The sequence below is a fragment of the Pelodiscus sinensis genome, chromosome 6, assembly GCF_052426305.1.
Source record: "Pelodiscus sinensis isolate ZL-2025 chromosome 6, ASM5242630v1, whole genome shotgun sequence".
NCBI classification, from domain to species: domain Eukaryota; kingdom Metazoa; phylum Chordata; order Testudines; family Trionychidae; genus Pelodiscus; species Pelodiscus sinensis.
In genome coordinates, this window is record NC_143057.1 from 50,052,014 (window position 1) to 50,340,371 (window position 288,358).

Sequence of the window (288,358 nt, forward strand, 5' to 3'; positions counted from 1 at the left end):
CTGGGAAGTATTTACTGTGTAACACGTAAGCTTAATAAAATCTAGTTTATAGTATTTCTTCCACACTTCCTGCATTGAAGTTATTAACTCATTAATTATTCATTAATTTTATATGGCCTGGAGTTTCATTAACATTTTTGGAGGCGTTTGATTGTTTGGAAATCTACCCAATAGAAGAAATCCTAGCACTACTGAGGGTCAATAGAAAAATTCTCTCTGACTTTAATGGGGTCAGGATTTTTTTTAAAATTAATCTGGCCCAGGGATGAATGTGGCTTTTTAGATTGTTGACACTCTAGAAATAGGAGCTACAGAAATGCCACCAGGTACGCTTACATAGCAGCTGGAAGATGTGACTCTCAAGCCAGGCAGATGTATAAACACTAGCTCTACTTGAGCTAGTGCCTCAAAATCAGTGTAATCATACTCAAAATCACAGGGGCAGCAATCCCTGCTCCAGGCAGATCATTTTGGTAGCTGAGTATATGGAAATCCAATTAATACATATAAAATTTAATTATCACTTCTCACCAATATTTAATTATTGGGATCTGTCCAGCAGTCCCATAAGACTGACAAGACTGCAAGATAAGGATAGATGTGTGTAAACGCACTGATTTATTTTGCACAACTGATTTTCAGAGCAATTTCCTGGATTAAACATCAAGATCATGACATCACTCTAGATGAACCTTATCTTTGTGGATTTCAGAGTCTGTCTTCCCCTTCTCTAGACTTTGTTTAAGAAGAGAACAATTCATAATTGTCCAAACTCTGTACTAGTGGCAGGAAAGAAGTTTATCTTTGTTGTACAAGTGCTCATGTGACAGTCCTATTCTCTGTCTTTGAGTTAGGCAATGGGGGCAGGGCAGGAGAGGGAGAGAAGCATGGCTAAGGTGGACTGCCTCAGCATCTGTTTCCAGAGCACAATGGACCCATTTTGTCTTTAGGGAAAGCAGAGGAAAAACTGGGAAGTATAGAAGAGGGAGGAGTCCAAGTTTCAAAAGACATCCAAAAGCAAGTGGTTTTGCTTGGCTCTGCTGTTTGTACTTGTAAGGAGTGGTGAACAGGTAATAAATAGATATCTAGAAGGGCAAAACCACTTTTGCACCCTAATGCTTTCATTAGATTCTCAGAGGTACCTATTACTAGAACAAAATTGGTCAAAACCCCATTTGGCAAAAAAAAAAAAGGGGGACATGGCCTAAGACACTAGAAATATTAAATGTGAACAATACTAACTTTCTCTGATATAGGAAACGATTGACATTCTGATAGTCTCACCATGAAATTGTCTACAGAGCACAAGTGTTATATTATTTCTGGAACAGAAGAAAGGTAAACCATCAACTGAAAGAAAACATTTATTGAATCAAAGTCAATACTTTCCTTTTAATATCTACAAGTCAACACTGAACTGACTTTATTCAAGGATGAACACAATGTACAAAAAAAGTATGTTTGTTATAAAAATATGTCAATTTTTTTCTGGCTACTGAGCTGAAGACATTTGACAAGTGCAAGGAAACCTGCTCATTAAAATGAATTCTCAATAAGTGATGACAAAAAGTGAAAATCATTTTGTAACCCTAGAATATTTAAAGGCCTATTGATAAGGATTCATTTGAAATGAGGACCCCACATCACCATGTTGTCATGTGTTTTTGCATCCCAGACAACTGAACATCTCAATCCTGTGCCATCATGAATCAGTACCTCTATCAATGAAGATGATCCAAGTTTACTGGAACTATTCAACCAGATAATTTACATCTACAATTGGATTACAAGTTTACTACTCATGAAGAGAGTCAATGGCCTTACTGTCCAGTAATATTTGTGAGAACATGACTTTTTTGTTTAGTACCAGGGAAAAAAGCAGATATGTATGCCAATTGGGGGTCAACATAAAATGGGACATAGGAGAGGGGCTAGGATGAGAGAATAGTAATTAAGTGTATCACATTTAGGTTTTTACATACACACACACACATATATATATATTTTAGCTTTCTCTGATAAGGCTCAGTTATGCCCCATTTCTAGTTAAAATGTTGATGTAGGATGAGGATGATTTTTCACTTAATTTTTTTAACTCAGCTGGGATTCAAACCATTGACTTCTGTTTCATATCACCAACAAGAAGGGAAAAAAAGGAAAGGACCATTTACAGAAATATCTGAGTACAGTGCAATATTAAAATACAATTTTCACAACATGTGAAAGAGGAACATGCTTTGGAACCTGAGCAAAAGGCTTCTTACTGACATAGTAAGAAGTCACCCTGTATGTTGTTTCCCTGGCATCTGTTCTGCCAGATCAGTATGTTGCTCTTAGCAACTTACATGGCCCCTAAATATTTAGTACACAGAAACTGCCAACTACTTAGAGAGGTCTACTAAACTTCAGCTAATACCGCAGGCAGTTTGACATGCTGCTACTGGAAATGATCATATAGCCTAAAAATTAAGCAAAATTTAAAAAGGAAAAAGAAAACAAAAGCAGCCAAACATGATGATGCTTTTTTAAAACAGACAAAAAGCGCTACCACGACACTTAGATACGGTACTACACTGGTTTACAATCTCGAGGTCAGCTCTTTCAAAATAAATATACTAAACATTTACAACAAAATGCCTTATGAATGCAAGCTTGCTCTTTATTATTTCAAGACCAGTTGGATGAAAACTTAAGACATAACTCTGAAGCAGCTAAGTTAGAAGTCCTTCTCTAGAACCTGGCACGATCCAGGCCACAGCTAAACTTTTCATCAGCAACAGAGTCCGCAGTAACAAAAAATTTTTTTCTGGCACCAAAGAAGCCACCATACAAGCAACTTCACAAAGCATGCGGTCATCTACTCTGCTGATTTTTAAATGTATGAAATGATCATTGTGCTTGCAGGTCCCAGACCTTTCAAAAACACAGATAAAGAATGACAGATTTAAAACATTAATACAAACCCACTCACTTCTAAATTAGAAGGGGGAGAGGGTGAGGGGAGAGAATGAGAGACCCAGCAAAAGAAGAATGCTGTGCATGAGCACTTTAAGAAGGGTGGGAAAAAAATATGACCAAGCTAAAATTGGAGCATTAATTTGCTTAATATTGAAGAATGTAAAAAAAAGAAGAAAAAAAAACCCTAAACAAAACTCCCCAAATCCTAAATAGCTATATGTCCATGGTTTTGATAGAGGCCAGATGTGTGCATGCCACTGAAAGGCACGGTAGAATCAATCTGACAAATGACATCTTCAGAGTAGAACAGCAACTTTCACTGGAATAATCATCACAAGGGGTGAACACTGAGCCATCACTTCTCTCTTCTCATGAATACAGAAAGCAGTCACCAGGGCTAAGGGGGCGGGGAGGGGAATGATACAAGAAGGAAGATGCAGAAATTCACAAGAACCTGTAAAAGAAAGAAAAAAATGGAAGTTAAACAAATGGAAAACTTATGAAAATATGATTGTAACAGCTTTATAAACATGACATAACATTCATCTGTTTGATTAATGGCCATCACGTTCTGATTATTTAAGGGTGCAACACTACTCCAACATTATTTTTAAATGTGCTGTTCAATTATGGCACTCTTAGTTACAATGACATTTAGTATGCAACTTGCATCTTCTACTAAGACATCTACCATGTGAAAACACTAAACTCGTTGTAGGAACATCGCAACAGATAGGTGTAAAATAAGTTTAATTTAAACATGTTTGTAATTAGTTCTGAATTACTAATCATATTACTCATCACATAATACAAAGTACGTGGTTGCATAAATATTCTTCCTATATCTCCCCCCAGCCAGATACATGCTTAAAATAATGAATTATAAAGGTAGAGAAATTTGAAGAGAATTGTTTGTTACATTGTCGGATATTCTCCTTTAGCATTCTCTATCAGTGCTAACAAGGCTATACCAGATTGTGTAATGCAACATGTGGAAGGACTGTAATACTCACTGGAAACGTTTTCCCAAGGTTATCCTGCCTTTGTATCTACAAGTTGCATCTGAACATTTGCAGACATGCCACCTCCATAGCCTCCCTTGGACTGCATTTGGTTCTGAATTGAACTCACCTATAGAAACAGAAAAGAAAAGGCAACAGAAAAACATCAAGACAGATCAAACATGAACTGGTGCTTTCCAAAGTGTCTTCTCCCAATTACAGCAGCATTATGTGTATGAGAAACCATGTCTTAATAAATCCAACAAAAAACTAGAATTTTTGGGAGTGGACCTTTGACACATGCAAATAACAGAAGCAATATCCAGAATGAAAGTGTTTCTACTTCTACAGGTAGAGCTGTAGAAGTAGATTTGCTTGAATTTTCATATCTTGCACTTAGGCAAGCAGGAGAGACTTGGGAAAAAGTGATACTCATTGATACTGGCTGATTCCGTCTTTCATGAACCGGATTTGATTAGTCTGAAAAAAAACTAATCAAATCTCTTATTGTTCTACAACTGTAATCCAAGAGCTTCAGTATATCAAGATATAAATTTGGCTTCGGATTAGAATTAGAGAGAGATTCTTTCCTATCCATAAATGAAGTTAATTTTAAAAAGGACCTTTATTTTTTAATACAGAATATTTGCATTGTAGAATAGATTCCATATGCATAGTTTTATAAGCCTACCAGTTCTTTGCCTCAGGATTCTTAAATCACTGGAGACCCTTTGGAAGATTTTTCTGGTGATGTATCTGGAGCACAGGTTTATTTTTCTTTCAACTGATCCTATTCCTTCAATCAACAGAGGATTTATTTAAGCATGGCTTCAACATATCAACTTATATGGCAAGGATTTATTTGAAGGAACTTTTTCAGCTGAAAGAAATAAATACATGAAGGAGGGGAAAAAAAGGCTTTACAGACTATATCCATAAAAAGCTACCACAATTCTTGTGTGCTCATGAAGTTTGAATCTAAATAATCACATCTTTCTGAGAGCCTCCCTTAGGGCAGATCATTTCAATGTTTAAAGAAGGGTTGGAAAAGGCTCTTTATGCACATATGCACCCCCCTCTACCTGCGCGCGCACACATTTATTTGTCTCCGTCTTTTCAAATGGCCCTGTCCCTAGGTGTGATACTTGCAATTTAAAATATATCCTTCCACAACTCAAAAGAGTCAGTAAAAAACAACTCCTAAGCTAAAGATAGGGAAATAGCATTTTTTCCCCTGATTATACAAATCTACTATATATTTTAGAGAGTTTACCTGTCTGTCTGTTCAACATCTCCTCTTAAATGGTAAAAGCTAGGGCCACCAATTTTAATATACAGCTTCCTTTTATTATAAGACAAAGCAAGGACAGGGTTTGGTTCTGGCAGAAAAATGGGATGTGCCTGGAAGGGGATTGCTTCTCATAAAACCATACAGAAAAAAGACAGAATCACCAAGCCGGTGAAAGGGGCTGCCTGGGGCCATGCAACCCTTGCCCTGTCATCCGGGATTGTCCTAGCCCCAAGTGTCCCACCTCCCAGGCACCTTCAGGGAGGACAGGGGAGTCCTGAAGCTCCTATCTGCTCCGCTCCGATTCACACATGAACATTGCTGGCTATTCCCCTTCATCAGGGAGTGAAGGGAAGTGCATAGTTTGCTGCATCCTTCACTCTAGTTGGGCAGCATGGGGGCAGATGAACCTGGACCGTTCCCCTCCCTCCCCCCGTGCCTAGTGGAGCTACAGCCACCATGGAAAGGCACTTGTCACCTGGCCCCAAGCTCCTCCAGTGTGAATGGGCTGAGGTAGTCCTCTCTCCCCAGGGTAGCCTGCGTACTGAACCTCTCATCCCCAGCCCCAAACCAGAGCAAGGATTTAAAAGTAAATACATTTTCATTTTATTTTCCAAAAAACACAAATTAATTGAGTTAAGAACCCGAGCACCAACAGCTAAATTTTCAAGTGTTTTATAATAGACACACTCATAATTCACATTCTCTCTTATGTGTAGTTTCCAAAATCAATATGAAGAGATCCTATGGTAGAATTCTTCTGGCAACAACCATATTTAAAAATGTTTTAGACAGCACAGTTCTGATACCAGAGTAAACAGAACCAAAATTAACACCCAAAAAACCATAAGGGCTATTTTCCAAATCAATTCAAGGAAATAAATTGTCCAACAATGGTGTTCACTATCACATCTTTTTTTGAGACTAGGAGCAAAGGGAATGCAAGCAGTCGACCCAGTTCAGAAACTTTCAGTGTATGGGCAGGAGTAACTACAAAAGACTTAAAAGGAAGGCACAGTAGTATAATTTGTGATGAACCTTGCTTAAACTAACTTGGAAACAGATTAGTCCACCAGACACAGGTCTTCAGTGAAAGTCTTTACAGTAAATGCATAGCCCCGACAACATGCTCATCTGGTGGCCTTGTGAAACTTTGATATGTTGTTTTATTTTAGAACAGCATATGAATAACAAGTCACTCTGCTCAACCAACTAAGAATAAACTTTCAACAGTGGTCACTTCTAAAATCTTACCAGATGCCTGTGTTAATAAAATATTTTTTTTGGGGGGGGGGGGGGTGTCTCTCTGGCACTTAATGTTCCAATTCGCAAATGTCAGAAAGTTAGGGTATCAGATGCTAAAGTAATTATATCTAAATATCTAAGGCAAAAATCAGCATGTTTTCAGGCTTACAACCATAACTCTACAATGGAGCAACGAGCATACAAGTCTATGGAAGAGATATACAACTGTCAAGAATGCTGACTGAAAACTAGTCTATTAAAATGTTGCACCAGTAATATTTATTCTGAACTATCATCTTTCTGAATCTATCAAAAATGTTAGAATGAGTGCAGTGAAGTAAAATTAAGGCCATATTTCTTAAAGGCACTATGCCTCCCTATGATGCTGTAAGACAAGGTTCCTAAGGAGACTACTATGTAAATGAGACATAACACACAAGAAGATACAACAGGCAATGGGAGGGAAAGAGAAAATAAAAAAAAGAGAGGGCGAGAATTACAGCAAGTAAAGATGATGTGAGCTTGTGTGTTGAACATGTGTCTTGGTATTTCTATTTATGTTTGTTAGCATAAAGGAGCAGGACAGGTTGCACTATACTGGAAGGTAACAGTGGAAGGTGATTCAGCAAAACAACTTCTGAGGAGGAATTTGTAGATGTGAGAGAGTATTTGGCACCCTAGAATAAAGTGGTCATTAGCAGGGCTTGACAAACAATGTAATCTACTCGCCCATGATGAGTAGATTACACCCCGGAAGAGCTGGTGCAGAGCGATCTGCGCATGTGCAGAACCACGCAGCTGGCGAGCGGGGCTTGCCACCGCTTGGTGAGCCCTGGTCATTAGGCAAAAAAAAGTCAGGGAATCCCACATGGGAGTTCTAAGAAATACAAATGGATGGTGTAGGTGTTTGAAGAAAAGAAAAGATGGGAGCGCTGGAAGGGTCTCACAGAGGTAAAGGAGGACAGAGTCAAAAGAGGAAGGTGTTAATATGGAATGATACAGACGCAGGAATGGAGAGCTCCAACTGAACACTTAATTTTGCCTTTGAGGAAACAGCTAGATCCTATGTAGAGATGGAAGAGAGAAATTAGATCCACAGTTCATACTATTGGGGTGTGTCACAGGGCTGACTCACCACCAGGGCACTTTCAGCTGGTTGTTCTGGGAAATAGCTTGTTGACTCGCTGGATGCCTCTCTCCTGGTGTCTCCCCATGTTTCTCTTAGACCACGGTGTCCTCTTCAGGACACTGCCCTCCAGCAGTGCCCACTACAGTCTCTCTGAGCCTCCTTCTAGGGGATGGGATGGGGTTGCTGTTTATCCTGCTTGTACTCCAGGGTCCTCTCCTCCCCAAGGCACCCTGTTCACCTCTCAGGGAACACCTAGTTCCCCTGTACCCACCATGGCAAACGGCCAGTCTTCATATAGCCCCTGCCTCCGAGGCAAACTGCAGTCTGTAATGACCACTCATCATTGGCAAAGGGGTGTGGACCGGCTGCCCCTGCTTACCATGGCTGCCTCTCTACAGCCTTAGTAGCCTCGGGCCTTGCTTCAGGCCCTGCAGGCTGGGAGCTTGCTTGGCCAGAGGTTCCCCAGCTCTGCCTTCCTTCCCCAGCACTGCTGTACCTCCAGGAATCCTCCTGCTTCCCTGGCAGTCAGGTCCCTACTGTTCTCTCTCCAGAGCAGCACTCGGTTCTCCCTCTCCAGGAGTTCTCCTTTATATAGCTCCCATCTGGGCCTCCATTAGCAAGAACTGCCTCAGTTGGAGCTCCACTCTCAGCCCTCACTCAGGACTGGGGTTTTGCCCTTAAAGGGCCAGCACAGGGCAAATGCCCTCTCACAGGGTGTGAATGGTTTGAGTCTCTCATTTACACTAATATACTGCAAGATGTGAAGACTTCAGTAACTCAGCCAGAGTGGGGAAGAGGTTCTGGAATATGCAGGAGGCCACAATAGATTATTATGATATTCCTCTTTTGCCTTAAAATCTAAGGGTACATCTACACTGCACGCTTATTTCAAAATAAGCTTTTTCAGAATAACTATTCCGGAATAGCTTATTTTGAAATAGCAAGTCTACTCTTTAGGGAAGCCTCAAAATCAGTATGAGGCAGACTTCTCTAATGTAGGCGTGCTATCTTGATTTAGAGCCCCAGGAGGCACTGTGGAGGAATAACTTAGAATGGCCCTGGTGAGGGGCTATTTCGAAATAGCAGCAGTGGAGCATCTACACATGCCTTATTTTGAAATAGCTATTTTCGGAATAGGTGTTATTCCTCATAGAATGAGGCTTACCAATTTTGGAATAAGCCGTCCGTTATTTCAAAATTATTTCAAAATAATGGAATGGCTGTGTAGACGCTCACATCGTTATTTCGAAATAACGCTAGTCATCTCGAAATAACGGTGCAGTATAGAGGCACCCTAAGTCTAAAGTCTATAAGAAAGAGGAATAAGAACTGGAAATGGCAGAAAGAAAAAGGATCCTCATGCAATCACAGCCTTTTGGGAAGTGACTATGAGAAAAGAAAGCGTCTCAAAGGAGGAGCAACTAAAATACTCATTTAAAGGTTCTTAATCCTTCAGAAGAATTATCAATTGAAATTAAAGAGAGAATTTATGTTTCTAATGAGCAGGCAGATAAACTATTTTTAAATAAACTAAAAATACTGCATTAAAATGCACTAAAAGCTCATTATGTGTTTATCAAGATGACATGATATACATCCATTTATAATGGTATGCATATAGCCATAGTAAAATTAAGCCCCATCCAATACAAGCAGCCCTGGTATTTTGTTTGCAATGTCATACCGCTTCCTTTTGTCTCCCCCCACCTGCTATCAAATCATATCAAGTGCCTCTACTACAGCTGGGAAGGCAAACAAGCTGCTTCCTTTCCAGGAAACTACAAATGTCATCTTTTGCTTACCTAACAACTGAAAGTGATTGATTTCCATAGCTCTGCTCAAAGATTCCCACATGTCTTGAATTCCTACACCCCTGCCCTAGAGACCTCACTCCCCATTCACTAAAACTCACTGTTTCCAATCAAGTTCACAATTAAAACTCTTTCCTTTTAAGTGTACCCATTAGAGGCACATAAACATATCAAATTTCAAAGGACATAAAGCTATCTTTCTATCCATACACCTCTCTTGCCTAGCTTTAAAACTTTAACAAGGTAAATAAGATCTTAAAGGTCTGGTTAAGATTTCATAGAAAACACTGAAAAATGTTCTGTAGAAAATTCAGCTTTTAGATAATCATTTAAAACACATTTATTCACCTTCTTTTGTGTTTGCAAGGCTATGTGTATGACAACAAGCGCTTTGTCCCTTTGTACATAGATTATTTGTTGTTATGCTTTTCTGCCATAGGAAGCTGCACGTCTCTGTGTGTGACATCACTACAGATTGCAGAATAACTAATGTCACAAATAAGCTTGTAGCTTCAGGTGGGAAAAGGTGAATTCTTAATAAAACAAGACTGATCACATCTGCACAAAAGATCAGTAAACTAGAGAAACAAAAAATGTGAAATACTATGGAAATATTTTCATCCATTTTTCATATATGCATTATCTGTTGCTTTTAAAGATGGTCTTTTTCTAGCAGCTCTTTCTAGCCTATTTTGCAATATGCGCTATGCAAATACACAAATGGCTCATTTCCATTAGGGGGGAAAAAGAGACCTACCTTATAATTTATATGGCACCAAAATTTGCAAGATAATAATATCAGTAAATAGAACATTGACGTTTATTAGGTTTACATTTTGATTTAGAATATTTTGAGCTTGATACACCACTGTGTTATTCTCCAGGTTTACAATGCTGTAACTCCATTGAAATCCATAATAAAACAATGTGTAACACAGTGATGAATCAGTCTTCTAATGATAACAGCTCCAGCTTTTATTCTAGTATTTGTATAGATACAGTCTCAAATGATAAAAAGGTGTTTTTTTTCCATTCATATACACTTACTGAATTCATTCCACTGAATAAGTCTCCTGATCCTACATGAGCTGTGTGAACAAAGTTTGTTGGCTCTCCAATCATACTTCGGTCAATCCGCCGTCGCCTTTTCTGAAAAATGAATAGAGTAGTTTTGTGATTGCCCCTTACTTAAAAAGCAAAGAATACCTGCATTGGTTTATAGTTAAAAGCAAACTGCCCTCACAGAATGTTAAGTGTATTTTTAGCATAAGACCACTATAGCCTGAATTTTGGTTAAGCTAAACAACGTTATTCACAAAACCTTGTCATTAACTAAAGGGTATATGATCATATTTTGTTAACTTAATTATAATCTAATGCATATTAAAAAAAACTATAAAATTCTTTACAATGAAAAAATTCTATCCTTGACATCTGGAGTTACACATCAGTTGTCCCACAAAATTTACAGTTGTGCCACATCAGACACTCTTGGTTTAAATTCACCATCAAATGTCATCTTTCATGTCCCATACAGAACTCATACATGCCCAGAAGTCCTACTCTGTTTTCAATATGAAGTCTAACACAAAGAACACATTTTGCAAGAGTGTTCTCATAGGATTTACACAGCACAAGAATATGTTCCCAAAGGTCTCAGTGTATTCAAACTGCTTTATGCAACATTGTTAAAATACCATGCCTTCATACCATGCCTGTGGATGTCAGGTTACATGCTCAGCATACCCTCTATAATGCATCTTACCGTCCCTCACAGCATAAGCGTAACAATTTTGACCTCAGTTTACCCTTTCTTGCATAAACTGGTTGCCTCATTTTTGTTAATGTAATAATAAACGATGAGTCAGTTGCAGCCAAAATTTACCCTGATAAAGGCTGCTTTGGCAGTCTGCCACGAGACCAAAGTCAGCACCTAAATGCACAAGATGGAACAGACTGCAGCTGCCCTTCTCTCTAATACAGGAGCTGGTTAGATGCAGGCCACTCTCTTGCATTAAAAGATGAGATCTACCATGTGTTTCATGCTGAACATTTCACTCAACTGAAACTGAGTAAGTACAACACATTAGCCATTAAGAAGTTACATGAAAGGTCAAAACTTCCTTGTCTACCAAGGCTTATGCTGTGTCACAGTCTAAAGGATCAGCATCTCTCCCTTTCTGGTCTGTGATAGACACTAAGATCATTTGGAGTTCTGGGTACAGAATTCACATATCTTATCAATGGGAGTTGCTGCTGTCAAAATAAAATGTCAGCTAAGTCACTATGAAATAAAGCCACAGTTGTGAGAATACATCATAGGACATGCCCAGTAACAGCAAGATCTTTCTGGAATTAAATCAAACCCATGACAAACATACACTATCCACCCAAATGAGTAACTTAAGAAGTCTGGAAAGTCTTTTAACACAAATATTAAACAAACCAAAGGAGGAAAAAAGAAATACCCTAAAACCAATGTACAAATGGCATAATAAAAATGGTCTACTCCGCACCCAAACCATTATTAAGATCCCTCCAGCAAACAAATTTGACAAGTGATAAACAATCAGCTAAAATAAACATTGTAAAAAAAACCCTAAAATTTTCATTGTAGTTTCTCAGAGCTTCCAAAGGAAAGAGGATTTTTGCTGCCTAGATCCATTTTGTTTAATATAGCTATGGAAAGAAAAAAACAGTTGCTAACCTTGTAACTGTTGTTCTTTGAGATGTGTTCCATGCTAGCTGTGTGTGGGCCCCATGCACAATTTTTGGAAATTTTTCCATCAGTGGTGTCTAGGACTGAATTTAGTGTCCTCGGAGTTGTACACATATGCCCTGATGTAACGTGTGCCCTGATGTAACGTGTGCCAACAGCCCCACACCCTCTCAGTACCTTCTTGCTCGTAATTCTGACAAAGGGGTAGGAGTTGGATCATAGAATGGACGTGAACAACACATCTCGAAGAACAACAGTTACAAAAGATTCGTTTCCATTTTTAATTCTTTGAGTGGTTGCTCATGTGCCATTGTAGTGGTGCTCTAGTCCATTCCAGCAGGGAGAGGGTCATCAGAGGGAGCCTGTGTCCAAGTAGGGGAGGGAGCCAATGGCACCTTGGACAGAACAGTGCTGGACAGGATCAGAGAGACGCTCCAGTCTGATACCTCCCAGGCTGTTGGCCTTGATACAAGGGCCAAGAAGGTGCAAAGGTCACAGGGAAGTGGCCCAGAGAACAGGAGCAGACAAGGGGAGAAAAGGATGGCAGAAGATGGCTGCCACCAGAGAGAGGGTCACTGGGTTGGGAGCCAGAATAGTGGGTAGGCCTGGGTCCCCCCCTTCCCACTGGCATCACACCTTGCCACAAAGGAACATGGCCTACATAGGCTATGGTTTGCCCCTTGGGCAAGGGGCTAGACAACAGGAACAATTACTAACACTACGAGGGTATGTCTACACTACCACCCTAGTTCAAACCAGGGTGGTTAAGGTAGTCAATCGAAGTTGCAAATGAAGCCCGGGATTTAAATATCCTGGGCTTCATTTGCATCTTGCCGGGCGCCACCATTTTTAAATCCCCGGTAGTTTGGACTCCGTGCCCGCGGCTACCCGCGGCATGGAGTAGATAGTTCGAATTAGGCTTTCTAATTCGAACTACTGTTACACCTTGTTCCACGGGCACGGAGTCCGAACTACCAGGGATTTAAAAATGGCGGCGCCCGGCAAGATGCAAATGAAGCCCGGGATATTTAAATCCCGGGCTTCATTTGCAACTTCGATTGACTACATTAACCACCCTAGTTCGAACTAGGGTGGTAGTGTAGACATACCCCTATACAGAATAATTATACAAAATATGAACAGAGTAAGGTGGTTTGCTCAAGGCAGCATAGTCCACAACACAGCAAAGAACAGAACAATTGATCTTCTGTGTCCCAGTCCCATTTCCTTAACAACAAGGCCATACATAGCAAGCACAAATTGGCCTTCCCTAGAGTGGCTGTAAATCAGGATTTAAAATGCATCAGGAAACCCTGTTTTTAATATAAATGTAGACAGGAATTTGGTAACAAAGTTGAGTTACCACATTGTCCACACTAGATTTTATCGAAGGCCCCAACTCAGATAAGTAGTTAAGCATGTGCCTATGTTCCATTGTAGCAACGTTCCTACTGTACATTTCAGAAAGAGTCTTCTTAGTTCTCCTTCTGGACAAAGCAGCAGAAGAAATACATCAAGCTGGAAACAAGGCAATGAAATGTCTCCTATCCTTGGGAATAAGTACAGGCAGTCCCTGAGTTACGCGGATCCAAAGTTACGAACGGGGCCCTTCCTCTCCCTGGTCTCCAGCAGACCAGGGAGAGGAAGCAAAGTGGCGGAACACGCGGGCAGCGGACAGGGTTGTCCGCTGCCCACGTGCTCCGCGGCTTGGCTCTGCTTTGCCCCGTCCCCCCCCCCGTCCCCCTGGTCTGCAGACCAGGGGGACGGCGGGGGGGGGGAGGGGAGGGGCAAAGCAGAGCCAAGCTGCGGAGCACGCGGCCAGCTGACAGCCCAGACGCGTCTGGGCTGTCAGCTGACCGCGCGCTCCGCGGCTTGGCTCTGCTTTGCTCTGCTTTGCCTCCCCCCGATCCCCTGGTCTGCATACCGGGGGGGGGGGGGGCAAAGCAGAGCCAAGCCCCGGAGCGCGCGGTCAGCGGACAGCCCAGACGCGTCTGGGCTGTCCGCTGACCGCGCGTTCCGCCGCTTTGCTCCCCGTCCCCCTGGTCTGCAGATGCTCTGCGGCTTTGCTCTGGACACCTGTGGTACAGCAGCTGGGGTGCTGCCAGTTGGTCCCGTAGCGCCGCTCTGGGCGCTACTGGACCAACCGGGCAGCACCCCAGCTGCTCTGCCCCAGGCGTCCTGATTCAGCCACTGCTGGTCAGTTTCAGCAGCGGCTGAATCAGGACGCTTGGGGCAGAGCAGCTTGGGTGCTGCTGGGTTGGTCCAGTAGCGCTGAGGAGCGGCGGCGCTACTGGACCAACCCAGCAGCACCCCAGCTGCTCAGCCCCAGGCGTCCCCAAGTCAGCCGCTGCTGAAACTGACCAGTGGTTAGGTTAGAAGGTCTAAATATAGCATGTATCCATGTTATTTAATGAAATGTAACAGCAAGTTGTCACGGTCTCTCTCAAAATACTATCCTGAGCTAGTAGTAGTTTCTTGAACCATATTAATTTTATGAAAAATTGATGAAAACATTACTGATCAGTTTCAGCAGCGGCTGAATCTGGACACCAGTTCCGACTTACATACAGATTCAACTTAAGAACAAACCTACAGTCCCTATCTTGTACGTAACCCGGGGACTGCCTGTAATTGTAAATTAAAGTAACTGCAGACTATGAAGTTTTGAATAAAGTGTCCTATCAAGGCTGAAACACCTTTACAACTAAAAACCGTAACAATTCTCTTTCCTGGGACTTCATACTTTATGTTGGATTTAAAAACCATTGTATGTATCCCACGTACAGAGCCCTGCAAATCTGCTTTATGTCCTTGGGTATCCACAGCCACAGATACAGATGTGGATAAGCAGATCATTTTTGCAGATACAGATACAAATTTTTGTAGCTAAAACCCTGCAAATTTCTGGACATCTACTTTATATCTGTAGCTCATTTTTGTGGATTCAGATACCAATTTTGTATCCACACATGGCTCTGCCTATGTATATTATACATACATATTCCGCACCAATAGTCCATTTAGTATGCTTAATCCATGAAAGAAAAACAACGCAAATATTTTTCTTTCATATCAAAAGAACCTGATATGCTTAGCTTCAATAACAAATCTTTTTAAAAACTCAACACTCCCAACCACTAATATGGCTTATCTATACCCCCAATCTTTATTAGTTATCATAGGTAAAATGAGTAGTACCTGTTAAATGTCAATTAAATTATCATTCTAGAAATGCAATCTGCTCATGAAGGGGATTCATTGTAATAAACCACAAATAAAAATAATGTATGTCTACGCTGCAACTCAGAGGATCTTATAGCAATGCAGCTACATTAGTAAAGCCTTCAGGGAGGTGCTGTAAGTATTCATATTATAGTTGGGGAAAATGAGGCACAAATGGATTAAATGACTTGTTCAAGGGCACAGCCTATAGTATTGCCAGAAACAGCATTCAGATGTTAAATCCCAGTGCCACAATGCCACAACTAAATTCATTCTTTCTTCCATGGTAGATAAACACATCTTTCACAAAAATCCAAAAATTGTATTTGGTGCCTCAACATGAATCATTTTTAAAGAGTGATGATAACTTTCCATATTTATGTAGATAAAATTACTGAAACCTTTAAAAAACATTAAATGCTTCCTTTAATGTGAAAAGTATTCACTTGTTTAAACCTCTTCCTCTTTCCTGGCTTCCCTGAGGCCTCTTCACTACCTTTTTACAAAGAAGCAGCAACAGAGTGGTGAGATGAACAGGAGCAGTAAAAAGACCTGCAAATTGCCATCACATATTTTCCCCTTCTTTGTGGTCCAGCAAAAAGCTAGCACATTAATGCTCTTCTACCCTTGTAACTTTTATATCCACAAAAGGAAAAATAAATTCCTTTTTAAAAACAGGTTCCTGGAAAAAAAAAAAAGTCAGAACAAGTAATTCTGAGGCCCATTTCTGAGCATTTGCACTCATTTCACATATACAGTCACCTAGATGCCTTGTCACATGACAGTTACCAGGGCCATAGCTGAAGCCTTTCCCATTTTGAAGCTGTGAATAACACACTTCACACCCATATTCACTATTGTCTGTTCCTTTTAAAGTATGAAATGAAGATTCAGGATGATACCAAGGTTTGGATGTCCTAGCAAGATAATTTTAAAATCCTTCACATTTCTAACACTTTAGATCCAGAAGTTAGGTTAGAAGGTCTAAATATAGCATGTATCCATGTTATTTAATGAAATGTAACAGCAAGTTGTCAAGGTCTCTCTCAAAATACTATCCTGAGCTAGTAGTAGTTTCTTGAACCATATTAATTTTATGAAAAATTGATGAAAACATTATGAAAAAAATTAATAAATTCCTTCAAATAAATGGCATCAAATATCCAGAATCAGCTGGATCTGACTAATGATACTTTTCCAAAAATATCTTCAGCTTGGACATTCCCACAGCATGTAGGACTGAGTAACAGGGTCAGTATTACATAGCCAAGACTGTTTTTAAAAATTAATTTTGGCTAGATTAAATTCATATTTTTGTTATATAAAATAGATTTGTCACCTAAGAAGAAGACGACCCATGTATGGGAACCTCCCTCATAGCCTTGGAGATCAAGACTGATGCCTTACATTTAGCTTCTCCAAAAGAGCACCTTGAATCCTCCTTGAGTACACTTTTAGCACCTTAATCATCCAGAGGTCATACTGATTGTTTGGCAGACTTCCTGTTTCTGATGTACTTGAAAAATTTTTTGCTCTTAGCATATATGTTTGGCCAGTTGCTTTTCAAATTCTTTCTTGGCCTACCTAATTGTACTTTTACACTTGACTTACCAGAGTTTATTCTATTTTCTTGAATAAGATATAACTTCCAATTTTTAAAGGATGCTTTTTTGCCTTTACTTACTTCTTTGTTGATTAGCAATGGTGGCATCTTTGTGTCCTCTTACTGTTTTTTAGTTGGGGGGGGGGGGGTATACATATAATTTGAGCTACTATTATGCTGTTTTAAAAGTTTCCATGCAGTTTTGTACAGATTTCACTTTTTGTGATTGTTTCTTGTAATTTCTATTTAACTAGCTTCCTCATTTTTGTGTAGTTCCCCCTTCTGACCTTAAATGATATAATGGTGGGCTTCCTTGGTGTTTTCTCCCTACCAAGCAGGTTAATAATACTACAGTCACTACTTAAGAACATAAGAATGGCCACTGGGTGCTACTGGGGGTGGGGGCAGCATGAGAAGCCGGTCTTCCTTCCCTCCAGGCTTTCCAGAGGGCTGAGTGAGTGTGGAGCTGGCCAGGAGCCAGCTGAGGCTCTTGTGGCCAGATCCAGCTCACAGATCATCTTTTGCCCAGCCCTGGAGTAGAGGCTGGAGCTGCTGCTGCTTCTGCTCCTCTGAGAGTGTTAGTGCCTGCCACTCCCTTCCTCAGCTGAGCTCCGAACCCCCGCATGGGGCTCAGAAAAGAGCTGTATGGGCTCCCCGCTTACAGGGACTCTTTTTGGTGACCACTAGATCTTATGTAATGAGAACAAATAAATATCTTTTCCTTATTCACTTTTTCCACACCAGTCATGATTTTATAAACCTCTAGCATATTCCTTCTTAGTCTCCTCTTTTCTAAGATGAAAGTCCCAGTCTTTTTAATCTCTTTTCATATGGGACATTCCAAACCCTTAATAATTTTTGCTGCCCTCTTTTGAACTTTTTCCACTGCCAAAATGTCTTTTTTGAGATGAGGCAACCACATCTGTACACAGTATTCAAGATATGGGCAGCATACCATAGTTTTGTATAGAGGCAATAACATATTCTCTATCTTATTCTGTTTTAATGATTCCTAACATTTTATTAGCTTTTTTTGACTGCTGCTGCACACTTGAGTGGATATTTTCAGAGAACTATCCACAATAACTCAAAGATTTCTCTCTTGAGTAGCTATAGCTAAATTAGCCCCCATTATTTTATATGTATAGTTTGGATTATTTCTAATGTGTATTACTGTACATTTATAAACATTAAATTTCATTTGTAATTTTGTTTCCCAATCATTTAGTTTTGTGAGATCTTTTTGAAGCTTTTTGAAGAGATGACTACTAAAATTTTCATTATTATTTCTTTTTCATATAAAGGGCCTTGCTGGCTTTCTATTCAAGAACTCAGATTAAACTTTAAAAACAGCACTAAGTCTGAATTAAATTGAAAACTAACAAGTCTTTACACAAAGACAATGTACTAATAATCATTCCAAGGTCAAGATCTGGATTGTCGTAGGAGGAACCTAAGAAAGGAAAAACAACAAGGAAATGTTCCTGTCTTTCTTGGGCAATATCTACACTATACATGCTACAGTGTCACAGCTGCAACAATGCAGCCATGCAGGCACCCCCTACATCGCTGAAAGAGATTTTTCTGCCAAGCAGAGGCAATTGATAGACAGAACTGTCTGTTGGCCTATCAGTGTCGATACCCAGGATTACATCAGTTTAAATATGGCAACTCCGGGGTGTGAATTTTTCACACCTCTGAACAATATAGCTAGGTCAATCAAAATGTAAAGCATTGAACAGACCTTAGTCACCACACCCTCATTTCAACAAAGACGACACTACATGTCATTCACTAGAATTTTCATATGTTAGTACATGAGAAAAGTGAAGGCCTGTATGAAATGGAAATGAGAGGATACTTACCTTGTTCAGCAATTAAAGGAAGAAAGCATGACCCTTTTCAACTGCAGACACCAGAGAGATGCCCCAAGCTGACTGCTGGGTGGAGCAAGGAGGGTCAAGCCCCACTTGCGAGCAGCAAGGCGTGGGACAAGAAGGGGAAGCATAAAAGGCTGTTCTCACTGCTCAGGTAAAGAGAAATGGTCAGAGGTAAGGGACACTGCTGCCCGACAGCTGAAGACAAGCCCCAGAGAGAGCCACTTTTACCCCAAGGATCAAGCCACGAACCTGAGCTGCTGGAGGGAGAGTGCTAACACTGCAGAGCTGCTGCATATGCCCCTGGTGGTGTACCAGGAGGAGCTGGAAGACTATCCATGGGTCCAGGTATGCTGGAATGGGAGTGGTGGAAGACACCCAGGAGACGCAGGGGACAGTCTGGTCACTGATGGGCCTGAGTCCATGTAATCAAAATCCTGGAGTGGCAGTACTCCCCCTCTATAGGCCAGGAGGCCTGTGCTACACCTCATGACCCTTTACCTGGGCCAGTAGACTGCAATGGTATTTATGCCTGTCTTGCTATGGAATGGAGTCTGTGACTGGGAGAGCAGAGCCCTTGATTGCTAAATGCCCTGTTCTGTATAGAAGCCGGGGAATCGAGACCAGTACTGAACTGGCTCTCCCTGATTATCAGGGCAGAGCCCTTGATTGCTAACTATTCCGCCCTGCTTGAAAGCCAGGGACCCTTAACTATTAGTGGAACTGGTTCTGTCTGACTGCAAGACCAGAGCCCTGGGTGCAAATCACCCTGCCCTGGTTGGGGCTAGAACAACTTGCTATTGCCTTATTTGGCTAAGAAACCAGAGTATGGATTATCGGTGGCCCAACCCTGCCTGGAGCCCCTGGGAGACTAAATCTGGCAGAAGGGCTGAACCTTAGGAGACTGATTCACCTGCCTGCTCGAAGAGGAGAGGCAAATCCCAACCCCCATATAGACTGCTAATTCCCCTAGTGGAAGACAGCTTTCTGAATAGTTTAGCGAGGATGCATGGCCAATAGCCTTACAAAGAGATTTTTCTTTTCCTCAGATTGTGTCTCATGGGTGCTCCACATTATGTGTACATGCACCCCCTGTGCCTTCACTCGGAGATTTTTTGGTAGCAGTGCCCACGTGATGCGTGCATAGACCCTACAAATCCTCATGTTCTGCATGAAGGTTATATAACTGCCTACAGTTCTTTCTACACCGCAAAGTTCCTCAGAGAAAACTCAGAAACAAAGGGGAAGAAGGGTGGGTAGTGGAGCACCTGTAGAGATCCACATCTCGAAGAACTCCAGTTAATGCACAAAGTGAGCAACCTCTTCTTTGAGTTGCATTCCTAGGGCAAAATAAGATCTAAAAGAACAGAACAGTGTATGATGTTTTTGGAGAATGTGTGAATCAAATTCCAAGTTGTAGTCTTGCAAATCTCCACACTCAGAATGTGTTTTGAATACCACTACAGAGGAAGAATGAGACATTATGGAATGGGCTAACACTCAAGGAAAACATTTCAGAGGGATATCCATTTTAGTCTGTAACTGGAAAAATTTAAAAAGCAACTAACACTCCTGCAGCACTTTAGAGATTAACAAAAATGTAGATGGTATCATGAGCTTTCATGGGCACAACCCACTTTGAAGAAAGTTCTCCTCTTCAAGAGAATTATAACTCTTTCTTATCAATCTGCCCTTCCTTTGAAAGTCTAGGTGAAGAGGGTCCAGTCTAATCTCCTGGTTTTTCCTATTCCTATTTCTAAGGGATGAACAAAAATTGCACTTCTGAGGGAAGTATGTGACAACAGATGCACCGGGAATGTCTGTCACTGACTGGGTCCCGGAATATTTTCTCCCTCCTGAAACTATGGATCTGGAATCCTGCCAGGCCTCTAGACCATCTCCTCTCCATATCAAATGAGCTTCTCATTTGGATCAGAGCAACATTCAGCTCCTGGGGAAAAGTACACTTCTTTTGAAGCGAGTTTGAAGGTTGGAGGGAAGAATTTTTCCCTGAGCACAGAGATTCACTTTCCTTCTGTTTGGACACCAAGTGTTTGTTTTCATATCTATGAAAGGTTGGAGGGTAGCATGTAAATAGAGCCCCTGGGACAAAGAGAGCCTATACCTCTGGTACACAAATGTATTGATTCTCAGCCCCATTTTTCTATTGATCCAAAGCTTAGCAGAGCATTCCATGCTTCCATTGTTGAAATCAGGGGGCACACAAAACAGACTAACATGAATTCAAATTACTGATCTTAATTTGTAAAATAATATCGATTTACATTGCTAAGTGATAAAAACAACATGGGTAAGACAAGTTCCTGTTAGGGATATGAATGATTAACCGGTTTGGACTGGAGAAGCTCCCTGTCCCATCACAGGCAGGGAGCAGCTCCAGCATCGCTGGGTCTGGGGCCCACCACAGGCAGCGGCTGCTCTGACTGGCTGGTTGCAGCAGCCCCTGTCCAGTTAAACAGCCAATTAAACAGGATTTTACAACCCTAATTCCTGTTAGTTTTGCACAAATTAAATGATTCCCAATTTTCAGCTATAAAGGAGGATATTACAAAAGGAGGAAAAGGTATTCTGAATCTCTTGCTATGAAGTATCTCTTTCTTCACAAAGCACTAACTTATTAAAAGCCCTAATGTTGTTCAAAAGGGGAAAAAATGTTATATAATTTAGACAATAATCTATACACTCTACTTCACAGTTTTACAAAGCTTAACTTTATAACCATATAAACATACTGTATCTTGTGGCTCCTTTGGCCTATTATGTAAGATTGGCATAAAATGGCTTTCCTTTACTCATGGATTAAGTAAAAAATCATGTCTTCCAGAGTTAGTATCTCCAATAACAATTTAAACTTTCCTTATGAATAAGGAGTAAGCAGTTGAGTTTGTATTATAACAAAGATGCAAGTCAGAAGGAAATCAATAAAACAATCTTCTAAAATGTCAATTAAAGTTGTCAAGTCTTACAGCCTAATAAAACACAACCGTGTGTCATTTTACTTAGCAAGTGAAGACTTCACACTGACTACAGACTGTTGATGCCTCAAACAAGTTCCATTTTTAGCCAATCCAGCACATCACCACCTTCTGGAATCTTTTGAAGTGTGCACTTTCTGTGCTGTTTACACAATATTCCATTATGTTATGACGACGTTACTGATCATACGACAGAACTAGCAGTTTCAGGCCACGTTGTCTAAATAAACAGGAAAATTTGCCAGATGAGGTCAGATGACTCCAGTAGACAATAGATCTTTTGAAAAACCATGTCTAAGTCAAACAGTAAAAGGGATCTTGTTCTTTTCTACAGGCTTAAACAGGCTCTGTTTAAAATGTGAAATAAACAGTGCATCATACTTCTTGGTAAAGCTAGAAACTACTGTCTTTTTCTAGATGGAGGTAAGCATAATCTCCCAAATCATATCATTTTGAAACTTTATCATAATTTTTTTCATAAACTATTTCTTATTTTTTCCATAGAACCTAATTTTCCCCTCCTTTTAGTAAATAGCAGAAAAAGCATGTTTTAAAAAACCAAACACAAAAGCCCCCCCCCCAACAATTTTCTTATTACAAAAAAAAAAATAAAAATAAAATTTGGGGTTTCTACAACATTAAGCACATTAAGGAAATTCAGATAGTAATTCAGATAATCCTTGTGTAGTGACCCTATAGCAACAGTGATCAATCAACTATAGAAATGCATTGAAATGACTAAGTTTAAGGTTCTGATTTGTGCAATATCAATAGAAGTCTGAGACTAGAGTTTGCAAGGCCGCCAACACATGTCCTTTCATTACTGTAGGCAAGTTTTATGACAGTTCTCGGAAAGGCATGATTTTTAACACTAAAGCTGCTCACTTTAGTTGGCACGTTATTGAATCAAACAACTGACAATGTGAAGGTTTATGTCCTAAAACTAGATTTCAATGTGAATTTTACAGAGACAATAAAAAGTAGGCACAAGAAATAATACAGAGTGCTCACAGAGAAGAAAAGCACGGGGAAAAACTTTCAGAGGGATAGCTGTGTTAGTCTGTAATAGAAAAAACTTAAACAATATATAGTGTCCTGCAGTGCCTTAGAGACTAACAAAAAATGTAGATGATATCATGAGCTTTCGTGGGCACAACCAACTTATTCGGATTAAGTGAGATAGAAATTAACATTACAATACTACCTACTGATAAAAATAATTACCCTTTTAATTTTTATAAAAGTGTTATTTTAAAAAGATGATATTTAAATCATTCTGGCTTTTAATAGGGTATGGGTCAGATTTTTAAAATGTATTCAAGTGGCAAAAGAGGCAGATAAGAGTTAGGTGTTTTAGGTGCTTTTGAACATTCGTTTAAGTACCTATTGACTTCAGTAAGAGTTAGGTAGCCAGGCATCTTTGAAAAATCGCTAGGTGCCCAACTACATTTTAAAATCCAGCCTTAAGTCCCTTATAAGCATATACCAGGAATAGCAGCATTAAAAACCATCTATTTCCACTTGATCATCCTCTCCTGAAAATTAACACAGGAAATATTAGCAGAGAGGTCAAGTGACATGATGAAAAATGACAGCTCCATGACAGGATGTGTGTCAGGACTTACAACATGAAATCCTTCCTATTCAACCAAATAAATGTCACCTCCAACTGAAAAACAAACAAAAGCATTCAGTTGACCTTAGATAAATCTGTATAATGAAGTCCATTTGGTTAAGAAGCTGTCTTTCATATTAGAGAATCATTAAATAGGGACTCACTGAAATTAGTCAAAGTGGATTTGTAGTTTTATCCACTAAGTACCCATGTGTAGAGATACAGATGTCTGCATATGTTTATATACATACACATGTTGTAAAGAAACAATTTAAAAAAATGTAAACACACTCTCCTAAATCTGAATAATCAGTTTATACTAAGAGTAAGCGGGGGAATGGTCCCGCTATTGTGGGGAACTTTCCTGGCTTCTATGCTACCCCAGTGAAATGGACCAACGAAAGGATCTGAGTCCCTGGCTCCCACTTCCTTTACCCAACGGTCTCCCTGACCCTGAGGGCTCCCTTTCCACTCTCCTGAGTAGCAGGGTCCTCAAAATCCCAACAAAGCTGGGCCCAGGTTTCCTGGGGCTTAATCCCTGACCTTGTAGTTACTTGGGGTAGGGGCTAGGATGTCCCCACTCTGGGGTGCTCTCCTCACACTGCATGCTTTCTTGACCCAGTGATCATTACATACAGTTCAAAGCAAATACAGTTTATTAAACATCAACTGATTAAAGAGAAAAGAATAAGGAAAAATGAGAAAGGTTAAATGAGAACTCACAGCCTTGCTCTGTAGCATGGGGATATCAAAAACAGCAGTCTGCAGAGTGTAAGGACAGTTCACAGTCTCTTCCTTATAGGTCCCAGGGCGCTCTCTCAGGCCTTGCCTGTGCTGCAAGGGGGCTGCAGGTGGACACACTTGCTCTGGCAGTGACCACATGGCCTCAGGCTCTAGGTGGCAGGACCCCTCTCCCAGTCTGCCTGCAGGACCTCTTGGCTGGTGGGGTCTCCCTGCCCAGAGCCTCTCCCCAAATTTTGCTGGTCCCAGCTGCTCACTACCCCCAGCTGCAGACTGTGCTGCTTTGCCAGTCTCCATCTCCTTGTGTTGCTTCTCTGTCCCCTTTTGCTCTCTGATCACTGCAAGTCTGCTGCTCAACACAGGGTCTGCGCTCCTTGGGCTGTGTGCGCCTGGCTCCGTTGCTGCAGGACTGCCCCTTAGCACATGATCTGGGCTCCTTGGGCTCTGGCACTGCAGGTCTGTCTCTCTACACAGCTTGCTCTTATTAGCTCTCTCTGCTTTCTTTCAGAGAGACCCAGAAAATCCCAGCTCACACGGAGGACAGAACCTGGCCTCTTAATTTCCTCACTGGCCTGTCAAACCTGTCAATCAGGCTGGAGTGTTGGCTGCTTTCCATTGTCTCTGGGGTCTGTCCATCTCAGGGCCCTGATTTCTCATGGACTCTTCCCCGTTTGGTACTGGGAGCTGGCCAATCAAAAACTCCCACTGAGTTTTAGTAAGGGGCTAACAGTCCCCTTACGTTAGCTATAATAATAATAATACAGCAGCAGCTTCTCAAATGAGAAGTTAATGCTGCCTTCAAATATGTTCCCTGCAATGGGTGATGAAATTGAATTCTTGGGTAAATTTCAACACAACTAACCAGACAATCTAATTTGCCCTTGGGACAGCACTTTAAAACACTGCAGCATTAGGAAGGGCAAGAGCAGCAGCAAACATGGGGCAGAGTCTTGAATCTGTCACTTTATTTATTGCCTGAGCAGCATTTTAACACTGGATATGATGATTCACTCTCAGGTAGTCCTCAAATGTGGTCACAAAGGGGATGGAATCCTCAATGATGCCTGCAAAGCCTCTCAAAGCAACTCACACTAATTCCCTTGCTGAAAGAAAGAGGACGTTCTGGTGTTACAGGCATCTAATAAGTTAGACTAGTGGCAAGAATCACGGTGCAATTGCTATGTGATCTATCTATATAATAAGAATCCAGGATTGCATTTTGTAAAGGTCTGTTGAGTCAATATGAAGCAAGATAAGCTGCTACTATCCATGGCTGAAAACTTCTTTTGTTCAAAATACAGGCAGTCCCCGGGTTACGTACAAGATAGGGACTGTAGGTTTGTTCTTAAGTTGAATTGGTATGTAAGTCGGAACTGGCTTCCAGATTCAGTCGCCACTGAAACTGACCAGCGGCTGACTACAGGAAGCCCGAGGCAGAGCTGCACTGCTCTGGGCTGCCTGGAATCAGCCGCTGGTCAGTTTCAACAGCAGCTGAATCTGGACGCCTAGGACAGAGCAGCTGGGGCGCTGCCGGGTAGGTCCCCGCAGGGGCGGCGCTGCGGGGACCAACCGGGCAGCACCCCACCTGCTCTGCCCCAGGTGTCCCCAAGTCAGCCGCTGCTGAAACTGATCAGCGGCTGATTCCAGGAAGCCCGGGGCAGAGCAACTCTGCCTCAGGCTTCCTGTAGTCAGCTGCTGATCAGTTTAAGCAGCGGCTGACTTGGGGACAGCTGGGGAAGAGCTGCTGGGGTGCTGCCCGGTTGGTCCAGTAGCGCCGAGGAGCGGCGCTGCAGGACCAACCGAGCAGCCCCAGCTGCTCTACCCCAGGCGAGAAAAGCCTGGTCTGCTGGGGGGCGCACTAGATGCGCTCCCCAGCAGACCAGGGAAACCCGGATGGCGGGACCGCGGAGATGCGCCGTGGTCCTGCCCGCATCCTCCCCAGCTTTGCTCCGTGTCTCCCTGGTCTGCTGGGGGGGTCTCCAGGAAGACGAGGAGCAAAGCCGCGGAGGGGCTCGGGCAGTGGGGCAGCCCAGGCGCGCCTGGGCTGTCCCGCTGCCGGCTTCTCCCGAGGCTTTGCAAAGCTGCGGAGGGGCTGGAGCTGCGGGGCAGCCCAGGCATGCCTGGGCTGCCCCCCTGCCCCTGCCCCTGCCCCTGCCCCTCTGCGGCTTTGCATAGCCTCGGGGGAAGCCGGCAGCGGGACAGCCCAGGCGCGCCTGGGCTGCCCCACTGCCCGAGCCCCTCCACGGCTTTGCTCCACGGCTTCCTGGTCTGCAGACCAGGGAGACCTGGAGCAGCTTCTCTCGCCCTGGAGTACACGGGCGGTGGGACCGCGAGGTCCCGCAGTCTGTGTCCTCCGGGGCGAGAAAAGCCCCGTTCGTAACTGCGGATCCGATGTAAGTTGGATCCGCGTAAGTCGGGGACTGCCTGTATCACCAGGATGAATCATGTTTGGGATTCACGGTCTGATTTTTAAGTTCTTAGCCATTTTGACTTTAGGAATTAAACTGATGCAACAACAAGGTATGTATCAATCCCATCCCAATAGTCCGAGAATATTGTGATAACAGAGGTAACTCACTGCCTTTACACCTAATTTACATGCAACAATTTCATGAGAAATTAGACAGATGAATGATTACAGCCACACCCATGCAACAGCACTAGCTTTCAACTACTAGTTGGTAATAACTCAGAATCAGCAGCATTCACTATTAAGTGCCTTCCAGCACATACCTCCTCTTTGAAGCTCAGAAGCACCTTTCCAAAGTGATGAATGCTTCTGCTTTGTTAATCATCTTGATTTCTCACATACATACTGAAAATCCCCCAAACGAATCTGGTGCTCTGTTAATGTACTGTGCTGCATTCTTCTCAAGGCTTGGCTATATGAAGATATTACATCAGACTGAGTTTAGTTTGTTTCCATTAAAGGTCCTTGGATTCACACACTACTTTTTAAAAAGACAAGATGAATTTGGCATCTTTGGTCACAGTTTCGGCCAGAAAGAAAGCAGTGTATTAAGGTTAAAGCACAGAACTAATACCTGGGAGAGCTTTATTGTGTTTTCAGATCTAAAGGGACTTGCTGGGTAGGAGCACACTATCCACGTGCCTCAACTTCCTCATCTGCGAACCATGGCCAAAATTTACCAACCTCACAGGGCTGCTGTGAGCTCCTTTCGATTATATGTGTTCAGAACTGTGAGATCCTTTGACACAAGGCAAAAAGTATTATTGTACAATTCCTGACCAGAACAGTTGTGTAATATTGTTGTGGGATGTTAAATAGCAGCAGTGTTCCACCCCAAGGACAGCGGCTTTGCAACTGTCAGTGATACAGCACTACAGGACAGGAGAAGAGGTAAAGAACAAGGATGTATCCATTGTGGTAAAAGAAATGTACTTACCTCAAGTGGAATTTGGTGAGAATGGTCATGATTTATTTAAATGTTTATTCCAGATGTTCAAAAAAATGATACATCAGAAACAGCTTCAAACAGCAGAAGGTTGTGGTCAGCTCCACAGAACTGGTGCCTCATTCCCATACCCATAACCTAGCATTCAAACCGCTTGAACAAGGCTAAACTCTGCCCTGTAGCTGACTGGCACCTCTGCAGCAAACAGCTTACCTGTAGCTAGTCAAGAGTCCCGTCTATTGGTCCCTGCCTTTGCTCCTATTCATCTGACTGTCAGTCCTCTTTCAGCCCTCATTATTCTTTCCCACTCTCGCCCAAGCAAAAAATATTTACAGCTGCTATTACCCATCTGGCAACCAGTTAAAAATTTCCCAGATGTCATGCATTTCTCACATTGGAATGATGGCTAATTTATAACTTAGTGATCTTTAGGGATGAAATCACTATATAAATATATAAGGATATAAAGTGACATTTAGAAGTGCTGTCACTTTAAACATCTGGCAATCCCCCCAGCTTCTCGTGCCCTAAATCACAGCTATGCTCAATTCCCCTGAGAGGAAGGAAATCGATTGGGCTTTTCAGAAGCTTAAAAAGCTTATTTTTACTAAAACAATGTACTCTTGAGTTTATACTCCAGCTGGATTTTTTGAGTAAAAATAGAATAATTTATAGCTTCAGAAATAACCATAGGCTCCTGCTAACCATCTTGATACCACCTCGGACTGTTCTGATCAGCAAATTCCACACCACTGTTCTTAAAGTTGTAAATGTTAATTGCAACTAATTGCTAGTTGCACTAAAATCCTATTTGAGCATAAACAAATCTGAAGTAAGGGCTGGTTTTTTTTTTTGAGCTAATAAGAAGGCTTTAAAGCTCAAATAGAGAGCAGTTATATTTTCCCCATGAAGGAGAGCATTAGGGACTTTTGCAGCTGGGTGGGGGGAGAGAGAGAAAGCTTTTTTATTTTCTGTCTCTTTTGTACTAGGCACAGAGGTTTCAATCTTTTTTCATTTCCAGACTCCTAAGCATTTTCAAATGGAGATGCAGACCCCTTTGGAAATCACAGACACAGTCTGTGGTCCTTCAGCAAATTACAGATCACGGGTTGAAAACTACTGTACTAGCCCAGTGCGTCTCCAACGTCTTCATTTTGGGGCCATGTAAACAAATATATCATGCAAGATTCTCACTAGTAGCAATCTGGACCTAGAGTCAGCAAAACACTTGAGCACATATGTGACTTTAAGCATGTTCTCAAGTCCTGTTGACTTCAGTGAGACAGAGGCATGTGCTTAAATGATTTGCTTAGTTGGGACTGAGTGCAGTACAAGAATTCAGCATTGCATAGGCATCCAGCCAAAGTCCAACCTAATATCCAGTAGTCAGCTTCAGTCAAATCACTTTTTCAAACACCAATTTGAATCAAATAGGTAGAAGTGCTGCTGACTCCTCACAACACTTTTGGCAAGGTGAGGTTAGCTGCTTCTTTTCCCTCCTCATAGCCAGTTCTGATGGTGGCCTAGCTTTGGTCAAGTAGTAGACCGGAACCAGACCAGAACCACTCTGGATATATCCATTTGTAAACTGGGCATTAGCAGACTACTCATGGATTGAATGAAGCTCACAGATGTTAGCATTAGTAATCAAAACTGAAGATGTACAAGATAGGCACCTTCCTCTCCTTTCCCTTCTTCATTCATATTAGCCCCTCCATAACAATCCTATTTCCTTGTTCTCAGACACAGCGAATAAAATTAGCTACTGTGTTATTCAAGCTTTGCTTTCTTTACATTGCAAATTCAAATGACATTTCATGTTGTTCAAACCTTGTCTCCCATTTTACACAGTATAGAGCAAAATAAGGAGGCATCTAATATTTCTCCATGATAAACAGCAGACTAATTAAGCTCCTCGTGGCCTGCTGTGCTAAAGACCAGCATGAATATTCTGTAGGAAAAGGGAAAGAAATGCCAACGAGTATTGCAATGAGCAATTTTTACCATAGATAAAATATTCTACCTACCTGGATTGCTTATCAGATTTGTTAAGGAAATATGCCTAGAGGGATCCAATGCCCCCACTTTAACATTGGTTTATCATTCAATCATCATTTTAACAGGCAAGAAATTCAATTACTTTAATTCAACAGAAGTGAGGTGCAACCATTTCAAACAAATCTTGTTTTAAATGTGAAGAGCTAGATGACAGATACTCATCTAGATTAATTTCTCATTCAGAAAGTGCTCTCAAGAGGCTCACTTGATTTAGATTTGGCTGGGGAATTCCATCTTCCTTTTGGGAAGTTTTGCCAGTCTATAAAGCAACTCAGATCCATAAGCAATCATAGTACAATTTCAAACTCTATACGATGTACTATATTGGCAAATTACTTTGTTTCTAATGTAGTCAATTGAACTTTGTAGTATTTGTTTCCTGATAATACAAGGAACAAAAAGAGAGTTGCATTCAAAATACATTTTCAGGTAGACATTCAAAATTACAATGTCCAACCCCCTTTCTTTTAAAATTTTGGTTGTTCCAGTCCTCCCTCCTAATATACAAACTTCGATGTCACTAAACACCATTATCCTCTTATATGTTCCTAATCTTTTCATGTCTTTGGATTCTTCCTCCCCCCCCCCCCCGACATCACTTTTTCCTGTGTGCCACCCAAACTACTTTTGTTTCTGCTTTCTTTACATCATGGCATAGGGAGCTGTTTCACTATGACAAACTAGTCAAGTCAGACAATAGTCATCTGTCTCAATTTTTCCATCTTTAAAATGGGAATAATAATGTTGGTCTCTCTTTCGAGGTTGTTGTAGGACTTGTATTTTAAACCCTAGCCTTACTGTTTTCTATGACTAAACTCCCATAGGGTATGTCTACACTACCACCCTAGTTCGAACTAGTGGATATTTAAAAATGGCGGCGCCCGGCGAGATGCAACTGAAGCCCGGGAAATTCAAATCCCGGGCTTCATTTGCAACTTCGGTTGCCTACATTACCACCCTAGTTCGAACTAGGGTGGTAGTGTAGACATACCCATAGACTTCAGTGTGGCCAGGATTTCACCCAATTAAGCCATTTGAGGTTATCTGTAGGAAATGTACTAGGGCGTATAAGTGCAATGTAAATTTCACTAACATACTTCCCTAGGTCAGCCACACACATTGCACATGAGAAAGCAGTTTTCCAAGTTTGAGATTTGTTTGCAGATAATAAAAAGATTTAAACAATGCCACTGAGTTCTTTATATTGAATGTTCACACTATGGCCTACGGGACATTCTGCATGCTTGTTTGGGGGAGTAAGGTGTTTCTGTTGCTTAACAGTATTGACAGCTGCACACAGAGGAGAGCAGCTTCTGAGGGGTTGTTACATTCTCCCAATTCATGTGAAAAGGGACAAGAGGATGGACAGTCCCTGTCCCAACAACCCTGGGGATACACTGTGCCATTCTGGTAAAGAATGACATCCTCCCTTCCCACGTAGAGGGAAATCAGGAGGTAGATTGAAACTTTAAAGCACAATCTGGTTCTTAGTCTGCTCCCGGGGCAACAGAGCTATGGGCTGCCCCATATGTTGACTTGTGTCAAAGCTACAGTTTAGCCCTATATATAAACTGCATAGTTTCAAGTACTGTACTTCTGTATCAGTAAGACCAGGGTTTAACCGAAGAAGTCCTTCAACAAGCTTGAGAGATAGGAAAATGTTGTTATTCCCATTCTAAAAGATGGAAAAATTGAGGCAGGCTACTATTCTTTGACTTGACTAGCTTGTTACAGTGAAAGAGCTCCCAATGCCCTGAGGTCTTGAAATTACCTGGCATCACAAATACATTTCTGAATATAGGCTTGTTATTTTATGATACTCTAAGATGAAAAGAATGGGTTCAAACTTTGGAGAAACTTTCTGAACCGAGACCACTAGTAGCAGTCTCAAAGCATCACACAGGTGAAGAGAACACTGCGGAGAGCAGTTAATATTGCATTAAAGATTTCAGTAGATACCACAGCAGTAGGGGCAAGGGAAAGAATAATCATAAATAGGTTAAATCTGCTGAATACTCAAAGCACTATGCTATCAACTTCCACCATTTTTGGAGGCATTAAGATTTAAAAGGGACTGTAAAAACACATTCACAATTCCTATACCAAGAACTAAAGTAACTTAAAACTTTAAGTAAAACGACAAAGTATTAATCACTTCTCCTCTTTATTAACTCGAAACAGCTAAGATTTCTTCCAAATTGATTACAGGATTTTTCCTATTTTTGGGACTTTCCCGTAGGGATGTAAAAGGTTAACCAGTAAGCCTCACCCTTAACTATCTGTGGCAGGCCCGGACTGGCCCAGCCTCCCCCCGCGGGTTACATGCTGTGGCTCCCACGAAGCATGCTGGAAAACCCGCAGGGAAGCCTCCCCACAGGAGTGGAACTGGTAGAGTTGGTTGCCCTGCTCCAAAGGAGGCTTTACTGCAGGCTCTGCAGTATAAGCTTTGTAAGTAGCAGTTACACAGTTACCTTTTTAAACAACTTTTTACAGCCCTGCTTTCCTACCCTTACTCATGCTGGCTACTACTTTACTCTGTGACAAGCCCCGCTGAAATAAATGTAATATTCAGAAGTAACGTTCTACAGGTTAACTCTCTCTACTCGGGCACTCTTTGGGTCTGGCAACATCCGTGGTTTAGGCATGATTTTAATTAGCCAAATGCCCACTTCTCATGGGTCTGGCCAAGTTTCCTATGATCCTATAATATAGGGTTGCCAGGTGTCCGGTATACTACCGGACAGTCTGGTATTTGTGCTCTCTGTCTGGTAAAAAAAAAAAAAAAAAAAAAAAAAAAAAATCAGAAAATACCGGACACGTGCAATGTCTGGTATTTTCTGATTTTTCCGGCTGTGCACCGGTTGGAAGCCTGGCGTGGACGGGGGAGGAGGGGGGGAAGTGGCTGGGAGGCGGGACCACGATCAGCGCTAGGAGCCTGTAATTGCACAGAAGGGCGGGGCCACTTCCCCCGCCAGGCTTCTGCGCAATCACAGGCTCCTAGTGCTGATCGTGGCCCTGCCTCCCAGCCTGGGAGTCCCAGCTGGGAGGCGGGGCCTCGGTTGCCGTTCTGGGCACATCAGAAGCCCAGAAGCCTAGTGGGGGGAGGAGGAGTGGCTGGGAGACAGGGCACAATCGGCGCTGGGAGTTCTCTACAATCATTTTAGCTGCAGGATAAAAAGGAGTTCTTCTAAATTCTTCTGTAGGCTTAGCTTTAGAGAAATAGAAAACAATGAAAATAGCATGCACATTTGCACAATTATTTCTAAGCCTCTTTACATAGGGATGGTGTAGGATGAAGACTGTTTATAATAAAGTTAAGTATTAAACATAGCATGTGTGTTTGTGGCAGTGTGGGTTTTTTTTTTTTTTTTTTTTTGCTCGACAAATTTTTAGCCCGTGTGTTTGGTATTTTTTGGGAGACCATCTGGAAACCCTACTCAAAGTTTGTTTACAGACACCAGTCCTGACTGTTTCTGTGCTGTTATTTTGCTCTAATTTACCTCTAAACATCTTCTAAGAGCCCAGTGAGCAGTGGAAGTGTTGGTAATGCTGCTGGACAATATTGAATTCCCATGGTTTGGCAAATTCTTTAATTCGGCACTGGCTGGTCCTAAGGGTGCCAGATTATAGTGATTCAACCTATACTCAAGTCAAATAAGAATGATTAATCTGAACATTTATTTTTATAAAGCCAGTAAGAGCTGAATCAGATGACTTCTTTCTTTCTGTGCATAGGCTATATGTAATGTCATCCGTTAGGAATCTGGAGAGTACACTAGGGCTGTAAAAATATTGGTTAATAGGTTCTGCTCCCTGCTCCCATTCCCCCACATGCAGGACCCTAACCCTGGCCCCCCCCGTGCATGGGGCAGGAGACTGCTCCTAGATACCAGTTAACCTACTACCCATTCACATCCCCAGTGTACACAGCCCAGAAGAATGACCCTGGCATCAGGGAATTGCTATATAAAACAAACCTCATTTACATCACTTATGTAAGCAAAGCGTTACAGATACAGCTGAATAGGTCTGAAAAAAAAAAAAACACAACCCCCGCCCAACACTTAATTCTCTGAATCTGTACCAGCATGTGGTTCACAATTAGAGTCTTTCTGCATAAACTAAGCCCTGCTGTTCCTCTCTTAGGTGGTGGGAGGAGGTGACTCATGAACAGCTCGTATTTTAACATGATCATACAAAAAAATGTGTTGCCTGGGAGATGGAAGAGAAAATAATTTTAAATGACTGCATATCGGACTCCCTAATTTAGAAGTATCTTAAAAATTAGGGGGCTGACAAAATAGTTCATGAATAACTAGAATTTCATATCATCCAGAATATGAGAGTTGGAATCAAGAAGGGAATTGCAGGATCACAAATTGGATGGGAGAGAACAAAACAAAAAAAATGCCCAAGCTTGATCAAGACAAACTTGAAGGACGAAGGACAGGCCTTTAAATACTTTTCTTAGGCATAGAAGGCTGACCCCTATCTAGGCTCCTCCTGGACCACCATTTTATTCACAAGTAGGTACGAGAGAAACATCCAGTGACTTCCCCCCCCAAATATTACATAAATGTGCAGAATATTGCCCTTTATTTATCTTGGCAATGTTTAATTCCTTGACCCTGCAGCAGATATTCTAAGACACAAGATAGGTGATTTAAATAAAAAAAAAAATAAAGCTGCAATATGTAGAAGTAGTAAATTTAGGACCAATAGAAACCTGAATCAACTGTCCCCCTTCTAATAAAAGACACTTTTGTCAAACTGATCTGACAGGCCATTAATGAGCTATGATACAGAAACCTCTGACATATCTGACATTAATGGCTTCATAAATAATTCTACACTACAGCCTATAGTAGGGATGTAAGTAACTAGTTGACTATTGGATAGTTGACTAGTCCCTTGACTAGTCACTTGCCTCCCCCCCTTGCTGCCTCTATAAGAGCAGGAGCAGGAGCCGGTGCTGGTGGGAGCTGGCTTAAAAGCAAGTTCCGCACAGCACCATCTCCATGGGAGGCAGGGGGTAGCGGGGACTGGACGCAAGCCAGGAATCTTGCGCCCAGTCCCAGATCCTGCACCTCTTTTTTTAAAAATGTATTAAGAGCCAATAGGCTCTTAATAGATTTAAAAATCAGAAGCACAGTGGTGGTGGTGGGGGGGGGGGAGACGGACAACCCAGAGAAAGCCTGGACAGCTGATTCCCAGCTTGCACCAGTCCCTGCTGTGCGCCAGCCTTTTTACATTTAAGGTTTGTGCACTGTGTGTGTGGGGGGGAGGGGCGCACGGAGGGAAAGATCTGGCACAAGCCAGGAATCAGCTGTCCCAGCACACACTGGGTCCCGCCCCCAGCTGCGCTTTAGCCTTTTATATGTACTAAGAGGCTCTTAATATGTTTTAAAAAGAGCCACGCACAGTGGGGGTAGCTCCCAGGGCTGGGAGCTAACCCTGCTGCAGCTCCCCCACTTATCGACTCGTCGATGGAAAATCCATCAGCTAGTTGATTTAACTAAATTTAACAGCCCTAGCCTATATAAAAGCTAAATTTTTGAGTTAATGTGCCAGCTGAAGGTTCAATCTTGTGTATTCCAACACTGAAATTATTGGTCTAAAATGTAGTATCAAAGATTAAAGGGCACTGGATGTTCATTTTTTGACCATATTGGGTCAGAACCTGTACTTGCTTACACTAGTGCGAATGTACAATCTGACATACTGGTTTAAAAATACCCTGAACTACCAAAATTGTATTTTATTTGGTACGTATCTGGAGTTGCTAATTAATTCTATTGTATGGGTGTGTGTGTATATATATTCAGGTTTCCCTGGCTATGGGACTAGTTGCTTTTTGTACAAATCGTGAGAAGAAACCTACAAATGACTAAACATTTTCAGCCTTAGACTTAGAAATCTCTTCTTTTGGAAATACGAGAAGTCACTGGAAATGATCATCAGTAGTGGATCCCTTCCGCTGGCTATATTCATCATTTCTAGCACACACTGTGTACTGCTTTTTGTCCAATATACTAGCAATCAGACAAGACCGATTTAAATCAGTTATTTAAATCACTCACTTTAGTCATTATTAAAATTAGAAAGCAGGAAACCTTGATTTAACGCATTGATTTGAATATTGTTTTTCAATTGTTGGTAATCATTTAAACACGCTGATTTGCAAATATATGCAGCCTTTGCACTACATACGGTGTTTCTTTTTGCCACACTTTTTAAATGCAATTTTACAGGTTAATATTTATTCATATTCTTAATTTTTCCATTCTTAATTATTTCAGAAAACTGTGATTAATTTGTTATTTACAAGATGATTAACTTTTTACTTGTGATTTGTATAAAGTTCTTTCAATGGAAATTCAAATGCATGAAGCAGCATTTTAAAAAGTTTTTATTAGTTACATAAAGCAAGTCTAAGTGTATTGAATATATAAGAAAGAAGTTAATCAAAAAGTGTATCAAAACATGTTTTGCATTTAAAACTTGGTTTAATAAATCAGTAACATACTATTTTAGCTGATGAAATAGTCGATTGAGTTTAAGATATTAGATATTGATCACATCTTACACTTTATTAAACAGATTTTTCTCAACTTCCAGTTTGGTTTCTTAACCTGAATGAACTACTCATTGAACTTAACTAGCTGAATAAACCAAAATGAAGAAAATACGCTCTCTGCACCTGCAAAAGTGGTTACTGTTATCAAAAGCTGGTTTAGCATTTTTTCAGACTCTGGTTCCAGGTGCTTAGCCAGTGAGTTCCACCAGTTCAGTGTCTGACTTTAACATTCGGCAGCAAACATATACCGCTTAGTATATTTTTTATTTAAATTATAAAGTCTAAATTAATAAAATCTAACATACGTGGTCATTTTCAAAATTAAATTTAAATGTGTTTATTTAAAAAAAGTCACTTAACTAAAACCACCTTTTTAATTTAAAAAAAATACCGATTTTTTATCTATCCTGCAGTACAGTATTTCCATTTAATATTAATTATGGACAGAAAGAGGGTTTACAAACTGAACATTCTACTTCAGTTAGACTTCAACACATCTACTGATGGCAGTGCTTTCAAGGTGCTCTAATGGTAGCTTTTTTCTAAAATTCACAATAGTGTTAATATAGTGTTCTGGAATATACTACAAAATGAAGAAGAATTATAGACGGGTGATGTTAAAAAGATTAGATAAAGGCAGTTATATGCCTTATATTATTTGAAGATTTTGCCACAAAGTTAAAATTGTTCATATACGTATACTCTGCGTCTTTTGGCTTTCTTCTTAATTTCAGAGGGTTTTACCACCCACTATCTTTGGGCCCAAAACATGGGAGAAAAGGATGGAGAATAGTAGCATTTTTTGGTGCTAGGCAAAAACATAAAATCTATAGGAAAAAAAAATCCCAACCAAGTGACAGAAGCCTAAAAGGAAAATATTTCAGGCAAAATGAATTATGTAAAGTTTTTTATGTTCTTAGCCCCAGCAGAAAGCCTGGATGCAGACTTGGTTTTTCCCAGAAATGGGAGTCAAACCTTCTCGTGAACAGTAGTCAAGTCCTACCCCCGGGAGTTGGAGGAACGAGGAAAACTCATCACTGTAACGACAAGCCTAGATATGCTGGAGAACACACGCACACACTTTCCATACTTTGTATTTTTTTGTCTGAGGGAGCCAAAAAATCTTAAAAAGCTATGTTGTTGGTATGTAGCACCCAAAATGTCCTAGACATTTTTTAGACAAAGAAGGCAACCACAGGTTCCATGCTGAAAGGACTTCATATTTAAGAGGCAAGATACATTCTTTGCGTGGAATGGAATGCAAGCAGCTTAACTGAACAAGGGCCATGTTTCCATTTACTGGAGGATCAATGGGCTGGCAATCAGTTTTCTGGGGTGTGATTCAGCAGGTCTGCTATAGATCTACTACATCGAATACTGAGGGCACCCTCACCAGGCCCAGTACTCCTCGCTGTCATGAGGAGTAAAGGAAGTCGACGGGAGCATTTATCCCATCGACCTCCCGCTCAGGAGACAGCGCCACACTCGACTTATGATACATTGACTCCTGCTACGTAAATAATGTAGCTGGAGTTGTGACCCTTAAGCATACCTGGCCAAAGTAAAGTATGCATGTAGTTTACACACATCCTTTTTTTTTTTTTTAAACAGAAAAGTTTTTATTTTTGCAACATCAATTTTTGTCAGTGCTTCTCTGTGGAGGATTACTCTTTACATGCCTTTTGGAAGAAACATGTTTTAGAGATGGACTTAAAGGAACAGTGTATCAGGATAGGGAATATGTTCAAGATATGGTAGTTGGCACAGAAGGTGGCACATGAAAAGAGATGAGATTTGGACAAGGACAAGAAAGCTGTGGTTTAACCTCAGTAATGGAGACAATGCTTATATATTTCTACCTTGCAAACAAGAAATCACAAATCGTGGATATCTATTTTTTCAAAATCTACCATGTTCCATATTTGTTCGTTTGCATGATTCTTTTAAATGAATATTAGGTAGGCTGAACAGTAACTGCAGTGTGAATCTTTTGGAGAAGGTGCACCAGAAGCTAGATACATCACTGTAAGCAATTATGTTTTTGGAGGCTTTGATTTATTGCTCAGGATCCTTGTAGTAAATGCGGCTAGGATAATTAGATTATTAATGTGTAATGCAGATGCACATTTATACCAGACGATACATAAAAAAATCTTCTGCAATTCATTTACCCTCATGGACAGAGGGTACAGTCAGCAAGTAACTAAAAATGATTAATTTTAATATACTAAGATCATCTTCCATAATTATTTTTCTATTTTGTAAAGTCAAATAAAATATGAAATGCATTAGTCCAAATCTACCAAAATTATTATTTTACAGTAAGTCAGAGTGCCTTACCAGCAGTAGCTTTAATGTGTAAATATGCCAAAAGTAGGGCATATGGCAAGAAACCCTCCTCTCCCCCCATATATTAGATCACTGTAATTCAAAAGCCAAGGGAAATTGTTCATCAACCCTTTGTCAATTTCTAAGAACCAAATTTTAACCACCACCAAAAAGCATGTGCATTACTACATAATTCAAAATACAAAAACGCTACTGTGCTAACTCAGAATTATACATATGAGATTAGAATTTAGCACTACATTTGATATGATGATTGCGAGCAGCACAATTGATGTGTTCCAGCTGTCTCATAGTACGTGGGAACTGCACAGTGGCTTGATCATTAAGGGTATGTCTACACTTTTAAGCCCAAGTTCTGACTAGGGCTTAAGTACAAATCCCTCTTCTATTTACACACAAACCTCAGACTCAGGATTTGTCCTAGAGGTCTGGATCCCTGTGATTACTGAGGTTCCAAACTAGAGTCAAGCTGAGACCCTTCTGCTTTGCAGTGAAGATGCAATAGACCCCTCTTCCCTGCTGACAGAGGCTCTGGCTGTCCACCAAAAGTATGGCACAATCCCATGGGCCGATTTCTTTCCTTCTCTCTATCCTAAGAATTCTCAAATCCAGCCAATGAAAACAGAAGCATTCCTCCTTGGTGTACTGCAGCATCTCCTCAAATCAGTGTTAACTCCTTCATCGTCTGCTAACCAATGACACGTGAACACGCCCTCAGCAGCCTTGTGTTTGCAATGGAGAATTAACAGAATAAGCCTTTATAGCCCACTGCTTCACGGTCACTGGAGCATACTCAGATTTTGGTGATCCTGGGGTATGAGGCCAGCAGAACAGTGGACTCCAGTCCAAGTACCAGAAATGACCATGCAGACCAGCTCATTGCAAAGAAGCTGGCAATGCTGCAAATATACAAACTGGTGACCAGTGCAGGGATCTGAGTAAGTGTCTCAAGACTGAGTATAGGAAACCAGAACTGCACCTTGGACATCTCGCTGTCATTGTGCTCCTTTTAGGAGGAATTTGACTGGGTTCTGTTCACTGCGCCGAGCATGGAGCCAGTAGTGATGCATGATGACTTGGTCAGCTGGGGTGGTGTCTTGCTGGCATCCAGCCCCAGATGGGGAGTGATGGGAGCCAGCAGCAGGCACAGCTTGAAGCCAAGTGACTCAGGCCTGGTCTACACTGCGAGTTTAGATCGAACTTAGCCGCATTAGGTTGATTTTGTAAACAATAAGTCCACATCACTAATACCTTTCTGTTGACTTTAAGGACCATTAAAATCCAATTCAGCACTCTTTCTTTTCGCAAGGAGTAACACTAAGTCTGACCTTCCATGGTCAGCGGAACAGAAAGGCTTGTTCTGTTAATTCTCCATTGCAATCACAAGGCTGCTGAGGGTGTGTTCACATGTCATTGGTTAGAAGACGATGAAGGAGTTAACACTGATTTGCTGAGATGCTGCAGTACACCAAGGAGGAATGCTTCTGTTTTCATTGGCAGACACAGCACCGTGAAAGTCAAAGTTCTTGGTTTCTGGGAGATGTCAGATCGTGCCCCATGGTGACTGCTCTGGCCAGGACTTTCAACTCTACTGCTCTCTAGGTGAACAGGAAAAGCCCCGAGAAAATTTGAATTTCATATCCTTTGTGGCTAGCATGGTGAGCAGACCTCAGCTCAGACAGCACACCTGAGCAGTACATCGCATGAGTTTCCAAAGCTGCAGACAAGTAACAGCCTGGAGAGGGCAGGAGATCCTCGACCTCACTGCTATGTGGGGAGAGGAATCCACAACCACGAATCATCAAAAGGAATGCAGATATCTGTGCCAAGATTGCAAAGGGCATGGAGGAGAAAGGATATGCCAGGAACGTTCCCCAGTGGCACATGAAAATAAAGGAGCTGAGGCAGGTATACCAGAAGACAAAGGAGGCAAACAGTCTGGATCATCGCCACAAACATGCTGCTCCTATGAGCGGCTGCATGCGATCTAAGGGAAGGACCCAACCAGCTTCCCTAGCCAGTCTGTGGATTTCTCCCAAGACACTCCTCTGGCAGCCTCAGGCAGCAGCTTGGAGGACAGCACGGATGATGATGAGGAGAGTGTTCAGCAGGCAAGTGGGATAACTGATGTCACCAACAACTAAGACCCTTTTATAACTTTAGAGACCATCCCCTCCTCCCAGGACATCTCACAGCTGGGCATGGATTCTGGGGAGGGCACTTTTGGTGAGTTTACATTTTTTATCATGTCGCAAGTGGGTTATGACAATCGGGTGTGATCTGTGGTGGCCACTGTGCAGACACGGGGGGAGGGGGGGATCCCCGGAACAGATTGCTAGCATGTCTGAAGATGGAGTGGGAATCCTCCCTGCACATCTCCATGCAGCTCTCAAAGGGGAACTCTTTAATCCTCCTCAGAGGGTTTCTGGGGAGGCCTTATTCCACCCTTTATGGTAGGACGTCTTGCCCATGTCACACCAGCAGTAAGTGGTTTGGCATCATTGCAGCTCAATGCATTGCACCATAAGGTTCAGATTTCTGGCCACAATCAGTCCACATCTGTTCCCTATCACACAGTGATTTGGAGAAGACTGATATCTCATGTGGCAATCTGTATGAAGCAGGGGAAGTGATTAGCTGATGCCTTTGCAGTAAACCTCTGTTTTCTCATCAAGGAAGCATGGTTTGAGCCCCTGCCAGGACCCTCTCCCCTCCCACCCACATGATCCCACAGGAAGGGAAAGTTGCACTCTCCCAGAAAACAGGGTGTGTGTGCCCCAAACACACAGGTGCCATGTGAGCCCTTGCCCTGCTGCCAAACCCGAACCCCACAGGCTCGAGCCCTGTCCTGTCACCTACCAGGCCCACCACTAAATTGAGTGCAGGTGTTCCCCTAAGAACTCTGTGATATATCTGCTACATAGTGGCCTCTTAAAAGCATAACTGTGGCCTTGCACACAATACATCCCTATTGTCTGTGGACACACCTTCCTTTGTTGCTAACAGATTAGGTTTTATGCTCTACAATGCATCTCCTGTAAAGTCTGTCCCTCACTTTTAATTACAGAGAGAACAGCAAGCATGCTGCATACTCCCCCGGCTCCACCATAAATTCACAGGCAAAAACCGACTAGGTATGAGATATTAAAGGAGCAAATGCAATATACCCACTTGGACTGGGAGTGCTTAAGCAAATGAAGGAATATGCTGCTGCTGGAGTTGTAAGCAGAGCACAAGAGGAGGAGAGCATGCAGGAGTTAAAGTGAAGAACCAGGAGAGAATTTTGAAGACCATGACGCATGTATGTGTGGCGTAGTTACTTGGCAGTCTTCTAGGATCAGCCATACCCTCCAGCCCTTGCAGAACTACATTCCCTCCTCATTGTGTTCCATAGCCTCCTCTCCAGGGACCCTAGTAGGGAAAGAGGGAAGGAAAGGGAATCAAGGGAACCCTCACACTCAACCCCCAAGGATTTCCCCCAAAGGCAAAGCGTGTTCGTCTCACAATAGTGATCACTCCCACCCGCAACTCCTTTTTGATTCCTGCTATGTTCCCTAAATAAAAACGCATGTTTTCTGAACAACGGAGTCTTTATTGCTTGTGTTTGGAGGGGGAGGGGGAGGGAGAGAAGAGGTTGTTACAGGGAAGCACACTGAATGCAGGGGCTCCTTGCTGAGAGCAACATGCATGACGCTCATGCTTCAACCCTGCACTTTGCCATATAACTTTTCCCCTTATTCTCACAAATACTATGGAGCACACAGGCTGCAACTACAATTGGAATCTTGCATTCTCTGAGGTCTAACTTAGTCAGTACACTGCAGAGCCTTCTCTTTATATGCCCAAAAGCAGATTCTACCACTGTTCCGCACTTGCTCAGCTCTTGTGCCTGCAGCACCATGAAGAAGTACCCCTTGTGGTATATGTACTCTTTGGTAAGGTAGTCAGGTGCCAAGATAGGGATATTCATTTTGCCTACCACCCCAATACAGTTAGGAAACACCATTGCAGTAAGACCCTTCATTATGTCCTTCACATTTTCCTGAGTCACTATCCTCCATAGCAGAAAGGCATTTATTGCCTTAGTTAGTTGGATCACAATAGCCCCCACTGTAGATTTCCCCACGCCGAATTAATTCCCAGCTGATTGGTAGCTGTCTGAGATTGCAAACTTCCACAAGGCAATTGCCACTTGCTTCTTCACTGTTAAAGTAAGTCTCATTCTGGCATTCTTGTGCTTCAGGGCAGAGGGAAGCAATTCAGAAAGTGGCTTTAAGCATGTATCCAGGACCACCTGCTGCACAGTTTTAGTCCCAGCATGTCCTAGGAGCATCACCCAGAATGCAAATGGGTACAGGAACTGTGGGATACCTATCCACAGTGCATTGTTTTCAAAGTCAACGACAGCCACCCTACTGGGGACACGCTACTTCAAACGGAGTCAAATTTGTGTGCTCAGTGGGAACGTGCACCTTCAATTTTACAAAATCAGGCACTAAAAAAAACCCAACAACCTGGCCTTAATAAAATCAACCTTATCTCATAGTGCAGACATGGCCTCTGTTGCTTAAACCCATCTCACAGGAGACACTGCTGTAGGAGCAGCCCATCCTGGGGTCCAGTACATGCGGTAAAGTGGTGTTCACATTGAACAGTACCCTCACTCTTCAAGTACTTCCACTGTGTCAATGAGGGCTGCTTGCAGAATGAGGTGCTACTCAACCAGGAATAGGGGCAGCCTATTCAGGTTCTTAATGTGTATTGGGCTCTAGTGTTATACATACACGAAGAATCATTCCCAGTTTCTAAAGAAATTATTTTTAAGAAGTTAGAGTTATTTATTTGCCAGCCCAGTGTGGAAAAGGGATCAATTTAGATTTGTTAACATTTTTTAGAATGTCAGTAATTCATTTTGCAACTTGAAATTTTGGTCCCAGTTACACAGAATAGGAACACAAGTAGAACTAGAATCTAGGACTTCTACATCTGTTACTATCAACAACACTATCAGCTCACATTCAGTCACATTGCTACTGAGTTGTAAGCAAAATCATTTCAAGAACACCTCTAATTAATATGTGCAGGTCCTACAACACATGAAACAGCAGTTCAGGAACAAGTGAAATGCTTTACAGGGTGCTGCTTATATGTTGGAGGTGAGGAGAAGAACAAGCAGCACAAGTTAATAATCAAATACATATCACAGACAGGAGTGGGTGAATACTTGCAATCCCTCTTCTGTCTGGAACTATAACCTTCAGATTTAATGGGGATCATGACCCAAAAATTGGGAGCCACAGTACTAAGGTATTATGTTAGCTGTACTACATATTTCATTTTGTACTCCCATGCAATAATTCCAGCATAAAATTATAATCAGTTTAGAAAAGCAGCTATTTATATCTTGTAAACAAGTGAAACATATTTTTGGTTTCTACTATTATTTATACAAAATTAAAACATGGGATTGTGCTATATATCCAAAGGTGCTAAATATTAGTTCTCTTAATTTCAGAAAGCCATCACAACTCATACATCATTATTCTTATTAAAACATTTTGTCTTCAAACTATGCAAGTCATTAGGATACAGATACTCCAAGTCTTGAAAGACTGCAAAGTATTCACTCCACATAAGAGGAATTTTAACTCCCCATGTTGGTATCTGAGATATGAACTTCTCCCACAACTGTGTTATTAAAAATGACAGCAAACTACATTTCTACTAAGCACCAAGGAGGTATAAACAGTTAAGTGTCTATTACTGATACTTCAGTTACTACATTGGGATACTTTTTGCTTTCAATATTTTTGAAATAAAAATTCTTGACTGTCTAAGAAAAGCAGGTAGGCATTACATTTTTAAGTGGCTTTGATTTTCCATAAGTCAGTACAAAACTGAATTCTCTGTGTTACTATCAGCAGCACCGTGTTATGATTCATCTATTATTTCTAATTCAAACAGGAAGTGCTCAACTTACGAAGTTTGTTTGTAAGTGGTTGTTTGGACCTATGAACTCATTTCCCCATAGAAACAACGTTATAAATGGGTGTTAGGTTCCCAGGCTAGTCCAATAAGTCTATTTAACCCATAATGTAGCTGAAATATTGTATATTTGCAATGAAAAATAGTCAAAATTGTTTTTGATTTAATCTTGAATGCTAGTGCTTGAGGAAAGGCAGATTTAATTAGAGGAGGATAAGGCGGTAGGTGGAGATTTGGAAGGGGACTTCTGGGCATTCCCTGACCACCAGCTCCCACTCCCTCGTGGGCTTTGCACTGGCTAGGCCCATCCTCTGATCACCTCCCCTTCCACTGTTCACCAGGAGGTGGCAAACACTGTAGGCACAAGCTGAAGGACTCTGGAGGAGAAGGGAGCATCTGTGCAGTGGATGGCTGGAGAGAAACAGCATTTTTCTTTTCAAAGCGCTGTTTCTCTCCAGCCGCTGGTTGAACGACTGCTCCCTACTTCTCTGGAGTCCTCCGGCCAGAATTTACCCTACTCAACCTCAGTGCCTCTTGCCTGCTCCCCTGATGCCAGGGCCATCCTTACTCATAAGCAAAATACACAGCTGTGTAGGGCATCCAAAAAAAACTGGGCACAACTGGGTCTTAATGTCCACCACGTCTTCCAATCCCTATTGTTTGGCTCAGTTTCCTCTAGCCAGGATCTAATTAACTTGAAAGTTAAAAAAAGCCTGCTAGACCTATTGGTAGACATTGAATCTGTGAAGGAGCCATTCGAATGGTAATGAAGCCATTTAACAGGCATTAGCCAACTACAGTTATATACTGCATTAGCCTACTACAGTTATATACTGCATTTCTGTGACTATTTCTACAGTATAGCAAAAACAGAGATGCTAGGTGATTTTTTTCATTTTCACTGAGCTTAGTCAATAATATGAGCACAAAAAGAACATCGTTGACTACATACAGAAACAATGCACAGATTCATACTTACAGGCTGGGGCTGTTCTGCAATACAGCAGTTGAAACACAACCAGAACTCACTCATTGTTTACAGTCTGAGCCTGAACACAGAGGACGAGAGCAAGCAGCAAAATTCCAAATCTGTACTATAGAGCCTCCACGTAGAAAGTACCTTAACTCAACTACTGTGTAACGGCTTAGAAGTGGAAAGGTTTTTCTTCTGTTGCGAGCTTTTCCCAATGGCAGTTAAGTCTTGTGATAATCAAGTTGGTGACAAAAGAAGCAAGAATCTTCTCTCTGAACTTGTTAGTCCAAGCACCGAAGAAGTGCGTGTAAATGGTCTCTTGGTCCTTATCTTAAAGGCAATTACCTGAAAGAGAAAAGTGTGTTATGTTAGCAAGAAAGAAGATAGATCTTTTCAATTGACAGATTTCAGAATACAGGTCGTCCTCGCTATAAGTCCAAGATATGTTCCAAAAAATTTGGACTTATAGTGAACAACTTATAGCAGCAATTTTTATTCCTACAGCTGACTTCCAGTTGCACAAATTGTTAGGCTTTTTTTGTGAGTGACTTAAGAGCGGGGACGGGAGGACTTATAACATACCAGTTCCGACAAGCGTCAATGACTTTAGTGCGGAACAGATGTATACTTATATCGGGGATGCCCTCTATATACTTGATAGGCACTAACAAAAGATGCACGCTTAATCACTTTTAAAAAAAGAAACACACCATTAAAAACTGCATAAGGCAGAATCTTAAGTAATGAGGCAGAATCTTAAGTAATGCAAACATTCCATAACTTCTTGTAACCCCCTCCCCCCTACACACACACACACACACACACACACACACACACCACCACAGATAATATAACCAGAATCTACATTTGGGAATAGTGTCCTGGCAAACACTTTTTTCTTTTGGCTCATTCTTACTTTTAAACAAAATAAATACAAGTTCTGATTGGAGTCAAATGAGAAAAGGAAGTACTTTAGAAAGAGTACTACCTGGATATATCTCCTCTCTTCAACCCTCCTCCCCCCCTTAAAAAAAACAATATTCAATAAAACAATTATTTGTTTTCCAAGCTCACTCAGATTAGGTCCTGTTACTAGGTATGTGAAGGACTAGTCGACTATCTGATGAGGGTTGTTGCTACACTTCAAAATGTAGGCGCCCTATCCACTAATTGAACAGTCGATGCAAAATGCATGGACTATTCAATCAATTGTCAATTACGCAATATTTAACATCCCTACCTGTTACAGCCAGTTAAGGTTCTAAGTGCTAATTTTAATTATGTTGTAATTGGTTGCCCTGACAGCTGTTTTTGTAATGCAGATGGGGACACAAATTCTATCATCACAAATACACTTTCCCCTTCTCCTCCCCAGCTGCTCCATGTAAAGCCTCATTCATAATGGGGAGGGGAGGGGGAGGGAGGAGAGGGACCTGGGAAATGTGGACTGTCTCCTTAAAACACAAACTCCTACCGTGGAACAACTGACACATAAAAGTCCAGCCATTCTTTTGCTAAACTATAGAGTATATTTTTTGGGTCTGGTTTAACCTCTAACCCAGCATTTCTCAAACTCCAGAGCCCTTTACATGCGTAAAAATTTATGCGGAGCCCCAGCGGTCCACTGATTGTATGTGTTGTACCTATCGATGTTTCCAGTTTGTCAGCCTTGCGGAGCCCCTGGAGATGTCTCATGGAGCCGTGAGGCTCCACGGAGCACAGTTTGAGAAACACTGCTCTAACCTGAAGTCTCCATGCCCTCCCTCCAGCTCCCACATAATTACCTGGTGATATTATTGTGGTCATTCCATGTACAATCTTATTCTTATTTTGTAAATAAATGGAAAATTAAAAGATTACAATATTATAAAGTTATACACTTAAAAATTAAATGCTGACTATATAAAGGGTCTAATCTATTTATGGAAATCCAATGCACACACTGCTGTAGATCCCTATTTCAACTACTGCATTAGCTAGAGGTTTCAAGTAAGAGTATGACTAATTGGGCTAGACACATTAATAGTGCAAAGATTCTATCCTGGGGTGTGCCTAGACTACCAGGTTTTATCGACAAAACTGGACTTTTGTCGACAAAACTATACCTGCGTCTACACTACTGCTGAGTTCTGTCGACATAACATCGACAGAACTCGACAGTTTTATCGATGGTGGTAAAACTAATTCTACGAGGAATAAAGCCTTTTGTCGACGGAGTTCTGTCGACAGAAGGCATTATTGCATCTACACTGTCCTTTGTCTACACTCTCATGTCAACAAAGCGGCTTACTTTGTCGACAGAACTGGATATAGTCTAGACACTCTTTGTCAACAGAATCTTTGTCGACAGACAAAAGCCTGTAGTCTAGACGTACCCCGATGAATGGACAGTCTAAATTCAACTTATATGTCATGAAACTGTCTCCAACAAAGATAATTAGATATCTGTGTTCATGTACAGCAATGTCATTCTAAGGAACAGAAACTCTAGTAATAATATCAATGTCTATGTTGTTGATTTGAAGACGTTCCTAACACATCGGACAGCACCTGTATACGACTACAGGCTTGACTATACTTGAAATGCTACAGTAGCACATTTAAGCTACAGGTAGAGCTAGGTTAACAGAAGAATTTTTCTGTCTACCTAGAACAGTCTACACTAGGGGTTAGGTAGGCTTACCTACATTTCTCAGGGGTGTGGAATTTCACATCTCCGAGAAACAAAGCTGGGTCTAGGGATATTAAATATAGGTTAATTGAATAGTTGAGTAACCTCATGAATTCTTATTGGTTAATCGACTATTCTGTAGTCCTATGGGGCAGGGCCAGTGCACTCCACCCTCACTCCCGAGAAGCCCCCTGCCACTCCACACTGCTGGCTCTGTATCAGAGGCAGCAGCACAGGATGCCAGGCGGGAACAGGTTCACAAGGGGAGCCAATTTAAAAACCAGCCCCCCTTGTGGTCTGGCTGCCTGTCGCCCTGTGCTTCAGCCTCTGATAAAGAGGCAGCAGCGTGGGGGTGGCAGCAGCCCCTGTCTAGGGAAGTTTGAGCTCCTGGACTTGATGTGATCTGGAACTGAATTGGGCTTCCTGCTCCCCTGGCTCCTAATGTACTTTAAATGCAGAACTGCAATGCCCAGAATTAGTCAGGACAGAGCCAGCTCCTAATACACTTTAAATGCAGAGCTGCAGCAGGGGTAGGTCCTGGACCTGTAGCAAGACAGGACTGAGCCGGGCTGCTGGCCAGCCTGCTAAAAAATGTACTGGCAAGAGGGGAGGGAAATGCATGTAGTCTATAGCATTAATCCTTAAGCTTTAGCTTATTGGTTAATTGACTACACTATTACTTCCCTAGCTGGGTCAACTTAACTTTTTAGTGTAGACCACAGTCACCATAGCTACATTTAGCAACTCCAGAATTAAGATAAAATGGAAATAGGTATTCTAACATCCTTTCCCTCCACCCAACACTTCTGAAAACAAGCAATTTTGCTTTTTAAAAACAAAATAAAAAAAACTGTATACATTTTAGGGGTTTCAAAAGGAGGAATTAAGGCAGTACAAACAGAATATTTTCACTAGGGTAAAATGCTTCTTAAAGAAGCAAAATACCATTCTGCTTCAAGATGTTACATTATGCTAGAAAAACAACAAAGTCCAGATGTGTATTAGTGGTTTTGATTTCTCAAAGATTCTCAATCAAGACATTAGGTTAAAAATCTATAAACACAGGTGAATGTGGATCAATTACAAGCTAGTAAGAAACAGCAAGTTTTCATGACAACTAACTGCCCCCAAAACAAAAGAAGTAAAAAAAAAAAAAAATTAGTTCACTGTCCTTCACTGCAGAGTTGTCTTTATACATTCCCCTGAATTGTTATTGTTGCTGATCTGAAGAAATATTTGTTCTAGCATTATTTCATGCATTGATGCAAATGGAACCATTAACAAAATGACTCAGACTGTATAATAGAATGACAGATTAAAAGTTTTTAAATGCCAGAAGACAAGGCACCTCAATGTAACAGTTTCTTAAAAGTCAGTTCCAAGTACACTCCTGGCATAGTTAGACCTTTTACATTAAGATTTTCAAAAGTTCAGAATTCCGCTTCCATTGGAGTCAAAACTCCTATTGACTTCAACATGAACAAAATTAGGCCAATTCAGAGAAATTTTGAAAAATTCTGTCCTGAGTTTGTTCTCATAACTAATCCCAGGAGGACTCCAATTTCTAGAATTCTTCATATCCAATATTGCCAATAAAGAACTTAAATTTTGCAACCAAAATATGGTTAATTTATGCAAACTGTGCAACATCTCACTCTTGTTTAGTTCAATGATAGAGAGTACAGCAAATGTCTACAAGTGAAGCTTAATAAGCTGTTTAGAAATTGGGGGTCCAAGGTTGGCTCAGAAGTGAGCCAAGGCACTGGCTTCTATCTCTTGCAACACAGATGATATTGACTACAAAGATTCTGTTAGAACACAAATGGGAAAAGGTAGCTGATAATCAGTGACAATATTACAAGGTAATACTGTTACCTACTAGAATTAGAAATAAATATCCTGTGGAACTGTATTGTTGGGTTTCCCTTTTCCCTAGCAATGGTATAACATATTCTTCTGCAGCCCTGAAAGCTCATGAAGTACTAAGCCATAGAGTGTCACTACTCCCTCAGTCTAACAGAGCTTTTTTGGCATAAGTCCAGAACGGAATATATAAAAGTTCCTGTTGTCATAGTGGTTCAATTTTTAGGCCAGGTCGACACTTCAGGTAAAGGTCAACTTGAGATACACAATTCCAGCTACATAAAAAGAATGTACCTGGAGTCGACATACCTTCATCCAAGCTTCAGTGCCATCCTCACAGGGGAGGCTGATGAGAGGAACATTCCCATCAATTTCCCTTACTCCTCACCAGAAACAGGAATACCGGCACTGACCCAGGTACCCACCACATTCACTTTAGTGGGTCTTTATTAGACCTACTAAATTGAATGTTGAAAAATGGACTGCTACATTGTCAATCTTCCCACAAGTGCCTGGCCTCAGTCCCTGGCTAAATCTAAATAGAGCCCAAGGCAGGGAAATTCTTCCACAGCTCATAGTCTTATTTGCAGGCTAATGCCCAGAATGCGCTGCCAGTTCTCTGCAGTTTGAAGTGTTGTGGTCAGCTGAAGCCCTGGGAACAATCCATAAAATTTGGGCATGCTTGTGTTTGTCTGAAATTCTATTCTGGGTTGCAGAACTTATTGAAAGCTTTCCGCTTAGGATTTTGGTCATGCATACTATTTGAAACTTTAATTCTTGTCCACAAACATAACTGAACCCCAAAGTCAAAGTGTAGGTTACATTAGTGTGAGCCTTCAAAGAGAATCATTTTTAAGCACTTCTCAAAGATTTATTCTTAGAACAAATAAAGTCAAGCAGATGATAGCTTCTATACAGTACATGCTAAATTCAAGAATCATTTTTGTCTTTTTCCTCTCCATGTGAGGAGAGCTTTTCCTCCTTCCCCTTTTAGAAATAATCACTATGCCCTGAAACAACTAACATTGTGGTGTTTTAATCACCTCATTTTAAACATTAAGTTACCAGATTCCAGAAAATAAAACTCATGGCTATTTGTCAAAAAGGCAGGAATTTTATGTGTGTTGCCCTGTAAAACAAATGAGTTTTACTGGGGTTGTTTTGTTTTTTTGTGGGGTGAGACACAAAACTGCTATGTTCAATGGAAAATGTAATTAATCAGGTGGCAAAAGAGACATCAACATTTTAGCTTGCAACACTGATATAATCTCAGAGTTCTCTTAGTGTCCTTTGGAACCCCATTTAAGAACTGAAACAAGGAAGGTTGTTCTTTTTGTTAATTATTAGTTTAAAATAAGAAGGGTACTGCTAGCAATCAGATAATTTAATTATAGAATCATGATCGCATGTGAAAGTACGTAGTCTTGATCCTGCCAGATGCCAACACCCTAAATGTCACATGCCATTAATGGGTATTTAGACACTCAGTACTTCACAGGTAGCATTTGTTACTCTCACAGCAACAAGCCCTTAATGTGGTATTGTGTGAGCAGAAAACCACAATAAAGATAGTGCTGCATTTGTCTGTCTAGACCTCCCAGATTACTGGAGTCCCATAAGGTTATTCTCTTAAACAAAACTGGAGCATAAGATGACTGTTTTAAAAACCCTAAATTTTTGTTCTTACATAAATTTCCCAGGGCTTACCAAGTTAACAGTCACGTTCCTGAAGGAAGGCCATACATTTTATTACTACAGCCTAGTAAGTAATGTCTTTTGTATCCGTTTAGATAGAGAATACAACTGATGGTTAAAGAGAACATATAAAACAGTATATCACAGACTCTGAAACTGTCTCTCAATCATGATTAAAAGGATCATATTTAAAACTTGCCTTTCACGGAGAATTTAAACAAACAGCAATAAGGGATGAAGATACCTAAAATAGAGCTGTATTTCTATCAGTCTTCCACAAATTAAAGTACTAAGGAGATTTTCACTGTTTCAAAGTTAATTCTATAGCTGACCAAATGCAAAAGTGAAACTATTCATCAGAACTGTAACACTGCAATCTATAATTTAAAATGCAGAAATAAAGTGTCACAGGCAATCAGTGGGTAGAGCAAGGTCTGGCAATCAGGAGTATGAGTAGAGGTTTAACTTATTAAAACAGCATTATTACCTTTACTCAACTGTGATAAACCTTGAGAAAGAAATTTAAAAAGGAAAAAAAAAAAGTTGTTCTTTCAGCCTCTCCTGGAATCCTCCCACAAAGGGCACTAATCAGTGTTTATCTTAAATGAACTTAATAGGAATACTGTATATGCTGACAGTGGGCAGGGAGGATTTGAAGAAAGCAAGTTGTTCTGTAATTATAATGTAAGAACAGCCTCCTCACTTTAAAAACACTTTAACAGGCTCCTTTCATGGGTCAGTCTTCCATACCTCGCTGTATTTTCTTGCTGCAACTTTCAAACAGGAAGTTTGGTAACCAGGCTATTTGATGCTTGCTAGCAGCAGATACAAAGCACAGAAAACCGCAGGAAGAAAAATGACTTGCAGGTGCTATCATCACATCTGAATTTAACTAGCCTCTGCTGTTACCAAAACCGACATTGTTTTTTAAAAACAGTATTTAGATAGTATGTATCTACAAAGTTGAGAACAATATTATTTTATACCTAAGTGGTTTATGGAACATTAATTTATTAACATTTAAATTAATGTGCAGGTTGCACACAGTCAGTGGAAAGGAAGCTCCATTCTAAATATTTGTGCTCTTGTCATTCCCACACTATCCACCCCATCTGTGTAATTCTGGGTTTGGAAGACAAAGTTGTTTGATAATTGCAATGAGGACTGCCCAGCAAGGAAGCTGTGAAGTCTCATAATTGGGGGCGCCTGACCAATCTGCTTATATCGCAAACATTTGCTGCTTTTGATATGTAATTATCATGAAGTGAAAGGCCACTGTTAGGTCATTAAAAGTGCTCCCCTGCCCCAGTAATTAACATTTCCCACCAGCCATTAACTATCCATCAGCTCTAATCTGGTCAGTTGTGTGTAGGGATATAAAATTCCATGTAACTGCTAAGAATCTTACATGCATTGCAGGCTCTGCAGTATAAAGCTTAAATATGGGCTCTGCAGCTGGCTCCCTCTGAGTGGGGCTGGCAGCCTGTGCAGCACAGGGGCCATGCCAGGCCCGCCACAGATAGGGGCTGCTCCCGTGGAGCTGAAGCAGTCCCCTCCCCAGAGTTGGCGAGGAGCCACTCCAGACCCTACCGGTTAACTGGAACCAGTAAGCCTCATCTGCTAAGGGTGAGGCTTTCCATTTAACTGGTTAACCATTTGCACCCCTAGTTACGTGTATGATTATATTCATGTTTTCAACACAGCTCATGAACTACTGCAACCTAATTTCAAAAGCAAAATTAAACTTTCATCTCTATGGAGATGACCTGGTGCAAGAGTTTGAGCCAAACCTAGAAGTAAATTCTAGGAACATAGTTCCTCCATCTGGAAGTTTGAATGAATGAGAATACTACCAGACCAGTGCAGAACAACATTACTTCTATTAGTGTGTTCATGGTCTTCAAAAAGGTGCTCCCTGGCCATCTTTAAAATCTTTACAGAGCTTTATATTCAAAACCTAAGAGACTGAAGCTTCACAGAAATATCCAATATTGATGTTATGAAAGTCTAAGAATTCATCAAGGTTCATTAATGCTACTGTAGCCCAAGGACAAATGGATAGAATACTCTTAGCTCTGAAGAATTCTCAAACATTCTATTGTTCTATGCCAGGAGGGAGTCCCATACTCTCCCCACAGCAGCATGGAACGCACCCTAGCTCAAATACTTCATTAAAAAAAAATTCTTACCACATTTCACCCCAGAAGACTAGTCCTCCTCATGTTATTAAAAGTTAAAATGTATTTGTAATTTGCTATTCTAAAATGGGGGAGGGGAGAGGTAGAGGTAGGGATAAATCTCCCACAATCAGAGCTACTGGTAACAAATACAGAATCTCTACAAAGACTGCAGATCCTTGCAGAAACAGGTGGTTTTAGATTTCCCAATTTTAAACGTTACCATCCGACAGTAAATCTTAACTAAACAGTGCAAGTTGCTCATTCCCTCACACTGTAGCGCCCCAGATTGGCAAAGGCTGAAAGCAGAATTGACTGTTCCTTTAACACTTTCCAATGTGCTTCACTCACAATTACCAGCTACTGTTAGCCAGAAACACTTCATGTACAATGTCTACTAAATTTAAAAATCACCCCTTTCTACATACCAATGCCTCTCTTTGGAGAGAATTAAAACTCCATTATAGGCAATCCCATCATATGGCCAGATTGGATTATGAAGGATACTTAGATCACCAGTCAATTTATTGGAAATTATATCTTCCTCCCTTTTACATTATTAAAAGAAAGGTTCAGTCTAGAGACTAAGGAGTGGTAACACATCTATCTTAAACGTGCCATCTCCCATCTGCTTGGCCCTAATGCCTGAGTTACCCCTGAGCCACCCCTGAGCCACCTGGAATGCTTTCATTTATCCAAATATTTCCCAGATTTCTAAATATTATAGCAACAATATGCATACTTGCCCAGAAAATCTGAATTAAATACAGAGTTTCTAAAAAAGAAATGGAAAGAAGAACTAGACTAATTATTCTCAACTAAGAATGTAAATGGTTAAGCAGTTACCCAGTAAGAATCACACTGGCAGTCAGGCTGGGTTGGAGCAGCTTCCTTCCCCGCAGCATGATGCAGCAGGCCTGGCCAGACGGGAGCAGCCCCTGCCCAGGGTGAAGTGGCCCATGGCACAGTGGGCTTAATTGGGCTGAAGCAGCTCTTTACCCACTTTGTGGGGGACTGCTCCAACCCTGCCAGGCCCGCCACACTGCAGGTGGGGGGACTGCAGGATCCCAGTTAAACACAACATTTAACCAGTTAACTTTTTAAATGAGATTTTACATCCCTGCTGCTCACTGGTGGAAACAAATGTTAACCAGTTTATGATTAATCTAGTGGAAAATCACATAGAGGAGGCATTTGACCCCACTTTGAACTCAACCCAGGTGCTGCCAAGTCAGACAAATGTTAGAACTCTGATTCAACAGACGGTAACTTAACTCATAGGCTGTGGGAATACTCCTTTACCTGTATGTTTTGGCAAAGCTTAACTGCAGAGTCAACTTTTCCTACCAAATAAAATTATGTTACAAGCTAAACATGTAATTTTAAATGGAATGGATTTTAATTAGAAGCTGAATAGATGTGAAAAACTTTGGCTAAATAGACCATTAAGGATTGCAGAAAGACTGCTGCTACAAAAATGAAAATCCAAAAGCAACCAACAAGTAAAGACTGGCGCACACATTGTAAGCTTGTCCACATGGAAAGACCCACGCAAAATTCTCAGATCTGGGATGCTTTGCTGGAAAGATCTGAATGAGTCTATTATATGCCTCCCCCTTACCTTCCCATCTCTATACAAAGGATGGGAAAGACTAGTCAACTTTGCTGCAGCTGTGCAGCAACTACCCCCTTTAAAATGCCACCAGTATGTCTTTCAAAGGGGCAGCCATGTAGTCCAGGGTCAGCTGGGGACTCGGATCAACTGTGAGGCGGGCTGCCCCTTTAAAACGCCACCTCTGTGCATTTCAAAGGGGCAGCTGCCATGGAGTCCCCAGCTGACCCCGGGCTTCACGGCAGCTGCCCCTTTGAAATGCGAGGAGGCAGTGTTTTTAAGGGGTAGCCCGCCGCAGGTACGAAGTTCCTCATTCCTCCTTTGAAATGTACAAGAGCCCCAGTAGGAGCTCTTGCACATTTCAAAGGAGGAATATGGAAGTGCCTATCGACTAGTCAGCGGAAATTCCATTGACTAGTCAATTAACCGCATTATAATATCCGTACGCTATACTCACTTCCTTCCCTATCTCTAGCTTCCTCTTCTGAACATTACTTTTGTCTATTTTCTCTTAATTTTTCTTTAATTAGTTGGATGTTTATAAACAAATTTTGTTTGCAAATTATGAAATACAAAACACAGCTTTATATTTTAATCATTCATCTACTATATATTTTAGAGATTTTGTCTGTCTGTTTGATCAAGAACCCCTCCTCAAAGTGAGAGTTAGGACCACCAAATTAAGTATATAAAGCTTCTTGTTATCATAATTTAAAGCAAACATAAGGGTTTTGTTGTGCCAGGAAAATGAGATGTGTCAAGAATGGGATTGCTTCTCATAAAACCAAACAGAAAAACAGACAGAATCACTAAATGAAGTATAGTACTCAAAATTGATATAACTGAGTGAATGTTGAAAGACACTGAACCAAGATCGACGAGGAGTCCTGTGGCACCTTATAGACTAACTGAAGTGTAGGAGCATAAGCTTTCGTGGGCAAAGACCCACTTAGTCAGATGCATGTACATGTACACTGAACCAAGATGAGCCAGAAAAATTGGATGAACCTTGAATAGGCTTCTTAATAAGCCTTACAGAAAAGAGAGAAAATGTGGAGTAGTGCTCTATTTTGACTCCGTTAAATCAATATTTAGGGTTTGAAAACTAAAAGACAATGCTATTGGAAACCAAATTAACTATAACCCCCTGTTTTTTTTGTTATAACATTGCTAATGATATTTTTTTTAGGAATGAAAAAAAGATCCACTTGATGTATCTTTTTAAAATAATTTACTACAAAAGTAAACAGGTAAATTTTAACAATCTCAAGCAATTCAAAATAAAAATTAACTTCAAAATAACACTGCATTTTTGAAAAAATACATTCATTTAAGTGAAAAATGTACATTTTTTTTATATTCTAAAAAACTAAAACTCTCACAACTTCATTGAGTGAAGGACCTGAGCAATGCCAGACAAATCTGCTAATCATATATATAGTAGCCCATTGTCTGAGAGTCTGTAATGCTGACGTACACGGCCACGCCCTCTGCCTGTGCCTCGCCCCCCTTCCCCTCCCTCCATGGGGGTTCGGCCTAGCGCCGCGCCGCTCAGCTGGGCCCTGGCAGGAGCACCGCTCAGCTGGGCCCAGGGTGGCAAGCGGCTGCAGCTCAGCTGGGCCCAGCTGAGCGGTGCAGCGCACCAAGGAGGAAGGGGGGCGGGGCGCCACACAGGGAGGAGAAGGGGGGCAGAGCTGGCCGGAAGGGAGGCGGGAAGCAGAGCTGGGGGAGATCGGGGGCTGTGGGGCTGGAGGGGAGGATGGGGGGGGCCCGGACGAATGGAGGAGGGAAACGGCGCTGGCGGGGGGGAGGAGAAGGGTGCCTTGGGGGCTTGCCAGCAGGAAGAGAGGGCAGGAAGCAGATCTGGGGAGGGGAAATTGGGAGCCGTGGGGCTGGATGGGAGGAGGGGAGCGGGAAGCAGACATGGCGAGGGGGGGGGTGCAGCCACTGGCCGCAGCTGGACCCCAAACGGCCACTTGCTCCCCGGCTGCGGCCCAGTTGAGTGGCGCTGCCAATGCTCAGCTGAGCCCCGGTGGGACAGGAAGGAGGGCGGGGCGGTGATGTACACGGCCAGGGGGTGGGGCCGTGTACGTCACCGCTGCCCCTTCCTCCTCCCGCCGTGATGCTGAGTGGTGCGCCCCTCAGCTGGGCCCCTGCGGGAGTGGGGGGGGCAGAGACGTAGACAGCCCCGCCCCCTGGTCGTGTACATCACTGCCCCTCTTCCCCTCCTGCTGTGGCACTCAGCTGAATGCTGCGTCCCTCAGCCAGGCCACCAGGGGAGCCAGCAGCGCAAGGGGTTGTTTGGGCTCTCCTGGGGTGGGAGGAAAAGGAAGGGCGGTGACGTACACGGCCACGGCCCCGCCCCATGGCCATGTATGTCACCGCCCCGTCCCCCTCCCTTGTGGCAGCCCAGCTGAACAAGCACCACCGTGGGAGGGAAGGGAAAGGGGAAGAGGAAGGAGGGCGGGGAGATACGGAGGGGAGAGAGGCAGGAGGAGGAGAAGAAGAGAAAAGGAGTGAGAGGCAGAAGGGGGAGAAGAGAAAGAAAGAGACAGAGAGAGAGGCAGGAGGCGGAGGAGAGCTGAGGGGGGGGAGGCAGTAGGAGGAAAGAGAGAGAAAGAGAGACAGAGCAAGAGAGCTCAGGAGAGAAGACCTGAAAATCCTGTTTTATGACAGGCTAATTGGCTAGTATTACATATATTATTCAAAGTTTCAGGTACAGCTAAGGTGAAATGGCAAATGATTAATATATTATGAAATCTTTATGTATATTTTATTTTTTCTGTATACAGTAGACTTCCGATAATCCGGAACCTATCGGACATAGATGGTGCCAGATTATCAGATATGCCGGACTATCAGGAGGTACTATAAAATAGTTATATATATACTGTATACATTATATACTGTATATAAAGTGTTCTTAACCCTTTTTATTGTACATACTGTATACAGTATACTGTAATGTTTTAGTTTTTTTAAAGCCTTTGTTACCCTTTTTGCTCAGTTCAGCTGCTGCCGCTGTTACCTTGTGACTCATTTTTTGCAGAAGCTCACTCACTAGGCTCTTGCCATTTTGATGCCGGACTATCAGGAGTGCCGGACTATTGGAGTTAGAGAGAGAGAGAGAGAGAGAGAGAGACACAGAGAGACAGAGAGAGAGACAGAGAGAGAGAGAGAGAGAGAGAGAGAGAGAGAGAGAGTGTGTGTGTGTGTGTGTGTGTGTGTGTGTGTGTGTGTAAAAAATAAAAAAGTTACTAAAAACAAAATCTTGATCCCCAATGTTTTTCTTTCTGAAACTGACAGTACATCCACAGCCTTTCCTTGTGATGATCAGTTAATAAAGTGTAGTAAGTAATGCACCTATTTTTGGAGACAGGCTGAGGTTTGCCTCCTGCGTGTGTCCATTCCCACACAAGCTTAACTCTAGTTGAAGTCCCATTGATCATGAAAAGGAGATGTTTTCTAGTTTGCACAAGCTAAACAAAAGGCATGTTTATTTCCTCCCTCTTGGTTTCAAGCTATTTTTAAAGTGATACCAACAATATTTGTCAGAAAGACCATATTTACATTTAAAGAAAAATTGTTTTCATATACAGATATTTTGAATTGGACAAGCTCTTCAGATAGATGTCCAGCAATGCACTTCTTTAGCCACATACTAAATCTCAAATTTATAATTTACTTAAGAATGTCCCCAGGCTCCACAGTATACTTTGGGCAACGAAAGGGAAAGTCACTCATTATCATCACCTGAACTGTGTGTACCAGGTTCAGCACATTCCATACCTATCTCAAAACCAGAGATTTCCCAAAAGCCATAAATTTTTCTGAAAACAATGATGGAAGGCAGTAAGAATATTTACTGTAACTGTTTTGAATGTCAAGTTTTCCACACAGATGCACATGCAGAACCCCCACCAAAGTAAGCAAGTTTTATGCATGCATCCATGGGACTTTGGCTCTTAAAACATAATTCACTCTACATTAAAACAAGATCTGCAAATCATTTACTCACTCGGATCCTGAGAAACCTGAGTTACAAGTTACATTGCTGGATCACATGAAAACACATTGATCATAAACAACATTTGTAAGAGCCCTAAAACTTTCCTTTCACTTCCTTATAGCTTTCTTATAATAGCTTTTTGCTTGAATTTTTGAAGCTTAGTCTCAACCCAGGAATGAAAACTTTGGGAAAGAGAGTCAACAAGTTTAGATTACCTTAATTTTTGTCTGTCCTTAGGAATTACAATTTAGGAACCTTACGTACAACCATTTCTACGTTTTCCCCTTTATCCATATGAGTAAGGTAAACATGAGTGTAAGCATTTGCAGGATCACACCTTTGTCTTTTTGTTGGTGGTTTTTGTTTTGACAAATATGACTTATGTTCCATAGGTGAGTTTAGTTATTCATTAGTAACTAGATGAGAACATGTTTGTGGATGGAGTGTACTGATTACTGATAGCCAATTCTTAAGTTTTTTACGCAAATTTCATCAAAGGAATATTTAGACTTTCACAGACATTTCTGTGTATTTTTAAAACAGGCTGAACTTCAAATTTGCCAGTGACTTAGCCCTTCATGACTACAGTTATTCTGAACAAGTTTGAAACTTTTTGGTTCAAAAGCAAATGGTGCAGTGGATTTGCACATAAATTAGTGCTTTTTATTATTATTAATCATTTGTGCCCTATTTGCAAATCAAGACAAATTTCCCTCCACCTCCATTCTGACTTTGTTTTAACAATACTGACAATCTATTTCTATCCTTACATTCCTTTCAGAATAATGTCAAATTTTAATGGAACCCACACAACCCTAAAATCAGCTCACAGGGGAGGATACTAAAGATTACTAAATTTTTCATTTCCATTCAGTACCAAAAAAGGTCTGGTTACTGACAAAAGGTGTCTACACTGTAACACTGCAGGGTATTGAACCTGGTTATTGCTTTCAATATTAGGGATGTTAAAACGTTGTTATGTAAATGTGTATCCTCTGAAATTTTCAGTGGATACACATTTACCGTATTTTCCGGCGTATAAGGCGACTGGGCGTATAAGACGACCCCCTAATTTTCTAGTTAAACATAGGTTTTCGCCTATACTCGCCGTATAAGACTACCCCCCCTTAAGAGGCCAACCGGCAGCGCCCCAGCTGCTCTGCCCCAGGGTCCACAACAAAAGCCTGGTCTGCTGGGGGGAGGAGGGGCGCACTAGCTGCGCCCCCCCCCCCAGCAGACCAGGGACACGGGGAGCAAAGCCGCAGCGGCGGCGGGGTGCCGTGCCTCGGAGGCTTTGCTCTGGCAAAGCCTCAGAGGCGCGGGACCCCTCCGCCTCCCCGGCTTTGCTCCCGGTGCCCCTGGTCTGCTGGGGACCGTCTCCAGCAGACCAGGGACGCCGGGAGCAAAGCCTCTGAGGACGCCGGCAGCGGGACAGCCGCGGCGCATCTGGGCTGTCCCGCTGCCGGCTTCCCCCGAGGCTTAGCTCCGCGTCTTTCTGGTCTGCAGACCAGGGAGACGCGTAGCAGCTTTTCTCGCCCCGGAGTACACGGGTGTCGGGACCGTGAGGTCCCGCAGTCCATGTCCTCCGGGGCGAGAAAAGCCCCGTTCATACCTGCAAGTCTGGGACTGCCTGTATGTTTATACCCGGCGTATAAGACGACCCCCGATTTTTGGGGGATGTTTTTTAGTATAAAAGTTGTCTTATACACCGGAAAATACAGTACCTCCTGGATAGGAGCGGGAGATGGTGCTTGTGCAGAGCTAGCTTTAAAGCAAGCACCAGCTCCCAACTCTCCCCTCCCGACCTGGTGCCTCTGTATCAGAGGAGGGGTGGGATGGGGGAAGTCGGCTCCGCAGAAGCCAGTATGGACAGGGAGCCAGCTTGAAAGCCGGGTTCCAGCATGTACCTGCTCCTACTTGCCCCTCTCACCCACTGTGGTGTTGCCTTTCCCCACCAACACCCACTCTGCCTGCCACTATTGCACTGCTGCCTCTGTGGCTTAAAATCTGTCTTAAAATCTCCCCACGGGCACCAGCTCCCGCTCCCCCCGCCTTGCTACCTCTGATACAGAGGCAGCAAAGGGAGGGGTGCATGTAGTCATTGGAATTAATTGATAAACCCAGGTTTATTGGTTAATCATATAAATGACTACAAACTAACATCCCAGTTCAAGTGCCCAGTCACAGTAGGAAAGAGCATATATACTGTAGGGAAACAACAGGAGAGAAAAGAAGATTGCAAAAGAGCAGTGACAAGAGTGCTAGAAAGAAAGCGTATAGAGAAAATAAGAAATACGGAGAAGAATTGCTACAGAAATGAGGGCACATCAGAGGAAGCTATAGAATAGTTAAGGCAGGAAATCGTGTGATTCAGTTCAGAGAAAGAACAGCCAGTTCAGTTTGTGGGTAATAGCACTGTTTGCAAGTAAGAGCTGGAAGCAGTAACAGTGTGTGTGTATAACTCCTTTTTAAACATCTTGCCTACACAAAAGGATAGAGACTCTTTCCAGAAATGTATTTCAGCGAGGAAACTTTCCTGAATATTTTATTTGCTAATTTCCCCCTCTCCTCCACTGTTTCATTTGGACATCATTTTACATTCAGTTATTTCTGTTCAATGTAGCTAAAGGCCTTGTTAATCTGCCAATTCCAACCACCCCCACTCCACACCTAGCAGTATTGTAGTGGTTTCATTATCTTCCATACTTCAAGGACAGGACTGTAAAAACCTAATCCAGAAAAATGGTTTGCAAAATATTGTTCCCAGCTTCTTCAAAATCAAAAGTTATGCAAATAATTTTGGGCATTAATTCCCAAAAATTATTAATCAGAAGAGAGGCCTGGGGTAAAAGTAATATACATGCAAATCAAGTTTAACTGAGGGTAAAAGTGGAACTGATTAGTGACGCACACAGATTAATGTTTTACAGCAGAGAACATCAAACTCTAGATTTTTAGTAGTTTATTTTTACGTGTGGAGAGAGGGAGAGTTCCATGCAACAAAGTTCCTCAGAACTGCAGATAGACTACTTGTTCACAGTCTCATACACACCCTGTACACAGACAGTACAATTTATATGTTGTAGTCTTAATGCAAGAGTTTTACAAAACAGTAGAACAAGAAGCAGAGAAGTACAAACAGTTGTCCAAAGCTATATAGGCAAAAAGCGATGCAGTGAGGCAGAACATTTAAAAATGGAATAAAAAGCTTTCTTCAAGTAAAACTGTAAATTGCAAAGAACCCAGCTCTGTACATCCTGCAATACAGAACCAGAACTTCCTCAGCTACATTTGGTGTATGAAACTCGACCCCACTTTCTCTACCCACTCTCTCTTTGCAGTTCCTAAACCTCATTACATTATCAAAACACTACATCACACTGAGCAATCTAGAGACAATTAAATGAAAGACTATCCTTTCTTCTGCACAACAGAGCTCTTTTGGAATCTTAGCACCTAATTCCAATCAAGGCAAAAAGCGCTGCAATGGAAGTTGTTGTGGTCTTCCAAAAACATGGCTACTGATTATTATTTGTATTATGGAAGCACCTTCAGGCAACAATCAGGATCATGTAGGCCACTGTACGAACAGGTATCAAAATATGTGCAGACTGGTAAAGAATGAAACAGGCACGATGGAAAAATACTTATTAGACTAGACAGTGTCTGCTAAGGAAGCATGGTTTATTTTCCAGTACAGTAAATCAATATAATAATTCATTCATAACATTTGAACTTCAATTTAAAGTGAGTCAAATACACAACTGCATTTTTTAGAAAGAACTTGGCCTTAGAAAGAAAAAAACCCAGACCTTAAAAGTAAAATGTCAGAAGGTGCAGACCTCAGCAAAGGTAATTTTAGTTATGAAAAGTTAGTTTATACAATCTCAGATTCTAAATTAACCTAACACTGTATTCCTTATTCTTTCAACAGTGTCTGCCATCAGATCTGTTCACTTCCATAAACACAGGTTGTTTGTCTTCGGGGTGTGACAAAGCACATTTATTCAGTCACCTAGGCACTTTGGCTGGGCTGCATATTTTAATGTTTGAAAAGCCAATTAAAGCGCCTGTGTCCCAGTCTTGCTTGATATGTATCAGTGTGTGTTTTAAACAGGAAGGGTGCATCCGTTTACCCATCATGCTTCTGCTTTAGCTTTCAGTTCCCTGGTCAACAAACAACTTAATACTGAATATTTTCCAATGAGTGGGCTACAGATCATCAGATTTCTCATCCACTTGGCTTTCATTATCTTAACCAAGTCATCTGTTTATTTTCACTTCCTATTTCTTTCATTGATTTCTCCACTACTATTTACTTTTTATGGTGTTGAAAAACTCAGATGGAAAATTAGACTAAAGAAACTTATAAGATTTGAAACCCCTGACATTTACACAATGTAGATATGAGGGATAAATTTTTGAAGAGCATAAATGACTTAGGAGCCTGTGTCCTGTTTTCGAAAGTGTCTAAGTTAGTTGGTAGTCAACGGGACTCAGGTATTTTTGAAACACCCACCCACAGAAGTTAGAGACTGAAGATACATATTGGATCATGCAACCCATCACCTTGCCAATGAAGGACTGTTCCATAGATTACATTTTCTAGAGATAAATCCAATCGAGCTTTAAAAACAGTGTTTCTTAAACTTTTTAAGACCGAGGAATACCAACCATTTTTTTTTTACGAGAAAGGCCAAAGGAAAAAAAGGTCGGGGGGGAAATTTATTAAGGAAATAAAAGGTCGCCTGCCCCTTTAAGGATAGCCATTTTGAACTCGTTCTCTGCAGCACACCTCCGACTGCCTCGTGGCACACCAGTGTGCCGTGGAACACAGTTTAAGAAACACTGCTTTAAAAGTTGCAAACTAGCATTTGTGTCTTCAGCTGAAAGGGATCCTAGCTATCTACTTCATGGAAGAGATGCTTAGTAACATAACAAAAGAAAAATTGCAATAGGAGGGAACAGATTAGGATACAGCCTCTGTTATAGTAACTGTTTTTCACAGACCATCATACAGCATGAATGGCAGTAACTTGCAAATGGCTATAATGCATTAGCAACAGCAGAGTTCTCTACCTTAAGACATTCTTCAGAGTGCAACTTAACTTAGATGTTACAAATTGCTTATGGGCTTATGATTTTTGATACAGCTTTATGAGTAACTGGATGAAATATGCTCAATAAGTGAACATGATTCAATCTTTTTCTTTTGGAAGACATTCAGAAATGGACACTAATGTTTTCATGTATTCATCAAAGTATACTGACAAATCACGCAGGTATCTGAAGTAAGAAGATGACAAACTTCATCAAAAGAGGAAAGAATGCTTTAAAAAAAAAATCAAAATCCCCACTGAAATCTGTATGGTAATCTATCAGGAGTTACCAGTTGAAAGTGTAGATCGTACTTCTTGTAGTGTATCTTTTCATGCATAAAAAACCAAAACAAGAATAATATTATTCAATGTAAACCTTAAACAAAATTAATCAATTAAAAAAGTACCCACTGAAAATACTGACTTAACTGAGCTTTTTGTAAAAAGTACAGAAATACAAATATGTGCACTGAGAAAAAAAAAAAACATGCATAGCAAAGGAAAAAGAAGTGTAAAATATAACAGTAGTTCTCCTAGGATTTTATGATTTCCAACACTGAAATGCAACATCCACATACATTCTACAATTACTGGCCTACTTACTATAATGTGTCAGTTTCACATGTCCAAAATACATTAACAATATTATAACAAAATGCATATTATTAAGTACAAGAATCAATGTATAGGAAGTTCAAGCCACTGATCTGTATTAGGGATACTCCTATAAGAATCTCTCCTACAATGACTCACTTATCACCCCAAAAACTATTTAATCACATTACAAGATCCCACCTTTGAATCACTGGTATTTGCTAGACCTTCAAGTTTGGGCTTAGCAGTTGAAAGTGACAGAAAAGGAGAGATAATCACGAGACACCAATGTGACGGGGCTGAAAAAAAAAAGCCAAATGTGATGCAAAGATATCAGATGTGTTATTTCCAGAAGAGATAGAGAAATATTAATGCCATTGTACAGGGCTTTGGTAAGAACTCATCTGGAATCTAGTGTACACTTTTGTGCACCTATGTTCAAGAAACATTCATTTATACTGGAATAGGTATAGAGAAACACTACAAACGATCAGGGAAATGGAAGGGTTGATCCTATGTAAGGAGACTGGAAGACTTTGACTTGTTTATACTACAAGCTTTGAAAACTTGCTAAAAAGGAATGAAGTGTGACGTGCAAATATTTGCTAAGATAGAACAATGTTTTGTATGCTGGCTGGGACATCTTTTTTAATGGAAAGAATCCTGTTTCAAATCTTAGGATATGGAATCCAAATCATCTGCTAAATCATGATTGGTGCGGGAGGGGAGAAAGCTAAAATATCAGGCATTGATGTGCAGATTGGTAATCAATCATTCAGGCAGCAGCTACACCCATGCTCCCATTCTAATGCACATACTGGTTGCCAAAGCTCTGATCACCCCCCACCAATCCACAGACATTACCTCAAAAGTCCAGACATACATCCCACTAGTCATAAGAGCTAGGCAATTCAATTCGATATACCTGTAACTGACTATGCAAAAGCTGGAGGAACCTTATACAGTAGATGAAATACTCAAGTTTCCACTTCCTCATAAAACAAAGCTTGTTTACTGATAACCAAAATCACCTCTAACATACTCATTTATTTGGTTCTTGGAATTGTTTCAGTCAGTTGGTTCCCATGTGCTCTGCATCTGCTGTTAGGACTTTTTTCAGAAATCATCGCTTTTCTGTATACTTTGTATTGGAACAAAAGTTCTTCCTACCCTGCATCCACAAAAAGTCATGATGAAATTAGTCTTACTTATCAGAAGCAGTAGGTGAATGGATGAATGAATGACACAATAGCGTCTGAAGTTTACAGAGCTTACAAAATGAGATAAAATAGTTTTGTCCAGCATATGTCTGCTGTTCTGTGCTATCTTGCTGAAAATTAATCACAACAGCACTTAATTTTTTCCTTTCAGAAATATGCTGTTGAGAGGAAGCTGCAAGGGACTATAGCAAAAACTTTAGAAATTACATGAAAGGAAAGTAACTTCCAGTCTCCAGTTTTATTTTGCAAATACATAAAACAACAAGAGCAGCATAAACTTAGGCTGCTGCTACTCCAGTTTTCAAAATCTGGCATTGCAGTAGCACACAGTTACATCAGATGCTTTGAGAACTATATTGCTTAACTCATAAGAACTCTGCACCATACAAAATAGCCATTATACAGGAAAATGAGCAAAGCATGGCTGTACATCTGCTTTATATGGAGGCAATAACACAGGATTTAAATAGCATGACATTTTTACTACCTTTACTGTACCTTCCCAATCAGCAATTTGCTGGTTAACCTTCTAGTTAGTACATTTTCTGATACACTAAAAGTTTGACTGTAAACGAAGCCATCTGCTTCTTAACTTGTAGCAATGTGATGCATAATTGGCCAACTCAAGATGAATCCAGGTGTGCATAAGTAGATGTTGATGCCAACCTGTTCTTAAATACAGTCCACACAATATGTGGAGGCCAAACTCGTCCCCTTCCTAGGCCTTAATCTGACTAATACAAAAATTAACCATATGAAGTTCAGCCCAAACACTGCAGCTACTTCTAGGGCTCTGATCTAATAATCAATCATAATAGAGGAGAAAAAAAATAGTAAATGCTCAACCAGTCAATTTGGCCATGCAACAAGAGAGCTCAAACAAAGCTGAAGCCACAAATGGTATTGGGTGCCTAGCTACTATTTGATTCAAGGGTCACAGGTTTAGCAGGCTGATACCTGTTTGTGATAGATGGAAGCATAAAAATTATGTGGATATTTGCTGTGACCATAAGTACAAGTCTGGTAATTATGTGAAGCAATAAAATGGGTAATTGCACATTTGAATATGTGACTGTGATCATAGGTGCTCTTTTGTATACGGACATCTAGCTTGGAAATTTCTCCCCTTCTCTGCCTTTTGAAAGCACACAGATCTATTTAGCATATACTTCTTTACAACACATTGTAGTATAACTTCTAGTAAAGTTATGAGACCAGGAAAAGAAAAATTTAGGGCGAATATCAAGAAAAATGTCTCAAGTTTGGTAGAAATTTAAGACTTGTCTCCAAGATTTAGGAGGTGTAGAGAAGACCTGCTAAAATCAACTACCATTGCTTGGACGTTGACTCCAATTGAATAGCTTGGATGGACTTTTCCTACAGTGTTGGCCAGTCTTAAATTTCTCGAGGGAAATGGTGGAAATTCCAACACAAGTCGTTTCTAGTAAAGCACCTGAAAAATATGCTGTGATGAACAATCTCGTAAGGTATAGAAATTAACAAATGAATGAACAGACCTTTTCTCAATTATGGACACCAAAGTGCCAAGAAATACAGTATTAACAATATTTATTTGATTTGTAGTTTATTGGTATTGGTAAGACAAGTCAATTTTTTCAAAAAATGGATAGTGTGGAGATAAGATATAACAACAGTGAAAAGCATTTGCTTAACAATACCTTTTTATAAATAACAGTTCTTAGCAGATATATTTTTCTGAGCTCTGCCCAAAATTCATCTTTGTGACTGCCATCAACATTCTCTTGACTTGCAAATAAACAATGAATTTTAATATGGCTGTCACATTTGCCTTAGTTTCCACTTTCATTGCATTGTAGCAGTCGATTTATTAAGTGATTCATTCAGAATTTTTAAATGGACATTTTAAAGGCATTCTTTTCTTGCAATGAAAACAAAACGTGAATAGGTTTTCTCATTCAAGGACATGGTAAGGTTTTGTATTCATGGTCTTCAAAAGCAAAAATCTAATGGTCAAAAATCTAATTCTCTTCAGTGCTTTTGTCAAGTTAGCTCTACATTTGGTTGCAAAAGTGCAATGACCTTGGTTTTTAAATTCAGTTGCTGTTTTTAAAAAAAAGATGATTTCATGCAAGCTGAAAAAGCATGAAACCAATTACTGAACTTTCAGTATTAGTGTTCAGTTTAAAATACTAGATATAGTACTGTCATCTTCCGCATTTTATAACGTTCTTTAATGTATACAATACATTCACAATAAAAACCATTTCACAATCTTCTAAAGATGTTGATAAATATTCTCTTGACTCTTACCAGCACAGCATGTTTTTATTATTTAATTCTATGTTTATAAATATACCCTCTCACATATCACACCAAAGACAAAAACATTTACACATGTTAAATGTTTGTCAAATGCATACATATCAGATGAGTTCTAGCTAGCATCTGACTTGACAGGTGCCACAACATACCCAAGTTCACCCTGAAAAACAGGAAGCTCCCCAAAAAAATCTAGCAAAGAAATTTGAGGTTACCAAGACATTAGGAAGAGAATGGGTTTACCTAATTATTGTACTTAGGAAGCAAAGAAAACTAGCCAGTCCAATAGGATCAGATCAGTGCCATCCTAAGGCTCTGACACCATCTGCCTTGCAGTCCCCTCACATTAATTTCTTCACCCAGACAAAGCCAACCTGGAAGACTTTGCCAAAGAGTGGTTACAGGTGTTTCATTCTGCTCATTGAACAAGATCGCCAACAAATTTGTGTACCTTGAAAAATCACAATGATTGCCCAACCAAAATACCCGGTCTTTCTATTCAAAACAACCCCGGCTCAGTCCTGGTTTGCACCGGGTCCAGGACCTACCCCCGCTGCGGCTCTGCAATTTAAATGTAGTAGGAGCCGGGCTGCCTGCGTGCCTGGCTCCCTATTACATTTAAACTGCAAAGTGGGGGTAGCTCCTGGACTGGTATGAGCCGGGACAGAGCACCTTCCCTTATCGACTAATCGTGTAGTCGAAAGTTACCTACCTCTTAACATCCTTAATGGATAGTGGCCCCCCAGCACCGGTTCCTGTCCCCTCCACCCCCCACTTGCTGCCTCTAATACAGAGAGAGTAGTTGACTCGAGTATCCGACAAGTTTAAGCTTACTGGGTAGTTGGCTACTTGTCTACTCACGTATATCCCTAATATCCATGTTTTATTTTCAATTATTTCAAAAGGCATCCGATTCAGCCAAGACCGTGAATAGATTCAAAGTTTTAAAATGTCCCTACGGGGGTTATATTTGTACAGAAAAATAAAAAAGGACCACAAGACAAAGCTTGGCTGGAGAGCCAAGTATTTATAACTGCCTTACAAATATTCTTCAAAATTCTCACAAGATTTTGGTGACAAAAATAATCTTCAGGTATGTCATCTTGTCTTCCCTCCATACTGGCTTGTAAAGCTGTTTATGCCACCCTCTATTATTTAGAAGCCTATTTTATCATAGGTCACAATGGCAAATTTTGCAGATTATTTAATTTCATACAATCACAGGCCGTCAACCACCAAACAATATCTTACAAGATAAGATGTTAGAAAGGTTTCAGTATGTTTCTGAAGACACAGAATTTCCAGTGGCTTCTTAGCTACTTATTAGATTTATTTATTTAATTCAAAGACACAGAGAATTATTTGTTCTAAAAATCACAAACAATCCGATAAAATCAAGCAACAAATATTTTAGTACTTATACTGTAACTTATATTTTAGATCTGCTGTCAGGTAGCTTCATAGATTTTAAAAGCTGAAGGGACCTTTATGATCTCCTGTATAAGACAAGCCAGAGAATTTCACCTCGTAATCGCTGTTCTAAAACCAAGAACTTCTAGTTGAACTGGAGCATATCTTTCAGCAATATGTCCAATCTTAAAGACTTCAAGTAATAAAGAATCCATCACTTCCCTTTAGTAAGTTATTCCAGTGATTAATTAGGCATACCATTAAAAAATTTACACCTTATTTTCAGTAGTAAACTATAGAAAGTAGCAGTGAGTTGGGTTACCCAGATCACTGAGTGGCAGATATATTTGCACAGAAAAAGAAAAAAAAAATCACTGCCATCGAAGGGGGGGGGGGGGGGAGGAAAGGGATTCTTTTCTTGTTGCACTCTTTTGTGCCAAAACAACCCTTTCACGGTCCCCCATTTTTCCAGAAATTGGTTCCAGCTCTTGTCTCCTTAGTATATGATGAGACTTCCATATGACAATTACACATAGCTTTTCTTTTATGATCACTTGGAATACTGCACGTAGGAAAGTCAGACACGTGAAATGCTCTTTTTCTATATGGCAGGAATTGAAGTTTGCTAGAAATATTTCCTAGCTTTGAAAATCTGCCTTAATATTTTATGCTCCATGTATAAATATGGAAATTCTTGCTTTAAAAGTTTGCCTGTCTTGTCTACATTCCTGGCTCCTGCAGGACAAGCTGGATGGCAGAGCCTGCCTAGAGGGAAATTATACAATTTAAGAAGTTAAAGGAGAGAAACAAAAAGTCAGCAATTTAGAAGAAACAGGACCCACGCCACTAACCCCCTTCCCTACTAAAAGAATACTATTAGCAAATACATATCAAGGTTCTGACACCACCAGCAATAATCCGGCGAATTTTTTATCCTTGATTGATCAAGGGTATCATGCCCTATTTGTCTAGATTCTTGAATCCCCCTCTCCTTGCCCGTGTCTGCTGCACCCAATATTTTTGCTTCTTGAAGCAGTTGCCTGCAATGTGAACCACTGGGGGTAGGGGCAGAAGAAACATATTTAGGAGAAAGGAGAAACATTGAACAAATCTCTTTACCTCCTCGTGTCTGTTTCCCCATTTGTAAGGAAGAATGCTACTGACCTCTCATGTAAAATGCTTTGAACTCAACAAATGAAAGTAGCTATGTAAGTGCTAGGTATTTATTATAGGAATTCAACAACAACAACAATTTATTAATATTTATTATTATTATCCAACCAGCACTGTTTTCTTTTGAGAGATCTGTATCCCTTTTCACCAACAATTGCTCTGTCCAGCAGGTTTAGGATTAGGAAACTCATGAGCAGTCCAGCTGACTGCAGTTTAGGATTACTCCTGCCTGACTCTTCTATTCTCAGTGAGATCATCTCCTTGCATGTGCAGTAAGAAAACAAAATAATAATAATCATCTGAATGTTTGTAGGTAGCTTGTGTGTTCCAGTAAATGGACAGTATAACATTTTCTGAGAAATTCACAAGCAATGAAAATAAATAGTGATATCAGCAGTTATTAATGAATAGGCAATGCACATTTCCAAATCTGGACAGGGATTCTGCAATTGCAAATTAACTTCAACCTTAAAAGAAATACTGTGGGAGAGAGGGGAGCAGTCTCAAGTACTACTTCCCTGGGAATGTGACACAGAAAACAAAGGCATATGATTTCAAAGAAAAAAAAATCAGTAGTTTGGGTGACTGGCAAAACATGTCACAGGGGAAGCTTCATTTTTGCTGTGATAAGGCCCTCAATAATAGAGATACAGGAGACACAAATATTCTGTTCCTTGTCAAGAAGAGAAACAGTAACTAAGCCACCCAAATACCACCAAAAATATACACTCAAACAGGATGCTTTATGAACATGAATAGAAAGACTAAAACAATGAAATGCAAGTGTAAAGGGTTTTTTTAGTTGAGATTAGCTACAGTAGTCATCAAGATTATCCACAAAACAGGAAACTATGTAACAATTATGATTAAATCAAGGGGAGAGGAGGGGGGGGGGAATAGCAGTCACCAGTAACTCTTCAGAGGCTCTCTCCAGAAATTTTTAAGGAGAGTTCTAGTGATAGATGATCTGCTGACAGAATCATTCTAAAAAGCACCAAATCAAGCCAAAATATAAGAAAATCTCTGAGGAACTCCCAAACAAAGGCACATCAATGAGCAGTAGGGGAACAAGCCACAATTCAGAAAACAATCTCCCTACTGTCAATACTGGCAATAACAGTTCTCTCCTGAATATTCCAGGCCACTGGTGATAGATAAAAGAACCGGACAATGCTGAGTTTTAAACCAGCCCATGTGCCACTGTCCAGGGTTCCTCCAAGCCCTCTTTATTGGAAGCCTAGCAGAATCTGGGACTCTCTAACTATGGCCTGTTCTGCAGTTTCTATCTACACTGATAGAAACTGCAGAACAAGTCCATAGGTAGAGCCCCATGAAGTGAGTCAAAGTTTGGCACTTGTTAGCATTAGCACCAAATGTTGCAGAATTTCCAGGCCCACCAGCTCTTACGCCACCAGCAAAAATTATTCAGAACCTTGAGTGTGAGTGTGTGTGTGTGTGTGTGGGGGGGGGGGGGGGTCATTCCATCTCCTGATAACCCTCATAAACAATGAAAAATCTCAACAATTCTTCTAGAAAGAGCACATCCCCTTAAGTTATGTGATCATAAAATCTCCACAGTTCTGCTAGGCTCCAAATTTTGTTTTTCTGAAACAAAAACCATGAGAGAACATTAACACTTCTACGAGCTATCACAACTTATCCAGTTAAAGTCAAGAGAATTACTTGCAAACACTTTTGAATATAGTTAGCATTAAGCACAAAAGTAGTAATTTTAAAAAAATGGGACTTCTCACATGCTGAGCTTTAAGAATATGCTAAAAAGTATTCACTGGGTCAGGTCAATATGGAGATCCTAAGCAACAACTATAAAGGCAACATGATTCCCTTCCATAAACACTCCACGCTCCACGCTGTTACTGAAAAGTGACTATGAAATATTTTTTTAAAAGTTACAGGATTCAGTCAGATATAAACAGGAAAAATGACCACTGATTTCACTAACAAAATCAAACTGGAGGTATTGATATTCATGTTTTTTACAGCGAAAATACAAGATACCCTGGGAGGGATAGCTATGATACTTTGTAACTTAAAAAAAAGAAAAAAAAAGAAAAGAGTAGTTCTATAGCACCTTAGATACTAACAAATATATAATTATGTAACACTGGGCAGGCAGCAAGCCAGGGCGCTGCCAAAATAAAACATAAAAAAATATAACACCTGCCAAAATAAAACATAAAAAAAAATAACACCTATGTGTAATGAGCACCCCAACTTTGACCCAAAAAAAGTTGGAAAAAAGTGCGCACTATACTCACGATTTTACAGTAATTATAGCTGTTGGAACTGCAATAAGCTCTAGAAAGTTTACTGTCATCATTTACCCTCGTTCATGCAAGCTGTAAAAAATTTTCCTAGACTAGATAAAATAACATTTCTCTATACCACATGATCATCAATTCTGACTAGATTTCAATACATACAGTGCATTGAAGCAGTATTTCTAGATGTGAAAACACTAAGGGTATGTCTACACTACCACCCTAGTTCGAACTAGGGTGGTAATGTAGGCAACCGGAGTTGCAAATGAAGCCCGGGATTTGAATTTCCCGGGCTTCATTTGCATCTTGCCGGGCGCCGCCATTTTTAAATGTCCACTAGTGCGGACTCCGTGCCTCGCGGCTACACGCAGCACAGACTAGGCAGTTCGGACTAGGTTTCTGTACCGTTACTCCTCGTTCGGAAGCCTAGTCTGAACTGCCTAGTCCGAACTGCCTAGTCCGTGCCGCGTGTAGCCGCGAGGCACGGAGTCCGCACTAGTGGACATTTAAAAATGGCAGCGCCTGGCGAGATGCAAATGAAGCCCGGGAAATTCAAATCCCAGGCTTCATTTGCAACTCTGGTTGCCTACATTACCACCCGAGTTCGAACTAGGGTGGTAGTGTAGACATACCCTAACAGATTAAGTCCTGTCTAGGATATTAGTTTTATTTTAAGAATAGGATTAGAAGATGAGAGGTGTACTATTAAGGCTTCATCTATCTACATTACTGGTTTATATTGGTAGTGATAAACCGACCTAACTGGGGAGGTGGAATACTTATACAAATAGCAGCAGCTCTCCCCATCAATGTAGGTAGTGTTTTCAGTAAGAGCTACAATGGCGCAGCTGCACTGGTGCAGCTGGCTGCTGCAGCACTGAGACATGTAGAGAAGCCCTAAAAGAGAAAGATGCATTTAGTCAATGTTACTCTTTGACCTGGCCTTTGCCTTTTTTTCATTAAAAAAAAAAAAAAGTTACACAGGCTCTTTTTAATACTCTGATTTCATAAACTTTTTTCCCCACAAAAGAAATCAAGGTAAGAGGATTACCTCTTCCTGAACAAAATCTTATTCCTGCCCAATATTGCCTTTTTCTCCTACCACCCGTAAGAACATCTATTTTGTAATTTGAAGTGTCAAGACAGCATCACTCTCTACAGACAACAACCCATTCTCTCCTATTTCAAACAGCCAGTCCGCATCAAAGAGGCAGAGACAGATTTTTGCATCTTTGGCTTCCCTTTATACCAGTGCAAAGTTGGGTGGGGGGAGTGGGAGGGCGGGGGACCATCACCATTTTGATTCATTAGCATTTTCCATCCACGTTCCATACATGTTAGTGACTGAAGAAGGGGCAAGAATCAGGTCTATGTCCTTTTTCTATGTAGGTGCTACAGAACTAAATTAATTCTGCCAAAAAAATTTTTTTTTGGGGGGGGGGGGAGAGATATGAAAAGGTTCATGTACTAACACATCAAGCCCATCCATAAATGGGGCTGTTACAATAATGGTATCTTTACCTGCAAAGCACTGTTGCTTACCCCTGATGCTTCTCTTCTCTCATAAGAAAAAAGGGGCGGGGAGTCTCACATTCTAGGTGAAGGCCACAAATGGCAGCTATGCCTTAATGCACAATAAGCTATTACTTCCCCAGAGTTGTCTTTGTCTGCCACTCAGTCACAGTTCATTTGGTGCAAGGTATTCATTATGCCATCCCTGTTCTAAAACCTATACCCCCTTCTCTCTGAAACCTGTTCTGAGAACTCTGGATTGCTGAATCACTTTACACAGCTGGGTAATTAATGAAGCCTATTGTATTCACATCAGCACTATTATCCCAATTAATTCAGTACTTCCCATGCACAACAGATCAGACTGCTGAGGATGCAAATGGAACATTTATAGTTAATTCTTTCAGAAGCTTGTGTTACAAGTGTAACCACTTCAATTATTGCTAATGCAAGTCTTTAAAATTAATTTTTTTTACAGTCCTTACTCCCAAGCCATTATTGATTTGGGAATTTTTAAAAATTCACCCAGTTTTACTCATTACTATCAAATGTCAACAATGAATTTGCATTTTATGAAAAAGTATTGTATTGTCCTAAAGAGTTAAATCTCAAATGAGATACAGTCTTATATCATTTTCAATTTTGCTGTAACAACTTCATATATCCTCAAATTCACTTCACCACATGCACAGAAACAATTCTTACATTTAAAATAAAAATAAAGAATAAAAACACCTGCAAAGCGTTATCAAGAAAAGAAGCAAACCAATGCATTTTTTAAAAATTATGGTAAAAAAGTGGTGGTCTTTTATTTTCTAAACACTTTGCTACGAGTTTCATTTGCTCATCTCCCCAAATGTAACCAATTCTGCCTTGCATTTTGGAAGGCTTCTCTAATTCTTCTCTCCCAGATCTTGTTGCCAGGGTTGCAGATACACAGCCAAATCCTGTTGAAATGCAGGTCTTTGGAAGGGGTACAAAGGGATTCATTATCTTTTCTCAGTGCACACAATCAATGAGAATAGAACACTCCCTCTGCCAACCCTCCCTCCCCCCAAATCCCAGCCACTTAATCACCACTATTTACATATGAACAGTCATGCATGGAATACAGTGCCCACAAGTAGTCGCATGTGTCTATCATAGGCTATTCCAAGAGGAATGTTCTTCAGAACCAGATTACAGTTTCATAGGACATTCATGTAAAATCAAAACATTATTAAAATTGGGACATGATTTATTTTTCAGCACTATAAAATTTCATGTCAGACTTGTATTTTAAACCAGTGACTCAGGCAGGTGTATATCAAACTCACTGCCCACGGGCCATCTATCAGCTGAAGCATATTTGCAATCCAGCCCAAGGGACCCAGTGGAAGCCTCACCCTTCCTGCCACCACCCTGCCCTGCCTACTCCCCCCATTACACCCCATCTCCTTAGGAATGCTGCCTTGAGGATTGCTGGGGGAGGAGGAGGAGCCTGGTGTGGGGAGGAGGGAAGGTGGGGTATGTGCTCAATAACATTCAGATTTGGTTAAATAACTATTTGTTGTGCTTCTAAGTAAAGACAGGTAGGTGTCAAACACTACCTTTCATCTCAGATATTGCTAGGTCTACAATGGGAGTACAAACTCCTTAAAATACATCCATGCTCTGGTCTCTGTGGGATATTTATGGTATTTTTTAAAAGGGTTGCTAATGCCTTCTCTTACAAGACTTAATGAACTAGGAGAACTAGTCAATACTTAATACGAGATATAACTATCAATAGAAAATCATATATGCAGTTCTGTTTTATTGTACAAGTCTTATACTCGATTTAATTAAAACCTCAAACTTTGTTTCTTGAAAAAAGTGCAGGTAGAAATGCATTAACATTAAAGGCAAAATTCAGTGAGCTAAACACCTGTAGATAAGAATGAAAATATATATATATATATATATATATATATATGAATGAATGAATGAATGAATGAATGAATGAATGATGTAAATTCATGAGTTTTCGTGGTAAAAACACACTTCCTCAGTTGAGTCATGAATTCTGCAAAAACAAGCACAGGGAAAGGAGGATGTTTTGCAGTCAGTTCTGAAGAATTGATTAAAACAGGTTTGACATGTACACTTGGTCATCAAGCTGACTTTTGTGAAAACAGATATACATGCAAAAAGAGGCCTGTGGTGAATTATCTTCCCAGAGTTATGATACAACTGGACTATGCATTATTATAACATTGGGACTTGGTGCTTATTCACACCACTAAAAGGCACCAAGAAGTTAGTGAAAGCACTGATACAGTATATTATTTTAACAAATACAAATCAAGCATCTTCATTGCTGCCATGAACAATAGGGAATGAACCATAGAGTTTCACAATGTCATCATTAGCATTAGTTTTTGCAGAGACAGTATCAATAGTAAGAGAGAACTCAAAGGAGCAAAGGGGGGGGGGCTTTCAGAAAGATGTTAAAATGTGCTCTATATACAATGCTTTTTTGCCATATCTGACTGTCACAACTACAGATGCCATTAGACTGATTTATCATCATGCCTGTATTAGGTCCCAGTTACAGAATGCAGACACAGTGGTGAAATGAGGACGGAGATGTGCATGGAATTAAGTAACAAGCTGCAACTTTTAATAAATGTTAGCACGGGGAGGGGCACTATCCATTCAGCATTCCTAAGCTCTTGATACCTAGGGATGTAAAATAATGTTTAACTGGTTAACTGATTAGATGGAATGTTTAACCGGTTAACTGCCTAGCTCTCTGACAATTGCCCACCAGGAGAAAAAGTTTCTTCCTGTCATTGAAATGGGCAATCAACTAGACTCTCAACACTCCTGAGGCTGGATTCCCATTCCTAAATCGGGCATGTGCAAGATTCACATCTTCTGAAGATTTCTTTGCTTCCCCACAGAAAAATTACTTTCTGATAGGGATGCTGTCAGCGCAATCACATGCCCCTCCTCTGCAGTGTGGATGACTGGTACAGCTGGCAAAGACCAGACTTAGCTGTTAGCCCTGTCTGAGTTTTGGCCAGGTGAGGATAGGACTGGCACTTCCCCTGCAAGGAGCAGCCAGGGCCGGAGCTGGGTTAGACCCATTCCCAGAAACCTTCCCTGGCTTTACAAAGCTCCATTCACCATGTTCTTGCTCCCATCATTCCTCAGCTGCAGAGAGAGGAATCACTGTTTGGGGAGCTGCTCCCCGGTCACTCAACTCCCGTACATCCAAACCTCCCCAGACCGCCCCCTCATTGAGCCTCATCCCCTGCACCTAAAACCCACTCCACACTTACCCTTCCACCTAAACACAACTCTCTGCATCTGGAGCCCTCCTGCACCGAGACACCCCCCTTCCCCGTGAGTTTTTCCCCTGCATCCAGCTACACCTCTGCATCTGGACCCCTGCCAAGTCTTTCCCATCTGCACCCAGACCACCCTCTGTCAAATCCCTATCCCAGGGATGGGGAACCCAAGGCCCGGGACCGGATGCAGCTCCTGGCTTTCCTAGATCTGGCCTCTGAGGCTTGGGGCTCTCCTGAGGTGGGTTAGGGGTTAGGGGTGGGTTTTTTGTTTCTTGTGTGCAGCCCCCCGATTGATTTTTCTGTGGATCAGTGGCCCCAACCCAAAAAAGGTTCTCCACCCCGCCCTATCCCAACAAGCCCCACTCTCCCAGCACCTGCTAAACTCACCACACCCAGGCTCTCCCTGCTGAGCCCTATCCTCCCATACCAAACCCCTTCTGCTAGTCTTTCACCTGGACCCCCCTGCAGAGACCGATTCCCCCTGCACATCCAGATCTTCCCAAAGCTCCCCTACCAAGCCACATGTACCCAGACCGTCTCACACAGAACCCTCTCACCTGGACTCCCTCCACACTTGGATCCTGCTGGCCTGAGGCTGCTTGCCCCATATATGGATCAGGGGGCAGGGCTGGGTATGCATGTGAGACTATGTCCCTCTTGCTTCCTATCTTGGCCTGGTGTGGAGGAGAAGGGCAAGCCCAGCACTCACTCTAGCATCAAACTCATTGATGGGGCTGTATCTGGAAGGCTGGCTCTACTAGATAATCTTCCACCTCCATGACTCTCATGATTCACACTACAATGCAGGAGCCTCCATATTTATTGCCACATAAAACTTACATAATTTTCACAGAATCATAAAACACTAGAAATGGAAGGGACCTTGGGAGGTCATCGAGTCCTGTCCTCTGCCTTCATGGCAGGACCAAGAACTGTCTAGATCAGTGGTTCCCAAACTTTTTGGCATCATGACTCCTTTTTGATTTTTGAAAAAACTTCACCCTCCCCCCAGCAAAACTTGTTGAGGGGAAAAAAAAAAAAAGGAATTGACTGGGACAGCAAGACTTGATATGGGGGGGAGGGGCCATGGAAGGGAGGCCGGGTCACCTCGCCCACCCCCCGGAACTTCTTCACCCCCACTCCCCCCCCCAGTTTGGGAACTCATGGTCTAGATCACCTTTGACAAGTGTGTGTCTAATCTGCTCTTAAATATCTCCAGTGATGGAGATTCCACAACCCCCTTAGGCAATTTATTCCAGTGTTTAACCACCCTGACAAGCAGATAGTTTTTCCTGATATCCAACCTAAACCTCCCTTGCTTCTATCCTATCATCAGAGGCCAAGGAGAACAATTTTTCCTCCCTCCTCCTTATAACACCCCTTTAGATACCTGAAAATTGCTAGCATATCCCCTCTCAGTCTTCTCTTTTCTAAACTAAACAAGCCCAGTACTTTCAGTCTTCCCTCATGGCTCAAGTTTTCTAGACCTTTAATCATTTCTGTTGCTGTTCTCTGCACCTTCTCCAATTTCTCCACATCTTTCTTGAAATGTGGTGCCCAGAACTGGATACAATACTCCAACTGAGGCCTAATCAGCACAGAGTAGAGTGGAAGAACGACTTCTTATGTCTTGTTCACAACAATCCTGTTATTGCATCCCAGAATCATGTTTGCTTTTTTTGCAACAGTGTCATACTCTTGACTCATGTTTAACTTGTCGAATACTGACAGAAATGTAGCCATGTTAGTCTGGTCTAGCTGAAACAAAAAACAGGACTATGTAGCAGTTCACAACTGTTGTGAAATTTGATTTGTCCTTTTCATATGTGTTCATTCTTTTGATTGTAACCTTTGGTATATATGGTCATGCCAATTTTCTTCCACTATTTGATCTGAGGAAGTAGGTCTGGCCCACGAAAGCTGATGACCTAATAAACCATCTTGTTAGTCTTTCAAGTGCTACATAGTCCTTTTTAAGTTGTCGTCCACTATGACCCCTTAATCCTTTTCAGCAATACTCCTTCCTAGACAATCATTTCCCATTCTGTATGTGTGAAAGTGATTGTTCCTTCCTAAGTGGAGCATTTTGCATTTGTCCTTATTAAACTTCATCCTGTTTACCTCAGACCATTTCCCTAGTTTTAAAATATTTATTTATTTAGAATTTATTTTTGTGCTGAATTTCCTCAGGAGTAAAAACAGGTGGAATTAGATTTGCACAGGAAGCACCGAGAACCCCACAATGCTCAGAAACATACGTGGAAACAGCTGAAGGTGCAGGGGCAGTTGAAGGTTAGTGAAAACAGTCAGGTGGATAAAGATGGACGAAAGGGAAGGCGTAACCTTACAGCAAATTGGGGTGGTAAATTTTCAAGTAATTTAGGAGAGAGTGATGAAGATTTATAGGTGCAAAATAATCTTTACATTGGAGGATAATTATTGAAGGCAGAACATTTGTATAGCCTGCCTGTTCTAAAAGTATAACAACATAATGAAGACTGGAAAATAAATCCATTTTTTGTGACAAGCACTATTAATAATGAGCGACTAAGCATCTGGGGGAAACTAACTCATGGAGAAATAAATAAATCAAGCAATAACTGTGCATCAGGCTGCAGCCTAATACAATATGGGATGAGAAAACATGTAGTCATGTCTCAGTGCAGTTTATAATTTTATTTACCAAATTGAGGTCAACATCAGACTATCTAAAGGGAAAACAAAACAGAAAACCATCTATCCAACCTGCTCTTAAATATCTCCAGTGATGAAGATTCCACAACCTCCCTAGGCAGTTCATTCCAGCATTTAACCACCCTGACAGTTAGGAAGTTTTTCCTAATGTCCAACCTAAATCTCCCCTGCTGCAATTTAAGCCCATTGCTTCTTGTCCTAACCTCAGAGGCCAAGGAGAATAATTGTTCTCCCTCCTCCTTATAACACCTATTTAGATACTTGAAAACCAAACCAGACCACTGCAGAAGCCCATTTGTTATGCCCTTCCAGCATGATTGTGAACTATTAATAACTACTCTCTGAGAACAGTTATCCAGCCAGTTCTCAGTAAAAATAATTATGAAGAAGCTAAAGTAAACTCCTCCAGCAAACTCCACTTTTGCTCTAATCTGTAGCCTATATGCACTAAGGGACAGATTTTCATAACCATCAGGTAAACTCTCTAGTACAGGTGTGGGCAATTTTTCTTGGGGGGGGGGGGGGGAAAGGAAGCCACTCCAAGACTTTGACTACTTACCAAAGGCTGCATTCCTCCATGATATTAATGGAAGAAATGGGGGTCTGGGATGAAGGTTAGATGCAGAAGGGAGCTTAGGGTAAGGGATTGGGATACACGGGTGTGTGTATGGGATCTGGGAGGGATTTTAGGTGAAGGAGTGGGTGCAGGGATTTGGCTTGTGACCAGGGGAAAGGGATCAGGTGCAAGGTCTGAGAGGGATTATGGGTGCAGGAGCAGGGGTACAGAGGGTTTGGCTTACAGGAGGTAGGGATGCAGGAGGGAGGAAAAGGGTTTGAGGGAGGGAGAGGCTGAGTGCCAGAGGCAGGTTCTGGCCAGGAGACACTTGGGAGCTGCAAAATTTTGTTGGGGATGGGGGCAACGTGATAAGCCTGTTCTCCAAGCTCACAGCATTCAGGGAGCTCTTCTGAGTGCAGAGCAGTGACAGGATAGGCAGGAAGCCTGATGAAGGCTCCTGCGAGGTCGATCAAGTGGCTCCATGGGCCAGATTTTGCACATGGGTCCTATTTTGCCCACCCTTGCTCTAGTACATGGTATGTATGAGCTATCTGAATTTACCTCCAATTCATGTTAAAAAACATCTACCCATAATATGTATGGATCTCACAGAAAATAACATGACTATGCAGCACTTTATAGACTAACAAGATGGTTTATTAGGTGATGAGCTTTCATGAGCCAGACCCACTTCTTCAGATCAAATTGTGGAAGAAAATTGGCATGACCATATATACTAAACAGGTACAATCAAAAGAAAGTGAACACATATAAAATTGACAAATCAGATTTTAGAACAGAGGAGAGGGTAGGGGGAGGTAAGTATCTATGAGATAATGATATTAGGGGTGATAGCTTCCCCAATTATCTTTGTAATGGGTAAGGTAGTCAGCATCTTCGTTAAGGCCCATCAACAAAGAAACAGTTTTTTCTTTGTGAAGCTGTCTGATGCCTGATTTGTGGGCATTAATTCTTTGGTGAAGTGTCTGAGAAGTTTGTCCAATATACATAGCAGACAGACACTGTTGGCACATGATGGCATAATTTATACATTATATTTCTGGATGAACAGGAATATATGTTCTTGATCTTGTAACTGATGTGGTTAGGTCCCATTTGAAAAAAGTTTCTTGTCATTTCAACCAGACAGGGCATTGTCTCAAGGACCTAACTACATATATCTTACTTCAAAGAGACTTTAACACCAGACTACAAAGGGAAATCTCAGAACTGTCATTCATGCTTAAACTTGACACTTTACGAATGGGCCTTAACAAAGATGCTAACTAGATGAGGAAGTGGATCTGGCTCATGAAAGCTCATCACCTAATAAGTCATCTTATTAGTCTTTAAAGTGCTGCATAGTCCTATCTTTTGTTTCAGCAAGACCAGACTAACACGGCTACATCTCTATTACTAGAAAATAACACGATTTGGATATATCAAGATACTTATGGGACCATATTTTACAGCACCAGAAAGTACTTTCTGATGCATAAAAAGTATGCATTGGTAGGCTTTATCATTCTCAACAACGCATGATAAAGCCTACCAAGGCTTTCCATACAAATCTCCAGGGAAATAGGCCATGTGAATTCAAGACATTAACTTTCAAGCTTCTCATTACAGAAGATAGTCAGCTTTGGATATCATCTTGTCTTTTCAAAGGAACCTTCCTTATTAGTGCTGATGCAAGCCTGAGATATTTTCTTTGTTTTTCCTGATTTTGTGGCTTGGGTATGTAGGTAGGCAGAAAGAACTTTACTTTTCTTAATATGAATTTCAAACATCAACTTGATAGCAAAGAACACAGAGACAAGAAAAGACAGGAAACATTCACAATTTTGTCAGGATGCTTTTCACACTGTGCTAAAAGTTATATATTTTAATCTAAGACATACAGAAGAGGATGATTAAAGAGGATGACTTTACTTTCATCTCTGTGGTCACTTGTTAGGACTAGATTCATTGATGTTCATGTAAGGATATGCTAATTATACACACTTGCTCCAGAAAAAGTCTGTTATGTTACAAGAAGGATCTATCATAATATTTAAGGAAGACAATGTATGTGTTGAACCTGAATTTATCTCATCTGCCCTTAAATGTCCCCATTCCTATATGTTGCACAGTACTGTCCTCATATAAGCATCCAGTAGCAAAGAAAGTTTACAGACGGTTTCCACCATACCTGCTTTCTTAAGGGAACTTCATGTTTCATAGTTTACTGAGTGAATATGGGTCTTTCACTGTGTCATTTTTTGCATATCACTGTAATTCCACATTGATGGTTTCCTCCACAATTGCCCCATCCCCATGATTCTGTGTCTACTTATGCTCTATTTATAAATATTAACTAAGCAATCTCTAACTGCCAGTTTCTCAAAGTCAAGCTGAGTTCTTTCCTGGTCATGCATAAGAAGCTGATATGAGTTACTCAACTGCATATTTGAGTACAGTTGAGTACATTTGCACAGTTGAGTAGGACCATGGTTATTGATGCATAAGAGGGAACAGAAAAAACTCATTTTGTACTTATACTTTTAAGATGAGTAAATCTGAGCTGGAGGAACTGAAAAAAGAAAACATGAAACCCCACAACATTATGTTGAGTCACTTTTGAGATTACAATTATATTTTCTGTACTATTTAACTTAAAGTGTAACATCCAGAATGAGACCTATAAGGAAGAAAGATATTATCCAAAAAATAAAGCCAAGCAACAATAAAAATGTAACAACATTACTAAAGAAGTTAGCAGAGAAATGAAACAACCAACCTCTCATTTTACCTAGGGCCTTAGCCTAAGGAGGCATAGATATCCTTACAATTCAAATTTACAAATAATAAACCAATAGCTAATCAGAATCCTCAGAAAACTCTTTGCAAATAGATCAGTTTTTGTTTCGGAGAGTCAGAGACCTTTCCTACAAGCATGTGAACAACATCTTGTATGTCTCTCCCCCCCCAATTTGGACTTATTTACTGCTTTAATTTTGTAATTCCTTCCCTCTGACTTCTCAATAACAATGACACAACATAGGCAGTACAAATTCTCTTTTAATTTTATGTACACTGTGTTGAGGCTACAACCAAAAGAAATTAGCCTCTGAGATTTAAATTTCAAGAAATACGCATTAGGAAGGAAAAAGGGATGATTTTAGATTCTGAAATTATTCAGACTTTTCTATGGAGGTACCCAAGCATGAACAATGCTGTGAATACACTCTGTAACATTTTATCCAAGTGCTTTTGGCAGCAAGAATGTATTACAAAAATGCTGCAGAAGCATTTGGTGCTGGAAGAGAATGAAAAAAAGGCATTGATTAAATGCCTTTAAGCTTATTATATATATTTCATTTTTCTCTTCCAAATTTCATTACAAGAGACAGAGCTAAAGGGAAACCCATCAACAAAACACCACATTTTCTTCTGACCACATTTTTGTACATTTTGTACCTCTGAATAACAAAGATCCACCCCCCCCCCCCTTCCAGGCTATTCTGTGCATCTCAGCACTTTGTATAGAGTCAGGTTCACAATTTCATAGACTACCACCTGCACTTCCTGTGTCTTGCATACTAATAATGTAACTTGTCACACACTTCTCTGAGGGATGCTTACATGCAAACTTGTTCCCTGACTTTGCCAGAGGATGTCAACCAGTAATAGTAATGGCAAAGTTGAAACTAAAGAGACAAGAAACAGGTGCATTCTTCCTCTTCATCTGGATGAAGGGTTGGAGGAGACAAAAAACACTTGGTGTGTCAATCTGAGGTTCATCCAAAGTGTTCTCTAAAAACCATCAGCTGGAATGCATAAAAAACCTATACTTTTTAATATTTTGGAAGGGTGATTTAATCAGAAAAAACTGAACAGGGTGGGACCAAATATCTAAGTCAGTTGAAGCTGATAGAAAGCACTACTTGTGAATGTTTCTATGTAAGATCTGAGAGACTACCAAAGTAGTACAATGAAATTCTGAAGTACAATGAAATTAAACATATTTTACATATAAAAACATAAGAATAACCACAATGATCCAGCTAACTCAGTTCCCCCTCTTCCAGCAGTGGCCAGTACCAGATGCTTCGGAGGGAATGAACAGAACAGGGCAATTTAGCCAGTGTTCTTATCCCCTGGCATCCAGTCTAAGCTTCTATCACTCAGGGTATGTCTACACTACCCCGCTAGTTCGAACTAGCGGGGTAATGTAGGCATACCGCACTTGCAAATGAAGCCCGGGATTTGAATTTCCCGGGCTTCATTTGCATAAGCCGGCCGGCGCCATTTTTAAATGCCAGCTTGTTCGAACCCCGTGCCGCGCGGCTACACGCGCCACGGGCTAGATAGTGCGGAATGGCGTGCTAGTTCAAACTATCTGTACACCTCGTTCCAGATAGTGGTGGTAGTGTAGACATACCCTCAGATTTGCACACACCCAGAGCCTAGGGATATGTCCCTGATCAGCTTCACTAGTAGCCACTGGCAACCTATCCTCCAGATCTAATTTTTTTTAAACCCAGTACTTTTTTGCCTTCACAACAAACACATACCACAAGTTTCACAAGTTTATGGAGACTGTTAAACAGTACTACCTTATTTGTATTTAAGCCCATTGCCTATTAATGTCACCCATTTCTGAGTTACTTTCACCATAGTAAATAACACATCCTTATTCTATCATAACTCCCTTTCCCTACAGAGTCATTTTTTTTCCAAAGATTAACAGTGAAATCTCTGCTCATATGGAAGCTGTCCTAGACCCCTAATCATTTTTGTTGTGCCTATACCTTTCCATTTCTAATAAATCTTTTTTGAAATGGGGTGACCAGAACTGCAGGCTGTATTTAACATATGGGTATATAATGGATTTGTATACTGTGGCACTATATTTTCTATCCTATTATGTATTTGGTGATAAAATAGTAAAATATTAGTTTGTTCCAAAACTTCCTCTACTGACACCTCTGACTAGGACAGTCCCCTCAGATCTGTCATCTAAAAATAGTGGCTCAGGTGTAGGAACCTACCTTATAGCCTCTGCAGTGAAAAACAATGCAAAGAATTCACTTAGCTTTTCTGCAATGACATTGTCTTCTTTGAGTTTTCCTTTAGCATCTTGATTGTCCAAAACAGGTTTCTTCTTTCTGATGTACTTTTTGCTGTTAGTTTTGGAGTCATTAGCTAGTTGCTCTTCAAAAAATTTTTTTGGCCTCCCTAATTATATTTTTGTTCATGTCTTGCCAGATTTTATGTTTTTTTCTATTGTCCTCTGTAGAATTTGACTCCCAGTTTTTATAAGAAATGTTTTGCCTCTAATTGACTTTTTACTCTGTTTACTTATGGTAGAAGTTTTTTGGTCCTTTTACTATTTACTTTAATTTGGGGCACACATACAGTTTGAGCATCTATAGTGTGGTTGTTTTTTTTTTTTTTAAAGATTCCATGCCGTTCGCAGGCATTTCACTCTTATGACAGTTTCTTTACATTTCCATTTAACTAACTTCATTATTTTTGTGTAGTTCCCTCTTTTGAAGTTGAATGCTACTGTGGTGAGTTTCTTTGGTATTTACCTCCTTCAAGGATGTTGTATTTAATTATATTTTAATTGCTAATACTGAGTAGATTAGTTATAGTCTCCACTTGGACCGGATTCTGTGTGTCATTTAGAACTAAACCAAAAACTGTCTCTCACTATGTAGTTTCCAGTATTAGCTGCTCCAATAATCAATTATTAATATTGTCTAGAAATTTTATATCTGTGTCCCACCCTGAAGTGAAATGTACACAGATATTTTGGGGATAGCTGAAATCCCACATTATTATTGGATTTTCTGGTTTTGATGCCTCTTTAATCTCCCAGAGCATGTCACAATCACTGTCACCATACTGGTCATGTGGTTGGTAGTATATTCCTACTGCTGTACTATTATTCAAGCACATAATTTCTATCCATAGACATTTTATGGCACAGAGATTCATTTATGATTTTACTGTATTTACTCTGTGCCTTCTATCATACACAGTGACACTCCCCCACCAATGTGACCTACTCTGTCAATCCTATAGATTTTGCACCTGGTCATTATGTCCCGCTGAGTACCATCGTTAATCTCTGGTGGTCTGTATTTTGACCTATAGGACTGAAATGCCCTCCACTGTCAAGACTGAATAGATGTTACACCTCATTCAAGTGAAGAACCTCTGAATGACAGAAATCATCAAATGGTCCCAATTGAAGTGGACTGAATTTTAATTATACAGGTTTCACTCTCTCAATCACAAACACTTTCTAAGGCAGTACTAGTCATCAGTCTCAAATGCCTATCAACTTGCCTGTATAACTCATCTTTGACTTAGACCTAAAATACAGTGGTTAAACAGCACCAGATATCTAACTCTCATAGGTATCCCATCCCATAATGGGTCTGATTTTGCTCAGGATGGCTCACTCACCATACGTTTAATGGCCTCTATGTTGTCCAAGTAACAGCTTGAGAATGACCCAACCTAATCAAATGCCCATAAGAATGCTCTTTGGTTCGGCAATACTGTATCATCTTAGGACAATATTGTGCAAGGTTCTGGTCTCCCTCTGTTTAATCTCATTTGAAATTGAGCATGTTTAGTAGAATCACAGTAGAGCCTCATCAGCTAGTAAGATAAGTTTTTGAAGGAAAAAATTCTAAGCATCATAATGTAAAATTGCTGTATATTCTGCATAAGTCTAAAATAAAACACAAATCTGACATAAAACGTTTAACAAAACCTGATATGAATAGACATGAACTCATGGAATATTTCTGAATGTCAGTGAAAACAGCTCTATAAATATATATTTTGAACATGTACCTGAGATATTGAAATCTAATGTAAGAGCATTGTGCTAGTGCATCACAATGAAGGCCAGAAAGCAAGGGTGTCTAGGCTAGTTCCACAGTGCAAGCTAAGTGAAGAGTCAAAAGCAACAGCACACATGGCTTTAAAATATTTTGAACTGTAATTATTTTACACAAAACTAAGTAAATATAGTTTTTAAAAATGAGATTTTTATGCTGACAGCCATAACACATTAACCAGTTATACCATACTTACATGTAAAACAGTAATATCTCAGTAAATAACTGAAAGCACACCATAAATACCAGCATCTGCAGGGGCAACAAGACAATTATTGCTGTCAAAAATAATTCATTCAATTAATTGAGGGTCATGAAACACCTGGACCTTCTGTCAAAATTAGTTTGAATTATATATGAATATTAATAAATCTGTTTTATTGTCGATACAAAAGAGATTTGTGTATTATAATTCCTTTGGACAATTTATTTAAAGCTCACTTCCAGAAATGTACTCCAAATGCTATTTAGAAATCATTAAAAGTATCATGAAATCAGATCCAAACATGAAAAGTACCACACAATCAGATCCAATCTATTTAAGGTTATAATCTGTACCATGCTTTGATGATTTTGGGACCACAATTAATTTTCTTCTCCAGCTGTCATTGGCATGTAGCTAAACAATTATACTGAAAAGAAAACAGACATTATTGCCTGCCTGAATTTTATAACTAAAATTTACTCCTGTTCCTTTCAGTTATTTACTGAGATATTACTGTTTTACATAGTTTAAATACGTGTACTTTTGTTTATTAGTAACACTGAATAAACTGCTCTTTGTATTATGTGGTCACAGAAGATAATGTGGAAGAAAAAGAAAACCTACAAATATTATTAGAAGGGAGTAGGAAATTATTTCTCGCTTCCCCCGCACTGCAGCGTGAAGATGTCATAACTCATGGGGGGCTGAGCTACTGTAGACAGCAGCTATGTTTAAAGATTACAATCTAGCTTGTTCACGATACAACATAAGCACTCAGTTGACCTTTGTACTCTTCGTGTAATTGTAGAGACAGAATGCCTAACAGCAAACACCATGGGTGCGGTGTGGAGTAATTGTACAAGTGCAGTAAACTATGTTTAGTGATTTAAATATTTGAATCTTATATTATACCTACCATCAATGCCAAATACCACAAAAACTAGCACACTGTCAATGCACCCCAACTGAGGCAGCTGCAAATGTGAAGCTAGAGATGACCTTAGACTGAGTTTTTGGATTGGCCACTATCACTATAACCCAAGGGCATACAAGAGGATTCACTGGGACACACCTCTAATATAATGGTTCAGTTTACATGAGGAATGAGCATGTGTGAGGAGAAATGTTTAGGTCACTCTACTATGCACATAGCCTCTTTGTTTGAGGAATGGTGTCCAGCAACTTCTTCCTCTCTTTGAAACAATGGTTTATATTGTTTTTCCATTTCCAGGCAAACTTCATATGGAAAATAGCTACAAACTTACTTGAATAATAATAAAAAAGCCTAACATGCTTTCTACATTTCTAGTTTCTTCAGATCAGAGCACGGCTCCAGCTGTTGAATTTATAAGGCCTAAAATCTGGTTTTATTCTGATTGTGTAATTATGGGTTTGAGTTTGTATGACATCAGAACATAGGTTACAGTGCAATGCTGACAGTCAAGTGAGATACTAAAATCCATTCCCTTTTGGATAGTCTGAAGTCCCTGGCTAGTATATCCTCTCAAGTCAGGCCTGGTGGTTCATATAGTGTAGAAAAAGAATAAAAGTTGCATGTTACCTCAATATAGTCACTTTCTGTACTAAACTAGAAACAAGCTAGCCACTTAATCCCTCTAGGACAAGATTTCATATACTGTATAGCAACAATACAGAACGCCAAAGTAAAATCGTCTATATGAGATACAAAATACTATTTAAAAAAAATAATCAGATCCTTTTTCGAATACATATTTTACTAGACTAAAAGGATATAGCATAACCTGGGCATGAACAGCCTAGAGACTATCATGTTTTACCTATATTTACTTTTCAATTACACAAACTGAAACTGGATACAATGATTTTTAAAATGTCTTCCTAAACTAAACTACATATAGACAAAAAATTTAATGTACAGTATTCCTGTTAAATTACAAAACCTGACTATTTAGAAAGTAAACATAGCAAAATCAGAATTTAAGAATGTTAGAACATCATTTTCAGCATTGTATATAAAATATGTGAACTTTTGCTTACACATATGATTTTATTTTTTAAGATGTCAGCTTGAATTCACAGCATAGCAGTCCTAGTGCATTACTCAACTTGATACCAAACAACAACTACGGCACTGGCTTCGAGCTAATGGAGAATTTTAATGCAAGTTTATGTGCTCTTTCCCAGAGACAGTGCCCTTGGGGTTGGTGATGTCCATATTATTCTCAAATATTCTGAAAAGACCCTACACAGAGTGGCACTGGAATTCACTCTAGAGAGAATGAATGAGATTCAGAACTGAATAGTTAGGAATAGAAGAAAATACATAGGAATAAAATGTTGTCGGGATAAAAGAGATGTTCTGTTTTCATATTAATCAAAAAACATTTCTAATGTTTCATTATGAACTAAAAATACATGTTTTAGTATTCACTCCAGGAGATAACTTTCCCATTATTCCCCTCCCCATATACACACACACACACGACAAATGCAAATGACAGATGGTTATATACCTGGATCTTTTGCTCTCATTGATTTTGGCTGTATCTCACTTGACAATCGAACAGGCTCATATAAGATGGAAGTTCTGCCAAAGATTTTCCATATTACAAGAGAGATGCTCTGTAGTTGAGTGGTGCTCAATACGGATCCTCCCTCAGAGCTGTTTTCTGCAAGCTCTTCACTAAACAGACTCCACATTCTTCTATTCGGCTTCCCTGTGTGCATCTAAACAGAGCTGCCAAAGGTCACATCTCCCATGAGAGTTGTGTATTTGGCAGCTACATATTATGCATTCCCGCAACCCAGTTGGACAGTCACATATCCATCTGGGCAGCAATCTGTGGCACAGCTACTCTTGTTGTCACTAGATGTCTCTGGAGTCTGGCTTCAAGAAAGTAGGTGCCTACTATGGGACTGCTCCTCACACTGGATTCAAGCAAGACATTAAGAGATGCAATAGGTGGTGGGAAATTAGCTGATGGACAAAGATGATGGAGTTCAATATTACCTTAAGGGTCCCACATGCTCCCCAGTGAAACCTAGGCTCCCAGACCATGCCTCTGCTCTCCTAGCCAGACCCCAACACCAGAAAGGCAACAGACTACCTGCCCCCAGTCAAATCCAAGGCCATTAGTAAGACCCTGGGTCACTGGCCACCAGCCAGTCTCCTAGTAGCAAAGATACTGTGACATGGACTTTAGCATGAGCTAGCAATAGGAGTACGTACTCGCCTGCCAACACAGCTTGCACTAACTCTGTGATGCCACATCTTCACTGCTACATTTAACCCCAGTAGCAAAATTAAAGCTTGTACTCTGATGGCTCACCAAAGCCACTGCAGCCACACAGCTATTTTTTGCATGAGGGCTCAAGTGGAGTTAGTGTGTATCTGCCTACCCATGTTAGGGAAAAAACGCCCAGGGCCGTATGTCCCTTCCACTCCACTCATGGTCTGCCACAGCTTTAGACTGCCAAATTTTGAGCAATTCCACATCTTTCATCCCCCATAGTTTGGGGCAGAATGTATTAGCCGTAAGCTCAAGTCTGTGTTACACAAGTTAGTCCATTAAATAATTTGTATTACATGTCAGACATAGCAAACAAGGATTAGTGTACTTCCAACAACAGAAGTTGTGGCACCTTCAAATGTCACTACTTATAATGGGTTGTTGGAGCAAATTTCTATAATTAGGCAGCTATATATTTCCAGGCCAAACAAATCAATAGGTTAGACAAACATATGATCAGAGATGGTGCTTGGTCCTGTCATGAGGGCAGGGGTCTGGACTTGATGACCTCTCGAATTCCCTTCCAGTTCTAGTGTTCTATGATCAGCTTCGGCTTTGTGGCATGAAACTGCATGCTCACTCCACCATTTCAGCAATAACACTGCACATCTATGTCCAGAATGTGACTTCTTCAGATCTTCCATTTGAATTAATGATTTCCAGGGGTACTATCAGTGTATTCTCTCCAGCAGTTTCCTTCTCATCACTCACAGAACTACTACTGGATTTACATTTTAAAAAGTGAAGAGAGCCAAGGACCAGCAGAGATCGTTTCTCTCTACAACAGATAGGAGGAGGGAGGCCATCTGCTGCACAGAGAAGGCAAATAGGGGTGTATAATATCTGGTTCTAGAGCAAGGGAGCAGATGGGTCTCTTTTCAACTGAATTAGATGGACGTTCAGTATGTACAAGCTCTGCCGCAGAACTCCTTCCCTGGTAGCACAAAGTATTTTTGTTATGAACAGACTTTGGCAAAACACAAATATAAGGAAAATGCTTTGACAGGGAAAAGAGCAAGTTCAATATTATTTTTCTGTTAAAAAAAAAAAGGAAGGATGGATCACGTAACTAATAAGGGTAATAATGGGAGGGAAACACATTGCTAAGTACTTGGCTCTGATAAAGGATGCAGTGCAAGCAAGGAGTGGTCCCACTGCAAAATGAGATTATTGAGGTCTAACAGCCAATGACTTGCTCACAGATGCTGAACAGGCATTAAGTTATAAAAACTGTATTTGAACAGCACCAACAAATTGCATTCTAGCCTCAGGTGCCAAAAAACCTTGCCAATATGAGAGTGCTGCTATGCTGCTGCAAAACAAGCAGAAGGGAAACAAAAAAAACCAACCCCATACTCATGCACATTTAAAGGTCATGCTTTAATTGTCATGTTAAAGAGAATGATGCAGTCTCCTGAACCTACAGCTCCTGCTAACCATTTACACAGCCTCTGCATGAAACCATGCAGTGTTTTGCTGACTACTCCTTGAGTGGAGAGATCTTAAAGTTTCTCCTACTGCACTCCTGTACTTAAGAGCATGGGCTAGGTACAGGGGATGTCATTACAGTAGATGGAGTTGCATTTTCCTGCAAATTCATGTTAGTGATATCATACTTCACACAGTTCCTCAATCAGTTCTTCCTCTTAACTGTGGGAGTCCTTTGACTCATGTCTATTCTGTGCAAAAGATTTTGAGACACAGAGGTAGCCCTTTATATTTAAATGCTTTTGTATGAGAGTTAATGAAATACTCTGAGAGACATGGGGATAAACATATAATAAGACTGTAGCAAATTTGTAGCAAGAATAGTAGGGGGAGAAAAACCAGGTCAACCACCATAGAATGAGAGGTGTATATATATATATAAAAAATAAAGGAAAGAATGGTAGAGGTGGAGACGTATGGGAAGGAATTAATCTGGACAGTGAGACAGAGACTAGAGGCTTTACACAAGGAAGTTTGCTAGTAAGAGGACATAAAAAATATGGAGGGTAACAAAAATGTAGATGAGATTAAAGAGTTTCATTTTGGGAAATGGTTAAACAAGCCTTTCTGAAAGCAAAGTTTGGTTTTTAGGACCATACAATGATCAGATAAGAGAGAACACAGAAGAAAGAACTAGATGAAGAAAGGCAAGATGGGAGACTGTGGAGACAAAAGAAATTGGAAGAGGCATACGAAGAAATGGTCTCTCAAAACTACAGCGGGTTGGCGCGCACACACACACACACAAAACTTTGGAATATAACTTCAGTGAGAACTTAACTAATAGAGTCAACTAACTGTACAAAGATGAAAACATTTAAAAAACAACAAATAGTTTGGTAGCACCTTAAAGACTAACAAAACATGTAGATGGTATTATGAGCTTTCGTGGGCACAACCCACTTCTTCAGATGACAGGAGTGTTGGAAGTGCAGACCCAAGAATAAATAAGGGAGGGGGGGAGAGAAGGAAAAAAAGAGGGGAGGAAGAAAAAAAAAGACAGTGAGTAGATAACCTTCAGAGGGATAGACGAGTTAGTCTGCAACAGGAAAAACTTTAAAAAAACAACAAATAGTCTAGTAGCACCTTAAAGACTAAATAGTTACAAGAGGCTGATAAGAACCATTAGTTTGCACGTGGAAAGGAAGATGACCAACACCAGATTTGACACAGACATCAAGAACCATTAGCACCTTAATTGTTTGGTTGGTGGATTAAGTCACTGATATGTGGAAGATAATGTGCAAGCCATCCAGATGTCCCAGTTCATAGCATTTGCATAAGAATTAAACTCGTGAATGAAGTGAAGTCCCAACCCTTCTCTGTGTATTTGGCTTGTGGAATTGGTCTGAAACAAAACGGTCACTTGGAGATCCATTAATGAGTGTCCAGAAAGATTAAATCATGTGCCGAAAGTGTCCGTCTGCTATGTACATTGGACAAACATCTCAGACACTTCGCCAAAGGATTAATGCCCACAAAACAGATATCAGACAAGATCACAAAGAAAAAACAGTTTCTTGCCATTTTAACCAGAAAGGACACTCTCTCAATGACTTAACCACCTGCATTCTGCTACAAAGACCTTTTACATCTGCACTTGAAAGGGAATCCTCTGAACTGTCATTCATGTTAAAATTCGACACTCTCCGGGAAGGAATGAACAAATGCTCAAACTATCTTACCCATTACCAAGATAGCTTCCCCAATTATCACCTCTAATACCATTAACTCACAGACATCCCACTCTCCCTACCTCTAATATCATCAATTCACAGACACTTACCTTCCCCCCCCGCATCCCCTCCTGTTCTGAAATGTGATTTGTCCTTTTCATATGTGTTCATTTTGTATATATGGTTGTGACTATTTTCTTCCACTATTTGATCTGAGGAAGTGGGTCTGGCCCACGAAAGCTCATCATCTAATAAACCATCTTGTTAGTCTTTAAAGTGTTACATTGTCCTGCATTTTGCTTCAGAAAGATTAAAGTGTTCTTCAATAGGATTTTTTGTATTGCCTTTTCGGATATCTGATTTATGTCCATTCATTCTTTCCCGCAGAGACTGTCCAGTCTGGCCAATATACATTGCAGTGGGGCATTGCTGGCATAGATCACATTAGTGGGTGTGCAGTTAAATAAGCCTCTGATTTGGTGGCTGATATGGCTGGGTCCAGTGATGAAATCGCTGGTGTATAAAGAAGGGCAGAGATAGCTGGCTTAGATCTATAGCAAGCCATCCAGCAATGCCCATTGTGACACAAACTGAAGCAGACTGCAAGAATAGGTCAGACAAGCTAGCAGGGGCTTATGGAGAAAGGAAGTGCAATGAATTAATGTTTGGGAGGTTCATTTAACTTTTAATGCATTACTCATATTTTAAACCTTGCACCATGTAGCAGACAGCAATTATAATATATTTATGGAGCCTTCTCCACATAGACACTGTCAGATTATAGCCAAACACAAGCTGAATGATAAAAATATGTGTTTTATGACAATTCTCTGGAATGTGTTAACCTCCAGAAAAGATATTGTTATGGATGTTCTAAGTGTTTTTCTTAAGATGCGAGGAACGACTGGCAATACATTCAAATGTGGATTAAATGCATCAGCTTTTTTGGTCAGCAAGCCTGTGGTTAACAGCTACTGCACTGGATTCAGCTGCTACTCAAGTTAAATATTTATTTAGGGAAACTTGCATTTTCACAGGATACCTTAGTTTTTGCTGAGATTTCAATTGCATGGCTGGATGGCTTCTTAAGACATTGGCTGTGATGTGAATTCCATAGCTAGCCATTTGGGGGCAAGCAATACTCTCTTAGTTTCTGACCCTGAAAACAGATCTGTTGGTCTGGACTCCCATACCCATATGTAGCCCAAGTGAAATCAATAGGGTAAAGGGGTCATGTTAGTAAATGTGATTGCATAATTAATTATGCTTTCTTCTTCCTTAATATGCTCCCTGCAGAATCTGGCTCCTGATATATGATCATGTAACTGTAGTGAATACCTTAAAAAGCACAGAGTTTATATTGCCGAAAGACCCTTAACTCTGTATACTGTAATGCTAATGCATTTTAAACAGCGAATAATAGTGCTTTAACGTTTTCAGGGCAAGGGGTAATGTAATATTTTCAAACCTATAGCCAATGTGCCCTTGCTTTCCTTTTAAAAAGGGAAACAAATATGCTATGTACGATACTAAATGATTTAGCATAACATTCACATAAGCTGTAATACAAAACATGTTTAAGACCTTGATGTCAGTCAGCAGGCAATACAAAACAAGCAGAGCCAACTTTATACAGTGACATTTTATAAAAATCATAGGTATGAGACCCAGGCAGGTACAAATCATCCTATCAGGATAATTCAGAACCTTACAGGAGTCATGTTGGTGCTCTCAAGTCAAGTTCCTATTGGGTAATTTAATCACAAAGCCAGCACTATAACTTCATTGTTTCAATAGTCTCAGCAAGAAGGCCAGAGAGTTGGTGGGTATATGCAAGTGGGTTATTTCAGCTAAGGGCTGAGGTCCATTTAAGTGTTTACAGAGTACATACAAGTACAGAATTGGCAGCAGTAATGCAACCCCACACTACTCTGCCCACTTAGTAGTAATATAATTCATAAGTAATTGATGCATTAGCATTTGTGCAGCACTTTGAAATTGTACATAGGTAGAAAACATTCAGGGCCAATAATTCAGCACTTTTCATGACACTAAATAATACAAAAAAGAAGTATTTTAACTTATTGCAAAGTGTTATCTTTTACAATGGTAGCAGACAGCATAAACCTGTCAACCCTGACAATGTCTGCTCAGTCACTTTGCCCCTCAGTCCATAATCGCTTAAAAGCCAAATCAGCTCATTTGAAAAGTTCAACAACACACAGTTTGTCAAAGCAAAGATGACAAAATGTAAAACAAGATGGGGAACGAGATACGGAGTCCCTTAACAGGATGCAACAGCATATCAATTAGCAGTCTCCTGTTACAGCAGAAATAGCCGCACTTTTAGAGAAGTGGAATACAGAACATTGCAAACAGCCTGGGCAAAGCACCGCAAGTTTCACTAAATCTTGTGACAAACTTTAAGATATTATTAACAAAAAAAAAAAATAGGGTTCTGACTGAAATGTGTCAGTGTAGAAAGAGAACAGAAAATAATCCATTTGGGAATTCCATCTGCCAATCATCTAACACCTCGGCTTCCCTCCAGATCAACTGAGAAAACTCATGTAACGCAATGTTTAATAAACCAATAGCTTTTAAATAGATTTTGAAAAATCAGATTCAATCAAGTCTTATCATGTAATGTTGAAACCACTGAAGACATTTTAGTCTAAATTATTTTATGCAGGCTGTGTTTTCTTTATATAGATGACCCTACAAAGTTCATGGCTGTGAAAAACAGGTCATGGACCATGAATTCAGACCCCATGAAATGTAGTTACTGGAAGGGAAGGGACAGATCTGTGACTGCCCCAGCTGGGAGTTCCTATGTGCCTCCAGCTGTGAGTCCCATCCAGAGTAAGGCAGACCGAGGAGGGATGAGACATCCTCTTCCCCTGCCTGTTGCTTTGGGGAGAGGGGTGGAGTGGTGAGGAGGACAAGGGACTGAAGGTTGGATGGAAGGCAGTGCAGAAGAGGAAGTGACAATCCCACAACCCTCTTACAACAGCTTTGTGACCCGCCTCCCTCATCACAACACACTGAAGTTTCAGATGTAAACATCTGTGGAACTGACTACATTTTCAAATCCTCTAATAAGAAATTAACAAAATTAACCTTAAATTTGTTAGGTCCCTATGTATAAGGCCTAAGAAGATAAGATAGCAAGATACATCACGAAAGCATTATGAAATAAACCATAAGTTTCCTGCAAAAAGCTGGATTAACAAAGAGTTATTAAATGTGAAATGAAATTATTCTGCACCTGCTGAATAATGACTGTTTTTAATGCATAAACATCCCAATCCAGTTCTGACTGAAGTTAATGGCAAAACCTGTTAATGGTGGTTGTATCAGGCCCCAAGTGACCACTTATAAGATGACTTTCTTCAAGAGGTTTAAAGCAATGCATCATTTCCTTTAGTACAGCCAGAGTGGATGTCAAGAAAAACTGTAGCCATTTGGAATCTAAAAGGTACTAGGGGACGGCTCCCCGATTGCTATGCTCGCCAACCTCCCTCTCAGTGCATATTTTATATATAAAATAAAGGACTTCAGAGGACTTAAATACTACTGCACTGTACTTCCCAGCAGGGAGCTGAGGCTCATGCAACAGATTAGGCCTGAGAAGTGTAATTCTCCCATTAAAAGCCGTCAAAATTCAGATAGTTTCAACACTAAGAGGTAAATTCCAACATTACAGAATTTACCTTTAAAAAAAAAACACAAAACACCCCACACACAGACTTTGAAACCATTAAATCAAATAGGACCTGAATATTCTCAGTCCTAACCTGCCTCAAAACAGTATTTTATTTTCCCTTTTCAAGTACACACCCTAATCAACTTTATGTTTTGCTTCCTGTCAGCACTTATGTCTTCTTATACAGAGAACTAGACTACATGGCACAAACACTAGTAGCAAGTGAAATTGGACACAGTTGGGTCTCAAAAGTTCAGCCAGGACAGGCCTCAAGTCTACTTTCATCTAACTCAAATTAAAATCTGAATATATTTGGCATAGTTTTTACACTGCAAAAATTAAGTGAGTGTACACTACTCGTACAAGTATCTGACCCTAAATGACAAAAAAAGAAATGTGAAATGATGAAATGTGAAATGATGGCTGTCAATCCATTTGTAGTTCACTCCACAGGGTAAAGATATTGCAACACTTTTAAAACAGTTTTTAATCTTACATCAGTGCTGCAGAGCCCACCTCATCCTGTTGTGCTTGAAGAGTAAAGATGCCTCTTTACTGTCATACTTCTCCCCCAGACCTGAAGTGTTTTGGTGAAATGATATGCAACATATTTAAGCAATTTTTATTTTTGCACTTAGAAGGATCCTTTCAGAACTTTATTACTCTGTCATTTTAAAACCTGTTTTCAAATGTAGCAACTTCACTTGGAAGTGGTAAAAAAACAAAATCAGATTTGAGCAAAGCCTGCATTAATAAATTAGCATTCATTCCTATTTGACCTAAGAAACTAAAATCAATTAAAATTAAGCATTAACTTGTAGTTCAAATTACCCCGGCATGTCCACTTCAAATCACACAGATGCCCAACAGACTAGTCTTTTTGGTTATAAGTTCTTGCAGAGTGATGTTATTAGAAAACAAACCCTTGGTTCTAACATAGAACTGCAACATGTTAGAACTGGTAGGAAACGCAACATAGGAGAGACCAATACATGGTTTTAAAAATAGATCAATATTTAAAGTAAAACATAATAAAGTTATGTCCTTTAACAAAAAAATCAGCAAGAATTGGATACATCTAATATGTGATAACTAAACAGTTTCATCTCCCAAGAAGTGTATGATGGTATCTCTAAGCTAAAAAATTATTTAGCTAAAAAATTGTTCTACTGCCTGATTCACTGCTTCCAAGAACTGCAACATGTTTTCAGGAAATAAAGCCTTTCATAGTCACATGTACTCTCACAGAGGGCAGATTAACTCTTTAAGGAACAAATGAGGTCTATGTTTTTTTAACGAAGGAAAAACATTTTAATAATAACACGATGCACTGCAAGCAACTAAAACAAAAGGAACCTTTACCAAAATAATGCACCAGAGAGTTTAACACAATACCATTGATCAAATGGCTCTGTAGCTGATCACATTTTCTGGAAGTTGTCTTATGTGCCAGTCTGAAAGATGCCAGATTCAGAACCTCAAGTGCTAAAACACTTGTCCCTCTGATGAGACTGGCTACAAAAATTCAACGTATTGGTGGTTTTGTAATGTCAAATAAAGAATTAATTGGGGCCTCCTACTCATTCATTCAGGCCATCCAATATGCAAGTCATTAAAATAAAACTTGGACTTGAACCACTAGGAAAGTCTAGCCTGGGGTGGGCAATAAACAACCCACAGGACCAATCTCTAGAGAACCCATCCTCGAGAAAAAGATAACTTGTGTCTAATAATTGAACTGCAATGATTTCTTAGAATTTCTGGTTATTTTTTTATTATTTTTTTAAACATGGCACACATTCTACTTTCACCGATACACAGTCTTTACTTTTTCCCACTTGGTTCAAACAGCAATAGTCTCAAGGCTATCTTTCCCCTCCTGCCCTTAACATTTCTCATGGCAGAGTACTAATATAGACAAGCTGATGTCAGGAACATAGATGATATAGTGCAGGGCTACTCAACACGCGGCCCACTGGCTGCATGTAGCCCACAGCCTGTTTGTTTGCAGCCCGTGGTGCAGTTTGGGTTTATGCAGGGCTCAATATGCGGCCCGCAGGTGGGATCCTCTGAACATGGCCTCCACTGGGAACATACTCCATAATGGGTAGGGTTACTAGGCAGGTTTAGAAAAAATACCAGACACACTTGATTGGGGGGGGGGGGGAGAAGGGGACTGGCCAGGAGGGGGGTGGGGCTGGCTGGGAGGGCAGCGTGGCTGGCTGCAGGAGATGGGCGGGGCCGGGGGTGGGGCTGGTGGGCAGGGGCAGCGCAGCTGGCTGGGGAGGGCCGGAGGATGGGGCTAGCGGGGGGGAGGGGGGGTTGAGGTAGCGTGGCTGGCCCGGAGAGATGGGAGAGGGGTCGGGCGAAGCATGGCTGGCTGGGGGAGATAGGGGGGTCAGGGGATGGGGCTGGCGGGTGGGGCAGCGCGGCTGGCCATTGGAGATCGGGAGGAGGAGAAGAACCAGCCAGCAGGAAGCAGGGATGGCAGGGAGGGGGTTGGGGGCAGCAGAGTTGGTCGGGAAGGGTCAGGGGAAGTGGGAGGAGGAGGGCGGGGGACTGACCCGGGCACATGCAGATCCCGGGGCGCTGTCAGTCCCGCGCAAGGTCCGGAGATGCGCGAGTGAGTCCGGCTGCGGCTTCACCACACGTTCAGGAGCAGGGACAGGGCTTCTCCTCCTCCCCAAGGCATCAGACGCAGCCAGGGCTCCCAGTGCCAATCGCTTCCCAGCCACTCCCCCCGCCCCCACCAGGCTTCCATCCAGCATCCAGCCAGAAATCCAGGAAATACCGGACATAGCACATGTCCGGTATATTCTGGATTTTTTTTTACTGGACAGAGCGCCCAAAAACCAGACTGTCTGGTAGAATACCGGACACCTGGCAACCCTAATAATGGGGAGTCAATAAAATAGCCTGTTGCTATGCGTTTTAGTAGTTAAATTCCTGGACTGCCATTGCTCATTAAAAGTGCTATCATAGGGGTGGAAATCAGGTAAATATTGCATTTTATTAATATCAACAGAACTGACTTAAATGGGGCCTGCGTGTTATGTAGTCTTGTCTTAATCTTTGCATTCATGGCTGTCAGTGTGAAAGAAGCTATTTGCATATATATTTGCATGCCCTTGCAACCACACTTAAGTTGCAGCCCTTGGCACGTACTGTTAAGTATCACTGTGGTCCCTGAGGGTTCCAAAGTTGAGTAGCCCTGATATAGTGGGTAAAATAATATCATTGCTACAAATTGGAGAACAAAAAATAGTGCAGAGGAAGGTAAGATAGCATGACCATCATGATTCACGACTCATTGCATATTCAGTGAGATTCCTATAAAGCAACAGTTTAAAAACATTTCAAGGTGTTCCGGCAGGATTTCAATAGAAGATGAGCTACTACAACTGAAGGTGCATATTAGAAAAGCTGCAATTGTAAATATTTTTTTCTATGCCACAGTGTCTTAGACCTTTCAAAATGTTATTATAGCAGCAGCATACAGAAGACTTATGTTTACTAGTCTCACTAAGTTTTTATATGCCATTGTGTAAATAAGGAGAAAAGCAATATTTTCTTGTGTTTGATTTTGTGAACAGATTAGTTGCTGGATCACAATAAATCAGATGCTGAGAGGAGTATGTTTTTATGGGCATTAGTACCTTTGGCTACATCGTATTATTAATTAAGCCCAAAGAGCTGCATACTTCAAAGAACTGACAGCTTCTAGTGGCAATGAACACATAAGATACTAACCTCAGCTTCTGACTTTACCCTTCCTCCCACACAAACATTACCATGGTGATGTGCAACATTTGTTGCCTGGAATTTTGAAGTAGGGCTGTATCTAAAATGCCTTTAGTATCTTTGACTAGATGTGAATACAAATTAGGTTACATTTAAAGACACAAGATGAGTCACAAACATTTGATAAATATTGTCCTAGGACTGACTAAAATATCTTTTAAATTTGACCTACCTGAGCATAAATCCTCTACTCCGCCTTTCCAGTTATAGGGGAAATATTTTTTTAAAATCCAAATAGATGAAATCTGGTATGAAGAAAGGCATTAAAATTATTCTATGGTCCTTCTAAGTGTAATCATAACCCTTATTATTTTATTAGACATACCAGTGCTTGAATAACTAGCTACATGCATTTTCTTCCACCAATTCTTTAGACTTTGATTGCTCCAGAAAATGCAACAAATTGAACACAATATTGGAACTTCCAAATAACATTAGTTCATTCAATTCCAAAACAACAAAGCTATCTAATCATCACAATATGTTGCTTTGTTGGTTAGTAGTTAATCAGGTGCATATATTTGAAATACAAGTTGTCTGTCTAGGTTGTAAGTTCCACAGAACAGGGATCATGCTTCCTCTGCATTTCGTACTTTGCCAGAAATAAAGACAGGTAACAAGCCAGTGGCAAGCCAGCAACATATGCAAGACCTAACTGGATCTGCATTGTCTGGCTTGTGATCCGAAGGCCAGATCTGGCTTGTAGGACAATTCTGTCTAGCCCGTGAAGCCCCTCTGTATAGCATGACTTTGCATGCACCATATATGTGAGATCATGTGATGTCACGTGAAGGATACTGTTTGACCACCTAAGGCATGAAAGTGAATTGTTGCATGCCTTACTGAAGCTATCATGCCTGCCATGGCAACAAGCTTAAGTGGAGAGGAAAAAAACTAGAATATCCACCAACTCTGGCATAGATTATAGGGCATGAAGCTGCATGTGTATAATACTCCACAATTTCTATTATCTGTCAATACTAATTAAGTGGGATCAAATAATACTCTGATCTTGCAAGCATTTACATGTGTTTAACTTTATGCATGTTCATGGTCCCCATGAAGTTAGAATTAAGGGCTGAAATTAAGGATGTCAACATGTAGTCGATTACATGATTAACCGATAAGCCTGGGCTACACACTTCTCCCCCCCCCACTCTGTATCAGCTACCTGCTCCCCTCCACAGAGGTGGGGGCGGGGAGAAAGAGAGGAGAGGAAGGCAGGCAGGAGCAGGCACACATGGGGAGCTGGCTTTTAAGCTGGCTCTGCACATTCCAGTTCCACAGAGCCTCTTCTCTCCCCTTGCTACCTCCCATAGAGGCAGTGGGGGAGGGATAGAAGCAGAAGCAATGTTGGGAACGAGCCAGTTTAAAAGCACTTCCCGCAAGCACCAGCTCCCACCTGCCCCTTTCCCAAACCTAAATGTGTAACCACAAATTTCAAGTGGTTACACATTCACAGTTACCCAAAAGTTAACATCCCTAGTGTACACACCCTCTAAATCAACCTCAATGCAGACTTAGACTCACAAATTTGCCCTAGTATCATCAAGAAGCTGTACCTGCTACAAGACACTTACTTCTGTGCTTTCTTTTGAGTAAACAAATAACTCATGTCAATATAGCCAGAGATAACTGAGTTTTATCCCTGAAAACAGAATAAGGTCATAATTTTAATACTGAAATAAAAGGAACCTGAAGAAACATAGCAGGCCCTGATATACTACTGAAAAAGTCCATGCCATATATAGATTCAAAGGAGTACATCACTTGAACACTTGTATTCAAATTTAATTTAAAAAAATTAAATGTAAATAGCAACTAGAGTTACTGACATTCAGCTTCTTCTACCACCCCATAGGCCTCTCCAATGTTTATGGTGTCTTATAGAAACTAGATAGTACTGATTACAAGACACCAAAGACATATTAATGTATACTTCAGATGATACACTGAATAGTATTTGCAAGAAATATCAGAGGTAAATAATTTATTTTAAACAGTTAGTTATAGGTAAATTCAGCAAATATGTACAGTATTGGAATCTACATTTTGGTCTGTTGTAGGTGAGGTTCTCAAATATTGTCCTCAAAATGATCTCAGAAGAACTACTCAGAGAAACATCCGTGTTCGCTCTCTGCTAGCGGCATTACATCCATTCTGGACCATGCAATTTGTTTCCAGTGTTGAAACACTCTAGGCCATTCTTTACCCCCGAAATATTGATTTTCCTTACTGTCACATTTTTAATGCCTCATGGGATATAAAACATTTTTGCTAAGAATTCAGAGCAGCACAATGCTGGAAAAGGAATTGGACATGCTACACCTAAGAGATATCAAATAGCTAAAAGATATCACTTCATCCACCTTGTCACCCAACAGCTCTGTAAGGGTGTCTCTACACAGCACCCTAAACTCGAAATAAGATACACAATTTGCACTACACAAATTGTGTATCTTATTTCAATTGAATTTCAAAATAGACTATTTTGAAATTTAGCATGTCTATACGGCACCAAATTTTGAAATAATGTGCTATTTTGAGACTTCCCTTCACTCTCGTGGAACAAGGGTTACCAAGATGTCAAAATAGTGCACCTGTTATTTTGAAAAATATTAACCTTTGGTATCCTGAAATAAAGAATATTTTAAAGAATATCAACTAAGAGGCCACTGTCTCTCACAATCAATTGTGGGAAACTGTACGTACTAGTCAAGAAACAGCAGTTGAGTGTAAGTTGTATTTGGAATACATGTAAAAAGGAGCCATTCCTTTAGCAAGCAGTGCCTGATTGAGAATAGCTGTATCACACAATGCCAATAAAAGAGAGAGAGAGATGGAGAACATTATCAATTAGCACAAGAAGTTATTGGGTAACAGCTGAAATGTTCTGACAAGGAAGTTAGTTCCATTTGACTTAAGTGCAGTCATTGTGCAAGACGTGATCTCTCCAAAACCTGGCGTAAAAAAATGCGGGAGGGAGCACTTACTAATAAAGTGACATCAAACCCCAAAATCAAGCAAAACAGAAATAATCATTCTAATAAAAACAATGTACATAAAATACCAAATTTATAAATTTAAACAGAAGAACAGTTTCTGAGATTGCTATAGCTAACTTGGTACAAATAGCTGATTTCACTCAATAATATAGGTTAACCCACTTACCTTTGAAAATGGGCGATTAAGATTTTGTGACCCTACATTTTCTACTTTGTTAAAGGCTTCATACTGTTAACAGTTTTGACTTTTTATGGATATAGTGCTTGCTTTCTAGAAAGTTCAAAGCAAATGCAAGCTGAGAACCATTTCAAAAGTGTAAATATTTCTTCAAGCGATACCTTGTTAAAAAAAACCAAAACACTGAAATGCTTAGCAAATGAAAGTGCCATGTGTGCTAAGCAGTTATTCAATACACAAACTACTTTCTTTCTTTGGACCCTGTTTTAGATGCACATAGAACAAATGGCTCTTTGTTCTGATCTTAACAGATGCAGATAATTAGATATTTTATCCCTACTTGCTTGTTAAACTACTACTGTATGTACTTGGCTGGGAAGACAGATCACTAGATACAATTTTTCTCATTAGGCTTCATCTTAAGATATGGAGGAGCCTGAACGCAAACTACTTATATGACATTTTTTCCAAATATCACCCTAAGAATGAATTTGTATTTTCCACATTGCAGGAACATCACTACACAATTAGTCCGAGCAAACATTTAATAGGTATTGCCATTTCAGCTTAGATACAACTTCAACTATAAGGGCTGGGAAGGTTTGCTTGCCCAACCAGGAACAGCATTAGCAACTTGCCCAAATGGTCAAAATCAATTGTTAGAGCAGGTTGCAGCAGGAGGATGTTTGACTGAAAAGAAAGACTGGGATGATCAGACCAGTAGTCTCTATAGCCTACATTTCAGTGTTAGAAGGAAATTATCACTGTGAACTATATATTAGGCAAATAAATATATGAATCATTCATCAGAGATTTCCCTACACCCCCAGTTTTGTAAACTATGGTGCCCTACAGCCCACCTTCACCCTCATGGTCTCCCCTCTCATTGGCCCTGACACCCCCCTCCCCCCATTTCAATTCCTGGGGAGGCTACTGTCCTTCATTGATCACCTTTAATCTAAGCAAATCATCTTAAAATAAAGAGTATTTTAAATATTGCAAAGAATGTTTAATATCTATACTAAAAAGGTATACTAAGCTCTAGAGAAAGAATTCTCTCTCTCAGGGAGTGTTCGCTGGGCTTCTGGCTTTCATATCTGCTTTCTAGTTCCCTGTAAGTGATTTTTACTAAATGATATCAATATATTTGTATTGTAAGTTTGAATCCAAGCACAGCAGTAGTATTTTACCACTCTGTCTAGCAAGCTCAGCCAACCAGGGTGACTTCATCTTGCCTTTCTACTAGCAGCACTCTATAGCAGGTGATGTCCTTGGCAATGGATCACACAAAAAATGTCAAAGACAAAACAGATATGAATGACTGATCAGTGAGTTCAAGGAAGGTTTTTGACATGGACTGGGAATTCTGTTACCAATAAAATATAGAATAATAAAAAGAAAGTCAATATATTTGGTAATCTTTTCAGAAGATAGATCATTAATTATGGTTTTAATCCTGCTAGAAAGGAACATGTGGCTGGTCCTTTACACTTGCCCAAACACCTTGGTTACTCTGTCAACTGTACACAGGAAGATACAGTAAACTACTCCAAGTATGTCAGTACTCATTTAATTGTATCTCTATGAAGGGTGACTAATTAACTGAATATTTATACTCCCGTTGGAGCATCAACCTCTGCGCTAACAGCAAATACACTACAAACCCCCAATATAAGCCCTGTCATGGGACACCAGTCCTTACTCTCCAACATTTATAATTGCTGGAAGGAATGTGAAAATAGGAACACAAAACACAGCGAAGAGGGATACAACTAACATAAGTCTGCTTTAATATGGAGAGAGGCTATGCCTATTTGGCTTTTAATTTATATATAAAGTCTTTTTTCCCCCCTCAATCTCTCCCCCTGCTTAAAGTCCTCCTTCACAAACTCTGAAAAACTTTTGACTGGTTTTCAACTAGTCATAAGCATCACTGCTTGAAGACTAATTTTTTACCCTACTTGTAACAAAAAATCCAACTCCACAGACTCATTTTCAGAACCACTGTAAAAAAAATCATTGACATCAGGCAGGTTTTTACATCCTCAAAGAACAAAGTGTATATTTGGGGTGTGTGGGAGGAGAATACCAGCTTGTTTTAAATCATAGCTGACACATGTAAAGACTAGCAATAGACTAATTTAACTGACAATTAGGGGACTAGATCACTTAGCACATTAATTGTTGTGCTTTAACCTCTGGGAATCCAAGTCCAACTGTTGCCATGGTGCCTGAATATATTTTTAATGAGATGACTAGAAAAGTGTCCTAAAGGCTTAGTAGTGCCCTCTCAGTTTATAAGTAACCACAGCCTGACTGTAACACAAAAGCATGTGCAAGGCTGATGAAAATTCAAGGACCAAACATGCAGTATTACTCTCGGCTGATTTTGGTTCTTATCTTCATTTTTAAAAATGAAGGTACTGTATTTCAAATTGTGAGTAATCATGTATCACTGCTATTCCAAAAAGAGCTAATCAATTTTGGTCTTCTATTTGTGCTTGGTTTTTGCACTGTGGCAACAATTTTCATGTGGTCATTATTAAGAATCTAAATCAGTAAGTTATCGCGTTAACATACAGAAGCAAAATATCAGATCTGCCAGAAGAATTATACACTTTTCAGAGGTAAAGACTTCCAAAGTAAGATGCGTTATCTTTAACTTTTGTGCTATAACTTGTATCCCCAAAAATAGTTTACAGGTAACCTCAAGAGACACCATTCCTCCTATTAGGTTACATTCCTATATGCTTTTGGATGCATAGCTTCTAGAATGAGGAGTCAGCCAGGTGAAAATTCACTCAACTATTAGGACTAAAGCTGGAGACACAGAACATTCAGGATGGTTCCTGTCTGCTCAGAAAGCAAACTCTGAAAAAGAGATTTAGCAGTAATCATTGCTGCTGGAAGTCAGACTGATTGAAGATCCACTATTGTAACATAAAATAACTCTCAGATGCTTTTTCACCAACACCAGTTTCTAAAAAAACAATTAGAGCAGGAAGATTTTTACATCCTCGAAGAATGGAATATACAGGGAGAGAAAAGCAGATGGTGCAAAGAATACCTTCTTGTTCTCAAACGCAGATGACATGTGTTTATTTAATTCATTTCAAAGAACCTGTCCACAATTGCTTTTTTTTTTTAAATAAACAGGCCAATACAGTACTTTCACGAGAAAAAAAAAAAACCTATCTGTGGCACTGCTCAAGATGGCATATTTGTAATGTACACTATTGCTGCCAGCATTAACCTCAGAGCACTTCATAGGCTCTTATGTAGCAAGATGTCTGTGATAGTAAGAGGACTGAGCTAACAGACAAGGAAGGGCTCATATTAATGCTTCCAAACAAGCCTTCAGAATTGTGAGGCACCAGCATTTTGGTTTAAAAGCGACACCATGTATAGAAGGCACAGGTAGTCGGAGTACTTTGTAGAAATTTGTTGCTGCCTTTCCTGCTATGTCCACTAAATTTATGAGCATGAAGCCAGATAAATCTTAATTTACAAAGTACCAAAGCAAAAGTAATATCATATCAATCACACAGCTTAGGGGTTTTTAACCTGTCTTCTTTGTTTTCAGTTAAATGTTTATTTTATGAACAGAAGAAAACATAGATCAACATGAACAGACATGGGAGAGCTACTAAAAGCTACCAAAACAGAAGCTACCAAATGAAAAGCTACCAAAACAGAAGTGTCTGTAAGTATTTGATATGAATGAGGCTCTAGCAAACCTTGAAAAAGTGGCCAAGCTGACCCACACATGATTGAATTCCCTATTATAGCTGATTACTTGATGACAATCAAAGATGTTTAAAGAGAGAAATATACATGCAGAGCTAAGATGACTATAGCTCATTAGCTACACATGCCAGCCGGGTGTGTATTTATATAAGGAAAGAGACAGTAGTACTCATTTTAACCACACCTTGTGCAAGCTAAGGATGTTAAATATCGACTGAGTAATTGAACAGTCGATGCATTTTGCATCAACTATTCGATTAGTAGGGCACCTAAGCCTTTGAAGTATAGCAACAGTCCCCCGCTGACCCCAGGCTCCATGCCAGGCTGCTGCTTTAAAACATCGCAGGGAACCTGGCATCAAGCTCCTCATGGCATTTCAAAGCAGCAGCGCCACAGCAGCGCCAGGATCAGCTAGGGCAGGGGTGGCAAAGAGCCAAAATATCATTGGACCCAGCACGAAGAACCGGGGCAAAGTTGTCAAGCGAAAACACACACACACACACACACACACACACACACACACACACACACACACACACACACACACACACACACACACACACACACACACACACACACACACACACTTAGAGGCTTTTTGGCCACAACAGGCTCCCGCCGGCTGACACCATCTTTAATGGCCATACCGGAAGGCTCCCCTGCCCAGTGAGTACAGGAAGCCGGGAGGAGAGGGTCATTTTCAGCGGTGTAGGGACAGCTTTACGAGCCGCAGGGGGAGAGAGGGAAGGGGAGATGTGCTTTGCAAGCCGCACCCGGGGGGATGGGGGAGAGCCACATGCTCATGAGCTGCGGGTTGGCCACGGCTGAGCTAGGGAGTCCCCAGTTGATCCAGGCTCCACATGGCGCTGCCACTTTGAAATGCAGGGAGGAGCCTGATGCCAGGCTCCCTGTGGCATTTCAAAGCATCAGCGCCGCACGAAGCCCGGGGTCAGTGGGGGAGTCCCCTGCTGATCCTATGCTCCATGCAGCGGTGCCACTTTGAAACGCTGCATGCAGCCTTGGGCACCCCAGCTGGCCTTGGGCTGCACATGGCATTTCAAAGTGGCAGCGCCGTGTGGAGCCCAGGGTCTGGCCCCAGGCTCCAAGCAGTACCCTCCCATCCCTCTCCCCTGGCCTTTTTCTAATAGAGGCAACAAGGGGGGGAAGCGACTAGTCGACTAGCTTGTTGACTATCCAATAAGCATATGCTTATCAGATAGTTGACTAGTCCACTAGTCCACTAGTCCTTCATATCCCTAGTGCAAGCACATGTTGTACTATCATTTTCCACAGACCCTAATCCTAATCTTCTGCTGACTTCCTGGACTTGAGTATGATGAGAAATTCCAAATTATATGGTTGCTTTTGGGATGTGGTCAAAGGATCACTTGAAAATAATCTGAGACCCCTTAAATCCCAATTTGAGTCACACAGAATATTAACTGCAGTTCAGGGGATATTTACACACAGAAACTACTACTACAAAAAAAATCACGATGGGGAATATGCTCAGGAGACAACACGACACACATGTCAGAGCTTTGTGAATAAGTCTGCATAACACTGACCACACTATGATGGCTGAAATTCACCCAAAAATGAAGTTTGAAGGCTGAAAAAACAGATTTGCATGTAATATGAAGCAATTACAGATACTTCTAGGGAGCAGTTTTATGTCAGTGATAACTTTTCAAAACTTGGTATAAATTAATAGATGTGTATCAATCATATAAAGTTCATGCCTCATTTGCAGGGACGATTTATTAAACTGCACCTAACGAACAAAAGTGATGTCATAATGCCAATCAAAATTTTGTTTTAAATGGAGAAGTTCTTAAACTTGTTCTTACAGGGAAAACACTGCATTAGACAACCAAACAGAAAAGAATAGAAGCTATATAATTTATCTAAGAGTTATCAGGGGAAACCTAAAGCTGAATTATATTTGTTTTAGAATTCTAGTAAAAAACAAAAACTGGAAAAAATATTTGTGAACCAGCCAAAAGCTGTGGACAATGCAAGCAGACACAGAATTCTAAAAAGTCAAGTATGTTCCTGGCATCACACTGGATCATAACTTCACCCTAGTGGGCAAACAATTAATTTCACAGTTACTGGTGGTTAACATATTTCTTCATCAAAATCTAGTTTTTCTCACTAAAGACTCAATCATGTTAGCACCTAATACAGTTCTTGCTGGAAAAAAATGTGTTAAGTACTTCTTACTGACTGTGAAGTCTCCATGTGACATTACATTTTCTTATCACCACTATTACTCATGATCTATCATTACACCCCTGTTCTGACAGAAAGAAACACCATGAAATATTGCCCTCCCAAGTCACTTAAGAAAACCCTGTTCAGTTTCCCCCTTTGTGCTATTTTTTTTTCATTACTCCTTTGCTAAAAATCAGTCAACATATTTTTTTGGACAATAAGAACGAAGGCAAGATGTTTAAAAGGCTCCTGCTGACTTTTTTTTTTTTAATCATGACAAGCCATACCCTTTGCTAGCTGTGCTCAAATTGTTACAATGCCAGCAACTGCAGAATTCTGACAAGTATGTGGGGTCAGAATTAATGGTATGATTCAAGACAAGTTGTTTTTTTCTTGTTATAAAATATAAAAATTTACAGATTTAGAACAAAGCGTCTCACCTATCTCAACTGTGATAGCGTAAAGCTGAATTAGGTTCATTTGTGGACTAATAAATTATACTCAATGATCCTATAGCTTACTCTATTCTTCACTCAAACAATGCAACAGAAAGTTATTAAAATACTTGAAAAAGCTAATTTTATAATTCCTGCTTTACAGACCTTTGGTATGTACAATGTCATCGGATTTCTTAGGGGGAAACCTCCCCCCCCCCCCCCCCCCCACACAAATGAATTCTTTGTTGCAAGAAGGACTCCACTATTGCTCATAGAGAAAAGCTAGAAGAATATTGTTAGAGACCCTGCTCTTCTTTGGAAAACACACTCGCCTCTTTGGATGTGTCTACACAGCAGGGCTTAACTCGAAATCAGCTATGCAAACTGAGCTACATCAATTGAATAGCTTTTTTTCAAAATAGTTCATTTAAATAATGGGAGCATCTACACAGTGCTTATTTCGAAACAGACCACTCTTCCTCCGACTTCCTTTACTCCTTGTACAATGAGGGTTACAGGAGTCAGACTAAGTTGTCCTCCAGCCTGACAGTATTTCGAAATAACTGCCTGTAGTGTAGATGCAGACTAAGTTATTTCAAAATAACGCTAGTTGTTTCGAAATAATGTTGTTGTGTAGACATACACTTATAAAGTCATTGTAATTTAATTAAGATAAAAAATTTAACCTTTACTTCTAAAATTCTTACTGAACCTAAGGCAAAAACTACAGATTGTTTAAATTTCAATCCTGCAAATACTTACCCACATGCTCAACTTTACAGAAAGTGAATAATCCCACTGAACCAAGCAATAAGTTCAGTGAGACAATTCACTTACATAAGAATTTGCAGGATCAGAGCCATACTTACCACTCTTCAACATTTAATCTTTAACATTACCTTTTTTGGCAAAAAAGGAAATGACAGCAGAAACTGAAAGAGATCAGGAACAGACTAAGAGTAGCACAGGTGTACTGACAGTACAAGAGGTGTCACTTCCAAAATGACTTGGCTTACCCCAAAACAATTTTTTACTATTATGAAATAACATTTTATACAGTAGTCTAAAACACTGTTGGGTATCTAAGAGAATTTCACCAGCTAACTCCTCTTTCCTACTTAGATCAACATGGGTGTGAGTAAGGTAGGATCATATTGGCAATTATAAACTAGAAAAAACAGACTCAATCATTGGACAAAATTCTAATCTCACCTGCATCAGTGTAAATCCAATATAGTATCATTATCATCACTAGAATTATTCAAGTTATTCCTATATAAAACAGAACAGAATTTGGCTTTACGTGTTAGGATTCAGAAGGGAAATGGAGAGCTTAAAAATATTACATGAGCTTTTGTATCACAGATAGATCTTTAATGTACTAAATCAAGTTACCATTTAGTGATGACAAAGTAGTAAAATTGTCAGAAAAAAATTCTTTGTTTTTATTTTGAGAAAAAAATATAAATATCTGTCATCACAGCACGGACTGATTGTTTTGTTGTTGTTTTAATTGCCTCTAGATTAGAAGATCTTGTCAGTCGCTGAATATAAAAATAAACAAACATTTACCCCAAATCACCCAGAGAGCAGTCAGCCTCTGGTTCCAAACAAGACTCTCTCTCTGTCTCTCCCTCTGTGTATATGGGAGGGAAGGGGGGAAAGTGTCACTTATTTCATACTAGGTGTCAAAGTTTTAAATCTCTTCCTATAATGTTATGTTTTCATAGCCTGTAAAAAGCAATAGTTTATGCCAACATTCCTCATATAATGTTAGTCATATCAATTAAAACTTTAAAACATATCTGGAGCTTGTCACTTATCTGAAAAGGCAACTTTTTAGATGTCTTGTACTCAGAACTCTGAATTTTGAAGTTAACAGGTTTAAATCCGAAGACAGATAAATTCATGTGTGCAACACTACCTTAACGTTCTAATGTGCTGGGGTCTAACTAACCAATGATTTTATACATACAACTTATGGATAGTGTCAGGCAATTTCCCCAGAACAAAGTTTTGTATGTTACTCAGATTTGTATTATCTAATAATGAAAGTGGTCGCATTAGCCATCAGCATCAAATACCAAACATTTTCCCCACACATATGCAGTCCTGCTCATGTTCAGTTACCAATGCTGCATTACAGTGCCATTACCACACCCTCTGTGCCAAGAAAGAATAGCAAAAAGAAGCCTCCTTTTGTCCTTGAGCTCAAGAAGCACTTGCACCAAACAACCTGTTAAAAGCATCACCATCTCATTCAATGCTCCTTCTTGTAATTTCCCCCCCAGAAACATTCGTTTTTAATAATTTTTCAGCAGAAGAAACTGTCCTTACTATCACTTCCACACAAAAAAAGAACAAGGAGTTTGCTAAATATCTTTAAAATTTTGTAGGAGCAACACTTTTCTCACAATGAAATCGACAGTTTTGGGAAAATGCAGCAAATCTGGCCTTATGATCATTGGAGATAAGCAGGGGGAGGGAGAGGAGAAAAAATAAGACATTTGTGCTCTAAATCCCTATTGGAGTTTCCTCTCCTGCTCTCTTTAACTCCATGAGAAAGAGCCAAGCTGTGCAGGCTTAACATTCAGTTAATATTTTGCTTAGCTTGGAAGAAGGTGGGGAAAGAAAACCCTTGATTTTTTTTTTATTATTAATATCCAGGTGTAGGGTTTAAAGCTTATTAACAAAACAAGTGTATTGTGAAGGGTAAATAGCAGGGGGGACACTGTATGTAGAATCAGAGAGATTCGGCTTCCTTCCCCAAAACCTTTGGTCCATGCCATTGCGAAACCTGACCTGCCACTGACAAGAGCACAGCTTTATAGCACCAAACATTTGCCAAGGTTTTTTTTAGCTTTCTGCTCCCACTTGCTTCACTCTGCTAGAACATTGCACTCAGCCTTAGTGTTGCCCTGCGTGGGGAACCCCCCGCCTTCTGCTTTTGGTTTGGAAGGAAGATAAGTGACAACAAGATTGAAGAGGACTTTCCCAGAATTGAAAATGGAGCTACAAGCTCTGGTGCATAGACAGTCCCACCGCAGCCCACTGGGGTCCACGCAGGTATGGCTGTGTGTTTCCCACAAACACACCCGCACTGTAGATCACATTCGTCTTCCAGACAGGGATGACAGCCCAACGCCCCCAAGTCCCAGCTCTGTCCCCCTTCGCTGGCAGGAGGCTGGGCGAGCCTGAATCTCTGCTTTGCTGCAGCAGTAGGCTTGGGGAGGAGGGTGATGATGGCCGGGGAGGGGGGTCTCTCTGCTTTCTAGGGAGGGGAAGACGCCACTCCCAGCGCACATGAAGCCCAAGGCTTTCGAAGAAGGGGATTCGATAGAAATGGGGGAAGCACCAAAATTAGGCCCCTGCTGCCCCATGAGCCCCCCTTCCCCAATCCCTGCCAGTCACTCACCTCTCGCTACAGCAGCCCCTGCTCCTTTGTCTGGCTTCCTCTCGGCACCTCCGTCTCCCTCCCGCCGGGCGCCCGCAGCGCTGGGGAGGATGGAGATGAGATCAGTGCAGGCGGCTGCGGAGCCCGGGCGATCACATGGAGCGGGCGGGGGCCGCGCCCACTGCCCTCCCCGGCGGCGGGCGCTGGATGCGGCAGGAGCAGCTCCCGGCTGGAGCGGGGGTTGCCGCCGCCCTGCCCGGGAGGGGAGGCGAAGATGGCGACCTCGGCGCTGCTGCGGGAAGGGAAGCGAGCGGATCCCCCGGCCGGCCCGCTCCGCTCCCGGCTGCTGCACCTCTACTGCCGGCTCGGCGAATAGGGGAGGGGACAAAGGAGGCCGGGCCGCCGCCAGCCCCGCTCCCGCTCCTCCTCCGCACTTTCAAACAGCCGCCAGAGCCGCCCGGCAGAGCTCCGGCAGCTGGCGGGGGCGCCCCCTGGCGCCTTCTCGGCACCGCCCGGCGGGAGCGCTCCCCGGGCGCCCGCGGTCAGCGCACCCCCGGCGGGAGGTGGCAGGGGAGCCCAGAAAGCGCGGCACTGGGCCCTGGCGGCGTAGCCTGGGCCCCCGGCGTCCCTTCTCCGGGTCTGAGCCCCTGGGGGTTGAGTGCAGTTCTCTGGCACCCTTGGAAAGGGTCAGCAACGGGAGGGCAGGGGCCCTGCTTTCAGCAAGGAGCAGGCTGCCGTCCTGGTCTGACCCCATAGACTGAGGTGGGACAGCTCAGGAGACAGCACAGGGCACCCTGCTCTGGCCCTGCAGATGAGCTCAGTGTAAGCTGGAAAGCTTGTTTCTCTCACCACCAGAAGTTGGTCCAGTGAAAGATATTACCTCACCCAGCTTGTCTCTCCATGATCATGGGACCCACACAGTGTACAACTACACTACACTCATCTATTCACTTATATTCCTCCCACATTTTACTTTGACTCTCCACAGGTCAGAAAAACAACAGGACACTCCTGTGGTTTTCCACTATCCTCCAAGGCTTCTTTCTGTAAACGTGTTTTCATAAAAAAATGTTTAACAGGGCTCTTGAAAATCAAGGAAATGGTTTTGAATACATCTTAGAGCATGTGAATCCCTATTACTCTCTGCTGTAGCAATGGGGCAGAGGCCTCTGGTTCCTTTCCTCTGTATCTGGAGAAGAAAATGTGACAGTACTGTGTTTGCTGTAGAATGCTGGGGCACCAATGAAACATAGGCTGTGTCTACACTGCACCCCTTTTCCGGAAAAGGGATGCAGATTAGACACTTCGGAATTGCAAATCCACGGGGATTTAAATATCCCCTGTGGCATTTGCATTTACATGGCTGCCGCTTTTTTCTGGCTTGGGGATAAGCCGGAGAAAAGTGCCAGTCTAGATGCAAGTCTCCGGAAAATAAGCCCCTTTCCTTTCAAGTAGGAATAAGAAATCCTCCAGAAAAGGGCTTATTTTCCGGAGAATCGCGTCTAGACTGGCGCTTTTCCCCGGCTTATCCCCAAGCCAGAAAAAAACGGCAGCCATATAAATGCAAATGCCGCGGGGGATATTTAAATCCCCCGTGGATTTGCAATTCCGACTCGTCTCATTAGCATCCCTTTTCCGGAAAGGGATGCCAATGTAGACGTAGCCATAGTGTACAAAGGACTAAATTGCCTTCTTGCATTTATCAGTCTTGTTTCCCTCCTTGTTTTACAAGACCTTGATTCTGAAAGGTACTGAACCCCCTCCACTCCCCTTGAAATCAGTGGGAATGGGGATGTTAAAATGCAGGTAATAGTGCAAATGTGTAACTGCTGAAAAACTCAGTAGTTACATGGTTACATGCACCTGCAGCTGGCTCCCCAGGTTACACAAAGCCTGCATGCAGGGGTGGCAGGTTTGTATAATTTTTGGTGGTGCCCCATTAGCCACGCCCCCTGACTCCGTTAACCTCGCCCTCTGACCCCCATTAACCAGGCCTCTGGAGGAAACACGCTCGGGGCAAGATGGACACGTGACCAGAAGTAAAAGGTGTCATGTGACCCCTCTCTAAGGATGTTTCCCACCATCCTCCTACCAACAGGAATTAGTTTGGCCCCCACCAACGCCCCCCTCATGCAACTATCCTGCAATTGCATTAACTCAATGTGTGTGACATTAACTTGGGGGCAGAGAGGCAGGGGGATGTGTTCCCTCTAAGAATATGTCTACACTCGTGGCTACTTGGGCAAATACAGCCGTTTGTGTGCAAGAACCCACAGAGTATTGTGACGTAGTGGGGGTACCTGGCTGGTTTCTATGCTGCTGGCTCTGGGGTAACCCCCACTGGCTGCTGTGGGTACCACGACCCAGCAAAACAGGATGAGTCACTATGCAAACCAGTATGGCCAGACACCCCCCATGGAGAGGAACAAAGGAAGGTGGAATGCTGCCCTGGCTGGGGGGCAGGACTGGAAGAGAGTTAGTTAGTGGCTGGCTGGGAGCATGGAGGAGACAGCCTAGGGAAAGGGGCTGGAGTTTAGGGGCCTAGTCTCCCCCATCTCAAGGGGGCCTGAGGCATCCTAGCCCAGCTCTGTGACCAGACTACATCTGTGCTGTGCTGTAACCTGGAGAGGCAATAAACTTCCTCTATTCCACTGGCTGGTGCAGTCTGTTTGTGCCATTTCAGGGTGCAGGAGATGGGGGACCCCCAACGCGCAGTCACAAGTATCCACACTGCCCACCTGCTCTTGCACAAGGAAATTTACAGTACGGTGTGGTAAGAGAGGGCATCTTGTGTGAGAGCTACGCTCTTTTCTAACAGGTGTAAGCTCTCTTGCGCAAGAGAGCAGAGTGGATGCTCAGCCGGGATTTCTTCCGCAAGAAACCCCTATGGCTAAAATTCTTGCGCAAGAGAGCATCCACACTGCCATGGATGCTCTTGCACAAAAGCACAGCTTGCACATGGCAGTGTGGATGTGTTCTTGTGCAAGACTTCTTGCACAAGAACTCGCCAGTGTAGACACAGCCTAAGAGTTTCCTCCCATGAACAGAATGAATTTTGTGTTGTGCACCACTACTGAGTTCATGTGGCTTGTATGGATGTGTCACTGGGGCACCCAAGTTATTAATAAATATTTTATAAACTTTTACCTTTTTTCTCTGCTGCCATGTCTCCTCCCCTTGCTCTATCAGCTCCCCGGTGCCTGCTGCCCCCCAGCTCCTCATTCTCCTTTGCTGTCCTGACTTCTGCCCTTATCACTGCCCTCAGCCCTCCTGCGACCTGCCCCCCTCCACCAGCCCTTCTCTTCCCCCTCTGCCCATTCTGTCAGTAGGCCCACTCTGATCATGTGAGCTACCCCTCTTCGTCCCCTCTTCTAATACCTCCCTCTACATACCTGCCCTGCCTCTCTCCTCTGGTGCTGGTCCCTCCCGTGCAGGTGTCTGCCCTTCTGCTTCACCCCCAGAATCCCCTGGCACCTGCACCTTCCCTTAGCCCTGCACCCTCCTAGTGCCTCCCCCTTCCCTCACTGCCCCGCCCCCTTTTCCCTGATGCCCACTCCCTCACCACCCTCTGCCCTCATGCCCCTCTGCCCTCACACATGACTTGCTCCATCTCCACCTTCCTCATGCCCATCCCTTCTTTCAAGCCTTCTCCCAGCACCTCCTCCTCCCCCCCTCTCTGGCCCCCAATGCCCTTACTCTCTCCTCTCCCAGCATCACTCTGTCCCCCCTCCCACTGACACCTCCCCTCCTGCCCTTTTCCTCATTGTCTGCACTTGGCCCCCTGGCATTTGTCTCTCCTCCATGCTGTCCCTCGGTGCCTTCCTCTTTCTTCCCCCTCTCTCTCCCCCTCCGCACAAGCCCCTTCTTCTCTCACCCCTTCCCCTGTTTTCCCCCTCCCACTCCACACAAGCCCCTTCCTCTGTTTTCCCCCTCCATTACCTTCTGCCTTCCACTTTGCAGGGCCGGAGTCTGCACTTGGGCCCCAGAAGTCCCCGGACTCCAAATCCGGTGCAATGCCACGCCGAGCAGTTTTAAAGTCCTGGGCCGTGACATCACTTCACACCCAGACGTCTCCTCGCTTACCTGTAAACGCCACGCATGGCAGCAGCAGTCGGCAGCATGCGCTAGCAAGAGGGAGCCAGACTGAAAGCTGCGCATGGCAGGGACAGGGCTGGGGCCGAGGGGGGGGGGGGGCTCTGGGGCCAGGGTGGGAGGATGCGTGGGGGGGGGGGGGCCCGGGGCCTGCTCCAGGCAGGGCCGGGGGAGAGACCCAGCTCCAAATATTGGTGGAGCAGGGCCCCCAGCTCTGAATATTGCTGGAGCATGGGCACCATGAACCTATATAACTCGCTGCCCATGCCTGCGTGTAAATGTGAATGTTACCTGATAAGCCCACGCTTATCTGTTAACCATTTACATGGTTATACATTCACATCCATAAGGGGAAACTAAAAACACTTGGCGCCTTTCAAGAGATAATCAGAATCTCACAGGCTGCACAAAATTCCCAAATGCCTTGAATTCTTAAATTAAGTCCTAGTGTGAAGAGCCTTTAACTTCTGACTGCCTCAGAGGGTGGGCCCTTAATCAGCATTGACAATAGCAGCCTGATCTTACAAGCAGCTGATTGCCTCCTGTACATCAGTTCTCATGGATTCAAAGGGAAGTGAGCTGTTTATCACTGTGTGCTGGGCACTCCCCTCTTTGTAGGATTTGAGGAGAAAAGGCCAAAGAGAAAAGGCTGAACATTCACTCCACTGACCTGAAAACTACAAATATGGAGTAGAGCATGAAAAGTGATAAATATACAGGTTGAACCACCCTAGTCTGTCACCCTGGGGATGTGACCAGTGCCCAACCAGAGAATTTGTTGAACCACAGAGATCAATATTGTCTAGCAGCATTACCAACACTTCCATTGCTTACTGGGTTATTGGAAAACATTGAGAAGTAAATTAGAGCTAAATAACAGCACAGAAAACTGAGAGCCAGTACTGGTGGCTATCAAACTTTATGGGACTGCAAGAAACTTGGCCATACCCATGCTACGTGACATCCAGCTAACTAAAATCATGCTGAACCATGGATGTTGCCTCACCACAGAGCACTGAACGAAAAAGGTTCAACTTCCATAGGGTTAGATTTTCCTAATCACTTGGCAAGGTTGGTGACAACCATGCAGGGATGGTGACAACCATGTTAAAATGCAGGTAATTGTGTAAATCTGTAACTGCAGTGAAAGCTATCAATTAGCTTCCAACTCTCCACATTAGGTAAAGTGTTAATCCTTCTTGTACCAGGTCACATATTCCGAACTTTATGAATCATATATTGGTTAATTTCTGAGAAAAAAATGGACAATGTCACAATACAAAAGAATTTTAAATAAACTGCATGTGAACAGTATTATATATCTGGGTAAGGAGATCTTTATAAAAGTAAAAAGTTTCCTTATTTATACTGCCTAGAACAGAAGATTGTTATAAAGCAGCCTAGGTAAGTTAGCATACAAAAGACAATCTCTAGACATTAAAAAAATTCTTTATTTTGAATGCGCATGAATAATTCAGAATCTTTTATACAGTAATAATATATGTGTAAAATTTTTCATATATCCTAAATTATTCTGAAAAGCAACGGTAATGAAATATAATAGTCTATTGTAAGAGTGCTTTCCACGGATTTTTCTTGTCTTTTTGCCTGTTTTTCTCTCTCTTGTTGTTGAACATCTTTCTGAGGGATTTCTATTTACACTGTATTTGTATCTGAAATAAAAATATTAAAAATGTGTTGAATACAGAACTACTGAGTCCCAGCCCAGTAGTCTAATCATAAGATCATTTTATTTCTCAGGTTTTAAAATGGGATTTTAGAATTTCAGCCCTCAAGATCTGTCTGAAGGAGGCAAAGTAATATTGAAGCAGATTCAGTAACAGAATAACTGTGGGCACATCTACACAGCAGGGCAAAAGTCAAATTAAGATATACGACTTTATCTATGTCAATGGCGTAGCTGAAGTAGAAATAGTTTAATTCTGCTTTTGGCACTGTCTACACAACAGGATGTCGAAGCTTAATTCTGCTTTTGGTGCTGTCTACACAGCAGGAAGTTGAAGAACACTCTTCCTTCAACTTCCCTTACTCCTCATGAAATGAGGGTTATAGGAGTTGGAGTAAGAAGTCCTCCATCTCAATATTATTTCAAAATAATGGCCTGCTATGTAGATGCGCATTTTGTTATTTCGAAATAAAGTCAGTTATTCCGAAATAATGCTGCTGTGTATTCATACCCTGTGGCTACGTCTACACTGGCCCCTTTTCCGGAAGGGGCATGTAAATTTCACCAGTCATCGTAGGGAAATGCGCGGGGGATTTAAATATCCCCCGCGGCATTTAAATAAAAGTGTCCGCCGCTTTTTTCCGGCTTTTAAAAAAGCCGGAAAAGAGCGTCTACACTGGCCCCGATCCTCCGGAAAAAGTGCTCTTTTCCGGAGGCTCTTATTCCTACTTTGAAGTAAGAGCCTCCGGAAAAGGGCGCTTTTTCCGGAGGATCGGGGCCAGTGTAGACGCTCTTTTCCGGCTTTTTTAAAAGCCAGAAAAAAGCAGCGGACACTTTTATTTAAATGCCGCGGGGGATATTTAAATCCCCCGCGCATTTCCCTACGACGACTGGTGAAATTTACATGCCCCTTCCGGAAAAGGGGCCAGTGTAGACGAGCCCTGCCTGAACACAAGGTTATGCTGGAGATTAAATGGTTAAATGGAGATGTTTGGGCTTGGTAGATTTTTACATAGAAAACATTCTGCAGTGTCATAAGCCAAGCCTGTGAATCTTCATATCACAATCTATAATTTCTGTGTGCAAAATATACAACATGACGTCCAGCTGAGACAGCACAGCTTCTACTGGCTACATTTTCCATTTGGTCTGTTTCCAGACCATAAGAGTCCCAGGCCAAATCTTGGCTGTGGTTTTGTCCAGGGAGCAAATTTGTGGTATGTCTACACTACAAAGAATGTACCAGCAAAACTGTGTTGGCATAGCCCCACAGTATGCTGATCCTGTTTTTCAGATCAGTATACCGTAGTATGACAATGTAGTAACATTGAATGGCATTAGCTTTGTAATAGAAGCATTCTTCCATCAAAATAGCTGCATCCACACTAGGCGTTATTTGAGCATAGATATGTTTGATAGGGGAATGTGTTTTCAGATTAGGCCTAGGTGACTAGTAAAAACCTGTGCTCACTACAGTTATCATTGTGTTTTAACCAGTTAGTGGCACTTTCTTTGCACTGTTATACCCTGTTGCACTGTGTTACAACAAATATAGTTTGAGTTGTGCCCACACCAACAACTTCCTTCTCAACACAACCATGAGTCAACAAGGTTTATGCATACCCATCAACCATGATTTAAGTTTCCTTTTGTTTTGTTTTAACTTCCTTGGATCACTCTAATAATTTGGGGGCAGTTATCACATAGTGGTTCAGCAAATGATAGAGAATCTCAAAAAAGGAGTCACGGGGGCACATTTAGGGGGTCCACCTACACTGCAAAACGGTGTGCCAAATGGTATCATAAGACAATCATGTGCCAGCCTGCACTCCTGGCAAAGACAGTACATATTTAGCTGCCATGGTTACTAACAGAACATTAATCATGTTGTGTGTGAGAACAAACTGAATTTGGAGCCAACCATGCTGCTAACTGGATACAAACTTGGTTAAAAGTTGCAGTGTAGACAAAACCTAATTGGATAAGTGTAATCTGGCTACCATTTAGGAGACACAACAATTACACTCTGTTTTATTGCTCCATTAAGTTTTAATAGTATTCAACCACCTTTACTTTACTTCTCCTCCAAACATTTCTCTAATGTCCTCTTCATTAAAAATTAGACATTTTCCTACTAAGAATTCTTTTTCAGTTACAAATAGTCCTTAACCAAAAGCTGATTATTTTCCACTCACTGGTTATTCTCTTTCATTTTTACATTAAGCAATAATGGCACCTTTCAAGAGTTTCATTCTTTTTCCATACTGCTGCCTACAGGATCTAACTTGAAATCTGAAAAAAGCCACATTGGGCCAAATCCATGTTCACATGAGCCAGGCTTCTGTAATAAATAATATTCCTCCTTTTCTGGGTGCCAAATGCTTATTAGCAGGAATTTCAAATGGGTCAATATTAGTATTCTGTGTGTTGCTTGAAGAGTCCTCATTTTCACATACTATAGCACTCAAGGAGTAGAAACCCTCCATTTCCTGAGTGCAGTTGTGTAAGTATTGAATTTTAAAAGGAAAAAACGCATTCTAATTCTGTTTTTCCCTGATTTATTGATTAGGTTAGGTTTTCCATTTCATTACAGATTAATAGTATTATGTTATTTAAAACAATGCAAAATTAAAACCTAATTGAACCACGTTGCTACTAGATCTCCATCACACTCCTTTGTCTATTTAACTTGCCATTGAAATTAAAGAATTGTGTGGACATATCTGGTCTATTCATCAATAAACCAGGTTCATATCAGCTGCAATGTTTGATAGCAGCCAAGCGATGTTTGATAGCAGCCTCACTTGTATTGTTGAAAGAAATTTACATCAGAAGTAAGGAATCTGGAAACAGAGATCATTGAAAGAACTTATCACATTAAAAGAAAGAAATCCACATCACATTAAGTCCAGAATCAACTTTATTTGTGTCTATCATTTTAGATCCTAGTCACATCTTGTGTCCTACATTTGGCCTTGGCAGGCTGAAAAGCATGATTGCTGTCTTTTGTTTCTGCTCAGTCATCCCTCCAACTTGCAAAAGATTTTAAAACAACTGTTTCCAATCATATATTTGGAAAATGAATATTAATTTAAATAGATATACTCATATGCCTGTAAGAGACAATAATAAAGCAATACCAATCAAAATTTAATATCAAGATATTGGTATAATTTGAAATTATTAATCAATCAGTCAAGATGAGATCCTTCACTTTCTATAATGTGAGCTGCAATAGTCAATTAAATTAAAGACCTCTTCTTAAACGTAGAAGCTTTTATTTCTTATTTTAATAAGTAGCCTTGTTTTGCAACAATTAGGTTGCTTTATTAAAAAACAAAGCAAAAACTGCTTCATAGAATCATAGAATACTAGAACGGGAACGGACCTTGAGAAATCATCAAGTCCAGTCCTCTGCCCTTGTGGCAGGACTAAACACGGTCTGTATCATCCATAACAGATGTCGGTCTAAACTGCTCTTAAATATTCTCAGAGATAGACATTCCACAACCTCCCTAGGCAATTTATTCCAGTGTTTAACCCTGTGGACGAACCGTGGAGTGCGATCACCCCCTACCGGGTGGGCAGAGGAGCTCAGTGAACCCCTTCATCCTCTAACCGGGCCCCCGGCCGGGATTCCCAGTCGTGCGTCCCGTCAGGTGGGTGCGAGCACCCCCTTCCTGCTGGGCAGGAGAGGGGGATTCAGCAGACTCCATGTCTATACCCTGCCTTAGCGGGGTTGGGGGCTTGCGCCCCAAGCCTGGCCCCTCAGAGGGCCGATACCCTGGCCGGCCCTGCAGTCCAGCCGCCACAGTTCGCACGTTTGTGTGCGTTCTGGTTCTGAAAGGGGTTGGGTGCTCAAGAGGGATTGGGAGGGGGACCCGGGCCCGCCCTCACTCCGGGTCCCAGCCCGGGGCCTTAAGTGCAGGGGCTCACTGTCGCCCCTGCACCGCAGACGGGGGGTGTTTCCTCCCGAAACATGTCTGCCCACGGTCGCCAGAAGGCCCCCGCCCTGGGCTGCTTCCTCCCTTCCCCTGGCCCACCCCAGTCGTTCCCCAACGCCTACCAGGATTCTGGGGTCCGGGTCTGGGGTTGTTCCGCAGGAGTCCCGTGGGTCCTTCTGCTTCCGTGGATCTTGTCCCGACTGAGGCACTTGTCTCTCTGCGGGCGGCGGGGTTTGTCCTGGTTGTCCTCTGACCCGGGACTGGCCAACCGCCGGCCGCGGGGGCCGCCCCAGGAGCCCCTGGGACAGCGACGGGCTGCCTGCCGGTCTCGGGCACGCACCCAGTCCGTCCTGGGCCCCGGTCCGTGTCTACCTCCCTGGGAGGAGGCTGCCCCCTCCTCTCTGCCGGCGGGCCTTTTTAAAAAGGCTTCTTCCTCATAGAAAAAGGTTTACCGACATCGGAAAAACCCCTCTGGTCTTTTGATTTTTTTTTTCAAAAGAACGCAATTGCAGCATCAACTTAAGTGGGCTTTTTTTTCAGAAAAACAGCTGTTTTTCCAAAAAAAACCTCTGTAGTGAGCCTTATTGACACATCCTTTTAAGGGCAACAGCATTATTTTGTTGTCCATGGCCACTAAATTGCAGTACTTTCTCAATGAGGTCCCTATTCAACACTCCTTATTCACTTTGGCAAAATTTCACTGAAGTCAACAAGAATTTAGCCCAGGTAAGGAATACTCAATAAGTCTCCCATTCATTTGTGATTATTCTTCCCTACATCTGCCTAACAGTTCTCTGCTCACACATATTCAGAAAGTTGACTTTGTTCTTTTGTTTTTGTTCTCCAGTTCATATTATTTTATCTTCTTTTTCATTTGGGGCTTGCATGGTCTCCTCTTCCTTTTGAGTAGGGCCATATTAACTCGCTAACCTGCAAGCCAGGTTGACAGCGACAGTTTCATTTTAGTTAAGCTAGCTCAATTTAGTGAATTTTAACAGAGGCTAATTCTGTAACTGGTAACTTGCATAAATCACTAAAGGTCCGGTTTCTTCAAACCATCTGAACTCTTTCTTTGGTCCACAAGGGACATAAAAAAAAACAATAAATGAATCACCCCTGTCTATATTGATGCCTTAAGATTGATCCATTGTTGGCTTGTGAGAAGTACAACAGTACATCTTAGCTGCTGTTTCTTTTTCATAAGAAGTCAATCAGCTGCAAGACCTTTAGTGATTTATGCAAGGAATCCATTTTGAGGCACTTGGAGGAGGGGAAAGTGATCAGGAATAGTCAACATGGATTCATAAAGGGCAAGTCATGCCTAACCAATCTGATTAACTTCTATGATGAGGTAACTGGCTCTGTTGATATGGGAAAGTCGGTGGATGTGATATACCTTGACTTCAGCAAAGCTTTTGATACGGTCTCCCACAATATTCTTGCCAGCAAGTTAAGGGAGTAAGGATTGGATAAATGGACTGTAAGGTGGATAGAAAGCTGGCTAGACTGTCGGGCCCAATGGGTAGTGATCAACAGCTCGATGTCAGGTTGGCAGTCGGTTTCTAGCGGAGTGCCCCAAGGATTGGTTCTAGGGCTGGTTTTGTTCAACATTTTTAGTAATGAGCTAGATGACGGGATGGATTGCACCCTCAGCAAGTTTGCAGATGACACTAAGGGGGAGAGGTAGATATGCTGGAAGGCAGGGATAGGGTCCAGAGTGACCTAAACAGATTAGAGGATTGGGCCAAAAGAAATCTGATGAGGTTCAACAAGGACAAGTGTAGAGTCCTGCACTTGGGAATTAAGAATCCCAAGCATTGTTACAGGCTGGGGACCAAATGGCTAAGTAGCAGTTCTGCAGAAAAGAGCCTGGGGATTACAGTGGATGAAAAGCTGGATATGAGTCAACAGTGTGCCCTCGTAGCCAGGAAGGCAAATGGCATATTAGGGTGCATTAGGAGGAACATTGCCAGCAGATCTAGAGAAGCGATTATTCTCCTTTATTCAGCTCTGTTGAGGCCACACTTGGGCTACGTCTACACTGGCCCCTTTTCCGGAAGGGGCATGTTAATTTCAGAAGCCGTAATAGGGAAATCCGCGGGGGATTTAAATATCCCCCGCGGCATTTAAATAAAAATGTCCGCCGCTTTTTTCCGGCTTTTAAAAAAGCCGGAAAAGAGCATCTACACTGGCCCCGATCCTCCGGAAAAAAAGCCTTCAAAGTAGGAATAAGATCCTCCGGAAAAGGGCTTTTTTTCCGGAGGATCGGGGCCAGTGTAGACGCTCTTTTCCGGCTTTTTTAAAAGCCGGAAAAAAGCGGCGGACATTTTTATTTAAATGCCGCGGGGGATATTTAAATCCCCCGCGGATTTCCCTATTACGGCTTCTGAAATTAACATGCCCCTTCCGGAAAAGGGGCCAGTGTAGACGTAGCCTTGGAGTACAGGCAGTCCCCGACTTATGCGGATCCGACTTACGTCGGATCCGCACTTACGAACGGAGCTTTCTCGCCCCGGAAGTCGGGGCGAGAAAGCCCCGTTCGTAAGCTGCTCCGGTGCCCCTGGTCTGCTGGAGACCGTCTCCAGCAGACCAGGGGCACCGGGCGGGTTCCCGCGCTTCTGAGGCTTTGCCAGAGCAAAGCCTCAGAAGCGCGGGAACCGCTGCTGCTGCCCCTTGAGACCCGGTGCCTGTGGTCTGCTGGGGACGGTCCCCAGCAGACCACAGGCACCCAGACTGAAGCGGCAGCAGTGGCGGTTCCCCGCGCCTCTGAGGCTTTGCTCTGGCAAAGCCTCAGAGGCACGGGACCCCCCCACCCCCGCGGCTGCGGCTTCAGTCCGGGAGCCTGTGGTCTGCTGGGGACCGTCCCCAGCAGACCACAGGCACCCAGATTGAAGCCGCAGCCGTGGCGGGGTCCCTCGCCTCTGAGGCTTTGCCAGAGCAAAGCCTCAGAGGCGCGGCACCCCGCTGCCGCTGCGGCTCTGCTCCCCGTGTCCCTGGTCTGCTGGGGGGGGGGGGCGCAGCTAGTGTGCTCCCCCCCCCCAGCAGACCAGGCTTTTGTTTTGGACTCTGGGGCAGAGCAGCTGGGGCGCTGCCGATTGGTCCTGCAGCGCCCGTGGGCACTACTGGACCAACCCGGCAGCACCCCAGCTGCTCTGCCCCAGGTCCTGATTCAGCCGCTGCTGGTCAGTTTCAGCAGCGGCTGAATCAGGACGTCTGGGGCAGAGCAGATGGGGTGCTGCTGGGTTGGTCCAGTAGCACCCCAGCTGCTCTGCCCCAGGCGTCCCCAAGTCAGCTTCTGCTGAAACTGACCAGCGCTGACTACAGGAAGCCCCAGGCAGAGTTGCTCTGCCCCGGGCTTCCTGGAATCAGCTGCTGATCAGTTTCAGCAGCAGCTGACTTGGGGACGCCTGGGGTTCTTAAGTTGATTCTGTATGTAAGTCAGAACTGGCGGTCAGTTTCAGCAGTGTCTGAATCTGGACGCCAGTTCCGACTTACATACAGATTCAACTTAAGAACAAACCTACAGTCCCTATCTTGTACGTACCCGGGGACTGCCTGTATTGTGTCCAGTTCTGGGCCCCCCAGAAAGGATGTGGACACATTGGAGAGGGTCCAGTGGAGGGTGACCAAAATGATTAGGGGGCTGGAGCACATGACCTATGAGGAGATACTGAGGGATTTCGGTTTGCTTAGTCTGCAGAAGAGAAGAGAAAGGAGGGATTTGATAGCAGCCTTCAATTTCCTGAAGGGAGGTTCCAAAGAGGATGGAGAGAGGCTGTTCTCAGTAGCGATAGATGGCAGAACAAGGAGCAAGGTCTGAAGTTACAGTGGGAAAGGTCTAGGTTGGACATAGGAAAAACTATTTCACTAGGAGGGTGGTGAAGTACTGGAATGGGTTACACCTAGGGAGGTGGTGGAATCTCCATCCCTAGAGGTTTTTAAATCTCAGCTTGACAGGGTCCTGGCTGGGTTGATTTAGTTGGGATTGGTCTGCCTTGGGCAGGAGGCTGAACTTGATGACCTCCTGAGGTCTCTTCCAGCTCTATGATTCTATGATTCTAAGTCACCCTGGACTCACAAACGTGCCACAGTCAGATGCAGAACCCTGGCTTCTCGGGTGAAATTAATTAGAGCTTTGTCACTGACTTCAATGGGGCCAGGATTTCACCCATTATATTTGTTGATTCTATGTCTACAAGTTGTCTCATTGAATGACTGGCCTTTTTTTTAAAAGGATTTCCATTAGAAAGGATTTTATATTAGATTTCCTAATGTAAATTGCAACTTACCCTTTCCTCCTATCTGCACTCCTCAATGTACCTAATTTAACTGGCTATTTAATTTCTGAAATTGCAAACAAAATCTAGTTTAGTTGATGGATAGGAGAGTATTTAAAGTCTGCTTGCAACAGTAGTCTGGCTTTGGTACAACAGCCATTCTATTATGTTGGTAATAACCATTACTGTTACGACTCCTTCATTTATCTGACTGCTAGTTGCTTCAACACATTTGGTGACTCAGAAATGATTGGTATTTTTTATTCAAAGCAAAAACTGCAGGTCTAATGCTGAATAACTTTCAATTCCTAGCCACCTAAGATTGACAGTATTGTTCTGAACAGAAAATTCATATATAAACTAGAAAAATGCATATGTTGTGTGAACACTCCCTGTATAATCCAATGGTTATGCTCTTTGAGCTTGTAGGTTGAGTTTCATATTATAATAAAACTAACTGAAGAGGTCTTTTTCTTGTGCATACAAGTAGGCAGAAGTGTGGCTTATATCAGGACAGGTAAAAATACCAGGGTTCTGTCTACACCAGTGCTCCCACTAATGCTAGGGTTGCATTGATTCTAGAGAAATGGTGGGAGAATTTCAGAAAATCCTCAATGCAGATAAGACCAGAGACTGCCCTGCATCAGTGATTGCTTCTTATGTCTTAGAGGTCTGCTGCACTGCAATGTTAAATAAGTGTTTGTTACAATTAACTTAATCAAAATAGCAAAGCATAATCCTGGACCTGATGCATATACAAGAGAATGGCCTAAACATGTAAGTGCTTGCTAGCCCCAGGAGATTATTTTCTGGCTTTATGGGGACCAAGACCAAAACATTTGTGGACAAATTCACAGTGAGTCTTCAACATCAACAGCAAACAGCTCCACTAGAGCAATGGTTCTCAAGCTTTTTGGCCGGTGGCTCACCCTGATCAACACAGACCTTTCCACGGACCACCAGCCAACCATCCATGATGAAAAATGGGAGCCAGAGTGGTCTGGAGGTCAGGGTTCTGGGTGCAAGGTAGGGTGCAGGAGTGGACTGGGGGGGAGTTTGAGAGGAAGGAATGGAGAGTGCAGGAGCAGGGTGGGGATGCAGGATCCTGGTGGGAGGCAGATGAGGGGGCATTTACCAGGCTCTGTGCCTCCCACTGCTCCCAGGCACTGCCATGATTTTGGCAAATGGGAGCAGTGGGGAATGCCTCCAGGCGAGTGATTTCCTGTGCTGCCGTTCCCCCTGCTGAGCGGAGGGGAAGCGGCAAATCTGGCAGGGCAGTGGGGCTGGAGTGCCAGCGCAGGTTGCCCACTGTAGGGGAGGGGTGAACCCCGAGTCATCTGCAAGACAGTCATGGACTATTAGTGGGCCGCAGACCACACTTTGAGAATCACTGCACTAGAGGATTAGACCATTCCTATGCCAGATGAGCACATTGAGATTTCAAAGAACATGGACATCTTCCATAATACTGAGCTATTAGAATGTTTGCCTATGTTTGAAATAAATGATAATAGTGACTATTTGGACTCCTAATGTCAGGCTAGGGGACAGCAGTTACATTTTAATTCCTTCCAAAATGAGGAGAAAACTAAACATGTAAGATGAAATCAGAGTCACACACTAAAACAGTCCAAAAGAACACAAATGGAATACTGAGAAGTGTCTTTAGACAATTACAACAACATTCCTTTTATATTTATGAGCCAATGAGAACCTAGCCTGGGAAATGGAACAACTCCATTTTCTTACCAGAATCCCATACCTCAGAAGTCTTACCTACTAATAGACCAGAGGCCAGAATTTCTTCCTTACCTTGAAATTATGGCAGTAAGGTCCACGGGGTAATTACATTGTAAATCTAATTGTCCATTTTAAATCTGTTGCCTCTGAGTGACTTTTTTGTCTGTTATATTATTGGACAATGCTGAAAAAGACTCATCAGATTGGCCTCTTCCTTTCCATTCCCTATTTGATATTTATCTTAACTTTTCTCCTTTACTAACTAATCAGTGTTAAGAAGTTAAAACTCTCCTTACATTTACAAATCATTATATAAATCATTTACAAATCATTATGTAAACAACATTACGTAACACAGCATCTAGATACCATTAATTAATTACATACAATTATTTTATTAAACAAAATAGATCCCTTAAAGCAATGCCTCACAACTAAAAACCCTCACAATGCCTGCTGTAGGAATAGTTTGACTGCCCATTCAAAGTATTACTTGACTTAGGTAAATTTCATGCAGAAGCTTGTCAAACTTGACCTGCTGAAACTGCCAGAGGAGGAGATTTCCAAAGTCATGGAACCTCCACTGAGAGTACAGGTACCCTGAGGCTGGGCCTGGAGAGTTCTACCCAAGAGTTAACAGCAAGAGCAACGAGATGGTTTGTAACTCTTAGAACATTCTCTGAAAAATTCCCATGTACTTCCAGGACCCAGGTGCTTGCATAGGATTTTTTTTTCTTTTGGAGGGGAACATTCTGGGCCTCATTACAATCCATGGATTGGAGGACCTCTGTAACCAGAGTCACCATTTCAGAATTGCTGGGGAGGGGGAGAGGGGTGACCTGTGCATATTGTGATAGGGGGTACAGAGTGAAAGCATGGCGGGGAGTGGACTGAGGAAAGATTCATCAGCAGTGTTACTGAGCATGCTAAGTACAAGCCAAGCACCAAATGGGGAAGAGGGGAACTAACCTCATCTGCCTCCCCACCACATGCATCATCTCTATCCAGGGGCTACCAAGGTAATGGAAAACTCTACTTTTTTGGCAGACAATTTAGCAGTTAGGTGATTGGAACACTGTATCTAATTCCTATATAAAAGAAAAAAATAAATATTAGACCCACTCATCTCTAACATTCTGACTTCTTGTGGCAAGTCACTTAAGGGACACTGGTTAGCTTTTACCAGTATATTCTTATTTTGTTATTAATTCTGTGTAGAGAGAGAGAGACCTTGTCAGGACTCCTGGGCTCTATCTCAGGTCTGGAAGGGGAGTGAGGTCTAATGGATTACAGCAACGGGGCAGATACATTTCAACTATATATGAGAAAATCAGAATGGCCATACTGAGTCAGACCAAAGGTGCTTCTAGCCCAGTATCCTGTCTTCCAACAGTGGCCCATGCCAGGTATTTTATCTTGTTATCTATTCCTTTCCTAACAATCCCTAATATTTTGTTAACTTTTTAGTTTTTTGACTGCCACTGCACATTGAACAGATGTTTTCAGGGAACTATCCACAATGATCCCAAGATCTCTTCCTTGAGCAGTGTCAGCTATTTTGTATCCATAGTTAGGATTATATTTTCAAACGTGCATTACTTTGCACCGATGAACACTGAATTCCATCTGTCTTTGTGTTGCCCAATCACCCAATTTTGTGAAATTCCTTTGTAGCTCTTTGCAGTCAACTTTGAATTAGTCCCCGTTCACCCCTTTAAGAACATTTGTAAGTTTAACACAATAATCCAAATGCAGATCCCTGCAGCACAACACTCACTCCTACTCTTCCCCCCTCCCCCTATCTTTTATGTGGAGTTCCTGGCAATGTTTTCATGATGATTTAACAATCCTTCAATTACTAGAATGCCCAGCATTTGTTATTCTTAATCACCCTGCCTTCCTCTTTTTATAACAAAATCCCTGTCCCAAATGTAAGCTCAAATTCTGTTGCATTTAAGAACTGCCTCTGGAGTCAATGCATGCAGCTTTAAGCGGACCTCAAGTATGAAACCCGCTACCCCCCCATAAATGGTACTCTTGTCTGTTACCCCACCACTGATTATTGGTGTTCCAGCTCTCCCCCCTCCCCCACTACCCTCCATGCATGCCCCTGCCAGGGACTATTATATGCTAGATATCTGGACCCAGACTACACAGGGATTTATAGATTATAATCAACACCTTAAATAGCACTGGGAACAAAAAGATCCTCAGTTCTATAACACTTTTATTGTCCTTCTCTGAACTTAGGACATCCCTAGAATGTGGAGAAGCAGTTAGTCAGTCAGTAAAATCAAGAATTTTTCAAAACATTGTACTTTTACCCAACCACTCGCTACGTAACATGATATAAATGTTTAAAGAGAATGTTTTGAAATGAGGGCAATAAAACATCCACACTGGCTCACACAAAACAAGTTCTGTAAGAAATCACAGGAATGTGTGCTTGATTTTTCCCATAAATAGAGACATAAATAGAGAGTAGCTGTTGCTACTTGTGTAACACAAATATTGGACTTGATAGTAGAATTCAGGGGAGCTGGAATAATTGCAGAAAAAGCCCTTCACAGAATGGTAGAAGTAGGCAGACACTAACTTAGAAACAGTCTGAGCTTTAAATAGACATTAAATGTCATCTAAGCTCTAAATTAAGAGCCAGATCTAGGAACTTTTCCAGGAAGACAAAGACAGTTCTGCATTCAGTGATGGAGCTCCCAATGAAAATAACAGTAGTTCTGCATGCAGAGCAGTTCCAGGACTGAATCCTAAACTTACTTCTATTTATTAGAAAGTAGTATAATACAATAGGTCCTTTATCATCCCAGTGTGTATTTTGATTATTTAGTACAGAAATAGGAACAAATATAAACCAAGTACATTAAGTATAGGTCTGACACATAAACAAAGCTATATATATGCACTAGCAAACAAACAATAATAATAAAGGTTCAAGCCTGATAAACAAAATGCATTATTTTGTCTTTTCTAAAATTCTAAAAGGAACCATGATAAAGCCCCCTCTTTATGAATCGTGTTTTCTACTTAAAAATTTCTAAGGTCAGGGAATGCTTACAGCGTGTATAAATCAGAGTTATAGTGATCGAATGAAGAATTGCAGTGTAGCCCAACGGTGCAAAAAAGTCAAGCTCATGTTATATTTGAGGCGATATTTGGAAATTACTGTGCTGAATACCTTATAGGAAATAGAAATGGGCTTGTATGCAAATTCAACTGAATTTTAATTTGCAGTGATCCACAATTAGGATTCTATATTGTAACTATAAGGATATATCATTTTGGGGAAAAAAAGTCACATTTTGTACTTTAGTGTTCTGTGTCCACCAACTGATTGGTTCCATTTTCGTTTAAATATATATTGTCTTGTTGGCCCAAATACACACGTGGAAACAAGTTAAGTGTTATTTGTTTCGTTGGGATCAGAATACTTTGTAACAAAACCATCCATAGAGGACTTCACAGTTGCTAGTGTGCTGATGCACCAAGTGGCAACAGCTGGGAGTAGTGCACACACAAGCCAGCACATGGCATTTTCTTGTACTATGAGGTAGAAAGGAAGGAGGATTGGCATGGCAGATTATATATCTGCCTTGTTCAAAAGAAGAATAAGGAATGTTCAAAGCATCCATAAAGAGACATGGGGCTGTCTCTTTATTATACCCAGACAATGGATGGTTGGAAACAGGTCAAATATTTTTCTGTTCTCCTGTACAAGTTACTTCTATTTCCTTCAAATGAGAGGGTTTCTTTTTTCTAAAAAAGACTTAAAAGTTGTACACCTTTTTACAAATACAGAGAATGGAATCTACAATAGCAGTAGGTAGACTTACATGTTCTGGGGGTTGGAGTAAGTATACATTGTTCTCCTGGGGCATTCAGAGTTTTAGTTAAATATAAAGTTTATAGTAAACCTGAGTGCTGTGTTATGGCGATAAATTGATATTTGGTTGTAATTCTATTATAGCTAATTAATTTGCAAGAGAAATGCTTCGGGCCAATGATTTTGTGTACTCGGTACAACAAAATTCCAGTTTTGTCATGTTCTCTAAACTGATGAGAATACAGAAAAATAAATGTAAGAGCTGTCCTTTTTCCAATGGAAATTGTATTGCTTAGCAGATGTACGGAGGTGTCCATCTTCAGACTGGTGTCCTGGTATTGGCAACAAGATCTTACAAGTCCGTGAGCATCTTTAATGCCATTGGCATGAACAGGAGTTGATAGTACTCTGTTTCTGTGAAACTCAGGAGCAGAACCAGGTGTAAAAACCAAAAAGAAAGTTTACTGGACTCTCAAGTTTATTATATAATATGTGAATTGTGCAAATCCAAATAGGTACGCCAAAGGATCAGAGACCATTGTGCTGGGTTTCACCTAAACAAAAGACTCAACACTCTGGCACCCAGAGTCCCTGCCCTAAGGAGCTTACAGTCAAATTTGGAACCAAAAGGCAACAAGCACGTGTAAGAAAAAATACTGAGCGAGATGAAGTAATGACATCACAAAGGTCCATCCATTATCTGTTTGTACTTCCTAATGGTTCTTGTGATGGGGGGGCTCACCCCCGCACTCTCGGCCCCTGGAGCCAAGGCCCCGCAACCTGTGCGGCCGATCAGCTGGCGCCGGGAGGCCAGCGCGGCGCGGCAGTGCAGGCTGCAGAGCTGGGGGAAGCCGGCGCGCATGCACAGGGCGGCCCGGGCGATAGCCGGCGGGCGCTAGGACCCAGGGGCCAGAAGGCGGCCCAGGGAGGGGCTGGCAGGATGCCGAGCGGGGAATTCAAAAGGGCGGCGGGAGGAACAGGGAGGGGGGAGGACTGGGGAGAGCAGGGGAGTTTCTGCTCTCAGCCTCCTCCGCAGGGCGCACGAGGGACGCAGTGGGAGACCGTGTGGCGCCCAGAGCCAAGAACCCAGAACCCCAGGTGGATGGCCGGACCGGTGAGGAACGGGGCGGCGCAGAGTGGGCCCGGACTGGTGGCGACCGCCGGGTGGCCTGTTGGGGGACCGTGGCCCCCAGTGCCGGGAGACGACCAGGGTGGACAGCGGAGCGGCGAGCTCAGTGGGAGCCGACAGCAGCGAGAGGACTGTGGAAACGGAGAGGTGGAGGCCGGGAGCAGGGGCGGCTCAGGACCTATCACGGCCAGGGCCCACGAACTGGGGGTGCCCCAGGACCCCTGAATCACAGACTTGGCTACAGTTCTAAATTGCCAGTTATGATGGGGCAGCTGCCCCACCCTGTCCTAACAAGAGTTAAACCCAGCCCTGGGAGAAGGCTGAGATTGTGGGGCCTGTAGCTGTGGCAGATAGCAGCCAATTAAGGCTCAGCAGGGGTAGTATAAACAAGTGCTCTTGGAATAGAGGAGAACACACTCTTGCTCCAGCTGTGGAGCAGGAAGGATCTGACTACTGATAGGCTGCAGAGGGTACCTAACAAAGAGCAGTGCCAGGCAAACTCCTAAGTTGAGGCCTTGTCCTCAAGGTCTAAGGGTACTAGGGCTGCAGGGAGGCAGCCAGGGTAAAATAAGGCAGCAGGTCCACACCCCTTGCCAATGATGAGTGGCCATTTCAGATTGCAGTTTCCCACTGAAGCAGAGACTAGCTAGATGATGATTGGCAGTCGACCAGGAAGGCATGGTGGATATATGGGGGCTGGGGTTGCCTAAGAGGGGAGGACCCGGGAGTCCAATGGCATTGCTCTAGGGCAGTACCATGAGAAAAGGGCACCATGGGCTGGGAGAGACACAGAGCCTGCAATAACTCAGAGGATGGTAACTGAGGGTGAGACACTGGCCAGCAGAGGGTGCTCTGAGAAGAGTGAGGCCTTCTTATGGCAGCACTGGACAGGTGTGCATAACCTCTCAGTCCCCTTCAGTGGCCTTCAAAACACTTGCACATTGTATCACACTATCACCTTAGAAGTATTTAGGTGACAAACTTTGTCACCTGACTTTGAATAGGTTGAAAAGGTATGTCTACACTTTAAGCCTCAGGTGTAATTTCCATTTTGAGGAAGCTAGCATGCTTAAAATTGAGAGTACCCATGAAGCATGAGCAGTACCAGTGGGCAGATGTTCTAAATATGTACCTGTCTGAGACATTAGACATGTACTCAGGGCCCCTCTGTTTTAGCAAGCAAGCTCTATCATAGCTAGCGCAAATATGTTTCTGAGCTGGAAGTGTTAATTTCAAACTCCAACTGTAGGCATACCATAAGTGACTACAGGAAGTCCCCGGGTTATGTACAAGATAGGGACTGTAGGTTTGTTCTTAAGTTGAATCTGTATGTAAGTCGGAACTGGCGTCAGCCGCTGCTGAAACTGATCAGTTTCAACCGCGACTGAATCTGGATGCCAGTTCTGACTTACATATAGATTCAACTTAAGAAACCCAGGCGTCCCCAAGTAGTCAGTTTCAGCAGCGGCTGACTTGGGGATGCCTGGGGCAGAGCAGCTGGGGTGCTGCTGGGTTGCTCCAGTAGCGCGGCTCCTCGGTGCTACTGGAGCAACCCAGCAGCACCCCAGCTGCTCTGCCCCAGGCGTCCTGATTCAGCCGCTGCTGAAACTGACCAGCAGCGGCTGAATCAGGATGCCTGGGGAAGAGCAGCTGGGGTGCTGCCGGGTTGGTCCGGAGCGGCGCTGTGGGACCAACCCGGCAGCCCCCAGCTGCTCTACCCCAGGAGTAGGCAAGAAAAGCCTGGTCTGCTGGGGGGGGGGGGCACTAGCTGCACCCCCCCCCCCCCCAGCAGACCAGGGGGACAGGAGCAAAGCCTTGGAGCACGCCCGCAGCGGGACAGCCCGGGCGCACTTGGGCTGTCCCCCTGCGGGCGTGCTCCGCGGCTTTGCTCCTGTCCCCCTGGTCTGCTGGGGGGGTCCAGCAAAGCCGCTGGACTCCCTCAGCAGACCAGGGACACCAGAGCAAAGCCGCCGCCTGGGTGGCTTTGCTCGTTTGCCCGGGAGCAAAGCCGCCCAGGTGGCGGCTTTGCTCGGGTGTCCCTGGTCTGTTGGGGGAGTCCCAGGGGGACAGGAGCAAAGCTGCCCAGGCGGGGGGGGGGTCCCGCTGCCTGGGCGGCTTTGCTCTGGTGTCTCTGGTCTGCTGGGGGGGGGGTCCAGTGGCTTTGCTGGACCCCCCCAGCAGACCAGGGGGACAGGAGCAAAGCCGCCCAGGCGGGGGGAGTCCCGCTGCCTGGGCGGCTTTGCTCCGGGGCAAACGAGGAAAGCCGCCCAGGCAGCGGGACTCCCCCCGCCTGGGCGGCTTTGCTCGGGTGTCCCTGGTCTGCTGGGGGGGTCCAGAAGATTTGCTGGACCCCCGCAGCAGACCAGGGAGACCGGGAGAAGCTTTTCTCGCCCCAGAGGACACGGGTGGCAATCTGCCACCCGTGAGCTCTGGGGCAAGAAAAGCCCCGTTCGTAAGTGCGGATCCGACATAAGTCGGGGACTGCCTGTATTCAGCTAATCAGTTGCAGAAGCAGATTAGATGTCAGGATTCTTGAGTTCCTGACTCTTGCTCAGTCTGTTTGACCATATTATCTTCCACATATGAGATAACTAGTAACTGATCTTTTGGATGTTTCATAAGATGTAAAGTACATTTAGAGCATTTGTTTCCCCTGCTAAAAGATTTGGTTAAACTTGTGACATGTTATACCTATAAAATATTGAACCCCCCCCCAAACTGATTAAAAATCGTAAAAATAATTTTCATAAGCATAATTCTTAAAAAGAACCATTGTCTTTACTGGCATACAACAAGAAAATGTAAAATGAATAGCAAGGTGTGGAAGGAGGGTTTCCATTTCCAGATTGTTTAAAATTATGCAATTAAACAGCTTTTCAGACTCCAGATTTGCTCAGACAAATATTGTTTTATTACTGTGAATGTGTTCATAAGCCTAGTGATGGAGACATTATAATCAATGTACATAAGCCACCACATCTGGACTTATCCTGTGAGGTGCTAAGACACCTGAACTCCCACTGAAGTGAATGGTAGAAGATGACATCACCGGATTGACCCAATAAGGCATACTAGTGAGATCAGACATTAAAATAATGGCATACAGCTATCAAATATATTACCATAAAATAACTCAGAAAATGGTCTATAATTTGGCAAGATTCAAAACATCCCCTTTTGTTTTTCTTTTGTGCCCTTTATTATTTCAGTGATTCTGCTGCAAATCATTTTGTGTACTTGAGTTACTGCCAATGCTGCTATCGGGAGAGAAACAACTGAGGTAATTTTAGAGATTGCAGTCTTTATATGGCCACAAGCTGCTCATACGTCAAGGCAGTTAATTCCAAAATCTGACTCGCTTTCATTTCATGCTTCTATTACCAAAGGCAAAATAAATACAGCAAAATATGATGTGTGACCTTACAATTCTTTCCTCTCAGCCTGGCAGCAGTTAGAATTGCTTTGGAAGAGGCTCTCCAGCATGGAGCACACTGTGCTCCATGCTGTTACTACTTTTTCACTGTTGTCCACTCCCCGTCACCAACTGTGTGATGATTCTGCAACCACAAAGGGTTACAAAACCTGCAGTGCTACCTTTGCATGGAGCTAGGCTAGCTGTAATATTGCAGGAGAGGTAAGAGGAAAGGAGACTGGTAGGGAAAAAAGGCAGCTAATGGTAAAGAAGGGAATCCTTCTTCAATCCCCTCTTGATTGGTCTAGTCAGAATGAGTGCCCATTCTCTGAACACACAAAGGGCCCCTTTATCATAACAAGAGATTGAAAACCACATTCTTTAACAGGTTGAAACACAGCTAGTCCTGGACTAACAGAATGCACTCCAAACATTCCCCTGGGATCCAGACTATACTTTTCAACAATAGTAACTCTGTATGACAACTCAATAAATTGCTATATCAGGCTGCTTATCTAAACTCTTTAAGACAGCAGCTTTTTCCATTTTCTTTTTTTATTTCCTGAAAAACCACTGATTAAAATTAAGTGCTATAGAGTGTACCAAGTAGAAGAACTTTGTGCGGGAGATGCTATACTCTTAAAAGCACTTAGTGAGAGATTCTCAAGATACATTAAAGAGGGGAGAATTCCAAAAGATTGGACGAGATCACGAACTGTTCTGTCAAAAGAGGTGATTGAGAAGACATTCACAACTATCAACCCATCTGCCTGCTTTCTCATCTATATGAGAATGATCTATGCCCATATTGAGAGAGTCCTTGAGAAAAACATGAGAAGGAAACAGGCAGGCTTTCATAGGGGATTCACACAGATGACCAAAAGATGTCGAGAGTACTAAGCTTGTTGTTCACTGACTTTTTAAAAGCCTTTGACTCGGTGGAACAAAATGCAGTTTTTAAATGCTCTTTCTCATGGGGTGTCTCCCCCATGTATGTTAGAATCCTACAAGATTCCATGATGGACACTACTAGGGAAATCACGCTTTTTGATGACCCCTTGATCATTGAAATTAAGCAAGGCACAAAGCAGGGGAATGTTTGTTCACTGAAGATATTTGCCAGCATCCTGGAAGATGTCCTGCAGAAAATCAAAGTAAAAGATGGATTTCTGATTGATGGCGAGGTTCTTCAGATGCTCCTTTTCTCAGATGACATTGTCCTAATTGCGTTGAAACCTGAAACATTGCAAACCTTTCTCAATGACTTCAGTAAGAATGCAAATGCAAAGGAGATTGGCCTGATCATCTACACTGGAAAAACTAAGTGGATGAAAATACATATTGTTCAGAATATGTAACGCAGCTGGATGGACAGTCTGTTGAGCTGGTGGATCAATATGTATATCTTAAAAGCATTGCAGATGGACAATGAGTTGGGCCCGGTATAGAGCAGGAGGAGGAGATCGGGTTGGATTGCCTTTGGGAGTCTGTGCAGTTTTTCTGTTGATCCCAAACTTTCCACCCTCACAAAAGCCCATCTCTTTAGCACCAGTATCCTTCCGGTAATGCTGAATGGCTGCGAAACCTGGAACACGATGCTTACAGAAGAATTAAAGCTGCAAACCACCCAAAGAGGAATGGAAAGGTGAATTGTGGGTGTAAGTAGCTACAGCATGTTACTATCAACGATTTGCGTGCAAGACATGGTGTCAACAATATCATCTAAGTTGTGTACGATCACAAAGGGAGATAGACTGGCCATATAGTGGGACTGGGAGACAACAGATAGACAGTGCATACAGTCCATTGGTATCCACAAGATGTAAAAAGAACAATAGGAAGGCCTCCAGCACATTGGGTGGATCCTTTATGGAGGATTCATGGAAGGACATGGACAATAACTGCACAAAACAGGACAGCATGGAAAAGTTACGATCTGCACCAATGGCGAGGCTATCTGTTTCGATGAAATCACGGATCTTCCAAGTATTCCAAGTTAAGCTGTAGAGACATCCATGCAACATGAAGGCCTTAATCACACAAACACCCCAACACTTATACACACAAGAGCAGCCTTATTGAGTAGACATGTAACTAGACCCAGTGAAAATTTACTCTCGTGCAGCACCATGCACCTAAATTAACTCATGTTCCAGAGAGGTGCCAAAATGAAAATCTAACCTTTGGCTACACTCCTTCTACTATCAGCATTTTCTGAGACCACTGGGTCTTTCCCTCTCCTCTTTGCTATTTTTTTATCCCTTTGTATACCCCAGTGAAACTCAGGACCCAGTTTAAGAAACAAATTGTGCAACTGGAATAAGCTCAGCCTGGCTACAGCCATCATGTGCAAATAATCATCCCCTTGATGAGATTCATTTTTCTTCATTGTGATTGGAACATGTGAACTGACTATTACCAGAACACGAATTCCTTTGAAGAATTGTTTTCTTTTTTATGGATGAGTTTTGCCACAGCCGGAGTCACTAAACCATTAGGTTTCAATCCTGCAGTGAATTACACATGTGCTTAACTGTAGGTACTGTGAGTGGTTCTGTTTGCTTCACTGGAACTACTCAGTGACCCTAAAGTTAAGCATGTGCAAATGTCTGAAAGATTGTGGCCTTAGGGAGCATATTAAAAGAAAAAAAAAACCAAAATATCCCTCCTACCACACTAAGACTGCCTTAAAATATTTTAACTTGTCTAAGTGCTAAAATTAATATCTAAAATAGAGACGTGTAAGTTTCCATTGTATTACAACTGAAAAGTTTGGGCTTGATTTTCCTTTCACTTCCACCAGTGTAAATTAGGATTAACTCAGTCATCATCAAGAGTTACACTGGGGATAATGAGGAGAATCAAGTCCACTGTACATCTCTTATATTTTTAAAATGTCTTGCTGCTAACCAGAAACTTTTATTATTGAAAAGCACATACTTTTCCCACCGCATGTAATCTGAAATTGCTAAACTTGGACTTTCATTAAACTAAGCTATTTTTATTTTCAGGAAGTTATAGTTTACATGGTTTAAAAACATGAATGTATGAAAGACAGCCCTGGGGTAACTAAACCCATATCTGGGAACGCAGTGACGGGTCATTCATGCCAATTGCTGACTTAGCAAAGTTGGCTTGGAGAAGTCAGAGCTAATCCTGTACATACTAAAACTTTCCAAAAGTTTTGTTTCCCTTAGTGATATATGCGCTGCTGTATTTTCCTAATTATTTTGCTTTATTCTCATAATTGGAATTACTATGTAAGATTTGCCTTTATAACAAAGAACAAATATGTAGAGCACTGTGTAGATATAAAACTGGTATTTGCCTCTGCAAAAATAATTCGCAGATATGTGCAATCACACCTACCTACAAATGTAAAGTAGATATCCACAAGTTTGCAAGACTCTAAAATAAAAATAAAAAATCCTTACCGGGAGACAGTATTGCCTTGTAGAGCAGTGTTTCCCAACATCTTTTATACCGCAGACCAGCTAACCCACTCACAAACTTTTGGCAGACCGATAACATTTTATTTGCATATTCACATATTCATTATGGTAATTATTTTTAAGCAGTCAAGTGTTATTTTACATTGCATCTGTAGTCATTCAATACATGTCATAATGGATCAGAGTTAGCAGATATCTACAACACTAAAAAAAATTCACAGAAAGAATTTCCCTCTGGCTGTTGGGTAGGACAGTCTCTTCCCCAGGGGCGACAGGTGCCCACAGAGAGAGGGATGCAGTGAGGGGCACCCAGGAGCATATGGAGCACCCTATTTAACAACTGAAATTTTGTCATGGGCATAGGAGCCAGTGTTCCCACGTGCTACCACCAGTCACCTCTGCCCTCCCCACCTCCTGACCCATGCGTTAAGGGAGCTGCCACTGTATCTGCCCCATCATCTTCTGTACAACTCCTGCCCTGTGTCTCTCTTCCCCAGCCAAGCTGCTCTTGCTCCCACAGTCTCCCCACAGCCTCCCCATCCCACATCCCCCCTTTCTCTGTGTCCCCCTCAGTTTCTCTCCATTGCACCCCTTTTCCTATCTGCTTCATAAGTCTCTCCTGAATCCTCCCAACCTTCAGCGTCTCTTGCATCCCCCTCTTACCCTTGCCTCACACATCCCTGTTCCCCCTCACCTCCCTCTTCAGCCCCCTCCACACACCTCACCCAGGGCTGCGTCCTCCTTCTTCACACATGCTGGGACCGGCAGCAGCATCCCTGGGCTCCGGGCAGAGATTGCAGCCATCTCCACTGGGAGCAGCCTGGGGCCAAATCCTCCCCCAGCAGGCCCCGGGCACAGGGAGTACAGGTCCCGGGGGGGAGAGGGTTCTCTTATTATCTGCCCCCCAAGCACTGCTCGCCCTGGGGCTGGGGCTGGGCAGGGGCTGGCTAGGCTGGGGGCACTGCCCTGGGGGAGGCTTCTGGGGAACAGGAGGACTGGCCCTGCTGGAGATTCCCGCTCCCGGCTACACCCTGAGCTTCGGGGGCCCAGCAGTAGCCCCCACCAGGACTGAGTGATCTGGCCCAGAGCCTGGCCCCAGAATCACCACAAGGAGCAGCTGCAAGTCACTTCTTGCTGAGGGGACCAAGTCCAGCCCTGGTTCCCAGAGCCCCTACCCACTGCTGCTGGGTCCTAGCAAGCAACCTTCCGCACTGCAGCCCCTGCCCCTGTGGGACCTCCTGCCTCTGGGCTCAGGCAATGTTCCCTGCATCAAGGCAGCGTCATGCAGAGAAGCCAACGCAGACCTGGGCACAGAGAAAAGAGACAATCCCAGGAGAGGAGAAGGGGGGTTTCTGGGCAGACTGGGTCTTGCTCCAGAGTCCTGCTGAGCCAATCATCAAGGCATAGGCATGGCATGGCAGTGTGCCACAGCCCGGCAGCCAGCGGGTTCAGGGCTCAGCACTGGTCCATGGACCGATGGTTGGAAACCACTATTGTAGAGCATGGATTTGAGAGTTAGGACTCCTGGGACTTATTCCTAACTCTAGTAGGGTACGTCTACACTGCATCCCTAGTTCAGACTAGGGATGCAAATGGAGATGACCAAAGTAGTTAATGAAGCGGGTATTTAAATATCCCGGGCTTCATTAACATGATCTCGCCGGTGCGCTAGTTCGAATCACAGCTGATTCGAACCAGGAAGTGCGCGCCGGGACGCGTTAGTTCGGATGGGCAGCAATAGAAAATCCTGAAACAGATGCTCAGCACAAACTTTACCAGGGATTAAAATCTGGATTTTTGTGCTCAATGTCATTTAAGTTTGTGTCACCACTTAGTCCTGTTACTGTAGGTAGATTTTAAAACGGAAGATTATCAAGATCTAAGGAAGATCACTGTGGATGAAGGTGGAATTAAAAGCTTTTTGGGGCTAGGGGAAAGCACAGTAGAGTTATGGAAACTGGTATGCTGTTTGGGGTTAGTAAATGAAGTTGAAAAGTGAACCAGGCACTTGTCTCTTTCTGGGTTTTCCATAGATCCTTCTGTCTTTACAGGCACTACACCAGCAGCACTCTCCTCTTGGCCTTCCTGTATCTATTTCTGTTTAAATAAGACCAGCCTTAGTACACTGAGGCATGGGCGGCAGGTAATGTGGGCAAGGGAAGGCAACTGCCTTTCCAAAACTGCCCATTGGGAGGACTGAGGCTGCCCACTCTCTGGCCAGTCAGAAGGGCTGAGGCCATGTCACCAGCTGGGATGGTGAAAATAAGGGGTCTTAGGATGTTCAAGGGGCTGGGAGAAGTAACCTGGAGTGGGGGCCGGGCTTGGCTCCACAGAGGGGGAGGTTGTGGAAAGAGGTGGAGACTCAGGCGGAAGAGGCGGAGCTGGGGTTTGACTTCCCCAACTGGGTATTCACCCACTGCCCATGCACTGAGGAATTAAAGGTTCACCTACTTGTGTGGTCTTTCAGCTCATTTTGTTGTTGACCTTAGTGGAGTCTAATGTAGTCATCAGTAAAGCTGGGTGAAATATTTCTAGTTTCAATGTTGACAATTGTTTATCAAACATTCTAGTTTTAGTAAAAGAAATTTTGCCAAAAATGTTAACTTTGTTTTTGTTAGTTTCTACAGAGCTGAGCATTGTCCCCTGTCTTCCCTAGTTTGAGAGAGAGAAACTGAGAGAGAGGGAGAGTTAGAGGAAGTTGGCTATTTTAAAATCTAGCTTAAGTCATGAGTCTTCCCAGCCACTTGATGTGCCAGGTATTGTAACACCAGGACTTGGAGTGCATCCATGAGTGTACACCAAGCATATTATATTTCATGCACACAGCTACAGTATATAAGTGTATGCTCTTACTACTGCTCCTCTTGTCTTCAATCAACTCAGTTACTCTGGTGCATTTGCGGGGGAATGATTAAGCATACACATACTTAAGCATGTATAAATTCATGCTGAGAACATCATTCCCATTAAACCCAACGGGACTACTTATGTGTGCATACAGGAAAATGGGTGCAACACAGGAAAAATGAGATCTCAGAACTGTAAGGGTGTGTCTACACAGCAGGGCTTAACTCAAAATAAGCTATGCAAATTGAGCTACGTCAATTGCGTAGCTTATTTTGAAATTGGGAGTGTCTACTCAACACTTATTTCAAAATAGAGCACTCTTCTTGCAATTTCTCTTACTCCTTGTACAATGAGAGTTACAGGAGTCGGAGTAAGAAGTCCTCCAGCTTGACAGCATTTCAACATTATTTCGAAATAACTACCTGCTGTGTAGACTCAGACTAAGTTATTTTGAAATAATGTTGCTGTGTAGATGTACCCTTAGTGTTGTGTTCAGGGCTAGTGCAATTGGGAAATGAAAACAATTTGTGAAAAGTTTAAAATGAATTGAATAGGAAGCTTGTTTAAAATAACTAACACGCCAATGTTACTTTTATCTCTATTTTTAACATAGTTGAACCCACTTCTCCACCATCCGAAGTCTGGATAAGGACTGGTAAGCACTGCTTGCTTTTTTCATATTAATCTCATTAGTCAGTCATTTTTTACAATGATCTCTGTGTATCTGTTAGAAGCTCCACGATTGCAACAGAAATTGTTTTGCAAGAGGCAGGCAACCTGCAAAACAGAGCTCTGCGACAACTGAGATCTCAGGAAACCACCATGCATGTCACTTTTGTTTTTTGCATTCATATCACCTAATTTTCTAGCCACGGCATAGGTGCTACAGGTTGAACCTCTCTTAACCAGGAATCCCGGGTCCAGCAACCTCTGTGGTCTGGCTAGACCATGGATGTTGCTGGACCAGGGAATCCCAGTGGAGGGCCAGAGACAGGAGTCCTGCGGGTGCTGAGAATCCAACCAGGCTGGCTGCAGGAAGGCCAGTGGCTGGAAGCCCTGCCGCGAGAGTCCGGCTGAGCTGGTTGCAGTGCGGCTGGAATGCCTGCAGGCTCTGGTGGGGCAGAGGTCTGCTGTGGTGTGACCAAGAGCCCCGGCGGCAGGACTGCAGGCTGACAGGGCTGGGATCCCTAGCAGTGGGGCAGTGGTTTGACACAGTGAAGCCCCAGCTGCAGGACTGTGGGCTTATGTGGCAGGGCAGCAAGGCTGGTTGCATATGAGGAGCCCGCTGGGAGGTTAGGCCAAGAGCTGAGCGGGGTACTGGTGGCAGGGGGGCAGAAATGACCTCCCCTGGTCCGATCAAATCTGTCCTTCAGGACCACTGAGGTTTCGAGTGTGCCGCACCAGGGAGGTACAACTAAAAATGTTCCCGCACCCTCTGGCTTCATATCATATACAAGGTTTAGAGTTTGGTTCAATGGCTCTCAGCACCTCCACTCTACTGACTGTCCAGCACCTCTGAGAATGGACATTGATTATGGCTCATTGACCTTTTGCTTATTAGTGTGCCCATAACCAGACACATTTCATTTTATCGATATACCTAGTATCTCTTTTTCAGATTTAGATCTTAACAAGTTTATTTCACTCCTCCACCCACAGACTTCCTTGCATCAAGTCTGCCTTCCTGCTAATATTAATTATGACTCATTTTCCTTCTGACAGATCCTCAGAGTACAGGTTTTATATGCTCATAAAAATTCTGTTGTCCAAGAGTTTCAAGTACATAGAACAACTGGGGATGTGTGGTGTCCCCAGGGCTTAGATGGAAAAGGAACATGGAGAGGTGAGGAGGAAATCATGTCCTATCTCCTCCCCACACTGTCATTATGCAGAAGGGTCAATCAGGCCCATAGTATCAGACCCATATGCTTGGGGTCTGCCTAGAGAGGGGTAATATGACTATAAGAATAATTTTGTGTGTACAGACCTATATCACAAAACAGACCTATATCACAAGCAGTACAATATATATGAACAAATGTGGTCAATAAGTTTTGATTCTGAATGCTCGGCCACCACTAAAAGGAGAGCATGAAGAAACAGTAAAAGCACCAATCTCATTTGAGTGCAACTTGTCTATTACGTCTTCTTCCTATATAACAATTTAAGGCTCAACTTTTTGTTCTAACCACACAAACCACTCGTCTAGGCCCTCGTTATCTACCATTTTGGTTACAGAAACCTCTTCCTAACTAGCCTCCTTGATAGCCAGTTTAATCCATATTGAATACATCAATATGATTGTCTCAATACATAGACTGACTCCTCCTACTTCACTGCATTAAGGTCAAGCTTTTTGTTCTTGCTTCCAGGCCATGCATTAATTCTGCGGATGCATCCAACTCTATCTTTGTATGTTTCCTGACTTCTCCCTCTACATTGTAGTTATACGAGCCTTATCATCCTGTCGGTCTGTTTCTCCTACAGCTGTCCCCAACTTTCTTCCACACCACCTTCAGTTAATGAAATGCTCTTCCAGAGTTGCCTTGCAAAACTACTTCCTTCCTACTCTCATGACACGTGAAACAGCTATTTGTTTATTAACACACACACACACACGCACACACACACACACACACACACACTCTTCAATCCTCCCTCCAACACAACAGAAGCCCCTCTACCATTACACCATTCATTAGCTGAGTATCATTTGTTTTACCACCTCAGTTTTGCACTTTGTTGAGTAATATCTGAAACTAATGTTTTAGCTTTTCAGGACAGGACATCTTGTTGACACTGTTTGGCACCTCCTAAATCTAAATCATAATTTAAGTGATGAATGTATGCAACATATCTTAGCTTTGCAAGTTTTAAACTAAAATGGATCTAAGTTCTTAAATTAATCAGTTCTGAAAATGTGCAAGATAAATACCATATCACTGAATGAAATTCAACAGACTGCCGTTAGTAAGTCTCCTAAGCACAGGTCCTTTGCAGTAGGGATATAAAATCTGGATTAATTGGTTAACCGTTAAACATTAGGGTAAACTAATGAGTAACCAGTTAGCTGACTATGCAGGGTCCCTGGGGCTGCTGCCACTGGCGGCAGCAAAAGGCTCCTGGGGCCGCCATCATTCACATCCCTAATTTGCACCATGTTTGTCCATTTAACACCAAAAGATTCAATCTTTACAGCTAGAATTGTATAAAATCCTTCAATCATCTATCCATGTTACTGTTTTTCATCAGTGACATGCACCTATACTTAATATAGACACACACTGACTGGTTTTGCTTCTGAAAACACTGGCATTTGAAGTAGAACACTGACTCCTTTGATAGCAGGAAAAAAAAATACAGAAATGGAGGAGGGTGATCATGTGAAAAGGAGCAAACAAACAAAAGACACCCCCTTCAGTCTATAAACAGCACTCCTGCTGGTATTAAAGTGAAATAATATAGAACTTAAACATCTTCACTGAACTGACCACAAATAACACTTGGTATTGGCTTAAACACCCAACTCTCTGACAATCTATTTAGTAATCACCATTTAAAAGTAACATTTGCCAACATCTACTCCAAAGTTGAGTAGCCCTGCTCTAGATCATGACCATGGTAAGATGCAGTAAGGTGCACAGTAAGATGCTATGCCCGTGGTAAGATGCAGTACTTTTTTGTACTATTCCTGTAACAGCTTGACATGGAAATTGAAGTCAACAATCTTTTCCACTTTTCCTAATCTGAGACAGAAGTAAACAACAACAAATGTATTTACCTGAGAGTGTACACTTCCCATCATACCAACGTAGCTATGCAAACAGATATGTGGTAAGTAAAATCAAGTATTCATCTCTTCCTCCTCCCATCTTGTGTGGGAGAAGGGAGAGATGTAACTGCTTTTTTCAACCTGCTAGATACTGCTTACAGGAAGTAAACATACAATGCACAAATTTAAGTTTGTGTCTTACATCATCTTACTCCCTTGGAATGGCACCTAGTTATTTCCTTTTGCAACTATAGGGAAAAACTGTGGTGCATAATTAGCTAGTACTCTTTGATGACAGACGTTTTAATGGCAACCACTGAGTTGAGATACATGGATACAACTCTTGTTTTGCATTTAAACAAAATGCCTGGACAATTGGAAACCTGCATTGGCTCATTATTTGCTGCTGATTCTAGTTAGATGATCTGGAACTGATCTACAAAATCTTCAACAGAGCCCAGACTACTTTAAGGACCATATTTCTGTATGTGCCCCTCTATGCCTGCTATATTTAATTGACGTAGCTGTTAAAGAGAATCCCAGGGTGAAATCCTGATGCATTGCAGTCAGTGATTGATTTTGATTGAACTAGGAATTCACCAAAGAAAGGTAGATCCCAGGTTCTGAATCTTCCTCTGAGTTTTTTCCTCAGCTACACTGTCGTGTATGTGTTTGATTTGAAGAAGGTATGCAAATTGCGCTCGCATTTGCATATCTTCTTCCGATTGTTTTTCTAGATGAAGATTTTCCGATATTTGACCCATCTACATGGGGCCAAATGTCAGAAAAAAACCCTCTTTCAGAAGCCCCCTGTACACCTTGTTTTACAAGGAATAAGGGGGTTTTTGAAAAAGGGTTTTTCGGACATCTGGCCCAGTGTAGATGGGCCAAATATTGGAAAATCCTCTTCTGTTAAAAGAATTGGAAGAAGATATGAAAATGTGAGCTCAATTTGCATACCTGCTTCAACCCCCTCTCCCCCCCCTCGGGAGTGTAGCTGTACCCTTCCTCTGAGAAGTGGCCAAGAGATCTATATTTACTGTCTTCAGATTCAGCTGCAAGATTTACTTGTTCAATCAAGCAGGACAAAATACACAATCTTCCAGAAGTGAAGACATCAAACCAGCTAAAACACAGATAGAAAATTGCTTTTCCTTTCAGGATACATTTCAATATGCAGCAAATGTTTAGTGACTAAATGCCACAGTATATCTAAGCCAACTATTATATCACATTGTTATTAAAGGACATGTACAAACACACAGATAGATGGATGCTTTATTACACCAAACTTCTTGAGAAAACGAATCTTCATAAATACTCATCTTTCCTTATGTTAACTTTGCATCTGAGAAATTAAGTATATATAAGCACAATAAATTTTATATAATGTGCAAATTACGACAAGCCAACCACAAAATTCAAAGAAGCACATAATTTTGTTTTCAGAACATACAGTGATGTACATAGAAAAAGTACAGGCTTTGGAGCAAGAGCCAATCCGTGAATCTTTATTTTGAATTTTCCTTGATATTTTTGTTGATTCACCTCTACAATGCCATATACTAACACGGGCTAGACAGTCTGAAGGGAACTCAAGATTTTCTTGATGCTGTTCACTAATCACATTCTAAGTGTTAATACTGCTGCCAGTCAATACATCCGTTACTTTCTGAGCTAATTGTCCCATGTGCCTCTGTAAGAATCAGGGGGACCAACAGCTTCTGCAGGCCTCTGGGCAAGTTGCAGGGCACCTCCATGCCCTGGAAGGGACAAGGCCTCAGGAGGAAGGGGCGTGACTGGGAATCCAGCCCTCTGCACCACCCAGAGGGTGGCGCTTGTCTCCTCAGGCCTCAGAGCTTCATGGAACATGTGGAATGGTGCTCTGATGACAATTTAAAGGGCTCGGAGTTCCGGTCACTGCCTCAACCACAGTAGCAGCGGCACCAACCCGTTTTGGGAGAGCAGGGGTGCAGCATACTGGGACATGGCTTGCTTTTCTTCATGTTCCCCTGACTATCAGGGAGCGAGGGGAAAGTACTTGCATTTTATGAATTACTCCTCTGCCCTCTTCCCTTTTCCAGCCAGGAGTAAGAGGCATGCACAGAATCCCAGTACTTTCCCTTCACTCCCTGATAGTCAGGGGAACAGGAATAAAAGCAAGCCACGTCCTGGTACACATGGCTGCTGCTCCATCCCCATTCCCCTACCCACTCTCCCAAAATGGCGCCCGTTGCCCAGACCCCTTTGAACTGCTGGGCCCCCACACAGCTGCCCCGTTTGTTCTGCCCCCAATGACAAGCCTCGTAAGAACCACACTATAAGTCAGTAAAGACAAAACACAAGAAATAAATCAGGAAGCTGCTTTCTTTGAAAATAATCAATTATTGAAAGGTAAACATACATTTTCTCTAGGGTAATCTTTTAAAATGGCTCCATAAATTATATGAGCCCTTACAAATCCCAGCTATCAATTTCAGTATTCTAGCTTTCTATTTATCCTGAGTATTACAGTACAAGTCCTGGTTGGCAAACTCAAACAAATATGGATCTGTAAGTCATGGCCACATGCTGCTTGCCTTACTCACGCATGTGAATTCAATGAGACTACTGTGCATAAGGCATGCAGCATTTGCCTATTAAGTCTTTCATTTCCCTGGCAAAACATGCTCTAGTTACAAAATAAGCTTTCAATCCTGCAAGCATTTTACTAAAGTGAACAGTCATACTGATTTAAGTTACACATGAGCTTATATGTTGGCTGGATCAGGACCGAAAACAGGAAGGGAAATTCACTCGTGACTTACAGACAGACAAGAATAAACCAACATAAAAGATTAAGTGGGGCACAGCTGTAGATGCATGCCTATTATAATAGTTTGTCTGGAATAAATTAGAAGTTAAATAAATGAAGACTTTCCCTCTTTTATGTTTCATTGCTAGAACGTTCATAAAGAGTTATGAGTTACTATAGCAGGTGATATTTTCCTCCCTAAAATAAAGTCTTCTGACTATCCTGCCACTTAGGGGAAGAGGAGGTGTAAGAAAGAACTATGTCTTGTGGGCTACAAACACGAATTTCTGTGAAGCTCTCCATTTCCTCCTTATTGTGAAATCTCAGGATTATGACAGAGCAGAGAGCAGGGAGCAGTTTCAGACTTTCTGGTTTTAGTGATCACAGAAAATAAAATTATGGTTTCCAGGTTGCAAATAAAAAGAATATGCCCCATTTAAGGCTGTTTTGCATACAGCACACTGCAACATACTCTTCCTCTAGGTCTGTGGAAAAAATGCTATTCGCCATCAACCTTTTCTTCTTTTTCAGATGTATTAATGAAGGACAGAGTTAAGGTTACCTTTTCAAAGAGAACTGCCTGAAATATATGCCTAAATTGGCATTAAGGTGCCAGACATCTGCTGCCTAAATTTCACATCACTAAGCAGTAAATTTATTTTAAAAGGATTTCATGCTTTCGATGTAGCTCAAAACTGTATCACCTACTGCTTTTGTGTTGTAACATTATGGGCTATGTTTCCCTCTCTTTTCCTTATATTTCAGAGTTTAAAATGTAACTGACAAAAATGTAAAGAGGACCAAGGCAGAAGGAAAACAGAAATTAAAACAAAGCACCACCATAAAGAACACTTTTTGCATCAGGGTAGAAAAAATAGAAGGAAAAATAAAGCACCACAATAAAGGACACTTTTCTGTACATAAGATTACTTTCTGTGTTTCCTAGATCCAACTTAAAGTTTGCTGAGGGCCAAAATAAAAGAGGCACTTGGCCCTTGGAAGAAACCCAATGCCATCTGAATATGGGGCTGCGGATAACAGTTCACCACAACTTTAAGTTACATTGTAGATATACATGCTCAGTGTAGATTGTATGTTATGAATACTTTCCATAAAAATATTTACATAGTTAAATACTTTACAATAGTTAAAAGGCAGGAGAAACTGAAATAGGACAATTTAATGGGGGATTAACATTACTATCCAAAGCTAACATAAAACCCCTCCGAGGAAGAAAGGGCATTTAAGAAATACCACCAGGTTTGCATTGCAAAGTTGCCATTGCATGTTCAGAGAGGTAGCTCTCTTCCCACCCACCAAGTAGGAAGAGCGACAGGAATTGTGGCTCCCCTGCCTAGGAAGAGTAGAGGTTGTTGTGCTCCACCCACTCATCTTACTTTAACTCCTGCACAGAGAGGTCTAATTCTGATTCTACATTCAAAGACATTTGGGTGAAAGATCTTCTCTCAGTACTTTTCCTGAGGTTGTTAGGAGCCAATCTGCAAAGGATCCCCTGCCTCTCCAGCAATCTCCAGTAAATTTGTCTCAGAGTGAAAAAACTTTGCATTCTGCAGGAACTATGTTATTAGGAGCAATTGATTCCCAACTCTGCCCTGCCCAGAATGACAGAACTCTGACTGCATGGCTCTGTGGACAGCCTGCTGCAGGATCCTCACTTCTACAAGGTGTTTCTTTCCCTTTTAACTCTGATTTGCGTTGCTCTTCATCTGATCTGATTCACTTTCTAGAAACACAGTCAAGTCTGTTACGTCTGCATAGCAACTGCTTCCTTTTTGTCCTGCAAAGATGTCTATATGTTTATTGAACTCAGTCCGCTTCATAGAGTGTAAAGTTAAGCACAAGTGTAAGTCTTCGTAGGATCAGGGATTTTCTGATTTCAAGTGTAATAAACCAGGATATTGTACTTGTTCTTTTTAGAGGGATCACATATGCAAAATATACCTCAGACTTTGAATCACACAGCACAGACCACAGCAGTTTACCATTCTTCCACCTCCATGGGTACGTCTAAACTGTATGGCTGTTATACTGGAGGTATCCCGAAATAGCTACCCGGTGTCTACACAAGCCGCCTCTTATTTAAAAATATTTTTCAAAATAATGGGTGCACTATTTTGCCATCCCGGCACATGAGTAATAAGAAATGGCTTGAAATAGCACATTATTTTGAAATGTGGTTCTGTGTAGACACTCCAAATTTCAAAACAGCCTATTTCTAAATAGATTTGAAATGATACACAATTTGCATAGCACAATTTGAGTTTAGGGTGCTGTATCGACTCATCCGACTAGAACAGCATTATAGCTTCAAAGTCTACTCAAAGGTGTGCAGTAGTGCTCCCCTCTTTATTATCTGTAATTATTTCTTGACCATTTTGAAACTGCAAACCTTTGAAGTAGAGAAAAATTACAAATATATATATAATATAATTAGTTTGGTAATAAGCATAGAGACAAGGGACTAAAAAAAGGCAAGTGGACACTAAACACAAAGAACATTAGTTTTATAATTTAAGCATCCAATAAAGCTCATTTCAGATGTAGCATATGGTTTTCAGAGAGTTTAATTTTTTAAATCCATTTTTCTACTTGTGTTGATTGAGACTTTTGTCCAAGGTCATAAAATGAGTCAATGGTTCAAACATACAATAAATCAAAGCTGCGAGTATACTGTAAATCAGTGTGTCTCAATACTTTGTTCTACACCATCTCCTTTATTACATGGCAGGGAAAAAAAAACAGATTGCAGAAAAAATATATTGGCAACGGAAAAAAAAAAACCCCAGGCAAAAATCACATCTAAATCACTAGTAACATTTGGTGCATTTTAGAAAAGTAAAGATTTCTGGTGATTCATAAGAAGCCAAACTATGTGGGAGGGTTTTGAACCTCTGGTGAAAATTTTATCAGGAATAAATCAGCAGGAAAATCTCTTTATTATTTTACCAATTGCTTAGAGACCTAGTTCACTATGGGATGTCCCTAAGAGCTAAAAACAGAGGTACAAGCAACCAACTGAAATCTTAAAATAAGTCATGTAAAATATTTAAAAAAAAAATGATACCAATAAAGGAACAGAGAACTAAAATAAGTTTAGCCAAGTTATGAAGCCATGCAACTATCCAATTGTCGCTGTAAGCAAACATAACTAGCAAACACTAGCACTGTTCTATAAAATGGCTAAATATATCTATAAACTCAAAGAATGATATAAAATATTAGCATGATTCAGGACTTGATGATCTAACAGGCACTGACAGGATGAATTTTAAACCAGGCTGAATATCAAGAAAAATACGTACGGTCTGATTAATGTTCAGCTGGAGCCTGCTCTGAGCATCCTCTTAGACTGGAATAGTCTCCTCCTTTCCTGCACCACCCAGTCCTTTTCACCAGAATGGAGAAGGCCATTTGCTTGGGATGTTTAAAGCTAGACATCATAAAATATCAGAAATTGTGCTCCTCACCAGCTGGAGGATTAGATAAGGCCTTTCTAATTTCTTTGAGTCCATGAGACTAGTACTATTACAAAAAAAAAAAAGACTTTTCTCACTCTTTTTGGAATAATTCTCTGACCTCTTCCTCCTATTGTGGTGCATTTCCTGTTTATAGCTGAGAGCACACCTGACAAATTCATTCCTCCTAGGTCTGAATAAAGAATCTAATTATCTTACCCATTACTAAGATAGCTTCCCCAATAATCACCTCTAATATCATTAGCTCACAGACATTTACTCCCCCCCCCCATCCCCGTTCTGTTCTGAAATTTGATTTGTCTTTTTCATATGTGTTCATTTTTTAAAATTGTATCCTTTGGTATATATGGTTGTGACAATTTTCTTCCACTATTTGATCTGAGGAAGTAGGTCTGGCTCACGAAAGCTCATCAACTAATAAACCATCTTGTTAGTCTTTAAAGTGCTACATAGTCCTGTTTTTTGTTCTAGGAAGATGGGAACTTCATCTTCACATTCAATTTTAGTTGATGTGCAGACCTGCAGGCTAATTATGCTTGTGAAAGACACATGCCTGAGGAGCTGATGCTTTTAATACCATTTATTTCCCTAGAGCTTTTCCTTTGCAAACTACAACTGTAGCAGTTTCACTCCATAGCTAAGGGCAGATCATCTGAAGATTCTTTGGGACCTCCAACTGATAAACAAAATATATGCAAATTCCCTCTATTGAGGGAGCTACTCTAACCAAGGCCACTTCCTCTGTCTGTTTTCCCCTGACAAATCAACATTACCTCTGTCTCAGCCTGCTAGCTCTATTCCACTTTCCAAACTCAGCCAATCCCCTAGGAAAAAGATCAACTGCAATAGGCAGGTTGGCTGCAATGGAACTTCTGAGTAATGTCAGTATCACCTATGTGTTGAAGGCAGCTGGCAGCATATTAGAAAACAGGAAGGAATATTGTTGCAGCCTGTATTGGAGAAGCAGAATCATGTTCCTGGGGGGAAGTGCTGCGAGAAAATGCTCTTGTGCCCACCAGTTAGAAGGCAGAGGAAGGGAGTCAGCACAAACGCAATAGAAAAGAAAGATGCATTTGCTCCTGTTGAAAAAGCTGCCCTTATTCATAATAATTTTGCATACAGATGTTCTGTCTACCAGATGAATGAGATTAGAGCTTTGTGAATGAGTAAGCCCTGTGTGGCTGTTAACCATTTATGTATCTGACTTCTTTTTTCAGGAGTCCTATGTGCTGGAACCAATTTGGTGTTGCTGGTTGTTGTCAGCCAACATGTGGTTAGGCAGACAGTCAGGTACTCCGAGATATTTAGCAATCACTGCTCCAGCAAATGGGCTCTCTATATTCTACACATTATGGTTCTGCAGTGGTTGAAACCTGATGCTCTCACTACCTGAGTGGATGTCCAACCACTGAGTGATAGAGCCCACTTGACCCTCTTTGGATTTTTTGGTAATTTTGTACAGAACATTTTCAGCATGAAAGACGGAGGAAGCCTGACCCCAAAATATTCCATAGCCCGGTGGTTTCCTTATGGGAAATAGGAAGCTTGGGTTCAGCTCTGCCTCTCCCATTCTTTGCGGGAAAGGGCTGATCTGCCTGAGGTACCGACCCTCAGGAGAGGGCTCTTGGCTGAGAATCTCTCTCTAGTTGAGGGAAGTGCTTTCCATGAGGCATCTAATTCCCTCTTTGGTAGCTAGCTTGGGCAACTCCCAGCTCAGCATGCTGGCTTTTGTGAATCCCCTTCTTAAGCACCTAACTCTCCCTATGCATCATAAAAGGAACCTGAGCTCCTGACCTAACGCTGCAGACTCCAATACACAACAGCATGCCAAAAAGGTAAATTTAAGTCCCTTTGTGGATTTAGCACTAGCCCAAGGTCACAGATTGGGGCAGAACAGAAAACTCCAAGTCTCTCTAAACTAACACCCTTACCATCCTTTCTCTTAATAATGAACACATTCAGTGCAATGGAGCCTGGTAAAACGCAGGCCATAACTACCTGTTCTTTCTCTTCACTTTTATATCTTCTTGCTCCACAGATACTCAGTACACCTTTAGTCATTAGTAACATTATAGATTGGAGCTTTTAGTTTATGCAACTTTTTATTATTAATAAGTTTAAAACAGGGGTGGGGAACCTTTTTGGGGGGCAGGGGCTGCTGACCCACAGAAAAATCAGTTGAGGGCCACACACAAGTGAGAAGCAAAAAAGATCCCCAAACCCTCACTGGCATAGCCCCCTGACTGAGGAGAAAGTACCCCACATTCCCTTTGTACACCAGAGCCTAGGGGAGTTCAGGCTAGTGGATTTTGTGTACTCTGTTGGCAGTAATTAGTAAAGGAACTTAATCATATGTGCAATTAGGACTCCACTTTGAAATCATGGATTCAATTTGTCATCAGAAGGTGTTGAGGTAAACAAGGACTGATTTCAGCTGGATTTTCCTGCCTTGGACTAATTACCATATTAACTTTACCTCAGAACTTTGTATATTTGCTCCTGTCAATCATCTGTTTTCCCACCACAAGGAACATTTAAACATTGCCCCTCCTCAAGGATGGGCTCTTTTCCGCTCTACTCTTTGTCAGTCCAACAGACATCAGTGCAGCTGCAGGTAGTTCCTTCGCACGCCTTGTAGCGAAGCTCAAGATTTAAAGCCCAGGGTACACCGGACCAGTGTAGCTGTGCTGCAGTGGTAGTGCTGTGGAGTCTTTGAACTACTTACTAAGAGTGCTTTTCCTCATGCCACTTGTAGCAAAGGCTTAAGTGTGGTATTCGGGATACACTCAAATAGAGTTCATTGATTTCCTCCACCATTGGAAGAGCCACCTAGACGTGTTCCAGTCCCTTGGTGAAGACGGTTCTAGACAACTCCACCATATTTCATTCACCTTTAACAGCAAGGAGCGTAGCTGCTGGGAGATTGGATCTAGTGTTCCTTCCCTTGGCTGCTTGCAGTCACTGGGTAGAGGTCCTAGATCTTCTTTTCCTCCTCTTCCTAACTGCTGTATTGTCATCTCGGCCAGAATGTAAAGTATTTTACTTACCTTATTGTTAGGGAAACTGTTCTATCTTCTTTTACTTCTATTTGAGGGTGTGGGGCTGGATTTTTCACTAACATACTGAGATTTATTGTTGTTTTGTAAGGTGACATGCTGTGTACTGTTCTAAATTCTGTTAATAGATTTGTTAAATTTAAACCTGAGTTGTGTTTTATTTGATCTAATCTACCGGTGATAGGTACAGTGTTGGGAGATCTGCACTACTGGTGTCAGGAACAAGTTTTAATTTCAGATCAGATTCAATTCCTATTCATGTTACTGAGTTCCTGGGTAACAGATTTGGTGCAGCAGGACCTGACAAGGATTTTGACTTTGTTCCGGTCCGGGACCTAGTTCAAACTCATATGAACTGTGTCATGCACAGCATATAACATCAAGTACACTAGTTTAATGACAGTCTAACAACTTGGAGAGGGAGAGTTTTCCTCGGATCGGAGCTTCATACCCTCTTGTTTAAAACCCGTTGGTGAGTGGTGTTGGCGAATGCGGGAATACCCAGCCATCACACTCGCCATCTGGTAGCGGGTGGTGTTCCCCCACCTTCCCCGTTTTCCCCGGCACTAGGCCAGAATGGCAGCTTGGGCTTCAGCCTAGTCACCCTGGTCATGCCTACCGAAGGGGTGGTTTTGTGTGCTGTTTCAAGCTTGTGCCTTGAGAGCCCTGGGTAGTCTGGAGTCCAGCTAACCCTGTGCCGGACAGTCATTTTCTGGCTCATTACTTTGTTTTGATCTGGACAGGCAGGCCATGATGCTGCAGGCCTAGCTACCGGTATACCTTTTTTTTTTTTTTTTTTAATTTAACCCTGGGTTTTGCTTTCTGAGTTGGGCAAGCAACTCATAGGTACCAGAGTTATGGCCCAAAAGCAGTTCGGACTCCAGGGATGGACCACCCCGTATAATAAAGATTCATTAGTGTTGGCTGTTAATTTATTCGGGAAAGGGTTAAACCCCTGGGAGGAGGAATCAATTGGTGAGGAGGATTCATTAAGAAGGTTTGGTGCCTTGTGGGAAAAATATAGCCAGACAAAACCTCAGCCCACAAAGAAATATAAAAAGAGAGCCCTTATTTATGGATTGGCAATTGTAAGCCAAGAACTTGCATCTCATATAATTGATTTAAAAGCTGAATTAGAGCAAGTTCAAAAAGAAAAGGCTCAGGTGGAAGAACAGCTCCAGCTTAAGACTAAAGATAGAGTTGCTAGCTCTGCTTTGGTTACCAATTTAAATATGCAAGTAACTTAGCTTGAGAACCAACTGAGGGAGTTGCATTCTTGAACTGGAGAAGCTGAGCAGGGGGTGACCCAGCATGAAGCTCAATTGGTAGAATCACAAGCTGCAGTTAGGCAGCTACTAAAAGAAATAAGCACAGCAAAGGCAGAAATTAATCATACTGCCTGTAAAGAACAAATTCAAAGTTTAAAGCAACAAATGCTTACTGCTAAAGGAATGGTGGCTTCAGTGCAACCGGGGTATGTTAATGAAAGCTTGGATTAGGGAAGGGTACCTGATCATGCAGCAGAACCATCAGCCTCTGAATATTATCCAGGAGGGGTGGGTGATAGTGGATCTGTGGTCCCAACAGTCACCACAGTGACTTCTTATGGGGGAAATAACCCATCTTCAATTAAACATGAAAGCAAAATGCTCACTCCTGAGCAAGCAAGGGCGATGGGCAAACAGATGGGGCAATGTAATAAAGAGAATGTTTTAGATTGGCTTGCTAAGTTATGTGTCACACCGAATGTAAACCCTGATGATGTTGTCTTCCTTTTGAGGGAATAAATGTCTATTAATGATTTTGCTACCCTACCCTACCATGTTATTAATGATGTTAATGTAAGCCAGACAGAATTATATAAGTGCATATACAGATTGTATTTTCCTCATGATAACATCATGGGGAGAATGTATGCAGAAAGACAAAAAGTAGGTGAAAGACCAGAAACTTATTTTCTAAGAAAAATTGATCTTTTGGCTGGTTGGTCTGGGGGAACACAGGGAAGGTGTAATTACATATGACACCCCAGAGTTAAAAGATTTATATTTCCAAGAACTACTGCCAGGGTTGACATTAGCAATGGGTTCAGCAGACATCAGAACTATTCTGCTGTCTGTGCTGGAATCCAAAATAAGAGACATTTTTGAATTACAACAAATTGCATAGCCCATTACAAAACCAATGAAAAGAATTGCTGCAATGAATATCAATAATGAAAATAATGGACAAAGACCACCCCCAAATTTTAGATCCAGACCACCAACCTGTATGTTTAGCGGGAAACCAGAGGACATTTATGCAACCAGAAAGGTTTTAATACAGAGATTTGCTAAATACAGACCCTGGGATAAAATAAAAAATCTAAGCACAGAAGATATGTTCAAAGAATTAGCCAAGCATGAAGTCACCAATAACCTAGCAACCAGTGAATCAACGTCAGTAGCCAGTCGCCATCCATGGACCTGCAGCCACCGTGCTGCCTTGCCACTGGATTCCCAGGGCTAGCTGACCTGGTGGGGACTGCGTTGCCTGGCCTTTGGATCCCCAGAGCTGGAGTCTGAGTGCACTGTGGCCACACAGCCCAGGATCCTAGCAGCATCCAAAGCCCTGCCCCTAACCATCCGGTCTTTTACTGGGCACACAGCTTACTTTCATCTTTGCTTTTGCCCAAGTTTGAAGATTAGTGAAGTGAGATACAAAGCAAAGGTATATATGTTTTCATGAGAAAAACAAATTGCAGTGTTGAAAAATGGATACTGTTTTATTTCTTCCTCAGACAATACTAGAACAGTGTTTCTTAACCAGTGGTACGAGTACCCTTAAGGGTACTCAAGAGAAGTCTGGGGGGGGTACGTCAACACAACTGAAATTTGAAAAACACTGAATTTTTTAAAAAAGTTTTACAGTGTTTTATTATTTTTGTAATTTTTACACCCAAAAATTTCAGCGCCCGCCTGGCTACGATTAAGTTGTTTAAACAAAGGTGTTGCAATGATAGAAAATGTTTGTGTGTGTCTGAAAACTGTAGGTACTGGGGTATATATATATATTTTTAAAGGGGTACTTTATAAAAGAAAGGTTGAGAAACACTGTACTAGAACATGAATAGTGCTGACTAAAGAGAAAACTTGCAGATGGAAGAAGCAACCCATTCAGACAAAATTATTTGTTCACCCTTTTTTTCTAAAAACAAAACCAAATCCAGGAAAAGTGTGTGTGTGTGTGTATAAATTTAATACAGTTTTACATCTGAAAATTTCAGGCATTACACAATTCTAGTTTCCTTAGCACACTGCACACACAGAATTTAGCTTTAAAGTTGACACCACATACAGCAATACCATAAACTTCACATCTAAAAAGGGGCTAAGTTTGAGTGGGTGACTAATCTGAACTGTGAATTTCCTGGACCATGTCTGTAAAATACCAACCTTCTCATTGCATTCATGTTGAGTTTAATTATATTAGCGACCAATAAATTATTTAACAGTAATGATCAAGGTATTTCACAGCAAACCAAATTCAGGTTTTTAGGGTATATTTTCTACTGCAAATATTTTGGAAAGTTTTATCTCAGACAGGGAAGTACTAAGACTCAGCTCTTCCTGTAATAGTTGGTCAGCCTTTATTTTTAGTTTTCAATTGTCAGTATTTTTTTCCCTTATGTAAAGGAAGTGTAAGAACTGCCAGTACTAGAAGCTAAACTGCCTTATTTACAGTTCTACTATGATGCACACATTTGCAGTGAAGCCCAGTCCAATGTTTTGAGTGGAGGGGCATAACAGATAATAAAATCATAGAATACTAGAAGTGGAAGGGACCTTGAGAGGTCTTTGAATCCAGTTCCCAGCCCTCACAGCAAGACCAAGCTCTGTCTAGATCATCCTTGATAGATGTCTATTCAACCTGCTCTTAAATATCTCCAGTGATGGAGATTCTACAACCTCACTACACAATTTATTTGAGTGTTTAATCACCCTGGCCCTTAGGATGTTTTTCCTAATATCCAACCTAAACCTCCCTTGCTGCAGTTTAAGCTTCTTGTTCTATCATTTGAGGCCAAGGAGAACATTTTTTCTCCCTCCTCTTTTAGATACTTGAAAATCGTTAGCATGTTCCCTCTCAGTCTTCTCTTTTCTAAACTAAACAAGCCCAATTATTTCAGTCTTCCCTCATTGGTCATGTTTTCTAGACCTTTAATAATTTTTGTTGCTCTTCTCTGGGACTTTCTCCAATTTTTCCACATCTTTCTTGAAATGTGGTGCCCAGAACTGGACACAATACTACAATTGAGGCCTAATCAGCACAGAGTAGAGCGGAAATATGACTTTTCGTATCTTGCTCACAACACTACTGTTAATGGAACCCAGAATCATGTTTGCTTTTTTTGCAACAGTATCACACTGTTGACTTATATTTAGCTTCTAGTCCACTATGACGCATAAAACTCCTTCCTAGACAATCACTTCCCATTCTGTATGTGTGAAACTGATTGTTCCTTTCTAAGTGGAGTACTTTGCATTTGTCCTTATTAAACTTCATCCTATTTACCTCAGACCATTTCTCTAGTTTATCCAGATCATTTTAAATTTTGACCCTATCCTCCAAAGCACTTGCAACCCCTCCCAGCATTGTATCATCTGTAAACTTAATAACTGTAATTTCTATGCAATCATCTAAATCGTTGATGAAGATATTGAACAGAACTGGTCCCAAAACAGACCCCTGCGGAACCCCACTAGTTATGCCCTTCCAGCATGATTATGAACTGTTAAAAACTACTGAGAATGGTTATCCAGCCAGTTATGCACCCACTTTATAGTAGCCCCATCTAAGTTGTATTTCCCTAGATGGAGAAAGATGATTAAGGGTTCAAGCCTATAATATCATTGAAGTCAATGGAGCTATGAACATTTATATCAGCTCCCTAGGGCACCTGACATTGGCCACTGTTACAAGACAGGATATTGGGCTCAATGGACTTTTGGTCTGACCAAATATGACCATACTTATGTTCTGTAAGTTCAGATGAAACTATTTTTTTTATTTTACTTATATATGGTATGAATAAATCTATTTATCCTGTTCATGCTAGGATCTGTAAATTATGTATGCATTTCATGCACCAAAGTTGTAAAATGGGCTACAAGTGCCATTAGGAAAAAGCATTACAAAGTTTAACAAATGGAAGACTCTCCTCACCTGAGGCACCATTTGGTCTAGGGCCATCACTGCTTACAGAACTTTTGAGAGTCACCTAGAGTATGTCTAGACCCATAGCTCAAAATAAGCTACACAAATTGCATAGCTTATTTCAACTCAATTTCAAAAGAGCTTATTTTGAAATATGGTGCTGTCTACACAGCACTTATTTCAAAATAAATCACTATTCCAAAATGTCCCTTATTCCTCGTGGAAGGAGGTTTACAGGGATGTCAGAATAGCAAGCCCATTATATTTCGAAATAATGGGTGTGCTCAAAAGACGCAGAATAGCTATTTTGGGATAGTTTTGGTATCCCGAAATAGCACTGCAGTGTAGATGTAGCCCTATTTATTCCAAACCAGTTCTAGATTTCAATTCTCATTTAAGACTCAAGAGCAACTAATGGAGTTTGATAGTGTTCTGCATTAACAACAGTGTGTGTCAAGACTGATATTTTTCCTCCTTGCGTTTGAAATTTCGTTGTGTATCCACAGCCCAGGAATATGTGATGACAGCAAGGGATGTGGAAAGTTAATGCAGTAGAACCATGAGCAGATTGTACTGATGCAATTCTTTTCATAATCCTATGTACACAAAGGGCAAAACTCTGAGGCATTTCAGCCAGGATGACTGCTATGTCTGGAATATAATGCATGATGAACCTGCAGTTCTATATTTGGTTACTGCTTACGTTCTCCCCACATTAGTCCCAGCTAAAATCAGCTAATTTTCCTAAACTGTTTCCTAAGGATGAGGGGAAGTTATTCACCCACTTAAGCCAATCCCCACCCATCCAAAAGGAGGTCCTGCATCTCCTCACTAGTGAGGAGTTGCTTTCCAGCTCCTCTGGACTCACATAATAGGTCTTCCTTTATGAGCAGCTGCCCTGGACCTTTTCACTCCAGGACTGAAAATGCATTGCACAGAAGAGGACCACTGAAAATTTCATACAGATTTAAGGGCTTCCAAATATTCTTCTCAAGCATGGGAAAAATGAGTCTCCCCTCAGTTCTTTTGTCCTTTCAGCAGCCATAGATACTACACAGACAACTGCAGTGTCAAGGGAAATGACTACTTTTATGGACTTCAAGCAGGAGATCCATGCAGAGTGACTCCTTTATGTGTGGATCAGAGATTCACTATCTGGAACCATCTTTACTCAACAGAATGGAGATTCGCTACTGTAGAGGACTGTTAAAGTATATGTTTCCTTTCAAGGGAGAGCATGCTGATGGCATACTGGGCAGTTTAAGTATGGGTTGATTTCTATTCAATATATTGCACATCCAGGATCAGACAGACATGTGCACAGTGGCAGAATACGCACAAGTTTAGAGTGTTATCTCAGAAAATATTTTCACTTGCACTGTGTACAGCTACCTATATATATATATAAATAGAGAGAGAGAGAGAGAGAGGGCTGCCATCTACTGTTGATATCAGTACACTTTCTTTAAATATGCATACTTTGACGTGGAGCAGAACCTACTCAATTGGCCTATAGCACCTAGTGAAACAGCAAGAACCAGTTATCTCTTTAAAAAAGAAAATAAGACAATGTCGGTTGAATAAAAATATTTAAATGAGATAGATGTAAGTGAGTCTGGTTGCCTGACACTACCTTATTAAATAATTTAAATGTAATGATAATATATACTAACAGATTGTTAATGTATATAGCTGCTTTCTACTTTGAAGAAAGACAGAATAAAATTGAGAGTTAGAATGAACATTTTATGTTTAGTTGTGATAGCACATTCATTTGAACCCTAACTAGCTCCCCCATCATTTCTATTAAAATGTTCCTTAAGATTTAAAAAAAAAAAAAAAAAAAAAAAAAAAAGGATCTATTGAATACTGGTGGGTTGCATATGCCTCACTGACAGTACTTATACCCAGGTCATTCCAAGTAATTTTTTAATTAAAATTAGTGGCTCTAGCAAAAAGATACATACACAGCCATGTTACTACTACTGAGCACCACTTTGAATGTAACCAGACTCTGTTTTTGATAAAATGCCTCAGGAAATCCATCTATGGTCATAACATGCAACTTGTTCAGTGTTATGGTCTCAGAGTGATCCAAACAGCCAAACCCAAAACAGTCTTGGGTCACCGTGGCACATTAAAAATATGAACACAGAGTCATTGTCTCATATGTAAAGGCTGATGATTTATTTAAGATATGTCTTATAAGAATCCTCTCTCATGCTACCAGTGCACTATCATACAGTTAACGGCAATTTCAGAAAACAGGTCTGCACTGCAATATATAATTAAAAAGATTACTAGACATTATAATATGTTTCTCACCATTATTTTGTAGTATTTTGTCAATGGTTGAATTTATAAATATATATTTTCTTGACTTCTATTTGCAATTATCATTTAACTTTGTCAAACCTCTGGAACACAATGAAATGTTTTTTTTTCCCCTGTAGTCTTTTTTCAGACTTGACAATACTCAAAGTTGGCAGAGATAAACTACACATAGGATATTTTTAGAAAACAATATAGGACTTTAGTTTATGTGGAAATGTAATCCTTTCCAATGAAGTGCAGGGTCCTTCAAAAACTCATGGCATCAGTCTTGCTTCTCTCAAATGCACCCTCTCAGTTCAATCAGTGAATTGAGTTAATGTGTTTCCTGCCAAAAGGATTCAATATTTTCTAAGTTTAGTCTGAACACCGATATTTTACATGTTTTCAGGGATTTTGCTCCAGAAAATTAATCTTGTTTTGACAAAAAGGGAGGGAGGAAAAAGAGATGCACTTTATTTCTTGAGGGTTCAAAGCTTTTGTGTTGGAGTATCGCAGTAAGGAATGTTGTCTAGTAGCAGATCTTTCCTGGGGATAAGCACTGTAACAAAATTATATAATCAGTAAAAACAGTGTTTTATCATCATAATCTACAAAAATATACATGGCCTTTATTATTTGTACAAGCAATGAAGCGGTTTACTACAGAATATCTAGTTTTAAATAAAACCTATGAGAAGCACTATGGTAATTTTGTAATCAACAAAAATGTACTAACATTTTGCATTCTGTTCATCAGAAATTTCTTGCACCTCCTCTACCTAATTGCTGTTAATAATATCTTGGCATATATTTTAACAGTCTATCATTGTTACATTTTGCCAGTTCTCATGTGAAGACATTATAGCAAAACAGGATGGCAAATTACAATGTTTCTGGTAATCCTGATTTCAGTGTATTTAAATATGAATTTCAAAATGCATAAAATACTTTAAAATATACAGACATCTCATTTAATGTCTGCAATATTTATCTGTACTGTTCCTGTTTTAAAAATAGCAGAAAAGGTAAGTGTAAGGTGACATTTATTGCAGGAGAGAAAAAAAAAGTCTGTTAGGTTTCTCTTGGCTGTGCACTGTGCTAACTGCCATTGGCTCTAATAAAGTTTTGAACATCTGGCTCCTTTGATATTCACTTGGGAGTTCTGCACCTGAGGACTTTGCACAAGTTACCCTACCTACAAACTGAGGCACCATGGCTACAAACACAATCCTGTAATTTGATTAATCAGGGAATTACTAAACAAAGGTACAGTAAACCTCTAAAATGCTCCAAATTCCATTCAATGTATGTAATCAGCCACATCTCATTCAAACTGTCATTTTTCCATAAAAGCAAGGAAATTACTTCCCTTGAAGCTGCATTTCTTTTTCATTTTCTGGCTGTGGTACTAAAACAGTATTTAAACACATTTCTAAATGGACTGAAAAATATTTTGTTTATGTTCTACCTACGAAGGAAACATTTGTGCCCCAGGGTTCACATCTACCTTTTTCTCTACATTTTAATGACAATACTGTATGCATGAGAGAGGAATACAAAACCCAAGCAGGACAGAGGAGGAAGTACAGACAAATAAAAAAGGCAGATGGGGACAGAACCTCATGACCTCTCACTGAAAAATAAAGTATGGCGCACAACCCACCCGTTACTATAGCAAACCCAAAGTCAAAACCATCAGGATGCACTGCAGATGTGGTACACTGAAGTAAGAAAAGCTCCACTTGTATCAGTTTGTCTGCAGAATAAAAACAAGTTGACTAGAGCCAACTCTCTTGCACAACAGTGGATAAGTTGACTTGACAGGTTGCATAGCAATGTCTCAAAAATCTGTTCAGTGAGATTCTGCATGTGACTAACATAAGCTCTTAGCTGCAAAAAACTTGTTTTCAAACTTGACAATGTCCTGTGCTGTCAGAAATAAGAGTACACCTGGAATATTTTTAGAAAACAAACAGAAGGTTAGTTTCTATGGAAACTTAATTTTTCCCAATGAAATGCATCTTAATATCTCTCTCTGCATGACAGCTAATAGCCACAATATTCTGATCATCACAGTTTCATAAATTCTTTAATGGCATTTCAAGAACAACCAATGAGATTAGGAATGTAGTTAGTACCATAGTACTATGAGGAAGGTGCAACAAACCAAGTACTGGACAGTTAGGCTACATCTACACTGTGGAGCTATTTCAGGACACCAGAAGTATCCCAAAATATAACGGGCTTGTTATACTTACATCTGTAAACCTCATTCCATGAGGAGTAAGGGACATTTTGGAATAGAGCTCAAATTCGAAATTTGGCACCATATAGACAGGACCAAATTTTGAAATAAGCTATTTTGAAATGTACTCTAAATAAGCTATGCAATTTGCATAGCTTATTTCGTAGTCTGGGTGCAGTGTAGATACACCCTTATGGAATACCCTGATCACCAAAAAAGTCTCTTCCTCGCCTCTGGCACTTAATAGTGTAGGGATAACATATTAATGTATTGAAAATGATTCCCCCAAATGGAATTTGTTCCCCACAACTTAAAGTGTTTAGATTTATTATTAATTCTTCTTCTTATTATTAGTTAAGATTGTTAAATGTGTAGATTTATTATTATTATTATTGCCCCTTTAGAATATAATGTATTAGGTCATGTAACTTAGAACTGTTAAGAATATAATCCTATGTAGCCAGAAACAGCCCCCCCTTTGTGCTCCAGGGCATGCTCAAGCTTGTGCAAGGGGCTGCTTGAAATTGACATTGCAGAGATACATTGTAACAATGCATTGTCAAGCCACTAACTCTGCTATGGGAGCCAAGCTCTGTAATTGACTAAGGGCATTGTTACATAATTGACGGCTGTTCTCTTTAAAACACTGTAACTTTACTCAGCACTCAGAGAATGTTTTAAGCAATACCACCCAGAAAATTTTGTAACTACAACTTTTATTATTATACAAAATACTGTATGAATGTATGAGAGTGTGCTTGGATGATGAATGAATGGTTCTGAGAGGTGCCAGCCTGAGAATACAGCAACAAAAGGCTGAAGAAGGCGTCAAGTGCCAGTGCAACCAAAAGGTGTCAAGTGGAGAAAACCAAGTACTGGAGGTCCACCCGATGAGATCACTGACGAGCACCTGGCAGCCACCCTGGAGACATCAGCATGATGCAGCAATTTCCATAGACTGGCATAGGAAGAAATTCCTATAAGAACTGGACTAAAAAACTATGGAATTGGAGTCCAAGGTTCTGCTGCCAGCCTACCAGGAGCTTCAGATGCGCATCTGATCAGGACTTCGCTCCCCACTACCATCACTTGTGTACAGAATACCTGGCCAGTATTCTGTCACAAGCAACTTCCAGGCTGGTAACTATAACAAGTACACAGAACCTGAATGAATGAATGTTTATATGTATATGGGTTAAGTAGTTAAACAACGTTGTTTGCTTCTATCTTTTCTTTATTTTTTATTATTATTATCTTTACAATAAATGTGGCTTTTTGCCTTATCCCCCTCATAAGATCCTGCTTGCTTCTATTTGGTACAACAATAGGTGAATTATTATGAAGCATAAGGGTTTGTGTATGTTTTTTAAAACAACCTTTGCTTTTATCCTATCTAATGGAGCCATTAATTATTTCATTATGCATCTGAACATCATCTTTTATTTCTGAACTCCAAGTTCTTGGCCTCAAAGATGTCAATAAGTACCATAAGTTAATGATGTATTGTGTAAAACAGATGCATTTCCTTGTATCAGTTTTAAATTACTGCTTTATCATCATGGAATGTCTCCTTGTTGCTTTATAATGTGAAGGTGTAAATAGGACTATCCTATTTATCTTTATTAGTATTCATTACACTCTGAACATTCGCTTACTTAAGAGAGTCTAGAAATAAAGAGCAGAAAAAATAAAGAGCCAGACATGCTCAATTTTTTGTAATTGTTCTTGCAAAAAGGGGATATCAAACTATAGACCACAGCTTCACATATGAGTACAGGGATCCAAAACTTTCTCAGTCTGACATATAGTCCAGTCATACATATTATACAGAATTTGTACACTATGATTTCTTTAAGTGAGAAGACTAACTTCAGGTGGCTAGTTAAATAACTGTAAAGTAAACGTTTTCATTAAGGTGGTTATTAGCAGCCCCATTATGCCACATGCTGTTAAATGGAGAATAAGAGGCAAAGCATGGGACTCTTTCAAGACACAGAGAGGAAACACTAACAGGTTAGAGATTCAAAAGACCTATTCTTAAAGTTTATGTACCATTAGGCATTGCGGAAGTTCACAGAGAAGATGACATCTTGCTTAACTGAGAGGGTCACTGTTTATTACACACAAAAGAAGAAGTTGACAGCTGATGCTCTCCCATCAACTCCCACCTGAGCTTCTTATGCTGGTGGAGCACTAGAGTTGATGGAAGAGCACTCAGCAGTTGATTTATTGCATTTATATCAAATGTGATAATCAACTCCCACTGGATCCTACTGCCAATCTGGTGGGTAGTGTACACAAGTTCCGAATCTACTTTCCCCAAAGTAATGGCAACACAGAGCAGGAGCCTACCACAGTGCTCATTTTCCCAACAGATGCAAAAGGAGGGGGAAAAATGGTCCATTTTTATGGTGATAAAGGCAGCAGGAGTCCCAGCATGATCAGGACTAGCACCCTACAACAGGAGATAAAAGGAAGAAGAGAGTAAAGGCTCTCCTGAAGAGTATCACAAACTGAGTTCTCTGTGATGCCTGAAAGCTATGAATATGCATGCTTAAAGGAAACATCCATCACACATAGGACTATAGGAAATTTGAAGGCCTGTATATAAGACTTTTTTGGATCAATACTGGAATGAACCCAATACTGCAAAAATTTAAATGGCTTTGGGTTATAATCAAGCAAGCAAGCAACACAATCTTCCAGATACTATCATTTGGCCTATCCCCTCAAATCTAAACTCACTTAGTATTTATCCCAAACTTCAGCTAACAAAAAAGAAACACGCACCCAGTTTCAGATTTTGTCACTGAAGTTTAGCATAGTTCTAAATACCATCAAAAAAGAGTTCTACTTACACAGTCTATCTGAACCTGAGTGAAGTCCCTGTATAACAGATGTTCTGAGTAGAACTTCAACATCTGAACCTATTTTCATAAGCTTGTAAAGAAAAAACAAAGCCATTCAAACAACGCAAAATTACTTTTGTAGACATTTTCCATCTTTGGTAAATATATAAAAATACAACACTTGATTCACCTTTTGAATAATAAGGCATCTTGTATTTACATAGTGCCTTTTATCCTAGACGACCCAAAAGTGCTTTATGAACCCATACATAAGTCATGCTGGTATATCACTCTCTGGGATGAAACAAGTCTACAGTTTGGTAATACACACAGCAGTAGAAAATACTGTATTTAATTGAATCTGCAGGGGGATATTTAGGTAGATATATTACCAGAGCAATCATTTTAATTAGTGTGCAATTATCCTGAACTCCAGGAGGAACAACTTGCAAGAATTGCCATCAGGCAGTCAGGTTATTTACAGTTCTGGTACATTTTGAACTTCTCTCCTTTTTTTCCCTTCCCTAGGCTGACAAGAGGAGTCAGTGGTGCTCAAGGGCCAAAAGGAAGGAAGGAGACAAAAAGCAGAAGGAATAGCCTGGGATGAGGCAGTAACCCTCTGTAATTCCTTCCCTGTTTGAGAGGAAACATGACTGGGGGTCTCCATGTGCATGCCCCTTGCCAGAGACAGTACAAGTTGAAATTCCCTAAACCGAGACTCTGTGGTCCGGAAACATCCATGGTCCAACACAGATGTTGCAGGACCACAGAGTCCCAGCACGTGGTAGTGGGGCTGGACGACCTAGGGTCTGGCTGCCTGGCAGGACTGGAAGCTGCAGCAGTGGCAGTGGTGGCAACAGTGCAGTGGTGCTGGGAGCTGCTGCCACAGCAGTGGCCCAGTGGGGTCCAGCGCAGCAGTGCGCAGCTGTCTGGGGGAGCCAAGAGCTGTGGCGTGCAACTTCCAGGGCAGAGGAGGGGAATTAGCAGGGCCTGCAGCAGGTGGGGAGACAGCTGGTATCTTCCCTGGTCCAGCAAAATCCCTCATCTGGGACCAGTCAGGTCTCGAGGCTGCCAGACCGGAGAGGTCCAACCTGTATTTGTTAAATGTCTAGTACTTATGTGTCCAGCAGCGTATATAGCTGCACAAGCGAGAAGCTTAGAAGAAACAAAAATGACTTTCACTGAAAAATTTCTCAAGTAGTTAATTCTTCACTTCTCAACCTAAAACAACATTTAATGTCATAGAGGCTAGAAATTTTTTTTTGCTATGTTCTACCCTGGCAGTTGATGAAGCAACAAATAAATCTGGTCAAGATTTTGAAAAATGGATTTCTGAAGTTAGGCACCAAAGTCTACATACCAGGTACCTGAAGAGGAGGCCTGATTTTCAGAAGTACTGAAGTGCTTGGTGCCAAACAGTTTTGACTGTGTCTGTAAAGCACTCTTTGGTACAGTTATTTGACATTAATGACAATTCAGCATATAAATGCACAATAATTATTAAATATGACAGAGTGTATTTTGTACCTTGGATATCATCATGGCCTTGCTGAAGACCAAGAATTTTATCCACTGATCTATTCACTCAACAAGCACACCAATTAACTAACATCAAAAGAACCAATATTAAACGTGCATTTTGTAGATCACAACTCCCAACAAATATAGCTTTTGAGAATTTTACCTGGCATCTTATCTATATTTCAATTAAAACAGCGTTATAGCATTAAATTAAAAAATAGAACAGATGATAGAACTTGATGCCTAGGACACACAGAAATGTTACTGCTGTTGCACGGCAACAAGCAGACATTGCTAGAGAGAGTTGAATGAATATTCAGAAGTGTTAATGTCAGTGATACGTGGGTGATAGAATGCAAAGTACTGAACTGACTGTCCTGTTTTTTTCCTATAATATATGCTTATACCGCCGGCAATAAATTAAAAGATTTTACAGGTTAACCCCCGCCCATGGGTGGTGGGGACTGCTCTGGTCCTGGTCCCACCATGGAACAAATGGCAGGGGTTACTCTGGTCTCAGCCTCGCTGTGGCCACAAGCAGGAGTCAGCCCCAGCCCTGGGCACCAGGGGGCTGCTCCAGTCCCAGCCCTGCCTTGGCTGCAAGCAGGGGACTGCTCCAGCCCACTGCACTGCAGACGAGGTCCAGTCCACAAAGCCCACAACGGCCATGGCTTGCTCACAAAGCTGTGGTTGCAAGGCTCAATAAGTGTTTGCAAAGTACTTCTGAGATCCTGTGATAAAAGGTGCTGCTATGTGAATGTAAAGTATTATATTCACATGATAGTATAATAGTGCACTAAGAATGTGTAAGATGAAGAACAGCATCAAAATAACAGTACCTCTGCTATTCTTTCCGAAGAAGTCTCATTCTGATTGTTTCTGAACTCTTCATTTATCTTCCGTCTTGCAGCTAAAGGAGTCAAGTAAAATAAAGTTGTTTCATTTTAATTCTCTCTCATTATCAGTTTTTTGTCATAAACTGAAAATTCACATTCCTGAGGAGCTAAAAACCATCTTATGTAGACAAATTTGCCCTTTGTTTGTTGAGGCTGCTCTACGGGTATAGTTCTTTTACTATCTGTCTTCTTCCATTGGGAAAGACTATTAATCCTTTTCATATTTCATTTAGACTGGAGCCTAGTGCTCCAAGATTTTTATGAAAGGTTAGTATGGGAATAAAACATACCATCAAGCATCACACCAGAAACGTGTTGTAATAGGATTTGTTTTTTAAAAAGCTCAAAATACTGCTATATATAATTAATATTTGGATCTGCTTAGTTCCAATATGTATGTTTATTATCTGCTATGTTGTGTTATTCATTTTAAGAGCAACTGTACACAAACAGGAGCCACATGGATGCTTGGTGGCCTAAGACGTGCTCAGATTAAGCTAAGATTCACTGTTTTAAAAAATCATCAAGACTACAATTTTAGAACCATGTGGTTCTGTTCTGCTTATTTTTTTCTGCTTATATCACAGGTTAATTTTTTTTACTGCTTGATTCTGGCAAGAGATAGAATTTAATCTTTGGGAAGACGCAAGTAAAGGGCAGCAAAGGAAAGGAGAGATTCTCTTATTACTCTGAGATGGGTGAAGGGGGAGGGGAAATCAATATCTGAGGCACATTTTCTTTAAGATTTCTCTTCTTGCCTTGTTTCTCTGCAGTCATTTTTTTCCTCAAACCTATTCCTTTTTTCATCTCCTATAAACTGTGTGCACACATGACTATTTGATGGAAGAGGACAGAAAACTCCTACAACTGGCTAGAACAAACTCCCTTCTTTCTTAAAAGGCTGCTTTTCTGCATTCTCCATAAACTCTCTGCTCCCTCTTCCTTTCACTAGCACTACTTCTTCTGTTAACATAGCAACTTTAGAATCTTCTGATCAGTACTGGCTAGGATGCCAAGATCAGCTATTGTCTGGCTTCCTGACCCTCCCTCATTGTAAGGAAAGGAAAACTAGAGGAAAGAGAGAAGAGGGAAGCAAAGAATAGCATCAAACTGGCTACCTCCTTGTTACAGCAACCCCTTCACCCTCTCCCTTTCTCCATGCCCCCTCCAAAAAAGTTTTCTGGAATAGTTTGAGTGTGTGATCCTCACAGTCATGCACAGATTTTAACTCTTGATAATTTCAAGAAAGCTTGAAATTACTTTCCTTTGTCTTATACGCATATTGGTTTGCTATTGCAGACCTGCTCATTCAAGTAACAGGTTGCTGGCATTAACAGAAAAAAAAACAAAAAAACAAACAAACAAAAAACCCACCCAGCCACTGGTTTTAAGGGGAGAAAAGAAAAACAGAGTGCACAAAAAAGTTACCAATAAATGTACAAAAGAGGCGCCAAATTGGCCTTTGAAACATTATGAAGTTCTTTAATAGCTAAATAATAATTTATTTGCAGAGTATCAAAAGTTGCATTTTCACTGCCCAGTGAACTGCTATATATTAAACAAATGGTTTGCCTTTGATATGGCTGTAAGAGACTGAAATCAGAGCCCACAGTATTTGTTTAAAATAGACTGTTAAATCCCTAACATTTAGTGATATGTCTAATGAGCGCTCTCTCATCTTCATGCTGGGAAGTAATCTATGAAAATCATGAGATGAAATGATGCTATACTATTACAAATTGACTTTGTTTCTCTGTTTATTAATAAAATATACACACTTCAGTGAACAAATAAAAATGTACTTTAGGAAGAGAAGACTGCTGTTAAGAAGTTTGTTCTTTCTTACGTGTTCTGATCATGTTAATCTCAAAGGGTATGTATACACAGCAAAGTTATTTTGAAATAACAGCCATTATTTCAAAATAACTTCACTAGCATCTACACAGAAATTAATTTGAAATAGCAGAGTGCTTATTTCAAATGTGGTAAACCTCATTCCACGAGGAATAATGCCATATTTGAAATATTTGAGACTCCTTTCCCCAGTCTAAACAGAGTTTCATCCCACCCGCCCCAGTTTTGTTAAATAAAGAGGGTTTATATTCATGAGAATACATGTATTTTATTTGACATCAGGAAGGGGGGCTAAGGAGGGGTAAGTGGAAATGTGAGGGAAGAATGAGGCACAAGCCCCCAGTGGGGCAGACCATGGAGGCTCCTCAGGGTGGAAGCTCTCCCGCAGGGCCTCTTGGACACTGACAGCCCCCCGATGGACCTCCTGAATGGCAGCCTGCAGAAAGTGCAGCCAGGCTGTCAGCAACGCATCCAAGAGAAGTGCCAGACAGAGTGCCCAGGGGCAGCTCTGGCTCCATGTTGCAGAATGCTGTGGTGTCCCAAATGAGGGCAATCAGAACACGCAGAGGCAAAATGCTTTGCTGTCCCTCATCGAGATAGGCAAACAAGCAGGGAAACCTGAGAACTGGCTGTCCTGGGGGGGGGGGGGGGTCCCTTTAAGCACAGGCTTTAGACAGCAGCCACACAAAGTAACTCCTGACCTGATGCCTTGCCGGATCTGGTTTCAGCAGGCCTTAAATGCGATTCAGCGTCCACTCAGTGTGGTCACACTATTTCGAAATAGCAAAAAGCTATTTCAAAATGCATTTTGTGTGTAGATGCGTTATTTCGAAATAAGCTATTTTGAAATAATACTGGAGTGTAAAAGCGACGAGGAGTCCTGTGGCACCTTATAGACTAACTGAAGTGTAGGAGCATAAGCTTTCGTGGGCAAAGACCCACTTCGTCAGATGCATCTGACTAAGTGGGTCTTTGCCCACGAAAGCTTATGCTCCTACACTTCAGTTAGTCTATAAGGTGCCACAGGACTCCTCGTCGCTTTTGCAGATTCAGACTAACACAGCTACCCCTCTGATACTGTAGTGTAGAGTATCAGAGGGGTAGCCGTGTTAGTCTGAAACTGCAAGAGCAGGGAGGAGTCCTGTGGCACCTTACGTAAAAGAATAAATGGACACAAATCATATATTAGGAATGGCAATATACAAAAACCTATAGGGGAACACTTCAATCTCCCTGGACACACAATTGCAGATCTAAAGGTAGCCATCCTGCAGCAAAAAAACTTCAAGACCAGACTTCAAAGAGAAACTGCTGAGCTACAGTTCATCTTCAAGTTTGACACAAACTCAGGATTAAACAAAGACTGTGAATGGCTAGCTAACTACAAAAGGAGCTTCTCCTCTCTTGGTATTCAGCTACTAGAAGTGGGCCTCATTCTCTTCATGCTCCAACACTTCAGTTAAGTCTATAAGGTGCCACAGGACTCCTCGCCGCTGTAGTGTAAATATACCCAAATTTCTTACAACCTCCTTCAACCTCTCTTCCTTGTCTTTCATGTAGGGCTGATCTACACAGTTAGTGAGCTAATATAACTATTTTGGTTTACAAAAAAATCTTCCCACTGGTCATGTTAAAGTATGACCCCTAAATGTGATTGGCAGAACTGTCTACTCAGTGACACTGGTAGGGCTTAAGCTTTTCAAAATACAGCACAAGACAAAGGAAGCTTAAACTACAGATACATGCCCATTAATATCCATCTGTGTCCATGACAGGGAATCATACCATTTTCTTAACGTCTATAGTTATAGCAGTACAAAAAAAGCTGTGTAGACTAGCCCAGAAAGGTCAAGCTTCTAAAACACAAATTCAAAGCCCTGTAAAAATTATACCACTGGCTCCTCCTCTTGGTCATTCCCTTCTGCTCCCTTGCTCCTTCCATCCCAACCATTGTTTTTAATAGAGAAAGGTGGAAAGAGAGAGAAGACTAAGGCTATGTCTAGACGACAGGGTTTTTTTTTGAAAAAAAGTGGCCTTTTTTGAAAAAAAAAAAAAAAAAAAAAACTTCACCTGCATCTAGACTGCCGCCACATTCTTTCAAAATTGAAGTGAAAGAACACAGCGGTTTTTTCGACAGCGGTAAATCTCATTTTACAAGGAAGAACGCCTTTTTTTGAAAGAGCTCTTTCGAATAAGAAGGCGTTCTTGACCGCAAACAGGGCTTTTTTGAAAGAGAGCAACCAGATTGCCTGGGTGCTCTTTTTCGAAAAAACAATCCACTTTTCCGAAAAAGGTGTGGCTGTCTAGACGATCTCTTTCGAAAAAAGCTGTTTCAAAAAAAGCTTCTTTTGAAAGAAGCGTATACTCTAGACATACCCTAAGTCAGTGCTTAAGTCTTTCTAAAGTCACTTCATTTTCCTTCAAATCCCTCTGAAAAATAGAATCAGAAAAATGAACTTTAATTTTTCCCCAAGACATTTCAACAACACCTTTGAAGATCAATTCTCTCTGCAGACAAAACATGCTATATTAGAAACTTGATCAAATACCTATAACCATGTACAGTCAAGACCAGGACCATTCCTTTTATGTACTGGATCTGAGAGTGTGCAAAAAAGACTTTGAGAGGAGTGCCTGGGAACTGGGGACTTTAAGGCTTTGGGCTGTAGGGCTGCCTGCCTAGTAGGATGCCACGGAGTTGGAGACCTCAGGACTTCCAGACTGCTGCTCTGCGACAGCCTGCCTTGGACAGAGTATCCACTCCCTCTTGTGAAGAATTTGGACATATTTAGGGTTTTATTCCCGACTGGAACAAAGCCAAACTTCAAAAATATTAAAATCCACAGTGAAAGACAATTGCCTTTCTCTGAACAGCTCTATTCATGTGATCATGTTGCATCCTCTTCTCTGGTAACTCAGAAAAACAGACAAACTGAAGCATTTCAATGGATCAGGGCTTTTTTGTTTTTGTTTTCTGTTGTTTTGCTTTAGGTAAACTGAACAAAACAGTAGTAGTAATTTGTTTATCACACTTGTGACTCAGGTTGACAACCTGTTCCATCTGTTTGCTCTCTGGATCTGCAGAGACTATCTGCAAACTCCAATCTTTCTTCTTTTGTGAGTGTTCTACCCTGTGTGGCTGAACCCCTTATGCTGATTAAACAACAGCAGGTTCCAAAAAGGAGTCAATCTAATTCAATTCCCCTCAGGGCATGTAGGATGCTAGGAATTATTAGGAAAGAGATAGAAAATAAGACCCAGAATATCTTACTGCCCCTGTATAAAACTATGGTACGCCCACATCTTGAATACTGTGTACAGATGTGGTCTCCTCACCTCAAAAAAGATATTTTGGCCTTGGAAAGGGTTCAGAAAAGGGCAACTAAAATGATTAGGGGTTTGGAACGGGTCCCATATGAGGAGAGGTTAAAGCGACTGGGACTTTTCAGTTTAGAAAAGAGGAGACTGAGGTGGGATATGATAGAGGTCTATAAAATCATGAGTGGCGTGGAGAGGGCTGATAAAGAAAAGTTATTTATTAGTTCCCATAATAAAAGAACTAGAGGACACCAAATGAAATTAATGGGTAGCAGGTTTAAAACTAATAAAAGAAAGTTCTTCTTCACACAGCATGTAGTCAACCTGTGGAACTCCTTGCCAGAGGAGGCTGTGAAGGCTAGGACTATAATAGAGTTTAAAGAGAAGCTGGATAATTTCATGGAGGTTAGGTCCATAAAAGGCTATTAGCCAGGGGATAAAATGGTGTCCTTGGCCTCTGTCTGTCAGAGGCTGGAGAGGGATGGCACAAGACAAATCGCTTGATCATTGTATTCGGTCCACCCTCTCTGGGGCACCTGGTGCTGGCCACTGTCGGTAGACAGGATACTGGGCTAGATGGACCTTTGGTCTGACCCAGTACGGCCGTTCTTATGTTCTTATGTCTAAACTATATCCCTCTTTCGAAAGAGAGATGTAAATTAGGCAGATTGAAAGTGCAAATGAAGCAAATGAAGCGGGGATTTAAATATCCCGTGCTTCATTTGCATACTCACATAAAATAATCGAAAAAGGTTTTTTTTTCCCCTAAAAGAACCGCATCTACACAGTGGTTTCACTTTCGAAATACCCTTTTTCAAAGGAACACTGTGACAATTATGCAAATGAAGCAGAGGATATTTAAATCCTCACTTCATTTGCATTTTCGATCTGCCTAATTTACCTCCCTCTTTTAAAAGAGAGAGTGATGTAGTTTAGACATGCCCTCAGAGAGAATGATGATAGTTCGTGTAAAAGACCTTCATACAATGGCATGCCCAAGGAAGGAGGGTCCTTAGAGATTTTGTAGAGATGCAACAGTCCCACTAGGAAGACAAAAATTCTTACCTTCTAAGGCTCTTGCGTCATTTTTAAAAACCTGTTGCCGTGTTCTATGCAATGTTCTGAAAAGCTTTAAAACCTGTTCATAAGATACAAGTCAGCAATCAATGTGTTTTGTTTGTTAATAGTAATAATTAAGTAAAATTAATATTTTTGCAGTTAAAAAGGTATTTTTATTTGCATTCTACTGTTTCCTCCATAGCAGCCGAATCATTCGGTCAGAAATGTAAGCTCAATTCTTGATCAGACTTTCTGCAGATAAAACAGAGGTATAGAACACAGAAGACAAGACAATTCCTGATATCTAAAATATAACAAGATCTCAGAATTATGAACACCGGAGTTACAAATTAAATGGCCAATCATACACTTCATTTGGAACCTGGAGTACACCATCAGGCAGCAGTAGAGATCAAAACATGAAAAGCAAATACAGTAAAATATTGTGCATGTAAACTATTAAAAATGAAAATTTAAAAATATTTAACAAAGTAAGGAAACTATTTCATTTTGGTATTGGAAAAATTTTTGTTGCCCTTTTCTGAACTTATCAGGAGTTTGGAGCTGGTGCCATGTGAAGAGAGATTAAAAAGACTTGGACTTTTCAGCTTAGAAAAGAGGAGATCAAGGGGGGATATGATAGAGGGCTCTAAAATCATGACTGGAATGGAAAAAGTGAATAAGGAAAAGTTATTTACTTATTCCCACAATAAAAGAACTAAGAGTCACCAAATGAAATTAATAGGCAGCAGGTTTAAAACAAATAAAAGGAAGTTTTTCTTCACTCAGCGCACAATCAAGCTGTGGAATTCTTTATTAGAGGATGCGGTGAAGGCTAGAACTTTAACAGGGTTCAAAAAAGATCTAGATAAATTCATGAAGGTTAGGTCCATCAATGGCTATGAGCCAGGATGGGTAGGAATGGTATCCCTAGCCTCTGTTTCTCTGGAGGTGAATGACAGGTGAGGGATCACATGAGGATTACCTATTGCAATCCCTCTCTCTGGGGCATCTGGTATTGGCAACTGTTGGCAGACAGGATACTGGGCTTGATGGATCTTTGGTCTGACCCAGTATGGCCCTTCTGGATGGACCTTTGGTCTGACCCAGTATGGCTGTTCTTATGTTCTTAAAAGCAGCACTTTCCTCCTTAGTAAAGTTTCAAAGCTGTTTTAAGTCAATGGTCAGTTGTAAGCTTTTGAAAGAACTGTAACATTTGCTTCAAAGTTAAAAACAGGGATGTTAGATAGTGTGCAATTAAATAGCCAGGCATCAAATTTTAGCAGATACACAACTATTCTATCCAGAGATGGAGCTGGCAGCCAGCGTTTTCCTGATCTCACTTTTGGGGAGCCCCCAGCCACACCATGCTGCTGCCTCTGATACAGAGGAACCAGCAGGGGGTGGCAGCAGCTCCTGTCCAAGGGGAGGTGGGTGTCCAAACACGAACCGCTGTGGACAGAGGCTGCTTTGCAGCAGCAGCCTCCGCCACCCCCTCATGCTACTGCCTCTGTAGGAGGCAGCAAGGCGGGGAGGGCAGGCAGGTCTGTGGCTCCAACATGCACAGAGAGCCAACTTAAAAGCTGGCTCCCCGCACCCTCTGTGCTGCTGCCTCTCTATCATTGGTAGCAGTGCGGGGGGGGGGGGGGGGCTTTGCAACCACATTTTAAGTTGCAGCTCTGCGCATGTGCTGTATCATTGTGACCCCCCCCCCCCCAGCTTCCAAAGAGGAGCAGCCCTGGATAAGACTGAGATTTTTGTCTTGGTTTCTGCCCCCCCATAGGAAATCTGAGCGGGCTGGGGGCTCGCCAGGCATTTCGGTGCGCGTATGGGGTGGCTCAAGGATTCAGGAAGAATCCTGCGGGTCACAATAGAACCCGCGCATGCGCACCTCCGCCCACACTCACCTCCGTCCGACTCCCCATCTCCACAGCAGTTCCCCCTCCACCCACAGCAGCCGCGAAACCACGCCCACCGCCTCGCTCATGAAAGGCCAATCGGAAGGTCACAGTCCAGCGCCGCCCCCTCCTCCTGCGCTTTGGTTAAGGAGCGGCAGGGTTGGGGGAACGTTACGGGACAAGCCGCTGCCGAACCTTTCCCCGCGCGCTACTGCGGGCGGCGAGGCTACTTCCTCGTGCATCGGGAATTCGTGCCCGATAGAGCCGCGTCCCCTGAACGCTGGATCCGGGCAGGTCGATGCCCCCTGAACCGTGAATGGGGGGGCGGGTCAGAGAGCTAAATAACGAGCAATCGGATTGGCTAATAAGTGTCCCGTGTCCCTTGCCGCGGGTGCTGTGTGCGCGTCCTGCGCAGCACCCGCTCCGCCAGCAGGCGCCAGGCGTGTCGGCGCTGTGCCCGCATCGGTGCCCCCAGCTGCCGTCAGCTTTAAACGTGGTGGCTGCTGGGTGTGGGCGACACCTCTCCCGTAACGACATGTCTGCAGGCGCTTGGGCTTTACCGAGCGCCCCGCACTCTGCAGTGCGGCTCCGTGCGCCTGAACTGCAGGAGCCTTGTGCTAGTCAGCTGCGCCTTCAATACACCGAGCGTCCAAGCCCACTGGCCTCACGCTGGCTGCCAATGGGAGTTGTGTCAGGCCTCATAGCAGTAACAATTAGTGAGTTGCCCCAGCATCTGAGGTTTGTACGCTGTTACAGTAGCTGAGGCGCCTAGATCTCATAACAAGGACATTTTAAAAAAAGATTTTGAATGATTTTCTTACAAGTCCTTAGAATCAGAGCCACCAGACTAAATAACATAACTGTGATATATTTTTCTATTTTTAGTGAAGAAAAACGTAACAGTTTTCAAAACTGGGAAGTCATCAGTTTCCATCTAACAGATTTATGTTGCATAGCTGTTTTACTTTCAGTTCTTAACTAATGTTTAACTCTGCTAGCAGTTTCCATTTCCTAAGAAATAGCAGTCATCTAGAAAATGATGACTTATTTTCCATAATTGATTTGGAAAGTGCATCCATAATATTCTGTGTATAAAAACAAACAACAAATTTATGTAATGTATTTTCAGCACAAGACAACAGTTAGATTTGTACTAAGGAAGAAACTCAGAGTGGAAGTAGCTGGCATATTTTTGCTTTTCACTGAAAATTACAGGAATTGTTAAATTCAACCTCGGAAAATATACATATTGCCTAGGTTGACTTAAGAGAAATTATATACACTCACATCGGAATTATTGTAACTTCACAGATATCAAAGATTTATTTTTCTGTTTACCAGCATTTGCAACATAGACCCATGGAAGTGATTTTTGGTTCTATCAACTCTAGCACTTCTTGCATTGCATTTAATTCAATAAGAATCAGAAAAAATAGGTGAACAATGAGATGGAAATATTTGCTGATGAGACAAAATTATTTAGGTTAGTTAAAGCCAGAAAGACACTAGTTTCAGAAGTACTTAACCAAGCTAGGTAAACAGACAACATGATGTTGGTAAATGTAGAGTAATCAGCATTGGTGGGAAAGAAACTACTCTTACAATTTATTGGATTGTAAATTTTCTGTTAACAAAAGTACCTGAGGGAGGGAGAGCAAGCATGTGGGACAGTTATACTCCCAAATAGGGAGGGGAACACAGGAGGGCTATGTCTAGACTGGCATGATTTTCCGCAAATGCTTTTAACGGAAAAGTTTTCCGTTAAAAGCATTTGCGGAAAAGAGCATCTAGATTGGCACATACGCTTTTCTGCAAAAAGTGCTTTTGTGGAAAAGCATCCATGCCAATCTAGATGCACTTTTGCGCAAAAAAGCCCTGATCGCCATTTTCGCGATCGGGGCTTTTTTGCGCAAAACAAATCTGAGCTGTCTACACTGGCCCTTTTGTGCAAAAGCTTTTGCACAAAAGGACTTTTGCCTGAACGGGAGCAGCATAGTATTTCCGCAAGAAGCACTGATTTCTTACATGAGATCGTCAGTGTTCTTGCGGACATTAAAGCGGCCAGTGTAGACAGCTGGCAAGTTTTTCCGCAAAAGCAGTTGCTTTTGCGGAAAAACTTGCCAGTCTAGACGCAGCCGGGAGCAACCAGGGAGCATCCAACAGCTGGGCTCTGGGCTGCTATGTCCCAGGGAGCAGAAGTGGGCTGCATGGCCCTGCTGGCCTCAGGGAGCAGTCATTGGGCTATTTTTTATTTTGTGGACATCTCTACATTAGGAAGAGAAGAGAGACTGACAGCTCATTTTATATGGCTCAGCAAACTCATAAATGGTAGCAGTTATGGGGCTTTGGCAAATGCACTAAATGCAGACCAGTTACTGAATGGTAGAAAGCTCTGTCATTTCATCATCTGTTATTAAGCCATTCAAGGGTCCCTATAACCACTTTGTTCTGAGAAAGGAAACATTAATTTTTGCCTTCTTGCATCAAAACACTTGAATCCAGTCATTGACTGTCTGATTATAGGAACACATACACATGAACCTCAAGGTGTCTCTGTCACACTGATTTTCATTCCTGGGTGGAATTTTTTAATTTAGATAATTTATTTCTTTAACAGAAATAGTTCTCTTTATATGTCAGACTTCATGGTGTGTAAGCCAGTAAGTGTTGTAATTTGTTAGTTAAGAATCAGTTGTCATTTTCATTTTACACCTAATTTTTTTAGTGGTTTATAGCTTAGTTAAAAAATTAGTCAGAAGCTGAATCTTTTGGTAGGATTAATTGAGGATGAAATAGGGAATGTAATTCCTTAATCATCTTTGCTGCTTTAAGTTTTACTTTCAAATTTTAGATAACTATATGCCTTTGTTTAATTATAATTACACCACATATATACAGGCAGTCCCCGGGTTACGTACAAGATAGGGACTGTAGGTTTGTTCTTAAGTTGAATCTGTATGTAAGTCAGAACTGGCGTCCAGATTCAGCCGCTGCTGAAACTGACCGCCAGTTCTGACTTACATACAGATTCAACTTAAGAACCCCAAGCGTCCCCAAGTCAGCTGCTGCTGAAACTGATCAGCGGCTGATTCCAGGAAGCCCGGGGCAGAGCAACTCTGCCTCGGGCTGCCTGTAGTCAGCACTGGTCAGTTTCAGCAGCGGCTGACTTGGGGACGCCAGGGGCAGAGCAGCTCGGGTGCTGCTCTGCCCCATGCGTCCTGATTCAGCCGCTGCTGAAACTGACCAGCAGCGGCTGAATCAGGACGCCTGGGGCAGAGCAGCTGGGGTGCTGCCGGGTTGGTCCAGTAGTGCCCAGAGTGGCGCTGCGGGACCAACCGGCAGCGCCCCAGCTGCTCTGCCCCAGGGTCCACAACAAAAGCCTGGTCTGCTGGGGGGGGAGGGCGGGGGGCACACTAGCTGCGCCCCCTTGTAGCCAGACAGGAACCCCCTTGTAACATCCATTTTTGCTTGCCTGGAGCATACAGGGCACACAGAGCAGAAGGCCCAGGCTGTGTGACCGTGAATGGCTGTAAACAGAGATACGCCAATTGCTGACCAAGAGGCTGCCAAGGAGTGCCCTTGACTGAAACCCATATTGATACGAACACACATCCATCCGTGGGGGGGAGGAATCTCTCGCCCAGTAAAAAAATGTCTAGTGCTCACAATTTAGTTATCTCTCTTGCAAGTGTAAATTAACTTGAAACTTGCTTGTAAGAACTGGCACCACAAAACGGACCAGTACAATTCGGCATCTTAGATAAGAAAGAGAATACAGGCCCCCAGGGGTATAAAGATAGGTCCAGCAGCGCATTTTCTCTGAGTGTCAATCTACCATCTATCTGCTGGTCGGGTTTGGTGTTTGATCTCCCGAGGTTCCAAGGGGACGCCCACCTCGTATTCATCTTTCCTAGGAATTGAGAGACCGGCCCTGACCTGACACGCTGGAGTCGAGAGGCACAGAAAGGGGTAAAAATTGTACCTGGATGTGGTCCTTTGCTTAAGTATATATATACATAGACTTAGAGCTCTTTAAAGATTAAGCTGTCACTTGGTACCATTATTTCTATTTTCTATCTTTATTTTCTTTGTAACCATTTTTTAAAATCTGTATTTGTTAGCATTTAAGAAATAGAGCAATAGCCATTGTAACCATATGCTTTTATAAGTCTTTTAATAAACCTGTAACTGTTTAAGCTTTAACCTGACTCCTTCAGTTGCTGTAACAGAACCAAGCACAATTTAAAAGAACTTCAGCCGGTCATAAAGGGACAGACATAGGGAGAGCTTGGGCGTTTGGATCTGTGTCACTCCCAGGTGACAAGATCCGTTGGGGCACCTTTCCAGCCTTTCCCAGGCTGCCCGCTGCGAAGGAACTTTGTGTTCTAGCAGTTAAAATCTAAGGTGTAATAAGCTCTTTCTATATAACAGGGCATCTGTTGGCCTGCTGGCCACCCTCTGCGACGGGACCCCGGTCCTAGCAGTAAAGACACGGACGTTAAACCTTTTCTCGGAAGCATACACACACACACTGCCCTGACCGTCGGCTGACACCCCTGTCCCAGCAGACCAGGGACACGGGGAGCAAAGCCGCAGCGGCAGCGGGGTGCCGCGCCTCTGAGGCTTTGCTCTGGCTGCGGCTGCGGCTGCGGCTTTGCTCCCGGTGCCCCTGGTCTGCTGGAGACGGTCCCCAACAGACCAGGGGCATCAGGAGCAGCTTTTCTCGCCCCGGAGGTCGAGGTGGCAGGACCGCTGCCTGCGAGCTCCGGGGCGAGAAAAGCCCCGTTCGTAAGTGCGGATCCGACATAAGTCGGATCCGCGTAAGTCGGGGACTGCCTGTATGTAACAGTCTGCCAGCATTTTCTTGTCATATTCTCTTTTCAGGAGATTATTTCCTTTGAGGGAAATTTACTTTGAGATAAAATGTGTTATATAGGAGAAGATATGTTATTGTAACAATTTATTGCTGACACTGGATGAATAATGTTTAATAATCATGAAATATTTTTGAATACTTCCTGAAATATGTTTGTGACCGTTCTTCCCCCCGATTTCTCAAAATTGCCTTAGGAATATAAATATGCATAACTCAAAGATGCTTTAGATAAAATACCTCATGTAATCTATTAATTTAAATGTTACAGTTTGCTTGACCTATGTATACTATTTTGATGAATGTACTGTTTCATCCTTATATGTAAAGCTACAAGTATCTAGTGTGAGTCTGTTTACAGTTTAAATGTGCCAATGAGCTTAATGACTGGTGATCAGCTTAATGACTTGTAAACAGCCTTGTTTGTCCTGTAAGTACAGAAGGTGGCTGGTGACATGACCATACCACCTGATGCTGGTATCCATTTTGAATCTGGTAAATTTCTGCCAAAGGGGGGATTTAAAACAGAAGATTCCCACCCTAGGGAGAGTCTATTTAAGCAATAGGAAGCTATCATGTCTTTGTCTTCAGCTGGCCTAAGAAAAGGCAAGACACACTCCAAAAGGAGACAAAGAAAGCTGGAGACCCAAGTCAGAATAAAAGACACTTGTCTCTGACTTGAAAATTGTATTTGAAATAAGAACAGCTCTTTTGGGCAAGAATCTTCTTACAGTACCCCTTGTTATTTTTTCTTGCAATTAGTTTCTTAGTGAATTAGAACTGGCTATGCATTTTCTTTTCATTTGAATTTAGTAACTTACTTTGATTTATCTATTTTCGCTTGCAGCTACTTAAATCCTACTGTTTGTACTTAGTAAAAATAATTTTTACTATCAGGACCAGTGTAAATAATTGGTATGGGGGGACAATCATTGTGCATATCTCTATTTCACTGACAGAGAGGGTTTAACTGATGAGCTTTCACTGTGTACAACTTTTACACAGAGAAAGATTTATGTATTTGGGGAAGAGGGTTGGTCCCATTTGGGGGTTGATTGCATGGGTGTTGGGCTATAGAACTGCATCTACCCAGAGCTGAAGTGGTTCGGTATCTGTGTTGCTCTTCAGGGAAGTGATTATCCCAACTCTGTGCTTTTTCTGGGGGAGTCCAGAAGATCTAGCCAGCAGGATAGGGTGAGGAGGAGCCCCAGAAAGCAAGAAAGAAGACATGATCAGTACACTTGGAAACAATCTTAAGGGGAGTCCTGTGACCACACCCCCTCACAATGTTGGATAAATTATTCAGTGAACAGGGCACTGATCCTGAAGTATGATGTACTAAAAGGTGTAAAAATCTTTTCATTAAATATGATTGCAGATTCAAGGTATGTATTAGTGAATTATTCAACTATTAATAAAACCCGTGTGAATAACAGATTTTTGACTATTTTAAGCTATTTGCAGCACTATATTGAAAAAATAAATAAATGGTTTGATAAGAATTATTCAATCGGGTCTATTTATTACATTTGAAAAAAAAGGCTGTAGCATATTTAGAATGATATCGTTAAATTATGTGTTTTTTATCATTATGATGCTTCCATCACTTTGATTATCTCTTTGAGCTATTAATAACTAGTAAATAATAGAGATTAACAACTCCAGTGAAATCAGGAACTGCTTACAAAGCATACTGTTAAATACATGTATAAAGGACTAGGGCCTTAAATAAATACTTATGGAATATATAGATTTATTATTTTGTGTCTTGTGAATTATGTCGATGTTGATGTTCTTTCCTTAAAAATATTTTGATCCTTTTAAATAAAGAAGTTTTAACAACATTTTTATTAAAATAACATTCACTGTCTGACAAACATAGAAAAACAAGGAAATTAAAAGCTGAGGTGGAAATTCTGTCCTTATCTTACCCCTTTACACATAAGCAAAGCAGTACCCTTAGGACATATATGTACCAAAATACCTACATACAGTGGGGTGAGGTAAAGGACAGATTTTCAGCCCACTGTTCTTTGATTTGTTTGGTCAGACATTTCTTTAGTGCTCCAGGATATATTTTTTGCTAGAGAGCCATTGTGGAAGAAGTATGACAAGTTCTGCTCTTTTACACCTACCTCAAATAACAGAAGTAACTCAAGATTTATGCTGGTCTAGGAACAGAATTCTGCCCATTATTCTCTCCATAGTTATGGATAAATCACATATTTAACTTATAAGAGCATATGGTTATCCTATATAAAAGAATGTTTATGGAAAGTGGTGGTGGTGGGGAGGCGGGGAATCAGACCAGGGCTTTGCAAACTATGAAGTTTAAAAATAAGGTGGACAGTGTATTTTTGTTTTTACAGTTTTTGGAATATTTTTATCTCTCAAAAGTAGTTCCACCTGGAAACACTGAATGGATTATGCTCAACTGAGTGAAGTGTGGTGAATTTGACTAGTTTTGTGTTTGGAAGATGGATCAAATATGCTAAGATTTTTCTTAAAATCTTCTGTCAGTGCTAGTGGTGATGGAGATGCTAATGTAAACCAGATGCAACTGCCACTTTGTTGTCTAAGGCCTTGTCTATACTAAAGTTTTGTTGACAAAAGTCCGCTTTCATTGACAAAACAGTGGAGGTATATATACCCTGAATTGCTCCTCCTGCCTATGTTACTCCTTTGCTATACCAACATAAAAAACCAACACCTTGACAAGTGACACAGATTTTTGCAACCTAGATAGAGTGATGCATCATCAGTGTAGACTCCTCACTTGGTTATATTTCCCTAATTGGTCTCCCGCCAGGTGGTGTTCTACAATGCCCATCATGACTAACCTGGTCAGCAGTTTGACCTCTGATATATAGAGGATACACAGGTATGCCTCCCTCTTTCTGTCTCTTCCCCCCTACATGCACGCACGCATGCATATATACACACACTCTCTCCCATTTAAAGGCCTGGGACGTTTGGAAATTCCTCTTGTTTGCTTGGCATGCAGCTTCACACAGCATCTTCCCAGCTGACCATGCTTACTTTCTGCAGCAGATGCATTCTTGTGTAGTTTGAGCTGCAGAGTCAATGGGGAGAGGAGGCTGTGCAGTCATAGTTTCATATCAGTTGTAGGAATGTTGATACCTATCGCCTGATTGCTAATGACATGCAGGAGAAGGGGCACAAAAGGGATATGCAGCAATGCCATGATACAATCCAGAAGATGAGTTCAACCATCACTCTGAAATAGTCCCAAATACATGCTGTAGGAAACTTTGCCATGTCACTCAGCAAGTATTTCTGCAGGGATCAGAATGGCATACAGGCAAGTGGCATATGGAACTAGTCTGAAGATGTTCCCTTGCATGCTGAGTTACCCATAGGAGTGAGATACTGTATTGGATTCTATTACCCTAAGCACTGGAAAAAGGTACCAATATTCAGAATAATTTCCCTATTTGGTTATGAATTCCTTTTGCAAACAACCCGTTGTCCCCTCCCTCTTGCCCCTTTCCTCATAAACTCACCATAATTAGGGCTCATGATGATTGTGTATTAGCCAAGGGACAGTAAGATTGAGGCGTGTGTAATTTTTGTGATTGACAGTTGTGAGCACATTCACTATTTCTGTTCATTGTTTCTTTGCCTTCTACAGATGTGCCCTTAAGAATGCACTCCTTGGCTGTGTCTAGACTGGCCAGTTTTTCCGGAAAATCAGCTGCTTTTTCAGAAAAACTTGCCACCTGTCTACATTGGCCGCTTGAATTTCCACAAAAGCACTGACGATCTCATGTAAGATTGTCAGTGTTCTTGTGAAAATACTATGCTGTTCCTGTTCGGGCAAAAGTCCTTTTGTGCAAAACTTTTGCACAAAAGGGCCAGTGTAGACAGCTCAGATTTGTTTTCCGCAAAAAAGCCCCGATCATGAAAATGGCGATCGGGGCTTTTTTGCGGAAAAGCGCATCTAGATTGGCACAGACGCTTTTCCGCAAAAAGTGCTTTTGCAGAAAAGCGTCCATGCCAATCTAGACTCTCTGCTCTGAAAATGCTTTTAACGGAAAACTTTTCCGTTAAAAGCATTTGCGAAAAATTATGCCAGTCTAGACACAGCCCATCAGTATGGAGTGCCTCCAGCAGGTAAGGCAGCAAACCAGGAGGAGTAAGGAGGTTCAGTTTTGTAAGATGCTGCAGTCAACCAATGCAGCACAGCGTGAAAAAAGAGCATGGAGGGAGACAATGAAATGAAATTAATGGAAGACTGAGCCTGGATAACTAGGAAAGGACTAGTTACAAGTGGATGTTAAAGCTCCTCACGGACCAGACCGAGATATCAAAGTATTTCATTAGCTTTCTTTTGCAGCAACCCACGTCCAACTTCCACTCTAGCCACTACAAAACTAAAGTCCATGCTTTCCCCAAAATCCTGCAGGGCATCCATTGCATGTTCCCAGTCCTCACAGTACTCCATGCATTCCATGGCTGGGGACTGGTTTTCCAAAGAAAGTTGCATTTACACCCAGCTGTGAGAACTCTAAGTGACACTAAAAGATATTCTTTGTCATGTCCCCTGTTTTTACCAAAAGTTGGTATTTGATCCTATTATTAAACTTAAGTCTTTGAAATAAATAAAATCTAATTTGTGAGATACATATATAGCTCAGTCCTAACATGGAGATATATTATCTAAAATTAGGACAATTTTCTCCTTGCAATTAACACTCAAGCAAGCACTGCAGGGTAATTCATGGAAGCAACTAAATATTGCCTGGTCAAATGCATCACATACAGATAAATTACTGTCAAAATGCTCCTTCAAAGTCTCCCTGATTCAAATTAGTGACGTGAAAGGTTAACTGGTTAATTGGTGGGGGCTGGAGCAACTCCCCCGTTTCTGTTGGCGGCAGGCCTGGGCACCCTACAGGTTGTTTTGGCCGGGCTGGAGTAGTCCCTGCCTGAGGCAGAGGGGCTGCTTCAGCTCAGTGGCAAGGGGGGGGGGGGGGGGGGCTGATGTACCCCCCTTTAAATCGGTTGAAGAATTAAATGGGATTTTACATCCCTAATTCAAATAGCCTCTGCTGTGCCCCTCTAATTGCCCTTATATCCGGCTGTTTAAAATCGTCAGCCAGTCAATCAATGTCAGTGGCCCATCCTTGGGGGAACTTTTCGGTCTTTGATTTGCAAATATTATGGAGAGTACAGCAGGCCACAAAGGCCATTGGAATATTGTTTTCATTGAGGTCCAACTGGCCAAAAAGGCAGTGTCAGAGACCCTTTAATTGGCCAAAGGCACATTCAATCATCATTCAGCACCTTTTGAGCCTGTTGTTGGAAGTGTTCCTTGCTATTGTCCTTGGATGGATAATGAAGGGGGCTGCAGCCTTCCTCTGGGCTATGGTGGCATGGAAGAAGACTCATGTAGCAGTCATGTGGCTGCTGCCTCCCCCCATCCTTCCTCAGCACTCAACACTTTGTGGATGATGCACTCAGTCAAAACAAGGAGCATGCTGTGGATGTGCTATGCTGATGTTATAAAAACGTTTTAAGATCACTGACAAAGTTTGTCTTAAATCAGTAGTGTAGATATTGCCTAACATTGTGCAGAACAAGCAGAATTGCTGTGGGTCTGCTTAGCAAGTTTACACAAGGAATGACCACATTTTGCAGTTATGGACATGCAGGGGAGTTTTCGAGGCAGAGCAATAATAGTTGGGTAGTTTCAGTTGCTCCACAGATATGAAAAAAACATCCATCTACTTTTATTGAGCAGGACCTCCAGAAAGTACTAGGTCTTCCCTCTACACTTCATACATGACCAGTCTACTCAATTTGTGTGCCGATTCCCTGGGTGAGGGGTTTGGGCCCAAACCGTGTCTGTTTAACACATGTGAATAATCCCATTGAAGTCAGTTACATCAGTGGCGGTCTGTATGAGGACAGGGCCAAGGATCCACTCCTATGGAGGCAGATTCAGGAGTGTAGCCTTTGCATATTCCATGTTAATTGAAAAGCAGCACAGAATCCATGGGGTGCAATAAATAGGCCATTCCCATGCCTTGTCATAGAATGAGTTTGTGCCACTTTCTAATTTTTTAAAACAACACCCCCAGATCTAACAGGTACCACTGAAATCCTGGTGACCCCACTATGGGATCTAGTCACATTTGTTTGGCAAAAGCTTCGTTAAGAAGACCTAAGCCCTGACTCTGCAATGTGAATAACTACTCAGGGAATTAGGTCCCCCCCCATGGGAGTAAATGTCTGCAGGACCAGGCCCTACATGTGGGGACCGATGTCACCTGCCAACCCGTAACAACATCCAATGACACAGCCCAACAGCCGGGCAAGAAGCAGCGCCCCGCTGTCCCTTTAACTCCGAGCCCCGCAGGGCGGGGTCAGCGTGATGGGCAGCGCGAGCGACCAATGAGACGGGCTGAGAGCGGTTGGGTCCTGGCCGCGGGCGCTGAGCAGGCGGGGGGGCCGAGCGGGCGGCGGTGATGGCTGACGAGATCCGCAAGGCGCAGGCCGCCCGGCCCGGCGGGGACACCATCTTCGGGAAGATCATCCGCAAGGAGATCCCGGCCAAGATCATCTTCGAGGACGAGCAGGTGGGGGGCGGCGCGAGGCTCCCGGGCTGCTCTGGGCGGCGGCTGCAGCCCCCGGGGCGCGGTGGGGCCGCGTGGCGGTGCAGGGGGGCGCCGGGCTCCCTGGCTGCGGGAGCCGCTTGCGGCTGGGGGCGGCTGTGCAGGGCGGGGCAACGCCCCACTGCTGCGTGGGGGGCGGGGAACTGTCACCCCGGAGCCCGCCGTTCGGAAGGGCAAAGTCTCCTCCTGCCTCCCCCGCTGGGGCAGGGGCTTCGTGTCCCCCCCCCCCCCCCCCAGCTCCTTATCGTATTGGCGGACAGGAAAAGGGGAAACCTGCTTTTGGTCCCAGCCCTCCACGTTCCAGGGCTTCCATGTTGGTGCTGCAAAGCCCCGGATCACGAGTTGCTCGTTTGTGGCCACCCAGCCCCCTCACCAGATCATAAATAGATACGCGAAGTCGAGGGCCGTCTGACACCAAATCAATCTTAATGGGTCCTGCCTGGTACAAACGGCGCTCCAAATACTTGCCCCTGTTCCTTGCATCTTGTGCGATCCAGCCATATTGCTCCCACTCCCACAGAGATGACCTGAACTCTGCTGCCTAAATAGGGAACACTCTTAAAAATCAAGACCTAAGGGTGGCTGTCTGCAGCAGTATTGCATGACCTCTGTTCTGGTATCTGGATCATGCTATATCTTGGCCACAAACCCAGAATTTGTATCTTTAAAATGGGCAGCCATCCTGCTGTGATAAAGCTACCATAATTTGGCTTATACCTGTTGGATCTGGTTCAGTTTTGATGGCATGTCTCCTGATCTTGACTCATAAAGTTAAGAAAAGTTTCATATTTATTAGTGTAACATAACCCAATTCCCTTATCTAGCAATTTGAATCTGACTATGTCCATCCAGGGTTGACACTAAACACTGACATCACTGCAAGCTATGGCTCCTCTTTGCTTGTGAAAATCAGGCCCTGTATAAATGCAATGCAGAAGATGGATTCTTATTGAAAAATGTACCATTAGTATGACCTGTAAATATATAGCTATTGACAACTGAAGAGCCAATATCTTAAGAGGTGAGGATAGTATCACAATTTTTTAGGGAAAATTTTACTCTAGCTCACTGAATAATTTTGAAATGCTCTCCAAAGCAATTTCTTTGCTGCTGCTTTGCAATGAGAATGTGCATACCTTATAGATGTATTTCTCTTTGTCCATGTGAAAGTTTTAGTAGACTTTGCCTCTAATCTTGGTATGCTGTGGAAAACATATTGCCACAGTTAGTATAATAAAATGAGCCTGCTCTTCAATTTACTGAGTTGATAATAAATAAGCCCGTCTGAGAAATAGGGAGAAATCCAGTTTCCAATCTTAATACACTTTGGGAAGCTTAAATAATTATGTGATCATCATCTCTCACAAGATAAAAAGAGGAAACTTGTTCTAAATCTTCAGGAATTAAAACTGCTCTTGCAGGATTGAAGGATGTTTCTATGTAACCAGCTAATTCAGTGGCTCTCATCTTTTCTAGAGTACTGAGTCCCCTTCAAGAGTCTGACTTGTCTTGCTTTTAAGTATTCACCTCACTTAAAAACTACTTGCTTACAAATCAGACTCAAAACTGGTCTTCGTAGGTCTCTGTATATAGGCATTTTGTGTTAATTTTAAAGGTTTTCTTCTTACTGCTAACTGCATTTTAAGGTATAAATGACTCTCTAATATCAAGTAACCAGTGCTAATTTTGGAAAGTTATTGAACTTACGATCTCAACTTCAGTATGTGCTGGTATGGGGGTGAGTGGTAATGTGATATTCTGATTTATCCATTGGGGTTGTTTTTCTTTAAAGTGTTGATGCTTCAGCTCTTAATTTTTTTAAATTTTTTTAGTGCCTTGCATTCCATGATATTTCACCCCAAGCTCCAACACATTTCCTAGTGGTTCCTAAGAAGCCAATTGCCCAATTATCTGAAGCAGAAGATTCAGATGAATCTGTAAGTATTGTGAAAGTCATTGCATATTAATTCTGTCTATTGAATATATTATTGTAACCTATGAAAATGATTTGGTTTTTTTAGGGCAGAGATTGAGTTTCATTTTCTGCCTTTATAGCTTGATCAAAGCACAGACTGACAAGATGCAGTGGCGTACTTAATTCATTGGTTGCTTTGAGTAGGAATGTTAGATGACTAGTCAATTACATGCTATGTAACCGCATCAAATTTTAGCATAAGAACACAGGAACGGCCATACTGGGTCAGACCAAAGGTCCATCTAGTCTAGTATCCTGTGTGACGACAGTGGCCAATACCAGATGCCCCGGGGTTGGGGATCACAACAGGTAATCCTCACGTGATTCCACCCATGTCACTCACCTTCAGAGAAACAGAGTCTAGGGCAGTGGTCCCCAACCTTTAGAGGCTCGCGGGCGCCCGCGGGGCAGGGCCACTCACGCGCCAGGGGACGGGGCCATGTGTCCTGGGGCACGCCAGGGGCGGGGATCCCCTTGCATCCGGCGCCGGCATGTGCCCTGGGGCCGGGGCCACCCGAGCGCCGCGCACCAGGCGCCAGTGCGTGTTGCGCGCCTGGGTCCGGCGCCTCCAGTGCGCCGCACGCCGGGTGCGAGGCGGGGCCGGCCCAGGTTGTCGGTGGGCGCACACAAATGCCACGGCAGGAACCATGGCGCCCGCAGGCACCGCGTTGGGGACCACTGGTCTAGGGATACCATTCCTACACATCCTGGCTAATAGCCCTTGATGGACCTAGCCTCCATGAATCTAACTAGCTCTTTTTTTGAACTCTGTTAAAGTCCTAGTCTCCTACTCAAGGAGTTCCACAGATTGGCTGCTCTGAGTGAAGAAAACTTTCCTTTTGTTTGTTTTAAACCTGCTGCCTATTAATTTCAATTGGTGACCCCTAGTTCTTATATTGTAGGCATAAGTAAATAACTTTCCTTATTCACTTTTTCCACACCTGTCATGATTTTATCGGTCTCTATCATATCCCTCCTTAGTCTCCTCTTTTCTAAGCTGTAAAGTCCAAGTCTTTTTAATCTTTCTTCATATGGGACCCATTCCAAACCCCTCATCATTTTTATTGCCCTCTTCTGAACCTTTTCCAATGCCAATATATCTTTTTTGAGATACGGCAACCACATCTGTACGCAGTATTCAAGATGTGGGTGTACCATGGTTTTATATTCTCTATCCCTTTTTTAACGACTCCTAACATTCTACAGTAAAACTCCAGTGGTATGGCACTCCTGATGGTCCGGCACCATCTAGTACCCGGATGTGCTCCGGGCAGCCGGACAATTAGAGTTGCTCTGCCCCCAGCTTCCCCGAGTCAGCTTCTGGTCAGTTTCAGCCTGGGGCAGAACAGCTGAGGTGCTGCTGGGTTGGTCCCGTAGCTCTGCCCCTCTGTTCAAAAAGAGGCAGGGGGCGGGGAAGAAGTGACTAGTTTAGTCACTAATCAACTATCCAATAAGCATTTATTTATTGGATAGTCAACTAGTCGCTTACATCTCTAGTTGCAGTACAAAATGATTTAAGTCAGTGAGAAAATGTACCTTTTAAAAATGCATGTTTTTAATGCAGAAGTATTGGTTTTTGTTTTGAAATGTATTCTATTCTCCATCCTAGTGTAGAACAGATGATGCTTCTTCTAGTGTGGGGGAAAAAATAGTTTGTGGCATCTTGTATTTGGGTGAAGTGACAGTGTTGCCAAGAGGTACCTGAATTCATGAGAACTAGAAAGGCTCTTCTTTCTTGAAAATCAGGCCTCAGTGCTTTGTGATTGGTTATCTAGTATACAATGAAGAAAAGCCAACTTCTTAATTGAAGTAAGGAATGAAAAGGGCCTAATCTTGACCTGTGTGACTGTGACATCTGTTGGCTAGTACTTGCCTGTAAAAGTCCTTCCCTTTTTTAAACAAACAAAAATACCTTTATAGATTAAGGTTTTGATCTTGTATGCCATTCCATCTTTTACAATAGTTTTTAAAATTTATTTGGAGATTTTTTTTTTTAACAGTTACACCATATAACTGATAAACTGACAGGTCTTCAAATTGCTCACAATTGTTTCTGTGGTTGATTTTTTTTTTTTTTTCTCTCTCTCCTTTCTCCCATTCCTGTTTGATCCTTCCAGCTTCTTGGGCATTTAGTGATTGTTGGCAAGAAGTGTGCTGCTGATTTGGGCCTGACCAAGGGATTTCGAATGGTTCTGAATGAAGGCCCAGATGGTGGACAGTCTGTCTATCACGTACATCTACACGTTCTTGGTGGACGTCAGTTGGGCTGGCCTCCAGGTTAAGTTGCAGCAAGAATCACCAGTCTGTGTGGAAATGATCGCTGCACAGATTTAATACATTGCCCAAGAATCCAAATATACTGTTAACAAGTTCAGTCACGCTTTCTGTATAGGGCAATAAAAGTTTTCAACAGTGCTCACATAATAAAGTTATAACAGGTAGCACCATCTCTCTGGTGTGTTTTTTCACTATTTTGCTATATAACTATTTCCATTGGAATGTGTGGTAATGCTTAAACTACATTCACTAACTTGCTTCTCTGAATGTGGCATACTGTGTGGTGGTGGTGGGGGAGGGGGAGTATTAATGCAGATTTGTTCAGCACATCCAGTCTAATATCTCACCAAGACCAAACCTCTTCATGGTTTTCTGAGCATTCTAGAAACAATACACACAGACAGGGTCGATTGCACTTAAATCAATGTCTAAATGATGTATATGAGATTAAAATAGACGTGTGTAATGCTTCAGTAAGATTATAGGTATATTACATCCATTTACTCAGCTTAAACAGTTGAGTGTGTGTGTGTGTGTGGTGGTTTTCTTCATTAATGGGTTCCTGCAACTTTTCTGGAGAAAAATAACAAAATAGAAAGGGAAGAAAAAATAGAGAAATAAAGCAATAACTGTTGGGGCATAGTACAATAAAATGTAGGAAAGGGAGGGTAAGTCTATTTTTGGGGCAGTGAGAGCTCTACCCAAAATGTCCAGAGCTATGGCAATGTTTCTGAAAAAGGGGGGGGGACCTTTTGTCAGTTGAGCCCTGGTTCAAATAATTGCCCAGGAAATTGATCAGGATGATAACATTACTAGGTGCTTTTAAAATAGTATGCTTGTATCTTTCAATTGTATTCTATTGACTACAACTGGTATATCATTAAGTATTGTATAACAACTTCAAAACGAAGTGAAAATCTTTTGTTTCATTTGGGGTGTGTCTAGACTACATGGTTCCATTGACGGAGCCATGTAAATTAGTGTATTCAGCATAGTCAAAGAAGTGGGGATTTAAATAATCCCGCTTCATTACAATAAAAATGGCCGCTGTGCCGACGATTGGCTGATCAGCACAGCGTGGCAGTCTAGAGGCGGCATGGTCGACAAGAGAAGCCTTGTCTATGTTTATTGTAATGAAGCGGGGATTATTTAAAGCCCCGCTTCTTTGACTATGCCAAATACACTAATTTACATGGTTCTGTTGACGGAGCCATGTAGTCTAGCCATTCCCTTGGATTTGTGGATGCTGGTATTTATACCAGTCTGATATGAAATCAAATCAAGTGTATGCCTGCAGTAGAGCTTATGTTGTCATAACTTACATGGCTCTGAGGTTTGAGTATACCGTTCCCCTGAAAGACATAAGTTATGCCATCATTAGTGCTGGTTTGGACAGCACTGCATTGAACAGAGAGCTTCTTCCATTGACATGGATACTATCGCTAACTGGTGGTTGGAGTAGTTAAGCCGATGGGAGTACAGGCAGTCCCCGGGTTACGTACAAGATAGGGACTGTAGGTTTGTTCTTAAGTTGAATCTGTATGTAAGTCGGAACTGGCATCCAGATTCAGCCGCTGCTGAAACTGACCAGCGGCTGACTACAGGAAGCCGGAGGCAGAGTTGCTCTGCCCCGGGCTTCCTGAAATCAGCCCCTGATCAGTTTCAATAGGCTGAATCTGGATGCCAGTTCTGACTTGTATACAGATTCAACTTAAGAACAGACCAGAGAGCCTGGGAGTCTTATGGCAGGAGGGCTAACAGTTTGACTGGGGTTGGGGGCAGCAGAGCTGGAACCCCTAAGCAATGCTGGGGCCAGGTTGGAGAACCCTGGCAGCCTCTTGCAGTGAGGGGCAGGGAATCCATGGCTGCCCGCGGCAGCACAGAGCCAGAGAAGCTTGGTGGCTCGTGGCAGCGTGGAGTCGGGGGCTGGAGAAGCCTGGCTACCTGCGACAGCATGGGGTTGACTCAGCAGCATGGGGGCTGGGAAAACCTGGCTGCTTGTGACAGTGTGGGGCCAAAGAACTGCAACAGTGCAGGGTGTGGTGGGGGGCGGGGAGGGGTAAAGAACTCCAGTTGCCCATGGTGGGCCAGGGCCAGGGCTGCAGGGGCCAGTGGCAGCATAGCAGACAGTTCATTTGGGGAGCAGTTAGAGGGGGCAGAGGCAGGGGGCTGGCTGGCTCAGGACCAGTTGCAAGGATACCTCCCTGGTCTGGCAAACTTTCTGGTTTGGGACTGGTCAGATCCCTTTTCCCTCTTTGCTCCAAATTGTAGGTGGTTTCTCCTTATTCCTGGCCTTGATTCAAGTTCTTGACTTTGTATCCTTCCTGCTACCCTTTCCATCATATTTCAGCTGTTGGTGTTGTGGATAAGTAAACAAACGAAGAAAGGGTTTAGTATTGCTGGATCAATGAGTTGCAAGTATTTTATGAGTTGAGAAGAAGCTACTGTAAGTGTAGGAGAGGAAGTGCAGTCATAGATGATGTGAACGTTATCTGGATATTCCTGGACACTTCTCTTTACATGGGGCACCACAAAACTGGCTTTTGTAGCAACCTAAGAGAAAGCATTTTCACTAATTGCCAAGGCTGAACTTGAGCGCTCTTCTCAAGGTAGGAGACTTTATATTTCTTTGCTAACTTTTGGCTTTAGTTTTCTTACACAGTCTTATTTTGTTTATCTTTTTATTTTCTTGTGTCCTGGTAGTTAATTATGTGAATTTCTCTTGAGTGCTGTGTTAAGCTTTTATCTGATTATAATTGTTAGCTGTGGCTTTAAATAAGAGTTTTCATTCAGTCTGTTTTCTTCTTTGCTTATCTATGGAAAAACAATTTGTTTTCATGAAAGGGAGGGAGGCTGTGATAAACGTGGCAGAAGTGTAGCCCTGTTTTTGGTTTCCAATTATGAGTTTCTGCTTTATTGCTAAGGTGTGTAATACTGTTTTGTGTTACTTTTCTTCAGGTCCAGTTGTGAATTAAGATATGTTTTGGGAAAATTCAGCACAGGAGTAACACAAAGCTCTAATAGCCATGTGGGGTAGCAGTGGACATACTTGTTTAAATCTAAGCTAATTCTTTCAATGATACCTAGAAAGCAATTTTCAAAGTTCGCAACAAATTCTCTTCCAACCTTAATCAGCATGAAAGTGTCATTACAATCTGGGTCCTATTATTTGGATTTCAAACAATACCCGTAATTATCTAAGTGCTTTGTATATACACAGGAAGACATGATCACAACTCTAGAGTGTTTAGTCTGGAAAAAACGAGTCCAGTGGCATTTTAAAGACTAACACATTTATTAGGATATCAGAGCAAACTTGCTTCCTTAGATGCAGTGAATTGTAGCTCACAAAAGCTTATGTTCTAGCACCCTAATAAATTTGTTAGCCTTTAAAATGTCACTGAAATGTCACTGAAGCAACCACCTATGAACGGTAGGGGGGAAGAGTTATAGTTAAAATGTGAAAGATTTATATCTAGTGGGGGCTACATTGTCACTGGGTATTTGTTTACTGAAATAATCTTAAATGACCCATTCTTAGGTTGGCCAACTTCTAATAGCCTTCAAGGAAGAAGTGGGAGGATAGACATAGTCTTGCTCATGAGAGTGTTTCAGATGTGATGGGGAGCATGCAAGAATATGTAGCAGGTTGGGTGGACAGTGAAGACAGGCCGGGGGGGGGGGGGAGGGGGGTGACTAGACTACAGGGTTTTTTTTAAAAAAAATTTTTAAGCAGCCTTTTTTTGAAAAAATGTCACCTGCATCTAGACTGCAGCATTCTTTCGAAAGTAAATCGAAAGAATGCAGCAGTTTTTTTTGATCGCGGTAAACTTCATTTTACAAGGAATAACGCCTTTTCCAAAAGTACTCTTTTTAAAAAAGGCACGATTGAATGCAAACTGCTTTTTCAAAACAGTGTCTAGACTTTCAAAGAAGCTGCTCGCTGTTTCGAAAAACTGCTTGTAGTCTAGATGCTCTTTCGAAAGAGGCTTGTAGTCTAGATGTACCCGGGGGGTGGGGTGAGGGAATGAGAGGCAATAGGATAAGAAACACAATAGATGCAGGGGGAGAAACAGAATGAGGACAGAAATCTTGTGATGGAAAAGAAGGAACAAGTTGTAGGATTGAAAGGGGTGGATAACAGACTAAATGACACACCAGAGTGTTGATATCAGCAGCTGGAGGGTGGAAGATGTGTGGTGGGAAGACCAAAGAGAAGTTTCCAGTAACTAAGCTGTGAAGTGGTAAAGACTTGGACTTTTAGTAATATGGGTGAAAAGCAAGGGGAAGAGGAGGAAAAACCCAGAAACAGAAGTCTCACAAAGACAGACAAACCAAAACTTCTGAATGCATTAGTTCCTAAAATCCTGTAAAACTGAACATAGACAAAATGGTTAATTATTTTAACTGTCTTGTACATTTAAAAAGCTTCTCCTATATATTAATGATTAGTGCTCGAGGTGACGAGTGTTTTGCATTTAATTATTCTTTTTATCTCTACCGTTTTTGCCTTTCCTCCAGTTTCTGATAAAGGATTCACTGGATGGCATTTCATTCAGTAAATCCTACCACATAAATTACATTCTATAATTTACTAAAACCTCTTAATTATCTTTTTTTGTTGAGGGACTTAATCAGCTTCTTTTCTTCTCTCATCTTGGTATTTGGGATCACTTAGCAACTCACCAGCATTTCCCAGAATTGCTTTGCTTATTTAAGCAAGGTAAATAAAATAATTGATCAAGTCCAACCTTTTCTCTCATTGCATTGGTTTTCATTTAAATGTTTACTTTTATTTAGGGAAACAAAAGATAAAGTAAAGACTAAAGGACTTTATTAGTCCCTGTTATTTAGTGTCTAATAGAAAAACACTAATCATGTAAAGGACTAATCGACTATCCGATAAGCAAATGCTTATCAGATAGGCCAGTCGACTAGTTGATTTCCCCCTCCCCCCTGTTGCTGCCTCTATCAGCAAAGGTGGGGGGAAGGGGTACTTCAAAGCAGCAGCTCCGCATATCTGATCCCAGGCTCTGTGTGGTGCTGCCCCTTTGAAAAGCCACGGTGGCATTTCAAAGTGGCAGTGCTGTGTGGAGCCCGGGGTCAGCGGGGGACTCCCCGCTGACCCCGGGCTCCCTGCGGCATTTCTGCGGAACTGGGAGTCAGCTGGGGCATCCCCAGCTGATCCTGGGATCTGTGCGGCGCTACCGCTTTGAAATGCTGAGCAGAGCCCAGGATCAGCTGGGGATTCCTCAGCTGATCCTGGGCTTCAGCGTAGCATTTCAAAGCACGCAGAGCCTGGGGTCAGCTGGGGAGTCCCCAGCTGACCTCAGGTTCCGCAGAAATGCTGTGTGGAGCCCGGGATCAGTCCCCAGCTGAGCCTGGGCTCCATGCAGCATTTCCATGGAATCAGAGATCAGCTGGGGAGTCCCCAGCACAGTATTCCAAAGCATACAGAGCCCAGGGTCAGCTGGGGAGTCACCAGCTCACCCAGGTTCCACAGAAATGCCACATGGAGCCCGGGGTCAGCTAGGGAGTCCACAGCGGATCCTGGGTTCTGTGAAATGTCTCAGGGAGCCTGGGGTCAGCTGGGACTCTGGGCTCCACATGATATTTCAAAGCAGCGCAGCATGGAGCCCAGGATCAGCAGGGGACTCTTGAGTCCCCCACTGACCCCAGGCTCCATGAGGGCGCTTCCGCTTTGAAATGCACAAGAGACCCCGCTAGGGACTCTTGTACATTTCAAAGCTGGCAAGCTGCATGGAGCTTGGGGCCAGCGGGAAGTCCCGCTGACTCTGGGCTCCATGCTGGTGTTTCAGCTTTGAAATGCACAACCGGGGCTCTTGTACATTTCAAAGGAGGAATGCAGAAGTGCCTTATCTAGTAGTTGATGGAAATTCCATCGACTACTCAACTAGTAAATTAATTAACATCCTTACTAGACGCTGCTATCATCATGCTGATTTTGCCACACTACAAATCTTGTTGAGACTTTAGCTGTTCAGAACTGCATTGATTTAGTAGGGTGAAATTAAATATCCTAGACCAAGTTGGCCTTCTTTGGAGTATAACTGCACAGGCAAAAGGAAGCCCTAGAACATTTTCTTCCAGGTGAGTTTGGTACAGTTTCCTCCACGGGGAATGGGAAGATTTTTACAATAGGCAATCAGCAAGAGATTTCATGCCTCAGAACTCACAGCTCTTCTGGGATTGTACAGAGGTGTTCTTTCCATGAAAGTTGTTAGTTGTATATTAACACATTAATATGTTAAATGATCATCAACCAGTAGGAAAATCACCAACAAATACACCCCTCTGCTTTCATAATGCAAATATTTACCATCATTATGTAGCAAAGTTAAATGTTTTTTGTTCTGTCTTACACACTCTTCTCTGTTCACAGTATAGTTGTAGCTGTGTTGGTCCCAAGATATTAGAAAGACAAGGTGCATATGCTATTATCTTTTATTGGGCCCATCTTGTTTTAACACTTTCATTGTTGAAATTACCATTCATTTCTGAGCAACTTTTCCCAATGTATTTTTGCAGGTTTGCCACATGAGGGCAGAGCAAGACAATAGTTAATGTGTATAAGTCTGTGACATCCTGGTCTCCAGTCTGTTGGCTTCTCATGCTTTCATTGGAATGTCAACTTTAACAGTGAAAGAAAAAAAGAATAAAATAAAGTAGCATTGTTGCTTCTTTTAAACAGTTTCCTCCCTAGAGCAGAAATGCTCATTTGCTTACTACAGAATGTCCATGTCTTGCATTGTTAGTGTGGCCTGGAGTCCCTGTTCATAGTGGTGTTAACTTTTTAACTAGCCTTCCATAATCTTCAGAGTTAGCCTTTGATGGTCAGAGAAACCTTGTGTTGTCCTTGGGGACCATGTATTATCTTGAGGAAGCTGGAATGGCACACTAATCTAGTTATATTAATATAACTTGCTATATGGTGGAGGCTCTCTTGATCAACTATTGGCACAATGCTGTTAATGGTATGTTTTATTCCAAGTCTTAAAAGTGACATGCATGAAAGCTTTTTTCCATAGCTGACAAATTGTCATCACAGGCATATGAAACATACAAAGACACATAGCACTTTGTGATTTCCTTTTGAAACCTTGTCATAGCTATCTCATTATTCAGACTGCTGTTGGATTGTACAGTTAAGTCTATAGGACTGTATTCAGTATGTTAATAGGAAAGGAAATAGGTCATAAACATTGAGTAAATAATAACTGTTTATGCACTAACAACCATTCAACTATAATGCAGTTTTTTCCTTAACTGAAAGTGTCTGTCACCTTAGTTTTCTTTCTGAAATATATCCAGTTTAAGTGCACTAGCACAAATCCACGATGGTTATCTGCACAGCAGCCATTTAAAATGCTGTTTAAAATGTGGGTTGCTTTTGAGGTAAAATATTTAAAACAGCATTATTATTGTCTGAAATTAGTGTTTAAGCCATGAGGTACATTAATTGGAGTCTGAGCATTCTGGTAACGTTGGAATAATAGGGGCATTGTGTGGTGATAATTTTACATATATTTTTAATGGCCAACCCCCAAGTTCAGATACACCAGCTCCTCAAAATTCTCCTTACGGTGATGTTGCACACTCAACAGCGCTCCCTAGAGCATAGGCCAACTATTGGTAGGGTGTTATGAGGTCAACAAATCCTACCCTTGATCAGGGGGCAAAACCTTGTTCATTCCCCCTAGCCCTCTCTCGAACAAGTGAAGAGTGGCCCTCTGTGGCAGTTGGGTGCAGACACCATTCAATGGAACTGATCCTTTTCTCCCCTGCATCATCATGTGCGCAAATAAGATCCAGGAGAAAGGGTAGAGACTGGCAGCTCACTTCTGCAGGCAGGTAAGATAGACCCTCCCACAACTTTATGGCACAATGCTCACACACCTGAATTAGGCTTGGCTCTGAGAGACCCACCAGCACTCTTGGCAGCTCCTTCCTGTTGATGTGGCAGCCCTTCTAAAGTCAGCAGGTGTCAGGCAGACTCCAGGTCACATGATCACCTACATTTCCTGCTTCTTGGGGGGGGGGAGAGGGGGTAGAAGAAGCAAGAAATCAAGCTTGGTGAGTAGGAAGGATGGCATCCTAGTTTTCTTTACCAAAAATTCAAGATAGCGCATATGTTAACATTTAAAATGACTTGTTAATTTGGCTCCTCTTCTCCCCCCTCCCCCATTCACAGATCATTAATAATCAGGTTTGGATCTGGAAAATCTGTTCATTATTCAGAGAGATTCCATTAATCATTTGTGCAAATAAATTTAACTCAATAATTGCTCATGAACTCCTTGCTGGGAGTGTGTTGAGATTGCTAGTCATGATATATGATTGGCCACCTAACTGACGCTCATGCTATTATTTCTTTTCTCTGGTTGAATGACTTAACCTCTATGAGCTAATTCTTCTTCTACATGAAATAATTTCAGTTCATTATGAAATAAAATTAGTTTCTGCATAAACTAATTTAGTTCCTGGATTACATGAATCTCATCCACAAGTCACATATTTGCTTTCTATGAACATTTATATCACTTTGCTCCCATATGAGTATTTGTGAAAAGCTAACAAAGGGTCTGAACATGCTGGATTGAAACATGAGTTAGAAATAGCAAAAATGTTTTCAGAGACTTTTTTCCTCACTATTTTCTTTGCCCTCTTCTGCAGTGGTCTGATCTGTGATTCTCATTCTGTGCTATATAAACTTTTGAAGTTTTCTCAGAAATGAAACTGCACCATAGGAAGTGAATGTACTTTAGTAATGTCTCTGAGTAAGGAATAAATTGTGTAACAAGCCATTTAATGACCTGCAAATTCAAAATGAACAAAAATACAAAAGCCGCCTCTGCTTTTGATTGTCTAAATGCAACCTAGCAGTGCAGATGCTCCACCAATTTATTTTTATGTAAGATGTTTTGACCAATTTTTCTAATGGATTAAACATAAACCATTTTTTTTCAGCATCAAGCATGTGTCACCTTTTCACTTTTTTAGAACACATTAGTTCTGAGAATTCAAGGGAAAACACTTTCCATTTAATCCTGAATCTTTATCTCACCTTATATGAAGGTATTGGTTCTGAAGAAAGGTGGAACAGCTTTGAGATTCCAAATGTACACATAAGGAGGAGCATGTTGGTTGGATGTTCCCTGAATATTCTGATTTTCTGGTATGGGAAAAGACCAGAAAAGATTCTGGATTCCTTCCTTTGAAAAATCTAGTCACAAATCTATAACTTGAGTACTCTGTAGGTCTGTAGAAAGGCTGGGTTTTCCTATTGTTCATTTCTGTTTTGTCTTTGTAGGATACTGATTTTGTCTCTGTTCTAATAGTTTCCAAGCCCTCTGTATATTCCAATACAGGTAGTTCAGATATTTGACTGCCACTCTAGAGTCCCTTTCCTTCCCTGTGCTAGGCCCTTGCTATGAGCTTACCATTCAGTTGAGTATGCTCTTACACCTCAATGAAGTTTGAATGGCACCCAAGTTCTAGTCTTATGATTAAAGGAATGGGCATTTGAGCGAAAGAGCCAAATGGGAAGCAGGATACAACTGAAATTTTTCTTTGGTAAAACTATGATCGTTGTCCAAAACAACTAGGAGCCAGGTTTTTTTTATGCAGCATTTAGGAACTCTCTACATGTGTAGTTCTCAACTGGTGGACCAACAAGATGTTTGTGTTATTCGGAAGGCAAGATTAAGACCTCCTCCAAATCCTGCTATCAGTTTTGCTGAGCTATGGTTCTAGTAGCATTAGTTCACTGTACATGATATACACACAAGTACAGGCAGTCCCCGACTTACGCGGATCCGACTTATGTCGGATCCGCACTTACGAACGGGGCTTTCTCGCCCCGGAGGTCGAGGTAGCGGATTGCTACCTGCGAGCTCCGGGGCGAGAGAGCCCCGTTCGTAAGCTGCTCCGGTGCCCCTGGTCTGCTGGAGACCGTCTCCAGCAGACCAGGGGCACCGGGCGGGTTCCCACGCTTCTGAGGCTTTGCCAGAGCAAAGCCTCAGAAGTGCGGGAACCCGCCCGCTGCTGCCGCTTGAGTCCCGGTGCCTGTGGTCTGCTGGGGACGGTCCCCAGCAGACAACAGCCACCGGGACTGAAGCTGCAGCCGCGGAGGGGGGGGGTCCCGCGCCTCTGAGACTTTGCCAGAGCAAAGCCTCAGAGGCGCGGCACCCCGCTGCCGCTGCTGCTCTGCTCCCCGTGTCCCTGGTCTGCTGGGGGGGGAGGGGGCGCGGATAGTGTGCCCCCCCCAGCAGACCAGGCTTTTGTTTTGGACCCTGGGGCAGAGCAGCTGGGGCGCTGCGGATTGGTCCTGCAGCACCCACTCTGGGCACTACTGGACCAACCCGGCAGCACCCCAGCTGCTCTGCCCCAGGTCCTGATTCAGCCGCTGCTGGTCAGTTTCAGCAGTGGCTGAATCAGGACGCGTGGGGCAGAGCAGCTGGGGTGCTGCTGGGTTGGTCCAGTAGCGCCGAGGAGCGGTGCTACTGGAGCAACCCAGCAGCACCCCAGCTGCTCTGCCCCAGGCGTCCCCAAGTGAGCCGCTGCTGAAACTGACCAGCGCTGACTACAGGAAGCCCGAGGCAGAGTTGCTCTGCCCCAGGCTTCCTGGAATCAGCGCTCCTCAGTTTCAGCAGCAGCTGACTTGGGGAAGCTTGGGGTTCTTAAGTTGAATCTGTATGTAAGTCAGAACTGGCGGTCAGTTTCAGCAGCGGCTGAATCTGGACGCCAGTTCCGACTTACATACAGATTCAACTTAGGGACTGTAGGTTTGTTCTTATCTTGTACGTAACCCGGGGACTGCCTGTATCTGTACTGATAGTTGAACAAGAACTTGTGATTTATGCTGATAATTCACAAAATATGGCATTAGAAATAAAGAAAAATAACCATTGATATTACATGTTTACAGTACAATGAACAGAAGTAGCTACACCTGTGGTAAAGACATGCAATTAACTCAGTGAAAGTTAAAAGTGAAAATATTTGCAGCAGAGAAAACATTTAGTAGGATAAAAAACTTCAATATAATACAGTTCTCTCCATGTATTTCAGATAATACCAGATATATTTTGTAAATGGAACATTTTTGTGCATGTACCAAAACACAAGCTCTAGTGATTTTGTATTTCATTGTACAATTAATATAAATTACAAAGTATCTAATCTACTTTAGTTTTCAAATTAATTATACAAGTCTACCATACAAGGTACATTAATGATATCCACAGTATTTTTTTTAAAATAACGAGTGTATTTAGAGGCTTTTGATTATCCACAAAACAGCCATGTGCAGCAGTGTAAACTTTTGTACACCACTAACCATGTGCTTCTTCAACTTTGTTTTGGAGAACATGTATAGGAGTCACAGAGTACATCAATCTTTGATGTGTCTGCTTAAATTCCTAATACTGGTGCCAACTGAGATGGATGTCGATCTGCTAAGAAAAGCCTGTTTTGGTCATATTCAGACAGGGCTGGATTCAGATTAGAATCAAGGTATAAATTCACATCCCTGCTCTGGCTCCTTAATGTTCAATAAAGGCTCAAAGTGGTATCAAGTGGCTTTAAAAAGTCAATATCTGGTCAAGGGAGGATTTCTCTGGTACAAGTGCCACAGAGGAAAGCCATAAGACTGCCTTCTGAGGAGCCCTACCCCATTATAAGTCTTGCTATAACAGAGGTGCTGGGATAGAAGAACATGTCAAGGACATAGCCTCAATGATCCGCACTGTAGAGATTCAGGGGAAAGCTGCAGCACACTGGGCAGTCTGGGTTTGTGACTTTAATTTAGATAAGCCCACAAAGCCGTCTAAACCAGTGGTTCTTGGCTGGGGGTATGCAGAGATCTTCCTGGGATACATCAGCTCATGGGGGCTGATTGAATTGCCAGGCCCCGTGGCCCGGTACAAGGAGGTCCAGCTCTGTGCCCCTGAAAGGCGCACAGCCTTAGGCAGAAAGGGAGGGGTTGGTGACAGCCAACCCTCAGTGTCACCTGGACCATGCCATGAGCTCTCCCCCAATCCAGTCCTTAGTGCTGCTCAGAGCATGCTGCCCGGGGCTCCGGTGGTGATTTAAAGGTCTCTGGGCTCTGTCCATAGCAATGGCTGGAAACCCCAGGCCTTTCTGAATCACTAAGCCCCAGGGCAGTTTCCTCCTTTGTCCTTCCCACTTTCCTGTCCATAGGCCTGTATTAACTCATCTAGATATTTGTCTAGTTTTACAACAGGCTACATAAAAATCATTAGCAAAGCTGTACAAACTACAGTTCCGTACAGACAATGGCTTGTTTAAATGGTTCTCTGTTCTATAGATTGAAATATAAGTACAATATTTATATTTCAGTTGATTTATTTTATAATTATATGGTAAAAATGAGAAAGTAAGCCACTTTTCAGTAATAGCCTGCTGTGACACTTCTGTATTTTTATGGCTGATTTTGTAGGAATGTAGTTTTTAAGTGAGGTGTAACTTGGGGATACATAAGACAAATCAGATTTTGAGGTAGTTGGGAAAGGTTGAGCGCCACTGATCTAAACTATGACGGGGGGAGGGAGGAGGAAGGGTGGTCCGTGGTGCGGTTTGGGTTTATGCAAGGGTCAACACACGTCCCGTGGATGGGATCCTTTGAACATGGCCTCCACTGGGAACACACGTCACAACAGTGAGGTGCCTCCCATGTGGGGTGAGCATTGAAAAATGCAAGTGAATGGGCTGGCTGGAACAGACAGGTACAGGGTGTCCACATTTCTAGCCCCCCAGGGAGGAGGTGCCGGGGCATTGTGGGAAGTGCTGGCTACTTAGCCTTGTGGGCAGAGACTGAGAGGTGCTGATTGGCTTACACTGGCCATGTTTGGGTCCAGCACCACGGGCTTAAGGCTTCATCTTTGTATTCATTCCCCTCAGTGTGAAAGAAGCTATTTGCATATATTTGCATATATATGCAACCACACTTAAGTTGTGGCCCTCCGCATGTGCTGTGAGTATCATTGTGGCTCCCACGCTTCCAAAGTTGAGTATCCCTGATTTAAGACTGTTGTACATCTGCCCTGTTAATTTGGGCAGCTGTTTAAAATAAATAATTTAAAAGTAAATACAGTGTTCTTTTACCGACCTGCTGTTTAGCACAGTTGGAATCTGCTAGCAGTTGGAAAGAACATGGACTCATTATTGTGAACAAGAGACTCATTTCAGATCTGCATGGAGGACCAATATACTGTTCTTTGTACCTGCACAGAATTCCCGATGTTCCATTGACATCAGTGAGAGTTCTGGGGTGAGAGAGAGAGAGAATGTGTGTGTGTGTGTGTGTGTGTGTGTGTGTGTGTGTGTGTAAGTAAAAAACAAAACAAAACAAAAAAAACATTGGAGGGAGATTCTCTATGTGTCTGTAACCAGAAAACTAAATTACATGAGATTCTTTGTAATTTATATTCATTGTAAAAAGAACCAAAATAATCACTAGCTTTTGTTTTGGTGTGTGTACAAAAATGTCCTATTTACCTCATAATATTTTATGAATATTCATCAATACACGGTGAGAACGCTGATTCCTGACCTGACTGTACATACTTAAGAGCAGCCAAATAGGTAAGACTTCCTGGTCCAATTGAACCAAATAATTTTAAAAAGCCTGCAATCTAAGTGTCAAAGAGTCAGCTCTGTTTAACACTGAAATTCAGTTATAGGTGGTTTGTTAATCAGGCCTGTGTTGTAAATGTCCATTGATTATGAACTGAAAGGCTCCACAGACCCCAGGGCTTTGTCTACGCTGCAGGGTTTTTGCACAGGAAGCTTTTTATGGAAGAGATCTTCCTCAAAAATTTCTTGCTCAAAGGCACGTCTATATCTCAAAAGTGCATCACAAAAGCAATGTGCTTTTGGGCAAGAGAGTGTCCACACTGCATGGACACTCTTGCACAAGGAAGTTCTGATGGCCATTCACAGAATGGCCATCAGAGCACCTGTGCTTTTTGTAATAGGCTCTTTTTGCACAAGAAACCCGTTTCCTGTTCACACATACCTTTTTGCGCAAGAACTCTTGTGCAAACGGGTTATTCCTTGTGGGGAGAGGAATAACTCTACCAGCAAAAGCCCTCTGTCCTGTCGATTACTGTATTTTATTTTGTGCAAAAATGTACTTGAGGTGTGGACACTCTGCGGGTTTTTGCGCAAAAACTCTGTAGTGTAGACATAGTCCAAATGTCTTATAAGCAGTTGCAGTGTATATCTATGTCTACCTAATTGTAATGAACTAGCTTTTTGGTAGCCTTGTATTGGCTACAGTATACATTAGACCTGTTCAATTGCTTATCACTTTCTCCTCTTACTCACTATTGTAAAGAAAACTATGGTTAGATGGACAAAAGTATTTGTTGGTTTATATATTTGCTTAGTAGTTCATTGTCGCATCTTTTCCCCTCTCTCACTCTGTGTATATACAGGCAGTCCCCGACTTACGCGGATCCGACTTATGTCGGATCCGCATTTACGAACGGGGCTTTCTTGCCCCGGAGGTCGAGGTGGTGGATTGCTGCCTGCGAGCTCCGGGGCGAGAAAGCCCCGTTTGTAAGCTGCTCCCGGTGCCCCTGGTCTGCTGGAGACCGTCTCTAGCAGACCAGGGGCACCGAGACTGAAGCCGCAGCCACGGCGGGGTCCTTCGCCTCTGAGACTTTGCCAGAGCAAAGCCTCAGAGGCGCGGCACCCCGCTGCCGCTGCGGCTCTGCTCCCTGTGTCCCTGGTCTGCTGCGGGGGGGCGCAGCTAGTGTGCCCCCCCCCCAGCAGACCAGGCTTTTGTTGTGGACCCTGGGGCAGAGCAGCTGGGGCGCTGCCGATTGGTCCTGCAGCGCCGCTCTGGGCACTACTGGACCAACCCGGCAGCACCCCAGCTGCTCTGCCCCAGGTCCTGATTCAGCCGCTGCTGGTCAGTTTCAGCAGTGGCTGAATCAGGACGTCTGGGGCAGAGCAGCTGGGGTGCTGCTGGGTTGGTCCAGTAGCGCCAAGGAGCGAGGAGCGGTGCTAGTGGAGCAACCCAGCAGCACCCCAGCTGCTTTGCCCCAGGCGTCCCCAAGTCAGCCGCTGCTGAAACTGACCAGCGCTGACTACAGGAAGCCTGAGGCAGAGTTGCTCTGCCCCAGGCTTCCTGGAATCAGCCGCTGATCAGTTTCAGCAGCAGCTGACTTGGGGTTCTTAAGTTGATTCTGTATGTAAGTCAGAACTGGCGGTCAGTTTCAGCAGCGGCTGAATCTGGACGCCAGTTCCGACTTACATACAGATTCAACTTAAGAACAAACCTACAGTCCCTATCTTGTACGTAACCCGGGGACTGCCTGTATATCTATATCTACCTACACTGACAATGTATGAGGGGGAGCTGAGGGGCCACGTTCCCTCCCCAATGATCCAGGTAGGAAAGGCAAGGGACCAGAGCCTTTGGGAGGCCCAGAGGATAGGGAGAGGGAAGGGAGGGAGGGGGACCTTGTGCCTGCATCAGGGGTTGCCCCCCCTTCCCCTGCACTCACTGACAGCAATAGGGGGAAGCCTAGCAATGTGACTCCGCTCCTTGGCTGCCAGTGTGTCACTTGAAGAAGGGGTGGGACCAGTCTCTCACCAGCAGGAAGTGGAATGACACGGCAGCTGGGGATCAGAGCTATGTCCGTCTGTTCCCTCCTCCCCCACCGCTGGTGTGTGTGGGGGACCTGACCCTTGCTGCAGGTGCAAGGCCCCTCTGCTAGTCCCCTGTGCTGCATCACTGGGGGAGGGACCTTAGAGGAAGAGGCCGGGTGGAGGAAGAAGCTCCCTATGGTGGCAAGAGTATTGTCCTAGCCCTCCGCCAGGTGGCACAGGAAAGAGTCATGTGGTGAGGGGTGGTCACATGGCCAGTGCCCCCGCCATGTGTCCTTCTTCATTGGTTGCACCCAGTGTTCCCTATAAGCTCAGTGCTTGGGCAACCACCCAGGAGAGATTCAGGTATTGCCCAGCTGATTAGCGGAGCACCCACAGCCGGCAGCATGTGTTTCTACTGTGGTGCAGATCCGCCCATGCTTCATGCACAGAATATTTATTCTACACATGGATGGAAAAAAATTAGAGGGAACATTATGGTCACACCTGTCTATCTATTTAGATAGCTATGTATGCAGCTACATAATATCCTCCACTCTACACCTGATGAGAAAACTACCTGTACAGGTAAGACATAATTTCACCACCTGGCCTATAGCACTTCTATGGAAACGTGGATACTACTTTGAAAGGAGGGTTGATAAGAAGGAAAGTTACTTGGCACCACTAATTTTACAAAGAAGTAGTCAATTTAAATTGAGTCTAAAAGGTCACACTGAGATTGTGTGTATGTACCAAGTTTGTGAATCCCCATCATCACACCTCCTGTTGGTCACTCCAGGCATTAGCTCAGTCCAGCCTCAGAGCTCCCTCTCCTGTTAGTGTCCCAGCTGCTGTTACTTTTATGTCCTTTCTCCACCACTTATCGGTTCTCATGTCCCTCCCAGACCATGGCAACCTTCCCTGAGATTACTGCCTCCACAGTAGTGTAGTCCTCTCCTCCCAGGGAACTCCAACCCTCTATACCAACCTAGTCTCAGTAACCCACTGCCAGTTATCATCTAGCCGCTGACTCAGGGGCAACCCACAGTCTGAAATAGCCACTCATCATTGGCAAGGGGGTGTATGCCGTCTGCTTTCTCCTACCCTGTTTGCATCTCTGCAGCCCTAGTACCTGTCTGGGCTCCTGTCACTAGGCCATAGCCTGGGGTTCATTCAGGCCTGAACTCCCCTGGCTCACCCTGCTTTCTCATAGCACTGCTCTGTCTAAGGTACCTTTATGTTTACAGACAGCTAGGTCCCTCTCCTTCCAGAGCTGGAGCAAGAGTGAGTGCCTTCTGTTCAGGAGCCTTTTCTCATAAGGGCCTAACCAAGCCTTGATGGGCTGTCAGTAGCCTTCTTCTGACTGTTCTCAGGACAACCCTGTCTCAGGGTTGTTTTAACCCCTATACTCCTGTGTGGGGCAAGCACCCCATCACAGTGTACCTGCGTATTTATAAAATGTTTGAAACTAGCGAGTAGTGAAAGTAGATATAAATTTATAATATTTGAGTGTCCTCTTGTCAAGCAGCATAAATTATTATGACTCACCCATCGTAGCTGTCATAGTTTCTTTTCTGTTCCATTGTATTCATCACAAATATGAAAACTGAGCTCCATGATTTTTTCATGTCTCTGTTTTTGTTCCAGTTAAATGCCATTTTTTTTGTGCTCCACTACTTTTGTTTAAAATCAAAATCCCAGCGCCTAAATCAACATGTTAACACCATGTGGCAATCAAACTGACAGAGCAGAAATTTATTTTAATTGTTTACAAGTTTCTTTTTAAATTAAAAAAAATCAAATTTTTAATGTAAAACAATAATGGTCCATGGAAAAATTCTGACTAAGATTTTTTATCTACTTTTAAATATTGTGTATTCGTTAACAAACTTAGTATCCTTCATACATACAATAGGTACTTTCAATACATAGTAGATATTTTTGTAAGCTACTGTACTTTCTTCCATTTAAAAGAACTTTGTAAAATTTAAAATCCCGAAGGTGGGATTTCTTTCTACTTCATATTAAAAATTATCCTTTGGAGATAATTGTACCTGATGAGCTAAAATCTGGGCAACAGAAATGGTGAAATCACAATTTACATTATTAATAGCTATTTTGGTGCTTTATTCTGTTTGCACTGTGACTTTTGAGAATGTACTATTTGCAATTAAATTATTTCTCAATATATGAACTGCCTAGGGATTATTCGTTACCTGTTTGCTTTGATTATTTGCTAATCACGTTTGATGATACGTTATTATTCATCCAAGTTACATAGTAATGTTTCTGCTTCTTCATTGGATGAGTGCAACGTTTTAAACAAGAGAATAATGAAGACCAAAATAAAGATAATGATTGATTTTTTTCCAGTTTGAATTTTTGGATTAATGTGCTAAAATCTAAAATTTTCAATTTCATGTGTTTTCCTGAACATTCAGCAGTCATCCGACTTCTTACAAACAATTCACGACAAAAATCTATGAAGTAAACTTATTCTTTTTTATATGTGAAAACATTCAGGAGTCAACTTTAGTCCAATTCTACCAATTCTATTCAATACTCTTAACTCACCTAAAATGATGGAATAACAAAACTAATTCTCCAATCTTTCAGTCGTGTTGTGATTTCCTTGAAAAACATATCAATCAGTAGCACAAGGCTATTTAGGTAAGGAAAGATGTTCGCATTCACTCTGACACTTACCATAGCAACAAAGGTGACAGCATGGTAACAACAGCTTCCACGAAAAAAGAAAAGCTGACTTGTACAGGCCATAGCAACAAAGATGACAGTGTGGCAACATTTGCTGTATGAAAAAACAAAAAAGCACATTCTTTTCAAACTTCTGAGTAAAAATCTGCAAATGAATGAGACCCCAATTTTGAAAAGCCTGTAATTACATGCTTTGGTATATCCAATATGCTTCATCTTAAGCACATACAATATATAGGTTCCAATGATGTCAATGAGACTTCAGCACCTGCTGAAGTGTTCTATTGAACAGGAATGCTTACCTGAATTGGAGCTAAAAGAACATTAATAAATCTCCCAATATGTGCTTTGAGATAGGTTGAATACCCACAAATACCACAGATTTAAATTCAGATTTGAGAGTGCTCAGCATTAGTATCTGCTGTTATATTCCAAATGTATAGTTACTGCCAAAAGCCTTCTACTCTTCCCTAGATAAACTTGTAGTACTCTATCCACGCTAAAGCAACCAACCATTCTTGGTCACTTAATTGGCTGTTTCCTTAAAAAAGATGTAATGTTTCTGTTATTTTTTTATTTGTGGCACTGTTTCTATTTTTGTCTGAGTGGGTGTGCATATTATATTACACACACACACAAACACTTTTTAAATAAAAAAAATCTTGATTTTTTTCCATTTATATTTTCCCATTCATTTACTAAATTAGACAAATGTAGGCACATTGTTTCACCCATTGGATAGGCAGAAAAATACTGAGCTCAGGGTGTGGAATTCAAACTGCCTGATCCCAGCTCTACCACTGATGGCCTGTGTGCTATTTGGCATGTCACTTAACATCCCCATCATTTTCCCTAAGATGTACATCACAAATAATACTTAATTTTCCTCTCAGTTGTGCAACAAGCATCCCTTATCTAAGTGGTCCCCAACCTTTTGGAGCTGCTGGGTGCCCGGTGGTGGGGCTGCGCCCTCACCCACGAGCAGGGTCACCCCTACGCCGCATGCCCAGTGCTGACGCCACCCATGCGCCACACTCCTGGGGCCGGTGCCGCTCCTGTGCTGCGCGCCTATGCACTGGCAGCGCCCATGCGCCTGTGCCTGGGGCTGGTGCCGCTGCTTTGCCGCGTGCCCAGGGGCGGGGACGCCTATATGCTGCATGCCTGGGGCTGGCACAGCCCATGCACCGTGTGCCTGGGGGTGGGGCTACCCATGTGCTGCGTGCCCAGGGCTGGCGCCACCCCTGTGCTGCGCCATGGCACCCGCAGGCACCACATTGGGAACCACTGCCTTGGCTCATATCTCTATTGCAGTTTCAAGTTGTAAAATACACTACAAGTGTAAGAATTATTACAGAGTTTATCAGCAATAGGGCTAGGCAAATTATTCATGGAAAACCAGAAAGTCAACAAAGTTCACTCCTTTTTATTTATTCCCCAATTGTTCATGAACAGGTTTTTATTTTTTCTGCATTCATAATTTCTTGATGAGCAATTTGTGAGCAATCTTCAGCCTATGCATGGCTTACAAAACCTGGTCAGTGCATATATGCACTGTGGTTTATTGTTACAGCTATGTGATTGGTCACCTAAGTCATGTAGTATTGTTTCTCATTTTTGACTGACTAGAAGTACCTTAAATAGAAATATTTGAAGGGACAAACATGTGATGAAGTCCTTGGACCTTTGCTTTTTCTTAGGAAATGTGAGGGAGCAGTTTGTGGTGTTAGGAAAAGGGAGGAAGCCTGGAATAAGGGTTTTAAGAGGGAGCATGGGCTGATGGGTCAGGCACCAAACTGAAATTCAGGGGAAATGCTAGCTAAACCATGGCCTTATTGTGTGATGTTGGGTGAATCTCTTCACTCTTTGTGTGCTTCATCTATGTAGATGTTCAGCTATTTGGTGTAGAGGCTGCCTCTCCCTTTGTGTTTTATAGCTTTTAGCAGATTAGGTTTCTGGTGACTAGCAGTGACTAGAATCCACAATTGTAATTTAAAATCTTTTTGTTTCCAGAAAGTGTGAGTCAGGCATCATCTGAGACATGACTATCAGAAAGGTAATAGAATGAGTTAGTTTTACAATTTAATTTGTCTCTTCAATTCCAGTCATGGAGGGTGCAACTAGATCATTATTTAACTGCCTATTTAACTACCTCTTACAATTATATAACTTTGGTTTTCTAACTTGTATTGCTTCCTTTCAGTGCCTTTTCTGAAAAACAGGGACTCATTTATCAATACTGATTTAAAATGAATTGTTGTCCTACAATCTGAAATCTGCTTTCTATTGTTATATGGTTTTTATAATGTTACATTGAGACTTGATTATGATTAGTAATATTGACATGCAGGTCCTGACCCAACAACATATGTGCTTAACTTTAATCATGAATGGTCCCTACAGTCTTGTGCTTAAAATTAATTATGTGTTTTCTTAGATCAGGGCCTTAGATTCTAAGGTGATAGGCCCATTGGGAACCCTTACAATAGGAAGGTGGCTGGCTAGAATTTTGTTTCTCAGGTTTGAGATCTCTGGGAATTTCAGAGTAAACCCACAGTGGCACAGTATGCAGACTTATTGTCCATTTAGCTTGTTCACTGTCAGTACCTTTTGCTTGTATTTTGGCAGCATGTCAGAACATACAACTTTGGCTTTTTCTTGCCTCTGGGCGCAACAATGCACTACGCAGTACATCTTAGAGGTATATTTTACCTGTCAGAATTTGTTCTAGCTCACTAGTTTGCATGATTATGGCAGGGTCAAACCACAGATAAATGAAAAGCAGTTTAGCTGCCAGATATAGTAATAAAGTTAAAAGTTAGGCGGGGGAGAGAGGGATGTCTTTGAGTGCTATGAAAGCAAGTTCAGTTCTTAGTATTTAATTGCTTTGTGGAGATGAGCTCAGAATAGAGATGAACCTTTTAAAAAACATGTTGGATTAAAAAAAATGTATTTAAAAACCCATTGCAGCAGCTTTAGAATTATGCTGAGGAATATTCCAGATAGTCAAAGCTATAGGGCAATCTGCACTTCTCAGACTAAATATTTCTTCTGAATTGTATATCCCCTATGTGTAGAAGCACCATAGACCACACTATGGAACAGCCCAGCATGTGCCGTGTTCGTAGTAAATCCCTGTGCAGCACTGGAGTTGCCAGCTAGCCAGTGGCAAGCCCAGGTTTTAGTGTGTGGTATTTAAACATTCTTATTCTCTGTGTCAAGTTAGTGAGACTACAATTTAGGCACTAATCCTGCAGTGTCATCTGAACGGGTGAGCTCCTGTACCTGCCCAAAGCTTTGTTAACTTCAGTAGACTTCTGTGTGATGTAGGATATGGATGTGTTTTCAGAAACCTAGGGCTGAATTGAGTGACTAAACAACCCTTTTATCCTTCAAAGGTGGCACTCCCATGTCATGTTTGGGGCACACTGCTGGAACTGTGCACATAGGCTCCTTATACTGTCTGTGTTCTGGGGACAAACAGAGAACTTCTGTTTACAGGACTGACATCTCTTTCCCCCCTTACCTTCCCTCCCGCGGCAAGTACTTTGAGAGAGAGACAGGGAAAAAGGAGTCTTTTTAATCATATGGGGATGATACATGAGGATGAGAGAAATTTACATGCGTAAGTCCCATCAGTGTTCTTGGTAATTCTTCAGGGATATCACCCAATCTTTTATGGGAGAATGGTCATCGTAGAGTTCTAAGTGTAATATCTCTACTGATAATGATATACTGTTCCTGACATCCAACTAAAAAATACAGGGCTGTAAAAGCTACTATAATATGTAGTAGCTCTGCTAGCTATCCATGGTGCTATATAATAGCTATTATAATTTATATCAGAAATGATCAGTTCAATCCAATACTAGCTCTGTGGCTTCATGATGGTCCAAATAAATACATTCCCCATCTTATATTAGAGGTTTGAATCTATCTCAAGGAGTCCAGGAGAGCTGGCTGTATTTTAAAGGAGCCTTATTAAAGGTGCAGGAAGAAACCATTCCGATGCACAGCAAGAAAAGCAAATATGGTAGGTGACGAGATTGGCTTACCGGGGAAATCCTTGGTGAGCTTAAACACAAAAAGGAAGCTTACAAGAAGTAGAAACTTGGACAGATGACTGAGGAGGAGTATAAATATATTGCTCGAGAATGCAGGGGCGTTATCAGGAAGCAAGGAATTGCAGCTAGTAAGGGATGTGAAGGATAACAAGAAAGGTTTCTACAAGCATGTTAGGAATAAGAGGGTGATCAGAGAGGGTATAGGGCCATTACTGGATGAAGGAAGTAACCTAGTGACAGATGATGTGGAAAAAGCTGAAGTACTCAATGTTTTCTTTGCCTCTGTCTACACAGACAAGGTCAGCTCCCAGACAAATGCACTAGGCAACCCAGTATGGGAAGGAGGTGGACAGCCCTTGGTGGGGAAAGAACAAGTTAGGAACTATTTAGAAAAGCTAAACATACACAAATCCATGGGCCCAGATTTAATGCATCCGAGAGAACTGAGGGAGTTGGCAAATGTCACTGTGGAGCCTTTGGCCATTATCTTTGAAAACTCGTGGAGATCGGGAAAGATCCCAGATGATTGGAAAAAGGCAAATGTAGTGCCCATCTTTAAAAAAGGAGAAGAAGGACAATCCAGGGAACTACAGACCAGTAACCCTTACCTCAGTCCCTGGAAAAATCATGGAGGGGATCCTCAAGGAATCCATTCTGAAGCACTTGGAATTGGGGAAAGAGATCAGAAATAGTCAACATGGATTCACGAAGGGCAATTCGTGCCTGACCAATCTGACTAGCTTCTATGATGAGGTAACTGGCTCTGTGGATATTGGAAAGTCGGTGGATGTGATATACCTTGACTTTAGCAAAGCTTTTGATACGGTCTCCCACAATATTACTGCCAGCAAGTTAAGGGAATGTGGATGGGATAAACGGACTGTAAGATGGATCAAAAGCTGGCTAGACTGTCGGGCCCAGCGGGTAGTGATCAATGGCTCGATGTCAGGTTGGTGGTTGGTTTCTAGCGGAGTGCCACAAGAATCTGTTTTTGGACCGGTTTTGTTCAACATCTTTATTAATGACCTGGATGAGGGGATGGATTGCACCCTCAGCAAGTTCGCAGATGACACTAAACTAGTGGGAGAGGTAGATATGCTGGAGGGCAGGGATAGGGTCCAGAGTGACCTAGACAGATTAGAGGACTGGGCCAAAAGAAATCTGATGAGGTTCAACAAGGACAAGTGCAGAGTCCTGCACTTGGGACGGAAGAATCCCAAGCATTGTTACAGGCTGGGGACCGAATGGCTAAGTAACAGTTCTGCAGAAAAGGACCTGGGGTTTACAGTGGATGAGAAGCTGGATAGGAGTCAACAGTTTGCCCTTGTAGCCAAGAAGGCTAATGACATATTGGGATGCATTAGGAGGAGCATTTACAGCAGATCCAGAGATGTGATTATTCCCCTTTATTCAGCTCTGGTGAGGCCACATCTGAAGTTTTGTGTCCAGTTCCGGGTCCCCCACTATAGAAAGAATGTGGAGAGGGTCCAGCAGAGGGTGACCAAAATGATTAGGGGGCTGGAGCGCATGACCTATGAGGAGATACTGAGGGATTTGGGTTTGTTTAATCTTCTGAAGAGAAGAGTGGGGGAGGAGTTGATAGCAGCCTTCCACTTCCTGAAGGGAGGTTCTAAAGAGGATGGAGAAAGGCTGTTCACAGTAGTGATGGATGGCAGAACAATAAGCAATGATCTCAAGTTACAGTGGGGGAGGTCTAGGTTGGATACTAGGTAAAACTATTTCACTAGGAGGGTGGTGAAGCTCTGGAATGGGTTACCTAGGGAGGTTGTGGAATCTCCATCCCTAGAGGTTTTTAAGTCTCGGCTTGAGAAAGCCCTGGCTGGGTTGATTTAGTTGGGATTGGTCCTATCTTGGGCAGAAGATGGACTTGATGACCTCCTGTGGTCTCTTCCAGCTCTATAATTCTACGATCTCAGAGGGAACAAGGAAGAGAAGATGCAAACAGATGAGAAGACCAAGGTTATCAACACTCATCGTACAAACTCAACTCCTGCATTGGTTAATAGGGGTGCAGGATGAGGAAGAATGGGCATACTCCTATTCCTTCCATCTCTTTTTGGAGTGTTGACCTGTTCTTCCAGAGATAATAATTATTATTTGTATTATCATAGCACCTAGGACAGCCGTACACAACCTTTTTTCAAACACGACCCCCACATTTTATTGTGCTCGTGTCACAACCCCCAAGGTAGTTTGAGCAGTGTGGCACAGCACTTACATCCGAGTGGCTAGGGGCTGGGCCCAGCTGTCGGCGGTCGCATGGTGCGGTGCTTAGATCCGGGCGGTCAGGGCTTATGCCCACCTCTATGGCAACTCCCCCAGGAAGACATCTGCAACCCCCTAGGGGGTCGCGACCCACAGGTTGCACACTATTAAGCTAGGATATCAACCAGGACCTCATCGTACCAGCTGCTGTACAAACAGAACAAAAAGATGGTCCCTGCCCAATGAGTTCAAATACATGAAGAATACAACTCCTCCACACTATTTTGAGTGATCCACTCCTGGAGCATACGGCAGAGGAAACTCATTGTATGCTTCCCTTGCCGTATGCAGACATGTCAGGCCAATTCATGATTCAGTTCCATATTCATAACAATAATATTACAGCTTTGCACAGGGCACAGAACATTTCTTTGGCAAGCAGCCTCTGTCGAAGGATTAGAAACCAATGAATGCAGTCTGAGCGGTGAGCCCAGGCGTAGGCGCCTTACCCAGCCAAACTCCTGCTGTAGTCAGCAGGTGTTTTGCCTGAGTAAAGAGAGCATAGAGTGTCTGCTGTCTAACAGATAAATAGAATTGTTGTACCTCTGTCATAAACAGGATCTGATATTAATTGGTGTGACTAAAATGCATGGCACTTATTCCTCAGGGCTCGGCAGGCAGATCTGTTTTAAGTTTCTGTTTAAGACAATGAGAATCAACAGCTCAGTGACACTAGGTAATAAATAACAGTTGGATCCAAGATCATCATAACACACAGGCTTGAATTCCAGATGCTCAGTGAAAACAACTAATAAATATAGTCTCCCACATAGGACAGAATCTAATGAAATTAGAAGGAATTCTAGCAGGCTCCAAACACAATGTAGCAGAGGATAAGACTTCAGCACACCATATTGTCTGTGCTACCCTTCCCACTTTCTATCAGGAGCCTGATATGTATTTCACTAAAGATTCACATAAATGACATTTGCAAACATACCCAATGGAAATGGTTTCATTTATTTAGTTCTTAGAAAGAAGTTGTATGAACTAAGTAAATTGACCTCAGTAGGACACATTTTCAAGGCTATGCGCATACCTATTAGCCAATCTGTATGTGCATCAATGCACTTCATTGCTAGACGGACAAGTTCTGTTCTCCCATCAATGGTTGCTTACCCTCAGATATAGCACTTTGGATGAAGATGTGAAAGATCTCAATACACTCTTTAAACTTTATTTAAAAATCTCTCTAGGTCTCCAATCCCAGTATCTGAATCATAACACTTTGCTTCTTCCTCTTAAGACTTTTCTTCTTATTTTAGTTTTTTCAGTGTAAAGGTCTGGAAAACATTTAAAGACACTTTATAGTTTCAGTAAAGTGGAACAAGTAGGTCATGGCTCCCAGACAATGGGATTGAGGAAGGTGAGATTAGGTGCTAGCAAGCATTGTTAATTAGAAATGTAATTATGAAGACATCCACCACATGTTTTGCTTGCATATTGTCTGTCTTCCCCAGTCTGGAAAGGGCTTATTCTTCAAACATAAGTCTTACAAAATATAACCAATGTCTAAACACTGTTCTCAAATGCAATTGTCTTTTAAATTCTAACTTACAGAAAGGAGAGGATCTATTTTTGCCTTTATTTACACTCTTCCTCCCCTCTACTTCTCAACTTAGGACAAATGAAGAGCAAGTAGGCCCAGGTCCACAAAGGGATCTTATTGATGTAGTAATGATGAAAACCTTTGGAATAAACTCTCAAAGAAGGGCACCAAAGTTGCACCATGCCCACATACAGTCACTGCCTATTTGCAGATGTTTATCAAACCTGTGTTTGTATCCCAGAGGTAGATTTGTTTGGATTTTAGGAGACCTAAGTATGTTTTATGGATGTGGCACTAAAAGGCTGGAAATTAATATGACTTACTTACTTCTAATCATGGACGTAGGAATTAGTGATTCAGAAGGGACTGTAACAATTTTAAAAAGCAATATAAAGCAATACGTTTCTGAAAGCTTTGAATTGCAGTACCCAAACTGTTTAGGAACTTTGTATAATAGTAGAAAAATGCACCTGCTTGCTAATATCTAAGACCAGATCATTCTCCCCTGAGCAAAGGAGGCCAAATGTGCATATGTAAAACTGAATGGGACTCCTAGAACTTCTTGTCTCTTTAGAGGCATTTGTGTTACCACCACTAATGTCTAAACAATCCCAAAGTTATTCTTTTGACACTTTTGCTCATTCATTTCACTATCCCTGATACTTTTTTTATCTACTCATACATTGTCATAGCTTCCAGCTGTGAATTCAAAGATGAGAGACAGAGGAGTTCATACATGTGAAGAGAGAAGACAGAGAGCTACAGCCCAGGCATAATTAAAGCAGCTGAGAGGTTATGCTTAATGCCGTATTTGCATTTCCCGGAGTCTGGCATTGTACTAGATCAGTCCCTTGTCCTAATTAGATTAGCCTTGCAGCTGGTTTACATTTCTGCTGGCTGCATGTAGTCCCAAACTGCTGTTGTGGGAACCAGGAATTGTCAATGTGCAGGGATCCTCCTTGGCTGTGTCTACATTGGTGTGATCTTGCGCAAAAGTGGCTGCTTTTGCGCCAAAACTTGCTGCCTGTCTACCCTGGCCACGAGTTCTTGTGCAAGAACACTGACGTTCTAATGTATGAAATCAGGGCTTCTTGTGCAAGAACTATGATGCTCCTACTCAGAAATAAGCCATCTTGCGCAACTGTTCTTGCACAAGAGGCCAGTGTAGACAGGCAACATGAATTTCTTGCTCAAGAAAGTCCTATGTTTAAAATGGCCATGGATGCTCTTATGCAAAAGCACCTCTCTTGCGCAAAGGCACATGCCAGTGTAGACGCTCTCTTCTGGAAGAGCTTTTGCATGAGAACTCTTCTGCAAAAGAGTTCTTGCACAAAATCATGCCAGTGTAGACGTAGCCCTTGTGTTTGGCCTGAAAGGTAGAATGGTATAGAAGCTGCTGCTCTCTAACCCCACTGGATCCTCTCTGAAAGGGGAAAATCAACCAGAGGCTGGGTAAGCCAGCTTTAGGGTAGCTGAGTAGTTGTAGGGAATTTTGTGGTGGTGACCCAGAAACAGAAAAAATAAGCTAAACTTTTATGAACTCATCCATTTAGTAGGATCCCACTCCTGCAATATAGACAGCAGGAACTCTAGTCCCATGTTCTGTCTTGGCTAAATGTCAATGGGCAGAGCCTGTTTCTATTGCTTAAAAAATTCCTATATATATTTACAGTGCCATAGAAATGCTTAATGCTAATGGAAATTGTAGCTGTACAAATTGGCCCAGTTTCTTCTCCATTTAAAGACCCATGCATTTGGATACATGTATTGCAAGCATTCCTGAATATTCTCAAATGTGTTAGCATTTCTAATATTTAGAGTTAATGCATTAAATGGGTATCAGTGGATATTTTCCATTGTTTAAGGAAACTAATAAGGGCTGGGGTTTTACACAAGTTTCTCTTTCCCCAAATAGAGGGCTAAATTGCACCTGCTTGCTAAAATCTAAGACCAGATCTTTCTCCCCTGAGCAAAGAAAGCCAAAGGAAAACATTTCAACTGATGTGTGAATAAATATAGTTACAAAAAGATATGCTTGCAAGTGAAAATGTCTCCATTTCTCTGATTAACGTGCTACCTATTGTTTGCTACTGCAAAGAAGATATTGGACTGTCACAATGGGACTTGCCATTAATCAACCTTTTAATGAGCTCAGAAAGGTAAGCAATTTGGCCAGATTAACTGCAAACAAACAGCTGTAAACTTTAAAACTATACAATTAGCAAGTGTTCAGCCTGTGTAAGGAATGTTACCTTTTCCTGTCTTCCAAGAAAAGTGAAGTGACTATTTTCCTCTAACAGCACTGTTTACACATGTGAACCAGGACAGACTGATGATCTGCATTGTGTCATTTCCTTCTCTTTGATTACATATTCCTGCAGGATAACAGTCCTTCAGTGAGCTGTGCAAACAGACACTTAGGCTATGTCTACACTGGCAGCTTCTTGTGCAAGGCTTCTTGTGCAAGAAGTCTTGCGCAAGAAAACATCCACACTGCCATGTGTGAGCTGTGCTTTTGCACAAGAGCACCCATGACAGTGTGGACGCTGTCTTGCGCAAGAAAGCTCCGATGGCCATTTTAGCCATAGGGCTTTTTTGTGCGAGAAATCCCTGCCGAGCATCCACACTGCCCTCTTGCACAAGAGCTCCTGCGCAAGAGGGCTTACACCTGTTAAAAAAGAGCGTAGCTCTTGCACAAGATGCCCTCTCTTACCACGCTGTACTGTAAATTTCCTTGCGCAAGAGCGAGTGGGCAGTGTGGACGCTCTGCAAATTCTTGCGCAAGAATGGCCATATTTGCACAAGAAGCTGTGAGTGTAGACATAGCCCCAATGTACAGTTCAGTTATTTGTGTATGACTTTCTGTCGATCTAGAAAAATCATTCTGTTTTGTTTGGAAAAGTAAAATGAAAAAGGCCCCTGCTATCCTGTGTCCACAACAGCTATGGTTGTCTCTAGGAGCAGTTGCAAATATCTGGCAGCTAAATGGTTGATAAGTTTTTATTTTGTAAGGAAGGGAACAATCTCCTTCAAAACTCTTGGGGTGTGTCTATACAACAAATTTATTTCAGAATAAAGGCCATTATTACGAAATAACTATGTGAGCATCTACACAGCAATTTCATTATTTTGAAACAATTTCAAAAAAACAGACAGCTTATTCCAACTTCTGTAAATCTCATTCTACAAAGAATAATGCCTATTCTGAAATAGTTATTTAGAAATAAGGCATGTGTGGATGCTTCACTTCTGCTATTTTGAAATAGCCCCTCACCAGGGCCATTCTAAATTATTCCTCCTGGGACTCTAAATTGAAATAGCATGTCTCCATGGTGAGAACTAGACCAGAGAATGCATTATCTTATGGATGAGCCTGCAGGAGCATGTACTATACTGTAGTTGTACAGTATTTGTATTTGGTAGTACAGGTTGGACCTCCCTGGTCTGGCACGCTTGGGACCTGAGTGGTCCCAAAGGAGGGATTTTGCTGGACCAGGGGAGGTCATTTCTGCCCCCTGACACCGGCCCCCCCCAGCCCGGCTCCACTCCTGGCCAGGCCTCCCAGCGGGCTCCTCATGGGCAACCAGTCCTGCTGCCCTGCCACAGCAGCCCATGGTCCTGCTGCTGGGGTTCTCAGTTTTGCTGCAGCAAACCACTGCCCTGGCACTAGTGCTCCCGGCCCTGCCGTCCTGCAGTACCGCTGCCACCAGGGTTCCCAACCCTGCCAACCCTACCGGGCCAGCTGCCACCAGGGTTCCCAACCCTGCCAACCCTACCGGGCCAGCACCAGGGTCCTGGCTTTGCCAACCCTGCTATGGCAGCCCTGTGATCCTGCCTCTAGGGTGTCTAGCCCCACTGCAGCAGACCACTGCCCCAACAGAGCCCGCTGGCTTTCTGGCCCCACTGCAACCATCTCAGCTGGTCTCCTGTAGCAGAGCTCCTATCTGCTGGCCTCCTTGCAGCCAGCCTGGCTGGGTTCCCAGCCCCCGCAAGGTTTCTGCCTTGGGCCCTCTACCAGGTCTCTCTGGTCCAGAAGCATCCCTGGTCTTGCCAGACCACAGATGTTGCCAGACCAGGGAATTCTATTTGAAGAGGTTCAACCTGTACTACATTCTCAGAGCACTCTGTGAATATACTGGTGGCTTTATGTAGGTTTTAATTCATCTAGATTTTTCTGTCTGGTTTTTAGATGCAGATTCTGGTTTTAATACACATTTTCTTCTGAGCTTGCCACTAACTAAGGCCCTGTATATATAGGCTCCCCTGTAGTCCCGGGACTCTGGATTTATGGGCATGCAGAAGCCACAATCCTGAACTCACTAGGGAAAAGCCTTTTCATAAGTGAGAATGTTGAGTGAGGTGAGGCTTGGCCTTTCTTATAGGTCTTGAACAGGGGAATGCCAAAGCCATAGCAGAGAAAGAGCGGAGAAAGAGTTTGGGCTGGATGGCTCTGGGTATTGTGGGCTGTTGAACACTCATAAAAAAACATTGTAGGCAGTGTAAGTTAGAGCTATCCCAGAAGGTATGCTAATGACTGCTCCTTGAAATCCCTAGCTGCCTCTGGAATTATCCTGTGACCAGATCTCATGGAGCTCAGGTGCAGACCAGAATCAGGACCTAAAACTTTATATGACTGTTGATTTTCCTGAACATTTTGCCAGTATAAGATTTGCTTGACTAGCAAATATAGAGATAATTCTTTGTTCATAGTTAGCTATGCATAATTACAGACATATCAAGTGGTTTTGATGACAAAACTCCCATTGGCTTTAATGTGAGCAAGATAAGGCACTTCATGATGGGTTACCATGGCAGGGAGCTAAGTGGTTTATAATGTAATTGGCACCCCAAGATGTGCCTCTAAAGCCTTATGCATAGTTACTCTGCAGTTAGTGTGTTGTACCAATAAAAGCAAGCAGGATCTCATGAGGGGGATAAGGCAAAAAGCCACATTTATTGTAAAGATAATAATAATAAAGAAAAGATAGAAGCAAACAACGTTGTTTAACTACTTATTCCTATCACTACTTAACCATTATACATTTTGGCTACGTCTACACTGGCCCCTTCTTCGGAAGGGGCATGCTAATTTTGAAAGTGGGAATAGGGAAATCCGCGGGGGATTTAAATATCCCCCGCGGGATTTAAATAAACATGTCTGCCGTTTTTTTTCCGGCTTGGGGAAAAGCCGGAAAAAAGCGTCTAGACTGGCCCGATCCTCCGGAATAAAGCCCTATTCCGGAGGATCTCTTATTCCTACTTCAATAAATAAAGCCTTTTCCGAAAGGTCCCTTATTCCTCTTAAAATCAGGAATAAGGGACCTTTCGGAAAAGGCTTTATTTTCTGAAAGATCCCCGTCTAGACTGGCGCTTTTTTCCGGCAAAGCCCTGAGCCGGAAAAAAGCAGCAGCCATGTTTATGCAAATGAAGTGGGGGATATTTAAATCCCCCGCTTCATTTGCAATTCCGACTTGTCTCATCTGCATCCCTTTTCTGGAAAAGGGGTGCAGTGTAGACACAGCCCTAGTGATTTAAGTGGGAAAAGGACCAGGCACTATAATTCTGAACAATAATTGTTTAACTCCAAAAACTTTAAAATCAATATAAACCACTATTTTTAGCAAGATGCTGCATGAAAAGTATCTCTGGGAGTTTTTATAGGTATCAAAGCTTCTGCCCAAAAGTCAGTATTCCTATCTTAGGGTACATCTACATAGCAGTGTTATTTAGTGTGCATCTACACAAGCCATTATTTTGAAATAATGTTGAGCTGGAGGACTTCTTACTCTGACTAATGATAACCCTCACTTCACAAGGAGGAAGGGAAGTTGAAGGAAGAGTGTTCTTCCTTCGACTTCCTGCTATGTAGACAGTGCCAAAAGCCTAATTAAGCTATTTCAACTTAAGCTACACAATTGATGGAGCTAAAGTTGAGTAGCTTAATTCAACTATAGTCTTGCTGTGTAGATCCCCCCCAACAGCCAAACACCTGGCCTTCCTGTGACCAAGTATGAATTCCTTGTAACAAATCTACTGAAATAATGTGCACACAGCATCAACCTCAACCTCTTCCTATGAGTTCTTGTACAATATTTCTCACCTCAATAACTTATCCATGTCACACATATAAATTACCCTGACCATGACACAAACTCTGACACCATTTGCCTCCTGAGTATATTTCCTCATCTGTTCTCTGAGACCATGGCTTATCAGTTCTCCAGGTCCAGCAGCAACCTTCTCTTTAAACTACTTCTCTGGCTTTTTCCAGTAAATACCAGTCCTTAAGTTCACCTGCACAGCTACCCTTCCAACAACCTCCACACATCTCCCAGATATATCCTGATCTGCATCTGAATCTCTCCAGAGTCTGTGGGTGTTCCCATTTGGAATTTTGCTTTGGGCCCATTTCTCTGTGAATTACTAGTGTACAATAGTGTTGTGAAGGGAACACTCAATTTTCAAGGTCCCTGTGAATAGATGAGAGTGGGAATAAGTACAGTGCTACAGCAGCTGGCATCCCCAAGGGAAACTCTGACTCCTTTGGGTCTCTGCCAACATACCCACTTCATCATCCTCGAAAAAGGCATAGCATGGTCCCTCTCTCTGCACAGCCAATGTGGCAAATGGGCTTTGAAACTGTGATCCTTCCCTTGCCCTACTCTTTCTCACACTTTTTTAGGCATATAGCACCCATGGGGGTACTTAGAGGATGCAAGGATTATGTTCCCATTCAGGATTCTGGAGATGCCCTGCACAGGATACTAGAAAGGGGGAGACACCTTTTGCCTCTTCTCCCGGCCTGAACATTCAGACTCACCCTGGTCTGAAGAATCTGGCTCTGGCAGCTATTTCTAAAGTCTCAGGGTTTTTTAAACATAGACTTCTAATTTTAAGAGTGCTAAGGAACAGTTCAGCATTCGATGGTGGGACTATGGGATTTGTGGTTGTTCTAGGGGTTTTAATGATTAGTTATTCATTATCTATTTGTTAGGCTTTGAGGGTATGTCTACACTACAGTGCTAATTCGAACTAACTTAGTTCGAATTAGTTAATTTGAACTAAGCTAATTTGAACTAACGCATCCAGACTAAAAAACTAGTTCGAATTAGCGTTTTGCTAATTCCAACTAGCATGTCCACACAGAGTGGACCCTGAACCGGGGTTAAGGATGGCCGGAAGCAGTGCCGGCAGGCCATCAGATGAGGACTTAGAGCGTGGAGCTGCTGTCTCAGGCTAGCCAAGGGCTGTGCTTAAAGGGACCCGACCCCCACCCCAGACAGACAGTTCTCAGGGGTTCCCTGCTCACTTGTCTAACTCGATGAGAGACAGCAAAGCAGTCCTGTCTTGGGGTGCCCTGCGTGCCCACACTCGGCACATCACAGCATTCGGCCATCAGACTGGCTGCACTTGCCGCAGGCTGCCATCTGGGGAGAGAGGCCAATTGGGGGGCTGCAGGAGAGCTTCCACCCCCAGAAGCCCACAGAGCCAGCCCAGTCCTCCCCATCGGGGGCTCGTACCCCATTCCTCCCTCACCTCCTTCCACTTACCCCTCCCTAGCCCCCCTTCCTGATGTACAAAATAAAGGACAATTGTGTTCAAAAATAGAATCTCTCTTTATTGAACAAAACTGGGGGAGACTGGGAAAAGGAGGTGGGAGAGGGGAAGAGAGAGAGTGGGAGAGGGGAGGGCAACTACAATGATGAGGGGTTTGGAACAGGTCCCATATGAAGAGAGGCTAAAGAGACTGGACTTTTCAGCTTAGAAAAGAAATGGAGGGGGGATATGATAGAGGTCTATAAAAGCATGAGTGGGGTGGAGAGGGTGCATACAGAAAAGTTCTTCATTAGTTCCCATAATAGAAGGACTAGAGGACACCAAAGGAAAGGAATGGGTAGCAGGCTTCAAACAATAACAGAAAGTTCTTCTTCACAAAGCAAATAGTCAACCTGTGGAACTCCTTGCTGCAGGAGGCTGTGAAGGCTAGAACTAGAACAGAGTTTAAAGAGAAGTGAGATCAATTCATGGAGGTTGGGTCCATGGAGTGGTATTAGCCAGGGGGTAGGAGTGGTGTCCCTGCCCGAAGTTTGTGGAAGGCTGGAGAGGGATGGCACGAGACAAATGGCTTGGTCACTGTCTTCGGTCCATCCCCTCCAGGGTCCCTAGGGTTGGCCGCTGTCGGCAGACAGGCTACTGGGCTAGATGGACCTTTGGTCTGACCCAGGGTGGCCAGGCTGGCAGCTCTCCTGCCCTAGATGGCCGCTTTCCTGTGCCTAGTGCGGAGGTCGTGGATGAGGTCCACGATGTCTGCACTGGACCAGGTGGGTGCCTGCCTCTTGCAGTCCTGGGCAAGCTCCCGGGAGCCACCAGCCTGGTCCCGGGAAGAGGGGAAGGGCTGGGGGGCATCGGGTGGCTGGCTCGATCCGTGCCAGGTGCAGGGTCTGCTGGCTGGGTGCTGGCAGGCTTGCACCTGGCACGGGCATTGTAGCCAGCCCATGCCCCTTTAAAGGGGCCGGGGCCGGGAGGGGGGCATACGAGTTTCCCTGGTGTTGGCCAGAGTGGCCACCAGGGAAAGCTGGGGAGGGCTAGCCTCCCACTAGTTCGAATTAAGGGGCTACACAGCCCTTAATTTGAACTAGTAATTTCGAACTAGGCTTAGTCCTCGTGGAATGAGGTTTACCTAGTTTGAACTAAGCGCTCCGCTAGTTCGACTTAAGTGCGAACTAGCGTAGCGCTAGTGTAGCGCCTATCAAAGTTAATTTGAACTAACATCCGTTAGTTCGAATTAACTTTGAAGTATAGATATACCCTGAGTGTGTGGTCAGTGTTACACTAGGTGCAGACCTTGAAGTGATTATTACCAGAAAGACAAAGATCAGACCAGAATGCACTGGGAGATGCACATAATGTTGATAGTGCACTACATATACATATATATAGAGAGAGTAGATGATAGTGTTGTGTTATTATGGGTGCTGTATGCGTATTTACATCTGATGGGTTAAAATGCACTTTAGTTGTTTTTTGGGGAAGTGGGGTTCCTTCATACTAAACATGTCACATTTTGTGCATATAATTTGAAGCTGTAAAATATAGGCGCCTAGTGGCATCATTATTATGAAACATAACTCTGTCTGGTGATGGGAATTTTGCTTTATCTATTGAAAAAAGAAATATGCCAATGTTGGTTTTGTTAAAATAGTATTTTCCTGAAGCAGATTTAGCAAATTAGATAGATAGCGTTGATTGATTATACAAGTGAGCACGGAACCAAAGTTACTTTGGTTATGGATATGTCTTTGGAGGAGAGGTAACTCTAGTGCAGATTTGCTAGTAGTAACACAAATTAACTCTTTCAATACATTAAAAGCATATGGGAATGAGAGAGCATATACTTGCTTAACACTTCATGTCACAATCTGCCAAGATGTCAAGCCCAAAGGGAAATTTCCTTTACATTCAGCTAAATATAACTGATCATGTTTGCCACAGAATCTTTTGATGAAATAGAGGAATTCACTCAATTGTGAAAAATAATTTACCACATAAACTCAGTTCTTGGCTTATCTGCTTGTAATTGCAGTTGGAACATAGCAGCACTTCTGTAATGCCTTCCTTATTCTGTTAGTATTTACTCAGCACATAGATCCAACTGATGGAATAGGGATGCAAACCTTTAGGATAGACTTTCATATAAGAGCACCAAAGTTGCACCAAACACTGCACCAAACCAAACCCTTTATGTACATATGTGTAAAACCTGTATTTGTGCATACAAAATGGCATGGAACAAGCATACTTCTGTTGAGTGCAGCTGTGCTTCTCACTTCTGCAATGAATATATCCCCTTGACTTTAAATACAGCATTTAGATGTTCCTGTGATCAGAAGCTATGCTGATTGCTCAGCTAATGTGCAGGGTCATTATGGGGAAATTGGCTGATGGTTGTGAAGGAGCTCATGTTAAGTCTAGCACTGCCAGTGACAGCTCAGACAGAACCATCTGCCTTCAGCAGCATTTTGATCTGGGATCCTTCAAAACCATGGTTAATTATGAAGGTCAGTAATAGATGACAATAGGTGGGACTGTAGATACCTCTGATCTTTTGGGGGGAAAGACAGCAACAAATTTTCAGAACTAATGGTCAGTTTGTTTATTTTTAAGTCTTCTCTCTCTCTCTGACTATCGGTCTCTGTCACACAACTAAAAATTAATTTTTTTAAAGGCTGAAATTAGTTTTGATTATTAAAGGTTAAAGAAAAAAAGGGAGGAACCTGAGGCTACAGGCTTCACAAATCCCTCAAACCATCTCAAGTTTATGCAGGGGCTTAGATACTACACTACATTGATGGATATTATAAAAAAAACATAGTGAAAGAGGAAGATTTTTCAGATAAGTCCATAAGAACTGGAGTTTTGTCCCATGAAGAATAATATAAGAGAAGTCTGCACTGCAGAAATTTGTCATGTTAACCACAGTGTAGACCACTGCTTCTCAACCTTTTAAAAATAAAATACCCCTTTTAAAAAAAAATTGTAAGTACCCCAAATACCTAAAGTTCTTCTTTGAGTAGTGTCCCTATTAGTGCTCCATTCTAGATGTAAGCTTGTCCTGGCGCTGCAAATGGGAGATCGTTTCAGCAGTAGTCTGCCGGACCGTGCATGAGTGTTTCATGCCGTTCCCGCCCTTTCCTGATCGCGTGGTCCGGCTCCCGCCAGTTTCTCCTAACCATCCTCGGGAGCAGATGGAGTGAGCTCCCTCTTGTGTTCAATCCTGTCAGGAATTCAGATAGCGAATAATACATAGTATTTTTCACAGTTAGTTTGTAGTTAGTTACTCTTAGTTAATGTCGAGTATCGCTGGGTATTGTCAACCGCCGGGGCTCCCCTTGTGGGTTGGGGGTCTCACCTACTTCTCGCCGGAATAGCCGGGCCAGCCCGTCTGGCGCCGTCCGGGACAGAGGGGGACCTGGGCCCTCCCTCTCTCCAGGTCCCAGCCCAGGACCCTAAGGATAGGCGTCGTGGATGCTCTGCCCAACTGGGGCGGAGGGGGGGGGGGGTTACGGCCACAGCTCACTGGTCCCCGGGGCTTCCCTGACCCCGTCCTGAGCTGCTTCCTCTGAACTGGCCGGTCCCCATCTGCCCCACCATGTCAGGTGGGTATGCTTATTCTGTTTTGGTGAGCCGATCATACGTCGCCAGGTCTGGTGCTCTGTTGGGTTCAACCCGGTGGGCCCACGCTGGTCCGGTGTGGCTCCCTCTCGTCCTCCTCCTCACTTCCGGTTGGGAGCCACCTTTTGAAGCCAGCGCTCCTTGACATGGACACCGACACATGCGTCCTGGGCCATCGGCCCCTCCCCCAGGCTGCCCATGGGGAAGGCTCTGGTGCCTGTGCCGGCGCCCGCCACCGAACAGGCTTGACAGAGCCGCCAGGGCTTCCCGGCAGCTGCACCGTCTGGCGCCCGAGTGCGGGGCGCGGGGCTAGCCTCCGTAGACCCTGCCACCCCGTCACAGTTAAACTTTTAAAAAAACCCACCTCAACAATATGTCACCATACCCAGTTCACCGGGTTTCAAGAAGTGCAGCACATGCCACGAGCCGATGCCTGCGTCGGACGGACATTCGTCCTGTATAAGATGCCTGGGTGAGGGACATATCCCTCAGAAATGCCATCATTGCTCAAAACTCACAGCTCAAGGTAGGCGAGATAGGGAGATGAGACTGAAAATGCTTCTCTTCGACAAGGCATTTCAGCCGCCACAGCCAGACCGCACAATCAGAAATCGGCGCAAGACAGCCAACATGCATGCACGGTCTGACAGACTACTGCTGAAAAGATCTCTGATCTGCAGTGCCGGAACGAGCTCGACACCTACAGTGGAGCACCCACGGGGACACACATCTCGAAGAACCATCGTTACTGCACAGGGTGAGTAACTTCTTTTCAGACATACACATTTTTTTTCTACCGTTGCAACACATTTGTTTAAACAATTTAATTAAACAACACATTTGTTTAAACAACTGTAGCTGGGCAGGCGATGAAATTATTGGGTGTAAAAAGTACAAAAATAATAAAACGCGGTAAAACTTAAAACTAAAGTTCAGTTTCCTCCAAATTTCAGTTGTGGTGACGTGCCCCCCAGACTTCACTTGAGTACCCCTGAGAGTACTCATACCACTGGTTAAGAAACACTGGTGTAGACCACCTAGAATTCTTATAACACTATGGGTTCATGCTCACAATAGCTATCAGTGGTGCACTGGCAAACACACCTTCATGTGGAAAGCTGTGGCTGAGAGCAATGTTAATCACTCTGTTGCCCACCTCTATGTCAATCACTATTAGGGCAATTCCACTGTGGAGAGACGCACTGGTGCACTAGCTGCAGTGGTGCAATTAATCCTTTCCCACATTGTTTTTAGTGCACTGTGCACGTCTTACGTGGCTTCTTTGGTAGCTTTTTTCTACTTTAATAGTTTGGGGCCATCTTTCTGGATGAACCTCAACTGGGAAAAATGTCCTAAAGCTTATATCATTGTGTGCACTTTCTTGAAAGTGTTCACTTTGTAATCTGCATTACCAATCTGGTTTAAGAGCATGTCTCAGAAGAAGCCACATGAGCAGACTGCAAAACGGATAGAGGGCAGCTATGGACATACTGGGGTGATGAGATGATAGCTTAACTCCAATTTGGAACACCAGGTTTATGACTGGGTTCTTGAATATTTTGCATCTTGCACCAGTAGGTATTGCAAAGTGTAGAAGACAGAGTCTGAAAATCCAGTATTATATAGCCCAGGCTGATACTCTAGCACAGTGGCTCTCAACCTTTCTAGTCTACTGTGCCCCTGTCAGAGGTCTGATTTGTCTCACATGCCCTACAAGTTTCACAACACTTAAATTCTACTTGTTTATAAAACAAGACATAAAAAGACTAAAGTGTCACAGCACACAATTATCGAAATATGGCGTACAGTCTCATTTTTACCAAAATAAATCAATTGGAATATACTTATTTTACTTCCATTTCAGTGTATGGTATTGTAAGGCGCCCCGTCCCTGGAAGGAGAGGGGGGAGGGGAAACCTCCCCCCTTTTTAACCGTCCTATTGCCCTCCTATTGCTCAAGGGTTTTGGAATCCTCACTAGTCCCAACGTGCTATGCCACGCACGGATTACACCGCCGCCTATTCAGCGGCCACACACTCGGGAAAGGGGGAGAGTAAGGGGGTCCGGGCCCGCCCTCGCTCCGGACCCCAACCCAGGGCCCTAGAGTCAGGACACTGGTCCTCACTCACAAGGGGGGGGGGGTTCTGAGAACCCTAAACTCCCCCGCTCACGGGTTCCGCGGCCCCGCCCTGGGCTACTTCTTTCTCTCCCCAGTCCGTCCTTCCCTTCTCCTCGGCCCCCTGGGTTTAACCGCACCCAGGACCGCCAGTACCCGGCTCCTCCGGGGCTGCTCCGTCTCTCCGCTCGCCTCCCCCCCTAGGGCGGGCAGCGGCTACTTTTAAATCCCCCGCCCGACGCAGGCCGATGACGTCTCGCCCTGCGTCATCCTCAGGCGCCGCGTCCCTCCGTCGCGCTGGTGACGTCACGCTCGGTGTGGGGCCGGGCGGGCGCCGATTCTCCCTGGCACTCGGGCCTCCCGGCCCTAACAGTGTCTTTCCGGGTTCGGGGCGCCTCCGGGCCGCGGCCGTCTCCGGGAGTGGCGGGGCTGCCCCGCCACAGGTATATAGAGCAAGATAAACAAGTCACTGAATGACATTTTAGTGTGTATTGAATTGTCTAGCGCTTCTCATGTGGCCTGTTGTAAAACTAGGCAAATATCTTGATGACTTGAGGTACCCCTGGAAGACCTCTGCTTACTAGAGAAGGAATGTTGTATCACAAGCAGAAAAAGTTGAATTTTTCATCAGGGTCCCAATACCTCTTCACTAGAAATAAAGGGTGCTTCTATAACAAACGTTCACAGTAAGAACCTTATTTTAATAGTGAGATTGTTTCATGGGCATCTTCTCATCCATCCACAACATCCCTGTGCAATTGAGATATCTGCTTAGATGGAAGACTATTAAGCTAGTATTTAATGTATTTTTAGCTTTCATAAAAATCACTGCATTAGTCCCTTTTTGAAAAATATTAATCATAGTGTCTTCTCCTCTTCATTTCATCACCCCCACCCATCTGTTCTGTTCCTCACAGTCAGAAGGCAGGGGGAGGGCGAGGAACCATGAAACTAAGCATTTCTTTATTGTGGGCCAGCAACAAATACTTTGCAGACCAGAAATCATAGTGGTCCACAAATGACAGGCTAGGACCCTCTGCTCAGGAAGGTTTTACCTTAAAAAAAAAGTCTCCTTAGAGGAAGAGAGGAATTGGAGCTTTTTGGAACTGCCTCAGCTAGTGCCCCTTTGGTTCTACTCAAAACAGGTGCATAAAAAAAAATCAATAAGCAGAGTGTTGGCTGTGTTTGACTGCTCCAAATCTGCTTCTAACTGCTGTTACAAATCTGGATTAAAGTGTATTTGCCAAGGTGTGAGAAATCATGTAAAGGTCCTATAGGCACTATGCCTAACAGTCGTAAGAACTACATTCATGTGCTTAATGTACAGAAAAGAAAAAAATAGATCCACAGAAGATTCATAGATCCTTCATGAACGAAGTTGATTACTCATTTGTTTAAATGAACTAAACAGTGTAAATATAATTATTGATATTACTTGTGTATGAAACATATTTTGCAGAAAAGTTGTATAAAAAGCTAACAGAGAGATACATTGAAAGGTGACATATGGAGGAGGTTAGGGCAAAAGTGTGTAGAGGCTAGAATTGAGGAGCACGAAGGATAGAGTGTAGAGGAAGACATGAACTCTATTACAAGTCATACATGCCACTCCTTTGGTACTAAAGTGCTAGCTATTGCTTCAATTTAGGAGACTAGCAATCCATTTGTTACAGTATCGTGCCTTTTGGAAACCAATATTTGCTGTTTAAAAAATAGCACTGGATTGGTAGTGTAACTAATTGTGCAACATTATGTACCTTCAGAACAGAATGCTGGGGATTAATAACCTGAGTCTGTAGAAGACAGCACTCTGGAGTCTAATGTTCCCAGGTTGAAGCTAAGTTGTACCTATACCTTTGTACCTAAAAAACTTTATAACAATTACTGCATATATTTATATGCAAATTAGAGCTGGACCTGAACCAAAACCCTGAATCTATCCTTTTGGTAGGTCCCTGTTTTTATAATAGGCTAACCTGACCCACTTTAACTCTTCAGAACTCAAAGGCTACGTCTACACTGGCCCCTTTTCCGGAAGGGGCATGTAAATTTCATGAATCATCGTAGGGAAATCCGCGGGGGATTTAAATATCCCCCGCGGCATTTAAATAAAAATGTCCGCCGCTTTTTTCCGGCTTTTAAAAAAGCCGGAAAAGAGCGTCTACACTGGCTCCGATCCTCCGGAAAAAGTGCCCTTTTCCGGAGGGTCTTATTCCTTCACTTTGAAGTAGGAATAAGACCCTCCGGAAAAGGGCACTTTTTCCGGAGGATCGGGGCCAGTGTAGACGCTCTTTTCCGGCTTTTTTAAAAGCCGGAAAAAAGCGGCGGACATTTTTATTTAAATGCCGCGGGGGATATTTAAATCCCCCGCGGATTTCCCTACGACGATTCATGAAATTTACATGCCCCTTCCGGAAAAGGGGCCAGTGTAGACGTAGCCAAAATCTGGATGTGAATTGTGCAGCTTGAACTCATTCCTTGTGGGAGTAAGGTAGATGTCTAATTAACGAACACTCACATGCCCAAATAATTGTATATGCAAAAGAGGGTGCACACATGCAGAGATAGTGTTAGGTCTTCCATAGAAACTTGACTCTTGATGGGGAAGTACTTTAACTATAAGCATATTATGCGTCTGTCATTTTGTTTCCCTACCCTGAGACCATCCTGCTACACATCACCTAAATCATTGTAGCCCAGTGAAATCTTCATCTCTGCCAAGTATTTCACTATGCTAAGATTGTAGACAAGTATTGTCCTCACCACCTCCCCCTTTGTGTGTACAGTGAGACCTCAATCCCTGGCTGAGGGCTTTAGCTGCTACCACAATACAAACAATATCATATATAAATCATGATTTGGAGTGATTTTGGCATAGAAGGAAATAGCTGTGGAAGTCCAAAGTTGCTGGCCCCGAAAACGCTTTGGCTACGCCTACACTGCAGGCTTTTTGTGCAAGAATGGCTGTTCTTGCTCAAAAACTTGAGGAGCATCTACACTGTACACGAGTTCTTGCGCAAGTAAATTTACAGTAAAACAGTGGAACAGAGGGCTTCTTGCGCAAGAGTTATTTCTCTCTCCACGAGGAATAAGCTTTCTTGTGTAGGAGCTCTTATGCAAGAAGGCAGTGTGGACAGGCAACAGTGGCTAAAATGGTCATCAGAGCTTTCTTGCACAAGAAAGCACATGGCAATGTGGACGCACTCTTGCGCAAGTACTTTTGCGCAAGAACTCTTGTGCAAAACAGTTCTTGTGCAAGGAGCCTACAGTGTAGATGTAGCCTTTCTTTATGTTTTCTGTAATTGGTGTTGCATTCACCTCTATAGGGCATGGTCCACTTGATTCTATGCACCTGGCAGCTGTTTTAGAGGATGGATTTTTCTTCACAGACTATGTCAGGAGTAAGTAGACGGGGGATGTGTCTTTTCTTATATCTTAGATGCATGCATCTGAGCCTCTAGCACGTGGCCCATATACTGGAGGATGGTGGCATTTAGCTCTCAATGCTGATGCTAACAACACAGTTGTCAAGGAAAAAATATTCACTGTGTGATTGGAAATTGGGTGACCTCAGCAACAAAATCTCTCTGGGCAACCTTCAAAACCAATGTATAATGCTGTTTTCATGCAAGCTCCTGCATGTAAACCTCTCTGGAACTCTTTTATTGCCATTTGACGGGTAATAGAGCTGCTTCCTAGCACTTTGAACTCCTATTTTTCCATGGCTGGTAATGACACAGGAACAAGCTATGATGGTAATGACACATAGGGACCTGCCCTTGCAATGCTGCTGAAAAGTGACGAGCCTGACTAGCATATCTTGGTTCTGATTAACTTAGAAGACAGATGCCTCAGTGGAATGACTTTCTAATGCAAGAGGCTAAAAGATTTGGATAGAAAGATTTGAATTTGGAAAGATTTGGATAGATTCTGAAAATAGCCCTTTTGCTAGACTGGCCCCTGCCTCTGGCCAGAACATAACTTACATACATTGCTAGTTTCAGTGAAGACCAGAAAGTGTAAGGTTCTGAAAGCCAGGAGATAAGGAGGGTTATGGAAGGAAAGGATTAGAGCATAGCAAAAGGACCCCACAGAATACTGGGGCATAGTAAAAGGTTAATTAACATAGAGTTCTCCAAACAAGCCCATAAGAGGGTATACATTCTATGAGTAAATAACTCTGTGTATGCTGAGGGAATGAAAATAATGTTTTCTAAATTCCAGCTAGGGCAACTCAGACATTAAAGAGGGTCCTGGTAAGTAGCACAGTACTAAGGAACAGAGAGTTTCCTTTTCTTTGGCTGAGGATATTATGTCATGCATAAATCTCACTTGTGAGTCATCACAAGATAGAGAAAGGGGCTCTAGTTTCTGCTGCCTCTGTGACAGAAGTAAAACTTCCTCCCACCAATATTTATCTGTATTGGGGACTGTGCCTTTAAGGGCTGAGCTTTCCAGTCTGGGTGAGGCATTATGAATTGTTGCTGTTCTGCACAGTGAATTAGAACCAACAACAGAACAAAGCAGAGCTGGTGGCAGCGCCTTGAGTTCCTAGTGATCACTGAACACCACAACTTCTTTCTAGAGTTAACCCTTTTTTCCATTCCTTTCTTGATGATGGACAATCAGCCTTTCCTATCAGCCAGAAGGGTGTCCCATGCATTGTTGAATAGTGATAGAAATGTAGCCGTGTTAGTCTGGGGTAGTTGAAGCAAAATGCAGGACAATGTAGCACTTTAAAGACTAACAAGATGGTTTATTAGATGATGAGCTTTCGTGGGCCAGACCCACTTCCTCAGATGAAGTGGGTCTGGCCCACGAAAGCTCATCATCTAATAAACCATCTTGTTAGTCTTTAAAGTGCTACATTGTCCTGCATTTTGCTCCATGCATTGTTGACACTTGTGGTTATTATGGCCTGGTGTAGGTAATAATAGGGCAGCTATTTCCTTGCATTGTGTCATCTGTTGTCCATAGAGTACTTGATTATGTACTAGGAATAGGGTACTTAATTATGTATTAGAAGAATTGGTGGAGTCACAAGGGTATAGATAACTCTTCCTTAGTTCCAGTTGCTGAATCTCATTGATAGTAGCTAAATACTTTTCTGTCATTTTTGTTGTAAGCAATTGCTGTAGCCGTTGTGGTTATATTACAACCTTGTGAATGGGAGGGAAGGTAGTCCATGGGTGAATTTGACTATTAAGAAGAGATCCACAATATGAAAGTATTAGGAAGGGGCTTCACAACTAGTATAATGGGACTATTTTCCTAGCAAGAGCTGAATGGTTTTTCCCCTGATAGGCTAAGAACTATACCCCTGAATCAATTTCTATCAGATTTGACTGGGAAAATAGTCACTCTGAGAAGATTGTTTGAGATTAACTTCTGTTTATTGGAAATACCTCCCTGTGTTCTGGATATTCTGCTTCTCAGATGGAAAAAGCAGAAAACAATATCCAAGTGCCATGGTAGCTCTGCATGCAGTCAATAATAGAATGCACGCACGGGGGAAAATTTTTCTACTCCCAAGCTTTTACAGAGCCTCTGTAATAGCAGAGTTGTTTTCTGTTCTGCTCATCACATGCCATTGTTCACATTAAGCAAACTACACATCTGACCTTTATGCCTAAAATGTTTTTCATGGTAATTTCACAAAAAGCTTGAATTACAAACTCAGATAGGAAATGGATGGAACAGCTGCCTCTTTTCCTAGAAGTGCAGGGAGACTGGTATACATACAAAAGCCTGATAAAACTAAGAAGAATAAGTTCCTTGCCTAAAAACGTGCAGAGAGGGTTATAAACAATTCTATAAAAGCTCTTGCAGTATGATTACTTTGAAATTTAATGCAACATAAACAATTTAAAAGAAAAATAAAGAGTTTGTGGACTTTCTTGACGTGCTCTAACCTTATGAAGAGTGCAATCTACAAAATTACCCAGCAGATGGCTCCATAGCACAGGAGAGATTTGCTCCCATATCACCTTGAAGTATGATAATGTCCAGCTCAGACCAAACAACCTAAGCAGTCTTAGTTTATCTGTATACTTGGATGGCAGACCTCCTGTAAAGATGCACAACTAGGTGCTGAAAAAAGTGGTGGTAAGTCAATATATACCATCTTTTTTTGCCTGGGTCAGTACTGAATCATTGTCCCAGGAAGGTGTTTGGGAGCACAATGATGCTCTAGGGACAATCAAGCTCCTGACAACTTGTGGTTACTAGAAATCTAGGATGAAATCCTGGTCCCACTAAAGTCTATAGAAAAACTCCCATTTATTTCAGTGAGGAGAAGATTTCACCCCATATCTGTCCCCTGATTATCTTTCATGGGATCTTGCCTGATCCCAGTGGATTTGTTATTATACATGTGGGAGATGCTTTCTGCCATCTTAAATCCCCTCTTCTCTTTCAGTTGGGCACTTTCCTGTCACTGTTTCTTCAGTAGATATATTTTCATTTCACCCATACATGGCTATACTCCAGGGGTAGTCGAGGTGTTCCCTGTGTGCAGCTTGTGGTAAGCTTTTGAAATGCTTTGGGACTGGAAGCAGTATTGTAAAGGTATAAAATAATAATTTAAGCACTTTAAAGTGATACCAGAGGATACAGTAATTTAGTAGGATCAGTTAGTCAATTCTCATTCATTACACTAGCAGCTCTGCAGCTTGAACCTTTCCTATAGCAAGACACGCCTCAGGTGAGTCAAGTCACATCAAAGATGCCTGCCCATGTGCAGCTGGCATCAATGCTGGTCATGAGAAGCATAATATTCCTGTGGTAACTACTGAATCAGTGTATTGGAGCGCTTGTAAATACTTACACAGGAGAACTAACCTTGCAGTGCTTGAATCTGGATCATATAACCATTTATCTATGTATTAGGCAGCATTTTCATTTCAGACATAGTAATAAGGTAGTCAAAAGCATGTTAGTCTAGACAGGATATTCTTTTTTGGAATTGCAATTACATTAAACTAACAAAAAGATAATGCTATTATAGCAAAGTTTACATTCAATAAAAAAAGAAAATGGATAATAAAGATTTCAGGGATATGCCAACAACACTAGCCTTTAAACATTTTCAGGGCAGTGATTAGTGAGCAGAGAGGTATTCAATAGATATTTATTTGACATTGTGAAAATATGGGTGAGATGAGGTAGTTTGCCCCTTAAAGGACAGTGGGGTATAGCGGTCAGTCCTCCCCATTAGTGGAGCTGCTAACATAAGTAAAGTTACTCTAATGAGTAATAGCTTGAACAACTGGCTTTTCTGTGTGTTTGCAGCTTTCTGCCCACAGTTGGTAGTTTCTTATACATCTGTGCACAATGCTAGTGCCAGAAAAGTGCAAATGTGCATGTTTATGTTGGTATACACACAAATGGAGGCCCTTCCAAACAATTTGGTGTAATCTTTGATGCATATAAGAAAGGATGTGCCTGCTTCAAGCAAGGAAGAAGACAATTACTATTTAAGTGACTGACACTAAGGATCCGATTTCAACTTGAAGGTTGACTTCAATTTTTTCTGCTGCTGATCGTCTACAAAACAATCATAAAAATTCAGACACATTAGCCGTAGTATTAGCTGGATGCAATTTTAATCCAGAAAGTCTAAAATATATGGCTGTGCAGCAGCAGCCTGCATGTGGGCAGAGTTGGCAGAGAAGAACATGAAAGTAGCTTTCTGTATGGGTGTGTAAATTGCCTGTTTTGAACACACTGGTTGGAAGAGTCTGAATGTTAATGCAGAACGTTCTGTTTTCCAGCACAAGGAGAAACAGCCTCAGTTGGTTGGCAGTGCACAGGAAAAGCTTGGATTACTGGAAAATTGACAATAAACAACACAGTCGCTCAAGACTGATACTCCTGCTGCCACCAAATCTGAAATTCAAAAACCTACTCTTATATTCATTGCTGTTGGCACCTATCCTCAGACCAGGGTTTTAGGAAAAGGGCACAATCTTAATGTTCACATGTTGATATATAAAGTTATTTTAGATTTCTCCCCCTCCCTCCTCCCGCTCAAAAAAAAAAAAAAAAAAGAAAAGAAAAGAAAAGAAAGAAAACTACTGATCAAAAAGTGCAGGAGACATTGCCAGGGTTATTCATGCAAAGTGAGGCTACAGATATCTGCTTTACATTTATACCACCATGGTTTGCATATGTTTGGTGTAATGTTGATGCCTATACTTAGATAATCTATCGCATAAGTAAATGAAAACTTTGCCTGAATTGAGGGTCGTAGGATTTGGTTTTGAACAATTCTTCAAGAAGATGAGAGCCTGATTCTTATTTTTGTTAAAGCCTCATTACACTGTTCTGACAGAGCAAAGAAGCCTTAGAAAAGGGCATACATCTTATTTACTTAAGTCCAGAGCAACTTAGCGTAAGTGAAAGTCAGAATGGGACTGTAAGTTTAATTTTTCTCCCCCAAGACCTTCTGACCTCTTTCCCTTAAACACCCTGCACTGACCTCTTTCCCTTAAACATCCTGCTCTGTCGTTTCTTTTTCTTTTAAATTCCCTCCTTGTCAGCTACCATCTCATCTAGCCTGTTTGCTGGTTAGATGATGCCGTGTTGGAAACTGAGCATCAGACGGCTTGCAAATCACAGGCCTTGTGGTTCCTATATGCTGTGGCTGAACACCTTTTAGTAGCAAAGAGTGAGGCTACGTCTACACTAGCAGCTTCTTGTGCAAGAACTATTTTGTGGAAGAGTTCTTGTGCAAAAAGTCTTCCACAAGAGCGCGTCTACACTGGCATGTGCTTTTGCGCAAGAGACGTGCTTTTGCACAAGAGCATCTATGGCAGTATGGACGCTCTCTTGCGCAAGAAAGCTCTGATGGCTATTTTAGCCATAGGGGTTTCTTGTGCAAGAAATTCATGTTGCCTGTCTACACTGCCCTCTTGCGTAAGAGCTCTTGCGCAAGAGGGCTTATTCCTCGTGGGGAGAGGAATAACTCTTCTGGAAGAAGCCCTGTTTTCCAATGCTGTACTGTAAATTTACTTGCGCAAGAACATGTATGCAGTGTAGACAGCCGGCAAGTTTTTGCACAAGAACAGCTGTTTTTGTGCAAAAAGCCACCAGTGTAGACGTAGCCTCATGACTGTTTTTAGAATCCTTCTAGAACATCACACCACTGACACAATATTGTGGTATATAGGTACTTGATGCTGCTGTAGTTCTAAACTTTTTTTTTTTAAATGAATTGAGTGAAGCTTTAAGTTGTGTCCTTCAAATTGGCAGTTTTCATCTCCCCCTTCCCATCCAAGAAATATGCATACAAATGAATGGCTGTTGCTAATGCCTCACTGTTCCCTTTTGCTATTTGGATTATGTCCCTTCAGCACCCCTGGGAATACAGATTGAAGGGATTATTTTCTAAGGATATGTTTGTCATATCTTGCCCTTGACATATTCCAGTGATTCTTAGCTACCTTAAAGGTACTATGACACTGATTACATATTTACAGGATAATTGCTCTAGGCTTTAGTGTCTTTTTGAAGTGATGTGAAAAATGAATAATGCTCTCACCTGCTCGCTGAATACATTTTGACAACAAAAGGTGAAACAGAATCTGTTTTCCTATTAAAATTTTTGCTATCCAGAAAAAGATCAATTAGCTACATTAACATAGCTCCCTTTATAGCTATGAAAAACAGATAGTAGCAATAACATTGAGTCCATAAAAAGTATTTGAAGAGGCTTTTGGGAAGACTTCAGCAGTAAGAAGTATAAAGTGCCAATATTTAACTCTTGCTAACTGAAAACAAACCAAGACGCTTACTTCTTACAATTAGGGTGTTGCACATATGGAAATACATTAATATCAGGCTACACAGACCTTACTTTTTAACTGCATGCTTATATTTAACAAAATCACTGTGAAGGATGATACAAACCCTTGAGAGGAGAGACTTAGAGGCAAAATCCCTCCATTTATTTGAAACTGAGAACATAGATTTTAAAAAAATGGCAACATAGTTGCTTGCTTGGAGATTGTCTTTCTTTTTTTTTCATGCCTAATGTTTTATGTGCAGAATATCAAGTGTGCATTTTCCTCTTTTTTGGCTAAGAGAAGTCATGCCAAAAATTCAGTATTACTTCCAAACAAAAGTCTTAGCAATAGGTAAAACTGTAAATATGAAGTGTCTTAAGTAAAAAAAAATACTGTTATGATTACAAAGAATAAACATAAACTCTTGAAAAATCCAAAGTGAGGATAAAGGATCAAATGAAGAAAAAAGAGCTTGAATGGCTGTTTCCTGGTTCTATAAAAAAACTTTAATTCGGACACTATATCCCTTCTAATAATCACACGTGCCTGTGACTTTTTTTTCCTGGAAATGTCAGTAGGGAAGTCAAGAAGCATCCGCTAACAATAAAGGGAAGCAGAATAATAATAAACAGACTCCCCTCTAACCTCAGCAGCAGCAGACGCTACACTCCAGAGGCAAAAATCCTTTGACTCCCTCTGAGCTATGAAGTAAAGGACAGGACTAGCACTCCTAGGGGCATGTCTACATTAGGAAATTATTTCAAAATAACTAAATTTGAAATAATAACTCCCAAAATAACAAAATTGAAATAGCATATCCCCACCACAGGGGAGCCTCAACGTTAGTCTGAGGCAGGCTCCAATATTGTGGATGCGCTACCTCAACTTAGAGCCGCAGGAAGCACTGGAGAGTACTTACTTTGAATGACTCTGGGGAGTAGTTATTTCGAAATAGCAGCAGCGGAGCGTCCACATGAATGCTGTTTCATTATAATTATTTTGAAATAAACGTTATTCCCCAGTGAAAGCAGGAGTACAGATTTTGAAATACCAGCCCATTATTTCGAAATAATGGGCTTGGTAGTGTGGACAATCCACTTATGATTTCAAAATAAGGGAGGTTATTTCGAAATAACTCTGTAGTGAAGACCAGGGCCTAGTGACCACCAGATGAAGATCTTCCTTGAGAACTCATTGGTATTGTGGTCTGTAAATACATCCCTTCCCCTAAACCCTCTTCCTATCCAGTGTCACATGTTGTAGTTTCTCTGTAATTTCAGGTAGGAATGTAGATATAAAATAGGTATCTGACCATATCAGAATCAGGTATTCTGAATCCTATCAATTATTTGGAACATTACAGCTTTGATATATAGGACACATTTGCTGGCATGTAGAGAAACAGTGGCTCTGAGACAGAGTTATAAGAGAGGAATGGAGTATTAGAGGAGATGAAACAAAATACAGGACTATTTTGTTGGTTTATTAGATGATGAGCTTTCGTGGGCCAGACCCACTTCCTCAGATCAAATAGTGGAAGAAAATAGTCACAACCATATAGACCAAAGGATACAATTAAAAAAAAATGAACACATATGAAAAGGACAAATCAAATTTCAGAACAGAAGGGGGATGCGGGGGAAGGTGGAGGTAAATGTCTGTGAGCTAATGATATTATTAGAGATGAAGTGACTGAAAATAGAAGCAGTTGAAGTGACACAGGATTTGTGTATGAAGCTGTGGCCTATGGCAAGTGTGGGAGCTGGCTTATAGATCTGTATTTACAATATAATAGATAAAGGCTTGTGGTCAACACTGGAAATGCAAAGAGGTATTGAGGAATTGGGTGCAGAAAAGGAGGAGAAGGTGGTGATGTAGCAGTTATGTGTTGGTAGGAGCTCAGAGTCAAGGCTGCATGTGGAATCTTTCTTACACATTTCCAGACTAGAAGATATAGAATTTATTGGCTTTCAGAAGCAATTTCTTATAACAATCTTCCAGTAGTGGGGTTTTGTTCAATAAGGTAAGTAAATTTACATCTCTGGTTTAAAAGTATTGGCCAAGACTGGAACCTTTTCCCTAAGCAAACTGAATATTGGTGATTTAGAGCAGGTCCCAAACTTTTTGACATGGGGACCAGTAAATCCATTCACAAGCTTTTGGAGGACTGATAACATTCATTTGCATATTTTCATATTCATGAAGCAATTGATGAATATTCAAATAAGTTGTTTCTGGTTCTCCCAAAGCCCCCAGTGCCAGCTTTAGCAAAGGTTTTGATATGATCACCCACAATAGTCTTGCCAGCAAGTTAAGGGAATGTGGACTGGATAAATGGACTGTAAGATGGATAGAAAGCTGGCTAGCCTAGGGTTTCCCAAACTTTTTACTTTAGTTGGAACCCATTTTTATCAATAATGTTTTTTGCAGCCCAAAAATATAAACACATATTAAAAAAAAGAATGAAAAATGAATACATTTTCACTGTTTCACCCGGCTACATCCTCTACCCAGCCCCGGCCAGGGCTTGGGACACCTGGTGCCACACAGGCACTCCGGGAGGCAGGAGCAGGAGCAGATTGGGGGTAGGGTATCTGGCTAGGAGGAAAGGTGCAAGGAGGGGACTTGGGTAGGAGTTGGACCTGACTGGTCTCAGATGAGAGATTGTTTGGACCAGGGGAGGTCATTTCAGGACTCCTAGTTCCCCCATCCCCACTAGGCTTCTTTGCAACCCAACTGAGCTGCCCACCCCCGCTGGTTCCCTGCACCTCCCCCAAAACCATCCCCCACAATCCAAGGGAGTGCAGTACCAGTTCCCTGAAGCCCCTCACAGCCCAGCTGAGCTGCCCGTCTGCTCCCTATGCCTTCCCCCATCCACCTCAGCCGAGTTGAGCCCCACACTGGTTCCCTGCATGCCTCCCCCACAACACAGCTGAGCCCCATTTCCCTGCACCTCCCCCCAAGCCCTGCAGAACTGCTGAACCCAGCTCTGATTTCCTAGCCCTCCCTACCCCCCTCCCTTTGAGTCTAGCCCCGGGTTCCTGGCACCTCCCTCCTCCTGCAGCCAAACTGAGCTCTGAGCTCTGTACCTCTTCCCCCCTCCTCCCCAGCCCAGCACCCCGCACCTCATCACTCTCGCAGCCCAGCTGAACTCTGTTTCCCTGCACCTTCCCCCAAACTGCACAGACATGCTGAGCCCAGTGTTGATTCCCTGCCCCTCCCTCTCTCTCTCTCTCCCTCTCTTCCCTTGAGTCCAGTGCCGGGTTCCTGGGAACTCCCTCCTCCTGCAGCCCAAGTGAGCCCAGCACCCTGCACCTTCTCCCTACCCCCACTGCAGCTCAGCCCGGCGCCCCCCTAGTGTGGCTCCCGGGGGCAACTGCCCCCCGCTCTGCCAGGAGCCCAGAACATCCGGCTGCATCCTCCGCCAAGCCTGGCCCAGGGCTTGGGGGACCCGACGCTGCACGGGCACTCCAGGAGCCTGGAACACCCCAGCAGCCATGCTGAGCCCCGGTATTTTTTTCCCACGGACCAGTACCGGGCCACGGCCCATAGTTTGAGAAACACTGGTTTAGAGAATAGAGCTCAGATAGAAACAACCTCTGGATTTTGTCTCTCAAACTGGAACCCAAATCCAGATCCTTAGGCACATCCCAAATCATAAACAAGTTTTATTGTATATAAATTGCCTAAATTTTTGATAAGTCATAAAGGGAAAATATTAATATCCCTGCTATTGGAAAGTATCTAATTCTTTATCAAGTGTGCAAATTTGATTACATCCTAGAGGATAACTGCATATCTTCCACTTACAGAATTGCACTGCATTTTTTTTTTGCCAGTATGCATACAAACCTCATAAAATCTTTAAACTGGCTAATTCAAGTCTGGACTGTAAGTCCTTTGACCCCTATGAGATTTCTAACATCCTTTTAAGTTGAACATTGGGGACTAGGTAAACCTACAGAGAGTGTTGCCTTGTTGAGAGATTTGGAAGTCCCTAGCAAATGATAACAATATTAATGATAGGCACTAGTTGAGGACAGATGATTGAAATAAATGTGGAGGTAATAAGCTGTCCTGTGGCACCTCAAAGACTAACAAATCTATCATGAGCTTTCTGGGTAAAAGCCACTTCCTCAGACAAGTGGAGGTAATAGACAAAGCTATTTTTGAAGTTCAGTGTCCAAGATGTTAGAATACTTTATAGAAGTGAAAACTTTATTTTTCAAATGAATATATTTTCTCAAACATGTCCAGTGACCAATCTCAAACTTTCTGTAGTAAATTCCCCTCTGGCAAACCATTACATTTAAGGTAAATGAGTTATAATTAAGTAATTACAAACTTAGGTCTGGTATCTGCAAGCAACTAAGGCAATTGAGTAACTTTTTGCATTACTGAAATTGTAGGAATACTCCTGTTTGTAAAGTTAAGCAACTGCATTAAGTGTAAGTTTAGAGCCTTATATCTGCAGTTCCCTTGAGATAATTATGGAGCTTTGTCAAGCTGAGACTTAAAAACCTCTAGAGATGGAGATTCCACCACCTTCCTAGGTAACTCATTCCAGTACTTCACCACCCTCCTAGTGAAATAGTTTTTCCTAATTTCCAACTTAGACCTTGCCCACTGTAACTTGAGATCATTGCTTATTGTTCTGCCATCCATCACTACTGTGAATAGCCTTTCTCCATCCTCTTTGGAACTTCCTTTCAGGAAGTGGAAGGCTGCTATCAAATCCCCCCTCACTCTTCTCTTCTGAAGACTAAACAAACCCAAATCCCCCAGTCTCTCCTCATAGGTCATGTGCTCCAGACCCCTAATTATTTTGGTCACCCTCCGCTGGATCCTCTCCAATGCGTCCACATCCTTTCTATAAGGGGGGGGGGGTCCAGAACTGGACACAATACTCCAGATGTGGCCTCACTAGAGCCGAATAAAGGGGAATAATCACTTCTCTAGATCTGCTGGCAATGTTCCTCCTAATGCAACCTAATATGCCATTAGCCTTCTTGGCTACAAGGGCACACTGTTGACTCATCCAGTTTCTCATCCGCTGTAATCCCCAGGCTCTTTTCTGCAGATCTACTACTTAGCCAGTTGGTCCCCAGCCTGTAACAATGCTTGGGATTCTTCTGTCCCAAGTTCAGGACTCTACCCTTGACCTTGTTGAACCTCATCAGATTTCTTTTGGCCCAGTCCTCTAATCTGTCTAGGTCACTCTGGACCCTATCCCTGCCCTCCAGCATATCTACCTCTCCCCTTGAATAGAGGTTTAAACAAAGACCTGACCTGGATAGGCCGCAACTTTACACATCTTAATGACATAAAATGCTAAGTACCGGGTTCTTAGAAAACTTATAGCCCACTCTATTAGCCTCATTTAGCAGACCCTCTAATTGACAACATATTTTTCCTCCATTTTTCACTTCTCTTTCCTTCCCCATCCCCTCTTTTTCTCTACTATTTATTTTCAACCTGGTCCCCTTCACTCCATTCATCTGAAGAAGTGAGTTGTGCCCAGGAAAGCTCATGATACCATCTACATTTTTTGTTAGTCTCTAAGGTGCTGCAGGACTATTCAATGTTTTTTTAAGTTTCTCAATTATGTAGTTGAAAAGAACAAATTTCCTCACTTGTGGAAACACCACGGATTATTAAAGCAAACAACTTTAAAATGTATTTTTTTGTGTGTTTATTTCTTTCATTTCTCTTAGCTGAGAAAATGAGAACAGGTTAGCTGGTATTACTTTTGTTTATACTAGGTTTCTAGAGAAAAATGTTGCAGTGCTGGGTTTGCAAACACTTCTGAGATTTGTTTTTTGTTGCTGTTTAAAATGAACAAAAGTCATCTGGGACTGAGTGGGGAATGGCTTAGAAATCCTAGAAATTTTTTTATTTCTGTTAAGTATTGGTTTACCTGACAGCATCCTTTTAATATCAGTTACTACTTTTCTCTTTTATTAGAAACAGACCAATGTTTTCATCATAGGTGAGAAAATCTGGTATAGAGCTGGCCACCCAGGGGCCACAAGGCCCAATTCAGAGACCACCCAAATGCTAGGACAGTTCACCACTCTCAGTCCAAAAGTGAATAAATTTGATGGCACAAATTCAAAAGTGTGTGTTAAGGATTGGAATCCTGCAAGGGCTAGGATGAGGTGGGTTCTCTGAATAGGAAATCTGGTAAAAATAATTAGCGCCATATTATGTGAGGGAGATTCTGGGTGCAACATGTTTTTATACTGTAGGCCTCTGAGCACCCACAGCTGCAGCAAGTGCCGCACACTGGAGAGCAGTCCGTCTTATATACTTTTTTATATGCTGTGGAAAGCTGGCAAAACAAGCAGTTCTTTGTAGAATAGGCTGGTTTATTACTGCTGCTGCTCCTGCTGCTTTGCTAGCACACACTTGAAAGTGAAGCCTGCTGTGGCACAAACAGAGAATGAAGGAACTCTTCAGGAAGTTTCTGCTTTTTGCTGAAAATGGATTTGTTGTTGTTTTTAGGGCATAACATATTTTGTTGCTTTCCAAAGATTTTACAGTGGAGACAGCTCTGTGTATAGAAGTTCTCACACAATAACTCAAAGGAATAGCCAGTGCACTTGGGCAATGTGGTGTGCTAATCTGGAGTCTGCTCTTTCATTGATATTAATGAGAGTGCAGATTCTCAGCATTACAAGGCTGTGTCCCTAGCTAGCACTTGAGATATGAAACTATAGCCACAGTGGTTTAACACCAAGCAAGCTCCTAACCACAAACTTATCATGTTAACTGAAAGTAGAGCTCCATGTCCTATATAACTCCACAAACAATGGTTATACCCATGTAATTTCCTTACAGAGCTGGAAATGCTGAACATTATAACCCCCCCCCCCCCACACACACACTCCTTCCACTCACTAAGTGGTTCTTGTGTATTCTTGAGATGAGGCTTCAGAATATACCTGGCACTGGAACTGGTAGAAAATCTTCCAGTTTTGATTTTTTTCAGCCATGAGGGTTGAATTTTTCATTAAGGTTTTTATGTTAAAAAAACCCCCATTGTTTTGAGCAGCTGGCAATGACTGTACAAGCTATTCATTATTACCTAAGCCTGACTGGACTGAAACATGGCTGTTGTTAAAACACCTCACTTTGCGTATGAGGCTGAAGATTTACTCCTGAGAGCGCAAAGGTAGCATTTGGCTGTTCTCTGGGAGCTGGAATTTATAGTATCTCTGGAGAAACCCAGTTGAAAGGATGCCAGTGCTCCCCTTCCACTTTGCAACTGCTACAATTTTTCATGTCTGCCTATGCCATTTGGAGCCTTCCTTCCACTGGAGAATGCATTGTCTGCCACCAGCACAAACATTGGAATGTGTCCTCAATTTAAAAGTACTATTAAAACTGGTCTCACATGTATAACAAAAGTATTTTTTTTGTCCAACTGTCTATCAGAGTGCCAATTACTTTATAGTGCTAGCATTTCTAATGGCTGTAAAATAGCTAATCCATGTAATAAGTTATCACTAGCACTTTCAGTCTGTAGGCTTCATCTCCTAGTTGTTACCAAATATGGTTAATTTGGTTTGCCATAAGACTTATTGGAATACATACAGATGTTTGTGGCTTCGTAGGCTTTTCCTGCTTCTGTGACTCAAAACCAACTTTGATTTAAAAATGCTTTTTGCATTCCATTAGTCCAGGATGAGAACTTCAGTGCCTTTGAGTACATTCTATTAAAAAAAATTAAACAGAGCTTTATTTTAGATTGCTTTAACCTAAAACTGGGATTGGACTGATCCCTGCTGGCCCCAGCATCAGTAGACAGTTTTCCTCCTCCCCTAGGTCCTGCATTGGGCTTAGTGTGTCTAGCCCTAAGAATCAAGGTTTTTGTTTTTGTGGGTTCAAGCCAGACTGCTAATGTAGTGCTGCTTTGAGTATTGATTTAGAATAAGAGACACCTCCCTCCCCCCGCAAATGAAGCTCAGAACAAACCTCTGCAGACGAATACAAATTAAGACCATGGGCTGTAGGGCTGCCTCCACCTGACTGAATATCAATATTGAATGCCAGCTGTTAAGACACTTTGTTTAGTGAGTCCATTTTTTTCTTGCCAGCTTGAGCTTCCTTTCAGGCATAAAATTAAAGTTAAGATAATGTATAGTAACAATGGCCTAGCTTCGGTGTTTCATTAACAACTGGAGGTTATTACTTTATAAATCTCATTTCTAATGTTTTTAATGATTTGAGTCTTATTTCCATATTCTCATTTCCCTCTTTCTCATGCTTCATCTTTTCATCATCTTCATTTATTTTCACAGATTCTCACTAGTGATGCTATAATTAATGGTCCATTAGGTATTTTGATTCAGCGCTTGGTAAGGTTCCTACCTAATGTTTTGGAGATATTCAGATTTATTTTCCTAAGGATGGGCCATATTATTACTAGGAGGATGCTAACAGGGGCTTTCTGTTGTCAAAGTGAAACACTACAGGTGATTGCTGAATGTTAATCTCTCACACACTACTAATAAAGGAGTACTTACCTGTATTTTCAGCATAACGGGAGTGATATCTGATATTATCAGTTTGATTGGACAAATAAAACTTGAACTTGCAGAACGTGAGAGTCAGATGAGCAGAGGAAACTTGTGGAATTAAGTTTTTCCAGGGCTAGTACCAAGGGCAGAGGGTGCCTGTGGCAATCATGGTTTGATGTGGCTGGCAGGTTGGGATGTGGTATAGGACGCTTCTCCAGGCAGGACCATGAAACTTGGAGGAAGATTGCTTGCCAGTAGCTACCATGTGCATGTTTACTGTTCATTGTGATATAACTCTATGGGGCTCTGCACTATGAGAATAAAAATAAATCTTAACGAATAATTTAAGCAGGAGGACTAGACCTGGGTCTCTGGCCTTGCAAGAGGGCTACAGAATTGTTCTCTCTCAATTTCTGGCTCAATGACTCTTTCAATATCAATAGCAACAGCTTCAACCAAAGGGACTGAAGGAGACACACACCAGATTATCCCATACCCCACTGGTTAGAGCACTCTCCTGAGTGGTGACAGGCTCCTGTTCAAAGCCTTTCTCCCCATCTGGCAAAAGGGGAAATCAAACCTGGTTCTCTCACATCCTAAATGAGTGTGCCGCTGCTGGACTAAAATCTATAAGGGAAGTAGCACCACCTCCATCTCCAGTGTCCATTGCAAGAAAGTGCTTAGGTGCCCAAGTCACCAGAAGAGGAATTCCCATCTGCAGATTGCAAGTATATAAAGGTGCATCTCTGCAGCCTGGACTTAATTTGAATGAAAGGGACAGGTTTTGGGATACACCCTTTTAGCTGGTACTTCCCATTGTCTAATTTAGGTTGCTCCATACATAGAGGTATTTGGGAATAGAATACACACTCTTTCACCCCTGCATTTGCACACAGATCCTAGGCAGCTAATGAAGGGTTTGTAGATTTCTAGTGATTTTTTTCTTTTATAAAGGTGCCTAAAGTTAGGGTTGCAACACTTAAGTCCCTTTGTGGTTCTGGGCCAGCATATCTGCATAAAATACAGTCCCTGCGCCAAAGAGTTTACATTCTAAATAGGTAAGACAGACAAAAGGTTTAAGAAAAGTATTATTCCCATTTTAAAGATGAGAGACTAACTGCTTCCTTTAAGGATCACATACTGAATCTAGCAAAATAGGGACTTGAATGTTGATCACTTGAGGCCAATTCTAGCACATTATCTGCAAGACCAACCTTCTTATTAAATTATATATGCAAATGTCACCATTGATTTTTGCATACCTAACTCTTCTATGTAATTAGAGGAGTATCACAAGTTAAATATCTGAGTATGCACATGGCCAGCTGAATGTGTAGTGGTACATGTTCATGCAGAGCTGTGTGCATTGACAGTATTTTTGCATGTAATATAAGAGTTAACAGATATAGCATGTGATTGTGCATGCTTAATTTTCAACACTTGTGGCCAAGTGTCTTCAGGAACATTTTTTGGTCCTTTCTCTAGAGGAAAAAAAGTCACTCTACAATTAGAGGTGCAATGTTGCCATCTAGCTCCAGATCTTGACCTACATTCTTGGTTTGGGTTCATTTCCACATTTGACACTTTTAGATTACATGGTTTAGAGACAATTATAATACTCCTAAAATTCAGCTATGTTTTTAAATTGAAATTTTGCATGTGATTAATTGCTTTTGCTATTTTGCCAGAAATAACACACAGAGTGCATTCTTTCATTTAGGATTCTGACTGCTGTGCAGGTGCATGAAAAAAATCATATAAAAATGTTCCAAGGGATTTTAGTATGCAAAGTTAGTGTGCCCAAGTAGCAGTGATATAGACATACTGGGCTAGCAATAGCCATTGTTGTTTGCAGTGGTGTTGTAGCCATGTTGGTCTCAGTATATTAAAGAGACAGAGTGGGTGAGATAATCTTTTATTGGTCCAACTTCTATTGGTGAGCTAAATGAGGTTTTGTGCTCTTCTTCAGGTCTTCTGTACAAGCTTCAGAACTTGTCTCTCTCACAAACACAAGTTAGTCCAGTAAAGTATATTACCTTACATCCCTTGTCTTTCTAAAGATAATTGTGCCAGTTATTTGTGCATTGAAAAGCCCTCTTCTTTACCAAGCTAGGTTAAAAGACTCTTGTTAATTTACTGACAATTAAGGGTGTAAGCGAGTAGTGTGTATCAGAGGCCCTCTCCCCCCCAGCACTGTCTCTGGGGTGCCGCCTACACTCCCCAGCCCTCCTCTGAGAAGCGGGAATGGGGAGGGTAGTGAAAGGGAAGCTGCCATGAAGCAGCCTCTGCCTGCAAAAGGCCCAAGCCTGCCACAGGCAGAAGCTGCTCTGGCAGCTGCCCCATCCACGGGGGTGGCAGAGGTCTTAGATCCCTGCTGGGACCCCTCTGTGGACAGGGGCTGCTGCCAGAGCAGCCTTGCCTGTGGCCAGCTTGGACAACCATGGACAGAGGCTGCTCTGGCCAGGCAGGCAACCTGCGTCAGTCCCGGCGCACACCAGGTCCAGGACCTACTGCTGCTGCAGCTCTGCAGTTTAAATATACGAAGAGCCAGGAAGGCAGGCAGCCCTGCTCTTAGTACATTTAAACTGCAGAGCTGAAGCGGGTGTAGGCCTGGGACCCTGCGTGAGCTGGGTTTGCTGAGTCCCAGCTTGCACCAGCTTTGGCACCCAGCTCCTACTACATTTGAACTGCAGGGCCGCAGTGGGGGTAGCTCCTGGACGTGGTGTGAGCAGGACTGAGTGCCTTCCCTTATTGACTAATTATGTAGTCAATTAAAATTCTATCGATTACACAATTAGCCAACTACTCATCTCTTAACGTCCTTCCCTACAATACTGAATAGCAGAATATCCTCTCTAGGACATTACAAAACAAAACTTAAAAAAAAAGAAGAATTGCCTGGCTTGACTACAAATGATCTAGAATTCGATGGCACATCAGATTAGCATGTATGTCTGGCTCCAAATTTCATAATGCAGTTATCTCTAGCCCTGCCATGTCATTCATTTGAATGGATGGTCAAGTCCTGCACAATGTGTGTCAAGGATCAGCTGGTTTGACACAATAGACCACAGCTGATTATTTGAAGCAATTTATATTTATATCACTTCATAACAGAGATGAATAAAATGGTTCTGGAGAAATAAATCTTTAGCCACTCACTAAATTGAACTAAAATCTTTTTTCTATTTTGAATTGTTCAGACAAACCATCCCCTCATCCCTCTGCAATAGAGGACACTGGGCATGTGGTCTACATTGACTGGAGTATTTCTCTAAGGGTATGTCTACACTACCCCCCTAGTTCGAACTAGGGGGGTAATGTATGCATACCGAACTTGCTAATGAAGCCCGGGATTTGAATTTCCCGGGCTTCATTAGCATAAAGCCGGCGCCGCCATTTTTAAAAGCTTGCATTATAGAAACCAAAGATATGTGAGATTAATAAGTATATACCCAAAGACCTGAAGTCTTAATCACCAATGTCTGATGGGGGATTTCCTTTGTCACATGGGCTACATCTACATTGGCCCCTTCTCGGGAAGAGGCATGTTAATTTCCAACTTCAGAATAGGGAAATCCGCGGGGGATTTAAATATCCCTCGCGGGATTTAAATAAACATGGCCGCCGCTTTTTTTCCGGCTTGGGGAAAAGCCGGAAAAAAGCGTCTAGACTGGCACGAACCTCCGTAATAAAGCCCTTTTCCGGAGGATCTCTTATTCCTACTTCAAAGAAATCCTTTTCCCCAAGCCGGGAAAAAAGCGGCGGCCATGTTTATTTAAATCCTGCGGGGGATATTTAAATCCCCCGCGGATTTCCCTGTTCTGAAGTTGGAAATTAACATGCCTCTTCCGGAGAAGGGGCCAATGTACATGTAGCCATGGTGAATTCTATTGAGTTTCGGTTAGGAAGAGACATTTTCTACAGAGTGGATGGAATTTCAAGGCTCCAGGAGCATATTTATTAATTAAGAGCTATTAATTAAGAGCTATTTAGGGCAAGGAGACAATCATAGAATTTAATATAGCTCCTATGGATGACCACAATCTTATTCTTCCTCTTAAAGGATAACAATCACAGTTAAAAAAATGACAGCAGTATATTTATAGGAACATGGCTCCACTTCCAAATCAATGCTTGCCATAGGCTCAACTGTAGAGAGGAAAATAGAGAATTCCTTTGTCCTGATTGAATATCCAGGGGACGTTAACCTCATGTTGAGATACCTTTCAATGAAGCTGCAGAACCCATGCATGTTTCTGCTACAGATCTTGCTCTGCACTGCCTTTCTTTGTCTATGATAGTGCCTCTGCTTACTGTGCTTTCTTAGAAGAGATTGGAGAACCTTCTGAATGTGTTCAGTGGATCACTGATGTTTGAAAAAGAAGCTTTATACAATGTAAGGATTGGCCTAGATCTTGGCCTCTTTGCTGTAGATCAGCATGAACTAACTTCCCTTTCTGTTCTTTTTAGTCTTTAAGTACAGGCAGTCCCCGGGTTACGTACAAGATAGGGACTGTAGGTTTGTTCTTAAGTTGAATTTGTATGTAAGTCGGAACTGGTACATATTGTAGGGGAAACTCTAGCCACACATTTCTCCAGAGCTCAGTTTTATTCTCCCACACCTCACTTCCCTCAGTCCTTTATTCTCAAGCTGAGGTGTCTGCTGAGAAAAGCCGCTCTGCGTCTCCCTGGTCTGCTGGGGGGGGGGGGAGGGGGAGTGTGCTAGCTTCGCGTATCACTGGTCTGCTGGGGGGAAGCAGCTAGTGCGGGGTTGCCTCACCCTGTTTGTAAGTAGGGATCCGATGTAAGTCGGATCCATGTAACCCGGGGACTGCCTGTATATTTGATTTCCCTGCTTTTCAAAGGAGTAAGTCTGTATCTCATCCATGAGAGAGAATGCTGGTCACTGCAGGAATGGCTGCTGTTTCCCATCTAGAGAGTAAGAATTTAGAAGGGGAAGCCAGTGCAGCACTGTTACTAGGCAACTTTGGTAGCTCTTCATTTAGCAAGATTTATATGGTATGTCGGCTATGAATGGATTAAGTAGGGATGTGTGACTCTTTTTGTGTCATTGCTCTGGTTTTTTTTAACAGCTGAGAAACTTGATCCCAATTCACTGAAAGGTTTGGATGTTTGAAAAGCTGGGCCTGATTTTGGACTATCTTCCTTTCACCACTGCTGTATTTCTTTCACCTTTTATTCTCTTTTAGAGATAGACCTAATCACTTTCTCTTCCCCTTCATTTCTAGCTTTTTTGGGGAGCAGAAAGTAGCCTTCTATTATTGGCACTTCTCCTCAGGGCTTCTTAGTCAGCAATAATGGCTCATACTCAGTGATGACCAGCAATTTAGACCTCATGAAAAGGAATAGAGAATTTCTCTCTGGACCTTTTGTCTGCCCCTCCTAATTGTGCAGGATGTCAAAAATGCTATCTTTCTACTACTTACTCTATCTGAAGCCACACTCTGATGTCTGAGACTACCCCGCCCGCCACTAATATGAAATCTCCCAGATGGGTTTTCATACCCAAATTGTGCAAAACTAAGAATGTTTTAAAATGCATTACCTCACAATTCAAAAGAGAACTGGGCAGAGTAAAACTTCATGAAGTGAACCAAAATAAGCAAGCATGGTTTTCCAAGTCCCTAGACCTTTCCCCTATACCAAAAGTAGACTATTTTACATAATCTTAACATTAAAATACCCAGCATATTGTTTGTGTAGCATCAATAACTTGCTGATAACTAGTCCTTCTTTGATATATTTGCATATCTCAATATGTTGCACTTCTACAGAGCCTTCCACCAGAGGATCTCAAAGAGATTTACAAACTCTAATAGCCTCACAGCCACCCTCTGAAGTAGATAAGCAATATCTGCACTTCACTGATGGGAAATCTGAGAGACATGGGGAAATTCAATGACTTGCTTAGGGTCACATAATCCTGATTCTACTAGTGGCTAGAACCAAAGTCTCCTGACATTTACTCTTGCACTTTGAACTAAGACTCTTTCCTTCAGTGCTTCCCTCAACGAAATCAACTGCTTTTTCTCCTTTTCAATATAATTACTAAGGTAAAATAGATAGCTATCCCTCTAAACTGTGCTAGGATCTGATTAGAACCTAGAATGGCAAACCTTACAGGTGTATTCAATTGCGAACAGCCTGGCATCTCTTTTACTCTGAATTAACAACTTTCTTGCCTTTTGAAAATGGGAATCAGATTCAAATTGTTGCCATGGCAAAAGATCTTGAATATGCACTTTCTTTGATATACAAGCTTTCTGTTAAGCAAGAGCTGTACTGCAAGCCGTGTACCAAGATGACAGTATGAATGCTGTGTAAATACATCTGTTTTTCTTTTCTCCCCTTTTCAAACAAGTTAGCCAGGAGCATTCCTGGAAAGGTGACAGCTCAGAAATCCAAACAGGTATAGAATCTCCACATCTAAAATCTGACATCTATTCAGAGACTTTGAATAAAAAAAGGAGTCTACGTGCCATCCCCTTCAAATAGCTGCTGGATATTGCATCAGGAGAAGAGAGGGTGGGCATAAACTGGGACGTCTGGAATCTGATTAGAGCCCACAATAGCAAGACAAAGTCATAATTAAAACTCAAATATTTTTAATAAATCTTGCTTCATCTTTGTGGATTATAAATGTCTGCAAACAGCAAATGCTGAGAGGGTTAGGAAACAAATTAGAATAATGCTTAGAATTCTCCCAGTTCACTTAAATGCTTCCTGTTTTGCTCATGGTGAGCATGCCTCTTCATTACAGGCAGTCCACGGGTTACGTACAAGATAGGGACTATAGGTTTGTTCTTAAATTGAATTTGTATGTAAGTCGGAACTGGCTCCAGATTCAGCTGCTACCACTGAAACAGACCAGGGGCTGACTACAGGAAGCCGGAGGCAGAGTTGCTCTGCCCCCAGCTTCCTGGAATCAGCCTGATCAGTTTCAACAGCTGCTGAATCTGGAGCCTGGGACAGAACAGCTGGGGCGCTGCCCGGTAGGTTCCTACAGGACCAACCCGGCAGCACCCCAGCTGTTCTACCCGAGGCGTCCTGCAACAAAAGCCTGGTCCGCTGGGAGGGGAGGGGGCGCACTAGCTGCGCCCCCTCCCCCCCCAGCAGACCAGGGAGACCTGAGCAAAGCCGCACAGGCGGAGGGACCCTGCTGCCCGTGCGGCTTTGCTCCTGTCTCCCTGGGGTGCTGGGGGGAGTCCAGCAAAGCCGCTGGACCCCCCCCAGCAGACCAGGGGGACAGGAGCAAAGCTTCCCAGGTGAAGTAGACAAGCAATATCTGAAGTAGATAAGCAATATCTACACTTCACTGATGGGAAATCTGAGAGACATGGGGAAATTCAATGACTTGCTTAGGGTCACATAATCCTGATTCTACTAGTGGCTAGAACCACTAGTTCAGGTGGCGGGGGTCCTGCTGCCTGGGTGGCTTTGCTCCCGGGCAAACGAGCAAAGCCGCCCAGGCGGCGGCTTTGCTCGGGTGTCCCTGGTCTGCTGGGGGGGGTCCAGCGGCTTTGCTGGACCCCCCCCCCAGCAGACCAGGGAGACCGGGAGAAGCTTTTCTCGCCCTGGAGGACACAGGCGGCGACCCGCCGCCCGAGAGCTCCGGGGCGAGAAAAGCCCCGTTCGTAAGTGCGGATCCGACATAAGTCGGATCCGCGTAAGTCGGGGATTGCCTGTAGTGGCTTATGCCATCTTGCATCTCTTGAGACTGGCTTTTTGTTAGCTTTTTGAGTATGGCTTCTCACGTGCTTACTTTGAACTAGTAAAATCCAAGTGGCAATCTTCAGCCTTATACAGTTTACATTCAGTATAGATAAATGGGGGGAGGGGGAGGGGGAGGAAGGGGAGAAGCCTTGTTTGTAGGTTTCTCCCATCCACTGAACCACTGACCCCATCACACTTATCTCAGAATCCCCCTCCTGAACAATCACACCATTCAGTGAGTTCACGGGACAACTTCAGATGAAAATATGGAAAAGGATGTAGGGCCATCAATTTTTATGGTTTTCTAACTTTAGAAAAATTAGAATCCTCTTCATTGGAAAATCTAAGATGATAGCCTACTGTCTCAGTCAAGTGGCTTTCTCGATTAGAAGGAATTTTTGAAAACAATACTCTGTGTGCACAATTGCATATATGATTGCTGTAATTAAAATAGAGTAATAATAAGGGACACAGATAAAGGCATTCAATTACAAGCAATACTTTGCACTCAGACCTCAGGTTTCAATCTAAAAATGTGGACTTAAATGTCAATGTTGTAAATGGATAGAAATGCAAGAATGAAAATGACATTCACTTCACTTAATCTTTTGGCAACTTCTGCATTAATAGACAAACAGATCTGTAGTTATTTAACAGCTGGTTAAACACCACAATCCCTTGGTAATGATTAAATGCCTCCCATTACATGTATATTATACTAATATTGTCCCGATAAAGTAGCAGTCACAACCATTTCCTCCCTCCTCAGGGTAAATCACTTCTTAGGGACATGTCATAAATGTTTCCCAATTAAATGCACCATGATTAAATGGATTTTATCATATTTAGAGCAGAAGGTGCTACTACTATGTGGATCTAACCATGACATGAATATGTGACAGTAGAACACGAGATACCAGTAATGGTTCCAGGATTCTTTGCTACCTGTCATAAGAAGCTGCGTTGTTTTACAACAGAGATGGCTATACTTCAGTGGTGAGTAAAATGAGCCCTCTAAGGGCATGTCTACACTAGGAAATTATTTTGAAATAATTCCTGAAATAATAATTTTGAAATAGCATGTCTATACTATGGGTGTGCTACCTTGACTTAGAGCCCCAGGAAGCATTAGGGAGTAATTAGTTTGAATTATTCTGGGGAGCAGTTATTTCAATATAGCGGCACCAGAGTGTGTCCACATACTGCTATTTTGAAATAAGTGTTATTTCTTGTGGAAAGCATGAGTTATTATTTCAAAATAACCAGCCCATTATTTGAAATAATGGCTTTAGTAGTGTGGACACTCCACTTGTTATTTTAAAATATGTTATTTTAAAATATTTTGAAATAACTCCCTAGTGTAGACCAGGGATAAGTTCACATCTCAACTGTTAAAGTACTTTGGGATGAACCTTTCTTCTTTCTAAAAACATAAAATCACTGCTATCCAGTTTCCATAGCAATCCAGTCCTTGGAACTAAGATGCCATTGATTTGGGTATTTATAATAAGCACTATATTGAGGGTTAAAGCTTTTTAAGGCTATGGCAATCAATCTGTACAGTTAGAATTAGAACAAATTTTTGTTTAAACCGTATGGCTGCTAATTCCCCAACAATGTTATAGGCTTTACTCCTAATTGAATAAAAACAGTTTTAGTATTTATTTGCATTTTCTCATGTGCATAAAATGTACAACCTACAGAACATCACAGAGTTAGGATTGGTATAAAAGCTAACTTAAAGCAGGTCTATTTTCAGTAACACACTGAGGCCAATCAGGGAAAAAATGTCTGATTATCCAGCTGGGCTGAAGAAACAGTGTTCCAATTTAAATAGGTACTTTTGATGGCAGAAATAGACACGTGGAATGTAGCAATACTTGCTAGAAAGAGTGAATACTTTACAAGTCACATGATAGGTATACAGACCTTTTTGATCTGTAAATTATATTATTGGAAACAGGAAGTAAAGCCCAGTTTTCTTCTAACACTAATTCTTACTGGAGCAGAATTGCCAACTCAGAATTCACATGCTAATGAACTAAGTCGTGATATGGGCTGGCTAGGACATAACCCACTTAATAACCACTGAAGGTGCTAACAGAACTCCGAGGGTACGTCTAGACTACATGCCTCTGACGACAGAGGCATGTAGATTAGATTACCCAGCATAGGAAAATGAAGCGGCAATTTAAATAATCGCCACTTCATTTAAATTTACATGGCTGCCGTGCTGAGCCGATCAGCTGTTTGTCGGTTCAGCGCGGAAGTCTGGATGCTCTGTGGTCGACATCAAAGGTATTTGTCGACCTCCCAAGTATGCCTCATCCCAGGAGGCATACCTGGGAGGTCGACAAATGCCTTTGAAATCGACCGCGGAACGTCCAGACTACCGCACTGAGCCAACAAACAGCTGATCGGCTCAGCGTGGCAGCCATGTAAATTTAAATGAAGCGGCGATTATTTAAATCGCCGCTTCATTTTCCTCTGCCGGGTAGTCTAATCTACATGCCTCTGTCGCCAGAGGCATGTAGTCTAGATGTACCCACAGTGGTATCCTTCCTGTCTTAGCAATCTATCTATTGACTTTGATTTGTATCTGTTTAGGATTAAGTACCCATTCTCCAGATGGCCAATATTATGTTACTATGTCAGTAAGACTGAAGCCTCTATGGCCACAATGCTTACTCATTTTGATCACCCAGCCTGTGAAAAATGCTAAAGTTCTAGCTAGTTGCTCTGGGTATGTCTACACTAGAAAGTTAGTTCGAACTAACGGACGTTAGTTCGAACTAACTTTCCTATGCGCTACACTAGCGCTCCGCTAGTTCGAATTTGAATCGAACTAGCGGAGCGCTTAGTTCGAACTAGGAAAACCTCATTTTACGAGGACTAACGCCTAGTTCGAACTAGCTAGTTCGAACTAAGGGCTGTGTAGCCCTTTAGTTCGAACTAGTGGGAGGCTAGCCCTCCCCAGGTTTCCCTGGTGGCCACTCTGGCCAACACCAGGGAAACTCTATGCCCCCCTCCCGGCCCCGGACCCCTTAAAGGGGCACGGGCTGGCTACGGTGCCCGTGCCAGGTGCAAGCCTGCCAGCACCCAGCTAGCAGACCCTGCACCTGGCACGGCACAGAGCCACCCACCCGATGCCCCCCAGCCCACCCCCTCTTGCCGGGACCAGGCTGGCGGCTCCCGGGAGCTTGCCCTGGACCGCAAGAGGCGGGCACCTTCCTGGGCTAGTGCGGACATCGTGGACCTTGTCCACGATCTCCGCACTAGGCACAGGAAAGTGGCCGTCTAGGGCAGGAGAGCTGCCAGCCTGGCCACCCAGGACCAGGTGTGCATGAAAATCAAGGGGGTCCACTGAGACCCCCGACACTGAGCCCTGAGCTTACAATGGCCGTCCTGGGTCAGACCAAAGGTCCATCTAGCCCAGTAGCCTGTCTGCCCACAGCGGCCAACCCTAGGGACCCTGGAGGGGATGGACCGAAGACAATGACCAAGCCATTTGTCTCGTGCCATCCCTCTCCAGCCTTCCACAAACTTTGGGCAGGGACACCACTCCTACCCTCTGGCTAATAGGACTCCATGGACCCAACCTCCATGACTTGATCTCACTTCCCTTTAAACTCTGTTCTAGTTGTAGCCTTCACAGCCTCCTGCAGCAAGGAGTTCCACAGGTTAACTATTTGCTTTGTCAACAACAACAACTTTCTCTTACTAGTTTCAAGCCTGCTACCCAGTCCTTTCCTTTGGTGTCCTCTAGTCCTTCTTTATGGGATCTCAGGAAGAACTTTTCTGAATGCACCCTCTCCACCCAACCCCTGTTTTTACAGACCTCTATCCTGTCCCCCCTCCGTCTCCTCTTTTCTAAGCTGAACAGTCCCAGTCTCTGTAGCCTCTCTTCATCTGGGACCTGTTCCCAACCCCTGATCATGTTAGTTGCCCTCCCCTCTCCCAGCCTTTCTCTTCCCCTCTCCCACCTCCTTTTCCCAGTCTCCCCCAGTTTTTTTCAATAAAGACAGAGTCAATGTTGGAAGAAACGTTATCTTTATTTTGTACATCAAGAAGAAGGGGGGCTAGGGAAGGGCAAGTGGAAGGAGGTGAGGGAGGAATGGGGTACGAGCCCCCGATGGGGAGGACTGGGCTGGCTCTGCGGGCTTCTGGGGGTGGAAGCTCTCCTGCAGCCCCCCAATTACTCCCTCTCCCCAGATGGCAGCCTGCGGCAAGTGCAGCCGGGCTGATGGCCGAGTGGTGTGATGTGCCCAGTGTGGGCACTCAGGGCACTCCAAGCCAGAACTTCTTTGCAAGCGGGGCACCCCTTAGAACTGTCTGTCCGGGGTGGGGGTCGGGACCCTTTAAGCGCAGCCCTCGGCTAGCCTGAGACAGCATCTCCATGCTCTAAGTCCTCCTTTTATGCCCTGCCGGCACTGCTTCCGGCCATCCTTAAGCCCTGTTCAGAGTCCACTCAATGTGGACTTACTAGTTCGAACTAGCAAAACGCTAGTTCGAACTAGTTTTTAGTTCTAGATGCGTTAGTTCGAACTAGCTTAGTTCGAATTAACTAATTCGAACTAAGTTAGTTCGAACTAGCGCTGTAGTGTAGACGTACCCTCTGTTACCTGTCTTCCTCATCTCCCCTGGGAAAAAGCACTAACATCATCTGACCAGCAGAGCTTTTTGCTCCCCACTCCATTCCCACTGAATTCCACTGTTCTCCTTTCTCCCTCACTGGTTCTGTCCAGAGAAGAATCCAGGCAGCATAACATAACATAAGAACATAAGAACGACCGTACTGGGTCAGACCAAAGGTCCTTCTAGCCCAGTATCCTGCCGACAGTGGCCAGCACCAGGTGCCCCAGAGAGGGTGGACCGAAGACAACGATCAAGTGATTTGTCTCCTGCCATCTCTCTCCAGCCTCTGACAAAGAGAGGCCAAGGACACCATTTTATCCCCTGGCTAATAGCCTTTTATGGACCTAACCTCTATGAAATTATCTAGCTTCTCTTTAAACTCTATTATAGTCCTAGATTTCACAGCCTCCTCTGGCAAGAAGTTGACTACACGCTGTGTGAAGAAGAACTTTCTTTTATTAGTTTTAAACCTGCTACCCATTAATTTCATTTGGTGTCCTCTAGTTCTTCTATTTAGGGAACTAATAAATAACTTTTCTTTATCGGCTCTCTCCACACCACTCATGATTTTATAGACCTCTATCATATCCCACCTCAGTCTCCTCTTTTCTAAACTGAAAAGTCCCAATCGCTTTAATCTCTTCTCATATGGGACCCGTTCCAAACCCCTAATCATTTTAGTTGCCCTTTTCTGAACCCTTTCCAAGGCCAAAATATCTTTTTTGCGGTGAGGAGACCACATCTGTACACAGTATTCAAGATGTAGGTGTACCATAGTTTTATACAGGGGCAGTCAAATATTCTGGGTCTTATTTTCTATCCCTTTCTTAATAATTCCTAGCATCCTATTTGCCTTTTTGACCGCCGCTGCACACTGTGTGGAAGTTTTCAGAGAACTGTCCATGATAACTCCAAGATTTCTTTCCTGATTTGTCGTAGCCAAATTAGCCCCCATCATACTGTACGTATAGTTGGGGTTATTTTTCCCAATGTGCATTACTTTACACTTATCCACATTAAATTTCATTTGCCGTTTTGTTGCCCAATCACTCAGTTTGGTGAGATCTTGGTGGAGTCCCTCACAGTCTGCTTCTGTCTTGACTATCCTAAACAGTTTGGTATCATCTGCAAACTTTACTACCTCACTGCTTACCCCTTTCTCCAGATCATTTATGAATAAGTTGAAAAGGATTGGTCACAGGACTGACCCTTGGGGGACACCACTAGTTACACCTCTCCAATCTGAAAATTTACCATTTATTCCTAACCTTTGTTTCCTGTCTTTTAACCAGTTCTCAATCCAAGAAAGGACCTTCCCTCTTATCCCATGGCCATGTAATTTACACAAGAGCCTTTGGTGAGGGACCTTGTCAAAGGCTTTCTGGAAATCTAAGTATACTATATCTACTGGATCCCCCTTATCCGGATGTTTGTTAACCCCTTCAAAGAACTCTAATAGATTAGTAAGACAGGATTTCCGTTTACAGAAACCATGTTGACTTTTGTCCAACAAATTATGTTCTTCTACATGCTTCACAATTTTATTCTTTACTATTGTTTCGACTAATTTGCCCGGTACTGAAGTTAGACTTACTGGTCTGTAATTGCCAGGATCGCCTCTAGAGCCCTTTTTAAATATTGGTGTCACGTTGGCTACCTTCCAGCCATTAGGTACGGAAGCCGATTTAAAGGATAGGTTACAATCCACAGATAATAGCTCAGCAATTTCCCATTTGAGTTCTTTTAGAACCCTTGGATTAATGCCATCCGGTCCCGGAGATTTGCCAACATTAAGTTTTTCTATTTGTTCCAAAACCTCCTCTAATGACACTTCAATCCGGGACAGTTCCTCAGATTCATCACCCACAAAGGACGATACAGATTCAGGAATCTCCCCAACGTCCTCAGCCGTGAAGACTGAAGCAAAGAAATCATTTAGTTTCTCCGCAATGGCTTTATCGTCCTTGATTGCTCCTTTTATAGCTCGATCATCTAGGGGATCCACAGGTTTTTTAGCAGCCTTCCTGCTTCTAATGTACTTAAAAAACATTTTGTTATTTCTTTTTGAGTTTTTGGCTAGCTGTTCCTCAAAATCTTTTTTTTTTTGCTTTTCTTATTACATTTTTACACTTGATTTGACAGTGTTTATGTTCCTTTCTATTTATCTCACTAGGATTGGACTTCCACTTCTTAAAAGATACCTTTTTGTCCCTCACTGCTTCTTTTACATGGTGGTCAAGCCACGGTGATACTTTTTTAGGTCTCTTGCTATGTTTTTTAATTTGGGGTATACATTTAAGTTGGGCCTCTATTATGGTGTCTTTAAAAAGTTTCCATGCAGCTTTCAGGGATTTGGCTCTAGTCATTGTGCCTTTTAATTTCTGTTTAACTAACCTCCTCATTTTTGTGTAATTTCCCTTTTTGAAATTAAATGCCAGGGTGCTGGACTGCTGAGGTGTTCTTCCCACCACAGGAATGTTGAATGTTATTATATTATGGTCACTATTCCCAAGTGGTTCTGTAACGGTTATTTCCTGGACCTGATCCTGCACTCCACTCAGGACTAAATCGAGAATTGCCTCTTCCCTTGTGGGTTCCTGCACCAGCTGCTCCAAGAAGCAGTCATTTAAGCCATTGAGAAATTTTATCTCCGCTTCTCTTCCTGAGGTGACAGTCAATATGGGGATAATTAAAATCCCCCATTATTATAGAGTTCTCTATTTTGGTAGCCTCTCTAATCTCCCTCAGCGTTTCAATGTCAGTATCGCTGTCCTGGTCAGGTGGTCGGTAATATATCCCTGAGCTCAGAACCTGAGTTCCTTCCTGTGGGCTTTACAAGCAAAAACTGTGGAAGGTGTCTCCTGAAGCTTTGTTACTTGTACACAAATACATGACCGAGTCCAAATATAGTAGATGGCAGTGGGTTGGTGTTGCTCTGTCTTCATCAACAGATGTTTGTTGGGGGGAAAGGAGATTGCAATCTCACATAAAAATCTCTCAATTTTCTCTCTTCACTATTTTCCTTTCAAAGTCAAGTATTTTCTGTCAAAATGTCTAACACTAAAAAACCAGGCTACACAGACTATTGTTACGATGAGAAATGATACACTGGTAAGTGTAAGGAGGAATTACTTATCTAAAGAGGTAGAGAAATTCCCATAGATCTGTGGGATGAATGGTGACTGTGCATCTTTGACTAACTGAGGGAAAGGACCACACATCACTAGAAGGTCTCTGTGCAAGCATCTTCTCCTTTGCAAGTGGTAGTTTTTAAGGTTTGAGGCAACTAGTTTTCAGTTGCTGAAGGTGACATGCTTTCTTGGAAAAGCTGAATCTCTCTCACCCCTTTCTTCCTCCACAACCTTTGAATATATCCTTTTGTGTTGATACTGGCAATGCCATTCAAGATTCCTGATAAGGCTGATGGATTATTAAGTCCCTGGTACAATAGAAGTGTTGCTTAAAAATAAATTAGCTCTAACTTACTGTTAGGACCAGACAGACCAATTTATGTACTTTTAACTTCCCATAATTATATACCAAGTTACACCACTTGCATACAAGAACAGATTAAGGCTTTTTTTCTTCATTTTATTTTTTGGTGGATTGACTTTTGTTTTAGATGCATAAGCCTATAATATCTAGGTTACTATATTTAGACACCAGTATTATCCTAGTGACTCATTTTTAATTTGGCTTACAAATAAGATTGGGAAAAAATCCTCTCTCTGTAAGTATTTACCAGTTAGAATTGCCTGCACCCTGCTGAAATGCTGAATATACACTTCTCATAACATATTTATAGCAGGCCTTAGATTCAAAGACCAGAAGGGGGCAATTGTGATCCTCTAGTCTAGAATCGTGTATGGCATGACAGAGAACTTCCCCAATATAATTCCTAGAACAAATCTCTCTAAAAAAAGCATTCACATTTGATTTTAAAAACTGTTCAGTGATAGAGAAACCAGCACAACTATTAGCAAGCTGTATGTACTCTCCAGTGCCAACTGGAAAGGGAGGTTAGAATAATTCCAATTCTGATTCATACATTTGGGTTCACGAGAGACTATCGTGTCAAATTTTAAATGAGAGTCAAGTTGCTCATTGTTCGTTACTATCATCAAGGAATGTACAAATGGTATGTAAGGAGGTGTGTACATATGCTGAAAATATGTGCCTGATGTATGTAATGGAAAGTTGATAAATAGGCTTTTTGCCAGATAAAAATGTCTATTCCTCTATCTGTTGGCTGGCATGTAAATTAAGTGTTGTAAGCCAACACAATAGAAGCCTCATTTACCTACAAAGTAAATGAGGCTGAAATCAACAGGGAAGAAGTAGGACTCAGGAAAAACAAGCAATAAGGATTTTTAATATCCCCGAGGATACACAGTGAACTCTAGAGATAGGAGTAGAAGGCAAGGAGATACTCTTTGTCCTGCACTTAGGAAGTAAATGGGATCAGAATGGGATCACGAAAGATTAGTCTGCTAGATTTAGTCTCCAGAAATCATTATGACTTAGTTTGGATGTAACCCTTTTCTTTACATAATCCTTATTCACTATTGCTTGAATCACAAACCTTGGATTTATTGTGTTCAGCATAAATATCTCTGCCATGGTGATCTACAAAGGGCTGATCCTGAGATGAAGAACTCAAGTTGTTTTGTCTCTGCTGGCCTTTGTTGAGTAGCAGACCTGGCATTTCTGTATATTTTCAGTGGCTAAGGGGCTGAACACTACAGATAAAAAAGCAAAGGAGCTCAGACTGCAGTATAGCCATTGCTAACCTCCTAGGCAAAGTAAAGGTGGCATAGGCCAGAGGAGACTGTGAAGTTATTAGGCTACTGGTGTCAGGGCACTGACACCTGGATAAGCCAAGTAATTCTCCTTTTTGAAAAGGGGTAACAAATTGACCCATAATTCTAGGACCTAAGAACCATCGCATGTTATTCCAAAAGCTAATGATTCACTGATTTTAAAATGCACCTTATTTCCAGTTAGAATTTGTCTACCTTCACCATTCAGCCATTGGATCATGTCACACTCTTCATGGCCAATGCTCTTATGGTTCACTGAACAGGATGCACCTGGAAAAGATCTCCAGTATCTAGGATCGGCTAGAGCCATTCCTGCACCCCTGGCAGCGGGCGCGCGACGCCTGCACTGCTCCGCCCCCAGGCACACGGCGCATGTGCAGCCCCACCCCTCAGCATACCTTACAGCTGCAATCGGGCGCGTGGCGCCTTATTGCAGCTCTAAGGGGCGCCGCACAGCCGGGTGTGCGACGCCCCTTACAGCTGCCATCAGGCACCCCCCATATGTTGGTGCCCCGGGTAGCTGCCTGGCTAGCCCCCCCTTAATCTGGCCCTGCCAGTATGTACTGAATACACCCTACTGCCAGGGGTTTGACAATTGTATCCAGCAACACTGATTATCACACTTGACAGGTCTAGACATTGCCAAACTTAAAACAAAACACCTGCTTCCATGAGACTTGTAAGATGAGACATTTTCAGTTTATCTGGCTATGATATCCATTAACATAACTTTTTCTAATGAGATTTAAATCCACTGTACACCAAAGTCAGGAAATTCAAAGTCAAGGCTCCCTTTGCAACTTTAAGTCTGCTCTCCTTGGATGTGTTATAGTAGTTAAGAGGGGAATAAAACTTGTTTAGGACTTCATGAAGCAATTACATATGTAAATTATTGGTAGCTTAAAAAAATTCCATAAATATAGAAATAGGAAATGTTCATTAACTATACCAGTTCTGAGCCCATGCCTGCTCCAGGGCCACTGAAGTCAATGGGAACATTTCTATTTGCTTGTAGGGGTTTTGGACCCAGTCCCTAGTTTGTGACTCAGCAACTCTGCACATCAGATTAAAATACTATGAGAATTTCAAAGTGAAAGGTTTTATTAGCTCTTGGTCAATTCCTGCTGTCCTCATGCAAGCTTTGCTTGCACCAAAATTGGTCTGGATTAAAATATTTGTAGGGTCTATCAAGGATCAACAGTGTGAATGCGGTTACCCTGAACATCTTGTGCTCTAAAGGACAGGAGACTGGATAGACTGGGAAGCTCAGAGGAGACTAATCATGTCGGGTATGTCTAGACTACATGGCTCTGTCGACGAAGCCATGTAAACTAGTTTACCCGACATAGTCAATGAAGCAGAGATTTAAATAATTCCTGCTTCATTAAAATAAAAATGGCCTCCGCGCTGTGCCGACAATCAGGTGATGCAGCACAGCGTGGCAGTCTAGATGTGGATCGGTCAACAAGGGAAGCCTTTGTTGACCACTTCTGTAAACCTTGTTTCACGAGGTATATGGGAGCAGTCGACAAAGGCTTCCCTTGTCGACCGATCTGCTTCTAGACTGCCGCGCTGTGCCGGATCAGCTGATTGTCAGCACAGCACAGTGGCCATTTTTATTTTAATGAAGCGGGGATTATTTAAATCCCCGCTTCATTGACTATGTTGGGTAAACTAGTTTACATGGCTCCGTTGATGGAGCCATGTAGTCTAGACACACCCGACATGTCTTGACATCATGGAAAAAAATGACCCTGTGTGGGACAGTGGACTATCTAGTGAAATAATGTTCAGCTCAAAACTGCCCACATTTTAAATCAAATGCCCCTTTTGGAAGCCCCAAAGTGTTAGTATAACTTTCCCTCCTTTCACTTTCAGTTTCATGAAACAAGTGGATACTTTGAGTATGGACTGAGTAGGGATTGTAAATTATTAATCAGAACAGTTTTGTTAGTTAAATTATTTTAAACCCAGATGATGCCCTGTGTAATTCCAATAAAAATATAAAATCTGTGTTCTTCCATCACTATGAGTATTCTGATGGGCTTCAGCATTGCAACAATCTTTCATAATGTATTTTGTATCATTAGGTTGCATACAAAAAGACCTGCCCTGATAATCCTTTTAAGTACCGCCCCTCCTGATTTCAGGGAAAATTGTGTTTAGCTTGGCATAGTGCATAATCTGATTGCATGGACTCACGATGTATCCGTAGCTGTAAAGGCTAAGAACACTCTCTGGCCTGGTTTTGTTTACATTTATAAAGGTGATTGCCCAGCTCTTTGAGTGCATTTAAATTGAAAACATTTAAATCAACTATAATTGAGTCAAAGTGACTTAAACAGACACCAGCCTTAACTAACCATGACATGATGTTTATACTTAACCTTCCTCAATCCATATCTTAGCCAAGAACCATTTCCTGTCCTGGTGTCTTGACCGTCTAAAAGAGGGCCCCCCACTCTGTCTGAGAAAATAGCTGCTTCCTGCAGTATGTCCAGAAGGCCATCAAGTCCAAGGTTTTGTATTCCTATCCTCTGAGCTCATATAACTTCTCTGCACATGGACCTTGTGCTGCCACGGGAATACACTATTATTTATATTATCAGGATCTGCCACTTTAGAGAAGAATAAAGTCCTCTACCGCTAGAGTTTGCAGATTTTGAAGTCTATTAGGGTATGTCTACACTACAGCGTTATTTTGAAATAGCTTATTTCAAAATAACGCATCTAGACACAAAATTCATTTTGAAATAGCATTTTGCTATTTTGAAATAGTGTGTCCACACCGATTGGCATGCTGAATCGCATTTAAGACTGCCCACAACTGGTTTTGGCAGGGCATCAGGTCAGGAGTTACCTTGTGTGGCTGCTGCCTGAGGCTAGCTGAGACTTGTGCTTAAAGGGACCCCCCCCCCCCAGATAGCCAGTTCTCAGGTTTCCCTGCTTGCTTGCCTACCTCGCTGAGGGACAGCAAAGCATTTTTTTCTTTGTGTGCTCTGGTTGCCTTCAGGACACCACAGAACTTTGCAGCATGGAGCCGGAGCCACCCCGGGCACTCTGATGCTTCTCCTGGACATGTTGCTGTGAGCCTAGCAGCACGTTCTGCAGTCAGTAACAGTCTCCCTGGTGTGCCCCACTGGGGACTTGTGCCTCATTCCTCCCTCACGTTCTTACCTGTCCCTAACCCCTCTTCTTGCTGTACAAGAAAAGACACGTGTTCATTACAACAAAGCCTCTTTATTGAACAAAACTGGGGTGGCGGGAGAATGGAACTGAGGTGAGACTGGGGAAAGAAGGTGGAAGGGGGAGGAGGGAGGATGGAAGAGAGGAGGGGAAAACCTGGGAGGAGGGAGCTGGCGGGGGGGGGGGGAAGGGAGAGGAGAAGCTCATGGTTGGGGGTCTTGCTGGCCCAATTGTCTCCCAGCACCATGGGTGTAGATGCCTCAGCATCCGTGGTTGTGTGGAGAGGGTGGGGAGGAAGAAGTGGGAGGGGGAGAAAGAGTGGGAGGAGGAGCAGTAGTTGGGGAGGCAGCAGGGGCTGGAGCAGCAGGAGGCAGCAAGCTCCGCCCCAGGGTCAATGATCACCTGGGGGGCACGTACCATCCTGCCCCCCAGGAAGTGGTCAACGGCATCAAAATAGGGACAGGGGTTTGGGTCTGCCCCTGGTTGGGAGCTGCCCCCTGTGGCCCTAGCATACGCCTGCTGCAGCTCCTTTATTTTCATGTGAACCTGTTCCTGGGTTCACATGTGGCCTTTGGTGGCCAGGCTGGCAGCCATCCACCTGTAGATGGTTGCATTCCTCCATTTAGTGAGGAGATCATGGACTTTAGAGGCATCCCCCCAAACCTGAATTAGGTCCCTGATCTCCGCACTGGACCAGGCAGGTGCCTGTCTTTTCCGGCCCCTGGCAGGCTCCTGGGAGCTGGCACACTGGTCCTTGGGAGCGGTGCAGGCACTGGCTGCCTGGCTTGTGCTGGGGCCACTGGGTCAAGTACAGCGACTGCTGGCTCTGGGCTGGCAGGCTTGTAGCTGGCACAGGCACTGTGGCCAGAAACTACCCCTTTAAGGGAGGCCGGGAGGGAGAGGAGTTTCCTTGTTTGTGCCCTGAGTGGCCACCAGAGCACTCTGGAAGGAGCTGGAGGCCCCCTATTTCGAAATAAGCATCTACACAGCGCTTATTTTGAAATAGCAATTTTGAAATTGGCACTATTCCTCATGGAATGAGGTTTACAATTTTGAAATAAGCCCTCCGCTATTTTGATTTAATTTCGAAATAGCGATTTGGCTGTGTAGACTCTGGTAAAGTTATTTTGAAATAACAGCTGTTATTTTGAAATAACTTTGCTGTGTAGACATACCCTTAGAGAAGTTTCTGAAGATGTAGGTGGAATAAGGGCTTTTATGAACAGTTTAGAACTTTGCTCAGGGCTGCAGTATTGCTGAGTGGCACTGGGTACTGCTCTGGACAGCATGTAGCCTCTCTGGTCTGTGTCAAGAACATGCCATACCATATAAATTAAAGGGTCCAATTCCTAGTATGTCTTTTGTCTGAATTCTCAAATGTAAGCACTTTTCTGTATTAGGTAGCCATATAAGTAGAGCTTGTGAAGCAGGACAGATACGATATTCAAACCTTGCTATTAGGCTAACTTCCTGTTGTCATTTAGCATGCCTCTTACTTCCTGTCTTCATTTAGATATAGGAATTCGAAAATATAGTGCTTGAGGTTGTCGTAGTAGTTTGAATCTAATTAAAAGCAGGGAGACTGAGGAATTCCGTGAAAACACATTCCTCACAGAATTTCAGGCTTATTTCTAGCAGGGGATGGACCAGCACACAGGGAGTGATAGCATTCATATCCTGGATTTGCTTTTGACTGTGTCATCTTGGTTAAGTTGCTTGAGCTAACCGGACCTCCATTTCTTCAGCTGTAAAATGGGGATAATTATACTTGTAAAGCTCTGTAGGATCTCCAGATGGGTGCTCATATCTTACTTTTGGAAGCTTCCCTCCCTCCAAAAAAGCTTGGTAGTCTTTAGTCACAACTGGTAATCTTTATACTCTTGCACATATCAAAGACAAAATGTTTTTTGTTACCTCAGATTTTTGAGCATCAATGTGAAAGTGGAATAACTGATGTCAAATCTGGGTGCTCTCTGGCTTTACTGTAAGCTGCTCTTACACCAAGCCAAACCTCCTTTATTTTAGAATTTTGGTTGGAGGAATCTGAGGAATTTGGAAAAAATGGGTGTAACAACACCTAGGGTATAAGCTGGAGTTTTGAACAGTAGTGTCCTATTAATTGTCCAGCTCAGGTCTTATACTACTATGCTAGTGAAGAACAGCCCAGGCTTTGTTCACACAGCCATGAGCATGTAAAGGCTCACTCAGCAAAGTTACATGAATGCTCTTCCAGCCTTTCATGAAGAGGGTGACAACCGCATATCCCTTAGTCCCAGCCTTGCACCAGGAAATGCCTTACATTGCTCCACAAGGCATAAAGGATCTGATGACAAAGGGATCTGGGGTTGGCTGATCCCCGTCTAGATTACTGTGCTGTGCCGACAATCAGCTGATTGGCACAGCGCAGCGGCCATTTTTATATAAATGAAGCGGCGATTACAGCCGCTCCCCGAGTTGCAAATGGTTGAGTTACGACCATTCACACTTATGACCAAAGCTCCCATGGAGCGGTCGTAAAGACAGTCCCTGAGTTACGAACGCGACCCGCACTTACGAACAGCGCAGTCGCATGTAACTCAATGGGGTCTGAGTTACAAACAGCTCAAGTTACAGCCAAGTGTTTGGTCCGTAACTCGTTCGTAACTCGGAGAGAGGCTGTATTTAAATTGCCGCTTCATTTCCCTTTGCTGAGTACACTCATCTACATGGCTCCGTCGAAGGAGACATGTAGTCTAGACACACCCTAAAATCCCACCCTCTTAGCAATTTTGGGGCATTAGGAAGTTCAATTAAAGTCTGCAGCTGTGAATCCAGTCCTTTGCTTTTTGGTTCCAATTTGTACCCCAACCCCAAAAGGGCCATTTTCCCCCTGATATTAAGCTAGTGACAGATGGCTTTTGGGGGAACTGGGATGATGTTCACTGTGTAGAAGGACATACATTTTCTGCACATTGGAAAATCTTATCTGTGTTACATCAGACTTGGAGTTCCAACAAACATCAACATCCTATTGTGCTGGATGCTGAAGTGAGGGGAATGAGAAGAATTCTTGCTCTGAAGAATTTACATTCTGAACAGCCTAAGGAAAAATTAGTTGATAGCAATCAATATAGTGGCACACAAGGAAAGAGATCAATGAAAGTACATAAGCACTTCACTCTGTGGATTAAACGTCTAAATTCCAGATTGGCCTTTACTACAATCCACAAAATTTAGTAAACCCTGTAGGCATTTAAACTCAGTCAGCATCTCAGTTTTTTTATTAGCATAAAGATTCCCTCGGTGCCTATATTTCAGCCTCTGAACATATACATTGCTTTCTCATTGAGGCATCTAGATGCCTTTCTCCCATCTGAGCTCCAGAGCAATCCTCAAACCTGAGAGGATAGGTAGGTGTTCAGCCATGTAAGTTGCATACAGGGCCCCAATTTTTTGGCATGCTCAGAGGACACCTACTGGATTGTGTCCCATTCAAAATCCGGGAGGTAGCTGTAATGCTGTTTGTATTACAGCCCAGTGGTAAAGCATGTCCATTGAGTGGGACATGGGGACTGCTACACCATAGGACAATTTCTTTCCAGTCCAACCCAGAATCAGTGTGAGGTTTGTGGGTTCAGCTGCTGGAAACAGAACTGGAGAAGCATAATTCATTAGTGAGTTATAATAGTATAGCTGTCTCCTTGTTCAAAGATCTATATTCATATTGCTTTTTCTATTGCACAATATATTCCAAATGAAGAACTTAATGATGCTCTCAAAGAAAGCTGCTGTTTAATATTCACTCATTGACACATTTTAAATTCAAAGATGTCTCTATGATATATTCAGGTTTGCAAAGTGCCTTTTGATATTCAATTTTAAGGCAAGCTAAGTGTGCTTCTATTAAAGTTTGTATTGGACAGCTGGGTTAATTTATATGTAGTTTAATTCTATCTTCGATATACTGTATGAAAGTATTACATGGAGTCAGATGTTTAGTTCTAATAAAAGTGCTAGTACTCTTACAGACAATATGAAGCCTATGTTAACTGGAGAAAAAAAAGATGTTGTCAGATTACATAACTTTTTCATAAAGGTGCAAGACTCAATTCAAAATTCAGGTTGAAGGGTTAGAAGAGATGACCACTATTTTAACGGGCTGAGTCATCATCCTACTGGCAGAGTCTGAGCACACACAATGGTAGGAAATAGTCCATTGGTCAGAAAAAATAAAAGCTGTTGCAAATCAGTCTCTCAAAGCTCTTGGTGAGTTCAGTACCATTCACACAGAAGACACGCTTTTCATCCTGAGCCTGAGTGTGCCCAGTAAGCTCATACTGAAGAGTAAATTTCAAAATCTCAGTTACACCACTGGCTGACTGAAATAGAAACAATCCTCTACTCTGCAAATATACACCTGCATTTCTATAGCCCACTTCATGTGAGCTTTTTGGTTCAAACTACTGATATATCAGAGATCCTCCTTCCTGGAGCAGCACAGTTCTACATTTTGAACATTTGTACATTCCTTGCCTTCTACCAGCTCTTGATTGACTACTACTTACTTTAATCTTCCCAATTACAGACGCTCCAGTATTGTTCCCAACCTTCTAGGCACACAACAGAATGACAGACTTTAAGATAAAATGTTCAGTTGACACTTTTGTTCTAATAACTTTTCAAGTGTTTGCCTGGGCCAGAAAAACAGCATCAATTCTGAGTGACAGTATGTACTAGGATGGAGGTTTAGTGGGTTGGCTCAGATACACCAGCAAACCCACGTCAAAAATATTTTCTTAGCACCTATTGTACTAAATCCACAAAACTCACTAAACCCTGAAGGTACTTAAACTAAGTCAACATCTATCTACGTTTTGTTTTTTAGAATAAAAGTTCCCTAGATGCCTATAGTTCATAGCAACTACTGTACCAAATCCACACCAAACTGGTTGGTAAACTGATTAATAAAATACTCAAACATCACAATCTTAAATGTTGGATCACTGCATGATTTACCTTAGATTTTGCTCATCTAACAAAAGTTTGGATAAAATTACTACTTCTACAACCCCAAGTGACTATTTTTAAGCTGGAGTCTAAACATAGAAAAATGAGTGTTATCACTTTATCCTGAGAGTTATAAATAAGTAGGTGCTACTTATTTAAAGATGAACCTTCAAGTACAAAACATACATATTTCTATTCTTAACCCTCCTCCCATTAGAGTGAAGCATATTCCCATGGCTTCTTCCAAGACTCACCCCAAAGGAAGAACTGACTGAAGAAAGCACTGCTGCCTGTACTTCAGTCAGGCTCCCTAAAATTCAGGCTGGGAATGGCTGAGTTCATCTCTAATCGCTATCCTGATGACAGTTCAACAGTCAATATTCCAAGGACAACAAACTGCAGAGCAAATTTAAGTATGCAAGTGATGCAACATCCATTCAATGTCTTATTCTTTGTGTGTGTGGGTGTGTGTACTTCCCTAACCACAGAGACTGGATTCTGAGCTAGTCTGGAAACAGAACAAATCAAGAATCTAGAAACAAAAATAAATCTGTTACCAACAATTACATGTTTTATATTACAGGCTGCATTTTGTTTACAGCGTTCCATGTGATTATTAGCAGCACCCAGGTTTTTAGCTTTGACAGGGTATTTCATGTCCCATAGGAATTTGTGCAAACTCCTACTCTCAGTGGGAGGCTTAGTCAGAGAATATCAGAACCATAAAGCAGCTGTTTTAATGTCTCTCAATAACTAGTTGCATTGTTCCTCCCTAACTCAGGATGAATCATAACCAAAAGTTACTGTCACTTAGACTAATCTTTTTCCAGACTTTCCCAAAGTAGAAATCTATAAATAATTTAGATCAGCTATTACATGGTCAGACAACTATTAGAGATTACATTAAAGAAACCTGATCTATAACTAATTCTTAATAGATCAATAATTGTGTTGGGTTTATATATAGCCTTATCAATATTTAGTCAAAGTAAAAGAGTATATAGCATAATCAGTACTCTTTTATTTTTTAATTAATTAGTCAGATTCCTGTGTCAAGAAGATTAGCAGGACTGACTGGCTCTGATTATTCACTGGAGTTGTGGGTGGTTGGGTTTGCTTTTTTTTTTTTAATCTTCACTGGAAGTTGCTTGCTGCATACCTATTCTTTAGAATTCATTATTACACTAGTGCCTAGAGACCCAAGTGAAATCAAAGCCTTACTTTTCTATTCACAGTAGCTACATATAGCTTTTTAGGGCAGGAATATCTCTTAGAACCTAAAGTAACAGAGAGGTACAAAAGGTCATCACCTAATAAACCATCTTGTTAGTCATTAAAGTGCTCTTAGAATCTAAAAAGCTAAAGATCAAAGCGGAAATGGACACAGAAATGAAGTTACTAGCACAAGGTCACATTTAAGCACGAGTGGCAGAACCACGAATTGAGCTGTGGTTGCCTGAGCTCTAGACCCAACTGCCTCCTCACTCCTATGTGTTTCCTGTTGTATGAGTAGAATATTAGACTTCCATTGTCTAATCCCATGATAAAGGATGGGTGAATAGGTTTTGTGTCTTGGTGGGTACCTTTTCATGACCCTTTTATAAGACAATAAAGAATTCTGTCCTGTTTCAACATTGATATGGCATGACCATGGGCAACAGTGACTTGTTTTTGCCCCTGTTTAATTTCATTAGACGACTATATTCTACCTCAACCAAAGATTGTGTATATGAAATTTCAGAGAGATTATATTAGGATTTCCAAGATCTCTTTTGGGGTGTGGTAGGGCTTATAATGGAAGACTTGTCTCAAAGTCAAAGTTAGTGTCCCTCTAATGAGTGCATACTGAATTTATTTGTATTCACACATTAATCTCTATAAAATAAATTGTTGCCATAATGTTTATAATAAAATGGAGAATAAAGAATGCTGCAAATTTTAAATGCTCCTCATCCACCCTAGAGGGTAAAGTTAGGCATCTCAATCATAAAGTCCAGAATTGTTATGGGTCTTTGTGCTATTGACTTTAACGATACTGACTACCTTGCAGAGCATAACTGACCATTTTGAAATATTTTAGTTAGAAGTATTTAATCACTTTTTAAATGTGGATTGCCCAATGTAGGTCCCTTGGTAACTAGTCTGATAAGCAGAGATGTTGAGCACCCTTATTCCTGCTAGAGTCAAGGAAATTTATAGGGCCACGGGAGATTAGCTCTGAGGTATAATTGGAAAGGAGGCTGTTTGAATTAGGAGCATGGCTACTTTGTGCATAATAAGGTCAGTCAGCTCAGCATACCCAATGGATAAGGAAGAAGTGCCATGTTGCTGTGCTGGGTACACCTATGCTGTAGCTAGTTATGATTATTTTTCCTTGGGCACACTTCTGTGGCATGAGTTTCTCTTGCATTTTGGCTTGGTTATAAAAGCACACCCAGAGATGGTACAAGTTTACATTCTTTGGTGCAGGTTACCTCCTGCCAAAGATGAAATTGTATAATATGCTTTTTGTCACATGCATGAAAAGCATAGCTGAGACAACTGGATTTCCAGACCAGCTCATCAGCTGTGGCATGGCTTATCTGTATTTCCATGGCACAAATGTTCTCAACATGAGGTACAAATTGCCAGCTAGTGATTTCCTAGTATAGTGATGAAATCTACCACTATAATCCTACTAGCCCTTCATGTGACTGGGCTGGCTGAGAAATGGGTAATGAGTGTAATTACTAGCTAGCATATAAGCTCCTTGGGGGCCATAGCAAAAATATACTTAATTGTTAGTATTATTAGGTATTTACATAAATCATTGATATCTTTTGTTCTTCCTTATTGAATGACTCAAGGGACTAATCTGCCAGGCATGATTTTTATATTTTTAAAGTCACAAACTGACTTGTTGGTTAGTTTAAGTGAAGAAATACTCATCAACAAAATTTGTGAATAATGTTAAATAGCAAATTTGGGAATTTTGAAATCTGTTAGCATTTTTTGAAAAGATGGAAATTCTTCAAAACATTCACTGTGAATTATTCATTCTCATCTAGTACGAGTATAAAGTTAGTTTTTGCAGGTGAGGAAACAGGCACAGATGTGTAATGACTTTGCTCAAGCTGCACAACAAATCTGGGTTAGTGCTGGGATTAGAATTCAGGAGCGCTTGGCTTCCATTCATAAAGAAGAATAGACTTCTCCATTCTTTCTTTGGTTTCTTGAAAGGTGATGGAAGAAGTAGGAGGACAGTAATAATACTCCAAAGAGGTGAGCTAATTTCAGAATGAAATCCCAAAAGGCTTGTCAGCTGAAGGGGAAAAAGAATATGGAGATGAGATGAGAACTTCAGTGGTGACAGGTCAGGACTTGGAGTGCCATGCTTGCAATTGCTTTGCAATTTGCTTTGGCGGTTTGATTACACACAATTATAGTCTTGTTGTGCTGACTGCTAATTCCAGAACACTGTATGCACAATACATTGTAGATTAGACAGCACAGAATGAATCTTAAAAGATGCACATAAAATGCTAAGGATCTTGTTAAGCAAATCACAAGGGCAGGTTTGATAATGCTCCAAATTAATTAGGTAGGCATTAACAAGAAGGTTTTTCTCGTGGACTGCCTTTTTATTAAATGATGTGACAATTCTTTATGCAGATTCACCTGGCACAAAAACCAGAGAAAAATGCAAGGGAGGGGGAAGCTTATACGGGTGTATCAACGTCTAAATAGAGAAAGTCACAATGGAAAATTTTGAGTCAGAAGTATGAACAATAAACTTGAGGGACTATTGTTTTTAAACTTGAGGGAAAGGACTGAAAGATCAGAGCAAGTATGATGCTCACTGAGACTATATAACTATAAATCCTATTTCATCTGTTCTTTTTGTAGCCTCTGACTATTCTCTAAAACAAAATCACCTCACTAGTGAGCAACCAAGATAACATGAAAACAAATGAGTAAAGTATACTCACAATTGCCAAATGGAACAATGTACAAACTGAAAGGTGGGTGAGGCACTAAGGTTAAAAATGGGAAGTGGATCAGAAAATACACGCAGAGTAAAGAGGCAGCATGTTAAGTAACTAAGAGGACTAATGTGGTGAGTGACATGTTACCTTCCAAGTTGTTGGGTGATAACATGGTCACATTGTCCTTAGTTGATGTAAATTGTGGCTTCTGATAGCAAATGGACCAGCCAAGGAGGTTTTTGTCTTGTTTCACATTATTATATAACAACAAGGCGTAACCACGTTTTTAGACTTTTTTTTCTCATTATGTTCCTGTCTTCTAGGCAGCCATATAAATAGTATGTATGGTTTTGTCAGCTCTCTAAGCTAATCAGCCAGGCTTGGATAGAGGATTATTAGGGAGAACACTTGCTCCTGCAGAAAGTGGTATGGATGATTGTACAGGAGATATTCATCCCTCTGAATTAGTATTGAACTAATTGCCACAGTACCTGACTCTTCTTGGACTCTGTGAGGATATACCACTTAGATATTGAGCGTCCACCAGACACATTTCTTGTAGAGGATTCCTGTTACTCTCTAAACAAGGGATTTAGATTGCAACTACTGTGATTAGAGTGGACTTAAAAGTGTTATTTTTAGGTTAGTGAAAAGTTCTAGCTCGTTAGCTTATGTTTATTTTTTTGTGCCATGTCAAATATCCAGATGCTCTAGATATCTTCTCAGGCTCCTTGTAATCTTCAGGTCATTAATAATTCACATCTATGCACCACACTTCTGTAACTATCTAAGCGGGATCATCCTAGTTTGAGAAAGAGGCAGCTATATCCTTCAGGAATCATCACAGAAGAAATTACTCCATGTGCTGAAAGATTAGTTCCCAAACCATGGCTTAGGGAGAGCTAGTGGATCACATGGTGTTGGCTTGCCTCTAATTTCCAGCTCTCAAACAGTACTGAAAAAACTAAACATACATTAAATCCCAAGTATTTTTAGTAAGCAATTGCCATTATGCAAATGCCAATTGGAAATGAGCTGGTCAATGAAGCAATCTCCTTGTTAAGAGGAGGTTTGTACTATGAAAAGGTTTGAGCCCACGTACTTTAAGGAATGATGCACTCAGGAACAAGGCTGTTTTAAAATGTGTTAGCAAGTGTTAACGTTTTCAAAGCAACTTATATGACTTTGATCTTAAAATTATTCCAAGAAGCACAGCTTCAAAACTAGCCATCTATTTTGCACATGGAAACCATGACTGCAGAAGAAAGTTATATTCACATGTAAGATATTCAGTTGTGAATACATAAAAGGTAAGTGCATACAAATGGATAACTGCGGTGGATGACCTGTTCACATGTACAATTACCCTTTTCAGGTGCATGTCCGTATTCTAATATCTTTGAAAAATTCAACTAGTTTGTACACAGGGTGAAAAATGTCACTGAAAGAACCAGCTACTCAGGAAGGTAACACGGAAGTAGCACAGCAGGCTTTGAATTGGAAGGTATTGGTTCCATTCCCAGCACTGTAGTGACTTACTCAATGTTACACTTTACCTCACTGCCTGGTTTGTTTCTCATCTATTTTCCCTGCAATCTTATAAAGGCAGGGACTATCTCTTACTATGTGTTAGTTCCATCGTACTAGGCACTGTATGACGACTTTGGCTAGAGAGCGGGAGTTTCTCGCTGGTTTTATTCCTCTGAAAATCCTTCCCCATAACTAGTATAGCAGCCACTACTGGTCTGCGGCTCATAAATCCAAGGCCATCATTTCAAGACTGTCTCTTATGATTGTGAATTCCTGTCACTGGCTAAAAGTAAAGAAGAGAATTGTGCATCTTGAAAGCTTGCCTTCTTCTCCAACAGAAGTTGGTGCAATAAAAGATATTACCTCACCCACCTTGTCTCGCTAACATCCTGGGACCAACACAGATGCAGCAGCATTGCAAATTGGCTAGAGGTATCATTTTTGGAGCGGAAAAGACAAATGTTTTGGAAGAGTACCAAAGCATTGTAAATTTGTAAGTGTAATGCTGAGTCACAGCCAAGTCCCATTCCAAGGGCTATATTATTCCTGAAAGAGAGTCTACCCCTTCCCTTCCATTGGTCTAGAATATTCTGAATGTCCCTAAGAAAAGCATATAGTGACTGGTCAGTCAACTGTTTTCCATAGCAGTAACTTATGTGAGTCAACAAATGCACATAGAAAATCTATTTGGTCTGATAGCATCTGTACCGTTACAATGTATAATATCACAGGGTTAAAGAAAATGTGGTTGTGTTGCTTGGATGGACTTGGGCAATGAAGGAAAAATTCTTTGACAGTGAAAGCTGTTGACTGCAGCACAGATGGTGATTAAAATACCTCTGAGGATGTGGACATCTATTTTTAGAAACCCAAGATTAAATCAACATTAACAACGGGAGATTTTTAATCCTCTGTTTCTGAGATGCCACTACCTCTCTGCTGATGCAGCCCCTGTTTATGTGTCTGAGCAGACATTACAAGTGAATTAACCAATTCATATATAGTGATTGGACTTGTCGCATGTATATTACTTCAGATGAAATTCAAAACAAGAATGGTATAGTCCATAACCATTTGCTACCCAGCAGAAACAGCTGTGAGCCTTTGGGGAGCATATCTCAACTGCAGTTGGCTTTTCACATATCTCTGTTTAGTAGCATATCTTCTCTCCATCAGAGTCCAAAAATAAAAAATTCTGAATCAGAATGCTGGAATGGAATAGGTTGGGGTTATGAAGAAGAACCTGCTCTCCCTTTTGATTTAAATATGGTTGTTACCTTGAAATGCCAATTTTACCTTGGTTGAAATGCTATTGTTACCTTGAACTCATTTCAATGGCTTTCAGAAGATTGGCATAAAGAAGTTCTGCCTAATATTCTCTGTGACCTATGGAACGAGTTCAACAAACGTAATCAATTTGAACCAATTT

General features: G+C 42.2%; 3 protein-coding genes across 5 annotated transcripts; 1 reads left to right on the plus strand and 2 right to left on the minus strand.

The window, feature by feature from the left end:
- Window positions 1-1,348: 1,348 nt before the first annotated feature.
- Window positions 1,349-116,202, minus strand: CDC42SE2 (CDC42 small effector 2). Of its 2 annotated transcripts, none has more exons than XM_006131876.5 (5): window positions 115,795-116,202; window positions 45,570-45,908; window positions 10,480-10,581; window positions 3,972-4,089; window positions 1,349-3,412 (listed from the first exon to the last, which is right to left on the minus strand). In XM_006131876.5, the coding sequence occupies exons 2-4, from the start codon at window positions 45,621-45,623 to the stop codon at window positions 3,991-3,993; spliced, it is 255 nt and encodes an 84-aa protein (XP_006131938.1). In that variant the 5' UTR covers window positions 45,624-45,908; window positions 115,795-116,202; the 3' UTR covers window positions 1,349-3,412; window positions 3,972-3,990. The 2 variants fall into 2 exon arrangements, with proteins under 2 accessions (XP_006131938.1, XP_014433451.1); XM_014577965.4 differs by lacking the exon at window positions 115,795-116,202 and adding an exon at window positions 54,816-55,024.
- Window positions 116,203-166,666: 50,464 nt separating this feature from the next.
- On the minus strand, window positions 166,667-182,778 carry LYRM7 (LYR motif containing 7). Of its 2 annotated transcripts, none has more exons than XM_006131875.5 (5): window positions 182,469-182,778; window positions 180,568-180,640; window positions 174,274-174,344; window positions 171,923-172,004; window positions 166,667-167,378 (listed from the first exon to the last, which is right to left on the minus strand). In XM_006131875.5, the coding sequence occupies exons 1-5, from the start codon at window positions 182,484-182,486 to the stop codon at window positions 167,308-167,310; spliced, it is 315 nt and encodes a 104-aa protein (XP_006131937.2). In that variant the 5' UTR covers window positions 182,487-182,778; the 3' UTR covers window positions 166,667-167,307. The 2 variants fall into 2 exon arrangements, with proteins under 2 accessions (XP_006131937.2, XP_006131936.2); XM_006131874.5 differs by lacking the exon at window positions 166,667-167,378 and adding an exon at window positions 167,385-168,769.
- A 10,997-nt stretch (window positions 182,779-193,775) lies between these two features.
- HINT1 (histidine triad nucleotide binding protein 1) lies at window positions 193,776-198,386 on the plus strand. The gene is made up of 3 exons (XM_006131873.5): window positions 193,776-193,934; window positions 195,803-195,907; window positions 198,063-198,386. The coding sequence occupies exons 1-3, from the start codon at window positions 193,824-193,826 to the stop codon at window positions 198,225-198,227; spliced, it is 381 nt and encodes a 126-aa protein (XP_006131935.1). The 5' UTR covers window positions 193,776-193,823; the 3' UTR covers window positions 198,228-198,386.
- The last annotated feature ends 89,972 nt before the right edge of the window (window positions 198,387-288,358 follow it).

What these genes read in the sequence shown, in the direction of transcription:
- HINT1 (XM_006131873.5), top strand. Translation starts at nt 193,824, where the DNA reads ATGGCTGACGAGATCCGCAAGGCGCAGGCCGCCCGGCCCGGCGGGGAC. An exon ending in TCATCTTCGAGGACGAGCAG is followed by an intron (nt 193,935 to 195,802) that starts GTGGGGGGCGGC and finishes AAATTTTTTTAG; the next exon opens with TGCCTTGCATTCCATGATAT. An exon ending in CAGAAGATTCAGATGAATCT is followed by an intron (nt 195,908 to 198,062) that starts GTAAGTATTGTG and finishes TGATCCTTCCAG; the next exon opens with CTTCTTGGGCATTTAGTGAT.
- LYRM7 (XM_006131874.5), bottom strand. An exon ending in CTTCGGAAAGAATAGCAGAG is followed by an intron (nt 172,005 to 174,273) that starts GTACTGTTATTT and finishes TTTCTTTACAAG; the next exon opens with CTTATGAAAATAGGTTCAGA. An exon ending in CTCAGGTTCAGATAGACTGT is followed by an intron (nt 168,770 to 171,922) that starts GTAAGTAGAACT and finishes AAAATATTCCAG; the next exon opens with GTGTACTCTTATTTCTGACA.
- CDC42SE2 (XM_006131876.5), bottom strand. Translation starts at nt 45,623, where the DNA reads ATGAGTGAGTTCTGGTTGTGTTTCAACTGCTGTATTGCAGAACAGCCC. An exon ending in TTGCAGAACAGCCCCAGCCT is followed by an intron (nt 10,582 to 45,569) that starts GTAAGTATGAAT and finishes TTCATTTTTCAG; the next exon opens with AAAAGGCGACGGCGGATTGA. An exon ending in TATTCAGTGGAATGAATTCA is followed by an intron (nt 4,090 to 10,479) that starts GTAAGTGTATAT and finishes CTGTTTCTATAG; the next exon opens with GTGAGTTCAATTCAGAACCA.